The sequence below is a fragment of the Cnephaeus nilssonii genome (genome assembly GCF_951640355.1).
Source record: "Cnephaeus nilssonii genome assembly, chromosome: 11".
Lineage (NCBI taxonomy): Eukaryota > Metazoa > Chordata > Mammalia > Chiroptera > Vespertilionidae > Cnephaeus > Cnephaeus nilssonii.
In genome coordinates this window covers 46,767,996-47,056,353 of record NC_137082.1, presented here as the reverse complement: position 1 = coordinate 47,056,353, position 288,358 = coordinate 46,767,996, and the positions used below count along the sequence as shown (strand labels likewise).

Sequence of the window (288,358 nt, the reverse complement as noted above, 5' to 3'; positions counted from 1 at the left end):
TCACAAATTCTGACCACCATGCCTCCGACTGATAGGGAGAAGACAGAATGGATATATTTGTTCATTGTTTGATTTATCCACTGATATATGTGATTTAAACTGTATATCTCTAATTTCCTCTGGGATCCAAGCAAGTGTTTAGTAAATGTCGGTGGTCCAAACAAAGAAATCAATCCCATTCCTGAGAACTTTAGATTGTACTGACAATGTTATTTATCCAACAACCTGTGTGATAAAACTGCTTTTGAACTTTACTGCTGGGGTTTACATTTGCTATAATTATTGTGGGAATTATGTCATGGATTTTGCATTCAAATAAGGTAGATTGCTTAAATCATACAAAGAAATATGCAGTCAAAATTCTAATATTTAATAAGTATTTATAGATAGGACAGGGAAATTAGCAAAATAATTTTCATTGACTTTCCTCAGATGTATGCTACCTTCCCTCTTGCCAAAAATGTGACATTCTGAAACATTTTTAAAAGGCCTAGAAAATATATCTTTTTAAATCTCAATAAAAGACATTTTTGTTTGAAAATATATGTAGAGTTATGACTTTTATAGAACACAGATGTACACGTCTATTTCTATCATCTATTAGTCAGCTGCAATTACAGTTCTTTTTAAAACCATATAGTTTAAGGCATGCTTCAACGCCCCAAATCTCCTCACTTGATGTTAGATGCAAACATAGAATATTTAAGATCCAACGTGATAGTTCAGAAAAGGTACTTGAAATGTTTCTGCTTACACAAAATGAACACAAAATTGAAAATCTACTAATAGTACATACATAAAACATATTACTTTAGTTTTAATGTACTAATAAGTGAATAATCTAAATAAATAAATGATAGTATATTAATATAGAAAAGACCTCCTGTAAAACACATTAATGAAAGACTAATATTTTTCTCCTCTGTGTCATCAAGTTGAGAACAGTCCTTAATCATTTAATTAATAAAATGCATTACAACTGCAATTAAATATGGCCTTTGTGTTTCCTGTTTCATGAATGCATTTGATTTCAGCAATTAATGAGTTTCTAGAATGTAGCAGCATTGATTGAATGGGAACATTCCTAACCTAAAATTGCACACAGTTGAGAAAAATTACTTCACCAAGCAATGAATGCTGTGCTGATATTAATTATCTGGTTTATATTTATAAACAAATTAATCTATAATAATAAAAGCATAATATGCTAATTAGACCGTACACCCCAATGACCTTCCGGATGAAGCCGGGGCTGCTAGTGCCCAGGCAAACCACTGTGGCTGCTAGGGCTTAGCCCCTTGCATGAATTTGTGCATCGGGCCTCTAGTTTAGACATAAGTCTTTATCAGGAGGTTACTTCTCAGAAGGCTGTTCTAATGTTCTGCCTTAAAATCAAACAGAAATAAGTACTTTTCATAAATGAATGAAAATGTTAGATGCAGTAGGCTTTAATTTAGTTTGCTGTAGAATTTAGGACAAATATTCTGTCATTGGCAAATTTTAAATATCTTGAGAAGAAACTACAGTGATAATACAATCAAAATGGTCTCTCAAAAATCAAACAGAAAGCTGAATTTATTAGCAAAAACACAGAAGTCAAGACAAAAAGGTTCAAATTGGTGAAAAGATTCATGTATTCAAAACATAGTTATTCTAGCTAAGTCATTATTCAGGAAAAACACACTTACTGGCTAACTACAATTCGGAAAGCTTACAAAAAAATCCCTATAATTAAAGAGTAAAAAATATATTAATTGGCTTAAACAAGCTCTCCCTTCATAGATATAGATATAGATATCAGAGTATTATATTAGAGTTGTTTTGATTTGATCTATTTAAAATGCCCCATTGATTGTGTTTCAGAAAAATTTATCACTTTCCATCCTTACATATTGGAAGGTCACAGCCAATCTGATACCATTTTTCGTTGCTTGAGGGTTTGGTGCTGGCTTTTTGTTTCAATTATAAGTGTAGGTGACCTGGCTGACTGACCAAATGATCCACAATTCAACCAAGGTCATGTTTCAATTTAATATTTGCAATTTTGAGAGATTTCCTTTCTGAGGTCACTCTGAGCAGAAGCTTCAATTTGATTATTCTCTGAAGGGACAATCCTAGTTTTTCTAGAACAATGAATCCAATGAAATCCATGGGCCAAAAAAAAAATCAGATTTAAAAACAAAAAAGTTTGTAGAACTTAACTTTGGTCTTCAGTTGCCAGTTACATTTAGTCACTTCAGAATTTTCCTTTGTTGATATGTACTTTAGCACCTTGTCCTTTGAATGGCATCCAGGCCCTGAGGCAGGAGCACCTGGCATGCAGTGACACCTGCTGTGATGTATCACTTCACTGTTCTTCAGTCATTGGCATGCCACTAAATTGTTCATGCTGCTCTAACAAAATACTGGTGGATGGCTTATAAACAACAGAAATTTATTTCTCACGGGTCTGGAAACTGAAAGTCTGCGAGCAGGACACCCGCATGATTCGATGAAGTGTTTCCTCTCCTGGCAGAAAGGGTCAAGGGAGCTCTCTCAGGTATCCTACATAATAAAAGGGTGATATGTAAATTACCATCACTCCGCTACGCCCACGATTGGGCCAGCGGAGGTGCAGGGGGCGGGACTCGGGGTGGCCGGGGTGGCCAATTGGCGACGCTGGGGTGTGACAGATGGCAGGCAACTGGCGGTCGGCTCCTGTGATCTGTCGCCGGGACGCTGGGGTGCGGCCGAGCCCAAGGCGGGGAAAGCCTCTGCAGGAGTCTTTTCTGGCCTTGGGCACCCTGCGATGGATGGCAGGCAACTGGCGGTAGGCTCCTGCGATCCGTCGCCGGAATGCTGGGGTGCGGCCGAGCCCAAGGCCGGAAAAGCCTCTTTTTGGCCTTGGGCAAAAGCGGAGAGCCTGCGATGGATGACAGGCAACTGGCGGTCGGCTCCTGCGACAACCAGAGGCTGACCAACTGGAAGTCAGTGCTGGCCCCGCCCCCAAGCAAGCGGTTAGGGGCAATCAGGCAGGCAGAGGGGTTAGGGGTGATCAGGTAGGCAGACCAGTGGTTAGGGGAGATCAGGTAGGCAGACCAGTGGTTAGGGGAGATCAGGTAGGCAGACCAGCAGTAGGGGCGATCAGGTAGGCAGACAGACCCTCACTGGGCTGGCCCTGCCCCCAAGCAAGCTGTTAGGGGCAATCAGGTAGGCAGGCAGAGTGGATAGGGGTAATCAGGTAGGCAGACCAGTGGTTAGGAGTGATCAGGCAGGTAGGCTAGCGCTTAGGGGCAATCAGGTAGGCAGACAGCCCCTTGCATGGCTGGCCCCACCCCCCAGCAAAGAAAGAGGGAGGCCCAGGCCAGCCAATCCATTGCACCCCAGCCTGTCACCTGCAGAGGGAGGCCACCGGTGGCAGGGGAGGGGCGGCAGTGCTGCACAGATGCCAAGCAGTGGCAGCGGCAGGGGTGGGGCCAGCTTCCTGCAGACCTGGGAAGGAAAGACCCGATAGGCCCTGATCTCAGGCCAGGCCTAGGGACCCTACCCGAGGGGTCCCAGATTGTGAGAGGGTGGTTGGGCTGAGGGACGCCCCCGAGTGCATGAATCTTCATGCACTGGGCCTCTAGTTTGTTATAAGAACACTAATAATATTCATGACCTAAGCACCCCCCAAGGTCCTACCTCCTAATACTGTCACCTTGGGAGGTAGGTTTCAACATATGTATATTTGGGGGGCAGGCACATTCTGACAGTAGCAGCGTGTATTACTGCTGGACTCCTCTGAAGTTTCTCTATCATATCTGGTTCCATTATTTTGTTTCTAAGGCACGTCCTCTCACTACCAAGGCAATCTGTGCATTTATACCCCTAACTCCAGCACCCCTGGAGACACTGGGAATGTACGGTACTCAGACGCAGGGAGACAGAGCCGGGCTTCTTCAGCCCTTTGTGCTGGGCATACTATGCACATGCTTAAATGATCCATTCCATGCCAGTGTGGCATAAGGAACAGACAGGGACATTCTTGATATACAATTGCAGCTCCAGTTCTTCCAGAAACATGACAGTTAAAGGGGAGAGAAAATGTTAAATTGTGTCCACGAACTTCTGAAGGAAGTTTTCCAGAGGCTGCCACACAACCCTTCTTCCATTTGCATCCATTCTGTTGACCAGAACATACACAGGTGGTCACATCCAGCTGCAAGGGGACTTGGGAAGGTAGTCTTTCTTTCAGATGGCTCTGTGCCTCGATGGAAGTTCTAATATTAGGAAGGGAGATTGAGCAAGCAGTTCACCCTTAAGTCATCCAAATGTCCATGTTTTCATTTCTTCCTCTGCACATAGAACACTCACCTCTGGGAAGCTGACCTTGAAATCCTATCCATTTACTGCATATTTCCTGCATCTAGCTCTACGGAACTGCATTGCCAGGCAGTTAGAAACTTTATTCTCACCCTCTGTATTCCTCGAGCATGAGTCAGGGAGCCACCCACCCTATCCCCTCCCTGAAGAGAAATTATATTCAATTCTCCAAGCTGAAGACGATCCAGTGGCTTGAGATAAAGAGGAAATACATTCCCCAAACTTTACCCCACCTAAGGGATACTGGGAATCAAACAGACGTATTTCTAAAGATAATTCCTTTCCAACCTTTTACTCTTAATATAAGTAAAATGTGTGAAGTCATGTAAGCAGTTTTAGGTTTTCACATCTTACAAGGTCTCTAAGGTGGTAATCTCATTTCTCACACACTGCTATCAGATATCCATCACGCTTTAGTGTGTTAGTTACAGAGTCTATGATAACATCCTATTATGTATTTATTGGTTTACTATTTTGAGATTAACCAAATATTTTTTCTGATTTTTTTAGGGGGGGTGGGGGTGTTCTTTTTCTTGGTGGGATCCAGGTAGCTAAGCCTATCTTACCTTATAATAGACAAATATGCAAATTGACCGCACCTTCGCTACGCCCAAGCCACGCCCACCAACCACGCCCACCAGGAAACCATTGCAGGGATGTTGGGGTGTGGCGGAGCCCAAGGCCGGGAAAGCCGCCCGAGGCTTTCCCAGCCTTGGTCACCAGCGGGGAGCCTGCAAGGATCGCAGGAAACCACTGGGGGTCGGCTCCTGCGATCGGTAGCAGCGATGCTGGGTGCGGCCGAGCCCAAGGCCACCGCCTGGGGCCAAGCCCCGACCCTGAAAGAAGGCAGAAGGTGGTGGCCACAGCCAAGGCCTGGGTCCCCGGTGCCTGCAGAAAACTGGTGCAGGCAGCCAGGTGAATGAAGGTCTATTGCATGAATCTTTGTGCAAACGGGCTACTAGTTTTCCATAAAAACGTATTTTAACAGCATCAAATCAAAGCTGCAGGCTTCCTCTTTCAAAAGCATCTCTGCTTGGCAGCATGCTGTCCCCTGGAAGAGACAGTGGTGCTCACTGAACATTCCAGCAGCTTACCACCTCACCTGGCATCTTCGTAGTTGGGCATGGCCAGGTGGCCCATTCCACCCCAAATAATCTGACATAAACAATGTGTGTCACTAATAAACTGAAATGTGTCACTAATTAACTGAAACTTCTTCTTTAAGGCAACACGTGGCCCTCTAGTTCTCCCTTTCTCTCAGAGGCTGAAGAGTCTGTTTCCAGATTATGTGGTTTAAGAAAACTGGGATATTATTCAGGTAGCTTTGACCTGCCTACCATAGTGGATATTTAGAACACAAAAGAAAAATCTTTTTTTAAATGTAAGCCACTGGGGCTAGGAGTTTTGCCTGGCCTATTCCAATTAATACAGTTCCTAGAAGGTTATTAAAACTGAGGGGAGAGTTCAGGAAAAGCCAGCTTATGTACAAGTTGGGCTTTTGGGAAAAGGTTCGATATTTATAGTACCCGCAACTACACCTTAGACCAAGAATCCTTGTAACAGAAACTTCGGTGAGTGGAAGACTCTAAGAGAAGGAGGGGAGTGGGGGGTACCCAGGCTCAGATAAAGAACGGAAAAATGTTAAAACTCAAGTATTAAAAACAATACCATGATTCTAGGCAAAAGGATCTCGGTCAGCTCTGGTCCTCCAAGAAGCAAACACCAAGATGGAATTAAACATGCAAGAGATTTACTGAGAAAAAAATTCTGTAAAGGATAAGGGGGAAGACTCAGAAGTCCATAGGGAGAGCCTTTGACAATGAGTCCATTCTGACATCTGTGAAATGACAGGGAGCCAGGAGGATTGGGCCAGATAATCTTAGACTGAAAACTATTCTAAAACTTACCTGTCAGACCCATGCAGGGTCCCCAGGGCAAAGTTTCCCCTAGAAGAGCCCTGCCTGCTACAGGCATGGGCCAGCACTAATACCTGTGCAGCATGGGGTCACTGGTTGTGGGTATGGAAGGGAGTGAGAGAATCCCTGATGTGAATGACCTGTGCTCCCTGCAGCAAGACTCTTTAAAAAAAAATATATTCAATTACAGTTTACACGTAATATTATTTTGTACTAGTTTCAGGCTCTCAAAGGAGATCTGAAAGGCTCAGCTCCAGGCATGCCACAGTCCACCCCTTGTGCCAGCAGAGTCCATTTCCATGTTATCTTCAGGAAGCATGTCTTCTAGGTCTCTCGTGGCCCCTTTTTGTCTGCAGGAAATTTAAAAGAGGAATATTAGTACGATGGTCTATAGCCATTCTTACTGAAGACAAAACTGATACTCATTTTCTCCCTTCTCTACTATTCATGCTAAATATTTCTCAGCTATTAACTCGGTAGGTCTTGATGACTTAAGTATTGGGCTGATTCAGTCACTTATTCCTGAGACTTCTGGGACCTAAGTAATCCTACAGCAGATCCTCAAATAATGTCCTTTCATCCACAGTTATTTTGTTATAGTTGATGAGATGCTGTGGGAACTTAACTCAATTGTCTTTGGTAGTCCATTTGTTGTAAAGTGAATCTTCCAGTTTGATATGACAGCGTGAATCAAACATTCATAAACCCTCAGAGAATTGTGCTGGCTGAGGCTTTGCAGGAAGGAAAGGCATTCATATTCAGAATAAGTATCTATACTGGAGGAGGTACTAATGGACCTTAGAGGATGGAGGTTCATTGTAAATAACTTGCCACTAAGTGGCCCATTGTATTATTGTATCTATAAGTGTCATTAAGGATCATCAAAATCTGTGTCAAAAGTATAGTGATCGTACAAAATGAAATAAAAAGTAGAAATGTAACCCACTGAGTAAAATTATTGTAATCAAATCATTGGCATAACACTAGTGTTCCAAAAACTTCCAATTTTTTATTTTTATTTTTATGCTTATATTTAAATATCTATTTGAGGTTGCTAGAGAAAATTTTGTGATCACTCCAATTTTCCCATAGGGTCATAATGGTGGAGGGATATCTTATATTCCCTCGGTCTTTAACTGTTCTCTAGTTTTGGACAATTGCATATGACTTAACTTTATTACTCTACAATATTTTTTTAAAACCTGAGGCATTTATAGCTTCTGATCTCTTCTCCTACTGCTTCCTCTCAAGTGTAGACAAGCCCTCTCTTCTTCAGGTCACCACACATGCGAGGTTATTGTGATTCAGGGATCCCTCTGATGATTAGAGAGCCTCTTGGTGAAGCCTGCCTGCCACCAGTGGTCCTGGCCTTTTGCTTGATTCTTTTTCAAGACAGTTTTCCCAAATCTATCTCTTCTCTCAGAAATATCTTTTACCAACAATAAAAGGGAGAGAGAGAGAGAAAGTATTTTTCCTTAAAAAATTCTGCAAGGAAAAAGGGAGATCCATTTCTACTCTTTATTTAGAGCAACTAGCACACATTGCCTTCAATTTTCCCATCAAGAATAACCCAGAACTTCTCATTCTTTGTTTCAAACCAAGATGACTACTCATGTGTTTTTCCTCTAAAAATAAGTTCCTACCCCAAATTTCTATACTGAGAGACATAAAGTGGTGTAAGAAACTCTGAAATGGCATTTTTTCTTTCATTTTTCCTGGCTACATACCAATGATCATTCTCATTTCCTTGTAGTAGTTTCTGTGAATAGAAGTCAGGACACACTCTTTTGTCCAGGGCATATGGCCTTTCTTTAAACTTCTTATTTTTACTCATCTATATATATAAAAACTTAGCAACCGGCTGACCGCCAACTGGCCAGTAGCTATGATGTGCACTGACCACCAGGGGGCAGATGCTCAATGCAGGAGCTGCCAAGCTGTGGTCACTTGGCAGCAGTGGTTCTCAGGTGATCCACTCGGAACCAGAGAGGAGAGAGTCCGATTTTGGGGTTAGTCACCCGAGAACCACTCTCTCACAATCCAGGGTGCCTCGGGGAATGTTGGAGAGCCGGTTTTGGCCCGATCTTGATAAGCCAGGCTGAGGGACCCCACCAGTGCACAAATTTGTGCATGGGTCTATAGTATTTAATTAAATTTCTTTTCCTGAAAATTTCTGGGCCTTATTTTTTTTTTCTTTGACATTGAGAAAAATATATAGTATCAGTACTCCCTGAATAAACATCTTCTGTGTTTTAAATATATTTGACTAATTATATATACACACACAAAGAGAGATATTTTGGACTTTGTCAAAGACACCTGTGGGGAAGATGGAATGGATATTTCCACGGATAAGCTGGGCTGCTACAAAGGAGAGGTTTCATTAATTCTAGAATCATCTACAGACTTGGATATGTGGGTATAGTAAGTAATTGGTCTACCTTAACTGGTTCTTGTCATAAAAACCCACCTTTTTTTACTGGATTTCCAAGAGGTGTCTCTGTAATATTTAACTACCACACACCCCTTATTATTGAGCTATTCTGACAAAATCCACCATTGTAACCAAATGGTCTCTCACTAACCAAATGTACTACAAGATGTGTTAGGATGAAAAGAACACTTAAAGAGAAAGGATGTACAAGGCAAGGATATTGGGAAACAGCTGAAATTGTAAAAGCTGAATAAAAGAGAAAACTTTATAGCAGCCACCTTTCCTTATGAAATTGTATTTTCTCTACCTTATTACTCCTGTTATTGATATTTTACAAAACGATTTAGAAAATATTTCAGTTCTTAAGACTAACTTTCTGCTTGAAAAATGCAGGGAATACCTCAGGATATACAAGCATTATGTAAGTACTATGTTTCCATTATAACTGTTATCACAGCTCACTTGTTCTAAGTCACATTCTAAGTCAACTGAAACAGAGTCAGAAGGCAGGCCCCAGAAATATGAGGTGCATGCACGCTCAACAGTCTGCAAAAATTGGCTGCAATTAGAACTTAAAAACCAGATGAATCACCTCATTTCCTAACTCACTGGGAGTTACTGATGATGGAAACAGCCGGGAAAGTAACACATGGCAGTTACTAATACTGCTGTCTCATCCAAATGTACTATAAATAATCAGAAAACCTCAGCTGATGGCACCATTTAAAGGAGATTTTTTTTGGTTTCCACTTAAATATGCAATGTTGTGTTGACATATTAGTATATACACATACATATTGACATATATGGCGCACACACATATACGTCTTGTGCTTTCTGATAATCTTTAAAAATGTCTACCCTTTTTATAACTGTTTAAAAATATACAGGGGTAGGCAAAAGTAGGTTTAAAGTTGTGAGTTTGTGAAACAGCTTATTCTTGTATTATATATTTTTTTCATGTGAACAACTGTAAGCCTACTTTTGACCACCCCTGTATAAACCAATAATTTAAATTTTATAGTGGAATACATATACATCCTCCCTACTTCTCTATCCTGCCCTTGTATGTAAAAATATAGGACAAACTTCTTAGGACTCTGACATATATTTTAAAAGGGTTGAGAACAATTCCTGACAAATAGAAATTATTCACTACCGGACAGTTATTAATATTTGAGGGCGTATTCATTATTTTGATTGTGTCTTTATTTATGGGCTTAATGGACAGAAACTTATTTGCCCAGAGTTTTGAAGGCAAAGAGTCCAAGATCAAGATACCAGTTGGTTTGATTTCTTCTGAGGCCTCTCTCCTTGGATAGCAGATGGCAACCTTCTCCCTTTGTCCTCACATTGTTTTTCCCTGCAGTGCATCCCAATTTCCTCTCCTTCTAAAGTCATGTTAGGGGCCACCCTAAAAGCCTCAATTTAACTTAATAACCTCTCTAAATACCATATCTCCCAACACTACCACATTCTGAGATACTGGGGTTTAAGGTTTCAACATATGGATTTGGGGAAAACATAGTTTAGTTCGTAACAACTTCTATGAACAAGTACTCAGATATTCATCAACCTTTCTATCAATATAATTCTGTGCTCTTTTGGTATTCATATTTTATTGTGGTAAAAAAGCACATAACATAAATTTTACTGTTTTAACCATTTTTAAGTGTACAGTACAGTAGAGTTAACTATATGCACAAGGTTGTGCAACAGATCCCTAGACACTTTCCGTCTTTGCAAAACTGACTCTACACCCATTGAAGAAGTAACTCCCCATTTCACCCTCTCTCTGCCATGTTCTTTTTTACTCATCCCTTTCTTTACTTTTCCTTCTACAGTACTAGAGTGATAGAGATGAATCAATAAAAACGCCCCATATATGAGATGTGGTTGGGGGAAGTGCACTGTGCAGTGTTGAACTGCATGTCCATAGCCAGCTAAGGTGGACTCCAGCCCTGGTGCAATGATCATCTCAGGGAGGCTGCAATGACCAGGTCCCCTTGGCTCATGGCACGGGCAACCTCACTGCCCTTAAGACTGAGATTATTTAATATATGAAAGACTTTATTCACAAATCTCTGTAGCGTAGTTATGATATACTACTAACAAGTGTCATTTCATACAAATTTGAAAGAATGAGTAAAATGAATAAGGAGACTAGTAGGATTTGAGATTAGATTGCATGTGGATAAATCCATGTGACAGTTAAAGCCATGGACAGATACCATGATGCCCCAAGATGGGAGTAATGATAAACAGGCCTCACTAGAGTTTCACATTTTGTAGTGCTCAATGTAACTTTCATTGACACACTTCAATCAAATGCATATTGATCAGTGTTAATACACCAAAATAACAGATTCATATATGATTTTTCACCCTTCATTTTCCATCTTATTCATGTTTTTAGTATATAGTAAAGTGAACAGCAGTGTGGCAGAAAATCAAGGCTTACTCGTGATCCTAACCCTCATTTCCATAAATATTTGAAATAAATTTTATTTGACAATCTAGATGGGTTAGATTTCCCAGTTGATGTGGGTGGTCAAATTTTAGATCCATTTCATATCTGTGACATTATATTGAACCCTTTGAATTTTTACTCCTGAAATGTGAAATTCTGCCTGGCCCCTGATTGTCAGAGACTGTTCTCTTCAGCTCTGAAGATGTTAGCATGTTCGAAAATTATAGTTCCCCCAGGTATTTCAGTAGCAAGATTTTCTTTACCCTGTTGTTATTTGATTTCACATCGTTTTCCTTTGGTCACATCCAGCTGAAAGCAAGTACTCTTTAAAAGTAATGTTTGCAGCTTCCGCTGCTAAAGGTAGACCATTAGTAATGCCTCCAGTTTCTTGCAGGGTGACAATTGGCTTTATTTTTCTTGATGGAATGGAGCCATATGTCTTTCAGTCCAAAAGAGCTTCTGATGGTTTTATGGTAGCGGTCACACGGTGGAATGTGTATGTATCAAATGGGCCTTCAGAGTTTCTTGGTGGAGAAGTAACTTCCTTACGTTGTGGGTCAAAATGAGCTCAGTGTGACAGGCTGAAATTTTTCTTGATGCTCCTCTTCTATTTCATGCATTTTCTTCCTTACTAACCCTTGCCATTATCATGCTGCAGAAGGGAGAAGGTCTAGAATCTGCAAAGCCAGCCTCAAAAAATGATGATGGAGTAGGAGTTTTATCTGTTGTAGGTTTCGACGATTTTGGGCAACTTGGAGTATGTTTCACAATTATTTGAATCAACACCTTGATGTATGAGACTAGAAGCAGATTACTATGGAGACTCCTAGACATTGAAAGAAATCTGACAGGCTGTCTGAAAACACATTTAACCCAAAGTACTCAAAAGCAGCCCCCCCCACCACCTCCATTCATAATCAATGCAGTTGTGAAATAATTCACAAGGAGTGTGGCTGGATTTTGTACAAAGGGCTTATGCACATGGCGGCCTGGCAATTTCCAATATCACACAGGTGGGAGGATCCTGTTATATTACAACACTGATGACATTAGGTTCACTTAGGACAGTAGATAATGTAATGAAGAGAAGCACAGGGAAGAGAGAGAGTGGCCCTGATTTAAATAAAACAACTGTTGATACAGTTTGATTTTGGGTGATAGGTTCTTGTAGATGAAATTGTGCTAATAAGATGCTCAGATTATTTTTCATGAGAGACCACGAAAAATTAAAAGAAAGTTGTCTCTGTTGCATGGCTACCCTTTAACTTATTTTAGATACCTTTCTCTTACAAATTATATTTTAGCTAAAACCTTGTGTGTTGTAGAAACAAAATATAATTAGTTTATTTTAAGTAAAAAATGGTAAAGCCAAATACCATCTTATTCCTTTATATTTGCCTATAACTATCAGGCCCAGTAACAGTGAGTCTCTCTCTCGGTGCTCTTTACCATCTCCTCTTTCACTTTCCCAAAGACCTTCAGAAAAGCCACCAGGGTCTTTCATCCTGGCATATGCATCTGGCTATGGCCTTTCACTTTGAATGACAGTTCTGGCCCTTAAAATTACAGATATCAGTTCCTATACTGCAGTATTTAGACTAATAAAATGTTGGCATTGGAAAGGACCTAAAATTGCAGGTAATCCAACTGCCACCTGTCTGACCATTCCCACCCGGGCCTTGTGTCTGGATCTCCATGTCCCAGTCTCCTCTGGCTGAGTTCTGCTGTAGTTTGCCTAAGTATAAATATCCCCTATTTATGTCTATGATATAACTTTTATGGACATTCATACTCACCAAGTGATATTGCCATCCTTCACACAGTTTTAACCTCAGTCCCAGGGCCTATCTGCTAGGATTTTCATGGGGCATCAATTATACTAATGGGAAAAATCACAGATGAGACATCAGTTTATGTGAAGATTTTTAGGAAGTTTAATGGACCAACTGTTGTGCCTGAGTCAGATATACAGTGGTCAAGTTGAGGACAGTTTATGAGGTGAGATAATTCTCTTTTGTGCACAATTTATTAGGTTTTCATGGAGAGAGAGAAAATTTAGAAATAATCCAAAACAGAAAAATTAAAGTGATTAAAATATTTGGGGAGAAAAGGATATTTTGAACCCAGAGAAATAAAGATAACCTGCTGTATACAATCCTCTTCCATTTTCATCAAAATAAGAAAAAAGGAAATAATTATAACAAATAAGATGTAGTTTGTTCTCAATATAAAGCTTCTTGATTTCTGGAGTATAAAATTGTTGTGTACTTTAACAAAGACAATTCCACAGTTTACTTTGGTAAAAATGTTACAGGATAGGAGAGGGACTCATCTTTACTAGTTGCTGCTGGGGGTTCTTGGGGTAGTGCTAGAATAAGCATTTCTGGAGACGCTCATGGCGAGGGCAGGGGTGTGAGATATGGTAGAACACTTTTTTTCCATGGAATTAAATCCTAGAATTTCCAAAGTCTCATTTCCCTTCATACAGACATAGAAGTGTAGCGGGGGCTTCAGTAGAGCTAAAATCAGAGCCAGTGTCCAGAGTTTTCTTTCTATGTTGGAGTTGGGTCCAGGGTAGCATCAGGCTAGTTTAGCTTGTATTTCCTGTTGCAGTCCATTAGTCCATTGTGTGTGTGGCCCACCTGGCCTGGGCCGTAGGGTTGAATGCAAAGAAGCAGGAGCAAAAATGCCCCATAAGCCAAGAGTTAAGGTCAACAAGCCAAGAGCAACAGGACAGAGAATTCCTTTGTTTAGGGGATTATGTATTCCCAAATGTTTTCAGGCTGTGGTGACCAATACTGGCCAGTGATCTCTGTCTCCATGTGTGATTGACAGACAATCATGTAATGCCTGGCTTCCCCCTTTATTTCTTCCCTATTATTAATAACTAACTAGTCACAATGATATCAAAACACACACACACACACACACACACACACACACACACACACACAACCACTCTTGCACATATCCAAAGGCTCCAAAGGAGATGCCCAAACAGGTGATTTTAGTTTGTTTTCTTTTTTACTAACCTTTAGAAATAACTAGAGGCCCAGTGCATGAATTTGTGCATGGGTGGGATCCCTTAGCCTAGCCAGCGATTGGAGCCAATGGGGGCCAGTGGGGGGGAAGGGACCGTGGGAGGTTGGCCAGCCTGCCCCAATCAATGCTGATGGGGGCCTGCCTGCCCTAGCAGGTTGGCTGTGGGAGTGCACTGACCACAGGGGGCAGCTCCTGCATTGAGCATCTGCACCCTGGTGGTCAGTGCATGCCATAGCTACCTGCTGGTCATCTGGTCATAATGGTCACTTAGGCTTTTATATATATAGATAGATACTGCATGTAAAATCTATACCCCAGATGATTCCAATTTACAGATTCTGTGTTAATTTGATGATTAAAATCCTATATAATAAAAGGCTAATATGCAAATTGTCCCCTTGGGAGTTTGAGTGAGAGACCTGGAATTTGATCGCTTGCTATGACATGTGATGACCACCAGGGGGCAGCATGGAACATGGTGAGCTACCAGCGGCAGCAGCAGGGAGCAAGGGAAGGAGGAGGTGGAGAGGCCAGGAGTGAGGAAACCTCATCAGCTCTGATTGCCAGCCAGGCCTAGGGACCCTATCTATGTATGAATTTCATGCACCAGGCCTCTAGTTATAAAACAGATTCCAAGTTAAATTGTAAGTCACTGGCCCTTCTGGAAATTGCTTTATATTAAAAAGAAAAAAGAAAGGAAAAGAAAAAGGTAAGTTTTTTTTTAACAATTTGGTATTTTAGTAATTGCTTACAAAGAATATTTATTTACTTATTAAAGAACAAAGTAAATAGCATCACGCCCTGACCTATAATCTATATTTAAGAGTTCAGTGACTTTTTAATCTCTAATAAATTAAGCTCTTCCATTTTATCATATGTCTGAGTGAAAGTGTTTGAAGCTTAATAATTATGGAAGATACTGCAAAATTGTCAAAATTATGCCCCCAGCATAATCACTGTGAGCTTTGTCATCTTGCCAGATATCAGCCAACTAGGCAGTACATTTTATTTTTGTGTTGGCTGTTATTTTTGAGACGTGCCATTTAAATTAGTAGAAAACACAAATAAATTTAGACAAGGCTCATAGCTTAAATCTGTGTTGCAATAGCAAATATTGTGCTTGAAATGATATTCTAACATTAATTCAATCTGCCAACACACAGGAATATCCAAATTGCATGCAGGCATGATAATTTTCTACAGCTATTACCAGTGCAAAAGGACAGTCCCCACTTCTATTTTTGCATAAAATTTTAATCTATATGAGATATCTCTCTCTCTCTCTCTCTATATATATATATATATATATATATATATATATATATATATATATATATAGAGAGAGAGAGAGAGAGAGAGAGAGATATAGATATAGATATAGATATAGATATAGATATAAATATAGATATAGATATAATATGTATGAAATCCATTTCTGGGAAATGATAGGGCAGTAGAGATGGAAATTGGTTTGGACCTGTACTTAAAGGTACTTAGGCTGTCTCTACAACAGATGAAGTAATCCTTAAATGAGGGGCGTGCCCAGCTATCCACCTGCTAATCGGGAGCCCTGCTGGCTTCAGAAATTGATAATGCTTTGCTCAAGCTATTGCTGATAATAAAATTACCAGAATTGTTGAGATTTCTGTGCCTGTGACAGAAGGGTCAATTTTTTCAATATCAGTATGTGAGCTCATCTCCTCTAGCTTTTGTTAATGTCCCCCTGATCTAAATCATAGGCTAAGAGATTTGCCCATGCTATACACTTGTTGCATTTATATTCATAACATAAATTGTGATATTGTACGGTGAATTGACCAAATTATGGTGTCATAAAGAGGTACTCCTCCCCCCACACACTAGATATAATTAAAAAGTAAAATAAAACTTTTCTCACTAAGGAGAATCAGGCCAAGCTGAATATAACCAGTCTTTTAAAGGTCTTAAGCTTTTAACATGAAATTGAGGGTTGTATCTGTGAAGTGAGCTTCACTTTTACCTTAGAAGCTTGAAATTTATTTGACAAACTTTAAACATTTTTACTACTTTTGTAGGAAAGAAGGGCAGAGGGAGGAAAGAATGGGGAGAGGAAGGAAGAAAGCACCTAAGCACAGGCAGGCAGCAGGAGACTTAACAAAAGCCATTCAGTAAGAAACAATGTGGGTTTTTTTTTAAATTAAGATCTTATACATAGAACATTGATAAAGTTGTAAAGCAGAAAATGAAAAATAAAATAATTTTATATGCCCAATTCTGCATATTATGAAAATAAAAGATAGTGAACTCATATTACTGCCAGCAAGCATGGACGATAACTAAATGGAGAAAGACAAATGAAACCCAGTAGGGAAATGTTTGTTTATTCTTTCCTGCTTCAAGATCATTGATTCCTACCAGAAACTGTCAGTGTTCATAAGGAAGTTATAACTGGTAATGATTAGGGATCAATATGGAAAAAAAATATCATGAAAGAATTTTTTACTTTCTATTTTCACTTTAATGATGTTTATTTTTGTAAACGGCTTTCTTCATCATTTAAAAATTTCTTATTTCAAATTTAAGGTGTTGCATGTTGAAAACTATACACACACACACACACACACACACACACACACACCCTCATGGCCAAAGAAGACAATGAACACATTTTACTCATCAATCTGCCCCCCCCCAAAAAAAAATAATCATTTATCAAATTGATATTCTACCCTATGGGAACTTCAGACCTCTGCAAAGATCATGTCAACCAAAATAAATGTTAACACAGTGAAAAGAATAAACACTGATAATGACAGATAACTTTCTTCCTTCACCAAACGAGCAAACATAAAATCTGTTTGCAATCGAGGTTCAAGTTTCAAAAATTGAATTCTACCAGACATCGTGCTATATATATGCAAATGTCCTCCCACATAGATGGGGATAAGGCCACTGAATTGCTATCAGCATGGCTTATGCTCTGAATCATTTCACCAAGGACACTTTTTTTTTTAAAAAACTTCCACATTTAATTTCACTTTGTGAGGAATAATAGGCATGTTCAAGAGATTTGGACGATCATGAAGAGGCTTGAACAAAGCAAAATTAATAGGTCTACTTGTTCCCACCTGCCTGCAAGGTCACTGACTCGATTTTTAGACTAATATTGGTGCTTAAGTGAACTCTCTTTTTCTGACCTAGCATTATCCCAGACTTTATTTCTGCCTACTGATTATTTCAATTGCATTATTTAAGTTTGCTACTATTACAGGCTAAGCAGCAGCCAGCCCCCCTGGGGCTAAACTGTAACCCATTTGTCTACTCCGCATTGGTTGTCTTCAGGAAATTTTTATCTATAGTAATTTTCAAGTGATTGCTTTTCCTATCTACACTGAGAGAGGTTTCTTGGTAGAGTTTTAATGGTAGACTCCAGGGGGATGGATTGTCCTTCAACCAAATGTGTATGGCTGAGCTTTCGTGCTCATGTGTTTCATACTTGGGTCTAGGGATCTATGTCTTGGATGTTAACATTCCAATCCCTTTCTGAATTGGAAAGTTGCCTTTAAGGCAAGTATGCCCATGACTCACATTAATACTCCAGATTCCCATTTTCAGTCCATAACTGAGTGTACCAAATGTTTTGTTTTAATTTTGTTTTCTTGTCTATAAGCACATTTGACTGATCTAACAGTGAGGGTACTGGCCCTAAATATCCAAACCCTCCCCTTAGGTCTCCACACCAATTCCCCTTAGACTGCTCTACTCTCTGTGCCTGCTCATCCCCTCTTTCCTTTATCGGTTTACCTTCTCCCTGGCATGTGGCTGATTCACAGATGACAGTGTTCTCTCAACCTAGGATCCCTTATCAAAGAACCAGGCATAGTTCTGAGTAATGGGAGTAATGAGAGGCTGGAGGCCTTTGGAGGGTACCGTGATGGTCAATACCACCAATGAGACAGTCTGCCAACATAGCAATGCACTTCCCTCAGTCTCCCTCAGGAATGTGCTCTTGAAAATACTACTTCCTCTCTCTGAATGCATTTTGCTGGGCTGATTGCCCCATTCACTCAAATGTCTCTCTGGCATCACCCAGAACCAAGGAGTATTTCTGACCTCAGAATTTTCTAATGACCTTCAGTGGCTCAGGAGTGTCACCTACCTGTCCCTGTACCAGGAGCAAGCTAGCAATTGTCTCTCACCTGAGCTATTCTGAGCAGCTACATTAGGCATCTTTGGAATGCAAACCCAAAGAGCTCTCTGCTGTAGCCTTATTTGAGTTATGTGTGTAAGACACCAATCTGTGTATATTCTATTTTCCATGTGATACTACTGTTTTACAGACAGTCAGTTACTCAGACTCTAGTAAGACTGCCTGAGACACCATCCTTATAAAACTTTATAAGAGCTCAGCCTCTATTCACATTCAGGCATCTATCTGCCCTGGGCAATTGAGATCAACAGAATTCACAAATAAAGGCTGTGATTTTCTCAAAGTCTGAATAGCCTACTAGTCTCTGAGATTTTTCGCTTTGCAACAGAGTCCGTGAGAGAGGACTTATTTCTCAGAGTTTAAAGACAGTCCATGGTTGCTCCATGAATTTCACAGGTTGAAATGAGCCTTGGAGTTAAACTGAGTTTATCAGAGAACTTCCATTTGCCATAGGGATGACTACGGCCATCAGCATCTCTGCCCTGCTTTCTCTGAGGAGCCACTTTTCATGGTACCTTGCAAATGATTCTTAATGATCATTAAGCCCACATCACGCCTTACTAGATTATGGCAACAGGGCAGCAAATTCAAATATCCTCATGGTATTACAGTAAACACATTCCAGAACCCAGTCCACCAAAATGCAGATTGTTCTGGCTGGACTCCCAAATTACTATGGGAAAGAAGACATTAAGCAGGACTGTAATGGCACACAAGTCCCCCTTGGCCTGTTGAACTTCTTTTATAGCCTTTCCTATACCAGGTATAGCTGAGGCAATTGGAGAAAATGCCTTGTTTAATCCTTGATAGTCTACTATTAACATCCATGAACCATATGCCTTATAATCTACCCAGACAGACCTATGAAATAAGTAGTTTTTACAATTAAAAGTTCTATTTTATGAGTTGTGATAACCAGCAAAACCATCTTACCTTTGTCCTACACCAATTATGTATTTCATAACTATTGCTTAAAATTGACTACTTAGGAAAATATGGACAATTCAAAAGGTTGCTACATAAGATGAATAATTAAAACTAGAGAAAAGTAGAGTGAATTAATATTCACTATAAAAAGGGGAAGACCAAAGTGCCCAATTCATTCCTACTATCTATTCTAATTGTGCATTTAGGTAAATGCAGGAAACCACAGAATATTCTCTCTAGTCACATATTCTGATTCATAACTCAGTCAATATCTTAGTTTATTCCACCACAATATCTTCATACTCCCCACAATCTATACTCTCAGAGGTTCAATTTGGGGTATTTCATAGTACTATTCAAGAGTGACCACTGAGCCAAATATCTGGCAATCCAAAAAGGTGTATGTCAACCCAAATTTATTTTATCTGAGTCATGTGTATGTCTCAAGATCCCCTGCCAAAGTTAAGCAGATTTCAACCCTTCAATCAATCTTCCTCAAACTTTACTATTTCCAATGAAAAGGTGCATTCAGGATTCAGACTTATTTTATTTCCTCTTTAAAATTAGGACTTTATTATTAGAGAAGTTTTAAATTTAAAGCAAAATTCAGGAGAATGTACAGATTTTGCATGCTCCATTTACCCCCACATAGGCACCATCTCCTTCATTAACATCACCCATCTGAGTGCTACATTTGTTACAACCAATAAGTCTACAATGACAAATCATACTTACTCCAAGTCCCCAGTTTACAATAGGGTTCACTCTTGGTGTTGTACATGCTATGCATCATAACATGTATCCACCAATATAGTATCATACAGAGTAACCTCACTGTGCTAAAAAGCCTCTGTGCTCCACCTGTTCACCCTTCATTCCTACCAACCCCTGGCAACCACTGATCATTTACTTTCTCAATGGTTTTGCCTTTTCCAGAATGTCATATACCTGGCATCATACAGTATGTAGTCTTTTCAAATTGGCTATTTTCACTTAGTAAAATGCATGTAAGTTTCTTCCATATCTCCTATGGTTCCATAGCTCAATCCTTCTTAGTGCTGAATAATACTAGTATTCTATTGTATGGATGTACCACAGTTTATTTATCCAGTCACTTATTGAAGGTATCTTAATTGCTTCTAAGTTTGTCAGCTATGTTTTCCTCTTCTCCTTTTGGTATATTATGCATATGTTATACCTTTTATAGTTGTCTCTCAGTACTTGGATATTCTGTTCTTTTTTCCCCCCATTCTTTGTTCTCTTTGCTTTCAGTTTTCTAGGATTCTATTGATATTTCCTCTAGCTCAGAGATTCTATCCTTAGCCGTGTTCAGTCTGCTAGCACACCCATCAAAGACATTCTTCATTTATATACAGTGTATTTTGTCTCTAGCATTTCTTTTTGGTTCTTTCTTAGGATTTCCATTTCTCTGCTTACCTTACCTGTCTCTTCTTGAATGCTCTCTACTTCATCCATTAGAGAGAGCCCTTAGCATATCAATCGTAGTTGTTTTAATTTCCTTGTTTGATAATTCCGACATTCCTGCAATATCTGTTTCTGAGGTTTGTCTTCTCAAATTGCATATTTTTTTTTCCTTTTGATATGTCTTGTAATTTTTTACTGATAGCTGGACATGATGTATGAGTAAAATAAATTGCTATAATGTAGTTGTAAGGTGTTGAGGGAGGGGAGGTGTTCTGTAGTCATCCACTAGGTCTTACTCTTTTACTGAGCGTATGCCTCTGAACTGTGAGCTTCACAAGTGTTTCTTAGCTTTTTTCTCTTCCTGCTTATATGAAACAGAATAGCTGGAGTGGACTGAGGTTGGATATTTCTCTTTCCCCACATGGAAGACTAGAGGGAGATAGAGTTTGATATATTCTTTCTCGGTATATAAAATTTTTATGCTGTTAAATTTGTTTCTAAGTATTTTATTTTTGATGCTCTTGTAAATGCATTTTTTAAATTTCATTTTTGGTTTGTTGATTGGTACTAGAAAAGCAATTACTTTTGTTTATTGATCTTGTATACAACTTTGCTGAATTATTTATTAGCCATAATAGTTTCTTAACGGATTTCATAATATTTTCTATAAAAGATTATCTTCTTCCAATAGAGATAGGTTTAATCTTCTTTTTCAGACCTAATGACTTTTATTTTTTCCCCTCTTTACTCTGAGTACAACCTTCAGCACAATATTTAACAGAGTGGGGAAACTAAATATCCTTGTCTTGTTTTCTGATCTTAGAAAGCTTTCAAGTTATTTGCCATGAAGTATGATTGCTAGCTATGGGCTTTTCATAGATACCATTATCAAATTGGAGAAAGTTATGATACCTAGATTGTTGAATGTTTTATCATGAAAGGCTGTTGGATTTCTGTGAAATGCTTTTTACATCTACTGAAGTGATTATGCTCATTCTTTTCTTATAAATTCATATAAGTAGCTCCAAATGAATAACAGTTAATTTTATTACCCGCCTTCTCATATCTTACTTTTGTTTTCTCTTTATTTTGGATTAAGAAGTACTTTTTTTTTTTACAATGAAGTACATTTAATTGCATGTAAACAAATAGGTTGAAATTACATATTCAACAATTGAGAAATACGAAGTACATCCTAAAATAAAGTTTATATTTGTGCTGTGATTATAACCACTCTTATCTCATACTACAATCTATATGTGTATATAGTTATATGCTTCAAAAGTGTGTTATTTCAGCAACTATAAGATTTAACAGGAAAACAGTGAATATGTTATTATTTTGGTTTGATTGTCTTGGTAATTTCCTTCCCAAATACTCCACTGTACTTATTAGAGTATTATCTTTTTAAAATTTCCAATAATTTGATGATAATTTTTTTGTGAATCTTAAATCTGTTTAGAGTTCTAGGCTAGGTCTCACTCTTTTACTGAGCAATAGTTTTAAAAAATCCTCACAAGACATGGAACAGATGATGTCAATGGGTAAAACCTTACTAGTCAAATATGGCTCTAAAATTAATGTCAAACCTATTATCTTTAGGTAAATAAACATTTTTTTCAATTACATATGGAGTTATAGTTATGAGGATTATGACAATGAGATTACTACTCTTGAAGACTAGTTCAATTGAGCCATTACTAATTTCATCATTGTGATTAGTTGACCCGGATAGTAATGTTTCTATAATACCTAGTGCCTATCGTAATTAAAAATTGGCAATATGAATTGATGTTGGGAGAAAACAGTGTGATGGTGAGTAATTGCAAAGTCAGTAGAAGTTGGTGCATAAATATTACTGTTATCTGTTTTTAAGACAGTAATTTTTCTCTGTTTCTGTTACATGCAATGAAAGGCATAATAATCTAACATGTTTGGGTAAAAAAAGAATTTTATATAAAAGCAAGAGCATTTGTCAGTTATTGTATATAATTTGTGTTGATGTACTGAAATAACTGGATGAATGCCTATACATATGAAGCAAATAGATCTTGTTTTCAAATATTCAGGCTTCTATATTTGTAAATTGTTTAGGTTCTGCTTGATTTCAGGTGAACTTTAAAATGTGAAATCAATTCTAGAATTAGAAAACTTCAATGAAGTGAGAAATATATATTATTCCTTTCTCCCAGCTGATTCTTATTCACCCAATTTTGCCTGCATCCCTCTTTATTATATGATGTTGTTATGAGAGAAACATTAATAAATTGATGTTGGGAGGAAACAGTGTGAAACATTTGAATAATAGGAAGATAAAAATATAATAATGGAGAATATATAAGAATCATATTATTGGTGATCACATAATAAAAGGTGTCCTTTATATTTTTGACAAGGTATAATCTTAGATGATAATTATTCATTTTTATACACAAGATACTCAGGCAATTATCTTATAAATCAAGTTACAGTACATTTCTTTAATACTTAGTGTATTTTCATATGTATTTTATTTTTACTATGACAGTGACTTCTCCTATTAGGTCCAATTTATAAATATGAAATAAGAGTAATAAAATAATTGCATTATATATGTTATAGGTCAAAATTAAAATGTATATTATCTAAGGAAGCATCAGAACTATTGAACACTTTCTATGCTTTCATGTCACTTGTTGATCTTAAACAAATAGCCATATATTTCTCCAGCAAAATGGGTTTATTTGGGAGTAACAAAAATTTCAACTCCAGAAATGTGTTTTAAAGGCCAACCAGCCACACATCCAGAGAAACAAAGAAAGGGAACACTCTTTTTGGACTTGGGAGGGGCTGGTGTAAATAAAGAGTCCATCAGAAGAAACTGAAAATTCAAAGAATAGTGACTTCTCATTGGCTGAGTTGTAGCAGTCTCCATTGGTTGAACTGTTACTGGGCAAAGATAAATCTTGTTCCTCCTGCTGAGGTGGTAAAGTAGTATCACTTCCTGTTGGAGATGCAAGGTGTGTCTCTTCCTGTTAGGGATTTAGTGTAGATTGAGTAACATCTGACAGAGTTCTCTTCTAGCTTCCAGACTCCTTTTAAATGAGTCTTCTGTTTATCAGTCTTCACACCCTATATAGCCTTTATTAGAAACTGTCTCTGATCCTCCTGAAATCTTTACCAGAATGTTCTCTGATCTCCTATATTTCCTCAATCTTAGAATGAAATGTCTTATATTAATGAGAAAAATTTGTTACCAGGAAGAGCAGTGAACAAAAAATTCAAAGACTTTTATTTTCCTAATGTGATCATACTTCTCCACCCTGACTTTGACTTAACAGGTGTGTGGGGGATAAGGGATAGTTCAGAGAATGCACCTTTAAAAGGGAGACCTAAACTACATTTCATCAGGGTTATGTAATTCAGAACGTTATACAAGTTCAAAGCCTGAGTTTTTAATTCTAGCCTTTGGCTAGACAGGCCCATTGTTGGTTCAAAAATACATCATCTGAAGTTCTGTGGGGATGAAGTTTAAAGGGACTTTGAGCTATGTGGTGCAAGCTGTTCTCTGGAACAATTGAAGGCACTGGATTCAGAGAAGTGAGTGGATCCAAACATAGGGAAAAGGAAGCAAGTTCCAAATCCTCGAAAGCAATGAGAATGAAGAGCAAATTCCTTCATAGTCAGAGACAGTGTCCAAAATTATGGTTTCAGAGAAACAATGTTAAGAAAAAATAGGTGACTTTTTGAAATTTGAAAGGCAATTTTTGAAATTTGAAATCCTGAACATTTCCTGTTTTCTACATAGGCAACATCATGCTGCTGAAATGAATGGAACAGAGATCAGTTGCTGTAGATAAAACACACTACATTGACCCTTAGACAATCCCCAAAACTTAGAATGTAAATATTTTAAATTTATCATTTTAATGCTGCATATATTTGAAGAATGTTTTGATAGAGAAAGAAGAAATTTAATTAAACTGTTACTTTTTAAAGCTTTCCTGCCAAATTGTTTTGGATAATTTTCAGTTGAGTAATGCTGAAAAGTCACCTTATTCTAAGGACCTCTCAGATATAGAGAACTGACAACTAGAGAATTTATGTTTTATTTTTAGTGTCAAATAACAAACTCATGGTTCAAGCATCAAAACTAAGTACTTTCTGCCTTTTCTTTTCCCTTTACATTATACAATATTTCCTCTATAAATCTATCATTTCTTTCAGATTCATGGTGATTCAGAAAGCACCCATGAAACAAAATAGTTTCACACTGATAAGAGATTATATTAGATCTTTTTCAGCTACTAATCTTCACATAAGTTAGTTCATGAGATTAGCAGGAAGCCTAACAACCATTAGAAAAAAGAGAAAATTTGTATAAACATTGAGATATCTGTTCTGCCTGTAAAGAAAAGAAATGCATGCAGGTTGTTACAGATGATACTGAAATTCTGGAGGATACGCTGACTAAAATACCAAATTGTCAATATGAGAAGGAAGGTACAAGATTAAGGTACAAGAAAAATTTCAACTTTTTCAAAAAAATTTCCCATAATTCACGACAGTTACTTAAAACATTGTATTTTAGAACTACAGAGGTTTTTCTATGTTCAGTCAGTTTGTAGATTCATCACAACTAAGATTTTTAAACCTAATTGTAAATATCTGCATGATTTTTGAGAAAAGGGAGCTCTTTGGTTCAAGAGTAAAAATGAAAGATGGGGTTGTAATAATCATTCACATTCAGCAGCCATGACCACAGAGCAATTGGTGTGGCTTTCCATCTTTCACACGTGCACATGCCCCTCATTGCCCACAAAATTAAAAAGTAAGACGCTGATAAGGCTCATTGAATCATTTTAATGGTATTGCACACCAATCATGATGGAATACATTTTCTTCTCCAAAACTGAAAGCACACATGTCTAATGATGAAGACTTCCTTGATGAATAGTTTGTCTTTGTCAACAATTCAATGGCAGAACGTCACTTATGTTAGTGTCTATATGATCCATCTGCCGCCTAAGAGCTGGCTGGCTGAGTACAGTAGCCTAAGGGGATTCCAACATATGTAGCCCTCTCTTCCAAATCTAAGAGTTGTTACCAAAGAATTTCAATCTTATTTTCTTTGTACTTACTTTTTATTTTATTAATATGCCTTGCAAATTGTGTCAAAATTTTTAAAGGGGATATATGTAAAGTATAATAAGCACAATGTTTTACACTTTGTCACCACAATGTTTCTTCTGCCAAGCCCTTGTAAATATCAGCATATTTTGAATATCTCTCGTGCATTTTGAAGTTTATATAATTAGCTTTTTTCCATAACAAAGTATCTCACTATTATTATTTTCCTTTAATGTAGTCTATCATGATCTATTAGCTATAGATAGATTAAAAATCTACTGGAACGTAAGATCTTAAGAAAAATGGGCTAGATAGGGAAGTGGGGAAAAATTCTAGCATTCAAAAAATGAGCTAGCAACAAAATTAGTTTAAAAGGTGTTGTGTGAGACTCCTGGGAAGATGGGTGTTGACTTGGGAAGGAGTAAAAGAAAAGATGTCCTCCTGGTACCCAGAGAAGCGACCTAGGCATTCAGAGAAAGTATCACACAGAAAATACTTTTATTTCATTGCATAGACTTTGCTGTGTGGTCCATCCCATGTAGAATTAGAAAGTTAGGACCCCAAATCAGATTGCTATCAAAGATACGCAGACACTGCTATGCTTGTTGGGCACTGTGAATCTCTACTTACAATGTCATTGGGCACCATGTTTCTCATAATACAGTAATGCACTTTCTTCTCAACAGCCAAAATAAGTAAATGGAACTAAATGAAATTATCAGTTTCATTATTGTATTTTGTTAAAGTTATTCATCTTTATAGCACTTGTAAAAAAGGAAATGTCAACTGTATGACACGACTTTGTCAAATTTCAAACAATTTGCTGTTTATCAGAGCAATTCTACTTTCAAATATTCTCAAGATAAAACAAAAGTATAGTTATAAGGAAGACAAAAGCAAAAAATGACTCTGATAATTGATTTGTAATAATTCACAAATATTTTTACCTTTTTACAGAAAAACACCACTGAAAACTTATAAACTTTCTTTTCTGATATATGTTTAGTTTGTTAGACATTTTTTTGAATTTTAAGGCCTCTATAAATAAATTAGTACCTAATTGTTCTTTCACATAATTAATTAGCAAGGCTATTATTACTAAAGTGAATTGCTATTAACTTATATGTTAATTATTACATATTTGTTGGATTCCATGTCTATGCCATTTCACATTTAGATATGCTTATTCTAGGTCGTGGTTATATCACAATCGCAGTCGGTTGGAATTCAGATCAGCCGATTCAAATAGTTACCCTGAGTAGAGAGCAGTACTAGAAGGGAAAAGGTACAAAGTGGAATAATGGGAGTTGAGAGTAAGCAGAAACTGAATAAACAGAAATAACATAAGGAGACAAAAATGAATGAAGACTTAACTGAAGGGAGCAGGTAAAAAAAGCTGGCAAGCGAAACGCAGAGCATGCAGGAATTGAGGAGTCCATATGTTTCAATACATTCTATGTGCTTAAGGAAGAGTATGTCCTCTTACCCTTGTACAGACTGTCCTCTTCAATCTACTTCTTGCTGGTTTCTTGATTTTTTTTTGTCTTCCTGGTTACTAAATGTATTGCCTTTTTTTTTTTTTTCAGTTTCTCCTCTTTTGTAATTGATAAGTGTCCCAATTCAGGGATAGAGAACCCAGGAATAAATGGCCAACTTGTAGAGTTGAGGACAGGCTAGAGAAATGGAGAGGGGAGAGTGCTTCAGAGGTCTGGTCAGTGCCCGAGGAGAAAACTACCCAGAGCCAGGGAAAGAACCACTGCAAAGAATTAGAATAGTAACAGGATTCACACAGGACTGGAACTAATGCCTATTCCCACCAGTCAGCCTGGAAAGACCTCATCATTCATGAGGTATCAGGTAGAGTACCTCTTGCTTCAACAGTGGGGAACCATGAGCCCTGTAAGAAACTGGTCTGGTCCCTCCTAATAACTTTTGAAACAATCGTAAAGATTCAAACTTGTTATAAGTAACTTAATGGCATCCCAGGACAAAATTTAATGTTATTTTTATTCCTATAAATACTAAGAACCCAACATGCTAAACCTTACCATTTAGTATGAGATTAATAAGGTTGCAAAGATGTAGAAAAATACGATCTATAATGAGAAAAATCATGCATTGAACCCAAGCCAGAACTGGCACAGATGTTAGAATGAGAAGACTAGTACATGAAAACAGATACTATAACTATATTCCATATATTCATAAGTAGAGACATGAAAGATGTAAGAAAGACCTGAATTGTAATTCAAAAGATGAAATTTACAGTATCTATGTTGAAAAATTCACTAGCTGGAATTAACAGAAGATTAACTTTGCCAGGAGAACAGATGGGCAAATCTAAAGCTAGAGCGATAGTAACTATCCAAAATAAAATACACAGTAGAAAAAAAATGAATAAAAATAAATAGAGCAGAGCATCAGTAAGCTGAAGGACAATTTCCAATGTCCTGATGTGTGTAATTTGAGTTTGTTACACAGAGGGGGTGGGCTGAAAATTTGAAGAAAAAAATTACAAATTTAAATTTATCAATATTAAAAAAATATCTACCCTTTGGAAGACATTGGTTAGAGAATAAAAAGAGAAGTTTCAAACGGGGAGAAAATCTGATAAAAAATATTTATCTAGAATATGTAAAGGACCCTCAAATCTCAATAATTAGAAAACAACTATTAAACTTATTATAAATGGCTAAAATGGAAAAGATTGTTGGTGAGGAAGTGGAGGAATAAGAAATCTCATACATCTCAGGTTGGGAGGTAAAATTGTCCAATCGTTTTGTGAAATTGTCAATTTCTTAAACAGTTAAACATATACATACTTTATGATCCAGTCATTCCACTCCTATGTGTTTACTAGGAGAAATGGAAGCGTATGACAGTACAGAAAAAATTGTAACCGCTTTCAACTGTACATCAATAAATGAATGGAGGAAAACATTGTGAGACATGCATGGCCTGGAACATTGTTCAGCAATAAAAAGAATGAACTATTGACACAATAGCATGAGCGAATCTCTAAATAATTGCTTTGCAGTGCATAAAAGTCTTTCAAAAGTGGAAATCAATTTGTGTGGTTAATCTCATTCTGCACATCAGAAAACAACTCTTTACTTGTCTTTGTCCCCCAATATGTTAGTTTTTACATCTCTATTGCCTTGACAAAAGCTGAAAACTAGGTTCTTTGCCTGGAATGATTTTCTTCCTATGGGCCACCAAAGGGTGTATGCACGAGGCTGAAAAGGGGTAAAGAATTATGAATTTATTAGGTCATCTGGAAACCAGATGGGTTTAGCCTCCAAATAGCATCAGTACCCAGGGACTGGGGAGTCAGAGGTATTATATAACTCTAGGTGGGCCTTTATGGCAGGGTACTCTCTAAGTGGGTTCGGATCCTGGGCAAGTCTGGAGGGAAAAGTTACTGGTCATTGCAAACAGAATGTGGTCTAAACAAAAGGGAATGTTGGTTGTGAAGTGATCTAAAGGTCAGTTTCCCAGGGGAGGGGTTATCGATTTTATTATTTGATCAGACCTAACACTTCCTTTCCTTTTGATAAATTTCAAGACAATTTATTTATATTTTACTGCATGTATAATGTATCTTCTAATCTTTTTTTGTAGTACATCATATTTCTGAGGAATTTTATTAATACTTCTCATGTAGTAATTATCACATGCCATTTTAATTATCTGCTGATTATGGACACATTTTTCAACCCCTTTCATTATGACACCTTCAGGTGAAGCTCATTTATAGTTATTTTTGCTTCTACATATCCAAGAGTACTTTTGACTTATAGTTGGCCTTAGTAAATATATGATGTGAAAAATTAATTCAGTAACATTTAAATTTTAGTTGTTAAATTAATCTAATAGTGAGCAGTTTCTTAGTATGAGAAATAAATTGTAATGATACTCTTAAAAATTGGTATTTATTTCTTAGTGGAATTTATAAACCTGTGACACAGGAATCATGATGTGACAGAGCCATTCTGTCATAGATAGGCCAGTGTTTACCAAACACAGTCCTATCATTTTCATGTGGTTTCTGTTATTTGAATACATATTTTAAATGGATATAAATTTTCTGATTATTTCACTTAGCATAATGTCCTCAGTGTTTATCCATGTTTTTACAAATGCAAAGATTTCATTTTTTTTAAGGCTGAATAACAGTTTATTGTGTATGTTCATGCATATCCATGTTTATCACATTTTCTGTTTCTATCCATCCATTGATGAACACTTAGGGTGTTTCCATATTTGGCTATTGTAAATAGTGCTATAATGAACATAGGGGTGCATATATCTTTCTGAGTTACTGTGTGTTTTCTTCAGGTTAATACCAAGAAGTGGAATTGTTGGATCATGTGATAATAACTATAAAAATAAACATAATGCAATATTAAAAATTAAGTTGCATTAAAATAAGTCTACACCATTAAAATAAAATACACTCATCTGAATGCACCTTAAGTGTGCCCATATATTTTTATGAAGTACTTCTATGTGGTATATAAATATGTGTATCACTGAAAAAAATTTTCAATTGACCTGAAGAGAAAACATATATTTAACTGATTATATATGATTAAAGAGGGGGAAACACACTATTACTTTTTAATGGCCTCATATTAATAACTTCTTTAGGAGGGAGGCTGTTCAGTGATTAGGCAATCTCTGTTTTTTAATCTTCCTGCATTGAAGGTAGGCTCTTACCCTACCACAGAGATCAGGATATTGCGCCTTACCTTTCTTCGTGATTACATTTCAAAGGATTGACTCTTGGTCCCGAAAAAGACCTTTCTGTATTGTGAAACTGGCAAGAGGCTAGGAAAAGATTTACATTTCAAAGGGAAAGAAAAATAATTTACAATAGCAAGTTTTCTAAAGTGGATTTTCTAAGAAAATGAAGGTCAAGGGCCCAGACAGAGTCAGGAAAAGGTTGTCTAAAGTTGAATCTAGCTGAGGGGAACATTAAGGCCATCACAGTTAAAAGGAATTGGGAAGAAATGGATATTCAGGTTTCCCTGCCATTTATGAAATTATTTAAATAAAAATTCTCATCTCTCTCAAAGTTTTAGAACTTCTAAATTCATCATGCAACTCAGTAAAAGTTTTATAGCCACATTAATGACATGGAAAGTTAATTTGACTGACCAAATCTGTTAAATAACTTTTTGTTATAAAAAAGATTAAAAAAAACCCACAACTGAAGCTAGTTCAGAAATATCATTTCAAAAAACTAGTTGACAAATGCCATTTTGTTCCCATTATTTTTAACACTTGATGATATATTGTTAAATGGGTTTACTATATTTAATGCTAGAAATGAATTCTTACTCTAAGTTTTCAGAGCTGGTTTTCTGCTATCAAATATTGGCTGGGAGGCTGGCTGAGACTTTAAGAATGTGTGAGAATAACCCAGGATAATGAACTGAAAGTCAATCATCTTGGTTCAAATGTGTGCATACTGCACTGCGGGTCTTTCATTAGAAAGCATTGAATGACAAAAGGTGGCTCCTCTCAGCCTATCAGAGAAAAAAAAATTCTCTTTCTTTATACACCTAATTGATTTGGAGGATCTGTGTGTATCAATGCTAGACATTGTTCCAAACGAAACAAAAACCAAAAACTAAACAAAAAAGTCTAATCCATACTTGAAGTGTCATTAAAAATTCAAGCAGTGTATTTCACATTGATCAGTAACAAACCAAAAGGAATGGCAAGAGGGCATTTTTATAAAACTAATTACCATGTCAGATGCTTAAAATACAAAGTTTGAGAATTCTGTGCAAAATAACCCTAGGCACTGGGCTACCATCTGCCTTGGGGAGGAGTCTATTGTTATACTTTGTTACTCTAGTAGTGAAGTAGTGATGACAATTTTTTCCTAGGAACTCTCTTGCTTCTTTCCTCCAAGCCCCCCTGTCTGTCTGTCTCTCTCTGTCTCTCTCTTTTACACACACACACACACACACACACACACACACACACACACACACATACACATGCATACACGCACACAAACACATACACCAGGCAAAGTGGCTTAATAAACTCTTGACCAAAGGAGCCAGTTCAGATTGGATGAAATTAACACAAGAATTCTACAGAAAATATACACTGAGTGGCCAGATTATTATGACCACCCCATCAGTACTTCATTGGGCCGCCTTTTGCCTTCAATACTGCGGGATTCTTCTTGGCATTGACTCCACGAGATGTTGAAAGGTGATGCAAGGAATCTGACACCATGCCTTATTAATAGCACTGTCCAGTTCTGTGAGATTTGATGGTTGTGGAACCAGCTGCCTGATGGCTCTTTTAACTTCGTCCCACAAATGCTCAATTGGATTGAGATCTGGTGATTGTGAGGGCCACCTAAGCAAGGTAAAGTCTCCTGCATGTTCTTGAAACCACTCCTGCACAATACGAGCACTATGGCATGGAACATTGTCTTGTTGGAAGAAGCCATCTCCATTGGGATACGCCATCAACATGATAGGATGAACTTGACCAACAATGATACTTAGGTATATTGTGCTATTCAGACGTTGTTCCTCATGAATTAAAGGGCCCAAATCATGCCAGGAAAACATGCCCCAAACCATAACACTGCCCCCACCAGCTTGAAGGGTTGTACTCATGCATGTGGGGTGCATGCTTTCATGCTGTTTCCGCGAAATTCTCACTCTGCCATCTGCATGATGCAATCGGAAACGTGATTCTTCTGACCGCATGACTTTTTTCCACTGCCCGACTGTCCAATCCTTGTGTTCCTGTGTGAATTGGAGACGTTTTATCTTGGTAACTGCAGACAGCAAAGGTGTTTGAACATGCCTTCGGCTTCCATATCCCATACGGAATGCGGGTAATTTGCCTACAAACGTGAGGTGGTCATAATAATCTGGCCACTCAGTGTATATCTCAGTGTTTTTGATTCGGGCTGTTTTCCTAAGCAGGATGCAAGGGGTCCTTGTCTAGAAGGATTTGAAGAATAAAGCCATGAACAAAATGTAATGTAATAGGTGAAAGGGTGGAAATTTATTGGAAGCAAATACAAACTCCCACATAGAGAGGGAGTTCCAATGGGGTAACCCTCTAAGCCCCTTTTTCTAAGGTTTATAAATGCTGTGGTTCTTTGTCTCTTCATGCTTCCTTCTAATTGGACCCTTTCCCCACTTTGTGATACTACTAGAGGCCTGGTGCATGAAATCCATGCATGGGTAGGGTCCCTAGGCCTGGCTGGTGATCAGGGCTGATTGGGGCCTTCCTTCCCCCAGCTGCCAGCCAGAGCCTTCCTTCGTTCCATGCCACCCCCTGGTGATCAGTGCAGGTCATAGCGGGCAGGTGAAGTCCTGGTCAGTCGAACTCCTGAGGGGACAGTTTGCATATTAGCCTTTTATTATATAGGATGCTCTTCTAATTGGTCAGTCTTTTTGCAGAATATCAGTTTCAAAGCCCTAACCCCACATGGTGCCCCCCTTTATCTCTCCCCCTTATCTTGTAACATTTCTCTATCGCCTGTGAAAATGTTTTCCTCTCTGTCATTTGTGGACATTTCTCTAGCCTCTGTGAAAGTTTGTTTCCTTTTCCCCATACTCTGTGATTTTTCTTGATCCTCTGTGAAGGTATGCCTTCCTCTCCCCTTATCCTGTGGCACTTTTCTATTTTCTGTGAATGTATGTCTTCTGGCGGCTCCAAGCCCTCACCTCTGCATTCCTCTTTATTCCTACAACTCCCTAAACCTGCCTATTTTATCCCTAAAATTCCTTTCATTTTCATATATTTCACTGATTTTAATGAATTATCTTGAGCTACTTCTTATAATTAGGAAAAATGTTTAACAAAAGATATGGTTGAAGAGAAGTATAGAATTTAATCTGCATACTAAAAGAAAAAAATGCATTTTACTAGTACATGCCCACACATTCATTCCCGTCCTTGCCCCTCATTTATTCTTTTGTAGTGAAAATGTACTTTTAAAATGAGAAACAATAATTGCAAACTATGTGTCACATAAAGGGGTAATTTCCAAAATATAAAAGCAATTCATACAATTCAGTAGCAGAACTAATAACCTGAAGAGAAAATGGGATAAAGACTTGAATAGACATTTTCCCAAAGGAAACATACCAATGATCAACAGGTACATCCAGAATTGTTCAATATCACTTATCATCAAGGAAATGCAAATAAAAACCCCAGTGATGCCCACAGCTTAGGAGGAGGCTGAGAGTAGACCAAGATGGCGACATGAGAGCCCCCAGAACTGCCCTCCTCTGGAGGATTCAGCAAATTTACAGGGGCCCACACAACACCTCACTCAGAGAAATCCAGAAACTAGCTGAGTGACTCCTTCCTACACATCAGGCAAATGAGACATACCCACTAGGAAAAGGGTAGGGAAGGCTGAGTCACACTCTCACCATATTGTAACTGGACAAACAATGGTTCTGTGTTGCCTGTCAGTACTTGAGCCAATTAAGGAGAGACACGGTTGAATCATTATGAGCATTAATTCCAATACTAGAGTCCAGGTGCATGAAATTCGTGCACGGGGGGGGGGGGGGGGGGGCGGTTGTCCCTCAGCCCAGCCTGCACTCTCTCCAATCTGGGACCCCTTGAGGGATGTCCAACTGCCCTCCCCTGCAGGCCTGGGTCCCCCTCAACTGCCCTCCCCTGCTGGCCCGGTCACCCCTAACTGCCCTCCTCTGCAGGCCTGATCACCCCCAACTGCCCTCCCTTGCAGGCCTGGTCCCTCCCAACTGCCCTCCCCTGCTGGCCTGATCGCCCACAACTGCCCTCCCCTGTCCTCCATCTTGTGGTGGCCATCTTGTGTTCACATGGGGGCAGCCATCTTTGAGCACATGGGGGCGGTCATTTTGTGTGTTGGAGTGATGGTCATTTTCCATATTACCTCTTTATTAGATATGATTGCCGGCTATATGGGAGAGCAGCAGGTCATCCACAAAATTCTGCTCTGCAGCCTACTATAAGTCGACTGCTTATATTGGTAGAAGTACAAAGGAAAGTAGACAAAAAGACAAAAGGGCAATTTACAGATATCCAAAAGGGCTGGGTATCTTCAAAAGGTTTAGTGATATGCAAGGGCTGGGGTTACATGGGGAAATAGCCAAAGTGTAGGTCAAATGGGCAGTTAACAGGAAAGTGGACTGGAGATTTGCAAAGGCCTGCAGTTATGCAAAAAGGGCTGGTGATTCTGGTTTCTGAAGCACAGTTGCTAATCTTTTCATGATCATAGGCAGCTCCAAATGGGGAGGGTGGGCTGCATTTCCAGATGAGCTCCCAGGTCCTGAGTGCAGCTGCCAGCCAAGTTAGAATGTGCCTTCTTTAATCAGAATAAAACAATCATGGTTAACAGAGCATGATTAATATGTCTTGCAATACTAGCTGGTTCCCCAACCTTCTATTTCTACCCCCTTTCAATATGGATACACATTAAGGACCTTATGCTAAATGAAACGTCATTCACAGAAGGACCAATACTGCATGATTCCACTTACATGGCATATCTAAAATAGTCACACTCATAGAAGCAGAGTGTAGAATGGTGGTTTTCAGGGGTTGAGTGAAGCGGTAAATGAGAACATTAATCAGAGGGCATAAAGTTTCAATATGCAATATGAATAAGTTCTAGCGGTTTGCCCTACATTATTCTATTGTACAGTGTAAGTTTGTTCAGAGGTTAGATTTCATGTTATGGGTTCTGGTTACAATAATATATACATACATATTTACAGAGGTCTCCTCTATGCCTAGTCTGGTGAACATGTTTACTGAGACACAGTGTCCATCCCCTTAGACTGGGCTGACTACTTCAGTGGACCTAAGCAGAGAGGCAGGGAGCCAGAGACAGGTATTTAAACTAGAAAAAAAAAATTAACGAGGAAATTTTACCTAGGGAAAAAATATCAAAACTAGAAAAGATTATTTAGAAAGATTAGGCATCTACCTTTCTCATTTAAAAGACTCCTATCTGGAAGGGTAAGGCTTTGATGGACACCTCAGCTTTTGTTGATAGTATCCTCAGAATTAAGTAAAAATCTCTGATGGAAAAAATAGGAGAAAGACTAATTACAATGTGTTTAGAGAATTTTTTTCTTGTTATGTAACAACAGATCTGCTTTGCATTTCATTTAGGCAATGTCATGTTTGGATGTGATTTGATTTAAAACTGATAAAAATTGAACTAGAATGACTGTTCATAGGAGCACCATAGTCAACCTCTGTTAATTCAGAAGGCTCTTCCAATGAAATCCATGTGGTTTACAAATACTGTGCAATCGAAAGAGCTGTAATTTCAAACCTTTTCATCATTTTCTCAACAAGAATTTTAATAACAGCGTTATTCCATTGATCTGACCCTCTGTGAGATTATCAGTATGTTATAAAATGTTCTTAAAAGAATAATTTTATGCTAGCTCTTCATGTTGATGAAATAACATAAAATGATACATATATAGCCTCATGTATACTGCACTGAAATGAATCTTCATTTTCACTATAGTCCATACAAATTAATCAAAACAAAGGGGGAAAAAAGTTCTAGCACCTTTGATTTTATGTGTGCTGTTTCTCTCTGGGTATGGCTTTGTATGTCACAAAGGTACCAACGTGTGGCTCTGATAGTGGTCCCAATGATGCTTTCTACATCACAGCCACCTGACAAGAAGGCAGGTAGCTCAGAGCAAATGAATGGGCTTATGCTTGTTGGATGAAAACAGAATGGCCTGTCTGGTTTTGCCATTGTCCTACCATTGCTTAAAAGTGAGAATGAATAACTCAGGCTCAAGTCCAAGTTTAAGGTGATACATAAATAGATTTATTTGGGTCTTCCAGCAAACACAATAAAAAGACATTTTACCCAAAGTGCAAGCATGTTAAGATCCATAGACCAGGTACCAACTGATGATTGTATCATTTCTTACAGGATTAGAGATTGGCCTTCAAATCTAGGAAGAAATTGTTGGCATATGAATAATAGAAATATTTAAGTCAGGCCTAAATGTTTGAACGCCCATAACTTTAGTTCATCATCCTATTACATAGGAAAAGATATCAAAACACGCTCAGTTGTCCTATTTTTATTTCTGCTTAAAGAAGTTGGAAGTTAATTTAAACATATCAAATGCATTTAAAAGTGTATGCTTGATTGGATTAGGTGTTTCCTGACTGCATTTGAGTTTAGTGATATTTGGAACTAAAATTTCTGTTTCCACTAGACATATCTTAAGTGAAGCAAACAATGATCAAGGTTGCTTGGGGACAGTGACCTTTGAATTCTAACTATAAATAGTAAGATTAGAAATTCACTTATTGTTACGTATAAGCACTGGTGGATTTAGAAATTTCACGTGAGACAAGTATTGCCACCATAGACGAATGTTTATATACATAAAAAATGTGAAGTTCTTACTGGATTGATGAAAATACCCTTTGTTCCAGGTACTGTGGTAAAGACTTTCACATGTCTCTCATTACATCTTCACAAACATTCTATTACATAGAGATGAATAAACTCAGGCCCCAAGAATGTAAATGAGTTTGCCAGTGCCACATATCCGGGTAACAGCGAAGCTGGAATTAAATGCCTGTCATGTCTGTCCACAGAATCAAAGCTTGTGTTTGTTTGTTTGTTTTTTAAATTATATTGGCTACCTATAGCACATTTCTCCTGACAATACTTTTTCTGCATAAATTGTTAATGTTCTCTTACCAGTTCTGTGAATCTAGCTCCACTGAGCTTTCTTATTTGTACATATTGTTGGAAACTTTTCAAAATGATATCCATATGAAAAGCAAAAGAGTTTGCATGGTATGACTCTCATTTTATTGACTTAAAGGTCATTATACATTCTCTGTAGCTTTGCCTGTTTTTATGCAACTTCCCATTTATTATTGACCTTTCAAAAACTTATAAAATTTGTGGTAATTTTTAACTGATTCCATAGTATTTGAAGCATGACTGGGTTCCATCTTCTATACACAGAGCTAAGCTTTTAAATAGTTCAAACCAAAGAGTCTCACGTTTAAAGCACGTTGAAAACAATTATTAGAAAAATGTGAAATAATTTAAACTCAGTTGGAGGCCATCCCTCACCCATCCATCCAGCTGCTTTGACTTGGGTATGTGCTGACTTGCTTTGGGGGTTGCCTTTTGGTAGAGCAGAATTGCATCAAAAGGCAATAAAGTTGAAGAAAGGAATTTAGATACTGTGCTGTTGGGCAGAAACACTAAAGTTTGTGCTCTCTAAATTAAATTGAGCAGCTTTTATGTTTTTCTGCCCATTTGTTCAAATGACAACAATGTGAAATGCCAAGTGTAGAGCAAGACCAATTTCAATTGCTTGCTCTCCTGTTTGGGGAGATAGGCCATATGTAGAGACTGCCAAACAGTATTAGTAAAGGAACCTTGAGCAGATAGTAGATTAACCACAATCAGTTCCTTAGCAGCCAACATTTAGGTATAGTGTGGCCTAGGATTCATGATACATTCTGGAATGATTTACTATTAAGATGCTTAATTATATACCAGAGAAAGTGATATCTCTACACTGAGGAGTTCCTGAATCATGAATGTGCAGGACATAAAAAAAAATATTTTCTTTGACCCTGTGTTATTTGGTTTTAAAGGGCAGCCACAGCATTTATTCTTGGTGGCACTGATAAGTGACCACTGACTATGATTTAGTAGATGGGACAAATCTAATGTATCTAGTTTTTTTTCCTAATCTGATTTATGCATGTGTTAAAATAGATTTTAAAATGTTTGAAGAGTTTCCAAGAAATTATAAAATGGAATGAAGGCAGTGCCAGTTTTATTTATATGCATTTCATTCAATTAGTTGCAAAGTAGCTTCTGTATAGATATAAAACAGATAGATACATGTACTTCTTATAGACACATTTAGAATTTTCAGTTAAACAGATTACTGGCTTTATGACCTTAGGGAAAAAATCACTTCAGCAATCTGTGATTTGGATTTGTTCTATATGTATATTAGAAAAATAACCAAAATCAATCAATGAAGTTGTATCTTATTAATGAAAGTTTTTGAAGGGGTGAATGGACCACATGTTTTTTTACCTATTATGGAACCCAATAAAATGCTGATTAACACATTAAATAGAAACCCATAACAAGGAAAAGAACAATAATGGAGTTACCAAAATTAGGTTCAACAAATATGTGGTCAAGAAAAGGACAAGTGGAGTGTTGAATTATGAAGACTTACACAGGAAACTAGGATCTAGAATTAATATTAGCACAGAAACACAGATTCAGTGCTCATGTACTTGTGGCAAGGACTGTTCTCAGTTTTCCATCAATTAATTCAATCACCAAAATGCACATTCTACTTGTGCATTGGATTTTGCTATGGCCATTATCCCATGTCTCTTCTTTGTTTTGAGTTGTTTCTTCTTAACTGGTTCTTTCATCCAGCATAAGATGTAATATTGCTTACAACTATCTTGACCTAACATTTCTAGTTAGCATACAAATTCTCTTTCTTTCATTAATTACAACTTCTTAGACAGACCTGTCTATATTTATTCTTCCCAACTACTTTTATAAATACTTTCCTGTATTCATCTTACTTGCTAATTCAAGGGCCTTTGGCACTTATGGGTGCTCTCTGTGTCTTGAAACATTCTCTCCCCTTTCCTTACACATCATTCCCTGCCCGCATTTGTAATATCTCACAAGTTACACTTCCTCATATGTTTTGCTAGATATTTCTCTGATTTCTAAACTCTAAATATGGAGTATTGAACATCAGGGTATCTTAGAGCTCAGTCTTTGAATCCCTTCTTTCCTTTGTCTACACTCACATCCCACATGATTTTGTGGAGTTTCTCAGACAAATACCATATGATCTCACTTATTTGTGGAATCTAATGAACAACAAAATAAGACCCGAAGCATGGAGGCATGGAATATACTTATATGCATAGCCCATGGGTACAGACAATAGGGTGGTGAAGACCTGTGGGGGCGGGGGTGTAGGGAGTGGAAGGATGGGGAATAATGGGGGAGAAATGGGAAACATCTGTAATACTGTCAACAATAACCAAAAAAATAAAGACAATTCTTACATGCTGAAGACACTTAAATATAGCATGTCAAAATCTGAACTTTTGATTTCTCTCTGTAATCTGTGGCTTTATTGTTGTTCCCTATCTCAGTGAATAACACCCAGTTGCTTAAATAAAAACTTTGGGAGTTTTCCTTGACACTCTCTCTCTCTTGATCATTATCCACAAGCAAATCCTGTCAATCATGTATTTAAAATATGCCCAGAAGTCAGACTGTTCACTATACCTATACACTTAATGCAAACACTGAATACACCAAGCCTCTAATAACTGTTGCCTGAATTACTGCAATAGTCTCCTAATTGGCCTCTTTGCTTCCAATTTCTAAGTAGGTATATCACTGTCAGATTTCAGAACACTAAGCTTAAAAAAAAATTACTGTAGCCAGAGAGGAGAGAAAAATATGCCTGCGAAGTAATTTGAATGAGCGCAATGACTTTACTTCTGAAGAAAAATCAATTAAATTTGGAATATAGCAAAAACTATTGAACATGTTAAAATGAAAAAAAAAAAAGCTATTCAAGGACTCTGAATTTTTAACTTACATTCATGAATTTTCTTGTAAATTAGTTTGTGCTATTGTATGTCAAAGTAAAAAGCAAAAAAAAAAAAAAAAGAACTAGTGGGATTTAGGAGATGGAAACCCAATCCATAAACAGAGTCATTTAATTTCTAGGATTCCATCTATCCAGCCAGCTTGGAGGCAACAGGTCCAGGCAGGCTCACAGGCAGACTGGTATTGGTGTGGGGAAGACAGTGCCAGCTCCCAAGAGATAATTATGACATATTCAGGAATTTTGCTAACTTGTGTTTGGCAGCTTGAAATTGGCCATGGTGGGAATATTTATACCACAGCAACTGGCAGAAGCTACAAATCACCTCCTGCCCCCCCTTCCCCAGAGAGCTAGCTGATCAGAACATCTCTGACCAGTCTCTGTAGGCTGAAGTTGTGGGAGAAATACATGTAGAATAATTATTCACAGAAAAATTGTTAGAAATGCAAATTCTTGAGTAACATCCTGACCTATTACTGAATCAGAAACTTTAGGTGGGGGAGCCCAGCAATCTGTATGTAGATATATGTATTCTGATACATTAAGTTTTGAGAATAACTCCTATAGAGTAATTTATACCTGTAATGGTTTATGAGGTCATTATATCAAAAAGGAAACATAGTTGTACTAGCTTATCTCTTTCTGAGACTCAGTCTGGAAAATACTTACTGAAGTAATACTGGTTAAACTTATAAATTTTTTTTAAAGCTTAAGGAAATCTAAGAAAATGTAAATGGCCACTCCACAGAAATGAATGTGCTTTGTCATGATTATTGTCCACTGAGTCTCAGCTCTGCATTTCATCTCTTTCCAAACCCAGTCAGACTCAACTACATAATTTGAACATATTCAACATGATTTCTGTTTTATTTTACAGATAACTCATAATATCTATAATAATAAAAGTATAACATGCTAATTAGGCCAGGCGTCCTTCTGGATGAAGCCGGGGCTGCCTTGGAAGCCTGGGTCCCCAGTGCCTCTCGCCAGAGGAAAGCTGGTGCTGGCAGCCAGGGGAAGGAAGGCCTACTCTTGCACGAATTTCATGCATCGGGCTTCTAGTTGTTATATAAAAAAATTCTCAATGTCCAGATGGCATTTTTTGTTCTCTCTTAAAATAACTGAAAACAGCATTTGGAGAAATATCCCTTATACAAGTCACTCAACATCTCAGAAGCCAAAAAGGGCAACATGTACACAAGGGTCTCTTAATTTGATAAGGTAGCCTGGCCTCATCCGTCTTACTCCTACATTTATAATAAAATTTTATACTATGAGTTAGACTTTGAAAGCCCTTTTCAAACTTTTGCTCATGCTCAATTATCTCAAAAGTACAAAAAAGGCAAACAAATATAAAACTTGGAACTAAAATCTGGGCATGCCTCTTTCTGCCACAGATCTGACTTGCACTATTTTATTTTTTAATTTGCTAATGATTAAGTTGGACTCTCATTGTTGCCAAGAAATATGCATGCAACAAATATATAAGTGTTTGAAAAGTATTTTTTATAATTATCTGGGGGAATAGCCAGTTGAGGCTGCTCCTAAAGTGGTGAGTTTGCCCACAATGCAAGCTGCTTCTCCAAAGATCAACCAAAGAGAAACTTCTAAGGAAAACATGAAATGTAAAAAGTAGCAGAAAGTTGTGAGGAGACTTTTTAAAAATATGGTTTAAATTATCTTGCTCCCCAACTTCTTTGCCTTAGAAAAAAAGAATTACTTATGGCAAATATTTTGGCAGAGTCAAGATCACTTGAGTAGGGGTAAAATCAGGGTAGCTCAAAAATCATGCACAGGCAGAGAGGTGCAGAGAAAACAAGTAAGAACCGATTGGCTTTTGGATTTTCTTTCAACTCCTCCCTCCCAACTTCTATCACTGGTGCTTGACAATCTAGAATTCTTTCTGCCAAGGTGCTTTTACCCAAGTATCTAAAGCTGATGTGTTGAATGTCATAGTGGCTTGTCAAATTGATACAAAATGGGGTGATTTCCTGTGATCTGTGGTGCCTGTGGCTTTTCACCTTAATAACCTTAATACTCATTCAGCCATCTCTCTTTGATTGACCCTAGAGTGACAAAGATGAGCCTCTAGCTTTTGGCCCATCTACAATACATAATGCCCAAAGAGCCATTGCACCCGAAGGATGTACACTTCAAGTACACTAACACTTGAAATGAATTATAGGTGCCACTCAATGACAAATATATTAGCATATTTCAATATGGTAGAACTTTAAAGACTTAGATTTTAAAGCAAGCACAATACACACATAAAAAGAACTAAGGGAGCATGTTAGCAACATCAAATAGTAAATCAGAAAGAGAAATAAGCAGATATAATAGGTAAGAAAAAAATAATGGCTAAAATGAAGAGCAATATTGATGGGCTATATGAAACAATGAATAACTGAAGAGAGCACAATTCTATCAATCCCTGCCAAGGGAAAGAGTAAGTCATTGAATAAATTTATGAAGGGAAAAGACATGAAGAACACAGTATTGAAGTAAAGAGCCCAGACAAAAACACCTGTATGATATATAATTCTGTTTGTAGAGTATTCAGAAACAGACAATATTAATTTATGATGTTAAAAGATTGTTCTAATCTTTGGGTAAAAGTTTAACTATTATTGAAACCCTAATTCTAATTACTATTCTAGAGGGATGTCATGAAATTTTTATTTCTATCAGTTTCCCAAGTAAGGTCCTTTGCTGTCTTGGGGCCACACTTTAACAACTACTACATAATAATAATAGAAATCATAGGTCATGTATTATTAGCCTTGTTTTTTTCCAAATTTATGCCGTGTTTTTGCCTAAACTTAAAAGTCAATTTAGGATAAACACATATATGCGTGCAATACAAACATAGACAACTTAACTTATAAGTCCTTTTATTATTTATAAGCAATAATATATGAAATCTCAAGAGCTTTGATATTTGTGAAATAATATTAAAATAAAATATGGTCTCCCGTCTTACCTTTAAGTCCTTTATCCATTTTGAGTTTACTTTTGTGTATGGTGTAAGTTGGTGGCCTAGTTTCATTTTTTTTGCATGTATCTGACCAATTTTCCCAACACCATTTATTGAAGAGACTGTCTTGATTCCATTGTATGCTCTTGCCTCCTTTGTCAAATATTAATTGAGCATAATGGCTTGGGTCAATTTCTGGGTTCTCTGTTCTGTTCCATTGGTCTATATGTCTGTTCTTGTGCCAATTCCAGGCAGTTTTGAGATCAGTGGCTTTGTAATATAGCTTGATATCTGGTATTGTGATCCCTCCAACTTTGTTCTTCTTTCTCAAGATTGCTGCAGCTATTCGGGGTGTTTTTTTATTCCAGATGAATTTTTGGAGAATTTGTTCTAGGTCTGTGAAATATGCCATTGGTATTTTAATGGGGAGTGCATTGAATCTCTAGATTGTTTTGAGTAGTATGGACATTTGGTGGGAGACCATAAAAATCTTAGAAGATTCCATAGACAACAAAATATCAGACATATATCGTAGCAATATCTTTACCGATACAGCTCCTAGGGCAATAGAAACTAAGGAGAAAATAAATAAATGGGACTACATAAAAATAAAAATCTTCTGCACAACAAAAGAAGCCATCAACCAAAAAACAAGAAAGCCCACTCCATGGGAGAACATATTTGCCAATGTTATATCCAATAAGGGCCTAATCTCCAAAATGTATAGGGAACTCATACATCTTAACAAAAAGATTAACAGTCCAATCAAAAAATGGGCAAAAGACGTAAAAATAGACACCATTCAAAAGTTAACATACAGAAGGCCAAGAGGCATATGAAAACATGCTCTAAGTTGCTAATAATCTGAGAGATGCAAATCAAAATGACAATGAGGTACTATCTCACACCTGTCAGAATAGTTGTCATCAACAAATCAACCAACAACCAGTGCTGGAGAGGATGCGGAGAAAAAGGAACCCTCGTGCACTGCTGGTGGGAATGCAGACTGGTGCAGCCACTGTGGAGAACAGTATGGAGTTTCCTCAAAAAACTAAAAATGGAACTCCCATTTGACCCAGTAATCCCACTTCTAATAATATATCCCAAGAAACACCAATCAGAAAAGATATATATGTACACCTATGTTCATAGCAGCACAATTTACAATAGCTAAGATTTGGAAACAACCTAATTGTCCAACAGCAGATGAGTGGATTAAAAAACTGTCATACATCTACATAATGAAATACTTCACTACTTTACAAAAGAAAGAACTCCATCCGTTCGCAACAGCATGGATGGACCTGGAAAGCATTGTGCTAAGCGAAATAAGCCAGTCAGAGAAAGGTAAAAATCACATGATTTCACTCATTTGTGGAATATAATGAACATTATAAACTGATGAACAAAAATATATACCAAGACAAAGAAGCATCCAACAAACTGTCAAACCTCAGTGGGAAGGCAGGGGAGGGATGGGGGTAAGAGATCAACCAAAGGACTTATATGCTTGCATATAAGCATAACCAATGGTCACAGACACTTGGGGGGTGAGGGCATAAGGGGAGTAAGGGTGGCCAGGGGGAGGTTAATGGGGGAAAAAAGGGATATACGTAATACTGTATGTAATACTTTAAACAATAAAATAAAACTAAAAAACAAAACAAAAAACGTGTATCAGTGATAAAATTTTTTAAAAAAATCATTATGTATCTTTTAGATAATAAAATATTGATACTAAAAAACACATGTATCAGTGATATAACAAAATTTTTTTTCAAAAATTATGCTTTAGATAATAAAATAATATTGATATTCAAAAAAATTAAAATATATTTAATTCTATTTAGTTTATAAGGCTTTTGATGAAATAATACACCCACAATGAAATTATCAGATATGGAATGAATTCGGTATAAATATAAATATATTTAGTATTATTATAATAATACTATTCATTATAATAGTAAAATTGTTATAAATAGATGAGAAAATTAACATTTTAATGAAACTGAGTACAAAAGCAAACTTTTACTCTATTTATTAGATTCTAGGAAAAATACACTTCCTGATGCAAGAATTTCCCATACATATTAAAATATTTTGTGCAAATAAATGGAAATGAAAGTGAGAATTGAGGATTCAAGGTTAATATTAATATTGTTTTACCATAAATATATATTAGGTTAGTGCTTTATTTTAATACTAACTTATACTTTGTAGTCTACTTTGTAATGGACATTCATCTGTTTGCATCATCATTGTCAAAATCAATCAATTTTAACAGGTTATATAAAAAGGGCGGCAGGGACAGAAATCAAATAACAATAATATATCATGGATGTAAGCTCTTAGAAAAGCTTTCTAAATATCAGTATGAAATGATTGATAATTTAGAATGAATCTAAATTACTTTGAAAAATAACACTAATGGCAAAATAAGGATAGAAACACTTTAAGAATTGTGTATTTTTGGAAGGAAGGGTAAAATGTTAAGAATGATATGTGATAGCACATACCAACCTTCAAAAGCAAACAAACAATTGAGACTCAGAAACTGTACCCAGGCTTACTTTTTAGTTAAAACATATATCCATTATCCATAAATTATTTAACTCTCTACTGTGTTTCCCACATCACACCAGAAAAGGGGGTGGGAGACAATACTGAACAAAAAAAATCTGCATGCCTTTATCCCATAGTGGTTAGTCCTAAAGAGACATTATAAGAAATGCTGTAAATAGAAAGTCATAGCTCCATTTCAATAGCAGTGCTTAGAAGAATGTACAAGGTCTAAAGAGCGAGTTTGACTAGCATGCTCATTTTCCAGTGTTTCCTTTTGCAGTAAATGACAATTTCATTGAAGAGTTACATATGCCAGAAACTTTGGTTTTCTTATCATCTCTTACCCATCTGTATCAATATTTGATATTTAATCCATCAACAATTCTATTTTTACATCTCTGCAATCATTCTCTCTCTTCATCTCCATTTTCACCACTCAGAAACAATTTCCTATTGTCTTTAAGGTCTAAAGTAATAGTACTAATAAATCTCCATGTGGCTGGCTTTCCTCCAATCCTCTCCACAGTTATAGCCAAGTATTATTTTAAAAATGTAAGTCTGACCCCATCAATGACTTCTGTTGAATATTGCAAAATGCAAGTCAGGCCCTTTCAAATAGCTTCCGATGGCAGTAAATGCTGTGCAATGTCCCTAGACCTGTGTAGCCCACACGGTGCCTACCTCGTCATTATGCCCTACATCTCTGTCCCTCTGTTTGATAGGGCTCATGAGCCTACTCTTCCCTTTATAGAACACGTTTCCTTGCACAACATGATCAATCTTTTTTCTCTTCATATTTTCTGTTTATATAAATTTTTAAAAGATGTCTTTCATGCATCTGGATTTTAAGCTATTTTTTAAAATGTAAAATTGGATCATTCCAATGTTCTCACACATTTTATCTTAGAAACTCTAATTTATAAAAGTTTAAGATTTACAGAAAAATTGAAATTCCTCAATGAGCTTCCGTATATCTCACACCCATTTCAAAAATTGTAATATATAGCTAAAGTGGTTTTTAGGGGGGTGGGAGGGCAATGGGTGGATAAGGACACATATGTAATACCTCAATCAATAAAGAAAAACTTAATTTAAAATATTGTTTTTATTTTGAGATCAAAATGTATGAGAATTTTCCTCCTCCTCCCCACAGTTTTATTGACATATAGTTTGCAAAATAAAAAATTTATATATATATATATATATATATATATATATATATATATATATATATATATATATATTTGAGGTATACATGTGCTGACAATATACAGAAACACTGTGAAATACTATCATGATCAAATTAACACTTCCATCACCTGACATAGTTCTTTTTATTTACTTTTGTATAGTGAGAACACTTGGCATGTACTTTCTTAACAAATTTCAAGTGTACAATGCAGGTTAACTATACTCCCAGTGCTATTTAATCTTGAATCATTATATTAGAAAAATGAACATGAAAATAAATAGACATGATATTTCCACCTTAGGAAGTTTGAAATAGCAGGTTAATCACAATGAAAACAACAACTATAAAAACAGAAATTAATGTGGTAGAAAACAGAGAATAGTAATGAAGCTACAATTCATCATTTTAAAAGATTAATAAGGGTGATCAAAAACTAGCAGAACTAAACAATGAAATGTATTAGTACATATCCTATAAAAATTAAAAATAATAAGGAAATGTTAGTATCAACTATGTGAGAAAACATTTAATGGCTTAGAAAAGTTACCTGAAAAATATATCTTATAAATTTTGATTAGTCCAGTTTTTAAAAAATATTTAATTTATAATAAAAATCATTCATCCAAAGATTTCTGCAGGGTAATATAGTGTCCTTGGTGAATTCTATCAAACTATAAGAAATTAAAATTCTGTCAGTCTTGCACAAACTCAAAAAATGTAAATGGATCATATAGCTATATTAGGAATGTCTTATTTGTATTGAATAAATATCTTCACTGGTATAACTAATTATATATCTACTAGAGGCACAGTACACAAAATTCGTGCACTGGTAGGATCCCTAGTGGCTGCTGGCTGCCGGCTGGGGCCTCCCTCCCTTCCCCCAGCTTTTATTATATAGAATACTTAAGTTATTTCACAAAATGGAGCAGTGTTTACTTCTGCAATCAAACTATTGAACCTAAGTGCAAAGAATAAACAATAAAAATTAATTTCCTGACTATATCCTTGCAATTTGCATTCCAAAATGAAAACACGCACAGGCACACACACTCTATCACACACACAAACACACACACCTCTGTTTTACACACATAAACACACAAATTGAACAGACATTGATTTCAATCTGTCAGTCAGTCACTGGTTCCATAGGCTTTTCTCTATGATTTTGACTTTGCAGACTCAGCAAAGGGACCATGCTGTTGTTGCAATTAAATACTAATTGTTTTTTATATTTTGCAATAATCATTTTGAATGTTTGCAGAGTTTCACTCACTCTACAATAATGGTACTGAAGCAGAAAGGGGGAATCTATTACATTTTATAAGGTATATAATCTGGATAAAAAGTATATTCTCTGTTCCCTGTGGATTTAAGATTACAATTAGGTCTCAATAGGCATCCTATATAATAAAGATAATATGCAAATTGACCATCACTCCAACACACAAGATGGCTGCCCCCATGTGGTCAAAGATGGCCACCCCCATGTGGACACAAGATGGCCACCAGGGGAGGGCAATTATGGGCGATAGGGCCTCAGGGGAGGGCAGTTAGGGGTGACCAGGCCTGCAGGGAATGGCAGTTGGGGAGAACCAGGCCTGTAGGGGAAGGGCAGTTAGGGGTAACCCAGCCTGCAGGGGAGAGTAGTTGGGGGTGACCAGGCTGGCAGGGGAGGGCAGTTGGGGTGACCAGGCTAGCAAGGGAGGGCAGTTAGGGGTGACCAGGCTGGCAGGGGAGGTCAGTTAGCGGGAATTGAGCCGGCAGGGGAGCAGTTAGGTGTTGATCAGGCTGGGAAGGGAGTGATTAGGGGGTTATCAGGCTGGCAGGCAGAAGCGGTTAGGGGAATCAGGCAGGCAGGCAGGTGAGCAGTTAGGAGCCAGCAGTCCTGGATTGTGAGAGGGAAATCCGATTGCCTGTTTAGGCCCAATCCCACCAGACATCCTTTGAGAGTCCCAGATTGGAGAGGGTGCAGGCTGAGCTGAGGGACACCCCTCTCCCCATGCACTAATTTTGTGCACTGGGCCTCTAGTTAAGTAATAATGTGATTCAATGCCATCCAATTATACAACAAGATAATGAGGCTACTACCAGGGGCAAAGAATCCATTCATTGATACTTTGCATTGTTTGCTGATTCAGGGGGAAAAGAAAAAGAACTTTTACAAATACATCCTGAAGTTATTTGCATTTTCTTTCATTGATAAATACAACCATATTTCACAAACTGAATAATTTTTATAAGGTAAAATATAAACTAACTGGTGCCTTAGCATCACATTGGACAATGTAGATCCAATTTAAAATTTATATATATTCATGATTAATTATTATTAGTATTTTATAAGCAAAGATTTAATATCTATTAAATTCTCAGGATCAGCCTAGAATGAAATAAGACAAACTAAGGTATGTTGTATGAGCATTAAACATAAAGTATCACTTATTTTACTATGAAAAAATCTCCATGTAAAACTATATGTGCAATTACAAAGTATAATTTATAATAACCTATTCAGTGAAACCTACAAGATGTAGGCTCTTATTTGATCTCTGCAATGAAGGTTTCTTTTTAAACAAAACATCAGTTACTAATAAATTCCTTCCAAAATCTACCTTTGAATCAAGGTAATGCCCTTTCCTTTTTAAAGTGATACCTTCTTTAACTTTCTATCTACCAGTCCCATAGTGTAAGCAAATATCTGCCAATCTTTAAATATGAACCCCTGATGTACCACACCTCCTGGCATTTACATACATGTAGAGCCCTTCCTCTTACATTGATATTGGGTTCTTTAACTGGAGTTTAATCAATATAATGCAGTGAAAGTGATACTAAGGTTCTGCCAAGGCTGGATTATAAAATGCTTTGTAGCTTCCATCTGGATCTTTGCAACATATGCTCTGAGATGAACCAACCACCATGTAAGAAGTCTGACTACCCCACCAACAAATAGACGCTATATGAAGAAGACATTATTTAGCCAGCTTCAAGCTGTTTCAACCATCCACTTGAGGTGCAAGACACATGAGGGCAAAAGTCCTGAGCGCCCAGGCCAACACAGCTTCAGATGACTCCAGTTCCAGACGCCATCTGTCTGCAGCAACAAGCAGGACACCAGGCAAATAATGCCTAACTTAACCTAGTAAACCTCAGAATCTTGTCAGTGTATTATGGTTTAAGTCAAACTCTTTAGGTTCATTTTTTATGCAACATATATAAACAACATGTTAGATAGCAAGAGTAAAGAATCAGAGATTTCAAATACTAGTAAATTACAAAACCATGCAATTGTGTCATTAATAGAGCCATAAACATGTTGGGCTTTACAATAATTTCCAGTTCCCTTTTGTACTTTAAATCCAAAGCCAAATCCTGATATAATATACCTTTTCAGTAGCAAAATTTAGAATGGATCATATATAATTAAAATAGTTAAGATTTACTTTTATTACTTACTTTTCATATTGTACTATCCTATATAATAAAAGCCTAATGTGCAAATCGACCAAACGGTGGAACGACCAGTCACTATGATGTGCACTGACCACCAGGGGGCAGACACTCAATGCAAGAATAGCCTCCAGCCTGCAGGACCCAGGCCAGCCAAGGTGGGTGCCAGCAGAGGCCCCCCAATCACCCCACTGGTTGCCCCATAGATCGGCCCTGATCGCCGGCCACGCCTAGGGACCCTACCCATTCATGAATTTTGTGCACCGGGCCTCTAGTCTTTAGAATAAGAGGCACGGAGTTTTCTTGCTAAGTCTATGCTTTGGTGTGAACTCTGATCCACTAGAATCCTAGATTTCTCTACAATGATAGGTTTCAAAGGCTGCTCTAGACTCAGAATGGAAAGAAAGCCATGAAAGACGAAGCTTGCTGTCATTGAGGACAAAGCTGTAATATCAAACATAACATGTATTTTTCTACCCAAAGACTCTAAAATAGCTCTCTTTTTCATTTTTATGTTTCCAGGTATATAAGCAGATTTTACCACTGGAGGGATGAGTTAGAACTGTCTTTGGTCCTTCTACACACAGAGTCACTTTAGTGAGAATAGTTGAACGCCAACTTATAGGATGCCTTCTCCTAGAGACCACTAAAAATAGGTACTTGAGAGGGGATAAACTGTATTCCCTAACCAAGGTATTTCAAGGAAACACTATGCATATTGCCAAGACAAACAAGTGCCCATTGGGAAAGTTTGTTAGGGTGAAGGCTCAATATTTAATCTCTAGTACAAAAAAAAAAAAGCTATGGCTCAAGTTAAAGCACTGATCCATTTATCCTCATTAGTCCAATTTTCTTTCTCTCTTCTTTATTCTATTCTCTAGGTGAATATCTTACTATATAATTTTTTCTTATATTTATTATGTTATTAAGACTTTAGTTTTAAGAGCTATTTAAGATTCCCAGAGAAACTGAGGGGAAGATACAGAGATTTCCCATATGTCTTCTAACCACACACAAGCACAGCCTCTCTCATTAACAATCCCCCACCAAATTGGTTGGCACATTTATTATTATCGATGACTCTACATTGACACATCCTATTCACCCCAAGTCATAATGTACATTGGTATGATGCATTCTGTTGGTTTTGGACAAATACATAATGACATGCATCTATCATTACTATATGATGCAGAGTATTTTCTCTACCCTAAAAATCCTCAGTATTCTACCTATTTACCTTTCCCCAAACCAAACCTCTGTCAACCTCTGAACTTTTTGCTATCTATATAGTTTTGTCTTTTCTAGAATGCCATATAATTGGAAAAATACATTTTTCTTAAATTTACTTACTAATGCTATTTAAATAAAGGTGTAACTCATTGCTAGATGGCCTAAGTAAATATTCTAGGTGATTCACATAGAAATCAATCATGTAGTAAATATGATGTCAGGATGAAGTAAGTGTTAATATTATAGTTATTTCACAGATACCAGCTAGAGGTCCAGTGGACTGGGCATGGAACAGGAGTAAGTTGTATAAGAGTGATAAGAGACTGACTAGGACATCCCACACTGCTATCACTATGAATACACCAAAGAGGGAAAACTGTGTTTTCTTATGTGTTATGAAACAGAAGACCAGTGGAAAAGAACAGGAACCACATTAGCTCGAGCTCCATGAGTGATGGGTAATACATTTTGTAATCTTGTCTTATTTTGAATTATATCATGATAAATTAATTACATTCTGATTTGCAACTGGTTTTGAACATAGCAAAGTGACAAAGAGTATTTTTATTTACTACTAGAGGCCCGTTGCATGAAATTTGTGCACGGAGAGGGGGGCGGGTGTCCCTCAGCCCAGCCTGTACCCTCTCCAATCTGGGACCCCACCAGGATCGGGCTTAAACGGGCAGTCGGACAACCCTCTCACAATCCAGGACTGCTGGCTCCCAAGTGCTCGCCTGCCTGCCTTCCTGATTGCCCCTAACTGCTTCTGCCTGCCAGCCTGATCACCCCCTAACCACTCTGTTGCCAGCCTGTTTGCCCCCAACTTCCCTCCTCTGCTGGCCTGGTCACCCCTAACTGCCCTCCCCTGCAGGGTTGATCACCTCCAACTTCCCTCCCTTGCAGGCCTGGGTCCCTCTCAACTGCCCTCCCTTGCAGGCCTGGTGCCTCCCAACTGCTCTCCCCTGCTGGCCATCTTGTGGTGGCCATCTTGTGTCCACATGGGGGCAGGATCTTTGACCACATGGGGGCATCCATATTGTGTGTTGGAGTGATGGTCAATCTGCATATTATTCTTTTATTAGATAGGATAGAGGCCTGGTACAGGGTTTGGGTCCAGCTGGTTTGCCCTGAAGGGTGTCACGGATCAGGATGGGGATTCCCTTGGGGAGTGGGGCGGCCTGAGCAAGGGGCCTGTGGTGGTTTGCAGGCCAGCCACGCCCCCTGGCGACCCAAGAGGAGGCCCTGGTATCTGGAATTTATTTACCTTCTACAATTGAAACTTTGTAGCCTGGAGCGGAGCCAAGCCTCCTGCTTGCTCCGTGACCAGCAGCCATTTCTGTTGGGGTTAATTCACCTTCTATAATTGAAACTTTGTAGCCTTAACGGAGGCCTGGGCCTGGCCAGGGTGTGCGGAAAGCTTTGCTTTCTCCGTTGCCGGGGGCAACCCTGGCCTCCTCTCTGCAGCTTCGTGGCTGCCGCCATTTCTGTTAAGATTTGTTTACCTTCTATAATTGAAACTTTGTAGCTTGAGTGGAGGCTTAGGCCTAGCAAGGTCAGACAGAAAGCTTGGCTTCCTCCATTGCCTGGGAAACCTTGCTCTCTGTGGCTGTAGCCATCTTGGTTGAGTTTATTTGCATACTCGCTCTGATTGGCTGGTGGGCGTGGCTGGTGGGCGTGGCTTAGGTGTAACAAAGGTGTGGTCAATTTGCATATTGCCCTTTTATTAGGTAGGATAGTGGGTAAAAGAGAACATAATAGGTCACATGTGAATATAAAACACTAATTCAGCATAATCCTTATAAAATTCTGCTCTAATAATTATGCAATTATAATTGACTAAATTAGTTGCCATTGACAAGGTAGTCTTTCAGTAATTTATTTAAGTTAACCCTCATTTTATTCATTTACTAACTATTCTTCTCTGTCAACTTACACATTTTAGTAAGTAGCACTCAGCCAGATCATAAGCCTTTATCCTAGAGTCAGAATTATAATTTCAATCTTCCAATTTGAAAACCAGAGGTTAAAATACTATGTTGAATAGTATGTTAAAATAATTTAAATGCAAAAATTAAGGTCAAAGACCTCAATTTTTTCTTTCTATTTTTTTTTTTTTTTAAAGAGTTCCTCTGGCTTGTCTGGTTGAATCACTATGACCCCTCATTATAGTGATTAACCTACACACTAAATGCAGCTGAGTAAATGCCCCTACTAGTAGATTAAACCTGAAAAGGGGAAAGGCATAATAAATATTATATATATATATTGTTATAATTGTAAGCTCAATCTTCTCCCATACTGAGAGAAACCCTATGTTCATGCCACTAAAAATTACCTATAGAGTCATATTATTGACATAATCTGTATGTATGTACAGGCAGTCCTTGGGTTACGTCGGAGATCTGGAGATCTGTTCCTACAGTGTGCCGTAACACGATTTTCGCCGTAAGTCGGAACCCACCTACAAAAGCACCTACGTCACTCACATGGAGCACATACACAGCAGTAATGAAGTGAAACAGTAAAAAAAAAAATTAAAAGAAAGATAACAATTCCTGACCTTTACTTGTGGTAAATAAATAATAAAAAACATAAAGCACATATGTACATACGTCGAAATGACAGAACTTTTTTTTTATATAAATACTGTAAATGGGAGATGGCGACATAACCACAAAACGGCGTAAGTCGAGTCTGAAGTAAACTGAGGACTACCTATATTCATATTGCACACTGATTAATTGAAGACCCACAAAGGTGAGCAGTAGACACTTCAGCTTTAGGATCATCACCTTCTAGGACCTACTCTCTGTTTCAAGAGTTTTTACCAAACTCTTACAAAGTCCTTGGGCACTTTTGTAGATCTCAGCTGCTCTGTTTTATCTATTCCTCTTTAAAATAAATTTCTTTATTATTGACATGAGTCAACTATTGACGCCCCAGAAGGCCAGAGTAGAATGAGGTGTAGTTATGTTTTTAAAATTCATCTTTATTGATTTTAGCATGAATGCAAGCACAGGTGCTCGGGATCAGACAGATTATCACTATTTACTTTAAAAGCAACTAATGATTGTGTGGTTCCCCATACATTTCCTTGGTTGCCACCCCAGAGATTATGTGATGAAAGTGAAGCCAAATCTCTTATCCATGCAACCTGTAGAAAAATAAGTCCCAGAGATCTAATGTACAGCATAGTGATTAAAAACAAATACACCGTATTATAAACTTCAAAGTTGCTAAGAGACTAGACCCTAATTGCTAGTGATTATGTGATATAGAGGTGTAAGCTAAAGTTCTAGAAATAATCATATTGCAATATATAGATGTGTCAAAACAACATATTGTACACTTTAAATTAATACAATGTGTATAACTCAATTAAAAAAAAGCCACCTGCTTACATCAATATCATCAGTGCCTTAAGCGAGGAAATAGACTTTCTCTGTTTATATTCAGAAAACAGAGAATGTCACCTCCCCTTCCCTTCCTAAAGGGAATAGAAACTTTTGTTCCTTGGAAAGGGGATGGGAAGGATCTTAGAATCTGACTCTGAACTTTTGGAATATACATACATCTCTCCAAGGTACAGATAAGTTCCGCTGTCAGTGTTTCTGACTTTTATAACTTAGAAATGTTCTAAGATTGCAGGCCACATTTTCCCTTGAAATGAAAACACACACTTCCACAGTTAGGTAAATCCTCTGGTGCTCTCACTATCTATATTGCTGATAATGAACTTGCCTAAGCTTGATGCTCAGGCAGGAACCTAGGAAAATGTGAACAAGGAGAACTACCCCAGGTTAGATCATTAATTCCACTGCACTCTTGGAGTCTAGTCTAATATTGGAGTCTAGTCTAATATTAGCTGGGCAACTTAGACTGTGATGAGGTTTATCCCAGGAAAGATGAGAGAGGAAATAAAGTTTAGTGTTGCCCTGGCATAGCTTGGGATTGTTTCTCTCCCCTCTTTGACCTACCTCCCCATGGGCTCCCTTCCTAAGAGGAGTTTGCAAAGAAACTGCCAGGGAGATGGGAAAACAAAGGGAACATGGTATCATGGGAGCCAAGCATGGCACATAGTTTGAGAAAAAGTAAGTCTGATGTTATAAATAACTGCTGGTCAAATTTTGTGCTGTATTCCTATGATTTATAGTTTAGAAGTACAAAGCTTACCCTGTTTTCTGCTCATCTGTAAAGTCAGAATCCCCACCCATCATTTCCAGAGCAAGCAGTTCAATGAGATGAGATGCAGATACTGACAGCAGCTGATTATTGTAATAGCAATATGTAATGCCATCCAGTGTTTCTGAAAGCTGATTGATTATCTTTAGTTGTTAACAGCATATTATTTCCTTTCGTTTAAAAAATTCTAATGAAATATTTTTTAAAATTATATTTGAGTCCTCAAAACCTTTGCAGCTCAAGATATTTACATTTCAGAAATGTAACATTAACATAAAAGTTCAATCCTCATGTATCTTTCTGTCAGGATAAAAATACAAAGGAAAATTGTAACTCTCAAAGGAGAGTAGGTCTCAGCAGTCTTTGAAGACCTCATACGTGCAAATCGATGCATGGATTGCTCATGTGTTCCTCCTACATGAGAAATATAATGTGGGTAGTGTTTGTTTGTTTTTATTCTATCTTTTTCTGAATACATTGTAAAAGAAAAAAATGAGGAAACTTAAAAAAATTCAGAAATGATGTAAAACTTTTTGTGTGGCATTTATCTGTGAAGTAAAAAAAAAAATTCTAGGCATTGTGAGTGCTAAGCAAGGAGTGTCTAATTTTTTTTTTTTAAAACATAAGAACTGGGAATAATCAGACTAACATATTTATTGCTGAATTTATGAGATACATGGAAGATAAATTTTAAAATAATGTCATCTAAGCAAATATTCAGTATTGAAGTCATAGCTTTTTGGAAAATACAGAAGAGCTTGGAGAACAGAAATTACCCATAATTCCCATGCAGAAGAAAACAATTACTATTTTACACATTCAATTTGCCTTTTTTTATGTGTGTCTGTGTTAGTATGGTGTGCATACTCGTATACAGCACACTTTTATTTTTTAAAACTGTACTAGATTATTTACTATTTTAAATTGTTTTCATTTAATATTTATTGTACTACATATTTATATATATATAATGTATATAAAATAAGCACTCATTTTTAATTGACATTTTATTGCATCTACCATTCTGTATCAGTTTTCACTTATCCTTATGTCAACATCATTTTCCAAATCATCATGGAATCAAAAATGTTATATTTTTAATGAATGCTTACTATTACATTGAATTACAATGTGTGGATATCCCACTAATTTTAGGTAATTATTTCCATACTAGTGCCCCAGTGCACAGATTCCTGCACATTGAAAGGAAATTAATTAGAAGGTGGCCAGCAGGGCGGTACTGGGCAAGACAAGCTGGACATGCCCTGGAGCCAACCTCCCGTGGTCCCTCCTTGGCCAGCCGCACCTGGGGCAGTGCTGCGGCTCAAAGGTCATCTGCGGAATGAGCGGGATCCCTCTGGCAGGTCGAGTCCCTGTGCCTGGCCTGTGGAGATCAGGCCAAAACCGGCTCTCCAACATCCTCCAGGGTCCCAGATTGTGAGAGGGTGGTTCTCGGGTGATGCACCCCAGCATCAGGCTCTCTCCTCTCTGGTTCCGGGTGTGTCACCCAAGAACCACCACTGTCAAGTAACCTCAGCTACTTGGTGGTCAGTGAGCGTCATACCTACTGACTGGTTGGACAGTCTCTTAGCCTTTTATATATATAGATTATAGAAAAAGCCTATCAGAAACTCTAGTGAAACATATGTTATGTAGTAAATACTAGATGATACTTTCTATTTTGAATTGGTTAAAAAAGATAACTCAGTAAAATCCATTGGGAAAAAAAAATACCTAAGCAGCCAAAGAAAACATGGAAATTAAATATCTAGAGTGACACCCAGAGATAGTATTGGCTGCTCATATTAAAATTAGGTTGATGCATTCAGGCATTCTTTAAGCCCATATTTGCTGAACACCTACTGGTTACCAGCCCCTTTTAAAAAGGCCTGGGCAAGTGTTAATACACAACGATACTTACTTTTATGCCACAATCTAAGAAGGAAAAAGATAGCAAGTCAAAATGCATAAAAATTATATAATAATAATGATTATGTAGATAACAACCCCAAGTCAAATGGGCACAGTTCATTATATGAATATATAATAAAATAATCTGATCTTGAGAGGTTAGGAAAGTGAAATTTACATCGAATACTGGAATTTACATAAGAACAGGAGAAAAGGAGGACAAGACCTTCTCAAGCACCAGGTAAGCATCGATATAAGGATTTGTTTGAGGCAGAAAAGAGCTTGGTACATTTGGAAAACTGAAATAAACTAAAATAAGGCCATTGTGAATAGGATGTAGCGAGTTAGGAATATAGGAGTTAAGATTGTAGCTCAAGAGCCCAAAGTCTAATGATGGAAGGCCATCCAGGCCCTGCTGAGACACTCGGAATTGGTGTTAAAGAACAAAGTAGAAAGCCTGTTTACAAAAATATTCAGAAAAAGATTAAACAACTAATCTAATTGAAATTCCACAGAAAAGGTGCAGAACTGTATATAATTTATCTGAAGTCTCAAGTCTATGTAGTGTATGTATACTATAAAAATAGAACTTCATAAATGAAAAATTTTGTTTTGAAAAACACATTCACATTCACAGGTGAGATAAAAATGCATGATTTCTTCCATGAAATTTAAAATGATATAGATAAACAGGTTTATTTAACAGGTTCATTTAAGCTGCTGTGAGGGCTTAAATTATACATCTCATATATAACATCTTCTGATTCATCAGTATTTCTAAAATTTCTTAGTTTTTACTTCAAACAAATTCCAATGGTAGTCACACTGGTAGATAAATTCCTTCAAATAAGCAATGCTGGTATCATTTTACTAGAAATACTGTAGACAAGAAGAAATGTTGGGGGAAGGCATACCTCCTGAAGGTATAGACACTAATAGTCAACATGATCTCATCACAAGTATGTTGGAATTAAATTTTGTGTCCGTGAAATTACTAAATTCTTCATGTTTTTTGGAAAACTATTAACCTAAACATTAACCTTTCAAATAGAAACTGCTTGACTCTATTTTAAAATTGCATTTACTGTGATATCTTATGTACAATAAGTCATGAGTAAGACCTAAAAACAGGATTTCTCTCCAGTTTGATTGTAGAAGTTTATGACAAAGCTACTATAACAATGAACAAAATCCAATAAATCAATCAAAAATTTTATTTTGTAAGAGAACCAAGGACACATGCAGAACTCTTATTTCTTTTGCTGTCCTGTGCTTCCCAAATCTTAGACATTTTGGCCTTCCTTATTGTGAGAAAAATCTCAGCTCTTATCTATGTGTTCACATATGTACTGCCTTTCCCCTAATTTCTGTTCCTTCTGGTGCCCAATTAAAGGGTTAGACAATTCTCTTTTAAACTCATGTTTCAGTAAAACTTTCATATCTTCTCTCTCACATTCGGCCATACATAAATCACGCCATCACTCCTTTAAGGACCAAATAGTGAGTACTGGTTTTAGTCCTAGCAAGTGATGGTCTTGGCTGACTCCAACTGCAAACTGTCTCCCTGGCGTTTCCCACTGTTGCTCTCTGCTCAGCTTTAAAGCTTATAGCTGCTCCTCTATTTGTGGCCCCTGGAGGTCTCCATGCATCTGTGCAGTTAAGTGTTGAAAGATATGTCTGCTTATTCTTAGAATTGTGCAGACAGCCTGTATGTAGCTCCCATCCTTCTGAGTTCTCTCAGTAAATGTCCATTCTGGAGGCTGACACCTCAGGCTGAAATTCTTTCACATGCTGCAGCCCCAGCTGCATACGGGCTAATGAACGCATTCAGAAAGAAGCGAAGTCTCCCTTGGTTATGTCCTGTCCATCAGGATAGGATCTTCCTGTGTTTTGGCCTGCTTTTCCCTGAGTCCCAGGAGTTGCTCATGTTCATGTACAGTTCAGCTGTCAGCCAGGATGTGGGGGGAGTTTACATTTATATTGGCATCTCATCCTTTCTTTAGCTAACTTTACTCCATACTGTGACTCCAGCCTGCTGGACAGATACCTAATGGCATATACTAGGTGCTCACTAAGTATCTGTTGACTGACTTTTGGTCCCTGTGGATACAATGCAAAAGTGTTTTTGTTTAGTAGATATTCGTGGTATTTTACAGAATTTGAAGAAGCTTTAATGGAAATGTTAGAAAAAGAGAGTGTTTTCAACAGGAGTACCCTGTTTTATAATTCCTGATCATCATTTGATTAGAAGATTCTTAATAAGATTAAGCAATTATAAAATGAATAGTTACGCTTTATAAATGCCAACATCAGTGAGCTATAAAGAATGTGCTCTTTGGGCTGGTGTGGCTGGGTTGGTTGAGTATTGTTCCTGTGCACCAAAAGATTTCTGACTCTATTTGCAGTTAGGGCACATGCTGGGGTTTCCAAGTCCAATCCCCGGTCAGGGTGCATGTAGGAGGCAATTAATGTTTCTCTCACTCTAAAAAAAAGAACCAATAAAACATACTTTTTAAAAAAGAATGTGCTCTCCTTGCAAAAAACAAAGACATTCCTCAAACACTAAGAATTGAGTTGTTCTGTTATTTAGATACTTATGGCAATATCAACTTCTAATCTGTTGTACTGTGTCCAGCCCTTAGTTATTTAACAAGTTATTAGTATGTAATATTGTACATTTCTGTTAATATCACTCAGTAATTCTACTAGTTCAGAGAATTTCCTTACAACTAAATTATATTGGGTTAGAGGATACTTTTAGGTCAATAAGACAACAAAGCAAAATAATTACAAAATAATTATTAAAGAGTGATTATTTCTGAACCACAGATTTATTAAATTTACAAGGTTTAATTTCATGCTTCTTTTAATACTTAAAGTGCTTGTGTAACATTATAATTGAGTCACTATGTTTGAAGGACAGAATAAATTGGAATTAAAATGTAAAGAGTCACTATTAATTATCATTCTAAGTGAAGGTGAAACAACTTTAAAAATATGTTGGAAATTAATCTGAAGTAATGATTTTTCTCATAAACACTAAAATCTTATTCAGAAACACAAACTCAGAAAAGTATATACATGCTATATACATGTTTAAATGTAATTATATTTATATATACATTATTTTGTATACATATTAATTATATATCATATATACAAATACATATTCTTTTTTCAATGAGAAACAAAAGCCAAGAAGTGCTCAAAATATGCAGAGACCCCAGGCAAAACCAATTAATTTTCTAAGTCAAATTGTTTAGAATTTCCAAATCATTTGTGCAGGAATTCTTAATCATTTTGCTTAATCCAAATGGCAACAGCTGCCTAATAAGTATCATGTTAAAACCTCATCTTTAAAAGTCATCTCTTTGATGCATTAAAAGCAACCTAATTTTCCTGAATCTCAGGTTCTCATTTATTAATAGGGACACGCGTCAATATCTTTTTGCAGTTATGAGAATCAATTGCATTCATTTTCATAAAGTACCCAACAGAAGGTGCAGCTGAGAGTGAGCACCAGGAAATATTTTTATTTGAATCAATATTTTATCAAGGATCACGTATTATATAATATTCACATGTTTAAGACATTCTTCGAAATTCTAAACCTAACAGGAATTAAAACTTAAGTCACTTGGCAAAGCCTTTCACAGAAAACACAGGTGGAGGGGAGTAATTGTTAACATCAACAACTTGTGTTGGTCCAAACTGTAAAGCTGAGGTAATACTCACATGTACAATGACATGAAAATAACTAGGTTTACAGCGGTGAAATATACCAGAAAGCTCAGATGATAATTCATAAGTGACCCTTTTATAAATTTAAAGGATGAAATATCCAAACCAAAAATAGTGCTTGGTACATCCATAAATAAATTTGGTAATCTGGGTCAACAGAGCTCTCCATCCTGCTCTCAGTAAACTTCATGGCAGGCCTGATGAGAAAGGGGGTCTCTGCAGTAACTTGCATTTTTCTTTTCTATTCTTCATCTTATCTTTCTTTTAAATGTTTTTATTGATTTCAGAGAGGAAGGGAGAGTGAGAGATAGAAACTTCAACAATGAGAGAGAATCATAGATTGGCTGCCTCCTGCAAGCCAGGAATGGGTCCTGACCAGGAATTAAATCTTGACCTCCTGGTTCATGCGTGGACACTCAACCACTGAGCCACACTTGCCAGGCTCAGCTTCTCTTTTGATTCATCCGCACAACCATTCATCCTTGCTCCTTAATATTCTATGTCTACTCAAACCCACACATTTTGACTCAAAATTAGGATCTCTCCAGGGCTTCTAAGAAACTCTTATATTCCATTTCCTCCTATTTTATATTGGAATAAACTGGTGCTCCATGGGACAGTTTGATCCTGTACATTACATTCAATTTAAAACTTGAAGAATAAAAGCCCTTTATTTTCACTCTTTTTTTCTAAGCTATATATCATGTTTATTTGAGTATAAACAACTAAATATATTGTATTTTATCAGTATAATGTAATATAATTTTAAATTTTAAATCTTAAGAACTGGATAAAATTCTATAACAGGAAAAACTCAGGTATACTATAATGATTGTAATTTTAAAAATCACAAACATTTAATGAATGGGGTATTTCTTTAAAATTCTGAGAAAGGGATTCAGATTAATGTACTTTATTGAAATATGGCCAATCATCCAGTCCGCATGTGGTTTTTCAGAACCTTGTCCATGTCTCCTCTAAAGAGTTGAAATCCATTTCCCTCTCCCTTGAACCTGGCTGGGCTCCTTGACTACTCCAACCAAGTGAGTGAGAGGTGATGCTATGTGGCTTCTGAGGCTAAACCATGAGAAGGATAGAGCTTCTGCCTGGCTCTCCATGTGACTCATGCCTTCAGAGTGTTGAGACAGCATGTAAGAAGCCTGTCTACCTTGAACCCATCATGGGAAGGATCCTGCAGAAGGCCTACATAGAGACAGTAAAAGATGTCCAAGGAGCATCTCTGTCCCAGCTTGCAGCTATTTGAGTTTAGCCAGCATTAGCATGAGCCAGGCTTCAGGTGATTTTAGTCCAGGTTACAGATGAGCAGAATGGATGAAAGCTGTCCCCACCAATCCCTACCCAAATTTGTTATGAGCAAAACAAATGTTGTTTTAAAGCTTCTTTATTTGAGGGTGCTTATAACATAGCATTTCAACATAAAGTTTGCTCTTCTAACAAAGAAACTAAAAGTGAGTGAGAACCAGAAATGGCTGAGCTAGAATGCTGTCAGCTTTGTCTCGCCTTGGGCAGATCCAAATGGTATGATGACTCCCAAGGAGACATTGCACTGCACAGGTGTCCCACCTTGGGGTAGAGAAGCTGGCCTTTTCATTCCCTTAAGAGTTAGTCATTGACTGCGGCATACCAGATCAATGGGTGACCTCACAGATGATGTGGCTTCAGTTGATCAAGGGAAATACTTTGTATAAGGAGGTTCTGTGACCCATTTGCAGGGTAGGGGGTTCAATCAACAGAAACATCAATTATCCCAGGACATCACTAACTTGAGACAAATATCAATGAGATTGAATAATAGTAGTTTAAGAGCTCTTGTTGAAATAAAATAACAAAATGTGGCAACATGGCATAGAGAAAGGAGCATAGAGTCACATGAGCAAGATTTGAGGCTTGACTTAATATTAGCCTTGAGTGATTCACAAAAGCTCTCATTTTCTTCATTCATTAAACATTTGTTGAGCATTAACATCTAGCCTAGAATTTCCATCTGTGATTCAGCTTATAGACTCAACTACTTATTTGACATAACTGCTTAAAAAGATTTCAAGTATTTCAAATTGAACATGCTCAAAATAGTTAGGAATTCATGATCTCTGAAAACTCAGTCCTCTTTCACTTATCTATATTTTTAGTTGTACACGTCAGGAATAGGAGATACTCTTGGCACTTCTCTCCCCCAACCCCCCACTCCATTTCACTACTTCCTGTCTAAGTATCTCTTGAGTAAGTCTCATTTCTCTTTCTCTACCACTATGACCTTAATCCAAACTTATTATCTCTTATCCAAAATTCTTAATAGCTTCTTAAATTGCTCCAAAACTCACCAAGCTACTTTCACATTGATCCTATTTCTAGCACGTGGAAAAGGAGATCCATTAACGTCCTCTTTATAACCATAATCTTTGGTGGGACCTGCATTGAGTACATCTCCCTTGTCTTGTATCATACCCAATCTCCCATTCTGCCAGCCTGCCATACATCTTCCTTGCATTTTCTCCAAAATCAAAGTCTTTGCCCGGAATTCTCTTTGCAAATGTATTTCCTGTCCTCCCTTCAATTTATTGAATCAGTGGTCAAATTTTCTCTCCACTCAACATAAGTCAGATCTCCATATCATATCTCCAACCGTGTGTCATTTTATTTTAACGTATCTTTATTGTTGAAAGTATTACAGATGTCCCCTTTTTCACCACCCAGGACCCCCTCCACCTGCATTGCCCACCCCCCCAACTCTCAGGCCTATTGCACTATTGTCTGTGTATATACATTATGCACATATGCATATAAGTTCTTTGATTAATCTCTTCCAGTTCCCTCTCACTTAGTCCCTTTCCCTCTGAGATTCCTCAGTCTTTCATGTTTTCATGTTTCTGGATCTATTTTGTTCCTCAGTTGTTTTTTTTTATATTCCACATACATGTTTTATCTCTTCATAGTACTTTTCAAAGTTACAACTTTCATAATTCTATTGTGTGGTTATTAGATCAATCTTTATTTACTCCACCTGGTTGAAAAAGTAATGAGATCAGGAACCATGTTCATTTTTGTTTCCCAATGTATCCCCAGCATTTAATATTTTTCCTGGCAAATGGTAAATGTATAATAAATATTTTTCAATTGAATCAATCAATGAAAATGAGATATAATTTTCTGACTTCAGAGAATTTTACTTTGCTAATATGGCTCTTCTTTGATAAAATTGAGATCTCCCTTCATTTTATGTTTAGACACAGTCACACAGGCACTTACTTTTTTCACATGCAAATGGAAAAAATGGAGTACAGATGCTTTGCAGTATGAGTTTCTTTCTCTTTCAAAAATTTATCCAAATGCTTTAATATCATGAATTCTAAAAATATTGCCCATTAATATTTGAAAGTATTAAGTAATGTCAGGAATAATTATCAAGTAATCTGTAAAAGCATGTAATTACTTTGTGCTGATATTGCGTTTGTTGTATGTAATTGCTTGTGGAGGATGAATACTTGAGCACACCAAAAACATGAAATTATAGAATGCTGGGTTCACAGAAAAAGACACAAAGTATTGTCGAGAATGGAATCAGGATCTTCCTGGATCACCTTCAAATATGTACAGGTATAATATACAATAATATTTTCATGAGTATTTTGAAAACCAAACTGATATATAATGAAAACCAAAAACAGATTATTATACAACTGGTGACCATCCAAGTGGGCTAAGAGAATTTGGCCTGTTATGAGTCTTAGTTCAAGTAGCTGTTCTAAATGGCTTGTTACATGTGTCATCCAGGAAGGACACTGGAAACTTGGAGCTGAAAGGGTGCATCAAATAGCATTTTAGCAGGAGAGAAAATTCATAAACTGAGAGATCAGTGCCAAGTTGAATTTATTCCAGGAATTCAAATTTGGTTTACCATACAAGAAATAAATGCAGTAAATTGCTACATTGACAGAATAAAGGAAAAATATATGTAGTTTCAATACATCAAAAAAAGTTCCAAATCCAGATATCCATTCTTGGATAAAAGTCTTAGCAAATTAAGAATAGAATGGGGATATGTTCATATTATACAAAAAAAGACCTATCTGGGATATAAAATAAATCTCAACAGGATAATTCCATTGTACTTTGCCCTTACCTCTATCTAGCTGGCAAAAATACGTGGGTTAATACCCAAGCCTGTTCTCTTTCACCCTCTGGACCTATTATTTAAGCTTGATTAGTGTGAGTCCAGTGTGCCTCAGTCACAAACACTCCATCTGGTGGCTACCTAAAGATAAAAAAAAATCCTACTTACATGTGGTTTCTCCTGGCAACCCTCATCTTTACAAACCTCATACCTTTTTTTGTCATTTGTAAATATCAAAATTTTAAAAAGTAAAACAGTGATCTTTTTGAATACATACAATTTAAAACTTTCCGTGTAATCAAATAAGAAACAATTATGAATACAATCTGTTGGACAAAGCATTAATATCTAGAAATATTTTAAAAAATGCCTATAAATTACTGAGGAAAACTCAATCAAATAAGAAAATTGGCTAATTACATTGACAATTCACAAAGGAAAAAATAATGGGAAGGAAAAAGAAATCCCCATCAATCAGTATAAGTCAAGTAGAAACAGGGAAGTATTGTTTCTTACATACTGTTCTTGCAAAAATTCAAAAGTCTGACATTATGGTATTACTTGACTAACAACTTATTGATGAGAATGTGGGGAAATGGGCACACTCATACAAGGCTGGTGAAAGAAGAAAATGGGCCAGCCACTTTGGAAAGCAATTTGGGATTATATACCAAAATGGAAAATCCCACTAACTGAAAATGCTGTTTCTCTTGGGCAAATTGCATAACCTTTTGTCTCAGTTTTCTATTTGTAAAACAGGAATAATACTGGCACCTGTCATAGAAATATTATGAGGGTAAAATGATTAATCATATGCAAAGTATTTGAAATGTGATACTCTTATTGTTATCAATATTATAAACTAGGAAATACTCTAATACATACGTGCATAGAGACAAGTAAACATTGCAGCATTGTCTGCAAAACAACTGAGTATAATCTAATTATTCATCAGTACAATAGTAATACAAATGAGCTACAGTTTGATTCTTTAAATATTTCTGGATGTATTAAAAAAAATACCTATACTACAAACCTATACTAATGTCCCTTAAAGTACATTGAGGCTTACATTATGAAATTCTTTATGGTGTGAATTGTCTTTCTTTATAAAAGGGGAGGAACATCATAAAGTAAAGATACTGTTTTATTCAAGCTATTGCACTGGGGAGAGCGACCCAGACCCCAAAATCAGGGTACCTGGCAGGGTGATTTGGTAACAGACCCTTATAAGGAGGAGTAAACAAGTTACTTATGGGATGATTTACAGTAGGGGTTATTTTGCAAGGAGGGGAAGTTCCAGATAGCTGGACTGGGAATGTTTTCTCTGTGCTCACCTGCTTTCAGGGGAACAAACAATTCTAAATTCAGCAAATAATCATTAGACAAAGAATGAGAAGCTGGCAAAGCAGGTATAGGTAAAACTGAAGCATCTGTGTTTGCCCTTGTCAATATCATTTGTTTAAAAGGCCTGTGGGGGGAGCAGGTATAGGGTGAAAGGGGTAAATGGGGGGGGGGGAAGTGGACACCTGTAATACTTTGAACAATAAAGATAATTTTTTTAAAAGTGGCATTAACTTCTGCCATTCAAAATAAATAAAGTTGTTAAATAGTCAAATAATACCATAAAGAGTGAGTATGGCACGTGCGTACACACACACACACACACACACACACACAGAAAGACTGATGATTTTACCCAAAATGTATGATAAGGAATATCTCTGGGGTAAGGAGAAAGGAAAAGATTCTAGCATTACCTATCAAGTGGGACTTCAGCTTAAACTCGAATATTTATTTTCTTAAAAATTAAGAGATAAAGCCTTCATGACAAAAATGATAGCTTTTTTCCTGACCATTGAGAACATGAATGTCACTATAGGATGATTTTCAAGAGATAAAGGAAAATAAGATAAGTTGGGGGGGGGGGGGAATTAAAGGGAAATGAAAGTCAAAAAGAAAAGGAAAAAGAGCTCAGGAATGTCAAAATTGCTGTGGTGTTACATAAAAGAGGAATAGAATCTCTCTTAGCTTTGGTCATAAAGAACGTTGACATCTTTAGTGAAAATGAAGGTGATAGAAGTCAGACTGGAGGTGCATCAGGAAATGAATAAAATGTAAGGAAACGGACACAGCAAGGAATATTTGAGGAAAACACAAAGCGAAAGGCAATTTAAACGTGTCTGTGGACTCAAGGAACACCTGCTTGTTTGTTTTTTTGTGTTGTTTTTTTTTTTTTTTGGCTTTTGTATTATTTTCATGACAAGAAATAATAGCACAGTATTTCTCCATTCTAGCCACAGCATAGAACCACCTGGTGATTTAAACAATGCTGATGTCCTTTCTCAGTCTGTGTGTGCTGCCATAGCAAAATAGCATAGACTGTGTGGCTTACACAGCAGAAATTTATTTTCTCAGAGTTCTGGGGTTCGGAAAGTCCAAGGTCAAGCTGATGGGACAGTTTTGTTCCAGATGAGAGGTCTCTCTCTCTGGCTTGAGAAAGGCTGCCATCTTGCCGGAAGTATCCTCCCGTGACAAGGGGGCTCTGGTATTTCTTCTTCTTCTAAGGGCAGCACTCTCAAGGTTAGGGCCACACCCTTATGACCTCATTTGACCTTCATTCCCTCTTCACAGACCCTATCTCCATATATAGTCACATTTGGGGTCAGGGTTTTAGCATACCAATTTTAGGGATCAACAAACATTTAGGCCATAACCTATCCTGATCACGAGAGAGATCAATTGAATCGGAACCATGAAATCTTCACAAGGAAAACTCTGCATTTCGTTCCCTGTTATTGTTGGTGCTCACACAATGCCTGGCCTGGCACTTAAAGCTGGACTTGAATGCCATTTGTTAAAGAATGAATAGATTCCCTTGGGTAAACTCTTTGTAATGAAGTGGTTTTCTTGGGTCTTGTTTTTTGTTTTTGATCCATTCTTATATACTTCATTGTCATTGGTATCTTTTGATTGTTCACCTGTATAGTGATTATTGATAGAGTTGGATTAGATTACTATCTACCATGCTTATAACCCCTTTCGTGTTCTATTTGTTGCACTGGTTCTTTGATCTTCCTTTTCTCCTTTATTTTTGCCCTCTTGTTTTAACCGAACATTTTATGTGATTCCTCTCTTATCATAACAATTATGCGGCATTTAATAAATGTTAGTGGTTGCCTGGATTTTGCCATCCATATTTTTAACTAATCTAAATCCACCTTCAAGTAACACCATGCTGCCTTTCATATAGTCCAGGTAATTTATAACAGAATATCTCTAATTCCACTCTTCTGTCCCTTAAACCACTGATGTCATTTATTCTAATCATCCACATGCTATCATCATCCAGTACACTGTTACTATTGTTTTACACAATTAATTGTTAGATCAACTAAGAGTAAGGAAAATAAGCTTTTATTTCATTTTCCATCTCTAAAATTTTTGGAACTAAGTCACTTATCTCTGCCTAAAAATATCTTAAAATTTCTTACAGAACATTTTGCAGTGAGGAATTCCTTCCTTGGTTTATGTTTTTCTGAGAAAGTCTCATTTCTCTTTCACCTTTGAAGGATAACTTCACTGAATATAGAATTCTAGCCTGATCATTTTTTTACTTCAAATGTTTTAAATATTTCAATAATATGTTTGCTTGCATGGTTTCTCTTAGTAATTCACTGTAATTCTTATAATTGTTTCTGTCTAGATAAGGATGTTTTGTTTTCAGATTTCTAAGAAACATTTGCTCTTTGGTTTTCACTTTTTGAATATGATATGCATAGGTGCATATTTTTGGTACTTATTTTGCTGTGTGTTTTCTATATGCCTGGATCTGTGGGTTGATGTCTTTGATTGATTTTTGGAATATTTTCAACCCATTGCTATTTCAAATATTTCTTCTTCATCCTCTCTTTCTGTTCCTTCAGTATTCTAATTATATTCATATTACATCATTTCAAAATGCGCCCAAGTTATTGTTATTCTGGATTTCCTCCCTCTCCCCATCATTTTCTCATTGGATTTCCATTTTGGAAGTCTCTATTGACATTTCTTGTAGTTCACTGATTCCTTTATTGGCTGTATATAGTCAGCTGAATTCTTCAAAGACATTCTTCATTCCACAGTGTGTTTGATTTCTTGCATTTCTTTTTGTCTCTTAGAATCTCCATCTTTCTGTTTACATGACCCATCTGTTCTTGAATTTTGTCTACTTTTTCTATTAAAACCTTTAGTATATTAATCAGAAGTATTTTAAATTCCCTATATAAGAATTACAGAATCTATGCCATATCTGAATCTGGTTCTGATGCTTACATTGTCTCTTAAAATTGTTTGTTCTTGTATCTTACAGCATGCTTATGATTTTCGTTGAAAGAGAGACATGGTTCATTAAGTAATAGAAAACAAAGTAGTAAATATTTAGTGTGAAGTGTTAGTTGAACTCATTTAGGCAGTGTTTAATCTTTGGTGTAGCTTTAGCTTTCAAAGGCTTCAATTTTTGGGGGGTTCTTGTTTTTGTCTCCCTGTTGTCTCTGATTCCCCTAAAATCTTCTTAGTGTCTGAATTTAAGCTTTTATAACTATAATCCACTGTAATTGTACTAGAGTCCTGTTTGTATGGTGGAAAGATGCAGGATTATCTATTCTATAAGAATATGATTAAATCAAAGTGTTTTAATGTGCCTGAGACCTTCACAATGTGTCTTAATTTATTTTCCCCTTTATATGAAAAGAGGAGGACTAGAGGGGATTAGATTCACAGAAATGCTCTCTCCTATGTGGGATAAGGTATTAAATTATTTCACCTTGGAGAGTAGGCCTTACTTAGAATACTCTGGGTATATTTCCCAATTGCTATTCTTGTTCTCTCACTGTCATAGGTACCATTCTTGTTCTCACCATGTAATCAAGTGGGGCTCCTAATGATAAAACCTATGAAAATATGGAGCCTCCTTGGAACCTAAGTCTATGGCCACCCATGCTAGTTCACATTCAGTCTCCAGCAAGCTGTCAAAGTTGACATTTAAGTAGTCACTACCAGTTCATAGCCCAGTGTAAGCTGACCTTGGAGGTGATTCTTTGGATTTGTCTCTCTTTCCAGATTTGAGGGGGGTGGTTTGCCCTGTGACCTTAGTTTTAGATAGGTCTGAGAAAGGTCATTGAGTTTCAGGTTGTTTGGCTTTTTCCTTGTTGTAAGGACAGGAGGGGAGGCCAACTCATTCCATGTTGGATCTTTAGATGGACTCTTACTATCTCAATGGCATAAACAAAGCTGAGCCCTGGTTTCATTAGAAGTGAAAAGTATCCTATAGATGTGATATTTGAGGGAAATGATAAAAATGATTTTTAATCATTTGGCATGGCAACGGAAACTTTTCACCTAAAATGTCCTTAATGAAAAATTACCTAAGGAAAGCCAGTGTTAAATGATAGAGTCCCCATGATTAAAACTGTTAAAATGGTTTGCTATGAAAGCTAAAAAGAGATAAGTCCAATTGATGGATTTGAGCAATTTCTGTGGGCCTCAGTTTGTAAAAATTCAGTTTTAAATGACCATCTTATGGCGTGTATTCATTAACTTGCAGTGAATATTTTGTTGTTGTATATGAGGTACTTGGGATGCACTTGGGATGCAGTAGTATACAAAACAGGCAAACATTCATGCTCTTGTGGAGCATACACTGTCATATAAAGATAGGGGGGAAATTAAGTGAAATCTATAATATGCAGGAAAGTGGTACAATCAAAGCGAGGTAGCGGGTGGAGGTAGGGAATGGAAAGCTGGAAATGCAGTTTTTAGTTAGCATGGCCAAGAAAGGCTCTTTACAAAGATGATATTGGAGTAAACACCTGAAAAAATTGAGGGACTCAAACATGCAGATAACTGAGGAAGATCATTCCAGGCACAGAGAATAGCCTGTGGGAGCTCCCAGCAGGAGTGCCCAGTATGTCAGAGAGAACGAGGAAACAGGTATGGCTGGAGTTGAGGAGTCAGAGAGTAAAAGCAGGGCTGGGCAGGCAACAGGTTGTCTACTGCAGGTTATGTTGGGTCCTGTAGATCATTTTAATATTGCAAGGATTTTCAATTCAAATCTTAGTAAGATATAAATCCATTATACAGTTTTGATCAAAGAATTGTCATAATTTGACTTCAGTTTTAATAAATTCATTAAGCCAGCTGTGCCTGCATGGGGAACAAAGATTGAGAGAATTAAAAAGAAAAAAAAAAAGTTTGTGCATTTCTTCCAGGCATGTTGCTATGTATTTGTCACAAAATAAACAGCTTCCTTTTCTATCAAAGATATCATAGCATGGCAAATAGTTTAAATTCGTGAACTCTAGAACTAATGCAGAAAGTGAAGGAGTACACATAAGAGGTAGAAGGAGCCGTGTCCTGGGGATCCCAGGAGCAGCCCTATGACCTAGGGCCGTGGTTAGAGGTTGGCACAGGAGAAGAAGGGCTAGTAGAAGGGGAGGCAGAGTATCATAAAAGGAAAAGATAACACACTTGCAGTTTTGCTAAGATTTGGCCCCAACAACAGCTATTTTATTTTAATTCTAGTGCAATACCAGGAACTTTTAAATACCAAGTACTTTTATACTTTTTTTCCCCCTTACCTGCCACCTAAGACATAGTTGTCTTGCTGTTTAGTCTGAAAGTTTTTAGCTTGTTTACTTGACTCATATATAATTTTTATTATTCCCTGGTCCACTTCCCCAACCGCTTCCTATAAATACTTCTTCCAGACGCGTGAAAAGGTAACCGCATTTTCTGACAACTGTGCTTCTCGTGTGTCACAGCACAGGCTGTTTAGTAATTCAGGAATGATGTATTTGGTTCTCGCTGAATATAACTCTGATTTTCCATGGTGATCAATACAAACAATATAAATTCCTTCAGAAAATGTGTCCCCGAGAGACGCTAGCAACTTAAGTGAAACAGGAAACTGACGAGAAATGAGAATCCAATAAACATTTGCGCATTAACTTAAGAGCACTTTGCAGCTTGTTGCTGCGTTTCTTAAATTAGGACTTGATATAGTGGGGCTTTGCGAGGGGTTTCCTCCTGTAAGAGCTTTATAAAACTTATTCACACCACCTCTCAAGTCGTACATGATTCAGAATCATCATCTCTCTGTCAAAGCGCGAATTAACTAATTGGTAACAGGGGAATAGAAGGTGTGAGGAAACACACAGGGTATTAGAGGTAATTTATTTCTTGAAAGCAGTTGTTGACAGTTGACATTACATTCAATTAACACTTCTGGGGACTTTTTAAATTATTCTCTTTGCCAGGCAGGACACAGGTTCTATGCTTTCCCAAGACTTATGAACAGACATTCCTTTTGATTTCCCGCCCCCCGCCCCCCGCCCCCCCAGCCATGCATTTGAATTGAGAGTGCGAACCAGTGCTTTCTGTCTTTGGCAGATGCTATGTCAACATTTTTAACAGCCGCACTGTCCTCCAGATACAAATTTAACATTTCACCTTTCAAAATGATAATGATTTTCAATATTTCAAATTGCTCCTTAGTTAGAAAGGAGGATCCCAGAGTAGAGCTGAAAATACGTACTAAATAAATTCTGGGAAGGAGAAAAGCAATAGCAGTTGGCAGTCAGCACCGCGAATAAAGGCTGTAGGTCTTGTTATAGAAAACAGTCTGCCTGTTCATTTTACTATAATTTCAGCGGCTCCTCTGCTGGATGGTGGTGACCTTTCCTGATGATAACGTTTTTGGCAGTGAAGTTTGATTTTGAGGTTTAAAATAAGCAGGAACTGGGCTTTCCTGTAGTATTTTAGGGGTTATACAAAAGCACCCAATGCTTTTACCCCTCCCTTGCTCTCATGACTACAGCTACCCTACCAACTAGACAGCTCAAAACTGAAATAAAGAATGGCATTTTTTTTTCATAATTGTAGGCAAGTTTTGAACTGCAGGTTATTCGTTGGCCTGGTGTTACGTTAAAAATGATTCTGATTATTTCCTTTAAGCAAGTCACTTTGAGAAAATGAAAGGAGGAACATGAGAGCCTAATAGGAAAGGCGCTCTGTGGAGGTATTAAAAAAGAATATCTAGCTCAGGCTTACTTTTCAGCCACATTTGCATGAAAAATGGTTTCCTGTGAGTTACTCTGTACACATGAAATCTCAGTATCAAAAACACTCAAAATGAAGAAACAGATAGTTAGGACCATTTGAAATCCAGTGGCTGGATTACTAATTCCACAACTTCTTAAATTGTCAAGTGAGCCATATAGTCTTACTTGACCAAGAAAATGAATGTCTTTTGAGTCATTTTGCATTTTAACCAAAGTTGAACTCATCAGAAAGAAGGAATGGGTTATAAAATGTAAGAGGAACATATCCATCCCACTTCTTCCACCAGCAGAAAAAGTTACTTCTACAGCAGTGGTCGGCAAACTCATTAGTCAACAGAGCCAAATATCAACAGTACAACGATTGAAATTTCTTTTGAGAACCAAATTTTTTAAACTTAAACTTCTTCTAATGCCACTTCTTCAAAATAGACTTGTCCAGGCCGTGGTACTTAGTTCACCTCTAGGAACTTAGTAAGCAATCAATAAGTTTTCTCGCCAAAATTTTTAAAGCAAGACACATTGCTTATTTAAAGCCCATATGGAAAACTAAGCCATCTGTACAATTTTATTATTTCCTGTAGTGAGAAAACTATCAGAGTGCTGAAGGGATGGCTGTTTAAATATAAACATTGAAGACCACTCATCTAAGTATCTGAGTGTGTTTGCATGTTAACTGATTAATACATATTTAATTTATGCTCAATAGTGAATTAGAACAACCATCAGGATACTTCACTGAAATGAAAATAAGGAGAACAACTGTAATATTCTTTCCAGGTACCATCTTCTATTTCAAACATGTTTAAATGGATAACTTTGCATTTAAAATGTGAGCTTTTTTTCATGTAAGTAAAACAAAATAAACTTCACTGAGACACACTTAAGCACATTTAAAAATCTGTTCACGTGACTGATGTCTTTTCCAACATCTTTAATAGGTCAGCACCCAAAATAATAATGCTATCAATATTAATAAATATATTATCCTTTAACTCCAAAAGATGCCTTTTTTATATTTAAAACTAGAGGCCTGGTGCACAAAATTCGTGTGCAGGTACACTCCCTAGGCCTGGCCTGCAATCAGGGCCATCTTTCCCAGTAGCCCGCAGCCGGCCCCACCACACCCTCCACTGCCACCCACCCCCAGTTCCCCATTCACCATCAGGTGATGGGTGCCTGGCGGCCGGGGGAAGGGACCTAGAGGTTGGCTGTTCCCACCCGCTTGCCGGCCCCACCCCTACAGCAGGTGGCCATCAGGCGATCAGAACCTGCTGGCTGGGGAAAGAGACCAAGAGGTGGTCAGTGCGCCTCATAGTGACTTGTCCAGAGGTTGTTCTGGTTGTTCTGCCATTAGGGTCAATTTGCATATTACCCTTTTAATATATAGGATAGAGGCCTGGTGCATGGGTGGGGGCCGGCTGGCCTGCCCTGAAGGGGGCCCAGATCAGGGTGGGGGTCCCTGCTGGGGGGCAGGGCCGGCCTGGGCCAAGGGTCAGGGGTGGTTTGCAGGCTGGCCACACCCCAGCTTTGTCAGGAAGGATATCTGGAAGATGTCTGGTCTAATTAGCATATTACCCTTTTATTAGTATAGACTAGAGGCCCGTTGCAGGAAGATTCCTGCAAGAACAGGGCTTCCAGTGGGCTTCCCTCCCGCCACCGCCACCTCTCCCGCGCCCCCCCCCCGCGCTTTCCCTGTGCCTCTGCCCCCTACCCACCACCCCACACTTTTCCTCCCGCTGCTGCCGCCCCCCCACCCTTCGTGCTTTCCCTCCCGCAGCCGCCGCCCCCCTGCACTTTCCCTCCCACTGCCACCGCTGTCCTGTGCTTTCCCTTCCGCTGCTGCCCCACACTTTTCCACCGCCTGCTGCCCACCGCCCGCCCCGCCCGCCCCGCCCGCACTTTCCCTACCACAGCCACCTTGTTTTCCGCTTTCCCTCCCTCTTCCTTCTATGCTGTCTTCAGTCTTCACTCCTCCCTCCCTCAGCATATGCAAATTAACCACCATCTTTGTTGGGTTAATTTGCATACTTGCTCTGATTGGCTGTGGGCATAGCGAAGGTACGATCAATTAGCATTTTTCTCTTTTATTAGTGTAGATGTTTATTTATTTGTGAATACCCACATGAGCAGTAAGATATAATTTACCTTCTAGGAACATCTCTGAGAGTTTTAAATGTTGTATTTACCTTCTTGATGGAACTGGTCATTTACCTGAGAAGAAAAATTATCCAAATAAAAATAAAAACCTTTTGCACTTATTAAAGAAAAATGAGCCAATCAACACAATTTAATAGGTGATCTTCAAATGGGTGGTAGCCTTACACATAACTGAGAACAATCTGGAAATTCTTCTAGCCTTTGTATAACAAGGGCAGTCTATTATGACATGAATATTGTGCAAATATATTATGGCACAAATTTTCTAGAAGGTGGCTGAGAGTTTTTGCACCAACAACTCGTATACGCAAAGAAATGCCAATGGATCAGCCCACCACCTAAAAGCTTGCTTAGAGCCACTGTGCCAGAGACTTGTCCTATTGTTAAGGGACAGACACTGAAACAGCAGAGATGACTCAAAAAGCAGAAACAATTGAGTTCAAATCCTTCCTTTTCAAAGAGAAAAGTGGAGCCTAACTAGATCAATTTCCCAAACTTCATTAGCTGCGAAGCTGAGATGGGTCTGACAACACTGGGTTCACACATCAGGTACCTCTAGGGAACCTCCTCTCCTAGATATACTTCCCAACCTACCTGGTTGTGATACAGGAATAAATGTTATTGGGATATGTAATAATAATTCTCCATAAATACAAGGTGATAATCATTCTATTAGTGACCAATAAAAAGCCGAGAAGTATGAATATAAGTTGTATTGAATTTGTAAAAGCATGACTCAGTACTCATTCTTTCTATTAAAAAAGGTCACAAGTTGATATTATTGACCTTTCAAAGATCAATTTTCAGAGATACTCAATGAGCAAATAGAAAATCCACTTACATTATTCAATAAATGAAACTTTATCAATTAAAACACAGCACATCCAATGCCTGGGTTAGACCTCTAAAGACTAAGTAAAAGAAATTTGAACTATATTATCATTTTAAGATGCGTGTGTGTGTGTATACAAACTCTTAATGAAAAAGAAAATTATTTCTTATAAACCTGTACAGTTTCTGGGGACTGAGAGGCTCATAGTGTGGCCAGGGTGCAGAGAGAAATGGGGACGTAAGTGGGAAAATTGAAGTTATTTTTACCCTGACTTTGACTTAAATGTTATTTACTATTCCTTTCAAGAATATCAAGGAAAAGAAAGTAAAGAGGCAAATCACTTGTAAAACAATATTACATTTTCCTCTTGCCCAAGCTGACAATGGATTTTGAGGAAAAGATCTGGAATACTATTATTATTATTACCATTAAATAACTTCCTCCTTTAATCATCCAAATACTACCCTAATATCTTGAAACAGCTAATTCAGCTGGCTAACCTCATGAGGATCAGGGAATGTTTTAAACACTGTGAAACCCGAGTACAACATTATAGCAACTGAAAAATGTGAAAACAAGTTTTAATGGTCCACATCAATGAGAAATATCACAACTCCATTTCTGAGTAAGAGTAATAATTAACACCCATTTTGAATGGTATCCTGGCAATGTAAACTTAAATTTTTTTTTTTAATTCTCTGTAACAAGAATTTGGGTTATTTTAAATATGCTTCTCAAGTAATTGAGACCCCTGGCCTTGCAATTCCGTAATGTCCAGATAATACCACTGATGTATGTAAATGCGTAAAGATGTATCTCATGGCTTGCTGCAGCCCATCTTTATATTTTCATGAATGTAAATGGCCTCATTAGCCACGACCGCCATGGGCAGAAGGCATCAAGCAAGTTTAAAAGTGCATCTTTAGTGCTTTCATAATTCTTGGGCACCTTTTGAGAATTTTAATGTTTCTTCTTACGGTTATTCATGAAATTAACAAAACTAAAAAGGAAAATGTTTCTACAGCATAGAAGGCACAAGGTAAAACTCAGAAAGTCGTGCCAGAATGCAGATGTGGTTCCCTGGTCTCCTAAGCTAAAGATTCTGTTAAAAACTGTCTGGAAAGATTTGAGAGGGAAATGACGAGACTAGATTTTTGAAGTAGCATCTCTAAGGGAACTCTTGGATAAAAGGAACTCAAAAGAGCCTAAGGGAAGTGGGAAAGTTGGAATGACAGAATTTTACCACCCACTCCCCATCTGCCATCATCTTTTGTCATAACTTGTAATGAATAGTGGTGTTTCTGATTGAGATTCTAAATGAATGCTAAGCGAGCCCGAGTGTATGCTTGGTATGTAAAGAGGGAAAAAAAGATACTTAAAAAACCTTTTGAAAATATCCACAAACTCTGTAATCAGCCAGTGGTTAATTTATAAATGAAATTATTAGTCCACTAAATGTTATGAGTTTGCTTTTAAAATGTATAAAGCAGTAACATTCACAAGTTGGGATCAGATCACCTGTCAAGCGTCTTCTCTTCTCTTCTTACCAACCAATCCACTTTAATGGGTGTGTGGAGCAGGCGACTCTCATTTTAACAAAGCAGAACCACTGGTCTGCCATTTACCCCATCACTCAGCTCTGTCATCAGTGTGTTGCTTACGGCTAAAATTCCATTATCAAATTAAAGTCATAAAGAAACGTATTCTCTTTCAATAACAAACTATGGAATCCCTCGGCCAATTACAATCTCATATTAGTAATAAGCCTGTCTCTAGGTTGCAGGAAACATGGCCTCCCTGAGGTCTATGCCCTTGAAATAAGTAGGAAGTTTTTGATGATAATGTTGAGTCACCCTGGGCAACCTAGCAAACCCTGCTAATTAAGGAGGAAGTGCTTTACAGGGATCATCCTCTTTTGTGACACTCAGGTATTAACTCCTGGGTGCTTGATATTCACTGAATCCAGGAGCCAGTCTGAAAAAGAGGCTGGAGAAACCAAGGCATTTTCCTGACCCCAACGCCTACACTTATTCTTCCCAGCACAACCTAGAAAAAACATAGTGGAACCTCCATCCCTGGGCCTTTATTCAGATTCACATATTGGACTGAGCATTTGTTTGTTTGACTCTTTCTAGCTCCACAATGAAAATACTGTGTTATTTCTCTTCTCACTTGATACATATGAGTTTCACTTTGTTAATGAAATAAATTTAAAATAAAATATTTATGTGTGGGGACAGTCATGGTTGGGTTTGTTAAAGCCCTTTGTGAGCATAAGAGAGAAAATGACTATCACTGAGTGGAATACTATGATATTTTCTCTAAAATTGTTGCATGAAATGAGAGCAGGTTAATTGTTCCAGGGTAGTTTTTTTTTTTAAATATATATATATATATATATTGATTTTTTTACAGAGAGGAAGGGAGAGGGATAGAGAGTTAGAAACATCGATCAGCTGCCTCCTGCACACCCACTACTGGGGATGTGCCCACAACCAAGGTACATGTCCTTGACCGGAATTGAACCTGGGACCCTTCAATCTGCAGGCTGATGCTCTATCCACTGAGCCAAACTGGTTAGGGCTCCAAGATAGTTCTGAGTGCCCTCTTCACCACTGAAATTGCAACTCCACAATTGATCCATTTCTATCATGCCTACTGTCAAGTTTGGATTGTTTAAGAATTTATTCTTCATTTCGAGGATGGGTATTTCCTTAAGTGTACTGTGTTTTGGGATGAACTATCCACCTACCAAATAGGGCAGAATTACCTAGGGGTTAAATGTCTGCAGACAGCTCATGTTGGAACTAGAATTCAGTTTCTAGAATTTGGGCATGTTGTTTACCCCTGTAAGCCTCCGTTTCATCATCTACTCAATTGATTGCTAGTTATCTCATATTACACATTGCTGCAAAATGTCCATTTCTAAATATTTTGTGAAATGTTGCTATATCATCTAGTAAATATGGGATTATAAACATAAGAGATTGTGCCTTTTTACAACATGTTTACACATTATTGGGAGATTCACACAGTCTTTCAGACATTACCTAGTGGGAAGAGTTAAGTTCAATGTTACAGAAAGGGTAGTGAGGATCCTTGGATGGGTGGAGCACACTGCCTGGTCTTTGCCCTTATTGTGTGTGATGAGGAGAGTAGATATGGAGGACAAGGGAACAGAGGAGAGCCTGCTTTGGGAGGATGTTGGAGAATATAACCCTTGCTTACGAAGGTGTTTATTTCCAGCCTTTGGTTTTCTACTTGGTACAGCAGCCCTCATCTGTCTTAAAATAGAACAAAATTCCCTGAAAGGGAAATAACTGTGAGCATTCTATCAAGAAGTGATTTAAGTAGGTGGGTAAATGTAAGTAGAAAATTAAGTTTCCATTACTGTACATTTCATATTTAGTTGAAAAGTACCACGTTATTTTTCTCACGAAAAAAAAATTGTCATGAATATAATGATGAGTTTTATTAAGATAGAACTCTAATGCTGACTTGAAAACTTGGAGACTAAACTCTTTAAAGAATGGTCATATGTTTCTAGAACTCTTTTCCTTCTTTACCAAATTAACCATCACCTGCTGTTCAGGACCGATTTATGGATCACTTCTTATGAAAAGGCTCCTTTGAATTTGCTTATATCTCCACCCACTTCCACCCCTGATCTATATGCTTACGTATAGATGATATCATACCATCATTGTCAATTTACAACGATATATGTTTCCTGCTAGACTTTACTCCATTAAAGTAATATAGTCTATCCTTTCTTTGAATTTTCATTTCCTACTACAATACTTGATTGTAATAACTCTTAACAGACGTTTGTTAACATAATTAGTGAAAGCATCTAGCTAACAGAAATCACTTTTTAATGACATCCATGCCATAAAGTTCTGGAGATTTGAATAATGCCCCAACTACCCAAGATGCCCATGTCCTAATTTTCTGAAGCTATGAACAAAAATGTGACATTACATGAGAAAAGGGATTTTGCAAACATGGTTAAGAGTAAAAAAAAAAAAAGAGAGAGAGAGTATCCTATCTAATAAAGAGGGAATATGCTAATTGACCATCACTCCATCACAAAAATGGCTACACCCACAGCCAAGGCCAAGTTCCCATAAGGAGCCTTAACGAGCAATCAGCAGGGACCTGAGGCTACACCCTCCCCTGCCCCTGTGGGGCTTGACAGGGTACCTCAAGGTGTGTTTCCCATCCTGGTGCTGGGCTAGGGGAACTCAGGCTGCGCCCCCCACCAGGCGGGGCTTGACAGGGGACCTCAGGCTGTGCTCCCCAGCGGGCGGGGCTTGATAGAGGACCTCAAGGTGCGCTTCCCATCCTGGTGCTGGGCTAGGGGAACTCAGGCTGCACCCCCCTGCCTGGCTGGGCTTGACAGGGAACCTCAGGCCATGCCCCCCACCAAGCAGGGCTTGACAGGGGACCTGAGGCTGTGCCCCCCTCCCGGTGCCGGGCTGGGGGACCTAAGGCTATACCCCCCTACCTGGCGGGGCTTGACAGGGGACCTCAGGCCATGCCCCCCACCCAGCAGGGCTTGACAGGGGATCTCAGTCCATGTCCCCCACCTGGCAGGGCTTGATGGGGGACCTCAAGGCATGCCCCCTGCCCTGGCCTGGGCTGGGCAACTCAGGCCACACCCCCTGGTCCTTGCACTGGGCCAGGGGACCTGAGGCTATGCCCCCTGCCCGGTGGGGCTTGACAAAGGTGGGACTGGCCGGGTCTGGGTCTAGCCCAATGTGGGGGGGCGGCCAGGTCTGGGTCTCACGCGATTTTGAGGCGCATGTGGGTGGGCAGGGACTTGACTCTGGGTCCCGTGGTGCACCTCAGACTCTGACAGGAGGAAGATTTTCATATGCATTTTACTAATTTTCTTTCATCTCTGACACTTCTATTATAGAGAAAGGGCAAATAGCAATATTAAATTATTTCCTCTAATTAATCCCCTTTTAATGTGCATGAATTTCATGCACCGGGCCACTAGTATAGAGCATAAAGTGGGGAGATTATCCTGGTGAACCCCACATGTAGGAAGGGGACTTAAACATGGAATATGGGGACAGAAGAGAAGAGTCAGAAGATGATCAGAGATGAAATGCTACTGATTTTGAAGGTGGAGGAAAAGTTGCCTCTAGAAACTTGGAAAAGGCAAGGGGATGGATTCTCCCTGGAGACTCCAGAGAGATACTTAGCCCTGCTGAAAAGAGGATTTTAGCCTAATGAAGCCAGGATCAGCCTTTAACCTGTGGAAATATAATAAATTTTGTTATTATAACCAATAAATTAATATTATGACACCAGTAGGAAACTAATAATTTTAGTCACTCTGATTTACTTTGTATACATTGATTTTAACTAAACATAAGGTCTGATATTACTTTATGATCACCTACAGCCACAAAAATATTGTGCATTGTTATTACCTCTAATATAACTTTTAAGTCTTTCTTTTATAATTTCATTTTATTAAATACTAGAGGCCCAGCCCATGAAATCATGCAAGTGTAGGCCTTCCTTCCCCCGACTGCTGGCACCGGTTTCCCTCTGGCACCCAGGACCCAGGCTTCCCTTGCAGCCCCAGCTTCATCCAGTCTAATTAGCGTATTATGCTTTTATTATTATAGACATTTTGTCAAGCAAAGGGCTATTTTTAAAACCAAAATATTTTTTAAAATATAACACCTGTCAATAAAATTTTGACTTAAATGTCTCAGGAAGTGACACAAATCCAAAAAAAAGAAAAAGCAAATCCCATTACCAAAGCTCATTATAATATAGACTAGAGGGCTGGTGCATGAAATTTGTGCATGGGAGGGGGTTCCTCAGCCTGGCCTGCACCCTCTCCAATCTGGGACCCCTTGGGGGAAGTCCGACTGCTGGTTTAGGCTCCATCCTGGCAGTTGGACATCCCTCTAGCAATCCAGGACCTTTGGCTTCTAATCGCTTACCTGCCTGCCTGCCTGATTATCCCTAACTGCTCTGCCTGCCTGCCTGATGGCCCCTAACTGCCTCTGCCTTGGTCCCCGCCACCGTGGCTTGTCTGGAAGGACATCTGGAAGACATCCAGTCTATCCAGCCTAATTAGCATATTACCCTTTTATTAGTATAAATGACTTAAAATATGCCCAGCACTTTTCAATAAAATACTATATGATTGCTTATAATAAGTAGGTTATATAATAAAACAAGTCAGAAGATAATTTATATTTTTATTTTATATAACTTCTGTATTCTAATCAATTTTATAAAATACTGAATAATGGATATTATATGGTAAATTTAATAGTATAATTCAACATGTAGCACATATATGTGTTTAAGTATGTGTTCACACATATATACTCTCAGTTATTGTTTATTGACTGTGTTACTCTTAGGTATATACATCTATTTCCTATATATAACATGGCTTCTATAAATTATTATACATCAAAATCTATTAGATGTGGTAGAAATGGAACAATATATAATACTTGCCCTCAAATTGCCAATTTTCACAATATAAGTAGCTATACCTGTGCCAAAATATGTGCGAATTCTGTCTGAATACAATGTGAATAGTTGAGATTATTTCTATTTTCATCAGTATCTATTAAAAAATCAAATAACTTGAATGTACATGATACCTATATAAAATTAAAGTGTGCCATTCAGAATAATTTAATGACATTGCTTCTAAAGACTGGTTGATTCAAGGAAAAATTTCACATGATGTGAAATGAGCTCCAAATTATTAAGGAATTTATATTTTGCTGGAATGTATATTTTATCTGAATTTCAGATTTAGTGGTTGGAATCTGTGTCTCATTGTTATAAAACCCCCTTAAAGACAGCATGATTCCATACAAAGCCTCTTTTTCGATCCATTTGCCAGATTCTAATATAGTTAATTGATATCTACCTTCCACTATATTGTAAGCAATGTGAGAACTACAATGAGATTTGTTCTGTTTAACATTGTATTCCCAGCACCTGGCATAGGAACTAACATAATTTTAATTGGAACTAGATAGAACGTTTTAGACAAATGAATAAATTAATGCTTTGCAAAACAGGATATTAAGAGGTTAGTGATTTTGAGTAGAGAGAAGGAATTTAATTAAACTACCCTAAAATTCTGATTATTCACTACCTTCGGTTCTCAAACTTTTACCAAAGTAGCATGGTCATTATTGCTACCTTCTTAAACATGTTTTAATGTGTTGAGCACTAGCTTTGGATGAACTATATTAGAATTATATTAAGTTTAAAGGTAAACTGAGGCAGACTTGTTAAATGAATGAACAAAGGAAAAGCCCTAGTTTTTAAATAAGGATTAATACTCAGGTTTCCTGATGATAAAACTGCAGTTTCCTTTGAACTAGGTGTGTATTTCTGAAACAGCCTGATTCAAATATTGATATGGACATTCTTTAGATATTGTGGACTAGTACTGACTTTCTTTTATTTCTCTTTTGGGACATTATCAATATTCTGTCATCTTAAGATCTCAGCTCTCCAAGAGCATATAAAAAATGAGTAGTTTTAGAGCATATAAAAATTGACATGTTTCAAGGGTTTAAAAATCTCATAACTCAGAAGATATATTGAGAAGCAAAAAAGTAAGTAAATGTGATGAGTTCACCTAAATAATTCCAACATCATAAATTCAATATGTGTATGAAAGAGTCAGCAGGTGATAAAAGATCAAAAAGAATAATATTTTAATAACACAAAAGTTATGCTTACGTTGAGTTCTTAAAATTTGATATTTTAATAAAATTCAAAAAGAAGGCAGACTTGAGTTATGCATATATAAGCCTGAAAAATATTACTTTACAAATCAGTATTATTAGGGTATAATTTACATAAAATAAAAATTTGGTGCATAGTTTGATTAATTTGGATAAGTAGATACAGTAGTATAACCACCATAATCAAGATACCCAATGTTTTCATCACATAAAACACTTCAGCTATGCCCTTTACAAGCAATTCCCTACCCTGCCCATGCCCCTGACAACTACAGTCAACTTTAAGTCCCTAAACTTTGGCCATTTTTAGAATTTTATATAAGTGGAACTCCATAATCAGTAGATTTTGCATCTGTCTTCTGTCACTTAATGTTTTGAGATGTGTCCATGCCATTGCATGTATCAGTGGTTGCTTTCATTTCAGTTGGTTCTTATTTTCTATCTTCTACCAACTTCTTGAAACAAATATTTGTATATAAAATGCTTTAAAATACATGTTATAATTAACTTAAGTTAAATTGCTTTGATTTTAGCTCCAAAGGTCTGATATCTGATTTTCTGCCTCCAAGTCCATAACGAAGGCCATAGGATTTTTACTTCCCAGTTATGTTCCATAATCTAAAAAGGAAAAGTCTAGTTTATTTTTGTGCTTCACCAACTGTACACCTAAATCAGTGTGCTCCTCTTAGCTGATCTTCTTTAATCACATTATCCTATTAACTCATATACTAAAAATTGACAAAATTGTATCCTAAAATCTGACTGTCTTCTTGAGTATCAGACCCTTATATATCTTTCTCTCAGCGATATCCATCCACGAGAGTGTCCCGCGGACAAGTCTGTCTAGAATTGTAAAATTAGCTGACAAGTTAGCCTGTCACATTTTCTAGGATCTGGAAAGAGGATATGAGACTCCTGGATTAGAGACAAAAGACTCTATTAGTCACGACAGAGCATTAGTAGGAACGTCAGGAGTGTCAGTATTCCTCCATTTCTAGTCTGAGTGGCCCTGGTGGATGCTGAGTAGTAGATTGTGTCAGAACTGAGGCACTGTAACCTTAGGAAACCCCAATGTTTGAAAAGGACTGCAAGCAAACCTGCCCAGAGATAGAATCAGTGACTATTACCTGACATAGCAAACAAATCTGTCCCCTGTCTCAGAGAGAGACTCTGTATTCAGAATGTGTGTGTGTGCATGTATTTTCCTAAAAAGAAAACCTAGAGCAGAAACATGAGAGACTCATGGAGAATTAATTAAAACTGAACAGTGTCAAATCTCAAAATCACAAAAAGTAACAGCTTTCCTAATCTTTCAAAAATGGTCCCCATTGATTTCTTTATCTCAGTTAATACCATAACCCAACCTAAAAATATGAGAATTATACCAGACTTTATTTTTTTTTTCAAAACCCAAACACAGTTGCCCTAGCTGGTTTGGCTCAGGGGATAGAGCATCATCCTTTGGACTGAAGGGTCCCAGGTTTCATTCCTGTCCAGGGCACATGCCCAGGTTGTGGGCAATCCCCAGTAGAGGGCATGCAGGAGGCAGCCAATCAATGATTTTCACTCATCATTGATATTTCTATCTCTTTCTCTCCCTTTCCTTTCCTCTCTGAAATCAATAAAATATATTTAAAAAACAAAAAAAAAACACCCAAACAGTTATCTCATTCCTGAAAATTTATGAAACTAATACCTATTAAACTTAACATTTACTGTTAAATATTACAACATATTTTTATTTTTTATTAAAAAGTTTCAATGTTGACATTATTGCAGGTGTGCCCTGTTTTCCCCACCTTTGCCTACTTCCACCCACCACTGCCTCCCCCTCCCTTGGCCTTCATCACACTAGAGTCCATGTCCATGGGGTAAACTTATATGTTCTTTAGCTAATCCCTTTATCTTCTTCTTTTTTTTAATATATATTTTATTGATTTTTTACAGAGAGGAAGGGAGAGTGATAGAGAGTTAGAAACATCGATGAGAGAGAAACATCGATCAGCTGCCTCCTGCACAGTCCCTACTGGGTATGTGCCCACAACCAAGGTACATGCCCTTGACCGGAATCGAACCTGGGACCCTTGAGTCCGCAGGCCAACGCTCTATCCACTGAACCAAACCGGTTAGGGCTCCCTTCATCATCTTTATCTAGTCACCCCTACCCGCCTCCCCTCAGGCACTCACCCCTACCCACCTCCCGTCAGTCATTCACCCCTCCCCTCAGGCACTTACCCCTACCTGATTCCCCTCAGGCACTCACCATTCTGTTCCATGTATCTTGCTGCCAGTTCCATTTTGTTCATCACTTTAATTTTGTTCATTAGATTCCACATATTAGTGAAATTATATGGTATTTTTATATTCTAAATACTTATAAAAATATATTCTCCACTACATCCTTATCATGCATTTTTTAATTTGAGGCCTAGTCATTACTTCCTGAACTGTTGTAAAAATTTAGACCAGTGATTCTCAAAGTGTGGTCTCCAGACTAGCAACATCAGCAACGCCTCCCCCCCCCAAAAAAAAAACACCACAAAAAACCTTTTTTAAAAGGCCAATTCTGGGGCCCTCTCCAGACTTACTAGATCTCTGGAGGTGATTGCCAACTCTCTGCTTTTGCAAGTCCTCCAGGTCATTGTAATGCATATCAAAGTCCAAGAACTACTGTTTGCTCTTACATTATCTTCACCCTTCCTTTCCTGGAATAAATGTTCCTGTCATCAGAATAAAACACAAATCTGATACTGTCATTCCCCTTTAAAACTTTCTTAATATCTTCATAACCAAAGTATAATGTCCAAGACTCAGCTTGGGTCACTTCTCCAGAAATCTCTGTTAGAAATCCCAGTCTGTGAAAAAGCCTCCTCTAAACCCTCAGAGCATCTGTGCATATTTTTAATAAAGCACCTCAGAGATAGTTAGATCTTTTTTTCCATCACGCACCCACCCAGCATCCTTGATGGAGTGCCATATCCTCTTTAAACTAGGTTGGTCCAACCTCTGTAAAGTTGGGACGGTAATGGCACCTGCCCTAGCATGAGCGTGAGTATGTAATTCAACAATGCATACGGGTCCCTGGGTGAGTTCTGCTCAGTAAGCACAAACTTGTTTTTCATTTCTTATGCATTATTTCAGTAATTACTATTTATAATAGTTTTTTAGTCACTATGACTAATTATTATTATAGCTGTTATTCTAGCAACTCTTAACATATTATGTTGCAAGTATATGCTTACCAAACCGTGTTCTTCTCTAGTCTGAGTCATAACAGCAACCCTGACAAATTGTGTGTTTTCAATTAACGTTTGTAAACTAGATTCAGTTAATGTACCATCAACCAAACAGAAAAGACAGTAGGAGGAAATAAAAGAAATGTAAGATCTATATAAATAGAAGCTCGTTTGTGTGAATAGTAACATATATTTAAGCCACTGTAGGTAACAGCAAAATTATTTCAACTACTATTGATTGGGCACTGGTTATGTGCTACCCTTGACAATACACAAATTGATAAAACATAATTATTGTCCTCAAGGAGCTCGAGGCCTATGGAGGAAGACACATACAAATAGATAAATTACAAGAAGTATTATATAAGGATAAGTGCTATCGAAATTGCACAAAAATAAATTTGATAGGAGCACAGCCTGGGCAGGAAGGAATTGGGAAAACGTATCCAAACTCATAAAATAAGGTACCACATATTGAGGATGTCAAAATTAAACTGGCAGCAAAATGTACGATTTAGGTTCTTTAAAGCCTGCCCCTCCCTCCCTCCCTCCCTCCCTCCCTCCCTCCCTCCCTCCCTCCCTCCCTCCCTCCCTCCCTCCCTCCCTCTCTCTCTCTCTCTCTCTCTCTCTCTCTCTCTCTCTCTCTCTGTCTCTCTTTTTACTGCCTGATAAAATTGGTGACAACAGCTTCCTGTTGCATGGGGAAGAAATAACTTAGGAAATATTTCTCAACCAATTGGGACTGAGGATTGATAAGATCTTGACAAATGCTCTGTTGGGAGGTTTGCCAAGAGATATTTCTAACTGAGCAGCACCTTCGAGAAGTAGGACGCACGTACACATCAAAATCAGGGCAAGAGCACATGCTGTCCTTCTCAAAGTAGGACTCATTAGCAAGGATGATGATGGCCTTCCCAAACTGGACCTCTTTCATTGTTCCACTAATCATCTGGGGTGGGACTGATGCTATCAGACATCATGCATACAAAAATTATGCTAGGAATGTTACAGATTGAATTAGCCACAAAATGAGTAAAATCAGCATCCCCGCCCCAATGCAGCCTTTTCATTATTCTTATAATTTCAAAAATCATGAAAATAAAAGGTTGACTTTCCTGGGAGCTGGAAAATTTACTCATTATCTCTGTTTATATTGGGTACCCTTTAAGGCCTGAGATTTCACCAAACCTTTATCCTGAAAATTCCATGATATGGTTGCTGTCTTTGTAAACCACATTAAAATGGTGAATTTTTATCTTAACACGTGAATTTTATAAACATTCCTCTCTTTAAAAAAAATATTGGCTGTTTTGCCTTGCATTAATTATCAAGGTGGAATACTCACCAATTATTGACTAGGCTTTCAAGAAATTTTATCTCACATAAAGTGGTTTTCCAGAATAAGTAAATTTTTTAAAACATATTTTTAATTGGTTTCAGAGAGGAAGAGAGAGAGAGAGAGAGAGAGAGAGAGAGAGAGAGAGAGATTTAGAAACATCAGTGATGAGAATGAATCATTGATCAGCTACCTCCTGCACACTCCACATTGGGGATCAAGCCTGCAACCTAAGCATGTGCCCTGACTAGAATCAAACTATGACCTCCTGGTTCATAGGTCAATGCTCAACCATTGAGCCACACCGCCTGAGCAAGAATAAGTACATTTTTAAAACTGCCTATTCTTCTAGACCAGTGGTCGGCAAACTCATTAGTCAACAGAGCCAAATATCAACAGTACAATGATTGAAATTTCTTTTTTGAGAGCCAAATTTTTTAAACTTAAACTTCTAACACCACTTCTTCAAAATAGACTCGCCCAGGCCATGGTATTTTGTGGAAGAGCCACACTCAAGGGGCCAAAGAGCTGCATGTGGCTCGCGAGCCACAGTTTGCCGACCACGGTTCTAGACAATTACATAAGGACAAACTCTAGAATGCCCCTAATATAAAGCAATGTCTTCAATTTTATGTCTCCTTGAATAACCACAAATTCTCTTATAAAAACAAACCAGAATTATATTGGCAAAGGGTTTATGGAAACTTACTGAAAACATTTGGACAACCAACGGCAGCCAGGCGTCCAGTTCCACGCAAAGTGAATGATACCTTTCGCCCACAAACTTCCCATTTATGGATTAGGACACATGTCTGCTACAGTGAGGTTTCCAGATTTCCTTGCGGCTCTTGTGCAACTAGAGGTGTCCCTAACATTCGTGCCTGCTTCTGTGTGTGTTACTGTGCTTCCTCCCTCTGCTGATGTGTTGCTGTGATAAATCATCACAGCGCACCGCTGCTCTGATGCGCTGTTGCTTCAGCACACCATTGAGCTGTCACTGGGATGATGCATGAGAAAGGCATACTGATGATGTTTCACACAAACGATGGTGCCGCACAGGGAACAAAAGGTTTAGGAGAAAATTCAACATAATTACCCGATAAATGTCAACCTGCACACAGCATGCTAGGAAATGCATTCATGGTAAATCACTTCCCCTTAATGCATGGTATTTCTGGGCTACTGTCATAATCCTCTTTCCCCGATCTATAGATTGATCTTGTGTCAACATTTATATATATTTTTGAGTGGGAACAAAAGCTTAAAGGATGAAATTAAAATTTACCTAAAACTCAAATGTAGAGGTTAACTCTGAGAACCAGTATGATTTTCAACTTGAGGGTAGTTTGCCAAAGCAGTTAATTAGTGCTGAAAATTTTTTGGTATTATTGGATAAGGAAATAGTTTCTGATTGCGGTAACTATGCAGGACTTTCCTAGGAAGATCTCAGTGCCCTGATTCAAATCAGAAGTTACGTCAGATTTGCCATGTAAGCTTCAAATGTTGGAAGAGCCATCAGCCTTTATCATGACTGCTGGGACAATGTACCAAATAATTTATGTCACTGAAAAAGAGCCTCATTCATCTAAGGCAAAAAAAAAAAAACACATATAAGAATTGAGGAAAAATGCATAGTTCATTTAGGTTCTCAGGGAACTGAAAGATAAACTGTATACTTAGTTGTCCATACACAGTCGATGCTAAAATTAAATTCCATAATTATGTTTCTCTTTATCATCTCAGTTCTATCCCATGATAGAAAATGTTAATCAAACCCAACCCAGTGAATGAAATGAGCAGAGAGAGTATTTTGGGAGAGGAAACAATTTTTTCAGTTTTAGTATTTTGTATTCCAAGTTAAGGCCTTGTAAGGGAAGATATGGGAAAATAACTGAGGCCATCATGCTATCAATCACCATTTTGCTTATCCTTCTAATAAAATTAACTTGACAAGGAGAATGAAATATTCATATTCCATTTTCAATTTCTTATGTGAAAATCAAGGCTGATAGAGGTAGGTTTAAAGATAATTGCCAAAGAAACATTTTTAAAGTTTATATTTGCTAGAACTGTTAGAAAATGTAGTATAATCTCAAAAGAAACCACACAAGTTTTCTGGTTGTTTTTCTTTTCCTTTTTTGTTTTTCTACCTTCTAGAAAGTTCTTAAGTTAGCTTTTCTCTGGAAAGTTGACAACTTAAAACACCTGTCTTAATAGGGTTTTGGTAATCCCAAAAATAAATCTTTATATCATAAATCTTTGCCCCATCTTTTCTGCCACCTCAACCATGCAGATATCCTAGATATAGCTAATGAGCTGGTCACTGGTTGGAATAAACCTTCCCTTGCAACCATCTGCTTTATGGTAGAAGCCAATAAAGGCTTGAAAGCTAATAATAACTGCCAGGTTGGGAACTTGGGACATCTAGGGGTGACAGAAGTAAAACACTCTGTGATGTCATTCAGTATTGCCTCTCTGATTGGTCAGTATTTTGTATCCATAATGAACTTAGGAGGTTTGAAGGTCCAATTTATGTAAAAGCAACTGGAGACAAAACCAAAAGCTTATACTTTCTCTTGAGTCTGATCTTCATGTTTTGGTAAAAATTCCAGAAATACAGAATCAGAGGCTTAAGTATAAAATATTTAGGAACCGAATGCAGTCCACTCTGACTCTTCATCCAATGACTAGTTGGAGGACCTCCTCTGTCAGGCACTGTGATACAAAAAATATAGCATGACTCATGGAGCTGGTAAAAAAGAGCCACTAGAAATTGATAGTTTTTTTTTATTAAAAAAAAGAATTAGAATTGGTATTCCAGAGATATTGCTAGTTAAAAAATATCAAACAACATCTAAAGGAATTTGACACCAGAATTCTTTGAGAAGAGTAATATATCAAAGAGTACACAGTATAATACACATTTTGTTTGTGAAATACATATTTTCTTCCATTCGGTTTTTATATAGAAGAGCCAATCAGATTATATCACCATTTACTTCTTTAAAATTCTGTCAGCTTTTCTTCATTATAAGGATCATATGTCAAGAAAAAAGAAGGGCATACATTTGAAACATAAGTAAGAAAAGGGAATACTTTTCATAATAATTATTTGTTTGTAAGTTTATTTCTCTACTATAGTTAGTTGCTTAGGATCAAGCATATCTTCTTAATCTTCTTAAATTCTCTTCAAGTCAACATCAGGAATCAAATAAGTCTAGAGTAAGTAAGACACACAAAGGTAATCATTGGAGACAAAAATATGACCCATGAACATCAATATAGTCAATATTCACTTGAGTGTAATATGTAGATATCTATATATTCAGCATTAATAACTACATCTGCTTCAACATTCTCTATAACAACCCATAACTCACATATAGGTGCTCAGAACATACTAACATACTAGTCCTTTCTCTTTCTCAGAGAAAGCTGCTCTATGGCATGTGAATACAGTTTAGTGAACAGAAAGCCCTATAGCCTAGAATCAGCTTCACAGGCTGAATTGGGGCATGCTATTCAAATATTGATTAGCAGAGTGTAATGGGAAGAATGTGTGCTTTGATTTCAGATGGACCAGGTATTAGTACCTGTCCCAACCACTTTTGAGAGTGTGAATTTGAAAGTAAAGCATTTTTGAGTCTCATTATTCTTATATCTAAAATAGAAATTATAGCACCTGTCTAAAATGGTGGCAGCAAGTGTAACATAAGGTGACTTCAGAGAGGACAGGTCTGGTTGGAATTAGGTACTCAAGGATGTTAGCAGCATCTTTAACTCAGTTAAGCCAATCTTACAGATAATTAGTTGTCACATGCTTAGATTGGTGTCAAGATATTCTGTTATGAGACTTCAGGTGAGGTTATTAATATCTTTGGTATTCTGTTAAAAATATAGAGCTACTTTATACTTATATAGCACAGGTGCTAAATTATCTAGAACTCAGTGACAATTCAGAGCATAATGCCAAATATAAGAGGGGAAAACCATTGTAATTTTAGTCTATAGAAGTGGGATATGACTAAAATGGTTATTAACACTTGGTCTGTCCAAATCCAAAGCACACACACTTTTTATTATATTAGGAGGGTATGGGTGTGTGTGTAATTTTGCCTTGCTGTGCTTTTCAATACTTTTTCAACTTACCTGAATCTAGGTCAGAATCTAAGTGGCTTAGCCTACCTTTTATATATCAATAAAGTGCTCCAGAAATGATCACCTTCTTCAGTGAAGTTCCAAAACATTACATAATTTAAGTTAAAGTCTCCTGGTGAAAACTATTGAAATACAGATTTTACATAACTTTTGTGCTCATTGCAAATCCATAATTCCCTTTTTTTATAATAGGAATCTATGATATATCATTTGTGGTGTGTTTTGGGGGAGATATAAATTTGAATAATATTACAGTTGGCCTTATATCTATTTGGTTCAGCAACTAAGCAAAAACAAACATTAACAAAAAGAATCCAAAATAGATTGCAAACTAAAATAGAAATAATGAAGATTAAACAGTGCTATGCAACTGTTATTTTGCTAAAGTAGATGATGATGAAAGAATTTCCAGAATTGTGGGGAAAAAACAAAGAGCATAAACAGAAAATACTTTGTTATAGTAATTCCAGCTTTTGAATTTTAACACTCACTGCCGTTTATAAGGGTGATGATAAATACTGTATATCTGATTTTAATACCAAGGAAAGAAATGCCTTAATAGTTGTGAATGTCATTAATACTCTTTTCTATAATCTACATCTACCTATTTATATAATCTATAGCAATATATATCTATCCATATAACTTAAAAAATATTTCATTCCTACACTCATTTATCAGTATTTTAGAAGTCATTCACTTCATAGTGAGCAGTTTAATGTAAAAAAGTCCCAAGTCTATAGCATTGAACTGAGGTCAAGATTCACTCAAATGACAATTCAGTTATTTTCAGCTTGATAGCCTGAAGCTTGATAACCGTTGAAGCCTATCCTAACTGTATTTAATAGTCTGACTAATAATTCAGGCTCTATCACTTTGTTTTCCCGGACTTTAGTTTTCTTTTTCATCAAATGAGTCTCACTATAAGTAACATGATCCAATAAGTGCAGCCTAAGGTGGTGAAGTATCGTTTATATAACAAAAGTACCTCATCTTACCCCATAATACAGTTCTTTTCATGGGGATTTTGGAGTATGATGTTATAGTAACGTGTAAGCTCACAGAGAGGAATTTTGGCAAATGTAGGAGTACATCACTGGTGGAAGTCGTGTACTATGATCGATTTTATTTTCTCATTAAGCAGTGGCAACTTCCATACCTTTTCCCTAAAGAAAATCTCAACAGAATATTGTACTATGCCTATGTTGTAAGACTGGGAGAAGGAAAAGGACCTAAAGAAGAAGCAACTTAAGTACCATTTCTGTGTAACATGATGTTGCATCCCAGGGAGGACTTAGTGAACAGGACTATGATTGCAGTTATGCTTCTAAAGAGGCATTTTTCTTTGGCACAGAGTGTGCCAAATTTTTCTTCTTGAAATATTATTTCATGGCTGTTCTCACCACGTACCTTAAGCATCATATTCTCTGCTTTCAGTTAGATACTTTTATTTTTGATGAGTGAATCGGAAGCAGGATGAAGGAGCAGACTGAGTGCTGGTAAACAATCAGAGTTTAGATTTAAACCAAAGAGAAAAAAATAGGTACTTGTGGATTAAACACAGTGATGATACATATCAAATTACTCTATGGAGGGAGTCTGGGTAGTATAAAGCAGAGATCCTGGACCAGGAGTCAGGAAATTGGGTTGTGGCACTGATCCTACTAACTAATTTATTATATTTAGTAAGCTATTTAATACTCTTTGTCATGAGTTTCATTATACTCATAAAAAGGATATAGAATTTATGACCATTAATACTCAGCTCTAATTTTCTACAATATTGGTATCCTATATAACAAAAGCCTAATATGCAAAGTGACTGAACAGTGGAACAACCGGTTGCCATGATGTGCACTGATCACCAGGTGACAGATGCTCAACACAGTAGCTGCCCCCAGCCCACAGGCCCCCGGCCAGCCAAGGCGTTCGCCAGCGGGCCCCTCCACCCCCGCCCCATCACCCCGCAGGTCGCCCTGCAGAGAGAGACGACCAGTGGCGGCTGCAAGGGGTGGGGCCAGTGAGTGGGTGGTGCCAGGCTGGTGAAGGGAGGTGCCAACAGGGACCCAGATCACCCTACCAGACTCCCCACAGATCAGCCCTGATCACCGGCTAGGCCTAGGGACCCTACTTAAGCACAAATTTCATGCATCGGGCCTCTAGTGATTTTATTTTTAAAATAATAGAGGCAACTTTTCTTTCCAGCACAGTTTTTGACATAATTTTTCTATCAATGTGTAGATTAGGAGGATCTAAACAGAGCTAACAAGTCAGCACCAAGTACAATGCCGTCTTGTCTACAGTATAACAACCAGTCAAGGGGACTATCAAGTGAGTCAGTTTCATACTCTGAAATTTGCTCACCTTCAGAGCTGTGTCTTTAAGCCAAACAACTGAATGTGCTGACCCTGCACTCCTCTATGCCCCTGAGTGAGTCCTTACCTGATCAAGCCCAATTGTAACATACATGCAGCATGCACGTACATGTACACATTCACACAGATTAAAATTTGACAAAGTAAAACCCCAACTTCAGGTACAGAGAGGTAAATGGTGGCAAACCAACAGTCTTACTATGAAAAATAAGGGACATTAGAAATGGTACGGAAGTATATTTAAATTGGGGCCACTGAAGCAAAGAAGAATAAGGTGTAAAGATTTTGAAGAGAAAAGTACCTCAGAGGTGAGCTGACTTTCTGAAATAGCTCTTCCTTTGGGGCAAACAATGACTCTTTGCACAAGGCAAGGGACTAGAAATAGTTTTGCCACAGCAGGTAACTGTGAAAAGGACAGGGAAACCAGAAAAGCTTTTGGTGATAACTGGAAGCTTGAGACAACACATTGGAGTTTGGGTCCTCTCATAGATCAAATCCATTCCTCAAGTACGTACTGATTTCTGAAACCAGGCAGGGAAGAAGACTAAAACTCTAAGCAAAGACGCTATGAAAAGCAATGTTTCAGTGAGTCTCCTGTGACGATGAGACAATGGTTAAAACAGGTATTGTGAAGAATAGGGTTCTGAGAAACACACATCTCTCAGTTGAGTATCCTATGGGGATGCCTATAGCAGAGGGGAAAATTACCCAAATTTACCTCACTGTAAATTTTAACTTCTTAAGGCAGCAATTTCCTTGTCTTCTCTTGGGATGCTCTATTGCTGCATTTGGACCAACTCTAAGGAGATGGGAAAATAGGTTAGAAATGTGTCTTACCATTTTTATACATATCATATGTCACTTCCTGTTCAGAATTCACTCTGAGCTTTTTGAGCACTCAGAACACATGCATGTACAACACCAATACCAACTGTATATTCAGCAGAATCCATGGCAGCACATTTTTTGACCCAAAGGGTCTTTCCACAAAGATGAAAAATAGTATAAATCAATATATTTCAAAAATGAAAAATGGTATGTATGGTAAATTTTAAAATGTCTACAGGCAAAACCTCAGAATTATTAAGTAAACCTCACAGGGAGTTGTATACAAAGTCAACAGGAAAATAAAGTTACTTATTAAAAAGGTCAATTTTAAAACTAATACTATTTCTGAAAGCATCAAAAACATTATAGAGTTGAAGACCAAATCTAAAACCACTGCAATTGTAGTAGAAAGGAATTAGAGAAAATCTAAGTAAATGGAAAGATATTTCAATGGTCATAGACTGAAAGAATCAATATTATAAAGATGTCAATTTACAATTATATTCTTAGCAGTACCATTTATAATAGCCTAATTGGTGAAAAAAATAACAAATGTCCATAAAAGGATGAATAATGTGACATATTCACATAATTAATATTGTACTTCAGCGAAGAAACAAACTACGTATAACATCATGGATGGATCTCACAAACCTAATGGAGGGGAAGAAGCCAAGACACAAACAGCACACATATTTCATGATTCTATATCAAGTCCCAAAATGACAAAATTGCTTCTTGCGTTAGAAGTCAGAATAGCCACCCTGAGAGGAGGGGATCGTGGGGGGCCTGCTAATGTTTGCATTCCTCTCCTGGGTGCTGTTTATAGTAGAGTGTTGGCTTGGTAATAAGTCATTGAGCTGTGCCATGACTATGTATACACTTTTCTCTCTTTCTTCAAAAATGTTGACTTATCAACAGTAAAAAGCGAATAGCTATAAAGTCTTCGGCTGTGCTGTGCAGCATACGGGCTGAGTGTAGCAGGCTGAGTTTCTTGGGAAGCTGACTCTGAGTGAAGACTGGCGTTCAAGACGTTGATGAAAGTGTACTCTTGGGGTCAATGCCTCCATGTGCAAGGGAGAGGACAGAAGCAGATTGGGTTGTGGGAAAAGTTGAGCTGTGATACATTGAGGGTCTCAGCTGCTCTGTGTAGAGCTCTGAGGCTGGACAGCCCTTAGGGAGGCTCCTCCCAAATGGTGTTGAGGGGATCTGCCCTTTATCCACCTGCAGTGACCAGTCACTGCACGTAATCTGCCCTGGGAAAAGCTGGGGTCCAAGTGAGGCTGAGGCAGTTTTCTTCTGCTGAGACAACCCCATCTCAGAAGATGAGACAGTGCATCTTTATTCCTGAAGGGGGCACTGAGCAGCAGGTACCATGTCCTCCACACCGAGTTCCATCTGAGGGCTTGAAGAAAATAAGGTGTGACAACACAGAGAAAGAAAACATCAAACAGTGTTGAAGTAAAAAGGATATCTCCCATTTAACCATTCTAAATTCTCAGGGAGAGTCTTCTCTACAGCTAAACCTAATCTCTCATGGGGCATTTTCAAATTCTTTAAATCTGGCATCAAAAAGGGGAATAGCTGCTGAACAGCTAGCACAACCCAGCACAAAAGATTTTAAATGGCTGAGCTAAACATTTCCATTCACAAAGGCTTTCCCATTCTTTCTTAACTTGTAAAAGCTTTTTAAAAAATTCAGTGGAGTAGCGACCTTCTTCCACTTGCCATTTCTTATGTTAAGAAATGAGACAGATTAGAAAATATAAAAATTGCCCTCTTAAACCATTTGACAGTGTTTAGAGTTAATATTTCCTCAAATTCTAAAATGAATACTTGGATATTTTGTTGGCAATAATCAGAGTCATGGGTGAGGCTGATTAAATGACTATTATGGTTTGTTTCCTTTAGGTTGATTGAGATAGTAAAAAAGCCTCAAATATTTACTTTTCTATGTATGATATTAATTGCTCTGTCAATTATCATCATAAATCATCCTTTCTACTAATGACATACTCTTCACACTAATAAGTGAAAATTACAAGAGCAAACAAAGTCATATTTAGCAGGAAGGCACTTGATGACTTAGTAAACTAAATGAAGCTGAGCCATCTCTCTCCGTCTGTGTCTCTGATTACTGACTGTTTATTTTGTTCCCAACCCCTGTGCTACAAATTCCACCTACATTTAGGCCACAAGGAAATTCTATTCTTAGATATTTTTAAGATGGCACAGGAAAATAGGATAATATGCTATCACTGGAGGAAGGCCAGGTTATGGTGCCAAAAAATTAATCAATCCTAAGACAGAAGCTTGGTAAACTAAAGCATTCCTAACCTTCCTTCAACTTGATATGGCTAAAGTCATACCAGATAACACACACACACACACACACACCCTGAATTTACACATACTCCCAGAAGTCAGGAATGGCCTTCCATACTAAGTATCCTACCCATGGTATGAATGTTACTATCATCCATTGAAAAACTTACACTTTGCCAGGCCTCCTCCTAAATTTTTACATTTGCCAACCATTTAATCCTCCAATAGCCCTACCAAATAGATTTCTATTTTAATCTCTATTTTAAAGATAATGAAATAAAATCACTGAGAAATATAATACCTAGCTCCGTGGTGGGATTTAAACCCAGTCATCCATCTGCCCTTGGGCAGGGACTCGGTACTTGGCCAATGGAACCAATACTCTAACTGCTTTGTTATATCACCATCTTGGTCATCATCAAACAACACTGTTTTTCCTTTTTTAAGAAAAAATGATCTCTTGGTGGATGAAGGCATCATGATTTTTAATCACCTGAGTGACCAGATGCTCCTTAGAGTTCCTGTCCTGACTGACTGCATTGTTATTGAAATCGCTGCCTGCATTTTCTACTGAGGAGAGGCCCTCCCTGGAACTGGGACTTCAACAGATGCCTTTCAAATAAATGCAGAGACTTAATTCTACACGCCCTCCCCCCCCCCAACACTCTCCAGCATCTTCCACAATATTCTAGAATCCTCAATTTTAAAGGAGAAAACTATAAGAGTTGTATTCTAAATGAAGACATGATATTTTGCATAATTTTTTAGAGGGGAAGGGAATCATTACAAGTTACCCTCCTACATAGGCACTGTCTCTGCTTCATCATCACTGTCAACACCCCTTTCCCTGGCTTGGGCACATGTGTTGAAGAAAGAATGAGATAACTCACAAAATCAATCCACAGTCTCCATACAAATACTTAGAATAAATTAAGTTGATAAGTGAAAACTGTGCCTTTCTCAGGGGTGGAATTTTCATATTTAGGGAAATAATGAGAAAAAAAGTCATATTTTCCCCAAAATACAAGGACAGTAATTCCTAATGTATATCATCATATTTCTCTTCCTAGAGTACCAAAAAGTTCAGAATCAAATTTTAAACCCAGTCTCTGAAAATAAGTAAATTAATAAATAGTACTTTTAGGTAGCTTATTTGCACTCTTGGCTGTTCTTTGTCCTCATTTATTTTTAGCTTCTTATTAAATGTGAGTTCAAATATATTTCAGAAAGTTTCAAGGAATAAATAAATTAAACTAAAATACTTAGATTTAATAAGACAATAGGCAGAACAAAGAAAATGCATTTTGAATATGGACTTTGTACTTTGATTATATGAATAGAGATCATAATAATTATACAATGTAATTATTCCTATTTTGGAAGTAAAACTTTTATGCAACTTTATTTATTGATGCAGGCATAAACATAAATATGAAAAGTATTCCATATTATACTGTTATGTCTTAGCTGCATGTGCCAATTTTATTCTCAAAAATATATTCAATGTAGCTATAAAGTAAATTCCAGTAGATCTAGGTCATTCAACATAATGTTCTTTTCATATTTGATTCACCGTTACTTTTAAGTAACCAAACAAAAATACTGTTTGCTTATTTTTCAGAGAAATAATTATATCTTTAGTGGAAAAAACAACTCAAAATGTCATAAGCGTGATAAGAGGAAATCAGTAGAATCAGTAGATGAGTGGAGCTGAAGCTTCAGAGCAGAAGCAGGGTTCACAGTTTTGTGGAGAAGGTGAGATTGAGACTGCCTCCAAAAGTGACTTGAATTAGAGCTGATGAGATAAGACATTCTGTCAGCCAAGTTGCCAAACTTAAAACGTTCAAAGCTTGAACAGGTTCATATGAGAGCACAGTGAGTAAGTGGGGGTAAAAACATCATCACACTCAAAGAAATGACAATTATTTAAACGAAAATAACACTTTCCCCTTGATTTATATCTACCTTGTATTCAATTTATTCTCAATTCTGTTTCTCCATATAAAAAGCCTCTTCCAATCTCAAAGACTAATTTTTCCTCATGTACTCTGTGTCTGTGGACAAGTGACAAACTCTCTGTGCCTCAGTTTCCTCATCTGTAAAATGGGGATTGGCATTAACTCATGGGGCTGTTGTGAGATTCAAATGTGTGGACAGATGAGTAGAAAAACAGTTAGGTGTCCGGTACATAGGAAACTGTCCATAAACACCAGCATGATTATTACGTCAACACCATATGGAGGCTTCCTTGAGCTCATGTATCCTTATAATTCTTGCAACAGCTCTCTTTCCTCATCAAAGTCCAATAATATCTCTTCCTCTCCAAACTTACTCAATTTAAAGTCCACATTTTCATTATAATTTGTTCTTTATCCCACGCCAGTATTTGATGATTTCTAGCATTCCACTGAAATTGCCCTTAGTACTGTCACTGATACTCTGCACGTAGCCAAACTCAGTTGTCACTCTGCTATTTACAATATCACAACTTGAGTAACTGTGAATTGAGTAAGGGAGAAATGTTTAAGTGAATTGTGCCACATCCATATGATCATCAATTCACATTTTCTAAAATTAATGAAGAGAGAAAATATGCATTATGTTGGGCAAATGAAAAGATTGGAAATCCATATAACACAGTATGATCTTAGTTACACTGGAGACATCAAAATGATGATGGTAATTATCTCTAGGCAAAGAGATAATGCATTGTTTTTTATTTTCCATTTATAATTTTCTATATTTTAAGTTTTCTGTAAATAATGCATTTATAGAACTTGACACAAACAATTATTACATCATATGAGTAACTTAAGTCCTGTTGCTAGAGAAAACATGCTCAGCGTCCAAGCTTCTTGGATGTAAGTGGAGACCGCCCCCAGTCAGGAAGCCACCTTGAAAGGAGACAGAGTCATCTTGATGGATGAACCCTGCCTATATCAGAGGTCCCCTTATTTGATATTTGGGTGATGTTGGGTCACGAGCATGACTCTGAAAGATGCTGACAAGAGTTTTTTTTAAACGAAGTTTTTGAATTATTATTGAAACTACAAGGGAAGAATCGAATGATTCAGTGGAACTTGTGATCTTCAAAAAGACCAATAGCGAATACTAAATTTTAATGAAGTCCACAGTAACAGTGAAATGCACCATTTAATTTCCCGTTAACCTTTCTGATATGCTACTCAGAGGTCTTTAAATTCTTAGTTCAGGGTGTCATTTAATGACAAGGACAGCTGACTGTTTATTGTAAATGAGCACAGTAACTGGAACGTGGCAGAGGACGAAATTCAGGGAGGGATATGGAAGATTTACCTGAAATTATTGCAGTCAAAAGAGAAGCAAGCAAAGGAGTGTTTTTTACAGATTTTAGCAAACTTGTGACATTCCTGTACATGATGCAGTCATAGCACATCTATTTTAAAAATATATTTTTTCAAATGAATGATATCTTGTCAGATATCTGACAAGGAAAACTGTACTTGAATCGCACCAAGATTTCTTCAAGTATTTATTCAAATAAAACCAAATCATTTAACATTTCCAGAGAAGTCCTGTGAAGGGAGCAACTCAGGAGTGAGATCTGAGTTGAAAGGCAAATTCTCAGAAACTGGCAGCATTCAAGAAATAATTTTGCAACATCTCTCACACATTTCATGGCAATAGGATATTGTGAAATTCAAAGTCACACTTCACAGCCCAGGTTCAGGAGCCAGGTGGCACAGTAGCATGATTGATGAATCAAAAACACAGGGCACTATTCCACACTGAACTGAAAGTTTTGAGTGGGTTTTATTTTTAGGTCTGTAGTTATGGTAATGTCACCAAGAATTCAGGGGCAATGCTTCCACTTGTGAGAGGAAAATAAGTTAATTATCCTTTCCCCTCCCTCCAAATCCCAGCCAACCCCAGCCAGGGCATCAGATGCACCCTGCAAGCCACATGCTTTACCTGAACTCTGCTGACTCCATGCAATGCCTGCTCCTCAAAGCAAGGTTATTCATTTCTTTTTGGCTGCTGTACCAACTTCCCACAAATGTAGGGGCATAAAACAGCACACACATATTACCTCACAGCTTCTGGAGGTCAGAAGTGTGAGTTTAGTGTGTCCTCTGTTTAGAGTCTCCAGTCTAAAATCAAGGTGTTGGCGGGACTGGGTTCCTCATTGAGGGTTTAGCCAAAAGCACTGCAAAAATCACAAGGCAAAGGTTTGGATGTCTAATGCTCCTGCCAGGAGAAAGTGAAAAGTTCAGGAAAGTCATTTGACAAAGTTGCTCTATAAAGTGGCCACACCGTTCCACGTAGCCCTTAGCAGTGCCCCTTAGTTATCTAGCAATACTTGGCACCTCAATCATGGTTTTTTGTTGTTGTTTTTTTTCTATCTGAAGTGTATTAAGTAGAATCTACATGTTTTAACAAGCCCTTGCTGATTGAAAAGTAGTTGGAGTCACCTTTATATTCTTTTTGGTCATTTAGAGTTTGCCCATTTATAAATGTAGGGTTTGTCTCCTTTCTTATTAACTTCCTGGACTTTGTTTTGTATTCTGGATATTAGAAGTTCCTTTAATCTGCATATATCACCTTCCAAGGAGGCAGTGATCTGTTCACCTTGTTCATACTTTGAAACACCACTCTTTAATTTTGATATAATCAAACCAATTCATTTCTAGCTTCAGGTTGTGGGAGTTTTGTTTCTGTTTTGGACTTGTTTAGCCAGCCCTTTACCTTGTCGACCACAATGATGTTCTTCTACCAGTAATGTTACCTGCTTATCAACACTTGCCACTTTGGGGTTTTTTAATCCATCTGGAGTCAAAAGTAAGAATTAAGCTTTATTTTTCTCCATTTGATAAACCAGTTTTCTTCAAATGTTTAATAGTTCACTCTTTCCTCTTGATTTGGGGCTACTTTGTCATAAACCAAGTTTGTGTAAAGTTTAATTTCCAAATTATAGTTGTCACTTTTCTGATTAGAACTCCAAAGCTTTTATGTGGTACTAGTAGCCCATTTGCAGGAAGAATCCTGCAAGCGGCCACCGCGCCTGCACCCTCAGGCCGATGCCGCCCGCCCTGCTCCGCCCCACTCCGCCCCGCTCCACCCCGCCCCGCCCCGCCCGGGCTTTCCCTCTGGCAGCCACCTTGCTTTCTGCTTTTCCTCCATCTTCTAAGTTGTCTTCAGTCTTCACTTCTCCCTCCCTCAGCGTATGCAAATCAACCACCATCTTTGTTGGGTAATTTGCATACTCGCCCTGATTGGCTGGTGGGTGTGGCTTTGGCTGGTGGGCATGGCAGGACATAGCGAAGGTGTGGTCAATTTGCATATTACTATTTTATTAGGTAGGATGAATGACAAAATTTTTTAAATGTTTTTTTTTATTTCTTATTTATTCCAAAAATTCATATTGAGCTACTACTATGTGTTAAAACTGTGTTTCAGAATTAATACTGTCTCTGCCTCGTAAATGGCCCTGTGGCTATTCCTTCCTTTGATGAGTGAGTCACAGGTGGGTGGTATTATGAGAGAATTGAGGTGCTCTCAGGGTGTGCTTGGGATGGCTGTGGAATTCTGGGGTCAGGACAGACTACACTATGGGTATGTCATTTCCACCCGAGAAGGCTAATAAGTAGGTGATGTGTACAGTCAAATGAAGGACAGAAGACATACAAAGCAGGTTTCAGGCAAATGAAACAGGGTTTTGAAGGAGCCGGAGGGCACAGAGGTTGTGGCCACTTCTCTGATACAACCAAGGCCAGGAAACTGAGAGGACATCTCTGCCTCTACAGAAATGAAGCCTGTCTTTGTCTCTTGTGGGCTCTGATCTTAGTAATTAGGGGTATCAAACCATCCCATTCCAAAGAGAACTTTACCATAGTTGAGGTCAAATACTTGACTGCTAGTCTACTATTTTCTCAATATCTATGTATGTAGTTATAGGTTCCTGGTGTAACTAAGTCCATTATTTATTTTACCATTTGAATTTCTGCAGAGCTATTAAAAATACTACCGTACTTTCCGGCGTATAAGATGACTGGGCGTATAAGATTTTCCTAGGTTAAAAAGTCATTTTATATGCCGGAAAATACGGTATATTGGACTATACTGATGGGATTAGATATAATGGATTAGATATATTGGACTACCGTATTTTCCAGCGTATAAGACGACTTTTTAACCCAGGAAAATCTTACACGCCCAGTTGTCTTATACGCCGGAAAATATGGTACTTTTAAGTAATAAATTATAAGACTGAATAGAATTACAAAAATAAGTTTATGAAAAAAATTTGTGTTAAATTACTTTTAAAATAAGCTTAAACATGATTAATATTTATCCCTTAATAAGTTCCTGTGGCAATAATGAATGGGTTAAATGAAACAATAATTAATCTGGCCACTCAGTGTGTGTGTGTGTGTGTGTGTGTGTGCGCGCGCGCGCGCGCGTGTGTGTGTGTGTGTGTGTGTGTGTGTGTATATATATATGTATATGGCCCAGTGCATGAATATGAATTCGTGCATGGGTGGGTCCGGCCAGCCTGGCCAGGGGGAGGGGACATGGGTGGTTGGCCAGCCTGCCTGCTGATCGAACTCCTGGTCGAGGGGACAATTTGCATATTAGCCTTTTATTATATAGGATATACTCTGAGTGGCCAGATTACTATGTGTTCAGAGATCATAATAATCTGGCCACTCAGTGTATAATGTTAACAGATATTTTAATCCCAGGCCCAGACATAAGTTAGAACTAGTTATAAATTATTCGTTAGTTCTTCCGAAACCGGTTTGGCTCAGTGGATAGAGCGTCGGCCTGCGGACTCAAGGGTCCCGGGTTTGATTCTGGTCAAGGGCATGTACCTTGGTTGCGGGCACATCCCCAGCGGGGGATGTGCAGAAGGCAGATGATCCATGTTTCTCTCTCATCGATGTTTCTAGCTCTCTATCCCTCTCTCTTCCTCTCTGTAAAAAATCAATAAAAATATATTTAAATTATTCGTTAGTTCAATACAATGTGTTTATAGTTTAGATTATAGATGCATACATAGATAACAGTCAACTGTATGTGTCCCTTTAACACATTCTTTGGTTTGCTCATTTCTGTTTTCTCTGCTCAATGATAAATTGATTGCTGCTCAGTTCAGACACAGAATCAAGCACAAGGGACCATGAGAACAAAGCGATGTTAGAAGGTCAACATGAATCATACCCACTGGTTTGCACCTCCATACACAATAAAAGATAAAGGAGACAAGCTATCCACCATTTTCATATTAAACCAAAGTGGAGGACTAACAAATGTAGACAAGTATTTGATGTCATGCCAAGCATTTACTTTTCCATTCAATGAAAGTTTATGTAAGCGTAAATTATCACTTTATGTTGCTTTGGCAGTCTTCAGGGAGCAGTACCCAAGATGTACTGGAAACCACACACAGGATAATTTAACTTTTGTCCTTAGAGGGAGAAGAGGTAGGAAATGTGGACATTGGCCAGAATCAAAATTATATAAAATTAAAAATAAAAATAGAGGGAGATTCCAAGATGGCAGCTGGCAGGACAGCAGTGAGGGAGAGAGTGTGAGTGAGTGAGGGAGAGTATGAGTGAGTGAGGGAGTGAAAGGAGAGTGTGTGGAAGTGTGGTGTATGTGTGTGTCTGAGTGAGGGATGGCTAGATCTCACAGGACCTTTGGGGGCTGGCGGACTGGGCTCGCATAGTCAGGCAGCCTCTGCTACTGCTGTAATTTCTCCAGGAGCACTGACTCTCCCGCAGAGGTCACGCAAACTTGAAGGGGAGAGCTGCTGTGACTGGGAGCCCAGCCTCACCTCCACCCAGGGTGCCCTCAGACACCACCCAGGGTCCTACAGATACTCCAGCCAGGGAACTCCTGCCTCAGCTGCTGACCAACAGACACCGGAACTCTAGCCACCCCAGTCAAGGGCTCCTGTAAGTTCCAGAGGGCACTCCCCACATCCCCCCACCCCAGTCACATGCCTCAGCCCCAGGCACCACGATAGCACACAGGTACTTGAACAGCCAGGCCTTATGCAGCAGTCCCGGACTCTGCTACTGAGCACGCATACAGCCGAGCCTTATGCAGCAGCCCCAGGCACCACCACTGCTCCAGCAGCCACTTCCTGTGACCACGCCAGGAGCTGCCGCTGCCCTGCAAGCCCCTGAGGATCAGCTGCCCCATGAGCAGCTGCCACCCTGAGACCACCTGAGGAACAGACACCACCTGTGACTGCCTGAGGATCAGCCGCTGCCCGCAACCACACAACCCATCATCAAGCTCACCACTGCAGCCTCAGGATCCATGAGACTGGACATCTAGATCCTTTGGTGAGAGAAAAAGTGGGGAGACAGAAGAACAACCCCCAAAGGAAAGAAAAGGAGGAATCACCAGAAAAAGGAAATAAATGAAAAAGAGGCATGCATTATGTCAGAAAAAGAATTCAGAATAATGGTCATACAGTTCATAAACTGGATGGATGAGAAAATCAACCTATGTAAGAATCAGGATGAAATAAAGAGTGATATAGCTACAATAAGAAAACAGCATGGAAGCTTTCAAAGGTACACTAGGAGAAGCAGAAGACTGAATTAGCAAATTAGAAGACAGGGAAGCAAAACACACCCAATCTGAACTGCAATTGGAGAAAAAAATCAAAATATAGGAGGAGAGCCTGAGGGGGCTTTGGGACAACATGAAGTGAAGCAACATATGAATAATAGGGGGGCCAGAATTACAAGAAGAGGAGCAAGGGTTTGAAAACCTATTTGAAGAAATAATGTCAGAAAACTTCCCCGATTTGGGGAAGATAAAAGTCACACAAGCACAGAGAGACCCAAACAAGTTGAACCCCAAAAGATCAACACCAAGACACATCATAATTACAATGGCAAACCTTAACAACAAAGAGAGAATCTTAAAGGCTGCAAGAGAGAGAAAGGAAGTTATCTACAAGGGAGCTCCCATTAGATTATCAAATGATTTCTCAACAGAAACAGATCAGGCCAGAAAGGAATGTGAGGAAATATACAAAGTGATGCAAAGCAAGGGACTGAATCCAAGAATACTCTATCCAGCAAGGCTATCATTCAAATTGAAGGGGAAATCGGGAGCTTCACAGACAAAAAAAAAAAAAAGGCTAAAGGAGTTTATCACTACCAAGCCAACAATGCAAGAAATGCTAAAGGGACTGTTGTAAAAAGAAGAAGAAGAAGAAAAAAGAAGTAACAGAGTCAGAAAGGATAAAAATTGATACAAACAAGTACCTATCAATAATAACTATGAAAGCCAATGTTCTAAATGCTCAAATCAAAAGATATCAAGTGGCTGCATGGATAAGAAAACATGACATATATATAGTCATGACATATATATATGCTGTCTGTAAGAGACCCACCTCAGAACAATAGACTCACACAGGCTGAAAGTGAAGGGATAGAAAAATATCTTTCAGACAAATTAAATAAAAGCTGGGGTCATAATACTTATATCTGACAAAATAGACCTAGAGTAAAGACTATAACAAGAGATAAGGAAGGTTACTTCATAATACTAAAGGGATCGATACAAGAGGATATAACTCTGGTAAACATATATGCACACAATACAAGAGCACCCAAATACATAAAAAAAACACTTCTGGAACATGTTAGGGGAGAGATTGACAGCAATACAATCATAGTAGGAGACTTTAATAGCCCATAAACATCACTGGACAAATCCTCTAGACAAAAAATCAGTAAAGAAACAATAATCCTAAATGACTGACTAGATCAGATGGACTTAATTGACATCTTCAGAACAATCCACCCCAAAGCTACAGAATATACATTCTTTTCAAGTGCAAATGGGACATTTTCAAAGATAGACCATATGTTGGGTCACAGGCAAAGTCTCTCCAAATTCAAGAAGATTGAAATAATATCAAGCATCTTCTCAGACCACAATGGCATAATATTATAAATCAACTACAATAAAAAAATTCAAACTTTTGGAGGCTGAATAGCATGCTATTAAACAATGATTGGGTTACCAAAGAGATCAAAGAAGAAATTAAAAACATCCTGGAAACAAATCACAATGAAAACACAATAATCCAAATCCTATGGGACACAGTAAAAGTAGTGTATTACAGGCCTACCTCAAAAGACAAAAACAAACAAACAAACAAAAAAACCAACAACAAGAAAAACTGGTAATAAATTATCTAACTCTACAACTTAAAGAATTAGAGAGCAACAAAAAAGCCCAGAGTGAGCAGAAGGAAGGAGATAATAAAGATCAGAGCAGAAATAAATGACAGAGAGAAAAAAAAATACAAAGGATCAATGAAACCAAGAGCTGGTTCTTTGAAAGGAAAAACAATATTGATGGACCTCTAGCCAGGCTCACCAAGAAGCAAAGAGAAAGAGGACCCAAATAAACAAAATCAGAAATGAAAGAGGCAAAATAACAACAGACCCCACAGAAATACAAAATATTGTAAAAAAAATACATTATGAACAACTCTACTCCAGCAAACTAAACAACCTAGAGGAAATGAACATTCCTAGAAAAATATGACCTTCTAAAACTCAAGCAAGAAGAATAAAAAAATCTCAACAGGCTGATAACTATGGAGAAAATTGAAGTAGTCATCAAAAAGCTTCCAGCAAACAAAAGCCTGGGGCCAGATGGCTTCACAGGAGAGTTTTACCAAACATTCAAAGAAGAACTAAAACTTTTTCTTCTCAGAATATTCTAAAAAACTTAAGAGGAAGGAATACGTACAAGCTCTTTCTATGAAGTCAGCATTACCCTATTCCCAAAACCATATAAGGACACTACAAAGAAAGAGAATTACAGGCCAATATCCCTGATGAACATAGATGCTAAAATCCTCAACAAAATTCCAGCAAATCGGATCCAGCATTACATTAGAAAGTTCATACACCATGACCAAGTGGGTTTTATTCCAGGGATGCAACGCTGGTACAATATCCACAAATCAATAAATGTGCTATATCACATAAACAAATTGAGAGACAAAAATCCCATAATTATATCAATTCATGCAGAAAAGGCATCTGACAAAATCCAACATCCTTTCCTGATAAAAACTCTCAGCAAAGTGGGAATAGAGGGATCATACCTCAACATAATAAAAGCCTTATATGACAAACCTACAGCCAACATCATACTCAATGGACAAAAACTAAAACCATTTCCCCTAAGAACAGGAACAAAACAGGGATGCCTACTTTCACCACTCCTATTTGACATAGTACTGGAAGTGCTAGCCATAGTGACCAGACAAGAAGAAGAAATAAAGGCATACAAATTGGAAAAGAAGAAGTAAAACTGTCATTATTTGCAGATGACATGATATTGTACATAGAAAACCCTAAAGATTCCATCAAGAAACTATTGGAACTAATAAATAAATTCAGCAATGTAGCAGGATACAAAATTAACACCCAGAAATCTATGGCTTTTTTATACACCAATAATGAACTCACAGAAAGAGAAACTAAAAAAAATCCCAGTTACCATTGATACAAAAAATTAAGATACCTAGGAATAAATTTAACCAAAAAGGTAAAGGACCTGTACTCAGAAAATTAAAGGAGCTGAAAAAAGAGATAGAGGAAGACATAAACAAATGGAAGAATATACCATGTTCATGGATTAGAAGAATCAACATCATTAAAATGTCCATACTACCCAAAGTAATCTATAGATTCAATGCAATCAATACCCATTAAAATACCAAAGTCATACTTCAAAGACCTAGAAAAAACTCTTCAAAAATTCATCTTGAATGATAATAATTAAAAAAAAACAACACAATAAATGAATAGCTGCAGCAATCTTGAGAAAGAACACAGAGGGATCACAATACCAGATATCAAGCTATACTACAAAGTTCTCAATCTCTACTGAAAAAAATAAAAATAGAGGATTGGAATTTGAGAGAATTAAGCATTTGACAACATTTAGGCAATCTTGACAATATTTAGGCAATCTTAATGTTTTTCTATTTTTTAATTCATTCTTTATCAAATTTATTGGGGTGACATTAGTTAAGAAGATTATATAGTTTCAGGTGTACAATTCTACAATACATCATCTGTATATTGTATTGTGTGTTTACCAACCCACATCAAATCTCATTCCATCACCATTTACCCTCCATATTTTAATTTGAAACAAGAGATTAAAGGAATATGCTATGCACTGGTGTTACTTGTACATCATACGTGAAGGGCTATAGATAATTTGGTAGTTAAAGAATCTTTGAGCTGAAGTCAAACATGAAAACCAGAAGGCATGGACTTGAGGATGAATGCTGGAAGAAGGTGAATATTTTTCTTTTCAAATGATAGCAGTCACCCTGCAACATAAGTGGCTAAGAAAAGCAATTAGTATAACGAGTTTTCAAATGTTGTTTAAAATGATCATAATATTTGAAAGAGTCATAAAGGTTTCATTCATTAGAAAGACTATAAACAGCACTTACATATTTTCAATGCACTTTATGGTCATTATATAGTAATTAGCAGAAAAAGTTTCTCACTCCAGGGAAATAAATGGAAATGTATTCCCTGCCCTCCTTATCATAGAAAATCCCCTGTGGATCTTTAGCTTGTAGTGGACTTAATTCCTTATTTTTCTCAGTGTCTAGTCGAAGTCTTTATGATTTGTACTAGTGAATTTACAGAATGATTTAAAACACGTGTAAGAAGTTAGTATTCAAACACCATTAAATATTTAATACTGAAGGGATATTAAAAGTTAGCTTCTGTTTTATGAGGATGGGTTTCAAGAATACAGCAAAATGTTATTAAATTTGCAGAACCAAAGCAGCACCAAAGGAAGGGAATCGGAGATTAAAACCATTGTCTCAGAGAAAACAGTAACTAATGAAAATGTACCGGTCATTGTCCTGCAAGTGAACAGAGTCAGGCAAGAGGTACTGAGAGTCATAGAAGGAGAGAAACCCACAAAATCATCACCACGTGTACCAGTTAATAATGCGGATTTTTTTTTCAATAGATGGAGTTACACATACGTTGATATGTATGAAATTTGATATTGTGCTATTTTGTTGTATTGACAACAAGTTTCAAAACTTCATATGTCAAATTTTCTGAAGGTGTTAACATCATAGGTATTTTTACGCTTAAAAATGTTGAATTTTGTGCCAAAAAAAAAGCATTTGCGGGAAGTTTTAATTCATTACTTTATTTTGAATAAAAGTGCTGCTGAAAGTCATCATATACTTCAGGAAGCTTATGGTGAACATGCTCCATCTCAAGATACTTGTGAACGCTGGTTTAAACGCTTTAAAAGTGATGATTTTGATGTGAAAGACAAAGAACGTCCAGGTCAACCGAGAAAGTTTGAAGACCAACAGTTACAAGCATTATTGGATGAAGATGCATGTCAAACTCAAAAACAACTTGCAGAAAGATTAAACATTGCTGAGCAAACAATTTCTAATCATTTACAAGCAATGGGAAAGATTTCAAAGGAAGGAAAATGGGTGCCACATCAACTGAACAAAAGACAAAAGGAAAACCGAAAAGTCATCAGTAAAAAATGTTGCTTCAACTGCACGAAAAAACATCTTTTTTGCATCGAATTGTGACTGGTGATGAAAAGTGGATTTATTTTGAGAATCTCAAAAGCACAGAATCATGGTTTGACCCAGGTCAACCATCAACATAGGCTGCAAGGCCAAATCGCTTCGGAAAGAAGACAATGCTCTGCGTTTGGTGGGATCAGGAAGGTGTGGTGTATTATGAGCTTCTAAAACCAGGTGAAACCGTTAATACTGATCACCACTGACAACAAATAGTCAATTTTAACCACGCTTTGATCGTGAAATGACCAGAATGTGCCCGAAGACATGGCAAAGTAATTTTGCTTCATGATAACGCACCATCACACACTTCAAAACCAGTTAAAGACACATTAAAAGATCTTGCCTGGGAAGTATTAACCCACCTGCTGTATTCACCAGACCTTGCTCCTTCAGATTACTAATTGTTCCAATCAATGGCACACGCACTTTCTGAGCAGCACTTCAAAATGTACGAAGAAGTGGAAAATTGGGTCTCTGAATGGTTTGCCTCAAAACAAGAAAAGTTCTAGTGGGACGGTATCCACAAATTACCTGAAAGATGGGGGAAATGTGTAGCTAGAGATGGACATTCCTTTGAATAAAGCACTTTTGATGTTTCTCTTAAAATTATCGTGTTTTCTTTGATTACAATTCTGCCATTATTAATCGGTACACTTAGGAAATCACGCAGTAGCAATAACTATTTGAAGTTAATTTACAGATGAAGAATCGAAGACTAAGAGAGTTGGATTTAATAGTCCAAACAACAGAGTAATTCAATGTCAGCACAAAGATTCCAAGTTTATCTGATTCCAAACAGCTCTCCTCCTGTTTCCACTACATCATCTCTGCCCTTCCTTAGGTGCCTGAACAGTGTCTAACGCTGGGTCATGCTCTAGGGATTCTGTCTCCATAAGAAGCTGGCATGTCTTCCCATGCCTTTAACGTAAACTTCAAAACAAATATTTTTCAAAGTGTGTGAAGTCATAGGAAAAAATGGAAAACCAGAGTTATATTGCTGTTGAAAATTCTGCTTTGTGGCAGTGCCTTGCGATTTTCCTGCATATTGTCTTGTGTTATTTATACACAGACTGGAACATGGGGGCACATTCACACAGAAAACTGGGATGTTATATGGAGCTTTGGAAATGATTAGCCAGCTGCCAAGAGGAATTCACATCTATTAATTCTTGAAGTGCCTCAAACATGGCTTAACACTTATGCTGTCTTTGTAGATTCATGCTCCTGCCATGTATCCAAGGGGATATTCTGATGATTGATCAGAGCTCCGATTTATATAGCTACCATTTCTCAGTGTATTGAAAGCTGCTAAGTATTGGAATCAACTGCACTGACTTCACCTTTTTAGGGCAGTATATTGAATTGGATTCTTTGAGATACTTGTGTTCCAGACAATGAAAGGACCAAATATAAACCATGTCTGACAAGTGAAGAAAAGATGTGGATCAATAGCTTGTTAAAATGTCTTTGATGCAAATTATTATGTTTTTTTAAATTATAGAATAATTGAGCTTTGTCACCATCACTGGACAACATTTTTTATATCTTTTCATCATTTAGGGCATATATGTTATTATTTTAAATTGAACCGTTTCCACCATTGAAATTATTTCTAGTTCAATATTTAACCCTTTGCACTCGCTTGCATTTTTCTCGATTCCTTTATTCTAATGCTAACCCTGTCGAGTGCAAAAGGTTAAATGTAGTCAGTATAGATCTTGGATTCACTGCTTTAGTATTCAGGAATGAGTGAACCTTTAATCAATGACTTAATGTTTATTCAAATTATGTTAATAGCCTCAGCTCTTTTACTACTAGTTTGCTTGTTACAAACAGTAAACTTCAGGTATATGCTACATGCAACTCAGAAGCATGTCTTCATGTTTATTGAGTGGAAGAGGCTATAACAGAGGGTAGCTTTGCTTCCCTGAAGAAGTCTGCCATGTAGATGAGTACATCAAATACATTAAACCAACTTTCAGAATTTTTAACCCATGAGACAATGCACAAGGAGAATGCACATTTACTAGTCATAAGGTTTGGAAAAAGGAGCAATTTCCATTTTTTAAATTTTATCTTCTTTTATTCTAAATTAATGTAGTTTTTAACCTAGGACTCTTGAAGACCACTCACTAGTTAGAATTTTTGATAAATTTAGGATCCATGCAAAAGGTATATTGATAATGATTTAAATTGAATTAAGGCCTTTAAACTCTTTGACATGCTTCATAGAAAATCCCAAAACAACTGAATCAGAAGTTTACTCTTGGACATACTCTGCTCTGTGGGAACGTGTGCATCGGTTTCTATGTGTGTGTGCGAGTTTGGAAAGAGTGTGGTGTGTAACCTCTAACCTCTCGGTTTTCTGTTAGTCGTCTGTTGCCATTACATTGATAAAAACAAGAAACAGCCCTAACCGGTTTGGCTCAGTGGATAGAGCGTTGGCCTGTGGACTGAAGGGTCCCAGGTTCAATTCCGGTCAAGGGCATGTACCTTGGTTGTGGACACATCCCCATTAGGGATTGTGCAAGAGGCAGCTGATCGATGTTTCTCTCTCATCGATGTTTCTATCTATCCCTCTCCCTTCCTCTCTGTAAAAAATCAATAAAATATACTCAAGAAAAACAAGTATAAGTAAAGTAGTTATTCAATACATTTACTATGCATTTATTTTTTGCATTGTACCTACATAGTTAAATGTTATTACACGGTGATTATCAAAGAACAAAAGCATTTTCTTAGACAAGTGAATTTAAAAGACTTCATCCAGAAATGAAATATACTTGGTAGATACAGTCCTAATCTGAAAACCCCAGTTATTCACTGTAAATATTAGTCTGTCTGGGTACTTCTGAGCTTTTTTTTTTTTTTTTCACAGTGCTTGTCATTAGGTGGAAGTGGTTTTCTTCTATGATTATCTGGTTTATTTATATTACACCATCAAAATGCAAGCACAGTTTCAGAAGACGATATGCATGATGCATATAATCCAGTTCCTCCTTAACACATTTTATAGCATGTGCATCAATCTTATTTCAAAGTAGCTTAGCTTAGCTCTTCACTGACTGGACTGAGAAATTATCATATAAATGGTGAAAGAGCTCAAGACAGATAAAAGAATCATGGGTCACGTGAACCACCTTATATTTTCAAGTTGCTAAGGGGCCAGACAGCCTTGTCAAACTGACAGTTGCCCTGGAAATGGTCTCTATTCAGCCCTTTGTATATTTTATGCTTATTTTAGAGGCTCAAAAGAGCTGGGTTTATTTGGTAGAATACAATTTATATTTTAGTCTCTATGTTTAACTTTACATTTTCCAAAGTGCACTAAATTTAATAAATTTAAGGTAACAGTTCTCCAGTGACTAGAGGCAGTTGTCAACACAACATGCTATTTCTGATTTGTTCAGAGGTCGTAACACCAATGTCTAGAAGAATGACATTGGGGATATGTAGGGTGTTCCAAAATATGTAGACACATATTTTGAATAATTACAACAGCAGTGTTTATTAAAATACATTTTTTCCAAAGTTAAGCTATCAGCTATTAACGTGTATATACATTTTTGGGACACCCTATATATACACATTATTCAAAAAGGGTTTCTGTTGCTAGCAAATGGTATGCAATTGAAAATTAAATTATTTGATTTTATTTTAGGTTTAAGTGTAAAGCTTAAAAAACTATAATAGAACATTTAGAAATTGAAGGCCAAAGACTAAGGATACCAATAGAAATATACAAAAGTATATCAATAAATAAGTTTTCAGATAGCTCTATTATATGAATGCCTGAATTTTGCTCTGCACAAAAATATAAGTATACTACTTGAAACAGTATGCACTTAATACAGAACAAAAGCCTTTAAAAGTGAGCCATAACACAGCTTCGAAACAAACTTGGAAAAAAATAAGTAGAGGGATTTCTTTTGTATTAATGTAGAGAAGTACCTAGAACAATAAGTATTCATATTAGATCTTTTCAGTGTGATGTCAAAGTTTATCTTTAAATGTTTTTTCATCCTTAACAAAATAAATTTTGTGCAATCTATAGATATATATCTTTCCTAGAAATAAAAAATGGTAGTCTCCCTTCCTCTCCGAAATCAATAAAAATATATTGAGAAAAAAAGATAAGCCTGGTTGAGCATCGACCCATGAACCAGGAGGTCACAGTTGAATTCCAGGTCAGGACACATGCCAGAGTTGCAGGATTGATCGCCAGGGCGGGGCATGCAGGAGGCAGCTGATCAATGATTCATTGATGTTTCTCTCTCTCTCTCCCCCTCTCCCTTCCTCTCTGAAGTCAATAAAAATATATTTTTTCAAAAATGTAAGATATCTTTAGGGACCTTTTAACAAATGGTATTTACATAATGGCCTTTACACTCATGTGATCAGTTTCAGTAAAAAGGGTTTGCTTTATTCTACCTGAAATCTAAATAATTTATATAATTATCTTAGCAATTTGCAAAGGGACAACTACTTGGCTTGCAAACTGCCCCGTTGCTTTTGATTCAGAATTAAATCTTGAAATCCAATTTGAGTATAATAGCAAAATACACACACACACACACACACACACACACACACACACACATGCACATCCATCCATAAGGAGATGAATATTTGACATCCAACTTCTTTTCTTTCATTAGTAACTCTGGTGGTGCTTAAAATATTGGAAAACTCTCAATTCTGGTGGTTTGCACAGTCTAAGTAAAATAGCACATTGACTCTTCAGTATTTGCAGGCTGGAAAAATAAACAATTCTCAATATTAAATATTTAAAATAACTTTTTAATTGCCTTTTCTTTCTTTGTTTAGGTGATATTTCTTATTTTTAATTTGTTTTCCATAAAGCTAATTTTCTATAGTTTAGAAAAGATTTTTTTTTCTTGAAGAGAATATCCCAAAGGGTTTGAAGTTATTATTTTTCTTTATTCCCATATTTTAGCCTACTTAGCTAATTAAGCTATATGTACTCGCTATATACAAAAAATAAATCCCATATAATAAAATAGTAATATGCAAATTGACCATCACTCTGCTACACCCACAAGCCATGCCCACCAGCCAATCAGAGCGAGTATGCAAATTAACACAGCTAAGATGGCTGCGGCCATAGAGAAAGCAGGAGGGAGGCTTGGGTTTCCCAGGCTATAGAGGAAGCCAAGCTTTCCACACACCCTGGCCGGCCCAGGCCTCCACTCAAGGGTACAAAGTTTCAATTATAGAAGGTAAATAAATCCCCTGCCACCACGGAGCCAGCAGAAGGCTTGGCTCCGCTCCAGGCTACAAAGTTTCCATTGTAGAAGATAAATTCCAGATACCAGGGCCTCCACTTGGGTCACCGGGGTCATGGCCGGCCTGCAAACCACCACAGGCCCCTCTCCCAGGCGACCCCATGCCCCAAGGGAACCTCTACCCTGACCTGGGACACCCTTCAGGGCAAACCCACCCATGCACCAGGCCTCTATCCTATCTAATAAAAGAGTAATATGCAGATTGACCATCACTCCAACACACAAGATGGCTGCCCTCATGTGGTCAAAAATTCTGCCCCCATGTGGACACAAGGTGGCCACCACAAGATGGCCTGCAGGGGAGGGCAGTTAGGGGTGACCAGGCTGGCAGAAGAGGGAAGTTGGGGGCAAACAGGCTGGCAGGGGAGCAGTTAGACATCAGTCAGGCTGGCAGGGGAGTGGTTAGGGGGTGACCAGGCTGGCAGGCAGAAGCAGTTAGGACCAATCAGGAAGGCAGGCAGATGAGCAGTTGGGAGCCAGCAGTCCTGGATTGTGAGAAGGATGTCCGACTTCCCGTTTAAGCCCAATCCCAAACAGGGAGTCGGACATCCCTCAAGTGGTCTGAGATTGGAGAGGGTGCAGGCTGGGCTGAGGGACACCCCGCTCCTCCCCCACCCCTCGCCCGTGCACGAATTTCATGCACCGGGCCTCTAGTAAATGAATAATTATCAATAAGTTTGTAATAATGTCTAATACGTTTGCCATCCTCTCTTGCCTTAGCAGGACACTAGGTATGGAAGAACAAAGCCACAGACATTGTTCAACCTTTTCTTTGTTCCTGGGGGGAAAAAGCAATGTTTTAATTTTTATACACTTCACAAATCCTTACAGCATCCTTGACTGTACAATTCAATGTAGTATCACACAAATAACCCTTTTTTTCTCTCTGTGGGCATTGCCTGTAAAGCAAGGCAAAACTCATTGAGAAGCAAAAGGAAACCTTTGAGTCATGTTTTTAGAGTAAAAAAACACTTGGTCACTAATACTTACCATCGAACACATTTCCAAAGATAATAGGTTAGTGCAGTAAAACGCCTTATCTTATTTTCACAGGAGCCTATTCTCCTGGGTAGATCTCGGCTCTCCTGCACAGCTTCCTGGCTGCTCATAGGCACTGTGCTTTGTCATCACTCTTTGCATCTGAATTAGGTGGACTTGGACAGCTTTGGTCTATTGTAGCCCCAAATACTTTATTAATAAAACTATCACATAATGTTTTAAGTTTTTTGAAGAAGTTATGTATTTCGAATGCCAGGGTCAAAAAAATGCCTAAGAGAAATAATTTCTTTTAGAAGTCTGATTATTTGTATTTTTATAGATTTGAGAAAGACTTTTCGTTCAATAGACCTGGTCTTTTACACTTTTCTAGACTCTGTGAACACAATGTGTGTTGTTGTTTTTTTTTTAAAAATAAATCTTTAGCCATACAAAAGCAAATATTTAAGCACAAAAGAAATAAAATATCTCAAAAATTTTAATGTAATATTAAAACTGAATCAGTAAAGTAGGAATGAATAGTAATTTATCCTTTCACATTGGGGCTGTCTTAATGATATCTCACAGTAATCCTTAAAGCATGTCAGTTAAGTGGACACATTCAAAATAAGATATTGTTTTTTTTAAAGGGGCTTTGTTTTGGTGGTCATGCAGAGAATTGTTGGACAATAACATCTTAGAATCTCTCCCTCACAAAAATAAAAAAAATAAAGTCAAAAATGCATTTTTACCCTTATAACTGGCCAATTCAGTAATATATTAATAATTGATTGCTATCGTACTATCTGGAACTGATATTTTCTCCAACTTTCCACACAAGTTTCTGTCAGTACTTTCCATACATAATTTTTACAAATAGCGCAAGAATTTTTGGGAAGGAGTGCTTTCATTCATGGATGCGTCAGTGTTAAATGACTAATTCACTCAAGTTGCCAGTCATGATCTTCCTAATGACCACCAGAAAGAATCATGTTAGCAAAGGCCATGATGCATGATGATATGCTACTCATTCGACTTCATTTTTTCCCCAACACAACTCAGGAAAAAAATGATACAAGATTTCTGCTTATTTAGGAAATGTAATGCCTGTTCTACGTGCTTTGTAAGTATTTAACTCTCTTAGCATTCATACATAATAGATTCCATTATTATGCCAACTACACAGATGTACATTATGAGCCACGAAGAGACAAGTCTTTTGCCCAGAATCCCTCAGATAATTGGACTTGGACCCAGGAGTCTACCTCTCACAGCTGTACCTAGCGGTGCCATGCTGTCCCTCCTAATGACCACTTCTGAAAAATCTACCTACAGGAGTATGTGTGTGTATCTGCAGAGCTTGATAATCTTAGTAAATCAGGATTTAGATTATCAATACCAACCTTTGTTTAAAAATTATATTGAGTGTATTGGGATTTGGGAACATAAGAGACAGGTGATTTCCCATCATGATCAGTAAGTTCAAGGGTGCTGAGATTTTACTACTACCACAGGTCCTGCTCCTGCTCCATTTCTCTCATCCTTTCACCCTACCACCTCCCTAGAGATCTACTTCTCTCCTTTACTCTCCTCAATCCTAAAGGTGTCATTCCCCCTCATCACTTTCTGCTGATGACTTCGAAGTCTCTCTTGTTTAGCAAGAACAACCAGAGCAATTAGAAGAGAATTTCTACATGCTCCCACTACTACATCTTTCAAGCTACCTGTGCTTGTAGCAGTAGGCCCTACCTTCCCTAATATTACTATTTATGGACTCCCCTTTTACCTATGTAAGGCCAGCCCTATGCCTTCAACCCCTCCCTCTCTCAACTCAGAGATAGAACGTTAGCAATTATCTCCCCTCCATCAGCTTACAGACATATTGCACTATCATCCCCTCATTGAAAAACACTTCCTTGGCCCTACATTCTCTTCCAGTTACTTTCTCATCTCTCCATTATCTGCTACGTAGCTGTCAATACCTTACAGTCAAAGGCCACTAGTAAAAGACCTGCAGTTCACCAAAATAGTTTAATTACTTGATGCGACAAAGAAGCAAAACGCAGAATTGTGGGGCATCTCAGTAAGAGGGTGTTAGACAAGACTTAGAGCTTGCATTATATGATTAGGGAAGAGTTTCAAGACAGCAGAGCCTTCGATGAAGTACCTGTTGTAGGAAAATTCTCAGTTTGAGTATCTTAATCTTATATAGAAGGCATAATGAATTAAGCAAAGGTAAAATTGAGTACGTTATACATATTGATATGTAATCAGGGGTTCAGAGATAATTTAAGCTTCAGTGAAATATATTTAAAGATATTAGTAGTATTAATTGCATATAAAATTGTAATTATGACTTATCTTTTGCCAGCTAGAAAAGCAGATAAAGTATGGGGTCCCTCCCCCCATTTCATTTTATTTTGTTAGAATATACTTTGTCAATTTTATTCTCTGATTAAATATAAGCATTTAAATTTCTTAAAATATTTAATATAAAAATGTTTAACTCATACACTCTGACTCTGTAGAGAAGGTGTTTGACAGCAAAAAAAAATTTGAGTACCTACTTAACAATGGCTCAAACCAGACATTTATTATGTTATTAACAAGTACAAGGAATGATAAATAGACCACTGAAAAATCACATCAACATTTTTCCTATATCACCTATAGTTCCACTGTCAACATTTTCTAAAGAAAACTTATTTTTAATAAATATATAGATTTCCAGTAAGTGAATTTATACCAATCCAATCAGAAAATCTATGTCATTCACATCGTGGGGAAAAAAGTGGTAATGTTCTTTACAAATTTTATAGACAGTTATTTGAAAAACCAATGGTTTATATGAAAATTAGCTAGTGCCAACTCATACTCTGTTGGTGAATATAAAGCATCTCTTAAATTTTATAACAAAAACTATACTGTCATATGGAAAAAAGAATTAGAGCTTAGCAGCAGCTTGGTGATCACCATAGAAACTATATCTACGCCTGCATTGTATGCATTAGCATTGGCATGTGCAAGTCTCTTACTATGTTTTATTTAATGATCTTTTCTAACTTACTTGGCAACAAAGATAATGCTATCTCTACTTAATATTCTGTTTCTACCATAATCAAAGATGCCTTTTGTTATTCACCAAATAGATAAAAAGGATTTCACTTTGTGGCCTGGGGTAGGCTAAATTGGCCTTCAGGTTGTAGCTTCAGAAAATAATTTGCAAAATGTGCCTTGTAACTCTGAAAGTAGGTGTATAGCATTTATATATCTTTATTTTTCTTTAATCTGAAATTAATTCACTGACTTTTAATTCACTGACTTTTAAAATTTCCAATCTTGCCATTATTAAAAAAATATGGTCTCATTTTTAGCTTAGTTATCTTAGAGATTTCCATATCGCCATATAGATATACTTCATTAAGTTTCATGATATTTTTAAAACTTTATTTTTATTATTGACACTGTTCTCTCCCCTTTCCTTTCCCCCTCCCCTTTGCCCACTTCCACCAGCCCCCACCCCACCCTTGCCCTCTGGCTATCCCCACACTGTCGTCCATGTCTATGGGTTATGTATATATGTTCTTTGGCTAATCCCTTCACCTTTTTTTATCCAGTCTTCCCCCCACCACTCCCCTCTGACAGCTGTCAGTCTGTTCCATGTATCCATGCCTCTGTTTCTATTTTGTCCCTCAGTTTATATTGTTCATTAGATTCCACATGTGGTATTCATGTTTTTCTGATTAGCTTATTTCATTTAGCATAATAATATTCAGGCTGAAAAAGAAAAGTCAAGGAAACAAAGGATAAGAAAGGTATAATTAGTAATGACAACATTTGTGTGTTTGTTTTTTGAAAATAGTACATATATTCTTGTCATGCAAAAACTATCTCTGGAAGAATTCCCAAGAAATTATTACTGGCTGCCTGTGGTGAAAAGAAAGGAATTCCGGAATTCCAAGCATGAGTTTATATTTTTTATTGTGTTTGATTTTTTAACAGGTGCATGGGATACATTTAAAATAATATCAGAATACTGCTAAAATAAAATTTAAGATGAAAAAAAGATGGATACATTAATCTGGAGAATATTTCTCAATTTTGTTTCTTACACTGAGTCTTCCATTAAAAACAGGATACATATCAGTGCATCATATCAAAATGCATTTGATAACAGTCTGTCCTAGTGTTAGTTAGTCATCAGGTCATTTGCTAATTAAGGCAGTATCTGGCCAGACTTCTCCACTTTAAGACTATTATTTCCCTTTGTAATATGTTGTTAGAAGAAATCTTGAGGGCATGTAAATAATATATTTATCATCATCAAACATACACAATATTAATATCACTGATAACTTCCTGGCTTCATTATTTCTTCCGTATTTATTATTCTATTGTAAGAAAGTACTTTTATTCCTAATTTAATTTTTGTATTCATTTATACCAGCATGAATTCATGGCTTTTTTAATTCAGTAACAATAATTCATACTATTAGTACTTATTTTAATATTTCAATTGCGAAAGACAATTTGAAGTGCTTCAAAATCACTGATGATTGTAAGAACGTCCTTGTCCAATGTAGAGACCAGTTGAATCCATGGAGAGTTTCAGCATTACCATATAAAGAATATTATTTACTGGTCTCCCTAGTGGAGAATTTGACAGGGGTGCCTGTTTGCACTCTCCTGTGTAACCCTCGGCATTTTAGATGATGACCATCATTCAAAGATGGGAGTCAAATGAGACACTGAAACATTCTACTTAATTTTTAAGTAAAATATCACAACGAGTAAAACATTTTAGATCTCCATGTTTTATCCTTATGCTTTTGCAGATTATATCTTTAAAAAAAAAAAAAATCTATGTCACAGCCTAGGTAACTTTTTTCAACCTATCTTCCAGTTTACCAAGTCTCTCTCATTCAGTGTCAAATGTAGTACATAATCTCTCCACTGAAAGTTTAGCTTCAAATAATACATTATTCATTTTAAATGTACAATTTGGGTCTTTTACAAATATATCCCTATCATTGATAACCTCTATTATAACTATAAAGATACATGCCCTAGCCTCTATATGCCTTCTCTTATGTTTTTGATAATTACAATTTGTGAAAATTCTTGGAGTTTCTGTGAATCATCTTGTATTTCATGATTTTAGCTGTTCGTTCATGTTTGATTGAAAATAACCTGGGAGCGAGTGGGACAACTAGCCTCAAATGATGTTAGTACCTTTGGGTCCTGACTTTGCATATGTCCCACTGTCTTCCACAGGTGTGGCACTGGGTTGACAGCTGTCCATAGCACAACTTCTGGGGCCCTGTTGGTTTACATTCACTTCCGTGGTACCTGCTTTTTCTCTTTATAAAATTATTTTCTTTCCTTTGAAAAGTATAAAGCTTGTTGGGCTTTTCCTTACCCTCTTTTGAGTCAACAATGTAGACAAAGGTATAGGAATCTACCGAGAGGATGACCCTCAGAATAGCTAGTCTGCCATACTGCTAGGATACTGTCCATTCCTGGAACAATGAACCCTCTCACAGATAACAAGCGACAGATTAGAACATAGTGATGAAATGTCTGATTACTGGCCCTATGAATATTTCCGTTTTCTCAATACTTTGAAACACCAAATTTAATGCTGTTTTTCCCAGTTAGATTTATTTTAACGAATAAAGAAGGTCCCACATTATTTGCAAGGAAGTGAAAGTCGAATTACGATTGGAGAGTCTGATTTTGAAATGTTTCAACTCCCTTCTTATCCTCTCAAACCAGAATACAATTTTTTGGAGGGTCTATGACAATAGAAAATATAATGAGCAAAATATTTTAAGGTTTTTTTTTTTCTTCTTTCATCTCTACCACTTACTTCACGTTTCCTTGGATAATTTACAATCATTCCACAAAAATCATATGTTCATACTACAAAAAATAACATGAAGTAGTAAGTAGAAAATCATATAATTTTCCTGCTTATAAAAATTTAAACCATTTGCATAATTTCATTATATAAAGCAATAGAAAATGTAAAAGTTAACGTTTTGAGTGTATGCTGTACTTCTCAACATTCTCAGTAGTTATATAGTTATTAATATGTTATTTTATAATTCTTGTTCACATGAGATTCACATAACTAATAGCTAAAGTGGAGTTGAAGTCTAATACTCATTTATGAACAGGCAATCACTGACAAAACAGCACTATCCTGTGTATATTACTCTCCAATGGCTTCTTCACTTGTAAAAGCCTAAGATAAACTGCTATAAGATACTGGAAGTGCTTTCGGGTCATCAAAACAAGAAGAGCACAAGAAAGCTTTCACGTGAAGTCAATATTGCACTAATTCTTCAGAGAGTATAAATTATTAACCACACATACATCACTCATGACGGACAGAATTATTGAAGTCCCTAGAACCTCATTTTCTCTATTTCATCCGGATATTGGGGATCTCCCTTAACTTGTCCTCATTATTGCCTTTTAATAGTCTTCTCTATTCCAGTGTGCTTGAAATCTGCAATGAGGCTGGGTCATCAAAGGCCATCCCCTTCCCCTCAGTCATCTGAGCAGGAAAGAACTGAACATTATTTGTAATCTTGTCCATGCTGAGAGCCTACATTCTTAATAGTGTGGATTAGACTCTAACCTTTAAAGATCTGATAAAATGACTGGTTTTAGGTAGTGGTTTCAATTAATTATGCCAATTGTCTCTTTAAATATTCCTTCCCAACTGTATGATTTTTTCCCCCTTCTTAATGCATATTTCCCCAAACAGAAATCATCTGTGTTTACCAAATAACAATAAATAAGGGCTGGGCAATGGTAAGTTTACAGTTGTGAGTATGTGAAATACAGAGTTAACAAAGCTATTGTAATAGTCATAACCTGTATGTATTTTTCTATAGAAACAACTGTAAACCTATTTTTGCCCACCCCTGTATAAACAACCTTATTACATGATTTCCATAATTTTCTAATATACAGCCTTACATTTTTACAGTGATTTACAGTTTGCACAGCACTTGACTTAATCATCTCACAAGCCTATGAAACAAATAGGATAGTAGTTAACTCAATTTTCATCATGAAGCCATAAAGTTTCAGAGAACTAGAATGGCATCCAGGGCACAGCAAAAGTGTCTGGACTTGGCTTCTGACCCAGATTCATGACCACAGATGATGGGCACTGCTCAGTACTGATGGTCAAAAGGCCAAAGCCCGGTGACACTCCACCATTGATAGTTCACACTTCATATTGTGTTAACAATGAGATCATATACACACAGTAAAAAAAAAAGAGGCAATTTTCCAGATAGTTCAGCTAAAGGCTCTCCCCTTAGCACCCAAATCCTTCTTATTTAAATTAAATTAGATTCATAAAGCAAATAAAATATTGCTCCCTTCAGTTATTATCAGATTTTCTGGTCTTACTGCCTAACAGGCACTTGCTAAATGACAATATGCTGGCATGCACAAGGAAATATATTAGACAATTTTTAAGGTCACTTCAAACATACTTCTCAATGCTCCCCAATCACATACACAAAAATATACAAACAGGCACATGTCCTTTTCAGTTAAACTCTGAGTCACTACAAGTTAGCATAACAATGAAAAAGTCTCAGCATATCACACAAATGCTGACTGCCTTGTTTTTTCTTGAAAAATTACCCCTGGAATTATAGTTTACAATGCCTGCCCAAAGCTCCCATTTTGCTTAAGGGATTATCCCACTCCTCTGAAACAATTCAATTACACTTAGAAGGTGAATGCTGTTACAGCTTTCTTGCTCTTTTGATTATGATGATGATTAGTCAGCTAACATTGTATGTTTCCCTTGCCAAACTTTCAGACATCATATACATACATTGTTATCAATAACTTTAAAATAATTTACTATATAGATCAAATAAACACAACAGACTAACAGAAAGTAAAATTCCTTATCTATTGTCATTTAACATTGCATTTAACCAAAAATAGTTAAAAGTTAAAGCTTTCTTCCACTCAAATTTAAACAGATCAACCATAAATAAACCTTTAAATAGTGATTCAGAAACAATTAGGGTAACAAAGACAGATTGTAAGTCAATAGATGTCATAGTAAAATTGAAAATTTGAAGATTATTTGCAACTAGTGGTTATAAACTAAAATATTTAAACTAGATGGTTTTTGCCAATTGCAATATATTTACCTTAATTTATTTTTGGCTTCTTTAGATTTTACATTTGAGCGTAATGCTAAGTCTATTTGCATTTAAGATTCTTTGGGCATGTGGGCCATAACACAACTATCACTCATACCTTGCATAACTATACCACTTACGTGAGAATAATTGCCGAAGCCTGCTCATCATCCAGTGTAGTAAATGTAATTGTGCATGAAGTTAAAATAATTTAAAACATTCTCAGAGGGCAGAGTGAAAAGGCATGAAAAGGCAGCTATCATTACTGAAACGTTATTACTGCCTGCCTGTCTTGTAGGTATATCATCACAACTGCAGTCAGCCTCAAGCTGAGCTTCATATCAAAGGAAAAAGTTTCCAGGGTTCATCTCGGTACTCTGCCTACTCAGCTCACCTTTTCTGATTATCTCCCTCCTAATTTTGGTCTCCAGATGACCTTGGAGAATTGCTTTGTGAATCCAGAATGATAATTTAGGTTTGCTCTGTGGAAGTCCTCTTTCTTGGTAAAATTTACTTTTTATATTCATTATGCTGGCTTAAAACTATGTAATGATAACATTTTAGAATTAGAGCATCTGTTATTGGTGGGGTGTCTTCCACGTCCCCACCTGTTGCTGGTGGAAGTGGGCTTCTTGCGATGTCACAAGAAAAGGAATTTTCTGAGACTTGCATGGGAAAATGAGTGGCATTTATTTGTGTGGAGTTAAATTCCTGTTTCAAAGGTCCTCTCTCTCAAGGTCCACTGCCATGGAAGTTCAGCTGTGTCTTTAGCAAAGCTAGAATTAAAGCCATTGCCCATAGTTTCAGTTCCATATTTGCACAGTCCAAACCAGCATTAGGTTAGCTTATTTTGTGTTCCCACCTATACTCCATTGTGTGTGGGGCCTGCATGGCTATGGGCCCTGTGGTTTCAAGGCCACATGGCTATGGGGGGAATACAGATGAGTGCAAGAAAGCAGGAGCAAAGCCAAAGGAACAGGAGAGAGAGAATTCATTTGTTTGGTGATTATATATTCTCAAATGTTCGCAGGCTTGCATTGCTTCCACTCCTCCAGCCAATGATCTCTGTTCCCAGGGTTGATTGACAGACACCTTCCTGTCTCACCCCTACTTCACTGCACATGTGCTCATCTTCCCTTGTCCAGTCCCTTCCCTAATGATTTGCAGGGAATAGACCAGTGGTTCCCTTGGAAGTGTGATATTGTAGCTTCCTGGTGAAGCTGCCCAAGTGACTATGCTTATAATGCCTGGACTTCCCTTTGCCTTCTTCCTATCTATAATAATAAAAGTGCAATATGCTAATTAGACCAGATATCCTTCTGACCTTCTGGATGAAGCCAGGCAGCTGCCGCCGTGTCTGTGAGGGAGGGATCCAGGCAGCTGCCGTGGCTGCGAAGGCCTACTCTTGCACGATTTTCGTGCATCGGGCCTCTAGTTATTAATAACTAGCTAATTACAACAGTAACACTTGGACATATTTCCTTGACATGGAGAGTAACAAGTGAAATGGAAATATTTTTTAAAGAAGTTAAATCATTCAAAAACCCGCATTACTTTGGGCACCTTAAGTTTCTATTGGTGGCCCCACATGGACAAATAGAAATATGTAAATTTATTGAATTTCTGAACTGTTGTTTGCACTTGAAATTATTAAGCCATCACTTTCATATTGAAATGGACCCTCTTCATTTTTTTCTTGTAGCTCCAAGGATTTGCTACCAGAAAATAATTAGCACATGCATTTATATTTAATAGGATAGAGCAAAAATTCCTTCATGTTACTATTTGATAGTCTATTCATTCATATTGCATTTATAATTACAAAGGTTCCTTTTATAAAATAATTTAAGCAGTGGAGTGGAAAATTTAACAACTGGTTCTCCCAAAGAAAACAGATGGTGTTTGCTGATTTCCATAGTGGTCTAAATATGACCACCCTGGTTGACTTCAACCTACCAAAATGGTGTCACTAGAAGTGGAGCTGGGAAGAGATGGCATCATTGATTCTTGGGAGTTGGTTCTAGTACACCACGAAATTTTATTGGCTAGATAATAGGTATTTATTTAAATGTTTTTGGAGAAGCACCTGACTTGTTTTAAAATTGATTTTTATATTGGTCATCTGTTCCAGTCTGTGGTTTTAAAATATAGCCCATCTCTTAAGTATTATACCAGATAATCATATACAGTGTCAGATTTCTGAAGAAGAAAAAGACACTAAAATAAACTCACCATCATAATAATTAAATTTAGCTAGAGAATTTCATAGAAATTTTATCATTTTTCCGGTCATGTCAAGCATTTTTAAAAAATATCACTCAATCGAGTTCAATACTGTATTGATATAATCTTTCACACATAAAATGGCAATTGGTATATGCAAGAATTTTAAATCTTTATTTAAATTTTACTCTTTTCCCAATATATTACTGGCAAATATGAAAAAAAAATTAAAAACGAAGAAAATATATTCTCTAAAAGGAAAGGAAGTAAGGTGAATAATGTCATATTCCTTTTCTAAAATACATTCAAACCTCCATTAAGTGATATGTGCAACAATCAGCAGCTTCGACATCCAAATGTACTAAACTATTTTATCTTCTTGCAGACAACAAGGGGTTATTACAAAACTGTTTTCTTAGCACCCTGCTGATTCAACACCTACCTAATACCTATACCACACTGTGATTTTAGTGAAAAGGGTAGACATGTACTAGCTTTTTTGTTTTAATTTGAAAAAGTTACATACTTGACTAAAAGTAATGAATGGGATATTTTACTCTGTTATAAAATTGGTTTTTCATATATAGGTATATTAATACAGCAAGAAGCATATCTATCTAGGCATGAAACAATGTCTACAAAACTTTATTCAAATAAAAGGACTGTTTGCAGATAACCCAATTTATTGAATTACTGATTTTGATGAAGCTGAAGGCCACTTTCACATACTTCATTTCTAAAGGTGGGCTGCAAGTTTACACAATCCTACACAGTTTCTCCTAGTGTCATCAAAATGTTGATGTTCCAGTTCCAGTGTTTGTCTTTCAGAAAGAAGCACTTTTAGAACATAATTTTTTATACAGTGTCCATTATCTATAGATTTATTAGGAACCAGACAATAACTCTCTCTAAAAGGAAAAAAGAAACGAAATCCATTCTTACTCGAATATATGCACATTAAACTAGTACGGTTGTTTAATGATAGGTAGAAATATTTAGTCATAAAATTCTTCTTTTTGAAGAAGCCCATCACAAACTTAAACACATGTGATCCCTTGAAATTACTCTCCTCACTTTGGCACATCTAAACCAGTATAGAAATTATACATTGCCAGGTCTATTTTTGAAGAACATATTTGCACTGGAATTTAAAGATGGGTTTTAAAGTTTATAACATGACATTAAGACATATTTATAAAAATCAGTCTTTTGCTCTATATGCTTACAGCAAAAGAAGGTGGGGTAAAACAAATTCTCAAAAGTCTTTGGAGCATATAGAACTCTTGACCTTGAAAAATAAATCTCGCATCAAAGGAAATCTCACTTCTCTCTGAAATCTTCTTTTTAAAATACAAATACTTCATTCCAATGTTTTGTATGTTCCAATGACTCAGACCAATAATTCATATGTCCTTGTAGTGGTTCTCTGCTCTGAGATGCTCAATTGCTCTGTTTTTTTTTTTTTCTTCTCCATTTCCATGCTTCATTTCCTTCATAGAGCTCTGACTGGTGAAAATCAGCATGTTCTGATGAGCTCAATACTATGAGGCAGTAAGATGGACCTGAATTTGGTGGAGATTGGAGCTCAAAAATTAATATAAGACCATGTGTCAGATAAAAAAGAAAAGATATTCTCCTGTAAAAATCAGAAGAGGTAATAAAAAAACCAACGAATAGACAGCAACTGTTTTTATACCTACACAAGCATCTCAAAACGGTTGCACACTTTCAGAATGATTAACCTTTTTCTTATTTGGAACACTTCATATTTATTTGCTAAACAATGGTTTACGTTGCCTTAAATCCAATTTCATTGGCTTGTATTAGAGGATTGGGAAAGATTTTTCTAAGAATTTATATTTTGCTAAATGAAATATATTTGCTAAACCAGAGCAATAAAATTCTTCTGGATTCTCTAATCTAGCAAGCGTAAAGCATCACTATAAATTAAATTTGTCCCACGTTTTTATATCCGAGAAGTTGCAGGACTTCTCAGTGGCACATCGTGTTGTTCTCACTGACAGTACCATGAAGGTGTGCACTGGGCATCCTTGGTTCACTGACGACACAGGGCACTACTTACTCATAGAGGTTAGTGCCTTTGCAGGTATTTGAGAGTTGCTATCTATTCACAAATCACTGAGCATTTCTTTTTATCAAAAGCCTTCAAATGCTCAGAGTCTGTGGTCAGTGTGGTCCTTGGATCCATCTAACGAACGTACGCTTCACCAAGGTAGAAACCAAACCATTAAAAATGGAGACATATTTACAACCATTTCCTCTAGCAAAGGGAGTTCTTGTTTTGTGTTATGTAGTCTTTTTTGTTTGTTTTGCTTTGACTTTGTCTTCAGTACATTTCCAAGGCTAGGAGTACAAAGTCTCCTGACCAGTCCCATACATGTCCGCAAGTCGTTTAAAACGGGGCCCCCAGTCACTCAGGTAGTCATAGTTCTGATCAGAGTTTGAGCTGATGGACTCCAAGGAGCTGAGGGACTCAGCCACTGAGCCGTTCCCTTCAAATGCATACGTCTGCAAGGAGTCATAAGGGGGGGCACAGGGATCCACGTCAGCTTCCTTCAGTCTCTCCCAAATAAATTCCCGAAAAATGACATTATCTGGGATGCTTTTAAAAGTCGGTCGACTCAAGAACTGAATTTCTGGAGTCACGTCCCTCCGGGTCTTGGTGTCTCTGATGACGTTGAGGTTTCTCAATGCTGCCATGTCAAAAGCTTCCGTGTCTTCCTCTCCTCCACCCTCATCATCGTAGCGAACGATATTCTCTCTGATATCTCTCTCTTCATCGAAAATGAGGGGCTCTTTTTTCCGTCTCCTCATGGTGACGATCAGGAGGATCAACACTGAAACAGCAAAGGGAGAGTTTCTGTAAACGCAGTGACTGTCAACCTGCCACCATTAGGGCTCTGATGTTGACTCAGACTTTCTGCCCTTTCAAGGGAAATGAATTGGCTGCCTACTTACATGGGAATTCACAACAGTTGATGTGTTAAATTGCTAAAATGCCTTTAAAATAGAACACTTTAGTACATCAAAAGAAATCATTTTTCCACACCTGTTCAGAATTGATGCCTCCCTCTTTAACATAACCTCCCAAACCTCCTCGGTAGCATTTGATAGAGCAAAGTGAAAGGCCAGTTCAGGATAAATACAATAATTTCAAAGCTAGGAAACACAAAGCGATTTTTTTTGAGCTCCTTAATTGCTGGAAAGGCAAAGTGACACTTATAAATGTTTTGGGTATAATTTAGCAGCTGCAATTTCAGAAGGAAATGGATTATAGCATTTGGTCAGGTTCTTTGAAGAAATGCCTAGTACTTGTCTCTGAAACTCAGCTGTTAAATACAATCTGGCATGTCAGACTATATACAAAGATTAAAAGCTTTTCTTTAGTAAATTGAGTTTCACTTTTAGTATGAAATACTGAACTTGGTCTTTATGCATTATACTGAGAGAATATAGATTGTGAGATTTTCAGCATTAGCTAAAGACAGATTTAAGAAATCAAACACCCCTTTAACATTAGGAATTTTGCTTCTTATAACAAACTTAATAAATGATAGCAAAGCACATGGTGGCACTAGAGAGCAAAAAAGAGCAAGTAGCCTGGCCATGCCCTATCTGGCCCTGCTCTGGCGATGGTCAGTGGCCGGCAAACTCATTAGTCAACAGAGCCAAATATCAACAGTGCAATGACTGAAATTTCTTTTGAGAGCCAAATTGTTTAAACTTAAACTAAATAGGTAGGTACATTGTTATTAACTTAATTAGGGTACTCCTAATCTGGACTTTGCTAAAAACTCAAGGGGCCAAAGAGCTGCATGTGGCTCGTGAGCCGCAGTTTGCCGACCACTGGCTGTGGTGAATGAATGCCCGCAGAACTGGGAACACTGTAGATTTCATGGCCCCTGGATTAAGTTAAAATAAAGTAGAAAAATTTAGAATTTAAAAATATATGTTAATGAATTATCACTAATTATCTGTCTACAAATAACATATGTTTTTAAATAATTTTTATCACACCAGCCAGATTTTTTTGGAAGATCTTAAAGGTCCACAGGGTCATTGCTCTCAGCATATGTTTTAAAAGAAGTTTAAAATACCTACATTTAAAATAGCTTGTAGGGTGTTACTTTGGCAATTAAGAATACATTTGAAAATAAAAATGTAAAACCCATGAAGAAGGGTATCAATGTAGCACAGAGAAATTAAATGCAATGGTTAGGAGATAAAACATGCTCCATTCTCCACCTTAATCTGCTTTAAATCACAAACCTTCAAGTACTTAATATATTTTTTAAAATAAGTTTATCTTCAGTGAAAAGTGTAGCTTTCTATAGTATTTGTCTTCTATCTGCTTTTCCAAACATCAACAGGGATGTGACTAGTGAAGACATTTTTATTGAGGCTCTTTGGAAATAATTGTGAAACCAACTGTTTATTGTGCATTTTCCTCCCCACCCCCTTTTTTTCTTTTCCCACTTCACCCTGACCGTAAGCTCACCCGTAAGCTTTACTGACATCCTACAATTTAAATACTGAGATATATTTCTGAGATTTTTCTAGTACCTTCTCATGTTGCTATGGCACAAATATGCCTATTCTCACTTTTACTCCAACTCACTACATTTGAATGTCTTCAACTGGCTTCACGTCAGATATGTAGTCCAAAATCTTGTGTACAAATTATTTCTCCATTTGTTCCCACAAGCAGTCTGGTACTCAGCTCCCTTCCCTGCTAAGTGGATTCCCAGCTCTTGTCTTCTGAGAATTCTCATTTGCACCACTGCAAAACCTGTGGTTCTCAAGGTCCATGACAAAGTTACAGCTCCATTACCACTATTGTAACATTCTGCCACGGACCTTACCCTAATATGAAGGTTTAGTGTCGGGAAGACTTTGGATAAAAGTCCAGCCTTTGCCACATGTTAGATGTGTGACCTTGGGCTAGTAACTAAAATTAACCGAGCCTAGCTATCCATGGTAATTACAGACAACTTCAGTGTTCACAGGGTTGATTCCAGAGGTAAAGAGTCTGGGGAATAATGTAAGTAGAGCTAGCTGACTGCCAGGCCCTTGGTGAGCAAGAGAGGATTTTTTCATCATGATAAAATTCAAAATTCCATAAACACAGCAAGTGAAGACATTGCATTTCTTTCGATCGAAAGAAAATGAAGAACAAGATTAGTTAAGAAGTGAAGTCGGAAGTGTATCAAATATATGCCAAAGCCTGTGAACTAAAGATTAAGTGGGAGAAAGAAAGGGCAGTAAGGTAAGAAATGAAGGTCTATACACAAGGTACAGTATTTTATATTCAATTGTTGTCTTAGACATGTGAAACAACCTATGGTCACTGTCCTAAAATGCAATAATTAGGGGTGAGACATACCACCTCCCTCTGTCAGCGTCAGCCTGTGCACTTCTATAACACTCTGAGTTCAGTGTCTCCATTGAAGGTAATGGGATTACAAGCCAGGAGCTCAAGTGGCAATTGCTAATTCAGAAAAAGACACATCAGTAAGTTTTAAAACACAGGGATAAATAAAATAATTAGATTTAGGTATATAACTTTAGTCTCTGAAACTCTTTACATAGTTCCACAAAGATAAAAGTAATTGTAACAGAAGGAAAGTGGGACCAAATAAGACTTCTTATTGAGAAATCGGATTAAGACAGAGAGGCGAGTATCAAAGGGGATCATGATGGCCGAAGCCGGTTTGGCTCAGTGGATAGAGCGTCGGTCTGCGGACTGGAAGGTCCCAGGTTCGATTCTGGTCAAGGGCATGTACATTGGTTGCGGGCACATCCCCCGGTGGGGGGTGTGCAGGAGGCAGCTGGTCGATGTCTCTCTCTCATCGATGTTTCTAGCTCTCTATCCCTCTCCCTTCCTCTCTCTGAAAAATCATTAAAAAAATATATTTAAAAAAAAAAGAAAAAAAGGGGATCATGATGGGTGGACAGGTGGAGGCAGGTGAAAATGAGATATCTGTTACACATATTGGGGAGCAAAATTGAGGGGGGGCACGTCCATTTGAGTATAAAAGGGCATAAAAGTGAATGAAGATATGACTATAAGAATTATGTAATAATTAGATGCTCTTTAAGTCAATGTCGAAGTAGGCAGAAGATGTCAAAATTCTCAATTCTCTTTCCTTCATATAATTACAATGAATCTTTCTCTCTTACACACATTTGACCCTTGAACAAACTGTACATGAACTTTTATTTTTTTTTAATTGTCCAATTACAGGTGACATTTTTAGTTTTAGGTATACAACATCGTGATTAGACATTTATGACTTACAAAGTGATCACAATAAGTCTACTGACACCAAACAAGTCATTATAGTATTGCTGACTGTATTCCCTGTGCTGTGTTTTACATCCCTAACACCTTTTATAACTGGCAATATTTATTCCCTTTAATTTTTTCACTCATGCAACCACCCCTCTCCTATCTGGTGACCATAAATTTTTCTGTATCTATGAGTTTGCTTCTGTTTGTTTATTTTGTTCTTTAGATTCCACATATAAGTGAAATAATATGGTATTTCTTTCTCTGTCTCAATTATTTCACTTAGCATAATACCCCCTAGGTCCAACCATGTTGCTGCCAACGACAAAATTTCATTACTTTTTATGACTAATATTCTATTGTACAGGGGTGGGCAATTTACAATTGTTTGTATGGAAAAATACATGCAGGTTATGATAATGACAACAGCTTTATTAACTCAAAAGAATGTCACAAGACAACTGTATGTTTCTTTTTCTCCTCCTTTTGGCTGCCTCCCCATGTTTATTTCTATGTATTTAGGTAGAGTTGCTATTTTTCCCAGTCTTGGCAAGGTGGCATATGTAGCAGTTGTCCTATGAGGCCCATTGGCACAGTCTCCCTGTTCACCTGAGCTGGGGGCTCCAGTTGTTTCCCTTTTGTGGGTTGTGTGTGCTCCCCTGCTATAGTTGAACCTTGATTTAGTTGGCAGGTCAGTGGGTGGTACTGACTGACTATGAGGGCTGGCACAACAGAGTGGGAGTCACTTTAGCAGGACTGTGTTGACCATGAAATCCACCCTTAGGGTGTGTCCTCTGCGCAGCTGGTTAGGTGGTATGCTGGTGTGGTCTGCAGCCGGCCACTGGGTGTGTTGGTTCTGGAACTGCTTCGGGGGGACTATGCTGTGAACTGAGGGCAGATGTCCCTAGTGCCAGGCTTGAACCTTTTGGTGAACATCACAACATGAGTTGAGGTCAGCTGTCACTTATGCCAGTTTTGTGCCCGCTTGGTTGAAGCTACATTCTGAGCTAACACTGGCTGCAGCTCACAGTTTGGAATTACAATGAAAATTGAGACCCTTCATCACTTGCGTCAGGCTTGGAGCGGCTTAACAAGAGGTATAAGACATGGTGAGGCCAGCCACTGCTCATCTGGGGACCTTTAAGAGATTTTAGGGAAGTCCACAGCACGAGCTGAGGAAGGCTTCTAGTGTTGAAAATCCACTGGAAGCAGCTCTCGCTGGGAATGCGAGTTGAGTGGGGTGAGGTCTCAGGAAATTACCAGGGTGGAGAAACCTGTTATCCAGGTTAATGGAGAGCTCGGATTTGGCATATGCCTACTGGTCAGGAGTTGGAAGGGCTCAACAAAGGAAGAAGGGTGACAGCCAGCAATTCTGTCCCTAGAAAGAGCCATCCTGATCCCCTCCAGACCCCACCCTTCAGTTTCTCCCCATATATCCCTCGCACTTTTTTTGTGTTAGGGACAAGAATGAGTGAGTTTACAAGTGAGCAAGTCTGTTTGGGGCCCCTCGAGGAATGCCTGGGTCTCCAGTAGCCCTCTAATTTTCACAGCAAGAAGTTATGAGGAATCCTCTTCCCAGCATTGCTGCAATGGGATAAGGAGCCCAGTGTGGGACTGGGACTACTTGCTCCTCGATGGGACCCTCCATAGCTGAGATATAACTCCGATTCTTAATTGTCACAAGTGGATGTAGGACCAGCCTATTCTGCATATCCCATCCCCCCAACAGATTTCTCTATATCCTGAGTTAAAGAAGTTCTGTTCAGCTAGTCTTCAGGAGGTTCTCAATTATGCTTGTCCAATAATTCAGTTGTAATTTTGTTATGTTCATGGGAAGAAGCAAACCCAGCAATTACTTATTCCACTATCTTGACTGGAAGTCATAAGTAGATTTTTTGAATGTTGGGAAAATTTTGGGAGATTTATGAAAATTTGAAAAAACTCACAAATGTATAAAATGCTAAAACAATAAAGAAAAAAGTACATCATCCTATATAATAAAAGCCCAGCAAGCAAACGGTGGAATGACCGATCTACCAGTCGCTATGATGTGCACTGACCACCAGGGGGCAGATGCTCAACACAGGAGCTGCCCCCTGGTGTTCAGTGCACTACCACAGTGGGAGTGCTGCTCGGCTGACCAGGATGAACGGCTGCTCCGTGAACCCCGGGCCGATGGGAAGGAACCCAGGCTGCGATCGTCACCTCCTCGCCCATGCTCCTCCTCCTCACTCCCTGCCACCTCCTCCAGATGCCCACAGGCTGCGCAGCACCACCACTGGGCTCAGCCCCAACCGGGTCCCCTGGAGAGGTGAGTGCTCTGGCTCCACAGAAGATGCCAGACCAGGAAGCAGCTGCACAGAGGGCAGGTCCACAGCTATCAGCTGACTGGGATGAGCTGCGCTCCCACAGCGGGCCGATCCCCGCAGGCCACGCCCCCCACTAATGCACAAATCCCAAGCACCAGGTCTCTAGTAAATGTATAAAATGTGTCGATTCTAGGCTATTTTATCATTTACTACCATAAAACAAAAAATCTATAATATACATTTGACATTTACCAAACACAAACACTGTGCATGGCACCATTTGAACTGAGAGAAATGTAAACAAATATGAAGATGCATATTAGACCATAAATGCATAAAAGTAGCTGTATTCCTACTACAATTTCATAGCCACCTTTTGTTGCTTTTGCAGTGAGCCCAAGTGCTGTGAGCCTCTGCTTAAAATGCCATGCGACGCTACTCATCTCCATGTGAGCACCGTGAATTAGTGGAAAGTGATTTGTTGCAATTCTTACATATTTTCCTCCGTGTTTATTGTAATACTGTACACCTTGAATACCACTGTGGGACCCATAAGAAATGCCACTAGAAATGGAGAAATCAGTCCCAAGAAGCAGAGAAAAGTCATGATATGTACCTTAGGTTGTGGTCAGTAGCTGTGTGGTTGCTCACCATCTCAAGATAAATGAATATAGTATTATAGAAAAAAACACCCAACAGGAAATGTATAAAGGTATTACAGCAGGTAAGAAAACCTTGTGTTTTGCGAAATACCTTTTTATGTAATACCTTTTATTAAAAATGCAGCTTTTTATGTGGCCACAATCCTATATAACAAAAGCATAATATGCAAATCGAACAGCACAACGACCAGTTACTATGACATGCACTGACCACCAGGGGCAGATGCTCAATGCACTCCCACAGGGGGAGTGCCACTCAGCCAGAAGACAGGTTCACAGCTGGCAAGCATAGCAGCGGTGGCAGGAGCCTCTCACGCCTCCATTGCAGGAGGGTGGTAAGGAATGAGGGGTCCTGGACTGCTGGAGGGATGTCTGTCTGCCAGCTTAGGCACAATCCCCTAAGCCCGTGGTTGGCAAACTGCGGCTCGCGAGCTACATGTGGCTCGTTGGCCCCTTGAGTGTGGCTCTTCCACAAAATACCGCAGCCTGGGCGAGTCTATTTTGAAGAAGTGGCGTTAGAAAAAGTTTAAGTTTAAAAAATTTGGCTCTCACAAGAAATTTCAATCGTCGTACTGTTGATATTTGGCTCTGTTGACTAATAAGTTTGCCGACCACTGCCCTAAGCTGGCAAGCGGACATCCCCCGATGGGTCCCATACTGTGAGAGGGTGCAGGCCGGGCTGAGGGCCATCCCTCTACCCGCCACAAATCTCATGCACCGGGCCTCTAGTATTGTGATAAGAAAGGCATACCTAGAGACTGGTATGATTTTAGAAAAAACAGTCATTTTATGAGAACTTAAAAGAAAAGTGAAGGATCCAAAGTTGGGAAAGGAAATGCCAGCAAATGATCGTTTGATCATCTTAGGAAGAGGTTTGGCTTCAAAAATGTCAAGGTAACAGCAGAAGCCGCTCTGCCGACCAAGAGGCAGCATAATAGCTCCTAGACCCCATTAAAAAATCATTGAGGAGAAAGAGTATCTGACTGAAGAGGTTTTTAAAAGCAGAAAAAAGTGCCCTGTTTGGGAGGAAAAATACCACATAGGACATTTCTTAGTAAGGAAGAGTACCAAGTACCAGGATTTAAAGGAGAAGGAGATAGGCTAACTTTGTTTTGTGCAAATTCAGTAAGGTTTATAATCCAGACTGCACTTATCTATAAAGCTGTTCACCCACGAGTCTTGAAGGAAAAAGAGAAACATTAGCTGCCAGTCTTTTGGTTGGAGAACAAGATGACCTGGACAATGAGAACCCTTTCTCTAGATTGGTTCTCTTGATGCTTTGTCCCTGCGGTCAGGAGGTTCTGGACAGTAAGAAACGGCCTTTTACGTTCTTTCGATATTGGACAATGCCCCTGCCACCCAGCACTTTGTGCATTCACCACCAAAGGTGTCATAGTGGTCTACTTGCCCCCAAACACAATGTCTCCACTTCCATTTCTAGATCAGGAGGTCTGAAGGGAACTTTAAGGCTTGTTATTCATGGCATTCTATGGAAAGGATTATCAAAGCTTTGGAAGAGAACCTAAGTAGAGAGAAAAATGATGAAAGGCAGAAAAGATCACACCATTGATGATGCCAGAGCTATGAAAGTCATCATGCCCCAAACAATAAATTCCTGCTGGAGAAACTGTGTTCATAGACTGTGCAAAGCTTCAGAGCAATAATGACAGAGCCAGTGAAGGAAAGCTAACAGACTGGGCATATAACAAAAAACATTGGAAGGATTTGAAGATATGGATATTGAAGTTTAAGAGCTAGTAGACACCACAGCAGAGGAATTAACAGAAGATGAGATGAGTGAACCTGAACCAGTGCCAGATGGCAGGAAGAAAATGGAGAAGCAGCAGAGCCAGAAAGAAACTGACAACGCCGAAGAAGGTACTGATGACTCAAGAGGCTCTGGCTTCCTTTAGGACATGGGCCCTTTGGTGATGCAGGCCCTGGAACTAAAGCGAAGAGTGAAAAGGAGGAGTGGTGCCACATAGAAACATTTTTAAAGAAGTGAAAAAGAAATCAGACAGAAATGATGTGTACTTCCATGTTTACACTGAGCGATCTGTCTCCACCACCTTGAGACAGCAAGACCAGTCCTCCTCCTCAGCCTACTCAACGTGAAGACCATTATGGTCATCCAAAGTCATCACGCCATATAACTAATGTATCTGTTGTGTGTGTCTGTCTTTGTGTGGAGAGCAATTAACGGTAGAAATGTTTTTGTATCATCATCACCATCGCCTAAGTATTCATTATGTAGAACATTGGGTGCAATCCTTGAAGTGGAATGACTATCCAGGCATAAAGTGTGTGATGTTTCATAAAAAGTTAATAATGTGTTTCATAAAAATTGATAATGTGTTTTTATTACTAGTTTATATAACTTTGCTTTCAAAAATTACATTACTATTACAGTATGCCTCACTCATAATTGGGGAAACAGCATATTAACCTATCACTACAGTTAACTGTTTTTAAAAAATATAACAATCTTCCCAATACTGTATTATGAATATGGCTCTAATAGTGTATGCAATAAAAATGTTATAACAATCGATTAGGCTACCATAATATCATCATATTGCTGCTTCTTAGTTATCAACACATGATCATTATACCTAAAAATAAGTTAATTATTTTTCCATTTTTGATGTCTAGTGGTAGTAATATATATAAAATCTACAGTGTTTTATAGCATATAAGACAATATTGATGTAGGTATTAAGAGATGATTAATTTGTCTAAGGCAGCATGAACTTACAGTATTTTCTCTTATGGTTTGCTTAACATTTTTTCAAGCTTACTTTATGTGTTAACTTAATAGTTTATGTTATCAGTTAGGCTTCCAATCAACAGCAGGCAATTAGTAGTTATGTTTTTGGAGAGTCAAAAAAATTATACATGGATTTTCAACTGCACTGGGGGGTTGGTGCTCCTAACTCCTATGTGTATGTATAAAACAATTATCTTTTATATTAACTGAAAACATTTTTACATTACCTATAAAGTTGACTTTTGATGCTCAAGTATAGTGTTCAATAAAGGTGAAATACCAGAGCACCCATAGACAAAATACACATTACGGATACTGATATCTTATGGAGTTTCTCATTTCCCAATCTTGCCTGAAGCAATGTGAAGTGCTTAACATTTCAATGACTTGGGGGAGTATTTTCTTCTACATACTGGAGCATGTATAACAATAAATTTTAACCTTTATGTAGAATAAGTATTAACTGCTCTTCAAGATCTATAGAGATAATCTCTATATTAAAAACTATTTCCAGATCTAAGTATGTACAAAATTATATAGTTCAAGTGCTTTTATCATCTGTCTTTTCTGTCATATGGAATATAATTCTGAGTGGAGACTGAGGAAAGAGCAGGTCTAGTTGAAGTCTAGACATGTGGCACATATATTGTGCTGGTTGGTTGTGGCTTTACATATCCAGTTAACAAACATGTGTTAACCATTTAGTATATGCATTAGGTATGATAACAATGGTGCACATAGAGGCAGGCATAACACATTTTCTCCTGGACTTACAATTAAATGGGACAGACACATATTAGTTAACTAATAAGACAACTAAATGTATTTTTTCCAAAGAGGGAAATATGATCTTTTAAATATACATATTAGGGAAAACAGGTCCAGACAAAAGAGATTTAAGTGCGGCTGGGATGGGGGTGCAGATGTGATAAGGGAGATTATTTTCAGCACAGTCAACTGATCAGCGAAGGTTTAAGGCAGTGCAGCTGGAGAGCTAAGCATGAGGAAGGAGATGGAAGCACCAGAAAGAGACGGCAGGCCCAAGAACCAACAGGTTTTAAGGAGTGGGTGTTAGAAAAATAGTTAGAATGCGATTGCAGCAGAAAAAGCATGATGCTGCCCTAAATTTCTGGTTTTAGAACTCAGTTTCATAACATTCAAGTCAACATTCACAGAGTATCCCAATATGGTAGGAAATAGTGCTAGGTAGTGGCAAAACCATGAAAGAGAACCCCTGCATCCTCACAGCTCAATCTTTGTAGAATATCTGCACATAAATCATAATGCAGTTCATGTAAGAAGGTAAAGATGCACAGGTATAAAGAAACTTGCCAGAATAGCAGCATTCTCCCAAAACTGAGAGAAATAAAAGATGGAGAAAAATATAAAAAAAACAAACTAGCGGGCCCCTTCATTCTCAACTTCTCTGTGGTCTATAACAGATATATAAACCGGAACATGGTTTTTGCTTAGTCATCTTCAAAGTACATATTTCAGTCCTGCTTTCCTAACCAGCTTCCTAGAGGTTAACTATAGCAGCACTGGCCCTACAATTAAGAAGCCCTTCTCTCCACTAAACTGCTATCATCAAGTGTCTTATCTTCTTAAAAGTCATCCAGATTTGTTGTAATATAACTTATAGTGTAGTTCTCAGCTCAACAACTCATTGTCACCCTGAATCCCCTGCACTGAGTTCTCTATGCTTGCAAATGTCAGAATTCTCAATATCCAATTTTGGTACCCAGCACTAGGCAGACATCTGTGGATGTGGTACAAAATGATACCACTGCTAGATAAAACTACTTAGAGAGGGACAATTTTCCTTAATGCATTTAATTATGTTTTTACATATTTCAAATGTTGAGTCTGGGATTCATTTAAAACAGCTCAGTCATGTGAGTTATCAAGCTACTTCCTTTCTACCCTAAAAAGATTTTTGTTTTAAGACTGTATATGTATACCTGTTAAATATCACTTCCTTAAATTTATCCAGTTGTTTAGAGACTGACACCAAAAGTGTAAAGGCTCAATTTTGTTTTAATTCAACAATATTTTCTACTGACCACTGATTTTCTAAAAGTATAAGCCCTATAAAAACAGTGGTTTTTATTCTGCAGAGAACAATATTTGATGCTAAGTATGCATCCAATAAATATTTGTTAAATAAAGTCCAGGAAAGGTTCTGTGACTGAAGATATTCTTGCCATTAAAAAGAAATAAATTAACTATTATATAATGCACTAACTATATGGTAAAATAACATACTAGAGGCCCGGTGTACGAAATTCATGCACGGGGAGGGGGGGTGGGAGGAGTGTATCCCTCAGCCCAGCCTGCACCCTCTCCAATCTGGGACCCCTCGAAGGATGTCCTACAGCCTGGGTGAGGGGCTGAGGACTGTTTGCAGGCTGGCCAAGACCCCAGCAGGTACCCTCACTTGCATTTACTTCACTTGTTTCATTTTTGCTAATGAGTATCCTTGAAAAGTTTAAATTACGTATCTGGTTCATACTTTTTAATCATGATATATTTCTTATGGACAACGGATCGAAACAAAGATTTTGAAATACTAGAAAAAAGTTTAATTGCATATGGTCCTAAGGAATGCTACTATAAAACTGTATTGCAAATGACATATTGAACAGCAAAACAGCAATTACACTACAATTACTACTGCATCTATAAGGTGTTAACTGATATGACCTTTTCTAAATGAAAAATCTGCCAGCACAATCTGTATACAATTTCAGCAATTTATTATAAATAATTACACACATCAGTGTGCAAGTAGAACTTAACCTTTTGATAACTTTCTATTTTTTAACTCTCTGCTGTTCTTTTCTATAATGTTAAATTGCATAAATATTACTAAAAATCGGTAACTAAGGTGATGCATTTTCTCTCCACCTGCCTCAGTTTCTTCCTCTCCAAAATAGATATAATAAATAAACCTCACCTCGAAGGAACTACCCCATAGCAACTTAATGAAGATTAAGTGGATTTATAGTATTTGTAAAATGCTTATATAGTGTTATACCTATTAAGCATTATTTGGTTTTGTTAAATAATGTCATATATTGTGAACTTGTATAATAAATTCAATTCCAATTCCTTTGTGCCTTGCTAAAATTTGAGTCACTTCTGATGCACAGAAACAAGCTTTACCATGGACTTGCATGTGATTTTGATAACTCCCCGTTGATTTAGTTAATTATCTATTAGTTAATTATCTATTCTATTTATTGGATGATAGGATAATGAAAAATAGAGGTTTAAACATATATGAAAAATGCAGTAAAATAAACAGTAGAGTGTGATAAATACCCAATTTCATCCCAAAATATTTTCCTCCTATATGCTCTATGCTAGGCTCTGAAAATATATTAAGATCACAATTCTCAAGGTGTTTTATTTGTGTAAAGCAAACAAACCTATTTACAAATTGTGATATGTGCCCCAAAGGTTCTATGTAAGAATCATGGTGTGAGACCATTCCCTCTGGATAGGTACCACTGGGGGCATAAATGCCAGGTGAAGGGATGCAAGAAGAATGTTTCAGGAACAAGATGGCATGTTTGAAACTAAGGGCAGAAAATGCTGTGGTTACTCCTACTGGATGAGTAAAGGCTCAGAGGTAAGCATGTATCAGAACACACCTGCTTTGTGGGCTATGAGATTTTATGTTTGTGCATTTGATGCAAATGAAATGTTTTAAGTAGAAAAAATACAGGGTACTGGTCTAAGTGTGATCACACAAGGATGTCATTGGAAGTGACATCTAAGCTTAGATCTAAAGGATGAGAGAAGTTAACTTATCAGTGCAAGCTTGCATCATAGTTTTTACCAAGCCGGAATAGGAGGGACTTATCTCAACATAATAAAGGACATGTATGACAAACTCACAGCTAGCATTATACTCAGCAGTGAAGAGCTAAAAGTTTTACCCTTGAGATTAGGAATAAGATAAGGTTGCCAACTATCACCACTTTTATTCAACCTAGTATGGGAAGTTCTGGCTACATTAATCCAAAAATAAATAAAAGGCATCCTAATTAGAAAGGAAGGGGTAAAGTTATAATTCACAGGTGACATATTATAGAAAACCCTAAAAACTATTATGACACAAATTCAGTAAGGTTGCAGGATATAAAATTAATATACAGGAATTACTGGCATTCCTTTACACTAGTAATGAAATATCAGAAAGAGAAATTAAGGAAACAATCCCATTTAAAATTGCATCAAAAAATAAAATGACTAGGAATAAATTTAACCAAGGAGGCAAAGATCTGCATTCTGAAAACTATAATACTTTGATGAAAAATACTGATGTCAACACAAATAAATGGAAGAATTTACCATGTTCATGGACTGAAAAATTAATATTGTTAAAATGTCCATACTACCTAAAAAGCAAGCTACAGATTCAATGAAATCTCTATCAAAATACCAAGGGGCTTTTACAACTAGAACAAATAATCCTAAAACTTATGTAGAACCACAAAAAACATGGAGTAACCAAAGCAGAGGTATCACATTCCCTGATTTCAAACTGACATAGAAACAGTCACTTAGATCAATGAAAAAGAATAGAAGGCCAGAAATTAGCCCACACATATATAGTAAGTTAATCTATAGCCAAGAAGGGGTTAATATCAAAAATATATAAAGCATTCATACAACATAAAAGAAAAAATCCAATTAAACAGAGGACCTGAACATTCTCCAAAAAAGACATATGCTCAACATCACTGATAGAGAAATGCAAATCACAATAGGTAGCACCTCACATCTGTCAGACTGCCTATTAATAAATATGTGTTGGTGAGATTTTGAAGAAAAAGGAACCCTTATGCACTGTGGGTAAGAATATAAACTGGTGCAGTCACTACAGAAATACCATATGATCCCAAAATTCCATTTTGGAGTAGTTATCTGAAGAATACAAAAATTTGAAAAGCTATATGCATCCTATATTCATTGCAGCAACCTAGGTATCCCCTGATAGATGAATGGGTAAAGAAAAGGTTTTATGTATACATACACACCGACAATGGATTACCCATAAAAATATCTTGCCATTTGTGACAACATGGATGGACTGAGAGGAATAAATAAAATAGAAACAGACTCACAGATACAGAAAACAACACACTGATGGTTGACGTAAAGGAGTGGGTGAGAGGATGGTGAAAGGGAATACAAAGTACAAACTTTCAGTTATAAAATCGTTAAGTCATGGGAATGTAATGTACAGCACAGGGAAAATAGCCAATATTGTAGTAATAACTTATGGTGACAGATGGTTATTAGAATTATTATGGTGACCACCTTGTCAGGAATATAAATATTGAATCACTGTTGGTACACCTGAAACCAGTATAATATTGTATGTCAATTATACTTTAACTAGAGGCCCAGTGCACAAATTCTGTGCACTGCGGGGGGTGTCCCTCAGCCCAGCCTGTACCCTCTCCAATCTGGGATCCCTCAGGGGATGTCCAACTGCCAGTTTCTGATCCCACGGGGATCGGGCCTAAACTGGCAGTCAGACATCCCTCTCACAATCTGGGACTGCTGGTTCCTAACCACTCGCCTGCCTGCCTCTAACTGCTTCTGCCTGATTGCCCCCTAACCACTCCCCTGCCGGCCCAATCGCCCCAACTGCCCTTCCCTGACAGCTATCTTGTGATGACAAGAGGGCATTGCGCAAGGGCGTGACGCCACCTAGGCTTTTATTATATAGGATAATGCTCATGCCCTACCTTCAAAAGCAGGAGTCCACTACGGGAGAGAGATGAAGGATGCTCCTGGACTGTGATACATAAGGTCATGAGGCCCATAGCTACCACACTCAACCTGGACTCAGAAGCAAAAGAAGTGAGTATTGAACAGAAAATGGAGTTACCGCTTGCTAGGAGTGGTGAGGGGGATTTAGGCAGAAGGAGCAAGACAAAGCAGGCTGAGTCTAAGGAAGTTCAACCCACAGAGTCTGGGTCAAGTATACTCTGGAAGAAGACAGATAAGACTGAGCTGGGAGGGAACAGCTAGGTCCCAGAATGCCAGCGGTTTCAGTCTTGGGGAGCCATGAAAATCTTACTTTAAGCTGGACGGGGCCACACTCATATTTTCTTTTAAAGAGCTTGCTCTGTGGCAGGCTGGTGTCGCTCAGTTGGTTGGAGCACCGTCCCATCCACAGAAAGAGCTTCCTCTGTGGTACTGAGGGGTTGGGATGATAGAGACTGGGGAAACTGCCATAGTGCAGGAGGGGAAAACAGACCCTGGATCAAATCAGGCAGAGCATCAAGGGAGAGAAAGGAACAGGTTCAAGCATCAACAAAGTTCAGTTAGCAGTACCTGAGGACCAATTGCTTATGGGAGATGGAACAGGGGAGGAAATAAAGCTGAGTCTGCTAAAAAATAACCACATACGTAGGAACTACATTAGGGAAGGAGGTAGGAATACAGAAAATGGTTCAGAATTTGACAACTCTACTCAGATTTCTAATGCCAGCAGACCAAAGACCACGTCTATCTAGATCTCCCATGCAAGAGCCTAACCAGAGGTTTGCAAATCCTGCTTCCCATGCCTCATGACAGGGAAAAGTTTAATTATAACTGAAGCAGGTATTGCAAAATTCCCCTCCATTGTATGTGAAAATTAGAAAGATTTTCTATGGATCTCAAGTTAAAAACTGACCTACGCAAATGGCTATTTTGTGCACAAACACAACTGGTACACTTCAGCTGTACTGAAGTATAATCTCAAATGTAACACACACAATTCTAAACATGTTCTCTCACAGCTGGAAGTAATTAGAGGATACTTTAAATCTGACACTCAAAGATACTGTTGCCTCTAATGTGTCAGTACCTGAGCCACATACCCACACACTTACAGGCATGTCCCAGAGACACATAGTGTCTCATATCAGGAAACCCACAGGGAAACATACCTCAGAAAGGACATCTAGAAGGCAGTCTCGACTGTGTTTACCCTGGCTCTGACACTATATCTTTGTGCACATAACCTCTAATTTATAGTTTTCTCCTATAAAAAGAGGGCATCACAATAACACTAATATCTGTCCAGGAAATGTGCTATTAGAATTAGATAATACTTATAAAGCACTTGGTTAATGTCGAGCACTTAGTACAAGCTCATTAAATGTAATTCATGTTGTACGGTGCTCTCACTTGCTTGAAAAATGAGCACATTTGTTACCATAAATTAGCCACTGTGGTCTGCCCTTCATGATCAGTGGGACTGCTATGACAAATAGGTGCTATGGTTATACATCACGATGGGCACACTCTTTTACAGTGTTATCACTTTTTCTCAGCATTGGAATATATTTCTCAGTTAGGTGTATTATATACTACCACTTACATAACCAGGATTTTTTTTCCTGTTAAACAAAATCAAGAGGGTCACAGTAGCAGGGAAGACAAGTGGAAAAATGCATGACAGCTACTAATAAATGCCATCCTGGCAGAGCTTGAATTCCACGCAGTAAACAGTGGTCCCACAAACGCCTTATTGAACCGGACGCTGGGCCAGTCTAATCGCAGTTGTGTGTGAAGAGCCAAAAGTAGGAGGGAAAGTTATAGGATTTCAGTTACTTGGACCTAAAGGTCCAAATACAGAGTAAACAAAACTTAATATAATAAATTCAGTGATAGTTTTAGTGAGCAGCACAAAGCTTCATGCAGAGTAACAAAGAAGCTAGCTGTCATGTTCTCTGAATAAATGTACATTTTTTAATACTGAAACCATATTTTAAAATAAAACAACAGAAAATTATTTCTGAGTATTAAAATCTACTAAAGTAATAATTTAATGTATCAGTTACTCATATAATTTTTTTTCTTAAAGTGCTTTCAGCCTGGTTGAAAAATAATCAATTATTATATTATGATAAAAATGCATAAATGAAATTGCTGTTTGAGTTAGGGAAAATACATATTCAAACATTGGTGAAGTTTTAATACATGAAAAACAACTGAGGCATGAGTGATGCCTTCCTATGAACCTTGAACATAACAATGTCTCCCATTTAAGTTGTACGTGGTATAAAGGCAACGTGTCTTCTAATTTGGAGATCATCTCTTTCATTTAATAATTCAGGGGTGGGTAAATTAGAGAAAGAGGGTAAAAGCAAGAGGATGAGAGAGAAAGCAGAAAAGAGTTAACCCACAAAGTAGAATACAGGTAGGTATCTGTGAGCACTCACAGATCCAGCTTCAGATTCCATGGACTTCAAATCTTGAGACAGAAGGACTACATGTAAACAGCAGTTTTTTTATGTTTGCAGTGTGTATGCCCTTTAGCCTTAAATCCCACAGCAGTGACTGAGCATAAGGAGACCTAGAATCTTATGCTTTAAAGCCACTAACTTTTATATGAACTCCTAGAAATCATCTCCCCCAGTGCAAAGCGCAGGGGCTTGAACTGGCATGGATTTCTGGGATGCCTTCCAGTACTAACAGGATAGAAACGTCAGAGCATCTCCTTCGTCACAAGTAGCTTTAATTTGTCACATCCCTGAAACACACACTGGGCATGCCGGGAAGCAGGCATCTAACGCCCATATGCTTCCCTCGCTTCACCTTTAAATTAACCTGATCCTCAAGTTCTTCTTCCCCATTCCCACCTCTTCACTTTGCTATTTTCTAGCAATATTTGTTCAGAAGCCTGCAAAGGTTTGAGTTAAAAACCCTGATATCTAGTGGCTAGAAATAAGATTCACACCACGTGTTGAGGTGTTTTAAAAAATGAGTCATTTGTGCCCCAGAAGTCAAGTTCCAGATCAGGCTGTGCACCCCCTCTGAGGACTGACCCATTAGCTTCGACACCTATCGTGAAAACTCAGAGTTTATAATAGAGGAGAAACTTCTAAAGACGGGAAATAAGGCATCAAGAGACCCACTTCTGAACTGAAATGCTAACGTGTACACAGACTGATTACTGGGCAGAGTCCTTACAGGAAAATGGAAGCTGTCGGCAGAAGCCTCTGGTTCCAAACAGTTATTTGTTTTGATTTCTGGGACATCAACTCCTCACCCTTAGAAATGGAAGCAGCATTCCTCACCTGGTGTCTGTTTAAGAAAAATATTCCATTCCAATTTAACAAAAAGAAGAGTCATACTTAACTATATTTTCACCAAATCCCAAAAATATTACGCTAATATATGTATACACACGTCATATACAAGATTGAAATCTAATAGAACTCTATTTCACCTCCAGTAACCACTAGGTAATGATTCTTAACTAATTAGACTCATCAAGCAACCTAAATTGCAAAGAACCCCTAAGTCACTGGTGAAAATATTTTCTTAAGCAGGTTTCATTAGACAGCCTTAAAAAACTCAAAAATTCAGTACCTGTTGGATATGATTAAATTCTGGGGATTACATTTTTTTCTTCTTATTCCTTTGAAGTGCAGTATCATCTAAATTTTCTGTGATGAACTGGTCAAGTTCAAAGAGAGTCATTCACACACCATCTACCCCACCTTTCTTCCCTAACCCTTATTCTGAGCTCAGGACATTGCTGTCTTAAATATCTTCTCTTCTAGGTGACTCAACTACTATGAAATAAATATGCGATTTACATCTTTACTATTATGTATTGGAACCTGGTAGAACATTCAAAATAGTTTTCAATGGTTCCACCTTTTTCAAAATTCTAGTCCCTCACACTCAAGCCTTAATTGGGAATTACTTGCCATTTCTAATTAATTTCTGCCACCTGCATGAAGCTATATGAGAAAATACTTAATTCCCTTTTAGACTTATTTGGTTAACTGAAGTTACTGAAGATAACAACTTCCATTTGTAATGAGATCACTTACAGTATATGAGTAAGTAAGGCTTAGGTTGCTTAATAGGTTGAGAACTTGCTTCATCGGTAACGTTTAAAAATTTATGAAATGTTCACTCTATGGAAGGCACACAAATTACCTCATTTAATTTTCACAACCCTGTGAGTCTAGTTCTAATACTTGTCCCTTTTAGATTAAGAAGCCAGCCTTGGGAGAATCAACGTTCCCCTGGTGAAGAAATAGTGCATGTTGGAGGCAGTAATAAAAGCGAGGTATACCTAACTCCAAACGTATTTTTTAAAACATTACACAATGATGACTCCCATTACTAAATTCCGTTTCTACAACACTGTGTTATAACTGGATTTACAAATTGTATTAAATCCAAGAAAACACATGGTACAGTCTCAGCTGCAATATGAAATGCCTGTTGTCCTTGCTGTAGGAAGTTAAACACTGTGAAGGGGAATGTAGCTAAGGAATAAACCCATTACCCCATGCCCACATTGGATGTCTCCCAATTTTTAAAAGGATGCTGAATAATCCCCCATAAAAATGGCAATTCTAATATGAGTTATAAATCTAATTTCACCACACAGTAATCATGGAAAAGTACCATTAAATACGTTAGTTCTTCTTGAGGAATTATCACTTTTGCACTGATGAAATTGCAGGCTTTTAAAATTGGTAAATAATTATAAAATCCACCTTAAATCTTTTCTGAAAAGAGCCAGGATAGAAAGCATAATTTCTAATATAGGCATATTATCAAAACAACACAGAAAAAAATTCTCTCAAATACATCTCCTCTGCAGAATATTCTAAGGCAAGCAGCTGACTGACCTTGAAAATTTCAACATTAAACATAAGCCATGTATCTTCACTGTTGTTTTAAAAAAGAGACCTGATATTTTTTTTTCTGAGTCACATTTTTAAATATACCACTGGGAAGTGTATGTAACTGGTGATCCTGGGTTGCTCAGTGAGCAAAATACTATCCTATAGAATATTTGCGTATGTTCTTGAAAAATATCCTTAAGAGGGATAGAAAGGAGTTGTGATGTGGCCGTGACTGCTCTTACAGTGCAAGCACTGGAAACAGCACCTACCCAGTAACGTCAGGACACAGGCGAGTATTGCGATCAGGGCTCCGGTGCTAAGGCCAGCAGGTAGGACATAGGCTTCAGCGTTGCAGGTCTGGGCTATTCCATCTGCATCACAGTCACAGACTCGAATGGTGAGGGTGTTGGTGCTGCTGAGCGAAGGCGACCCGCTGTCCATGATGAAGATGGGCAGATAATACACAGACTGCTCCTGCCTCCGAAAGCCATTCCTCCTGGTGAGAATGGAGGCCGTGTTGTCTGGGAGGAAGACGGTAGAGCTATTAACATGCGATTTCTGGTGGAATCAGTCCTGCCAACTTCATCTTACTCAAGTCACTCTTATTTAGTTTCTTTGGACAGAGAATCATCCCATATAATCCTATATAATAAAAACTAAGTATCCAGTTGGCCATTCAACCAATTAAAGTGTAATATGCTAATGATACGCTAAGGCCGCTCAACCGCTCGCTATGATGTGCACTGACCACCAGGGGGAAGATGCTCCGACCAGTAGGTTAGCTTGCTGCTGGGGTCCAGCAGATGTAGGCTGGACACGCCCTGGAGCCCTCCCTCAGTCCCTCTCTGGCTGGCCAACCTCCCGCATCCCTCCCCAGCCCCGATCCTGCACCAGTAGGGTCCTGTGGCCTGCAACCTCTCGCAATCTGGGCTGAGGGAACCCCCGCCAACCCCTGAGTGCACGAATTTCATGCACTGGGCCTCTAGTATTAATATATCCATCACGCTAAACAGTTAAAACCAAAGATGCAGTTGTAAAGTAAAACTGAATATGAAAAAGCTTATCACTTCTAACATGCAACTTTGTAAGAATTACATATATCCTTTTAATTATCTTAAGTTTCAAACCATACACTTACAGGATGATAAAAGTTAACAGGTTAAGTATGTTAGGAGCATCATCAGATAGCATAAATGAAGTTTCAAATACATTCTTCAACAAATTCCAAACCCGTTATAGAAACAAGTGAAGAAAGCAATTATCTTATAGTTTTTAACATTATATTAGTTTATATTGCTACCAAAACCCATGTATATAAACATTTCGTTAGTGATAAAATAGGTCATTTTTGTTTAATTTATACTCAATGTTTTATTTCATCTAAACAATTATAGTAATTATGAAACATTTAACAGTGATCAATAACTCTGTATCAATAAACTGATTTCTATACCTGAAATAGATTTGTTTATCTGCTAGCAATTTATGCATTTAACTTGTCTTAAATAATTAATTAGGAAATTATGTGATTCTTTAAATTGACAACAATTAATAAAGAAAAAGAAGGAAAACCAGGACCCTAGTTTCATCCAGTGCTTTAATCTATTGTTCCTTTCCAAGCTGTCAAAAAGATGCTTATCCAGTGTTACCATGAAAGAATAAACAATATTCTAAACAGCAAGCTCACATGAGACTGCAGAAAGTGTATTGCAATTACTGATATGGCAGGAGTAAAACTTTAATTTTCAGGTTTTACCTGGTAGCTTTTTATATACACAAATCTTATTTTAAAACATATGAATTTGAGAGGTGTTCATTAAAAAACTATATATGGAGTTGTTGAAGAATATTGCCTTGACAATGTTTGTATACAGTTAACAATAACACATATGCGTGCACACACGTCTATGTCTTGGCCTCCCAATAATTCAGATGTTGCAGTATTTGATACGCAAAGTTGTTAATTAGTAATCTAACGTGCCGGATGTCAAATAACATGCTGAAACACACAATGAATTGAGGAGCTCATACTAAAATGTCCAATATGTAAGACGAGAATCCAGTGTTCCAGAAAGAGGTCATAAAACTCATGTGTGTTATGCGCTTCCTAAGATGGAAGCGATGTAAGAACTAATGTGTTTATCCCTACATGTCCTCCTTCAAGGTCCAGGCGAGGGAGCTCTGGACTTGACCTGGGGAAATCTTTCAATTGTGTCCTGAAAATCCAGATGCTTTAGTGCTTGTGTTGCCCCCATTCACGGTGGTCCTGCAGGGAGGACACATGGGGGAAATCCTCACACTCTTCTTGGAAAGGTCAAAGACTCTCTGCCTTGTGCTGGATGAATGGAAGTGCTGAGCACTATCCCCACCAACTATGATTAGGTCAGAGAGTCTGGGATTCCTCACATGGAGAATGTTCTGCCTTTCCTGTTACTAAGGGGATATGACAGTGTTCTTGAGCAGAGAAGGGAATCAGAATAAATTATTATTTCACAGTGAATTTCTGAGGCCACAAGGTATGCTGCACTGAAGAATATGGTGGCTTTAGGTAAAACCACCTATAATGTCCATCTTCTGAGAGCAGGTCCTTTTCGATAAGCCAGGATTTGACTAGTAAATCTATTTCTACTTTTTTTTTCTTTTCTGAAACCTGGTTTACACATTCAATCTGAAATAATTACATTTTCTATATTGTAAATTTGAATTTACACAATAGATAGCAGGTTCTCATGCTTAAAGTTATTATAATTTCTACTGTCTTTATGTCTACAATTATATATATTTAAGCAAAACCAGAATTTATTTATAGGTGTTTGCAAAAATGTTTCTATAATGACATTTAGGAAAGTGATAAGAGTTATTACTTTTGAGCAAAAGGATGGATTTGGGATGACAGAGAATTCTTTTTTTCTTTTTAATCTTTGCATCAAGAACACATTTTTATTATTTGCACAGATCACTTATTTTAGGTTAAAATAAAAGAATAACTAATGTTAATATTGAAATTATAAGTCAAAGTTGATTTAGGTTGAAATATGTCAAGTGCAATTAGTATTTTCCTGATGTCTCAAGTCAAACCTGTGTAGGACAGTCCTAATTAAGGCATTTAGCCAGCCCTCAACCCATTAGATCATTTAAAGAGCTTGGTAAACAAATAAGGAAGCAAATGTCTAGAAGAAATGACAGAGAGAGATGGATCTGGCTTCCCCCCTATTTGGATTTAGGCCTAAAATTACTTAAGTAGCAGCTTCTTCATGACAGTAAATCCATAGATAAAAATTACCTTAGGGGCTTATTGCCCTTTCATTAATGTCCTTGCTGGGGAAGAAAAAAAAAAAAAACGTCCATAATCAGCATTCCTGAGTGAGCCAAAGCTCTCGCTTAGAGTTTGTACCTGCTGCCTCCACCGTCACAGTGACAAACCCTTACCTTTGTTATCTTTCAGTGAGAAGTTGTGGTTGTTCGTTGCATCAGTGGTTAGGCTGAAATAAAACTGGTGTCCATTGGATGGCTCGTCTCTGTCCACCGCACTGATTTTCTGGATAACCTAGGACGAGGAGGGAAGCATGAGGGCATGGTGTGCAGCACAGAGCAGTTTTGCACCACAGAATAAGCACTGGCTTCCTCAATGAGGTGGGGGCTAGGGGCAGATGTACCAACCTGAACCCAGTGTAAAAGGGCTCTGAAAAACAACCATGTCCTTTTCAGAGCTCAGCTTTGAACTAACCTTCGTGAACCTCAGAAATGAGCCAACTAGTTATTCCATCCTGGGAAAGATCGCAAAACCCTGGACAACATGGATGAGTGGAACAAACCACACTGGGATGAAACTACACTTAATTCTCAGAACTTCAAGGCACTGCGCCCTGCTGTGTAAGGTGGGAAACCGCCCAATCAAGCTTAATAGGCTCTACTCCTCCTTTTTTTAAAGGAGGTTAAGCCCTTAACCATTAGCCATGACTTTCACAATGTTTACTTTTCTTCCTGAGGAAATTTTCATCATCCCAATGAAACCACGATTTGAAAGTTCCTTTAATATTAGTTTATGCTACACATCAAAGCATTCGTTGTGCTGAAACATGCTGATCATATTTTATCTTACAGCTGGCAGGATTTCAAAGGCAACCACCACTGGCTCCTTTGAAAGAAATGACAAACCAGAAGCATGGTGCTCAGAAGTCTCTTACCTGCCCCGGCTGGGCATTCTCACACACAGTGGTCTCATAGTCCATGGCGAACTCTGGGGCGTTGTCATTGATGTCCAGGATCGTGATGGTCACGTAGCCTCGCCCTACTTGAGACGGATTCTCTAATCAAGAGGAAAAGCTTTTGTCACTTACTCTGAGTAGAGCTGTTATTCCACTGCCTTTCACTCAGTAAAATGGCTTTTACTCAAACTTTTTAATGTTTCCTTTTAGTCATAAAACTCATATTAAAAATAGTTAAAATTAACTCTAATTATTCACCTATCAACCCTAACCCTTTTTCATCTCTGGCATGGGACTAATAGCAGAGCTATGGTTGGGACCAAGGTGGTACTAGATATAGGAGTATTTTGAAATCTATAAAGGATTTTACTTAAATAAAGATATAACTGTTGTAATAAAAAAGTACAATTCTAATAAGAAAATGGTCAGGCCTCAAATAAATCTGGAATCATAACATTATAGACTTTAAAGGGAGCTACAGAAACTCTGATCCAATGTCATATAACTGAATGTATATAGAAATAAAGATAGTATACCTGTATATTTTTTAGCTCCTGGTAAGTACTGTTGAAAGTATATTCTATGAACCATGTATTTTATTATTTTTTGATGCTAGAGCTCATAATTATTATGAAGATAAATATATATTCTATATGTACATAAAAGAATGCATTATGATTATGCACTGTTCTTTTAATGCTTTTCTTGTTAGGGCTAAAATGAGTTCAATATCACAATATACAAATCTGGCATCTTAGGTAGAGAGACCAATTTACTCATTTTGTAAGCTATTTGACCAACTCCACATCAGCATAAATGCAGCACATAAAATATGACCACAAGAAAAGAAGCTCTGTGAGGATGATTCAGGCCCACTATTTGATAGTCATCTCTTTTCATCAACTTTGTATTAGCATTTAAACTAATGAATATAAAATATATTTCACAGCTTAAAATTAAGGACTTTCAAGCTTTTGTTCAACTGAAATAAGCACCTAATATAACTGGAGTTGGAATTATAACTTCATAACATCCCATTGTCCTCCATCCTAATTCAGTTTAGAACCTTTCAACTTACGGCTCTCCATTGCCAGGACTGTGATATTATGAACAGCATTTGTCTCCCGATCCAAAGATTTGGCCGTTGTAATCACTCCACTGTTGGCATCAATGTTGAAGTATCTCTCCAAGTCTGTGTTTCTGTCAATTGAATACCTAATTGAATAAAAAAAAAAAACTTCAACATTTATGTTTATAATTTACTAAATGCATTTCACTAAGTGCATAACCAATCACCAAGTCCTGGTAACTCCATGATCTGTCATATTAATAACAATAAATGCACATGCTCAGTTTAAACTTCACTGATGTTACACTGGGTTCTTATCCTGCATATCAGTAGTCTCTTAGCTTTTCTTTTAGTACAAAATAAACACCACTGTACAGTAATTGCCATTATAAGCTTCAAATAAGTCTTTATTATCATTATGATGTTGGCTCCTAAAAACCATTTACAATCAATTTAGCAGCCCTGGTCATAGCTATAGATCTCTCTACAATGACACATATGTGGGTGAAACATATGTAGACATCTTGCTCATTCATATATACTTAGTAGTATCTCTTGTATCGATAACACCAGCCTGATCTTAACCCTTTGTTTAGTAAGTGTATCTCGTTCAGGGGTCTTGACCAGGGTACCATAGATATATTTCAAAGGAGAACCCATCAAATTGCATGAATATTTTGGTGTATAGAAACTTTTCACAAAATATACTATCCAAACATTAGTGGAAAATCATTATTATTGGATCTAAGTTTTTGTTCCATACATAAAATTCACTCTGTGCTCATGAATGACTGGATTCTACTCATATTCTTTCTAGTTAGGTGAATTAAGAGCTCTCATTTAAAAACAAATCCTATCTAATAAAAGAGTAATATGAAAATTGACCATCACTCCAACACACAAGATGGCTGCCCCATGTGGGCACAAGATGGCCAGCAGGGGAGGGACCAGGTCTACAAGGGAGGCAGTTGTGGGCAATCAGGCCAGCAGAGGAGGGCAGTTGGAGGGACCAGGCCTGCAAGGGAGGGCAGTTGGGGTGATCAAGCCTGCAGGGGAGGGGTTAGGGGTGACCAGGCTGGCAGAGGAGGGAAGCTGGGGGCAACTAGGCCTGCAGGGAAGGGCAGTTGGGGGTGACCAGGCCTGCAGGGGAGGGCAGTTAGGGGTGACCAGGCCTGTAGAGGAGGGCAGTTAGGGGCAATCAGGCTAGCAGGGGAGCAGTTAGGCATCAATCAGGCTGGCAGGGGAGTGGTTAGGGGATGGTCAGGCTGGCAGGCAGGCAAACAGGATCTGGCCTAAACGGGCAGTCAGACATCCCTTGAGGGGTCCCAGATTGGATAGGGTGCAGGCTTGGCTGAGGGACACCCCCCACCCGTGCATGAATTTCGTGCACCAGGCCTCTAGTAGTTAAATAAAAAGTAAACAGACAAAAGCACACCCAACTTAGACTAAGCCAATATTTTACATTTACATAGTACTTCTCAACTATTATTAAATAGTATCATCTACTTCAAGTCTACTGTATTACAGAATGCAAGACACATAAAAAGAAGAGAGGAGGCAGCAGAAAATATTAGAAAATAAAATTAACCATAAAACAACAAATATTATTGTCCTTGTGTTAGAATAGTTATTTTGGTGTTGATAACCTGAGGAAGTTATTTTTTAGGGCTTCTATATTCTCAATGGCATGTGAGACCAGAGAAGAAGGTGGTTTGAGGAGGAAAGAAGTGATTTTTTTAGAATGGACACACACACACACACACACACACACACACACACACACACACACGGAAGTATATTGGGATTTGTGGGCATAATGTGAAAACAGTCTTCCTGTTTGTCTGCCTTGCTCTGTTCTCATGCATGTATTCGAAGGTGCATAAAAGCAAAGGGTTGGATTTAACCAGTTGTGGACAATGGAAGGAGAGAGGGGTCAGAAAGAGAGGGGCATATGCACCAGAGTGACAATAATGAAGGTCCGTGCTAGATAAGTTGGTAAGAGAGAACTGAATAAATAACAGGCAGATATTGAGATGTTACTAGCATCACAAGCTTATAGGTCTTTATCAGAATGCAAAATTGCTGTGGAGGGAGGTGTTGGGCAGAGAGAGAGACATTTACTTGTTTAATTTCCCGCAGAGCTAAAGTCAATGACCAAATCATTTGCCTCTATTATCGATTGCCTCAAAGTTTTCAGGATTAGAATAAAAAACATTTGAGAATTAATTTAATATGTTAAATGTCTTCAACTTCTATTCACCTCATAGAAAAATCCCTAATCTTTTGGAGAACCAGTTATCACCTACATCTCTATATTTTGAAGAAGAATGGCCACCAAAGTCTCTATCATCCTAATAGTAATCATTTCTATATCATAAACTATGTAGCTGTGTGTCCTTTAATAGCTATAATTCTCACATAGGCCTCCCTAAATAGCACAGCAACTTGTGGATTATTCTGACATTCTTATCTCATGTCTCCCTTTCATTATTCATGCAATCAGCAATTATTCGTAAGCACCTGCATGTGACCCTCTATCTCAGGAAATAAAGTTTATAAATATTTTTAAATATAAAAAAACTACAATAAATATTTAGGAGGAAACCAACACATTGCTATCCTGGAGTCTGATGAAGGAAGTCGGGGCAGATGTAGGGAGAGAATGAGGTATTGGCTTGAGAAGAGAGGGGAGACCTCAGCAAGAATAAGGAGTACAAACTGCTCGGAACAGTTGTGGTGGTGATTATGTCTTCATCACAACTTGGGATCACCCAGTATTACAGGGGCTCCCGTTTCCTACCAACCCCTCTGCGCATGCAAAAGGCTAGCGTTTATGTATGAGGCATTAGCTAATGTATAAAGTTAACCTGAGAAAGACCATTTCTTAACCAAAAGAAATACGGGCACCTTTTAAAGAGGTGAGAAATTTCTCTGAATTGGAATGGGGGAGGGAGTAACCGAGCCAAAGAGAAGGCAGGCCCTGAAGAAATTTGAGGGAGCACCCTCTGCAGTTCTGGGCCCACTGGCCTAGGAACAGAGAAATGCAGTTGCCTGAGTCAACGAGAAGCTGCACAGGAGAGGGAATGGAGTTTCTCTAATCGTGAACCAAACTTATTAGTTTCTGAAAATCACTGCCTCAAACACTTGGCCTGCTTCATCCTATGTTACAGTGACCAATTCAAGAGGTCGCTTCCATTATTATTATTATTATTATTATTATTATTATTATTATTTTGCAGCAATAGCCATTAAAGCATTGGCCTATCTGTTTACTGTGCAGACAGATCGAAACCATGGTATCCAGCCTCAATCCTTTTCCTGAGATTCTGTAAGTGACTGCAGACACCTTCAACATCTTCAACTCAAGCTAAATATCTAAAAGCAGGTTCATCAACCTTTCCCTGAAACTGTCCCTCCTTCTAAACTTTCTCATCTTCAGAAAGTGACGAGCATTTGGAACGCAGTTTACTTTTGGTTCCTAATCCTCAAACAACTATGCAAGTTCATGTGTGTCAGAGACGTGTCATCCATTTGCCCTTCACTCTTATGAACAGAACCCTGCTTTTGTTGAGGCAGCCATGTGCCTGCCTGAAAATCAACATTGGCTGGTCTCCCTTGTAGGTCTGGTGTCCTTATATCTAAGTTTTAGCAAATAAGATACAAAAGAAAGTTGTTGCATTGAGCATCATGGAATACCTCCTTAAAAGATAGAGGAATGAGCTGCTAATTCAGCTGGCACATGATTTCGGCCCCTTCTCCTCTATCTCACCTGGGACATGAACACAAAGGGAACATGTCCAAAAGCCATCTGGTAAATATGAGGTGATGAGTGCCTGGTGTAAGAAGCCAAGGCCCTTGATGACATTGTACTGCCAAATTATCAGTCCTTGAGTGCAGAGCTCCAGACATCTCATTAGTAAGTCATTAGTGTTAAGCTCTGTTGCTACTAGCCAAGCACAATTTCTAACTAAGGCAAGCAGGCATCATTATTGCTGTATTTCAGTCCTGGATTCCACAGTCTCACAGTTGGTGGCTGAAGGAGCCAAGATTCAGAAGCATGTCTGTCTGAGCCATCTTTACAGTACACGCCTCAACACCTAAAAATGAGCTTGTAGTCCCTGCCACCTACAATTCTAGGATCCATATTCTTTGTGTTTTTCCCCACTGCTCTCCTATCTAAAATCCTAGGCCAGTCAAACTGATGTATTACTTGACGAATAAAAACATCCTATGTATCTCCATTTCTGTGCCTTTCCTCACACAGCTACTCCTGGCAATTATTTGAGTCCTACATATCCTTGAGGACAATCACCCAGTGTTAAAGCAGCAAGCCCTTCCAAGCACATCACAAACCATGTCTCTTCTTGTACTTGGGGCCTCTCCAAGACCCCACAAGTGTGGTGGGCTGTGAGGGGTTGTCTTAGCCTCTTCTCCCACTCAACACCCAACTTCCAGCGCCCTTGGAGCCTGTGCATCTGAGACTTAAATGCCATCTCAGAAGACTGCACGCCTGCCTCAAGTCAGAGATCCTCAGTCCACAAGGGTTTGGAGCTCTGCCCGTGGAGATGAACAAGTGGTGCAGAATGTGGCTGATTAAGTTGGGATGAAAACGAAGGCTGCCATACATCATCTGGTGAAAATGGATCAGAAAGCAGAAAGATTCCATCCTAAAAGCTAACACCTTTTAATTTTTGCCCATCCAGTATGGCTTACTTTACAGAGATTTCTTTATCCCCAACTCATCCCCCTTTTCAAACTATCAATTTGCTGTTAAATCACACCATTGTTAATTTTGAAAAATATCATCAAAAATAATGCAGAGTGATGTGATGTGAATAAGAAACAATAGGATTAGAAGTCAAAAGACCCCGGGATACTGGTGCCAGGGTGACCTGACTCCCTGTGGGAACTACCAGTCACTTACTCTGGGCTCAAATTCATTAATCAGTCAAATAAGGGAGCTAAAATAGAGATCTCCAAAATCTTTGTAAGTGTCTGACCTTCGAAATTGTCCTACATTGCCACATAGTCACTGCATATTTTTATAACTAATTTCCCAGGATCAAACCAGAAATTAGAGCACTTTGTATAGGGAAATCAAGGACATACCTATCACAAATTGGTAAGAAAAAAATAGAACAATTTTTAATCCTATCAAAATCTCTAAAGTTTTCAGTGAGCCATTCCGTTTCAAAAACGCAACAAATAAATATAATTCAAAATTGCTCCCTCCCTGGTTTGTAATAAAGAATGCAAACTGTTGCTAAAATTCTTCAATTCTTAAGGTACTGAACAATAGGGAGATCAGTTAGATATCCCTGTTCCTTAGATCCTGCTACTTTCATTTTTCAAATAAATTCTTTTATTCAATTTATTTTAACTAAAAAAATGAAACCAAAAACAATTCACAAATCATGTGTAAGATCAGTATGTATGATCTCTGGATACCCCTACATGATCCTTGCTAAACCACCATGAACTGGACACTAGAAATTCAATAACCAGGACCCTGCCCGCTGACCTACAGTACTAACCAGGGCTCTCCAGTCACCATTTGTTTTCTCTGTTTCCTTATCTGCAAAATGAGAATGTTTTGCAAGATAATTTCTCATTTCCAGATTTAACACTGGGTTTTAAATAAGTTTTTGTGCAAGATCTCTTGAACAGCTAGATAACAAGAGGGTTGGGACCACAACTTACACATCTGTATAGCCTCAGGGTTCTGCACATCTGCCACAAAACAAATTCCCTAACAAATGCCTGTTATTTCCATTGCTGCTTTTAGATAAACTATGGAGATCAATTAAAATGCTCTTTATTCATATTCACAAGAAGTATTCTTATCGCCTGCCAGGCTGTTTTTATGCATGTCAAGGTTCTCAAGTAGAATGTTCAGGTGAGTGGGAGAGATGAACACAAATGTGTCCTTGGAATAAATGACAAAAGCCCATGGAATAAACATGGACAAAGCTGAACAACAGATATAGCTCAATCATTTGAGTTGAATCCTTAACCTCTTTAAAAAATGTGTGCATGTGTGCCTGTGTTGCTATAAGGAGTGCTCAAGTTTTGATACAGTACTTGGTAAAATCCTGGAACCACATTTTCTAACTGTGTGACAAGGAACATGTTTATTTATAACAAAGGAATGGAAATCCTTGCCTTATAGGAATTTAATGAGAAATAAATTCCTTCAACATAAACTATTGAGTTCAATGCTTAGTGATGTCTCTGTTCACATTGTCACCCACCTCTTCTGATAATGGCAACTCAGTTTTCCTTTGGGGATTGAAACTTTCCCAATGTCATGCAACCTTGATGGTACTCAAAACCAAGATGCCCAGACTTCCTGAATAAGAGATGGACACTTACCCTAGGAGAGGCCAAGAAACTTTGCAAGATATGTGAGCCTTAAACAAAAGGCCACTGGATAAGAAAAAAAGTTGGCACTGGTCCATCTCATGGCCACATCCACAAAGACTGAATGCTCATTCTTACTGTTCATAATTATAGACAAACCTTACTTTCCTCATATCTGAAAACTGGCTATTCAACTTTTCTTTTCATTCTGTGAGTTATCCCCAATTATTTCAATGAGCTCATTTTTCTCCATTTATCTATGGCCACTTTCTGTTGACTGCAATTAAAGAACACTTACAGTTGAGTACAACATAAACAAACATTAGCTCCCTAATCTTTCAACCTTATGCATAGCTCCCAAAGTCTCACACCAAAAGGAGTATGGATTTTGTATTCTTCTATTAATAAGACTTTTCCATAAGCATTTTAAATGTGGAAAATATTGCAGAGGACAAATCAAGAGAAATGTAACCTTCAATAAACTCATTTCACCTAGAGTCTTCCTTAAAGCTAACTCAGAAGATGTTTGCTCAGTGGAGTTCTAATTCTACAGCAATCCAATAAAGGATGAAACAATTTCTCATACAAGTTGGGAATTTCCTACTTAACCAGTATTGAAAACTATCTCTTGATGTTAACTATACTATTTTAACCAAAATTTTCCTTTTGACTTTCACCATACTTGAACATATACTTTCCCCTCCATTTTTAGTGATAATTACATTAAGTTCAGCAGCATTTTTAAATACATTACAGTTCATATTTTCCTTTTCAAATGAACTACTATTTTTCTATATTTTCCTGGATCGCTAAGTTTCTCAGAATAATCAGATATTCACAAATAATTTAGATCAAAACAATATGTACAAATATATGCATGTGTATAAGCTACTTAAAAATATACAATGAATTATTCAAAAACCCCAAATGTGTTCATACTAGTCACACTACATAATGTTAACATCTAATACTATTTTATCACCTTTATCTGAGAACATACTAGCAAAAAAAGCCTATAGGTAAATATTATTTTTCTGGTATCCTTAAACATAAATACAAATATACTTCTGGATTTAAACTGTTAAAAATGCTAAAAATTGTCCTCATTAATTTTATCATTCCCCTTCACATCTATCTGATCTAACTTCTAATAATATTATGCAGCAATTCATTGGCTATTTTGGGCATAGGGACTTTGGGCTTGTTGTGCTGGCCAGAGAAATAAATTCTCTGATTTCACAGAATAGCACTAGATGCTGAGGATATAACTAAATAAAACATAAACAGACTTTGCATAATGTTTTCTTGGCTGCTCCAAATCCTGCTATCCCTCACCCCTGCTTATACCATCATTCCTTCAAATGAAGTCTCAAGTCCGGAGTGGTGATTCTTTATCTCACAACGTTACAGATCTGACATTTTCCACCTCACATTTTTTTAACTTTTATGGAATCAATTCTTTTTTTCCCTCCAGACTGTAAGTTTCTTGAGGTCAGAGGAAATATTTTATTCATCTTTGTTTTTCCTGCCAGTTTTTCCCCTAGTGTCATGCACAAAGCAGGTCTTTAACACACGTATGTGGATTCATTGATCCATGTATTCTTCTGTTGCATTATATCTATTGTTCAGATTCCCATTGATTTTTATCATTCTGAGTGTAGCAGGGCCACATTTGTGTTCATCTCGCCCACTCACCTACACATCAGCTACCAATGCAGACCTGAGAACCGAATCGTCCTCTAGACTCTCGGATGCTAGTACATCTTTATGGATGACAAACACAGAAGGGACATTTCTGCCACTGAGAAAGATGATCAGAATCAGCAGAACACAATCCTGATAGTGAATCAGCAGAACACAAGTTCAACAGAAAATCCTGATACATCTTTGGTATTCAGGGCCAAAATTTATAGGAAATGGTAAGTAACTAGTACTTTAAAAGGGGGAGGCGGGGAGGGAAGCCAGGAACCTTCTGGCTACCAGTTATCCAGTTATCCACTTTGCTTTCAAAATGTCTTTTTTGGGGGGAGGGGTAAGTAACCTCAGGTTTCACATAATTTTCCACTTTGGCTTCTAGTTTCCATGTGGGAAATGAGGAAACCAAAATTACATGACATGGTGGGCTAGGTACCCCAGCTGGCTGTTGGCAAGTGATAACAAGCACATGCATTTCACAGTGCTGTTCTATTCTGGCCAATCACTGGGCTCTGGGTTTGTTTAATCTTCCCACCTAATTGTTATTATACTTCTAACCACCCAAACACCCTTCAGTGCTATATGGGCCCCAGTATTTTTTAAGGAAAAGGCAGATACACAGAGAAAACTTATGAATAGTTTTTGACTGGTGCCAAACATAGGTAAATTTTTAAAAATTCTGGGCAAGGCAGGAATCATGTGAGAAGGGGAATCTCAATTTTACCTTGCTAGAGGCAAGTCAATGCATTTCTTTCTAGAATTCCAATCTCTTGCTCCACTGATCATAAAATATTCCAAATATAAATTAAAAATGCTAGATTTCGGTATTCTACTACAAAGAATGTGAATAAATTCAAACACTAATTATCCAACTTCCCATTCTGCTTTACAATTCAAACACTATTGGTCTAATTTTAAATAATTACAATGAAACAAATACTGCTTCTGAATTCCTCTAAGAACTGCAATATTTCTGGGGGAATCAAAGCCCAAAGCTCACAACTGTTAAGGCTCTTACGGTTGGTTCCATCTCAACCTAAGAACACTTTCCCTAGGACCTCAGAAGACGTGCTACCTATTCAGGCATTGGCATTTGCTGAAATGGTTACTTACATTTTGCTAGTTACTTGAGGGTGCAACTACATGCTTATGCCCAGTAACCAACTACCTAATCCTTTCTATGTATTTCTATGTGGATACAAAACAATTTTCAATATAGACTGCCAATATAGTTGCTTGTAAAATATGTCTGCTGTCACTGATGTTACTGACTTTGAAAACACAATAAGGTATAATAATAGCAACATGTAATGATACTATTTCCTAATACGTAAGTCACGATTCACAGTTTAAAAGCATCAGTTACTGCCCAGCCTGCATAGCTGAGTAGTTGAGCATTGACCTATGAACCAAGAGGTCACAGTTTGATTCCCAATCAGGGCACATGCCCGGGTTGTGGGCTCGATCCTCAGTTGTGGTGTGTAGGAGGCAGCCAATCAATGATTCTCCTCATTGATGTTTCTATCTGTCTCACCTTCTCCTTTCCTCTCTGAAATCAATAAAAAAAATTTTTTTAAAAAGAATGTAAAAATAAATGAAAATAAATAAAAGTATTAGTTACTTAATCCTAAAAAAACCTGGGATAAAGCAGGGAGAAGGGTTGCTTTTCCTTACTACTGGGTTATATGGAAACTCAGCAGGCTGAGTGGCATTTCCTCGGTCACTCTGCAAATAGCAGTGCTGGGAAGAAGACCAGTCTTTTAGAGGATGCCTGGGGATACACATTACTCGCCAAACTACAAAATGAGACCGGCTTGAAGGATGTCATAAATAGACAGGGAAGGACAAATCCAGAAGAAACAAATCCAGAAAAATGTCAGCTACCAATAACTTTGCTGAGTTTATACAAATAAATGTCTCAATAATTCAATTGTTAAATGTAAGCCAATAAATCAATTTTACAAATGCAAAATAAGTAGTCACATGAAAAATCACATTTAAGTTCACTCTGAACAAAGTCTATATCTCCAGATTTGTGAGATTCAGGGATTAGAAAATCCTAAGTGGATAGTACTAACCTGAACTTTTAGGTCACCTTCACTAGATTCAAGAAAATTAATATGACGTAGAAATACACTTCTCTTTCATTAATTAAGCCCACCGAGATTTTTATGTCCCAGATCATCAGAGTTCAGGCCTTGTCCCTTATATCTGTCTCTGTGCTTCCAGACTCACTTCATCTCTAACTCAAGTTGCCAGCCACTTGGGCCTACTCTTCCTTCTTCATCCCCAAATTATTATATAACACTATATCTTTTATAAATAAAATATTATACAAGGTGCAATATTTACTCTGAAAGGCTTTAACAGGATGACACATAAAGACATGAGAAAAAAACAAACAAGATTAAAATACCAATGCAATAAATCAAAATTTCCTTAAATCTTCTCATTCAAGTACTGAGTTATAATATTTATTAGTGTGTCTTTCTTTTTCCACATCCCCAACTTCATGCAAGCATTAGGTATTTCTCCCCATGAAATGAAATTATTTAAGCAGAAGTCAAACTATCCCGAGTAGCTGATCTATGCCTACAGCTGTGCTGTGGTTGCTGTTCGGGAGGGAAAGTCTGTAACTAAGAGATGCGATGATATAACAAAACCCAAATTCAAGCCTGTGCAAGGTAAGAAGACTAGGCAGATGTACCTGAGCTTAAGCCAGGGAGCTGCTCTGAAAAAGAAGGCTGGGCTCTAACAGGGAAGAGGGGGAGGCTTATTCTATCTGGTATATTTGTGATTCACAAATGTTCTAATGAACAAATTATATTCTTTTTTTTTTAATATTTTATTGATTTTTTACAGAGAGGAAGGGAGAGGGATAGAGAGCTAGAAACATCGATGAGAGAGAAACATCGACCAGCTGCCTCCTGCACACCCCCTAACGGGGGATGTGCCAGCAACCAATGTACATGCCCTTGACCGGAATCAAACCTGGGACCTTTCAGTCCGCAGACCGACGCTCTATCCACTGAGCCAAACCAGTTTCGGCAACAAATTATATTCTTAAAATGGTTTATGAGCACTGCATTTAAAATAATCTAGCCATCTGAATGGTCTGAATTTCTTATATAGACAGGAAAACAATGACTATGAGTTCAGTTTTGGAATAACAATTATTTTATACCAATTCTTAACTAGGCTAAAAATTAAAATATCTGACAAAAAGAGAAGGAAAAAGAGCGCATATATATATATATATATATATATATATATATATATATATATATTAAGGGAGATAGAAATTATGAGCTTTTCTTAATAATCAGTGCCTAAATTACAGATATTTTTCATCACACTTTGTAGTCAATGTCTAGGCTTAGCTCAGAATTTAACTCAAAAACACTTAGAATTCTCACGTATGGGTTAAATCTAAAAGCCTGTGGTCATAAGCTGACCATCCTATATAAGAAAAGGCTAATATGCAAATAGACCAAACAGCAGAACAACTGGAACAACCAAAGAGTCACTATGACGTGCACTGACCACCAGGGGGTGTGTGCAGAACATGGCGGGCATTGGCTGTGGTGGGATGGTGGAGCAGGTGAGCAGGGGCACCAGACTAAGGCAGGACACAGGTCGCTGTCTTTGGGGAGAGCCTCTGGTGGTTACTGAAAATTCTTTGCTCCTGCATGCCGCAGTCCTGCCCAGCACTCGCACCTGTTGCCAGTGCTGGCCCTGCTCGCACCCACTACCAACACCGGCCCTGCTCGCACCCACTGCCCGTGCCCGGCACCGGTCCCGGTTACTCCGCACCATTAGCAGGTGCAAGCAGCGGTTGCTGGCCCTGATCACTCCTGAAGGCTTCTCAACCTCCCCCTGCTCCTGAGGGGTAATCAGGGCAGCAGCCGCCACTCACACCCACTGCTGGTGCTGGCCCCAATCACTCCGTGCTATCAGCGGGTGTGAGCAGGGCTGGCGCTCTCAGCACATGGGAGCAGCGGTGGCGGGAGCGGGGCTGCTGGCAGACAGGGGACCAGGGGGCCCACAGCGGGAGGGGCCGGGCCGGGGGGAGAGGATGGGCCAAGATCTGCCCCTGTGCCTACCGCAGCCTCGCAGCCCACAGTTCCTTTCAAGATGCAAGAATTCGTGCACTGGGCCCCTAATATCTGAATATAAAACATTCATTGATTTTTATACTTTGCAGACTGTATCATCAAATCCAAACTGTCACATTGAAAAGTCTTACTTATGATCCCAAGTTAAGGTGTGTAATATAAAAGACATAATTTATCATATGTGCACACACACAAACACATGCATACACAAAAACATACATGTAGACTTCAGATTGTAAATTACAGGCAAAAAGTGTGAAATGGAATACTGTGACATTTTGAAATGCTTTAAGAATAAGTTTTGTTAGTCCAAAGAGGTTAGTTGATTATAATAATGTTTCTCGTCTCTGTACAGGATGACTGAAAGGACATTTAAAAATAGTCCTTATACATATATTAGGTATATTATTGTTTATAAGTGAAAATAATAATATAAATGAATATATACCATCCAAATAGACCAATATGAAAAAAAAGGATTTAAAAAATCCATCTCTAGTTTCAATTATCTATAAAATTAGTATTCTAATATATGCATGTATCCTATAACTAGGACATGCATCACTTCACCTTTGAATACAGTTTGCTTTGAAAGAGCTGAGGATAATTGGATGTACGGGCTCATCAGCTATGGCTTGTGGATAATAACGGATGCCTCAGAATACTGCTACGTGATAATGGCTTTGGAAGATCAGGTGGCACATTTTGAATTAGTAAAACGTTGAGTTGTTCTGATTCTGTTTCACGTCTGTTGTTATGGCTCAATACATAGACAAAATTGGTTTTTATTTGCTATGAACCAAAAGCATCCTAACGTAGACATGTGAACTGTGAATAAAGTGCATTGTTGTGAAATTGTACAAACAGACAGCAAGGAGCTGTTTGTTACCTCACAGGGCTGTTAGACGAATCTGGGTCATGAGCTGCGACGGTGCCAATGATATTCCCAACTTGGGTAGCTTCCGACACTTCCATGGGGTACAAGGGGGAGGAAAACACGGGGGGCTCATCCACATCTTCCACAATTATCTTCACAGTCGTCGTATCACTGAACGGCCCCAAGCTCAGAAAGCGAGGGTCGGCATCTTTGTTTGCAGCTTCTATCCGTAGTGTGTAACTTGTTTTGGCTTCAAAATCCAGGTCCTGCAAGAAAGTTATTAGGAAAATTAAATTGCCAATTAAGTAGTCAGTAAAGCAGAGCGTTTTCATTTATGAATGTCAATAAGCACGGGAAGGGCTCAGCCACAAAAAGGCACCATCAGCATTCAAAAGTAATAGATAATAATGCCAATCACAATCCTTACTGCTGTCCTGGCTCACAGACAACTGTAAGGGCTTCTATCCGATCTGCTGCCAAACACTGCCTGGGGAAATACAGGACTTTAGAGTATTATTTGAAAGACAACAGATAAGATTTTAAAATCTTTTCCAATAGGGACATCAATGTAACATTCTTTACCCATGTCATTTAACTGCAGTATCCTGGGGGAGGGGTGTGTGTGTGGGGGGATACATTGAAAGGAAAGAGAAATGTAACTTTCAACTGAATTTCTCATTGAAAAGGACATTTTCATTGATTTCAGGGACTTGGTTATAGTTTTGATGGTTCAGGTGCTCCAGGTAAGAGAGCAGCAGAAGGGGCAGGTGATGTGCAGCCGGACAACATGGGTATTCTCTTCAAGGAAGCACCCGAGTCCCCCTCCGCCATTTTCCATCTGCATACACACACTCTCTCTCTCTTTATATTAGATGGCTATCAGTTATAGTCCAGGATCTCTATTCTGTAACTTTTCAAGAGGATTACCATGCCAACACGATCCTCAAAAAATAGTGACCCTAGTCAAAACAGATGGTAGCTGAAAAACATGTAAGGGGAATTAAATGTATTAGTGAGGCACCAGGTGCGAAGAAAACAGGATTCTATTCTCAATATGGTGACATTTTTACAACAATAACAGGCTGCTCTTTCTTCAAGGGATAAAGAGGCTCATGGTTTCTCATGATTTTTAATCTCAATTTCAGCACGGAAAACTGTCCCAAAATATTCTTTACATTTCATAATGTAAAAACAAAAATTTCAAAAAGTAAAGAAATACCATCAAATATAAAGCATAATTTACTTGTCAGTATTTAACAAAAAAAAAGCACTAAGAAAAATGGGCTAAAATGTAATGTTGAGATATAATCCTAATTCAGCATGTCTCTGAGAATGCGTGTGTGCACACATATAGGTGCACAGGTATTACACCTCACCCCACAAGGATGTAGCGCCGATTAAAATAAATTTAACAATGCAGTTATATAAATACAACAAAGGGAATATATATATATATATCTGTATATACATGCACACATACTATGTGTGTATAAATATGCAATATATATTACATATGCTACTTATATAAAATACTAGAGGCCCGGTGCAAGAAATTCGTGCACAGGGAGGGGGATGTCCCTCAGCCCAGCCTGTACCCTCTCCAATCTGGGACCCCTTGAGGGATGTCCCGGGCAGTTGGACATCCCTCTCACAATCCAGGACTTCTGGCTCCCAACTGCCCTCCCCTGCAGGCCTGGTCCCCCCCAACTGCCCTCCCCTACAGGCCTTGCCCCCCCCCAACAGCCCTCCCCTGCTGGCCTGGTTTCCCCCAACCACACTCCTCTGCTGGCCCGGTCAATCCTAACTGTCCTCCCTGCTGGCCCGATCTCCCACAACTGCCCTCTCCTGCAGGCCTGGTCCACCCCAACTGCCCTCCCCCGCAGGCCTGGGTCCCCCCCGACTGTCCTCCACTGCAGGCCTGGTCCCCGCCCCAACTGCCCTCCCCTGCAGGCCTGGTTCCCCCCAACTGCTCTCCCCTGCAGGCCTGCCCCCCCCAACTGCCCTCCCCTGCAGGCCTGGTCACCCCCAACTGCCCTCCCTGCTTGCCTAATTCCCACAACTGCCCTCCCCTGCAGGCCTGGTCTCGCCCAACTGCCCTCCCCTGAAGGCCTGGTCCCCCCCCCCAACTGTCCTCCTGTCCTCACCTGCAGGCCTGGGTCCCCCCAAACTGCCCTCCCCTGCAGGCCTGGTCACCCATAACTTCCCACAACTGCCCTCCCCTGCAGGCCGTCTTCTGGCGGCCATCTTGTGTCCACATGGGGGCAGCCATCTTGTGTCTTGGAGTGACAGTAAATTTGCATATTACTCTTTTATTAGATAGGATACCACATATGCATACATATACCCAGGTCTATATAAAATATAAATTTATACATTGTGTGTGTTTGAACATAAACAGTACCTAAAGAGATTCCATGGCTCATCTCTGATTAATACACAAGAGAATATGTAAATTAATACTCAAAATAAGTTTATGATACCTAGACCAGTAAGCACTTGCAGAAATATATATTTGCTTAATGTCTCATCCAGTAGAATGTAAGCTCCAGACTTTTTTGCTTATTACTAGCATTTTCAGTGCCTATAATGAATATGGTACATAGAAGGGACTCAATAAATTCTTCTTTAATTAGGAAAAAAAAAAAACTGGAATACTGGCATCCAGGCCATGAGAGCCTTAAAACTGAACTCTACTTTTTGTCCCAGAGAATCCTGATAGCTGAAAAGGAGGTGGGGAAAGAAACAGGCAGATTGTTTTTCTTGACCACAGATAACTTCATAGAATTACTGTGAGAAAATTCTTAATTCTTATCTGAGGTTTCATACAAAAATGGTAGCACCCTAAACCAGCGGTCACCAACCTTTCAGACCACTGCCCTAAACAACACCTTATCAACAAATTCCTTGACATGTTTGCAAGGCTACTTTTTTGTCTATTATCTAAAAGTACTTTGAGCCTAATGGTTCTCAACCAAAGGTGAAAATCAAGACCACTCAGGGGAACTTTCTAACATATTCCCTCCCATTCCAAGATTTGATTCAGCAGATTCAGGATGAGACACAAGCAGATGTATTTAAAAGGCACCGGGTAATTTGACGCAAATCCTCCTGCAGGAAACCTGACCTTGTCATTCAAGTTTTCTTGGGTCTACACAAGGAATCTAATATTTAATTTGGGTACTGCTAAGAATAAAACAAATCATTCTTATTTACCTCCTAGTAAATACCTTTACTTAGAAACTCTAAACATAATAGAAATAGCTTGGCTATTAGCCTATTCCATTTGTTCTTATACTACCTATAAAACTGACAAATTATATGAGAGACATCTTACTTTCACAGATTGTGTTTGTGTATAACAGCTTGTGTTTTTCAAAAATCCTGTTGACCATCTCCTTTTAAAATAACTGAAAACCACCACAACTTTTAAGATAGTCATGCAGGCTTACCAAAAGAGATGCCAAGTAATTTCTGTATTCCAGTCAAAGTTTGACTGACTTATGACAGAATAATTTCAAGCTTACTGCACAAATGAATGCAATTATTTTAAAGCAACTTGTGTTTTTTAAAATGTGTCTAAAAGGCAACAACATGAGGTACAGACATCTGGATGCCACTAAATCATCAAGAAACACAGCATCCTGCATGGGGATTGGCTGCCTAAAAGCTATTATGAAAATAGAGCAATAAAAGAATTCATATGAAGGGCTATGAATCAAAATTACAGACAAAGGAATTGCTGCACAAAATGATCTTCAGAGCAAATCAGAATCAGCCAGACAGCTAGTTTTTCAAAGAGGGGTGTGGTGTGATGGATAGGATTGTTAAACTAATTGAAGAAAAATCTTATGCAATAAAATGTTAACTCCTGTTTCTTTTTCTTATTGATTTCTATATAAGCAATGCATTTCATAACTTTGAAGATTTAATGAGCAGGGTTATACTTGGGGAAAATTGTTAAAATGACAATTGAGGAAAGACAAAGGAAGAGGAAAGGGAAGGAGACATAGGTAATGTCTAAACAGGTCCTATTCAATATTTGAATCTACATATCACTGGAAACTATATATAATTGGAAATTTAACTAAAACACTATCCATGCTGTTGTCCACAACCGTAAGCAATATGTAGGAGTAGTAAGAAGCTAGAATCAGATGTGAGTCACGTAGACCCAGACAGGTGATCCCCACAAAACATCCTCAGATTCTAAAAGCTGCTCTGTCACTTGTCAAGTGCCATCTATGCCAGAGACAGTAAAGAGAGAAGAGTTTGTTTGGTACAGTCTTCCCCAAAATACAAAACTGGGCTCTTTAAATTAACTGCCATCGTCTGTGTGGCCTGCAGAGCCTAATTACTTACTCTTTGGTCCTTAAAGGTGGTCAATCCCTGCCTTAGTTACAATGTTCAGTTGTTTAAATCCTAAAGCCTTCTTTCTCATGTAACTTTTCTTGCCATTTCTTAATGAAATCTTTATGAGTGTTCTGGTAATCCCCTTGCCTAATAATAAAACTTGATAGTGAGAGCTGAGTACCAACGAGGGGTTTTACACACATCATTAACGTGCATTTAAAAATATGCAAGGTAGGTATTATTCATTAATGCGAAAAATAAATAGAAGAGTGTTGCAGTGAAAGTCCAAAACTGCAAGTGTACTGGGGCAGACAGACTATGAGAACTCAAGGCCATGTCCATCCACCACACATCCCCTCCCTCTAAAACAAGTTCTTTAGTCCCTAGGAGCAATTGGGGCCTCACAATGTATAGCATTATCACTTTTAGGTACCTGCCTACCTCACCATCCTCATAGTGTTGCAGTAAATTACTGATAAATTTAAAGCATCTGGAACAGTGACTTACACAGTAATCACTGGTCAAATATTTGCTGTGTTACTACTGTACCACAATTAGTGCCATTACTTCCTGCTGTTATGAGCAAATCAAAAGGAAAGACTATGTCTTTTTCTTCTATTTTCAGGACAACAGGGTCTATGTCTTTGGCAAAGTCAGTTTATAATATATAGATCTTGAATTAAAAAAGATAACTGTGACAAATAGTTATCAAGAGCTCTTACTGCCATTTTTAGCTTTATCAATAGTACAACCTCAGTTAAATATAATTTGAATTAGTTTTAACAAAATCATTGCACTGCATTTTTTCCCTTCCATATAGTTTGGCTTTTGGGCTATAGACAAACACGCTGACATTAATCTCAATGACTTGCTTTTAGATCTTGCACTTTTGGTCAATGCTGTTTTTGATGTTTCTGGAATTTATTAAAGTTAAATTCTGGAAATTCTTCGCTCTGTTCTTGTGTGTGTGTGTGTGTGTGTGTGTGTGTGTGTGTGTGTGTATGCACACGTGCATGCATGTGTATGTACAAATGCATGTGAGCATGTCTAATTAGTGTCCTATGTTTAATGTTGATTTTGTACAAAAGAACTAAGCCTGTTTGTTATCTATAAAAACATCTCTTTCTCTCAAGATTCCACCTGTCTTTTAGATCAAAGCATATTCTGTTGCTTTGAATATACTCCCAGCTGGTCAAATCAATGACCAAATGATATTGTGGGAGAGAGGTCAGATCTAGACATGGGAATTTCTATGAACTCCAGGTCCTTGATGCTTCCAGTCATTTCCTTACTGGTTATATCCTGTCTCCACTGTCTAACAGATATTCCAGGATCCATCAATTCCCTCCATAATTGATAATATATGCAATTCCTCTTATTCATCTGAATGTGAATTGTTATTTATTTGCTTTATTGATCAGTTATTTTTAAACTCTGTAAAAATGCCTTAATCATGGAAGAACTAAACAATTTGCCTTCTCTAAATCTCTCTGCCCTGCTAACTTAAATTTTTCAGTTTCACCAAGGAATGTCTAATGCATTCTTTCCCCATTTTATATACGTGTTTTATGGAAGTTTTCAATTGTTTCTTTACTTTTTAAATTTATCTTATTGTTTAAAGTTTTACTGATGTCCCCTATTCTCCCCAATTGATCCCCTCCACTCCACTCCTACCTTCTCCCCTTCACTGCTGTATTATTTTTAATTGTCATGCATATACTTATAACTTTCAAACCCAAGTTTGTAATCTAGACCTCTCCTTTGAGCTACAAATGTTTATTCCTGACCTCCTAGACATTATTTACCTGGTATCAGAAGTACCTCACATGTAACATTCCAAACTACATTCATCATCTCCACACTCCCATTATGAAGGAACGACACAATTATTAATCTAGTTACCCATACTGAAAACATAAATTTTGTCCTAAAATTATCTCTCCAACTTTCCTTATACAATCACTAAATTATCTTTTTTCTCTTTCTTAAATGCATCTTTCTAGGAATCCTACCTATTGAAACTAATTTAGGTAAAAACACACCATGAAAAAAGCAGCAACAAAAATCCTATTATTATCTGTGACTTGTACTAAAGCAAAAAAATATATAATAAAATAAAATTCATGATCAATTCCTTAGAAAATGTCTTTGACATAACACATACATTCTGAGAACATTGCTCTAATAAATTGTTGAAATAAAAAATTTTAAAAATCTGAAATATTACTAAGCAAGCAGGTTAGTCTCTTTAATGAAGTCAATCATGTATTAACATTTACATTACTATCAACTTTCTTCAAAGAGTGATTTCTTACTTTAAAATTGTTTTTTAAATTTTATGATTGAACTAGAGGCCCAGTACATGAATTCATACACGGATGGGGTCCCTTGGCTTAGCTGGCGATCGGGATGATGGGGGTTGGGGGAGGCCAGCCGGCTGCGGGGAGGGACCACAGGAGGTTGGCCCCAGCAGCAAGCTAACCAACGGCCAATTCTGTGAGTAATCGGGCTCCCTCTTCCCTCCTCTCTGGGTCCTGGGTGCAAGTGAACCAGATTCGGGGCTGTCAGGGCCCCAGCAGCAAGTTCTGGGTCAGTGTGCATCATAGCTACTGGCCGGCCATCCAGTCGTTCAGTCATAACGGTCGCTTAGGCTTTTATATATATAGATTTAGACAAAAGTGGGGAGAGGAACAAGGAGATGGGAGAGGGGGGGGAGAGAGAGAAAGAGAAATAAACATCAATTTGTTGCTCCACCCAACCATGCATTCATTGGCTGATTCTTGTATGTACCTTGACTGGGGATCAAACCTGCAATCTTGGTGTGTCAAAATGATGCTCTAAGCAACTGAGCTACCTGGCCAGGGCTTTAAGACCCTATATTTATATATAATCTTTACTATTTAAACACAAGTAAGTTTTAAACATTAATACATAGATAACAGCATATATACATGCACATATGTGCATGATTAAAATGATGTTAGGATCTACTTATATATCACAAAGAAACAATAACTTTAATACATTGGAAAATATAATCTGAAATTCAGAAGTTCACCAAATGAGAGTTACTCTGTTAATCATATCACATCCAACCTTTAAAACTAAAATAACCCAAAACTTATGCCTTTTCCATCAAATTGAAGAAATAACTTTGCTCCATTTTGAAAAATGTGCATCCACAGCAGCAGGATTAATGAATGAAACACGTAATGAGAAGAAGAAAAATCTATTGGAAATGTTGTTGGCTTGATTTCCCTCTACCTCACATCAGCAGCATTTTATGAAATACTGAAACACATGCTTGACTCTGGGAATTAGTCCCTCATTACTGCAAGTCATAGAGAAAGGACACATTTCAGTAACAAGATAGTTAACCCCAGAGCTCAGAAATCTGTGCAGCTGAGTTGAAGGTTGACAGGACCTTGCATATTCTAACTCCTCCTCCCCAACAGTGAATGGAGGCTAGCTGTATTATCAATACCTCCCCAACAATGCTCTATTATTTGATGGTTCTGGCTTCATTTAACCTTTGTTAGGGTAAGGATATAAAGAAATTATGAAGACAGTACAGCACAATTGATCTGAAGAAGCTTAAAAACATGTGAGCCACCATACAAGCCATCCACGGATCCAGATGCATGTGTACTTATGGTTTATAGAAAATGCATTTTGAAAATGCTCATTTTTTACTGCACTGTAACACTATGGTAAAGTAGTTTATAGAAGCAAAATTCCATATTCCATATTTAACCCCAATTGAGGTCTTAGATTGAAAACGGAGGTGCTGTAGTGGAAAAAATGCTATATCTCAAAAGAAAAGTAAAAGACCACAAAGCTCCTAAAGTCAAATTTGTGGTATGGAAATGTAAAAAGAATTCTAGGTGGAAAGACAGTTTTCATGCACATGGGATAATATTCATGTTTATACTTAGTGAATTTTGAAGCCTTATGTTGCTGGTTATAATCCAATAATTCATAAATGACCATTAAGAAGTTTGTACCTTGTTTTAACTTTCTAAAACTGTAGTTTTGTCATCACTTTAAACTATATAATCATGTTTAGTCTTAATGTTTAAAAAAGTAATTAAATTACAGAAAAAATCCTCTATGAAAACATCTATACCAATTTTTAACCTGTAAATTCTGCATATTTAGTCATATGAGTAAGGACTATCTGTGTAAGAGTACTGGAATAATAACATAACTGAAGGTAATATTTTACAATTCTGTACTTCTTTTTCTATCATATCTTTCTAAAAGACTGCTTTTATATTCTTCTCGCCCTGCTCCTAAGTTCACCCTATGTCAAGAATGGCATATGTGTATGTGTGTGTGTGTGTGTGTTTGTATGTGTGTTTCAAAATATAATAGTTTTCTCAAAGTGGAATAAAGCTCATGATGGCACATTGTTTATGAAAAAGCAATGGACTCAAGTTTTATTATACTGTAGAGAAAGAGTAAGTTTGGATGATTATCAAGGAAGGTTCACAGATACAAAATACCCCAACTCCAATAGAAATGGCTTTATCTCCAAGGCTTTTAAAAGGTGGATTTCAGGAATGTAATGGGGAGGGGGGGATGACTACTCTATCCACAACTCCTAGTGGGTTGACGTCCTATGGTGGACAGAAGGCCAGAAACAACAACTCTTCTCATGAGCTGTCATGAAGCTATCGGTCTTCAATAAATACTTTTAGAATTTTTGTTTGTAGTTCAGTGATCATTTTACTGTTTCCTCTCAATTTGCTCTATGACTCTCCTTTATTTCCTTGTCATAAGGTAGATTCTTTTCAAACTAGTTAAAATGATAAAAATAAATGGTGTTGCGTTTTGAACAGCAATGTTTTAAAGCACAGATTTAAGAATTGAGAGGCTAGAAGCAGGTCGTGAGCTCAGAGCTATTAAAATAATAGTTTTGGAGTGAAGCAGTGATAACCAACCTTAGGAGAATGCTGAAGAAAACAGCAAAAAACACAGCCAAGAGCTATATGGATCAAGAAAAGGCAAGAGAATAACCTAGAAATGACTCCAATACTTTATATGTAATAATAATGAAAAAAAAGATGTGCTATTTGACTAAAACCAGAAAAATGACATGTTAAATAAATATTGATATTGTAATACAGTCCTCTGAAAGGAATTGAAGTGCTTGAAATGAATTAGAATTATCACAGACAGTTCCAATAATAAAGGATTAAGAGAAATAAGAAAATACAATTTTCTATTCTGTCATGTATTTTATTATAGCGTACCTAAAATGCCTTTTAATATTAATTTATAATCCATTCTTATTTGCAATTTATTATACAGTTAGTTCCTATTCACTAACTAACTGTGGTCTTGGGAAGGAGACTTAAAGTTGGGAAGGAGTCCCTCCACTTACATCACCTTGCCTGATGTCAATATCCCTTCCCCATTTTACTCACAGTGCTAACTCTGAACTTCACAAGTCTTTGCATGTGATGAATCTGCAGAGGTAGCACCGCTTTGGAAAATCTCCCTTTCCCTGTCTACATGGGAAACAGTGTTATCCATCCACTGTTCAACTCCTTCCTCAGGCCATGTTCAAACTGAGACTAGGTGGGACTGACCAGTCAACTTGGCAGATGGGGTCTGAGCTCTCCTGGACACTCTTACACAGCCTTGGTTATTAACCCACATCCTCATGGCCACAGCTAAGTCTATGAAAAGCCACAGTGTTTGTGGAATTGAGACCTCATTGCATTTTTATTAGACCAAGCGTCCATCATTGATGGGAAACACACACACAAAACACACTCTTCCTTGAACAGGAAAAATAGTTTGTACAGAAAATGTTACTTTCTAGTTTACCTATTTGGTTTAAAGACGGAACAACAGGAACACTTTTCCAGATTTAAAAGTGAGTGAAAGAGGGCACGGGGGCAGAGCATAGGAGACTCTCACAGGAGGTGGAGTGTTTGAAGAGCTAGAAAATTCATCTTGCTTCTTGGAATGAAAAGTGGCTTAGTGCCTTCTCTGGCTCTTCAAATGGAACTGGGGAATAGTGGGATATATATACTTGGAAAATACCAGTTTAAATAATTCAAGGGATCCAACAGTTCTTGGATGCTTATGTGATAAATTAAAATATAAGCCCTCTTTAAGGTTTGTAGAGAGAACAAGCACTAGATTAAAGAAAGACCTTATGACAGTATGAAGCCTACTAGCTGCGTATAAAATATTAATTACATTTTGAACAAATTGATAAAATAATTCTTGAAAATGAGATTGGATTAATAGTTTCTCACCTAAAAACTAGATGCATCTATAATGCCATGTCACAAAAATAGTTAAACATTCTTGAATATGAGTAATTGAGTTCGAATGAATCTTTGAAATCTTTGAGCAGCAGTGTACCTTATTGCATTCCTTTTATTTTGCACAACAAAACAAAATATTTTACCAACAGTTCGCCAATCCTATTTATTTTAACTTTTTACATAGATTTTCACCAGCTGAGCTAAAACAGCAGCTGTCCACTGGAAATAACTACAGAAATGTTTTGCCCATTGGCCTGAAATCAAACATATGTTTTCCTATAACAACTGAAATATAACTTCCTTTTTTGATATGTGTTAATTATCTAGAAGAGTTAATTACAGAGCTTTACACCTGGACTGTCAGACTGGCATAAAATCCCAGCCTTTTCAGAGTGGGGATTTTCATTTATATTTCAATTTCTAGTGTTTCCAATATTTGAGATAAGTAATAATTCCTTTTGACACTTTTTAAAATTTAACATTTATTAAAGATCATGTCTAAACAGAGCTGATGGATTAAGCAGCTCATTTTCACCATATCTAATCAGTGTCAGGAGCTACTTAAAAAACACTCACAGACAGCCTTCAGTTTGGATGACAATGATTTGCTTTGCACCTAGATGGAAGGCATTATGGGGTTCACAACTTACTTTGCTATGTTTGAATAAATTTTTCAAGCATTTCAATTAATACAAATTTAAAAATTGATAATGTAGCAAGCTTTCAACATTTTGCTTTCTGTTTCCAAGTTTATCTATATCATTTTCAGTATGTGGAGTGCTTATCTGGTTTGCTTGCAAAGGCTTTCAGTTAATAGTAAGGTTTCATTACTGAAATAATCAGTGAAGAGGCACAGTCATCTCTCCAAACAGGTCACTTAAAATGAGTAAAACATTGGCCAGTGTGCCTGTTGTCATAGAGCTATGGCTAGGGCGGGGTTCACTCAGAGAACAGAATTGATGGAGTATGATTACACATGTCATTCAGTATTCCCCAAGATCATGATACCTACAGATAAATGCACAGCCTCTCTTCCTAAAATTAAAAAACAACAACAACAACACACACATATACACACACACACAAAATGATGGTTCCATATGGCCATGCAATTTGTCTAATACATTTCCCCTTCAAAGTAGACATGGCTTCTCAGTAATCTCTGTGAAGTTGCCATTCTATATAATAAAAGCCTAATATGCAAATCAACGGAACTGCAGAAAGACCAGTCACTGTGATGCACACTGACCACCAAGGGGCAGAAGCTCAACACAGGAGCTGCCCCCTGGTGGTCAGTGCACTCCCACAGGGGGAGCACAGCTCAGCCAGAAGCTGGGCTCATGGCTGGCAAGCGCAGCGGTGGTGGCGGGAGCCTCTCCTGCCTCCACTGCAGGCAGGCGATAAGGAGCGAGGGGTCCTGGACTGTGAGAGCCCCGGACTGTGAGAGGGATGTCTGACTGCCACCTTAAGGCGCTAAGTAGACATCCCCCAAGGGGTCCCAGACTGCGAGAGGGCACAGGCCGGGCTGAGGGACGGCCCCTCTCCCCCAGTGCATGAATGTTGTGCACCGGGCCTCTAGTATAGAAAATAAAAATCAATAAAATGTTACCTTCTGTATAGTAATGATTCCTTCCTGTGTATCTTTGTCAACAGAAATCTTGAAAATCCCCAATCCATCACCATCCACAATTCTGTATTCCATTTCAGCATTAGCCCCTATATCTGCATCAGCAGCTTTAATCCTGGCCACAACAGAGGTGACTGGCAATGACTCGGGGACATTATATTGGTAAGATCCTGTGAAAAGTCAAACAAAAATGAGCCAAACCTTATACCAAGCTAACAGAGGAGAGAAAAAAGTAACTAGTTGACTATTTTGCATCATCTTGTTTTAATTTTTGTGTTCTTTTTTAATAAAGAAGACACTAGGCAATATGCGACTAGTTTCATTTAGTTTCAAGATATTTCAGGAGGGTGATTAGATAATAATGAGTATGTGTCAGCAGAAACATATGGCCTGAGAAGAGGCAAGAAAAGAGTCTCCATTTCTATATTTCTAGTGGTAGGAACTATGCTACTTTAAATACCAAAATACATTTAAAATAATTATAATTAATTCATATACAACCATTGAAGGTAAACAACTCAGCTATAATTAATATAATGTAAATATTAAAAAATAAAAATAGTATAGCTTAGGCTTCACATCGGCAAATACAAGCCTCAACAGTTCTGATTACTTAAGGTTGGAATTTATATAATAGCTTCTTTTACTAACAGAGTTTCAGAAAACTGGCTAAGAAAGTTTATGAAAAACAGTATTAGTCTTGTTTTAGCTCATACATTTACCAAGGATGATTCTGTGGGTTATATGCAGGACTGATGGGGATGTAATGGTACCAGAGCAGAGGCAGTATCATAGGAACAGGAGGAAAAAGAAGCAAAGATAATTTGTCTTAAAAAACAAAACAAAACAAAAAAGAAAAGATAATTTGTCTTAAAAAACAAAACAAAACAAAATCATTCTCTTACAAAAATTCCTCTTCAATACCCAACTCAAAAATACGAGAAACAAAATGTAGGGAAACAGATGAAATGTGTGGACTAACCCTCTGAAACTATGAAAGTCCTCAGAACAGATGCTCCTTCACTGTTTGCGCTAATCACCTACTGTTTCCTGCTTCTTCCCCCCTAATCCATTTCCTTCAGGTTGCCAAGTGTGGTGCATATTCGCTTTCTTATACAGAAGAAGGTTTCTCTCTGAGAGGAATATGTAAAGAAAAAATGTATCTATAGGAAACACATTTCAGGCTGAGCGCTGTTGCTGTTTGCAACTTTCTAAATTTTGTGAATAAGTTACTGATTTTTAAAGACATGATTACAATATATGCTTATCATTTTTGAGTGATTCTTTACACATATCCAGAATTTTCCTTAATAAAAATCCAAAAATTTCAAGGTTAAGATAGTAACCAAATTTTAGAAGAAGAAAAAAAAAAACACAGCAAAAACTGAAAAATCTAATGACACATCCTTGGCTTCCTTCACTTTAATAAGTAGGAGAGGATCTAAAGCTAGAAAATCTGTGCTCTATCTTATCAAATCTTGAGGACTGAAACCACAAAAATTCTAAGCACCACTTTTTATCTCTGTAGGCTTAAAGAGAAACATTTAAATTTATTCTGAGCCCAATATAATTACATTATTGTTTGTATATTTTTAATCCTACAATCTTCACCTCCCCCTTTAGAAGCCATCAAGAGCACAATTAAGGATAGGTTCATTTTTTAAAAAGGAAAACTTAGGATATAAATGCATGGGTGTATTTTTTGCCAGGAGGTATTAAAATGTTGGCTGTAAAATATAAATATTAAAAATATATAAAATGAAAAATCGAAAGAAGCAGTATTTGAAAGAAAGCATAGTGGCATTCATATCTGCAGAGAAAGCTTCCTTGCTTGCCATTATTCGCTCCGAAGGCCTTTGTGAAAGGGAGCTTAGTTCCCCATTTCTATCAAACAAGCATTTTAGAGACATTGTGGTCTGTAAAATCTCCTTACATTCTTGAACATTCTAAAGCAGCACCACATACACTTAACAAAAGAGGGGGAAAAAGGAAACTGAAAGAGAGCGAGATAAAATGCTTTTTTATAATCAGAACATCTCTTCATACAGAATTTTTTTTTTAATCTTTTCTTGGTTAAGTTAAAAGCCATTTTGCTCAAAGAAACTAAATTGAGGGCCTGTGGTTTTCTGGTTCTTTAGATTGATTTCTTTTTGGAACACCGAGTGTTTGCCCAAGAAAGATGTGGTAGAACTAGAAAGGAATGTTCAATGTGCATGAAGTGGTTAAAAAAGGAGTGGAATAAGAAATGAAAGAGCTCAGGAATCTCCTACTTTGGCTTTCTAATAATATAAAGTATTATTTTATATTACTCATTGCAACAACCATGTAAGTTACAGAATGTTTAAAAATGTCTTAGAATAAAATGGTCAATACACCCGGCCAGTGTTGCTCAGTGGTTGAGTGTTGACCTATGAACCAGGAAGTCATGGTTCAATCCCAAGTAAGGGTACACACCCAGACTGCAGGCTGGATCTTCAGTGAGGGATGTGTAGGAGGCAGCAATCAATGATTCTCTCTCATCATTGATGTTCCTACCTCTCTCTCCCTCTCCTTTCCTCTCTGAAATCAGTGAAAATGTATTAATTTTTTCAAAAAGGTTAATATGTAAACAAAGACAATAATGTATAGTCTATAATAATAAAAGAGTAATATGCTAATTAGACCGGATATCCTTCCTGATGAAGCCGGGGCCAGAGGGAAGCAGCCCGGGTCCCGAGTGCCTGCCTGTGGCCTGAGGAAGGTGCCAGAGGGATGCCGGGGCCAGCAGCCGGGAGAAGGCCGACTCTTGCACGAATTTTTGTGCACTGGGCCTCTAGTATTCAAATAATGTGAATGAAGAAGAACCATGTATTTTAGAGAGAAATAATACAAATATATGATTGCTTTTATTTATTTTCAATATCCTCCTTATTGTATATTTCTGAATTAAAATCATGCCCCTGATAAAACAAAATTGTGGGAGAATACAGTAAGAGTAAATTATTTGTTTGAGCAGAAATTTGAATAAAAATTATTTATAAAGACATTTTTATAGATGGGCAAGGAAAGTTAGCACACCTGGCGCCATTTAACAAAATAGCTTGCTTACTTCGAGGAAAGCGAGGTGGGTTATCGTTGACATCAGTGAGGGTCACGGTGACGGATGTGGTTCCTGAGAGTCCTCCATTTTGACCAACCATATCCTTTGCCTGAATAACAAGCAAATACTGGTCTTTAGCCTCTCTATCCATGTTTGGAAGGGCGGTCTTGATGACTCCTGTAAAATTTCAAATCCCAGTAAAAGGCATCACGATTCACTGAATTCATACGAGTGAAGAACACTGACATAGGTCACAAGGCCCTCTTGAGATGTTGCCTTTTGTTGTTTTATTTATTTTTAATAATTTTAATGCATATTAAAGACCAAAGGGATATGATAATTACATACAATATTACAAAACAGAGAAAATGCTGTAATGTGGATGAGTAAGGCTTTTCAATATTGGACAGAGAGGATTATCTTCAAGTTGTTAGAAATGCGGTTCAGGAAATATCAAGTTATAAAGAAACAAAACTAAATCCATATCTAGAAAATGGGCAGTCATCTGTACAAGTGTATGCAATAAATCCATCCTTTCCTTCTCTTTTACACTCTCCAACAACTTAATTCCAGGTGATGTGAAATCACCATGACACCTTCAACTATGGTCTCTACTATCCATTTTTCATCAAAATAATGGAAACGTTCTACAAAGAAAACACTGAGAGTTGTTCACGTTTAATAAGCGAAACACCATTTCAAACTGTGGCTATGATGCTGGGTGATCTTATGTTATATCTATAGGTCTGAGGAAGAGTACCAAAAATAAGATGACTATACTAATGTCATCAACAGCACTAAAAATATTAGCATGTTTTGTTGTTGTTTTTAGTCAGTTGCATTTAGTGGGAGAATAGCCCTCAATAATTTAGATGCATGACGAATTGACTTCAGAATTTCGTGTTGCTTGATGGGGAAATTTGACTCAATAATCATTATTGTAGTAAGTTATTTTATATTAATAACTATATAATTTAATTATTATGTAATATTAGGCAATAATATCTAATTATGAGGTAGAATTTAGTTTATGTTATACATAAATATATAAAATGGCATATATACCTAATATCCTTAGTATATGTACATCTAGTTAATATTAATGAAAATGTATTTATTTAGTATTGGTCTATAGAGACCTTGAAACTAGCAATATGTGATCATTATTAATTAAATATAAGGAATCCAGAATCCTACTTAATTATTTCTTGCACTTTCATTTTCTCCAACAAAGACAATATCTGACCTATGCACCTAAGACACTTTTGTTTATTGACTTACTTTGAAAAAAATGTCTAATATATTTTATTAAAATATATTAAATATTCTAACTTTTAGGAGCAAGTCAGAATTTAAATCTTCCCTGACTCCTGAGGGAGAGGAAGTCTTGTGTCATGGACTTTTCACGAGAGAAACTGGGTTTTTTGATAGAGGATGGGTCTTTAGGAAGTAAACAATTATATACAAATTTGGATAAGTATCCTTTTTCCCTCATGTTCAGCATAAAAATGATTTACTATCCTCCAAATTTTTGTATTTAATTTTAAATTGTTTAAAGGCTGTTTCTTAAGTGGTCTGTCTTATATTTTAGCTCTAAGTATAACTTATAAGCCTAGGTAATACTATACTAATCCGGCCCTGTACTTCACAATATTCTATAGTTCAACTACTGTTCTTGGGATAGGAAACAGATGAGAAAAGCTTTTCAATATTTAAGAATGACTTAAGCAATGAATTATGGATTCCTAAGATTCCAAGTTAGATAACAGTCAAACTATCTTAACCACATTTTTGCTTAGATCTGAGCACTAGCTATCAAATACAAACACACAGACATACACACACCAACAATAACATCTATATGTTAAGCATTTAAATTATACTTTAATTAGGCCAGTTTTTGTTATTGTTGTTTTTAACGATCACTTATTCTAATATACTAACACTGTTGGACACTGTTGAACAATTATTGTGATAGAGAGAGTTCCACAGCATTTCAACACGTCAGCAAAGGAAACACTACAGCCTCATTCCCTCAGAGACTGACTTAGAGGCATTTATTTTTAAAGAAAATATAGAATTATTAGGAGAGAAGTCCAGTAGTCAAAATCACTCATTTTTCACACCTCTAATTGTCTCTTTATAAGTGATCCTATAAATAACACTTTCCCAAAGCAAAAATCATGACATAAGTTTGCAAAGTAATGCAGATGGCAAAGGTAATTTCTCAATACCTCAAATATTAAACATATTTTTGACAAGGATAAAATAATTGGGAGAGAATTGAATTTAAATAGGGACACTCAAAAAATGATAGATTTATAGTTCTATGACTTTTGCTAGCTTTTCGCTTTTATGTATAAACTGTCGACATTTGGAAAAGAAGTCTCAGATGCTGCATTTGACTTGCATCTTGCTATGTATTTTATAGACACACATGCACACAGCAAGTCCTTAACACTATAGCTCTGAAGTGGGAAAGGCCAATCCTGCTAGTCGGATCCCTACAGTTCTGAGGGCTTATGCAAGACAATACTATTTAATTTCAATAATCAATACTTTTCAGCTACTCTAATGAGAAGAATATATCCTGCAGCTCTTTAGACAAGAGACTGGATCACATATGGGGCTTTCTGAATAATTTTTCATCTGACCCAGTAATCCAGAAGTTTTCATGTATTTATAATCCATGTTCACAAAAAAGTACTGTGCATATGAAACATAAATTTATCATTGTTATTGTTCAGCAACAGCATGGTGTTTGGTCGGAAATAAAAGTTTAGATGATTCTATAATGTCCTCCCAGTCATGGATTTGTTTGTTCTTGCATGTTCTGTTACCATGGAATCTTCTGAAGAATTTATGTATGTACCATCCCAGGGTAGGGAATCAAACAATGTTGGTGTCTTCATTCTGCTCACTCATGCTTTGGATTAGTCTCAGGGGTGTGTACTATCACATGACCCAGGGAATATGTGGCTGAAGATATCCGTGCTGTCTAGGTGCAATATACATTAGGCATGCAAGGTGAATCTCCTCCTAATAATTTATACTTATTTCTAAATTTTCTGTCTGAGCCTTGTATTATTTGTCTACCTTTTGGTGAAGCATATAATAGAACCATAAGAAGACAGAGAAGAGCCAATAGTAAAGATGAAAGCTTCTAGAAAATCAAAGAATTCCTAAGCTGGCATCAAATAAAGAGGCTGAGGAAGAGACTTGTGTAGGCTGCAAGGCGAGGTTGGCAGCAAGCCCTGACATGAGTGAGGTACCTCCTCACCATGAGCCATGCCACAGAATGGATCACGTGTAAGGGCAGTGGAAGGGGGTTTTTGTGATGGCTATATTACTTACATAAAATTATGAGGTAACAAATACACATGTACTATACAAGGTAGGGCAAAAGTAGGTTTTCAGCTGTGAGTACACCAAACACAGAGTTTATTCTTGTATTATCACTAATTATTGTATTATTTTCCATATGAACAATGGTAAACTGCTTTTGCCCCACCCAGCATAACACAGGTACCAAGTAGTCACACCTCTATGTTTACAAAAGAACTCCGACATGACAAGTGATATTTAACACTCAATCCACTGTCCAGGGCCAGCTCCGTGGCCTTGTGGCCTGTGCAGTCACACTGGTCCCATGCTGGGTTTCTTGCTCTGCTGATGACATCCTGAAATCCTACTAATTTTAGAACAAGACACCTGCACTTTCATTTTGAACTGCCATATGTGAAAGAGACCAAAACGGGGGTCTGTTTGCTTGCAGGTTTGCAGAACAGGTGAACACTCTGAAATAACCTCAGTCTCTCAGTAAACTGGGGGACACTGTAAAGATAGGTGACAGGAATCTCTTAGTTTACTACTACATTATCATGTTCCCAATGTGTTCTATTTGCTTGTTGCAGTCAATTGTCAACACCGGTTTTTGCAGGTACTCTCATTCTTGTTTTATGAATGGAGAAATTAAGGTAGGAAATGCAGTTCCCTTTGGCCATTGGGCCTGTAAGTGGTGCTACGATGAACCATGGTGGAGGTTTCAGCAATGCTGGGTTAATGATATGTGATCCATAAATAGTAATAGTGATTATTAATATGATCCTTATTAATAATAAACTTAATTTTTTTCTATTTAAAAAAGAAATTAGAAGTTAAAAAACTTAGAGATGTACCTAATAGTGATTTGCTGGTCCTTTTTTTTTTTTTTTTTTACATAATCTTGAGTTAGCATATATTCAGCATGTGTTGTTTTTTTCTGTCAGAAATGTTACTTTCTTCTCAAAACTCTAAAATTTAGAGATGAAGAAATAATGCTATTTCTCACAGAGAATAATACTGACACCAAGTAAGGAAGCCTAACTCAAATTTTTTAAATTTCTTTATTGATTAAGGTATTACATATGTGTCCTTAATTTAATTTACAGGTCGTCATGCCCTTAAGTACTAAAAATTGTCCATTTTTTTGGTCAGAAAAATACATTTTGGGGGCAAAAAGTGCATTCTCCATCTTATGAATTAGCAGAGATGGTAAAAATTCCCAGAAGAGCTCTGCACTAATGACTACAGATGAGAAGTCCCAATGACTAGAGCCCTAAACACTCTAAACACAATAAAGTCAAACTCTCTTCATCTCTGGTCCTACAGAAGCTCTTAGTTTCTGAACTTAAACTTAAGTTTGAAGTACTAATAATATGATCCCATGCAATAGATTACTGCCCAGTTAATCAACCAGGGAGACCTCACCTACACAGGGCTTATGAAAAACCTGTTAGCTTACAACAGAGCTAAAATCAAAAGCCTACCATTAAGAGAAGCAAAATATTTAACCCTTGGAATTAGTACATTCTATTTTTAGAGTGCTTATATAATGCAAGAGTATATAATTTGTTAGCAAAATGTCAGAAACTTGTCAATGTCTTTGCAGGCTATAAAGAGTAGACAGAGAAAAGAATAGGTGGGTGTTTGAATTTAAGTTCTCAGGTCTATCCTGCAATCAACCACAAATATGCTTTCTTCATTCACAGGCTTCATATCACAAATATAATACTTTCACTTGCTTCTCCTTTAGTACTTGCTTAATCACAACTATTTCTTCTCTACTAGACTTTGCAAGTGGCTTTAAAACTCCACCACTAAATATACAATGCAGTCTCCGAAAATTCTAATGAATAACAGGCTAGAATTAAATTCACATCTCTGTTCATGCATGATTACAACTGCCATTCTCAAAAGACATTTAAAATTTTTATCCCCCGCAGTGATTTGAGAATGAATTAAAATTGCCGTTTTTTAAAAAATATGGAAAGCAGGATAAGTGGAATTAAAAATTCATTTAGAATCATAGGTACTATCAAATATTCATAATCATAAGCATGGCTATTTGAAGAATTCTCTGTGATAAAGGCAAAATTATTAAAACATAAGGAAGTTTTGGATTTTCCCAGCAATGAAGAGAATCCATGGCACACACCAACCATCTTCACACCCACCCATTCTTCCCTCCACACAGAGCCAGAAGAGTATTGATAAAATATCATTTTATAGCTGATACAGTGCTCCAAATTATATTCTTACTTAATGTAAACTGTTATCAGCTTAAAAGCAAAACACAGCATCTAGCCAAACAGCCACATATTCTATCTAGGCAATCTTGCAAATCTTATTTTTTTTTTTGGCTCTTGATATTAAAAATTAGCCATTTATGTTAGTCTTTGATTTAGCAGAATTCATCCTATCTGTGATGTCTAAACTAATTTCCCTAAGAAATCTGAATGATTTCTGAATGATAAACTGAACCTACCACTGATTTGGCTGCATAGCAGACAGATTTCTTGAGAATTAAATTTCACTGTGTGTAATTCCTCTGTGAATTAATTAAAGAATAGAACCCAGCCTGTGTGGTTCAGTGGTTGAACGTCGGTTCAATTCCTGGTCAGGGCACATGCCTGGTTTGCAAGCTCGATCCCCAGTGTGGGACGTGCAGGAGGCAACCGATTGATGATTCTCTCTTATCACTTATGTTTCTGTCTCTCTCTCTCCCTCTCCCTTCCTCTCTAAAATCAATAAAAAATGTATTTTTTTTAAAAAAGAAGAGAAACAAAAAATAAAACTTAAAGGAAAATAATCAAGATTTTTTTATGCAGTCAGGAGATAGTGAAAATAGTTTTAATATAAAATATCTTATAATTAAGAATACTGATAAATATATTTAAATGTTCTTAATAGGTGCTATTGACTTTATAAATAATATGCTATTTATTACCATAATATACGTATTGAAAAAAGCACCATAAAATGGTATCAGTGCCAACTATATGGCTTAAAAATCACTAATATTAATTCTATGCCAAGGTAGATATGTTGACTTTCTGAGGAGTGTCGCATTTCAAGTTTTACCTGTCTTGGGTTCCACCGAGAAATATGGCTGTCCTTGCAGAATACTGTAGACCACGCGGGCGCTGTTGCCATATGTAGGATCATCAGCATCGGTTGCTGTCACTTGTACCACTGAGGTCCCTACATGCCAACCCAAAAACCAATGAATTAAAAACTTCCGATGCCACAAAATGTAAACACTCACAAAAGTCTGATGATTCTGCACTAGATACTAGATTTTTTAAATTTTGCATTTTTCTTGTTTCAAGGCACATTAAAATTTGATAGAAGTATGATAAATACTCATTAAGCCCTCAGAAATATTTAAGGGGCATGAAAATAGGTTGGCAAAAGTATAAGATTGATGATGCCTATTAGACTGGGATATACTCAGAATTGGATGGGACTCAAATTTTTGGCATCTCATCCATCAGGGCCAGGTAACAAGTTTTTAACAGGAGCAATCTCTCTAAGTCTCAATCACTGTCCAGGAGGCAGCCTGACAAACAAAAGCATCTGAACCTGAAATCATGAAGGGGATCTCACTGCTGCAGCTGAGCAAACCCAGACAGAAACAGAAACTCCATTAATTGAATAAAGGATATTGGATTATCTCACTAACATTTTAATCTCCAGGTCCAGTGAAATAAGCGAGTTAGGGAAAGACAAATACCATGTGATCTCCCTTACATGTGGAATCTAATGAACAAAATAAAAACAGAAGCATGGATGGGTACATGGAACCGACTGACAGCTGTCAGAGAGGAGGGAGGTTGGGGACTGGATGAAAGAAGGTGAAAGAATTAAGCAGGAAAAAAACCCACACCATATATGTTATATAACACATGCTATCACAGTGTGGTGATAGCCAGAGGTAAGGGGGGGTGGTTAGGAGGAGGTGGGCAAAAGCAGGGAGAATGGGGCTGGAAACAGACTTTGCTTTGGGCGATATAGTATGCAGTGTGCAGACAATGCTTTGCTGAGTTATACACTTGAAACCTGTATGGTTCTATGAACTAATGTCACGCCAATAAATTCCACTATAAAAGAATACTGGATTAATATTTAACTGGGTATTAGTTGGCTCTTCTATCTCTTTAGTAATAGTTTTATTTTTTATTTGTTTCTACTAATTGATTTAAAGCAAAAGTATGAAATGAAAATTTCAACCAAACCCCCAAAGGAGGAAAAACATGACAATTTTAATAATTTCATTATTAGCTCTTTTTCTACAATTCATAAGACAAAGTATCATAATGCTTCTTCATTTTACCACGCATCTACCTATTCCCTAGGGCAGTGGTCGGCAAACTCATTAGGCAACAGAGCCAAATATCAACAGTACAACTATTGAAATTTCTTTTGAGAGTCAAATTTTTTAAACTTAAACTATATAGGTAGTTACATTGTTATTAACTTAATTAGGGTACTCCTAAGCTAAAACTCAAGGGGCCAAAGAGCCGCATGTGGCTCGCGAGCCGCAGTTTGCCGACCACTGCCCTAGGGAAAGCATTTAGTGTGCTCTGTTCTTTTCATTTCCATTTGGAATGTAATCTTAAAAACAGATATGTTTTCTTAGTTTATATATTTAAGCACATGTTATTTTATCAATTATGCTCTATCTGATGGATGGAACAGATCATCTTTTTAATGTGTTTTACTAAGGTTCAAGTTTGGCTCTAATAATTTCTTGAAAATATGGCATTTTTCATCTAACATTTCTTTAGATATATTCATACACAGATCCCCCTTTATAAATGCCTTAAATAAGTCATTAATGTCCATTTTGTAATAAATCTATTCTTTTCTTCACACACTGATTTCCTTTAGAAATTTCATTTTATTTAAAATTAGGTTGAAATTATGAAGTAAAATATATGGCACTTTTTTTTTAAGCTGAAGATTTGTTTTGCTTGCTTTCTTTTTTGTCTTTTATGATCTTGGGTGATTGTGCCCTGTGAATGCCTGCTAAGACCAAATAGTGAAAAATGTATATTTGAAAACCGTTTTAAGAATTAAATTTTGATTTTAAAATGTTAGAATCAATGACATTGATGTTATCTATTTTCTCTATAATGCACCATCTTACAGCACTATTCATTCTAGTGATATGATTAGTATTGATGTCCTACTTCATTAGAAAAGAAAACAACTTTAAACAAACAAAATGATGAAAAGTATACTTCAGGAAATTTGGTTGTGTACTATATATATTCTTCTAAAGTGTTCATTACTTTACTGTATACACAGACATATTCTCAAATAACTAAATTTTCCATGCTTTTGTATGCTCTTCTGGCAACGAATAAACAATCCTAGGGCTGGCAAGTATTTTAAATCTTACAATAGTCAGCATGTAATGAAAAAAATAGCCCTCAATATTAAACACTGAAAGCTTGTGATATATATAACATACTACTTAGTGGTTATCATAGCTACTTAGTTAGAATAAAATACTTTGATAAACTATGACGCACTAAAAATCTATATAACCTATTTTAGGTAGAACTTCACTATTCTTATTTCAAATGTTGATATTAACCCAGTGATCACAATTAGTGTCAATTAAATCCTGAAGACATTAGAACATCATTTTCTAAGAAGTTCTGAACCTGTTGGAATCAATCAAAAAAACTAAAATAACTTAACGTGTGTAAAAAAAATCATGCTGTTTGGCACCAGAGTGGCACCATTGAAACCAAAGCCACAGGGCATCCGTTAGCTTCCGAAACCAAGTTTCCCTTCTGTTCCAGGCAGGAGAGGAAAACCTTAGCAAGCCAATGAAGAGCACCCACCATGCCCACGAGAATGATGGGGTTGAACTGAATTGCTCTAACACTCCTCAAAATTCCTGTTTTGCTAAACATTACTGTCCTGAGGAAGATAATGTGCCTTCTTTTTCTCTAAAACCTCCAAAATCTTGTTGCTGCTGTTGTCACTGTTGTTTTTGTTATTGTGGTTAAACAACAACAGCATGAAGCACTCTGAAGAGGCAAGCTCTACAGAGAAAGTGTGAAAAAGCTTGTTTGGTCAAAGAAATCTGTACACAGAAGCTACTGGAGTGATAATACCACTACTGTGGTTCGGATTTTTTCCTGCCCACAAGCATCGATTCCTCTGGCTCATCCTCAATTTGGATTTCTTTGGAATCAAGAGCCATGTGCCCCAAATAAATTTCCCTCTCCCATCCAATAAGAACAGAAATCTCGGGTCACTGAATTCTGATTTCTCCTAAAGGGCACACACAATACACATCTTTGCAATTGCACTTCCCAGCATAGTAGATGCATTTATTGAATCCTGGAATGAATGAAATGACCTTTATTGAAAGTAAAATCACACAGGATAAAATTTTCCTGTGTTAAAATACAAGTTCAATTATTATTTTAAATAAGCATCCTCCTTTGATACTAAAAATAACAGGAAATAAACATATAAAGCTACTGTCTCTATTCCAACCCAATAATGTTTTATTGTTTTGTAAAGTTATCCATATTTAAATTAAATACTGGCTGAAACTATTCCAAAGGTACCTGAATACATTGAATTTAAAACAGAGTTTAATATTATTTGATATAAAGTATATACTGGAAGTACTTTATTTTCTATTTTTGCAGAAATGGGGCAATGTCAAAGGGTCTTGGAACAAAACAACCTTCATCATTCTTTTATATACCTCAAACTGAGGATCACTTTCCCATTATTATTAATTCAATATAAAATTCCATGCATTTAAGTTTCTGGAGAAATTAGAAAAAGATTACTAGTGGCATGTGGATGGGCCATTGTCATTCAAGAATACACAACAGAAGAGACCATCAGATCTAAATGACAGTCTGACTAGCCACTCACAACCTACCTCATACCGTGACCACAGAGAGATGCTTACAATAGTTCATCATTATCCTACTATCAGAGAGAAAAATAAAAATAAAAGATCGTCCCACTGTTGTGTCCGCAAAGATTTTCCTTTTTAACTTCTCAGGCATCATTTTAATTATTATTTTTAAATTTTACATTGAAAGTGAATGTAAAAACTAAGAAATTTCCTGAAAATATTGAGCTAGCTGTGTAAAAGGAAAAACTTCCTCATTTGCCATATAATAAACTAACATGTTGAATAATAGTATTCAGGTCCTGGTTACTAACACATCTCCAACACTCCCCTCACCCTAACTGTTATGTTATACAAACGTGATTTTTTTCCAGGACATATAATGATTTAATTTTAAAGCCAAAGCCCCTAAAACCAGACACTGCAAAACAAGTGCTTGTTAACTTACCCACAGGAGACATTTCGGGAATCCCGGCAGTGTATGGGCCATCCAAGAATTTGGGCTCATTGTCATTGATGTCCTGAATCTTGATGACGAACTCAGACTCGGGCTCCACGGGCTTGTTGGTGAGCCTGTCCAGCGCTTGGGCTCGGAGCGTGTAGTAGGCCTGCTCCTCGCGATCCAGCCTCTTGGTGGCATGGATATCCCCAGTGTTCTCATCAATAATGAAAATGGAACTTGCCCCTTCGCCTGACAAGATGTATTTGATGGAACCATCTCCTTTATCAACATCAGAGTGAAGCTGGTGAAAAATTCATGTGAGATGAGATTAACTTACAAGGGAGTCAGCGATATGGAAATATGTAAAAATAATTCTTATGTTGGGCAGCGGCACATGCAATTTTTTTGTTCTTGGAAAGATTAGCTGGCACTCACTGTGCACAGCGGACAGGCTATTAGAGCATGTCCGCTTGCACTGGTGAGCAAGACAGTTTCATTTCTTCCTGTAAACAGCCTCATCTCCAAAGCTATTTTATGTCTCTCCCAAAGTCAGGAACTTGTGGGTGTTTTTGTTTTTGTTGTTGTTGCTTTTAATATATTTTTATTGATTTCAGAGAGAGGAAGGGACAGGGAGAGAGAGCTAGAAACATCAATGATGACAGAGAATCATTGATTGGCTGCCTCCTGAATGCCCCATACTGGGGATTGAACCCACAACCCAGGCATGTGCCCACGACCAGAATCGAACCCGGGACCTTTCAGTCTGCAGGCTGACATTTTATCCATTGAGCCAAACTGGATAGGGCTGGAACTTGTTTTTTTGTTGTTTTTTTAAATGGGTCTGTCCTTGCCTGATTTACTAGTAGACATCTCCTTCGAACTGAGCAGATATTCAGTAAACACGTATAATGGGTTGATTTGGTCTTGTTCCAAGCAAAGGGACTTGCTATAGAACATTTATAAATCTCGATCTAATGCAGTATGTATTATACTTATAAATGCCAGCATTCTTTGAGGATGCCCTCCCTCCCACTTCACTCTCTTTTTCACGACTGTCAAATATGGATGAATGTCCATCATTAAATCAGTCCCAGATCCTGTTCTATACTTCAAAATTTGAAGCTGAAAAAAAAATAGCACTGCTCTCTGAAGTAGGAATTTTAAATTCACACGTGCCTGAGACTTCAACTAAACCCATTCTCCAAATACCAAGAACTGCATTCCGATGTGCATGATTAACCCTGGCATCAAGGAGCATGAGTTGTGCGGCTGATTTGCATTTTCTATCTGGGACTGTCCCTTCTGCACGTCAGAACATCATGTTGAACAGAGGAACCTTAGAAAACTCAGAAATGATTACACATTTTTCTGAACTTCATCACCTAAGAAATCCAGCACTCAATCCGTCATTTCAACAATCGTTCATTCCCTAGAATGGCCATCATTCTGGACTTGGATAAATATGAATGCAAAAAACCCGATTTACCAAATAACACAGCTTTCCCCTGTCCTACAGAACTGTGTCTGCATTCTTCAAAAGACCAGGTGCTAAAAATATAAAATATGGCGAACTGCTTCGGAAGGTGCGTGCAGGGCGTATGTTCCTTCTGTGGGAGCGGTTGGGGAGAGCGCTGGCTTGTACCCCGGATTTCTGTAAGTGATCCCTCCACTGTACCAGAACAGCTGTGTTTATACTCTGCTTCAGAATATTCAAATACCTGATTTATGCCTTAGTTTCTGTAGCTTTTAGGCAGGACTAAAAACTACAGAAAGTGAATTTCTGGCACCAATTATAATTTAGATTTGTCCAAAGTGGGATCATCAGGTGGACCACAGTTCTGCATGTTTATCCAGCATGTGGAGAAGTTGTAGTCCTGAAATATAGTGAATGACTTCACTTTCTCCTGTCATTCTCAGGGTTACTACTCCATACATATCTCCCTCTAATGTAGGATGAAGAAAGCTGAGAAATAATATAGTTTGTGTGCTCCATGTGCGCCAGGACCTGTTCTTAATGCTCTCTGTGCAATAACTCATTCTGTGTTCACATTATGACTCTATCATCCCTACGAACAGATGAGGAAACCGAGGTAGACAAAGGCTAAGGATTTTGCCTGAGGTCCTGCAGCCAGCTCTCTGTGGCTGCACCAGGATTATAAATCCCTGCAAGCTGGTGGAAGCCCATCGCCACCCCCTCCTGTGGGACCCTCCCTCTGAGAGACTGGCACATGCCACCTGTCCCCACCTGATAGCTCCCCAAATGTTAAAGAATCTCCGTTCTTCAGGTGGTTGCCATCCGCATGCTTTAAGACTTACCAGAGGCTCCTATCTTGGCATTATATAACAGCACTAACTTCTACCACCCTCAACAACACATACCAAAAAGTCCAAGTCCTGAGACAAAGGCAGATGATAAATGAAAACAAGTTGTTTTCAAGCTGCTGACACCTCAAGTACTCCCCCATAGATACGTCTCACAGTCACCCTCCAAACCACTCCTCACCCTATCTGAGCCTCTCTGGGTTAGGAGTGTCTACATGCTATGGCTGACTGTGGTGTAAAACGTTAAGGAAGATTCGATGACCACAGAAATACATACGTAATACACAGGTCACTCCTTCAGTCAAAGGCCTGCTGTATCTTTAAATCTAATTAGGGACTCCCGTTTATAGAACCAGACCTTATGATTCATTTAACTAATCCCAGTTAAAACTACTGCTGTTTTCACTGTATCTCCAAATATGCAAGGATTAGATTCTTTCTCCTCTAACTCCTCTAACACACACACACACACACACACACACACACACACACACACACTCACTCTCTCTCTCTCTCTCTCTCTCTCTCTCTCTCCTGTTTCAGGAGCCCTTGAACTTTTTACCATCCTCTCCATCACTGGCACTTTCCCCCCAGCAAGGACCATCCTAGGCTTATAATCACTGCCAAACTTCACAAGTAGAAAGGTGCTTTGAGTATAAGGTCAGTGACCTTGCAACTGTACAAACACGTGCAGTTAAAGGTGATGACCAACTAACATTGAAGTGTTAGGATGGATATGTGATGATCAGATGCAATCAGACATTGGATGTGAGTCTATGCACACTATAATAATGTTAACAGGTAGAGGAAAACCCATACTGTTAGTGAAAGGCTACCATCCCTCTGTTCTGAAAAAGTATACTCAGCATAGAAAAATGTTGCAAGTGTAGAATTACCAAATGGTATTCTTAAATTGACACACGTGTCTATGTAAGTGCAGAGCACGTGCGCGCGCACACACACACACACACACACACACACACACACACCAGGCATGCACACAACCTTTGTCATTGAGTGATGGATAAGTACTACTCTCCAGAGTGAAAATCTCTGGCCAGGAAAAAAACCCAAAACATTCAATGATCCTACACATGGTAAGTAAATCAATAAACATTACATGAAAAAGCACACTCAAAAACAAATATTTGTACTCTATTTGGGGCAAAGTAGAACTCAGAATGCTATGTCTATTTCACTTGAAATAACTTTTTAAGCATCTTGTGATCCATCTAAACAACAACAAAATCTTGATTCATTACTCACCAGACAAAATTCATCTATACTGCCTGGGTTCCTAAATAATTTTCAAAATAAGTGTCATGACACCATAGTAAATATTTACATCATCATCATCATCATTATTATTATCATTATTGCAAATGAGCACAAACAGTGAGGAGCACAGAGCCCTGACCTGAGTCTAGCTCCTAAGGGGATAGGAGGGATAGGGAAAGAGATAAGACCATATGTGACTCCTATACCTCACTATATGCCAGCACTGTGTGTGGTAACAAAGAAATACCCAATCGTGTTGGACTCTTCATATCCTACACAGGCCATGAACACAAAGTACACTGTACAGGCACCCTAAAACATATGTTTAATAATTCATTATAGCCCTAACCAGTTTGGCTCAGTGGATAGAGCATCGGCCTGCGGACTCAAGGGTCCCAGGTTCGATTCCAGTCAAGGGCATGTACCTTGGTTGCGGGCACACACCCAGTAGGGAGTGTGCAGGAGGCAGCTGATCGATGTCTCTCTCTCATCAATGTTTCTAACTCTCTATCCCTCTCCCTTCCTCTCTGTAAAAAATCAATAAAATATATTTTTTTAAAAATTCATTATAGCTCCATCATCTCCCACTTGGTAAAGAACCCACCCAATATCTCTATTTTAACAATCCCTTCTTTTAGATTTCTCCAAACAATCCTAATTTGGAATCTTAAAATCTTGCACTTGGGCTATTACAAAACTGCCCAGTTATTCCCCTTTCATAACTCACATCATCTAGGCCCATGGTCAGCAAACTGCAGTTCCTGAGCCACATGCGGCTCTTTGGCCCCTTGAGTGTGGCTCTTCCACAAAATACCTTGGTCTGGGCAAGTCTATTTTGAAGAAGTGGAGTTAGAAGAAGTTTAAGTTTAAAAAATTTGGCTCTCAAAAGAAATTTCAATAATTGTACTGTTGATATTTGGCTCTGTTGACTAATGAGTTTGCCGATCACTGATCTAGGCTGTCACTGTGCTTGTCAGAAAATATCTCCCTAAAATATGCAATGAATTATATCACACCCTCATTAAATACATTTAATTGCTACCCATGATTGATGGGTTTAACCCCAATTCTAAGCACAGGGCTCCATGTGGGAGTATGCTATCATCCTGGTCTCTCTTTCCTATGCTCCAATGTTGACCTGGTGTTCACCACTGCCTGAGCATGGCAAGCATTTCTGTGTTTTTCAAAACACGTCCTTCATCATCCTGCTCACCAACGGCATCCTACTTGTCTTAATTCGAGTTCCCTGGTACTGAGGTCTTAGCAACCCTACTGTCCTCCATGCAATGCTGCTTGAATTTCTACAACAGAAAGCATCAAATTCTGCTTTATATTGAAAATCTGGTTTCACCATTTGTCTATCCACCCCTCCTTTAACTTATAAATTCCTTAAGAGCTGGGTTATTTTTATCACCATATTTCACTTTCTCAATAAACATTCTGTTGTATTAAATTTAGCAAATGTATGAATCCACTTCATAAAACAGTCGTGCTTGTTTTATTTCAATTTCTATCCTTTTACGTTTTAATGGCATTAGGCAAAAAGAAAACAAACTAAACAACAACAAAAACACATCCTATATCTCTGGTGTGTTCTCCCTGCTCCTCTAAACTGTCTAGATGGAGCACAGACAACTTGTTCTATATGCCCAGGGTGACACTTGGCATGTTATATTGCACCAGCAAATTTGCAAGCCTGTGCTCCCCATGAGAGAGAGCCCTTTAGGAGCAGACGATCACACACACACACACACACACACACACACACACACACACACACACACTCCAGGAGAGTTTTATACACCTTTCAATGGCAGAATCTCCATGTTCTTGATTAATTTTTACTCACCCTTTTTTTTTCTTGAAGACTGCAAAGACCAAAATTAAAAACGGATCAATGCACTGCAGTTCTGACGATTTTCTTACAGGTATTTGATCAACTAGGGCCTGATACAAAGTAATGAACTACCTGGTCTAGCACTTTCAATTCATCTGCTTAAAGAAAAGTCTGAAAATGGTGAGAAAGACTAAGATTAAAAATTCAATTAAGTGTGCAGGAGGCAGCTGATCAATGATTCTCTCTAATCATTGATGTTTCTATCTCTCTCTCCCTCTCCCTTCCTCTCTGAAATCAATAAAAAAATATTTTAAAACATCAATTAATTCTACTGATCAACTTTCTTCCCTCTACAAACAGCTTAAACTCTGCTTATCATCATCTGACTGGTGACCTGGTCATTATGCTCTGACCCTTAGTCTCGTCTGTGAAATGGAGATAAAAATATCTACACTTGGACTTGAATGAAAAATTGGGGCAATTACTGGAGATGACGCAGCAGAATGTGACCCATTAGGGTAAATGACTATACCATCAGAATTGTACTTTTTAATGTTTTTGCCTTTGAAAACATACTAAATTTCATGTCATGAAAAAGAACAAATCTAGACATAAGATGAAACTATTGGGAAAGAGATAATGTTTATCTTGGAAGCTTTGACACTAATAAAATATATCTATGATAAACCTCACTGACCTACATATGGTGAGGACAGAAACATTTCTAGATTTGCATTCAATTTTTCCTTGTAATGAACATTTGACTAAGAAAAATGCAAAATACTTTATCCTACCTAATAATAGACAAATATGCAAATTGACCATACCTCTGGCACACCCACAAGCCACGCCCACCATCCAATCAGAGTGAGTATGCAAATTAACCCAACCAAGATGGCTACAGTCACAGAGAGCAAGGTTTCCTAGGTAACAAAGGAAGCCAAGCTTTCTGCCTGCCCTTGCCAGGCCTAAGCCTCCACTCAAGCTACAAAGTTTCAATCATAGAAGGTAAACAAATTCAAACAGAAATGGCAACAGAATGGAGCTTGAGAGAGCAGGCCAGGGTTGGCCCCGGCAACAGGGGAAGCAAAGCTTTCCGCACACCCTCGCTGGGCTCACCAGCTTAAGGCTACAAAGTTTCAATTATAACCCAAACAGAAATGGCTGCTGGCCGCGGAGGGAGCCCCAGGCTTGGCTCCGCTCAAGGCTACAAAGTAAGTTTCAATTGTAGAAGGAGAATAAATTCCAGATACCAGGGCCTCTGCTTGGGTTGCCAGGGGGCATGGCCGACCTGCAAACCACCACAGGCCCCTCGCTCAGGCCGCCCCACGCCCCAAGGGAACCCCACCCTAATCAGGGACACCCTTCAGGGCAAACCAGCTGGCCCCCACCCCTGTACCAGGCCTCTATCCTATCTAATAAAAGAGTAATATGCAGATTGATCATCACTGCAACACACAATATAGCTGCACCCATGTGGTCAAAGATCCTGCCCCCATGTGGATACAATATGGCCACCACAAGATGGCCAGCAGGGGAGGGCAGTTGGGAGGCACCCAGCCTGCCAGGGAGGGCAGTTGAGAAGGACCAGGCCTGCAAGAGAGGGCAGTTGAGAGGGACCAGGCTTGCAAGGGAGGGCAGTTGGAGGTGATCAACCCTGCAGGAGAGGGCAGTTAGGGGTGACCAGGCCGGCAGAGGAGGGAAGTTGGGGGCAAACAGGCTGGCAGCGGAATGGTTAGGGGGTGATCAGGCTGGCAGGCAGAAGCGGTTAGGGGCAATCGGGAAGGCAGGCAGGCAAGCAGTTGGGAGCCAGCAGTCCTGGATTGTGAGAGGGACGTCCGACTGCCCGTTTAGGCCCGATCCCGGTGGGATCGGGCCTAAACGGGCAGTCGGACATCCCTCGAGGGGTCCTAGATTGGAGAGGGTACAGGCTGGGCTGAGGGACAACCCCCCTCCATGCACAAATTTCGTGCACCGGGCCTCTAGTTATATAAATAAAAGTCTATGCTGCTATTACATTTGTTTATAAAAATCGAGTAATGATGTCTAAGTAAAAAAGTAAGCAGATTCTCTTTTGAGGAACATGTTAATAAATCTGTGGATGATCCTTATTGAAAACTAGAGGCCCAGTGCACGAAATTCGTGCACGGGGGGTGGGGAGGGGTTCCCCTATCCCAGCCTGCACCCTCTCCAATCCGGGACCGTTTGGGGGATGTCCGACTGCCTGGGGATCGGGCCTAAACCGGCAGTTGAGCATCCCTCTCACAATCCGGGACCACTGGCTCTTAACTACTCACCTATCTGCCTGCCTGGTCACCCCCAGTGCCCCCCCTGCTGGCCTGGTCATCCCCCAGTGCCCCCCCTCCCAGCCTAGTCGCCCTCAACTGCCCCCCGTGCGGGACTGGTCACCCCATGCAGCCTGCTGCTCGTTCATTTGGTTGCCCCTCACTAACCCCCATGCCATCCTGGTTGCCCCACACAGCTTGATGCTCAGTCGTTTGGTCGCCCCACACTAACGGCCCTGCCTACCTGGTCACCCCATGCAGCCTGCTGCTCAGTCATTTGGTTGCCCCTCACTAACCCCCCTGCCGGCCTAGACACCCCACGCAGCCTGTTCGGTCGTCCGTTCGGTTGCAATGGTCACTTAGGCGTTTATATATATAGATTAACAAAGATTTCTAAGGTGAATTTTCTACCATGGGTTTACTATTATAGATCCCTGGTTTTTTAGAGTTTAAAAATATATTACAGATTGTTAGAACTGATGCAATTTACTTTTACTAAACTTTCACAAGGTTAAAATTGTAAGTATAGAGGGCAGATTTAAACAATAATTGGCAGAAATAAATCTGCTGGAATATACACATTACATGCAAGTTTTCTTTTCTCATTATGCTTTCTAATAGATTTTTCCACATGCCACTGGGCACCTTGTAATTATCAAGCTGTTGAGGAAATATTACACATGAAAACAAGGGGATGAGTCCTTTTTTTCTGCTTGAAGTATTCCTAATTTATAATTATCATTGTGGTCCTGGATAACGGGACACAATTTTCGCATGAAGCCTCTTTGAGGAAGGCGCATGGTTTAAGAAGTACTGACATTAATTACTTCACAGAGAGGAATATAGGAACAGGATCTAATGCAGGAAGTGGTTAGGTAAGGTTTAAATTGCCAAGAAAATCTCATTTCTATTTTTTTTAACCAACAATAAATAAAAAGGGGAGACTACCCAGATTATGTTTATTCTCAGAAAAGGTTCACACTAATTCAGTGGCGATAAACACCCCGTCCATGGTCTCAGTTCATTTACTTGGTAGCTGAATGCCACCAGGTAGGTCAGTGCAAAGGAACCAGAGGCATGACCGGTGACTCTCCAATCTGCTCCCGGCTGAGCTGACCCTTTGGCTCTTTACTCTCAGTTGATCCATCTGTTATAGATCAGCATCTGCAAATGGACACTTGGCCTTGAACAGTGACATGAGGATAAAGGGAAGGAATGCATTTGGAAGTGCTTTGTATAAAGTAACTTTCAATCCCTGTGTATAAAGTACAGCAGAGTGATCTGCATTCCTTACGGAGGAACACTCCTGCTTTTGTTTGAAAGCTTCTACATGTGTGCCCGTGGCGTGGTTACTCACAGCTTTCCATTAAGAGGCACATCTTGTTCATCAGGAAGCCAGCGATAACCACGCAGAAAAGCATTCTCACTTCCCCACAGCTGCCTGTGCCTCCTGAAGAAAACTGCACAGTGCTCATCTCATCCTCCCTCCGGCAGCCATCTCCGGGGGACATCCCCAACTTGCCAACAACTTCACCTGCCGTGATCAAATTTTTACTGAACAAAACTCCTCCTGGGCTGATGTCCCTGTGAGCACAGCACATTCTCTACCTCAGGGTCCTGTGCAATACCTGCTCACTCAGTCCTAAATGCCAGGAGTGAGCTGGAAGCTGTTAGAAAGCAAACCCCTGGGAATTGTCAGCTTTTCCCTCAGGAACATCACTTTTAATCTTGCCTTTTAACTAGAGGTTGAGCAGGAAATGCAGTCACAAGGGACAGAGCGGTGTTACTCCAAGTACGGTCCAAGGACTGGGTCCGTCTCTGCAGGTCCAGAGAAGTCCGAACATCGAGAGGAGGAGCTCAGCAATGTTCGTAATTGTACAGAGTAATTGAATGTGGTTGAATCTGATCATAATAATTAACAGGGGTTGAATTTTTGCAAAGTAATGCCTATGAAATGCAGTTACAAAGTTATTAGGAGGTCACAATGGAGCACGTCCTGTGTTCTTAAAAACAAATAAGCTTGTCAATGGCCCTTAACCCAGATTAGCAAAGAAGTGCTGGGTCAGGGGATAGAACCTCACATGACAGATCTGTGAATGCTTCAGGGCACTCACCCCTTTAAAGCTCGTGGCCAGCCCTATATTAGGGGAAACTGAGGGTCCCCGCCACCGCAGGGGCACAGGCCATCTGCAGGGCCATCCTTAAGACTGAGATGGATGTTTTGTACCTGGCATTTTAGAGAAGGAACTCAGGTAAATTGTGTTAATGGGTTTGCAAAATATTTCCTGAAGTCTTCCGCACTGCGCTGCCTTGCCTTGTACACTCAAAACCAGAAACCACAAGCGTGAAAACGATGGAAATAAAATTTTGGAGTTTACATTTGGGTGAGAAAACTCCAACACTTGGTAAGTTGCAAATTGGCAAAGAGAGCCATTTTGCCAAAGGTAATACTTTTTTTTTTTTTTTGGGGGGGGGGCAATCCCACACCCATGACCAGCTGAGCTTTTGAGCTCCTCCTCCTCTCCTAATTCAGGACAATTCTGAAGAGCCTGCCTAGCTCCAGAGCTCCCCCTGAGACACTCTTTTTTCCATGCCTCCAAATGCTTTAATGTCTACAAACTTCACGCTATGAGTGAGCCAGTCACAAGAGTGAGGAGGATTCACTGTGATGTTTTTCACGGGCGAAGAGAAAGAAGCAACATTGCCTTAACTCAGCCCCGTGGCCACATCTGTAAGCATTTCTCCCACACAACACTCTCCTCACTCCATTCTCCATGCCCAGGGTGAGCGCCTCATGTTCACTCAAGTGGTACAGTGCCCAGATCTGCTGTAGAATATTTCAAATAGACTATGTGTCCATAGAACCAGACCTTTTTTTTATTTTTAAAAGCTCTCCAGGTCATACTATGACCCACCCAATGTAAGAGCCACGGGCCCAAAAGGAAGAGAGGAATACAAGATAAGCCTAGGGAGATACCCTCCATTTTACTGACATTTTGAAAAAACAAAAGAAAAAGGTTTCTTAACTAGGTAAAAAAGAATATAAGCAGGTCTGCAGAGCTTTGGCAGTAATTTGCTGCAAAGGTACAAATTTAAAACACATAACTCAAAAAAAATTTCTGACATAAATTCAATAAACACAGAAGTTTCCTCAATGAAGACAATAACCCGTTTCACACGACAGACCCTCAAGGGGATATGGGACTGTCTCTTGTAAAATAGAGCAGGTATGAGAAATAAGACCATATTCTGCCTAGGGCGACCTCAGAAGAAACTAAGACGCATTTTCTTCTCCAAAACAAAGTATCACATGGAATAAATGAGGCAAACAGAGTCCTTCCATAGCCTTCTTGTGCCCTCAGCAAACACAGTGACTTCAACATCCTGCTTTCCCATCGCTGACCATCTTGACTGCACTGTTTAATGCCCTAAAGATAGAAGTTTCCATAAACAAATGTAATACAATCAGTAAAGCTATAGGAAGAAAAAGAAAGAGAGTAAAGTGGAGGGATTGGCAACATGGAGTGAGGTTAATAATAGTTGACATAAGGGTGAGCCAGACTTGGGAAAGGCATCATGGTTTTTCCTGGGAGAGAGGGCCTGGCCTGTCCGGCTGTGTTTGCAGGTTGATCTGGTGTCACCTGGAGGATTCCACCTGCACCGTCCCCAGGGAGGTGGCGCATCCCAGTGCTAAGAAACAAGCAGGGGAGGGTGTGTAGCACCAATGCTTAAGGCTGATTTTTTGCAAAATTTGGTTTGGCTTTTAAACTAATGAAATTCTGTCCCTTTTTAAAAATGCAATACATTCTCTGAGTATTTTCTTTAACAGCCACATTTATTTCATAGTATGACTCTGTCCCTTCTTCTCAAATGAGTATCAAATATTAGCACTCTGCTCTCCATTAATCCACAAACTGAGATTCAAGGCAAATAAAACAAGCTTTCTGGCAGCACAATCAGAATCACTAAGGTGAGTCAGAATAATACTGACACCAACTTCACATCTGTGTTAAGCATCATGACAAAGGACAAGAATCAGGGGACTGGAGGCAAGAGCCACAGATGCTGCTCTAACGCTGAACAACCCGAGGCAATTAGTACCTTCTTGGGACATTAGTTTGTTCATTTACAGAATGGATCGGAGTAGGGAGTTATCCTGACAACTCTCTCTATATACCCTCCAAAAAACTTGGTGAACTATAATCACCCATCCAGATTCCTCATACATACTGGGTCATGGGGGCTTTGATTTAGATGGATGATAATGCCTTAGATTACACAATTTTATAAAGTCACATACAGGAATTGTTGGTTATGTGCTAAAGTCCAGACTGTTGTAGAATATGTTCAGATGATGGCATCCTCAGAAACTCCCATAGATTTATTTTGTAACACTCTTTTCTATAATTTCAAAATGTCTGTTTTGTAATGGTTTGTGGGGGAGAAAAAGACATTAAGACATTATTCCAGGTTAATTGCAAGTGAGGACCTGTTTTCCCTATATATACCAGCCAAAAATTTGGTTAAATAACTCAACAAACATATTTTATCTTTCAATTAAAAATGTATGAAGAACATACACAAAGGATCATTAAAGGGAACATCAAAATAATATGCTACTGAAACACAATTGTCAGGTCAAGGGTACTTATTTGAAAGGAAATATTAATAGTACTTACTTATAATTTATAGCATATCTTATGCACAAATTCATTAGTATCACTTACAAATATACACACTCAGAAGACCCATATGCTCTCTCTTTCCCTGAGATTTACAATGTTATATGTTTGCTCTGCTTCATCTAGTCACATTATAGACACCTGGTTAAAATGTATTATCTGTGTCAATCTGACCTATCCCACCCTACCTGCAGCACTATTGAAGTGATAGTAACTTCCTGGTAGAAGCCTGCTACCCAGGGCTCTTACTATACAGAAACACTCAGGAGGCATCATTTTGGTGGGTGTCTCCCCCTTGTTTCCTAAGTTGCTTCTATTAACTAAAACTCCCTCTACTGTGGACCAATAAAAATAAATAATAAATAAATAGCACCAACCGAATCTCCTTTCTTTTACATTACTTGTTAAAAATCCCATAAGGAAATGGGTGTGTGGTGTCACATCTTACCTAATAATAGACAAACATGTAAACTGACCATACCTCCACTACGCCCACAGCCAATCAGAGTGAGGATGCAAATTAGAAGGCCAAAGATGGCGGCCGCCCAGCTGCTCCAGGCGCAGAGTGGCCGGACGGGGCAGGATGCCTGCTATGAGAGGGAGGGCGGGGGGCAAAGGGATCTACAGGAGTGGAGAGCTGCAGTGAAGACAAGACTGCAGACTCCGGAGTCTGCAACGAAGACGAAGATGGCAGACTCCAGCCAGAGCCTACAGCAAAGACAAAGACAGCAGACTCTGGCCAGAGTCTTCAGCGAAGCAGCGAAGACAAAGACGGCAGACTCCAGCCAGAATCTTCAGGGAAGCAGCGAAGACGAAGACAGCAGACTTCGCTGGAGTCTTCAGCAAAGCAGTGAAGATGAAGATGGCAGACTCCAGCCGGAGTCTGCAGCAAAGATGAAGACAGCAGACTCCAGCCGGAGTCTGCAGCGAAGACGAAGATGGCAGACTCTGGCCTGAGTCTGCAGCAAAGATGAAGAAGGCAGACTCTAGCTGGAGCGAAGGCCTGGGTCCCGGATGCCAGAGGAAAACCAGTGCTGGAAGCCAAGTGAAGGAAGGGCTCTTGCACAAATCCCTTTGTGCAACAGGCCTCTAGTCTACGCTAATAAAAGAGAAACATGCAAATTAACGACCACTCCGCTATACCAAGCCACGCCCACCAGCCAATCAGGAGTGATTATGCAAATTAACCCAACCAAGATGGCGGCCGGCCACGGAGCTGGAGCAAGCAGGAGGCTTGGGTTGCCCCGGCAATGGAGGAAGCCAAGCTTCCTGGCTGGCCCTGGCCTCCGCTCAAGGCTACAAAGTTTCAATTACAGAAGATAAATAAATCCCAACTAAAATGGCAGCGGCCACGGAGCTGCAGCAAGCAGGACGCTTGGGTTGCCCCCGGCAATGGAGGAAGCCAAGCTTCCTGCCCGTCCTGGCTGTCCCTGGCCTCTGCTCAAGGCTACAAAGTTTCAACTATAGAAGATAAATAAATCCTAGATACTTGCTTCCAGCTGGCCCTGGCCTCTGCTCAAGGAGGTGCTGAAAAAAAAAAGAAAAAGAAAAAAAGGAGGGGCTGGGACCATGGGTCACCAGGGGGTGATCAGGCCAGGATGGGACAGCAGGGGCCGTTGGGGGTAAGCAGACCAGCAGGGGGGGCAGTTGGGGGTGAGTGGGCCATCAGTGGGGGTCAGTGGAGGTGATCAGGACAGTGGCGGGGGCAGTTTGGAGTGAGCAGGCCAGCAGGAGGGCAGTTGGGGGTGAGCAGGCCAGTGGGGAGGGAAGGTGAGGGCGAGCAGGCCAGCAGGGGAGGCAGTTGGGGGCGAGCAGGCCATCAGGGGTGGTAGTTGGGGGTGATCAGGCTGGCAGGGGGCATTTGGGGGCAAGCAGGCCAGCGGCGGAGGCCAGTTGGGGGCAATCAGGCAGGCTGGCAGGCAGGTGAGTGGCTGGAGCCAGCAGTCCCGAATTGTGAGAGAGATGTCCGACTGCCAGTTTAGGCCTGATCCCTGTAAACTGTCAGTAGGACATCCTTCGAGGGGTCCCAGATTGGAGAGGGTGCAGGCCAGGCTGAGGAACACCTTACCCCCGTGCATGAATTTCGTGCACCGGGCCACTAGTGTCAAATATAAAACAAATAGTAGTCACCGTGACTTAGTAATCACTGACAGGAGTCGACTCTGGACTGCAGTCCTATGTGAAATGGAACCATTTTAATCATGAAAAACTTATGACAAAATTCTCCCGCAGGCCTGATCACATCTAACTTGAATCCCATCACTCCTGTTAAAATATGTAGCTGCTCTGTTCCTTTCTGTAATCGAATACTTCTTCACTGTCTATTTGCAATCCTGACTTTTATCCACCCTGTTTTATGTATTGTTTTATAGCTCTCTTATGCAAACAGCTAATGGTGAGAGCTAATATTTATTGCATAATTATGTGTCAGACTCTATGGCAAAAGAGACTTTAATTCTCTTATCAAACTTCTGTGGTAGGCTTTATTGGCCTAATTTTATACACTAGGAAATTATGTTTTAACAGATTAAATACCTTCACCAAGCTTACACAGTAACCTCACAGACTCGAATCGAACTCTCACCAACAAAGTCTATATTCAACCCATTCTTATCTATACTATGCTGCCCCCATCTATTTCCTCCCATGAGATGATTGACCCTAGACAATCTTAAGATTCATGCATTCCCCCATATGAAAAATCCAACCTGCCCTAGCTGGTTTGGCTCAGTGGATAGAGCATCCGCCTGCAGACCAAAGGGTCCTGGGTTCAATTCCGGTCAAGGGCAGATACATTGGCTGCAGACTCCTCCCAGGCCCAGGCCCTGGTCAGGGGCATGCAGGAGGCAACCAATCAATGTGTTTCTCTCACATCGATATTTATGTCTTTCCTTCTCTCTAAAAATCAATGGAAAAATATCCTCAGATGAAGATTTAAAAAACAAACAAACAAACAAAAAAACATCCAATCTTAAGAAAGCAGACCTTGAGTTTACAGCTACTGCATTTTTCAGTTTTTGGCTCAGATCCCTCCTTGTCTTCCTTTGACCTCCACCCCTAGTCAATCGTCAGTCAACAATGTCCCACCTCAATAGCCTAACAATACTTTTGTCTCCAGGTCACCCTTTGCAGCCCTGAATCAGGGTTTCATTGTTTCTCACGCACATTAACAGCACAGCAATTTATACTTTACAAAAACTGGTCAGTCACTTGCCTGCACTCCCTTCCTTTAACATCATGAACACATAGTTTTATCTGACTGTCATATGATCTGATCAAAGCCCAATGATTTTACTGCTCTCCAGCTCAAGACCAAGAGAGTGGTAAGGTGGCTCCCTACGACTTTTCACGTTAAAAGGCAGCTTAGTTTCAACGCCTTCAATGGTATGAACTCACGTGCACCATAATCGTTTACTACCACAAAAGAAAAAGAAACCCAGATATTCTAATTTGAAGATGTCATTCATTGTACCAGGTATCCTCATACCTGAGGGTAAAAATGTGGGGAAAATGCAACTTATAATTGATATAAAGTGCTGTTTTTGTGGTTATCTCCTTTTTTTCCTTATAATTCTTCCATATTCTTCTTCTACCTTCCTCCTTCTGCCCTGGAATGCACCAGGCTTTTCAAAGCAGGAACGCATTGCCTCAGGCTTTCTACAGACAAATCCCTCAGATTCCCATACCAAAATTATCCCTATTTTGCATCTGTCAAACATGAAAATCAAGGAAGTGAAAAGAGCACATGAAACATTGGTTATTATATGTTGCTCAAAGAAACATGATGGCAACAGCCTCAATAAATGACAGCATTTCATTTGGTATTGCTACTTCATGGGTTTTCTCTAGAATGTCTTTAGAGCGGATCTCATTCTTATTTCCTTTACAAAATCAAGCCTCCATTGCCGTCACGCTGAGTGATAGTACACTGGTGATAAGTACAGTGTGATGAGATGCTGTAAACAGTTTATAGTTACCCTCATTAACAAAATATCCTATTCTTAGAGCTGCAACCCACAGGCCTGGTTGTAATAGTCCTCTTATACAGCCTTTTAATGCAGTGAAAATAAATGTTTCTGTTTTGTAATGAATTGGAAATACGTATCTTCACTGGAATTTCTCATATGTCATCTATGTAGACAAACTGTCTCCCAAACTTTGTGGGATGGAGATTGAGACAACCACCCCTTCCTCACAAGCACTGAAGTTATAAACGATAAATACGGGGTCCTCCAGCACAGATAAAACAGAGAGAAGAACCAGAAGCTGGAGGCTCCATGAAGAAATCAGAAAGGGAAAGCCTTTAAGCCATTCAAGGCCAGGCCTCAGTGGTGAGACAGGCAAGGCCAGAACATCAGAGGAGAATCTGTTAGTGGAATGCCGGATGGCACTTCCCAACGCCGTAAGTTTAATGATGATTTTTTGTTTTTATTTTTATTAACATATTGGTATATTGATTTCAGAGAGGAAGGGAGAGGGAGAAAGAGATAGAAACATCAGTGATGAGAGAGAATCATTGATCAGCTGCCTCCTGCATGCCCCCTACTGGGGATCAAGCCCATAGCCCTGGCATGTGCCCTTGATCGGAATCAAACACGGGACCCTTCGGTCCACAGGCTGATGCTCTATCCACTCAGCCAAACCAGCTAGGGCAGATTTTTTATGGAAATCAGTCAGGAGCTGAGTTTTGATGCAGGTGACACACACTCAGTGCGCATGGATGAGAGGGCTGGGGCCTGGATCACAGTGGAAACAGTGAAGGGTGCTCTCGCTCCTCTGCTGCTCTCAGGGCACAGAGCTGCGACTTTACAATGTGACTCTGCAACCCTGGAAGGGAAATAAGTGGGAAACCAGATCATTCTAGAATGCAGTATGATTACCTTCGGAAGAAGGTGCACATGTTCTCCCATCTGCATTGTTTCTTTAATAGAAGGCGAGAAAATGAAAATATAAAATAACACGGAGCCCTAGGGTGGTATACTGGCTGCTGCTTCACCTACTTTTTTCATGGTTCAGGTGTTTTGATTATTTGCACTTACACCCAACAGACACTGACCTCCTTTTGACCCTGAGAGGACACACCGAGTCGCTCCTCTGGAGGACAGACACCGGAGGACCCCCCTTTTCCTTCTCTTCCCTCTCTCCCAATTCTCAGACGCCTCCACATAATTAGCCACTCTAGAGGAAAGACTGTCTGCAGCAGTCATCTGAGGCTCCATGGACGGGGATACAACTCCTAAGAGACTATTTTTTAATGCATAGAATGTTAGCTTCGGGGGCGCTTAAGAAAAACATCTAACACTCCACCATAAAATGAATAGTTAATGTCATTTTCAAAACTCAATATCCATGTACCATATAAACAGATTAGCACACTAAACAAAGAGAGGTTATTAAGCCAAATGTTATATAATTAAAAGCTGGAGACATCAATTTACAATAAAGGTCAACGAGAAATAGATGACGGATTAGGAGGATTGGAGAACACTGTACATACAACAATTAGGGCAGATGGAATCAAACCTGGTCGAGTTGTGTTTGTTTTCCCAATAATTCTGTCATATTCTAAACTAATTATAAGACGCGGGACAGGATTTGTTGGAGAGAATCCCAGAGTGAACGTCTAATGATTATATATTTTGTCATTTAACATGGCCCCTAACAATTCTAGCAGAGTGCCTGCATCAGTCTGAATAGACAGTGACCAACAGTGGCGAAGAGAAGATGGTCTATGGTTAGAGCTTGGGGGCCAAGGCTTGCATCTGCGGCTTATTAGTTACGTATGTAACTTCTCTCGGCTTTAATTTTCTCATATATAGAAATTAACCAGTAACAATCATGTTCCTCCCAACCTCAAAATGTTTCTGTAAGACTCGAGATCATGTGTAATACATGGCTTACAAAATACTAAATAAAGAGCAGTTTTTATTCTGTCAGTGCTATTTGAGGAAGAATACTGTGAGGAAAGGACAGTGTCTCAGACCAAAATATTTTACTAATTTGTATGCATGTGTGCAAAAGATGTATAACACAACTATGCATATAAATACATATATAAATATATGCATATGCACACATATATGTGTGTGTGTGTGTATGTGTATGTATGTGTATATATATATATATATATATATATATATATATATATATACACACACACACACACACACACACACACACTAGAGGCCCGGTGCATGAAATTCGTGCACGGAGGGGGGGTGTCCCTCAGCCCAGCCTGTACCCTCTCCAATCTGGGACCCCTCGAGGGATGTCCGACGGCCCATTTAGGCCCGATCCCAGTGGGATCGGGCCTAAATGGGCAGTTGGTTATCCCTCTCATAATCCAGGACTGCTGGCTCCCAACTGCTTGCCTGCCTGCCTTCCTGATTGCCCCTAATCGCTTCTGCCTGCCAGCCTGATCACCCCCTAACCACTCCCCTGCCAGCCTGATTGATGCCTAACTGCTCCCCTGCCAGCCTGTTTGCCCCCAACTTTCCTCCTCTGCCGGCCCAGTCACCCCTAACTGCCCTCCCTGCAGGGTTGATCGCCTCCAACTTCCCTCCCTTGCAGGCCGGGTGCCTCCCAACTGCCCTCCCCTGCTGGCCATCTTGTGGTGGCCATCTTGTGTCCACATGGGGGCAGGATCTTTGACCACATGGTTGCAGACATATTGTGTGTTGGAGTGGTGGTCAATCTGCATATTACTCTTTTATTAGATAGGACAGAGGCCTGGTGCAGGAGTGGGGGCCAGCTGGTTTGCCCTGAAGGGTGTCCCAGATCAAGGTGGGGGTTCCCTTGGGGCGTGGGGCAGCCTGAGCAAGGGGTCTGTGGTGGTTTGCAGGCCGGCCACATGCCCTGGCAACCCAAGCAGAGGCCCTGGTATCTGGAATTTATTTTCCTTCTACAATTGAAACTTTGTAGCCTGGAGTGGAGCCAAGCCTCCTGCATGCTCCACCAGCAGCCATTTCTGTGGCAGTTAATTCAACTTCTATAATTGAAACTTTGTAGCCTTAAGCAGAGGCCTGGGCCCGGCCAGGGTGTGCGGAAAGCTTTGCTTCCCCTGTTGCCGCCGGCAACCCTGGCCTGGTCTCTCCAGCTCCGTGGCTGCTGCCATTCTGTTTGAATTTGTTTACCTTCTATAATTGAAACTTTGTAGCTTGAGTGGAGGCTTAGGCCTGTCAAGGGCAGGCGGAAAGCTTGTTTCCCTCTGTTGCCTGGGAAACCTTGCTCTCGGTGGCTGTAGCCATCTTGGTTCAGTTTATTTGCATACTCGCCCTGATTGGCTGGTGGGCGTGGCTTGAGCTGGTGGGCGTGGCTTGGGTGTAGCGGAGGTATTGTCAATTTGCATATCTGTCTATTATTAGGTAGGATGGGATGTCCAAAAAATGTATACAGACACTTTGAGTAATTATAAAGGCAATGTTCATTAAAATACATATTATTTTCAAAATTGAGCTAACAGCTATTACAGTGTGTATACATTTTCTGAGACACCCTGTATACATGTACTCACACATATACACTCATAGATGTTTTATGTTTCAAGTGGAAATGATCAACATGGAGACATAAATATAAAAGTATCTCTAATTTTTTAGATTAGACCCTTCTAAAAACATTTTACAATTTTATAAGATAGCTGCTTCACAAGCAAGAACACTAAAGAAATCTTTAAACATTTTTTTCTCATGTCCATTTAGGGGAGAATGCATCAAGGCTCAGCCCAAATGTTACCTCCTCTTTAAAGACTTGCCTGGTCTCTCCAGTCTGCTTTTTGTATCTTTCCTAACCTTCCATTGCATATTTATGAAATCCACCATCAGCCAACACTGAGATTATGTGCACGTTTCCTCATCATACTGTGACCTACAGGAAGGACAAGAATTTTTCTTTGCATTTTTATATCCCCAATATATAGCCATATGAGTGTACAGCCCATGGACAACATGAATATTTGATCAGAGAGTAAATTCATGCATGTCTTAAAAACTATTCAGAATGACATTACCTTTTTACAGGACCATTAGAACATGAATTTCTTCTTTTTCGTACTTCTTTAGCCAATAAGTCTGGTTTTCAACCAGGTCAGCTGGCTTAACTACAGATAAAATCTAAACTTGAAAAAAGTGGAATAGTCCTGCGTAGATTCTTATTGAACACTTTGACTGTTACTCTCTGGCTAATCAACCGGGATGTCCATCTTAGCTCCTCTTTCTTCCACCTGAGGATAGGGTATCACACGCTCTATGCTATTCTCAGGATTGCGCAAATGTCTGGCAAGTGGCATCAACAGAGAGGGATGTGTGGTCAGTGAGGTAGTGACTTCAAGAAGTTCTGAGCTCCTAGAAACTCAAACATCTGTATCAGCTGAGCAGTCAGGCAGTGGCCCTAAGAGGTATGAATGGGTGATTATCTGTAAATGCACCTGCTTATACCACCCAGCACAGCTTATAGCTACCAAAATTAACTTTAAATATAATGTGTCAGGTAGGGGTTCAATCTCCCTTTCTACCCCTTTCTTTTTTTTCTCTTTCCTCCCTTCCCCTTCCCCCTTTCTTTTCTTTTCTTTTTTTTTTTTAATTTCCTATTACTTAGGATGGGCATATTAGAGAAAGTACTCAAAGCCAGATATTTTGGGGTTCATGATCCCAAGTGGTTTCCTGGTTTTAAGATTTTTGGTCTTTAAACCTCTCTGATGATTCAAGCCAGTAATGTAGAATTTGCTATGTGGCCTAGTAGGAATAGCTCTAAGTAAACACTTCCACTGGGTTCAAAGACCTTTAAGGGTACATTATTGACACTTAATAAATGCTTATTCAATTAAGCACCAGTCAGAATGCCCATTTTAAACCATCCTCTGCACCAAACTAGCCAGAGCGCAGATAGTTTAATACATTGTTCACTTGAACCTGGATCGATTCCTGAGTAAGAGCTTGTTTGCAGAATGTCCAAATGGAGGACAGAGTTCAGTAAAAATATTACAAAAATAAAAATGCTCATAGCTAGTATCTGCCATTCTTCTTGCTTCATAGTTTAAAGCATACTTTCAGTGCTTTAATTTGGCTACGATCTATCTGCTAAAAATTAAATCTGATTTATTCTCTCCATTCTTCACACTGACTGATTACTTCCTTTGCCTTGAATTTTACCAGGTTATCTAGGAAATAGGTTGCCTATCTATCTACTGAGGGCATGGTCCTATTAGTCTCAGTCTACTTAGAAACTGTAGTTTCTTGGTTATATTCATCTGTGTAATGTATTTTTAAAATACTCAGAGCAGACCATCTGTTCATTGTGGAGAAGGCACAAATGAAAGAAGGCACAGCCCCTCCCTCCTAAAACCCACCCATGAGGAGTGAGTCAGGTACACCCTCAATTACAGCTCTGCCTCATTACATTGTTGTTCCTGCCTCCATATATCCAGACAGCCCACCTGGTCTTGCATGGTATAGAATTCAAAACTAAAGCAGCTCTAAACTCGTTCTTCTATCTAACCCTGCTCACTTAGCCCAAATCTCCTCAAATTTAGACAGAGAATTCCTTAAAATATGTTACTTTAATTTGATAATCACTCCTCATCCTCATGCCTGTGGGAAAACTCCTGCTGTATCTTGTAGAACGAAAAGCAGGCACTCTGGGAATTTCTGTGCAGTTACACTGAGAACTGATACCAGCCCCAGGCCCACCAGCAGCAGCTGTGGCAGCAACAGAAACAACAGTGCAGGCCGCTGACAACCACCTCCCCAAGTCCAAGTTTCAGCCATCCTTCCCAGATCGCTGAGCCCCAAATGCATGCTGCATAGTTCAATGAATTTAAAAACATGAATCGCATGACATGTTTTGCAAGAAAAGCTCTCTTTCTACATATTCATATATACATGCATATACACTGGTGGCCAGATTATTATGATCTCTGAATGCATAATAATCTGGCCACTCAGGGTGTGTGTGTGTGTGTGTGTGTGTGTGTGTGTGTGTGTGTGTAATATGAGGCCTGGTGCATGAATTCGTGCATGGGTGGGGTCTGGCCAGCCTGACCAGGGGGAGGGGACATGGGTAGTTGGCCAGCCTGTCTGCTGGTCAAACTCCTGGTCAAGGGGACAATTTGCATATTAGCCTTTTATTATATAGGATATACACTGAGTGGCCAATTATGCGTTCAGATATCATAATAATCTGGCCATTCAGTGTATACATACATAGATATCAAATATCTACTAAAACTTTAAATTCAAAAATTTGATAAGTTTTCTAAGTATTTCATACATGACTTTCAACCCATATGTATCAATAAATATTGCTTATCATAATAATCCTTAATTTGGGGAGGGAAGACACAAAAATATCATAGTCTTGTATCAGAAACAATGGGTTTGCACAAGTCATTTTGAATAAGAAACCAACCCCTTGCCGAAACCGGTTTGGCTCAGTGGATAGAGCGTCGGCCTGCGGACTGAAGGGTCCCAGGTTCGATTCCGGTCAAGGGCATGTACCTTGGTTGCGGGCACATCCCCAGTAGGGGGTGTGCGGGAGGCAGCTGATCGATGTTTCTCTCTCATCGATGTTTCTAGCTCTCTATCCCTCTCTCTTCCTCTCTGTAAAAAATCAATAAAAATATATTTTAGAAAAAAAAAAAAAGAAACCAACCCCTTCACATAGTATTAATATCTTCAATTAAACATTTGCAGTAAAGATCTATGATTAGCTATGCAGGGGTGTGGGGAGTTACTCGGAAGCCTGTGCAGCTCATGGTTTGGGACCCTGCATGGAAAAAAAAGCCATTCCTAAAACCCATACACTGCGGGGAGGTGGGGGGCTCAGCAATACAATCACATCTTTGTAAAATGTCCACAAGCAATGCTTCTGTTTTTTTTTCTTATGCAGCTTTACAACCCACAAAACTCTTATCTCGCCTGGGCTATCACTTTTTTTTTTTCTCAATGTTAGGTATGCTCCTGAAATGTCATGTGTCATATCAAAATGTTCAGCTAAAAAGTCCTTCCTCATCAATCTCCATCACACATCCAACACATTCACTGTAGACATCAGCCTGGATATGTGTTAAACGCTACAGTGAAAATGTCATCATTATCCATTCATGTTATAACCATATTAATGGGCAGCTTTAACTCAGATTAACGACCACTGTTTATTTATGCCAGGTAATATTTCTGGGCCTAGGGAACCAAAGACTGTATGCTAACATAGAAAACTATGGACTAGCAGTAAACATTACAGTTATTTATAACACATTTTAAGGTGAATGTTCAGTGTCTTATTCTAGTATGTTGCTTTAAATATTCTGTCTATTTATGATTAAAATTTTTATTTCTTATATATTTAAAAGTTTAATTTTGCTGTAATCTTTATTTCCTTATATAGGAAACAAGTCTCCTTCTAAATCATAATTTTCATGTTTGTTTTTTTTCTTGTTTAGACTATCAAAATCAGGATAAAATTAATAAATGTCTCTTCCATTTAGACCAGAGGTTCTCAACCTTTCTAATGCCGCGACCCTTTAATACAGTTTCTCATATTATGGTGACCCCCAACCATAAAATTATTTTCGTTGCTACTTCATAACTGTAATTTTGCTACTGTTATGAATCATAATGTAAATATCTGTGTTTTCCGATGGTCTTAGGTGACCCTGCTAGCGGTTCTCAACCTGTGGGTCGTGACCCACAGGTTGAGAACCGCTGCTGTAGAGCCTAAGACCATCGGAAAACACAGATATTTACATTGCGATTCATTAACAGTAGCAAAATTACAGTTATAAAGTAGCAACGAAAATAATTTTATGGTTGGGGGTCACCACAACATGAGGAACTGTATTAAAGGGTCACGGCATTAGAAAGGTTGAGAACCACTGATTTAGACAATGAACTCTAATGACGCTGGAAGATGATATAGATTAAGTTCCCTAAACGCTATTAGATACTTTTTCATTGTCTTGTCATTTTGTTTTTTTCCCAAGGATTTTAGATTTTCTCCTACATATTACATAATATTTTTTGCACTGGGCAAAGCTGTCTTGGAATGCTGGTTAAAAATTGACTGTCAATGTGTTTTCTACAAATAAGTATTCTGAGTTAGAGAATATGGTTCTTAAATGACCAGCGATTACTTCAATGACACAAGGAATTTCATGCTTTCACTTTACCCAGACATATTTTTACTAAATTACACTGCACATACTATATAATCTTCTCTACCAGATTGTCAGCATATTTTAAGGAAATGATCCCATTTTCATACTGTCTCTATAGATAGCTAGTAGATGTTATATTTGTTCCTTTGTTCTGAGAATTACCCAATACAAGTATGTATACATTTAAAATGACATATTATATGACACATATGCTTGTTTTGTGCATTCCATGGTTCTCTAATAGTTTCTTTAAAATTATGTTTGATACAATATATTGGATTCAGTCAAATCATAGTTCAAATGTACTACTTTGCAAGTGGACTGCAGCAATAAATTAACCAAATTCTACCTAACTAAGGGACCAGCCCAAAAGCCATTCATTGAACTGCAGGTGCTAAAATATCATAAAAGGATACAAGATCCATTTCTTCATTATCTATGTATTTCTCCACCTGTCTATCTACTGACTGCCTTGTTCCAGGAGGGGTTTAGGATGGCTTAGGCAGATACTAAATACAAGACAGCAAGGGCAACATTACACTAGAAAATAAGGCAACACAAAACAAATTTAGTGATAAGAGGAAGTCAAAAAGATGCTACCAAAACATCTTGACATTTGTTATCATTGGACAACAAATTAAGTTCTAAGCCTTCTGACAGGTCGGGACAATATCTCTACAGCAGACATGGAGATGTGTTACCTAGGACTTATTTCCTTAAGATGTGTTACCCTCGAACTGCAGTCCATTGTCATTACATTAAAGAACACATCACTAACTGAATTTACATACCTCTTCAGAATTGTCCACTGTTGCTATTCTTGCTTTGTAATTAATTAACTTACTGTAAATTTATCTTCATTATCAAATTACTTTTCCTTGGGTTTATTTGGGGAAATTAGTTGCCTAATAAGTAATGTTAAAATGTTCATGCAGAATAAAGGAAGGAATATACAAACAATGGACCAATAGATCAAATGCAACCATTAAGAATAAAAGCTACACAGTAACATGGGAAAAAATGTTCATGCATTGTATCCCATGACTCATGGGTATCCTCTTTGCTAAAGTAGATATAGTTGATCATGACTCTAGACTCCGTATCTGTGATTTCTCCTACTTGCTAATGTTTAGTTGTTGGTGGTCACTTGTGGACATGAGCAGAGCAGCAAATAATGTAAGTCTCCCAGTTTGCCTGATCCCACTGATGCTGAGCAAGGCAATGCTCTGGCTTGTTGCAGCTCAGTCTGTAAACAAGCACCCATTCTGCAGTCTATTCAGTGCCTCATTTTTTGTATATTTGTACTGTTTGGTGGTGCTATAGCTGTTTAAAATGGTTCCCAAAAGCAGCACTAAAGTGCTGTCTAGTGTTCCTACACACAAGACGGCTGTGTAGGAGAAAAAAAAGTCTCTGCTAGTTTAGCTTTGCTAAGGTGCAGTTATAGTGCCAGTGGCTGTGAGTTCCATGTTAATGATCGGCAATATATATAAATAAGTAAAATAGAAACAGAAACACACACAAAGCAAGATTATGGGTTGATCAGTTGACAGAAACGTTGTGACTAGAGGCTCACAGGAAACTGACCTTGTAGTTCCCATAGGAGGAATGGGTTCAGTATTTGCTAATTCAGTGTTCACAGCAACAGTACAGCACATAATTACCATAAATATGAGAACAGACATAACCATCCTTCCAAAAGAAAATTCTGCTCCACTTTCACACTCTAGTTGTCCTTTAATTCCATTTCTACTCACAAGTAAAAATCCACCCACAGGGTAGTTAGAATTTAAGGTTGTTTGCCCTATCAAAGGTAGTAGCTCTCCCTCTTAAGCATCAGCAGACATGAAAATGTGGCAGAGGAATGATAGGAAAAAAGGGATAGAGGGGAGAGAGGAAAGGATGTTGGCAAGGTAAAACCAAGAGGGATTCGAATGGCATATATTCTTTCTGTTTTATATTCCCTTCTTTCTGATAATATCACCTTTGAAAATGTCTAAATAGTTGACATAAACACAAAATTTTTTCTCAAGGGAAATAGCTCTAAATTTGTACCAAGAAACCACATTCAAGTATATGAAATGCTTACAGTAAAAATAGTTATCGTGTTACATTTGCATGTATTTGCATAAAATTTAAATGCATGGTCAGATTATATTTTTTTTCTGTTTTAGAGAAAAATTTAAATGGTGTTAACCCGATTCCTTATTTAAATCGATGTTTCTCTTTTCAATTATTTTTTTTTTTGTCATCTGCTAACTGTGGATGACATAAAATTCAGTAGGTCTGAAACATGTAACAAACGAAAGTTTGAACAGGGCCAACCTAAGCACAGGGCACCAAGGACCAGCACCAAATCTTTCTATGGACTCAATCAACTCTCCGATCAAATGGCAAAGGCATAGTCATTCGACAGATTTAAATTCCAGTTTGCCCAATCTTCTGTCTAAAATACTGGAAGAGATGATCAGTTCTTCCCATTCTATCACCATCTTGGCAGTGACATAACTGTATTTGATAGCTCCACTGACTTCCAGAATCACTGCTGAGGATCGAGTGTGACTATGTGGAGACCATAACCAGTGCAACTGAATTAGTGTCAGAGATTTGGGGAGGGAAATCCTCTTATTTGCTTCTCTGCCAAAAACGCTGGGAGTAGAAGCAAGGCTATTCCGGTGCAACTTTTAAGAATGAACTCACTCGCAGTTTTAGGCAACTGCCAAGCCTGCCCTTGTGTTTCCCTGAGAGCAAGAGCCTTCCTAGGGGTGAGGCGCCAAGGGCACAAAGTTTGAAGAGGTGCTGCTCACTGTCACCTGTGTAAGTTGTGATGAAAAAAAAAAAAGGTGGATAACATGCATCCCTGGGAATAAAAATTAACCAGTTTTCTCTGTGCAGTTTTTCCTGTTTTGGTTTTGTAACTTAGCCCATCAGGTTCAGGTAACATGCTTTTGATTCAGCACGGCACAAGTTTTCAGAAAAAAATAGAATAACATTCACTTAGGTATACTTAGTATTTTGTTGTAGATCAACATAAATATAAAGGGAAAATAACTGGCTCCCTGAAAAAATATAGATTAAAATCACCAAAAGGCTGATGACACCTTTCAAGGAGAGATGATCAAAGCTAAATCAAATATGAGTCAAGACTTTAATGTCTCTAAGCAGACATTGTTACAAAACCAACAAAAGGGTTGTCAGATTCTTATGTACACTTTTTAATATATTTTTATTGATTACCTTAGAGAGAGAGAAAGGGAGAGGCATAAAGAGATAGAATCATTGATGAGAGAAGAATATCAATTGACTGCCTCCTGCATGCCACCTACTGGGGATCAAGCCCAAAACCTGGGCATGTACCCTGACCAGGAATAGAATCAGTGACGTTCTTGGTTCTTGGATGGACGCTCAACCACTGAGCCACACCGGCTGGGCTGTACACTTGTTTTTTTAATCAAAGAATATGCTACATGTATGCACCAAACGTTTATACACTTTTTTGAATAACAGTGATAATTTAGTGGTGTGTGGGAGCAGGGTATGAATTCTTATTAAGAGTTCTCACTTCATTTATAGAAGGAGTTGAAGGAGAAAGAAGATAACCCCAAGTTATGGTTTCAATCAGTAGTGAAGCATTTTTGAATCCAGGATATGAATTCTCTCTACTGAACTAGATGCTTCTATTTGGTTGAGTAAAACATAAATACAATCATTTCAATGGACAAAGTTGCTGCAGGCTGAAGAGTTTTCTTTTCACCTACAAACTTGTCTTACTGCAGGAACTGTATATTAAGCCTCCTATGAGCTTTTGGTTGGGTTTAGCATTCATTTTATCTAGAAATCATGAGGATTTTCACGGTCAAAGACACGGGCTTTGCCCTAAAATGCATGTAGCTTTCATTTGGATATAAGCAACCAACATGATTATTTTTGCACATGAATACTTATTTTAGTTACAGACGCATTTCTACAGCTGTACATTGTAGAACTGCATTTCAGAAAGCCTTTCTTTCTTTGTATCACATTAGCCTTTGGATGGTTTATTTCAGCATCCTTTCTTGCATTTTATTTAATTTATAAAAAAAGGGGGGGTGAGTAACCTCTGGCCTCCTTTTTTTCCTATGGTTTCTCTTTAATTATACTCACGGTCACCTGCCTACCTGAATGATTCCTTTACAATGGCAACTTCTAAAAGCCTAACGATATTTTCTAATGTGAACTCTGGTGCCTCTTCTCTGTGTAGAAGTAAGGCTATAAGAATTGCAAAATATTTGGTTTCTCCTTATTTATCTGTCCAATTACACAAAGCAAAAAAACACCTGTTTATACATATAGTCTAATTATATCGAGATATTCAATAACCTTTCTTTCCTGAAATGTTAGGCAAGCAGTATTAATTCTCAACACAAAAGCTGGCGATGTTAAAATGCTACCATTTTTAGAATTAAAATGAATCAATCAAATTCAGTTTCTGAATTCAGAACTTAATGAAGTAGAGGATGGGTAAAACCTAGCAATAGGTTTGAGCCAAACTTTAGACTAAATGAAGCTCTGACCTAAGGCACAGTTTTAAAAAAGAAAATTAACTGAGAGATGAACAAGCAATCCCATTTATCTAGTTCCATTAAAGCACCACTTTTCTTCAGTAGAATCCTAATGGCACTGGAATCTCTTGCCTCCTGGGAAACTCTCAACTATGTCATTAACTTTCTGGATTTAGAAAGTATTTGAGAATAAAACAATTATGTGTGTATGTGTGTGTCCTGACCTTTCTTTTCAAATATTAGTATGTGGTTTGAAAAACTGTCCTATGTAATTTCAAATCTGAGTTGATTCTGAATACATAAAATTGAAAACAGCAGCCAAATCCTGGAAGTGTTTTGATGATATATTCAAAGAATTACTCTTCAATAAATACCACAAAGAGAGTGTCCAAGTATCACTCATCAATAATTACCAAAATAAGAGGGTATGTGTTGTAAACTCTGTTCCTACTCTAATATTTTATAAATATGACTAGCAACTGCTCTGCCCCATCAAAAATAAGTTTTATTTAAGGCTGAACATTTTATATATTTCAAAGCACACTGACAGATGTTATCAGCTGGAGGCTCTGACTCAGACTTGCAAGGTGCAGGGATATCTAATTCGACTGTCCCTTTGTGATGGATGAGAGGTCAAGGAAAGGTCACTTGAAGGACTTCTCTGTGGTCATGAAGTGTGCCAATGTGATGAATCTTGCTTAAGTTTATCCTTGTTTTCTCCTTCAACTATACGTTGTTTTTAAAATATGCTTTAAAAAGAAAACACCTGACTCAGATCAGTTAGTTATAAGTAGTGCCTGACTGATGAGTGATAACATGTATCACCACTATTAACAATTACAGCTAAGCCTTAAGGAATGCTGTCTCAAATATGCAGTACTTTACATATATTACCGTATTTAGTTTACATCTATACTAATAAAAACCTCGCTGGTTCTCATGTGTGTGTCGTCACAAGATGGCTGCCACAAGATGGCTGCCACAAGATGGCCATGTGCACAGTGGAGGCAGGGCCCAGCAGCTGCTCCAAGTGTTGAGGCCTGGGGGGGGGGCGGTCCCCCGCGGCATTGCACAGCATGGAGGAGGCCAGTCCCAGCGTCTCCACCGCCTAGCACAGAGGAGGTGGGTCACGGCAGGGGAGGGCAGTTGGGGGCAATCAGGACAGCAGGGCAGTTGAGGGTGATCAGGCTGGCAGGGGAGGGCAGTTGGGGATGATCAGGCCGGCAGGGGAGAAGTTAGGCATAAATCAGGCCAGCAGGGGAGCAGTTAGGGGGCAATTAGGCTGGCAGGCAGAAGCAGTTAGGGGCAATCAGCCAGGCAGGCAGGCAGGCAGGCAGGCAGGTGAGCGGTTAGGAACCAGCGGTCCTGGATTGTGAGAGGAATGTCCCAGATTGGAGAGGGTGCAGGCCAGGCTGAGGGACACCCCCACATGCACAAATTTTGTGCACCAGACCTCTAGTATATTATAACAACTGTATTACATAAGACCTATTTGAAACCCATTTTACAGAGAATATGCTAACAGAAGATGAATAATTTCCCAGTAAATGGTGATATTGAAATTCACTCAGATCTCCCTGATTTATGAACTTAAGAGGTAGAGTTTAACAACTTGCTCAACTTCCTCTCAATGTACTGGAATAATCTATCAAGTCATTGCCACTTGTAAAAGGTAACATATCCAAAGATGATCACGTAACACACAAACTGCCATGTAATTTCCAATATCCTATGAGAAAACAAAACAAAATAGAAAGCTTCCATCTTACTTCTCTAAAGCCCTTACTTTGTGGGGTCTAATCCCCAGTTCTTTTTATCTTCTGCATGTTTCTTAACAGAAAACCAACTGAAATCTTCCTGCTCTCTTTCACACTGAACAGACAGCTCCAAGGTAACACCTAACCCCTTCCCCAGACCTCTTCTCTTTATTTCCTTCTGCTGGGTTTATGGTAGGTTTCACAACAGGGCCATCACGGGGATTCTAGGGAGAGTCAAGTCCATGGTCCTGGGTCAACAAGGTGGGATAACTACCATTCAAATCAAGGCCTCTGTGCCTCCTGGGTCCCAGCCCCCCAACCATCGTTCAGGTAGAGTAAACTACATCCAGGAAATGGCAGTAGCTTCAGACACCCCCAAAGACAGCCCTGAGGAAAACATGCCCACTTCGATACATCTGATTCAGTCACATGTGGGAAAGGTAGTGCCTTGGCCCAACAGCTGTGAGGTCTATCAACGATGCGGGGGCTGTCTCCCTGCCAGGAGGAGAGAACCACAATTTATTTATACAGCTGTTTTAACTTTTAAAATCAAAGGAGAAAGCTGAGAGACCTGGAGAAAGGGTTAGAGAGAGCAAATATCTACAGCCTAGCAGGAAGTTTTCAGTTTGATTTAAAAAAAAAAAAAAACACAACAAAACTGGGCTCCTCATTTAACATTTTTCTGAGGAAAACAATATTTAGAGATCAATTTGGGCTTTCCTAGTTAACATTCAATTTTATTATAACTTCCTTTTAGTGCATTGAGCCCCAAACCCTAATCTTCTCTTACACTGTTTTCCTCAAGAGTAGATAATAATGCTAATGACAGCAATAATCTTGGTAATGCAGTCATGGCTAATGTTCATGACAGAAATCACATCAAGGGAAATAAAAATCTCAACTTTTCCTTTTTGGAACTGTCGGATTGGTTATAAATTATTCAAGTTCAATCCTGATCATCATATTTCGGGACATCCAAAAACAAGCACAGCTGAGCATGAGGACAGGTGTGGAGACCAGGAGTTACTTCATCTTCTCAAGCATTCCTTTTAAATGGGGGCGGGTGTGTGTGTGTGTGTGCAAAATAGCTGCCTTCAGAGATTTTAATAGCAAAATGTAACTCAAGTTCCTAAAAATAAGAGTCATCCTCCCATCATTATGCTTTCATATTAACTCTATTCTACTTTTTATGCTTACAACAGCCTTGTAAGATTGTTATTGTTGTTCCTATTTTATAAGCGAATAAAATAAGAGAGCAAGCTATTCGCCAGAAGTCACACCATTGGTGACTGGAGGAGGCTGTACTCAATGTGACTCAAATCTGTGTGTTTCCCCCAGATTCTGCCCTAAAAATAGACCTGAGGCTGCCAGATCACACACATCAGGGATACTGTACAATCACCTCCTGATCTCAGAAAAGGACTCAAATAAATGAGCTTTAAAGCCCCAAGCTTTAATTTTTTTAATTAAAAAAATACACTATTTTTCTTTCTGATAAAAAAATCTATATTAATATAAATATTTAAATTTCAATATTAAAACCACAGAGAATTTGAAAAAAAAATCATTATGGGGGGTACATTCTATGGGGTACTGTATCTCACAACCGAAATGACATCAAATACTTCATTTTTTGTTAAATTCTAAGAGGGGATATTGCTTGGAAAAAGAATAGAAAGAGTGACTGCAGGACTGTTGAAGCCTCTGACGTAGCTTAGACCCCTTCCTCCTGCCACCTCCCGTTCTCCCACACCCCCTGAGCTCTGGGCAGGATGTGAAAACGCAGTGCCTGAAAAACGGCTTTATCAGTGTGCCCAGAGTTTACAGCAATCAAACTTAACCACAAATCAGCAGCTGTGGGCTGCGTGCAGAGAGCAGCACTGAGAAAACAATACACAAGATATGAACCATCTGAATATTGGTTCCCTATGTTTTTATCATAAATTCCGCTGTGAAATCTTAATTGGATCTTAAGCAGAATGCACTTCCTCCTCTGACCTTAACCCTGAATCCTCGTTCATTTGTATATGTTTTCCATCCTCAATTGTACTCACGTCTCCAACAAACGATCTAATCAATAGGGAAAACAGTTTTGTTTCAGATCATTACACGCCACAACTGCTCCCCAAGATTCGCTGAACGCAGCTGCTGCATGATAGGTAAAAGTCTACTTTCAGGTATTCTAATGATCACCTAAAAAGAAAACTATCCTTTGTAATAAAGCTTGAGTTTCCAATTCCAACATCAAGATTTATGCCACCCCACCATTTTACACCGATCTTTATTAAAAGCACTTTTCCACGGTGTGTATCTGCTCTACAATGTAACTGACTTTTATTTTGGACACAACTCTTTCTTTGCACACCCCCACGGATGATTTTAACATTGCAAATAACCTTCACTATGTGCTTTAGCCTTGTGATAATTCTCATCTAACTTGTTAGTAATCATTTTCAACTGTTGATAGCTTCACTTTTCTTGGATATAATTACACTGAACCCCATTGACTAGAATTTATCAGTATCTATTTCTCCTGAATAAGCAAAATTAATTTGCCGCCTACATTCCGTTCTGTTATGATTCAGTTGAGAAAATTACATAAACTGTGTCAGGGGTAGAGTGATGTGGGATGCAGAACAGAGTTTCTCAGATATGTTATTTCTTCTTCATTTCAAAGAACCAAGTGCAGAATGTGTAATCTTCTCCTCTCCACACCCACTCGGCGCCACTGTGGACCCTTAAATGACTCACACATCAGAAAAATCTAATTTAAGCATGGTTTGACTAATTTCACCAGTGATCATCACAAGTCTTTCAAACTCACATCTGTTGAGCATTATGCATGTGTTGTCCAAATCTTGATTGTGTGTTTTCAGTTAAATACCTTAAAACATGTCAGCATTTTAACTAAGAAGATAAGTCAACAGTCTAAGGGAAGCATTCTTATCAGATAATTGTGCACTGTTTACACACAGAACTTGCTGGAATGATGTTAGTCATTTTGGTTCATGTAATTACCATTCCTATAACACAGCCCCATCTTGAGAAACTGCTCTTCTGAATTTATCCTACAGAAGACAAGGATGCTAGCTGAATCAGCAATGCGGAAGGCCTTGCCATGCTATCTTGCTTTTCTCCCCCGTCTTTGGGGCTCTCTCTTGTTTAGGCGATGGCAGCAGGTAAATCCCAGGTTGTCGGCCTGAGAAGACTAAGGCTGGTTGAGTTCAACATGAGTATTTTCCTGGCAATTTCATGTTCTCTAGCTGTTATTTACTGGAATGTGTTCAGACCCTCCCATATACTGAAAAGTTAAGCCATGAGGGCAAAAGGAACCTAAGGCAACTTTTGAGCCTATTTTGATCCAGGCCAACCTCCATGGGTCCAGACCAGCTTACTGGAAAATGGCACTGCAGTGTAGGGCCAACTAGTTACAAATGGTCCTTTAGTTGTTAAAACTCCTCCTGAAATGGGCTAATGGTCTTCCCGCTTACTTAAAAGTATACTTGTATCAGTTAAAACTCCTTAAATGTACTGTATATTGCATACACCAAAAACTAAAATTTTTAAAGGATGAGATTTTTTAAAGAACTGAATAAAAATCCTACATATTTTTTCCAGAATTTCAATCGTATGTTCTTTCTACACAACCTATCCTGAAAATTTCTAAGATACAAGTGTAATATTTCTATATCCAGGCTAAATACCATTGTAATCACTCCAATATTACCACTGCTTGTTATTCTTACTATATTCACGTTTGAGATTTGTTAAATTTCAAGAATATGTAATAATTAGAAAACCATGTAAGTTTATATATTCTTTCTTGAATACATGCTTTTTAAAGGTAAAGGTTTCAAAAACATATGTTAAAAGGGTTTGATAATAATGCAACTAACCCTGATACTTTGCAGGAAAATAAAATATTTTCACAGTCATAGAACATCTTAACATTTGTTTCAGAAATTTATTTTCCAGAGTGGATATAATCATCCAGATTTGCTTTTTAATTCTTCTAAATTATAGCTCTAATGATTGTTCCCTTACTCTACTTATTTTACTATTAAATGTATCTATTAACACTCCTCTAATATAAGAACAGCTCCTTTTTAACTCAGACAGCTTTTCAAAGATATAGTCAGTATTGATTATGAAACAAATGTTATAGACACTAAATAAATCATTTGGAGGAATTAGCAAGACTAAATCTTTTCAAACATTAATTATAATTATATTCCTTATTTAGATCCCAACTCCCTTGTTAATATACTAAAATGTTAATATATTAGATGGCATTTTCTTGAGACATTTCTTTTATGTTAACTGTGTATTATTTTCTAAAACCACATTTTACAATTATGAGGGCTAAATATTTGAGAAACATGATCCATTACTACATGGGATTAAGAACGTTACTTGATGGGGTTATGGATGTAAATTTGACCCACGTTTCAGATGGACCCACTCCTCATCCTTAAATTGGACCATGGACTTTAATGAATCCTGCAGAGCATCCCCTTGAACCAGAGCTATCATGAATTCCAAACCATAAGGACAGTGTAGATTTCAAAACTTTCAGGTGTGATTCTTCAACAGAGGAACCTGGAGGATACCACCTGACCCAGGTGATCAAAGTCAACATCACTACAAATGAGTCATATTGGCATCCTGTACCTCTTGACAAGATGCGGTGGGAAGGGCATCTTGTCAGAACTACATCCATCACCTGAAATGCTCACTCTGGTTAGGAAGTAACATGAAACTAACCCCGTTTGTGAGATGTGCTACCAAGTTACTGGTCAAGAATGACAATGTGAAAGATGGAGTGACTACCTCAGGCTGAAAAGACTAAGGAGACAAGACAAAGTCAAGATGTAACACTAGACCGGCTCCTATCAGAAAAAGCACGTTAGTATAACAAATGGAAAATACAAATTCGACTGCTGAATTGTAATCGGTATTATACCAGTGTTCATTTCCTGGTCTATGTAATAGATGTAGTCATATAAGATTAACATTTGGAGAAGCTGGGTTCTAAAATAATACTTTGCAACTTATTTGGTAAGTCTGAAATTATGTCAAAATAAAATGTTTTAAAATTTTACCAATTGATCCCTATTTCATCAATGAGAGGATAGAAATTTATGTTTAAGGGCATTGTTCAAAATACAGAGAAACTTGCAAGTATAAACTAGGGTTTCTACTTACTGATCTTTCTACTATATAAAACTTCCTCTAATACAGATTTAGAATACTCTGTCCTACTTTCTAAGAAGATAATTTTTTTCTGTGTTGATGTGAAGATTGTACAAAAGGATTACAAAATCACAGAGGTACATCTTGTATCCTCATGCACGCCTTTGTTCACGGATCCATGGCTCCATTCCTCCCTCCTACCCACCTCCACAGATGTAGATTAGCTATAGAATTTACTGCTTTCCACTGCCATCTGGTTACCCGCATGGCTTATCAACCAGATGGTGAATTTTATGAAGAGGAGCTTGTTTTCTTTAAACTCTCCCATCTAGCACAACACCTAGCACAGAGGAGGTACTAGATAAGCACTGAAAGAAGAAAGGAGACTGGGGAGGGGGATGTAAGTGAACATGGAAGGAGACAGGCTGGACAGCAGCAAAGGAGAACTTGGGGGATATAGTGTTAAGCATATTTAGAGAAACTACTGTTTCCCTCCAGTGATCACAATTATGATGACAGATAATCAATAAGAATCACGCAGATTAGGGTGAAATTTCTCCCAGTATAGCACTTATCTATCTATGTTTGAGCCGGCAAAGGCTCAGGGACTGTCCTGCTGCTTGTCTAATTCTGTCATTTATCTTGGTGAGCTACAGAGACGGCTGCAGATTCTGGGACTCCAGGCCCATGAGCACCGCATGCAAAGCTTGTCAAACAATCACCGAGGCCCAGTATCATCACTTGAGTTTATCTCGTTTTGCACTTTCAATCTCAACATAAACACAATGTAAAAACAGGACTAGCATAGACCTGTTGTTCTTTTAATTTTTGCTTTTCCATCACAAAATGGGTGACAAGTAAATACAAACAAAAAGAGTTCAAGAAGATGGCATTTTAAAGTGATTTTGATCAATATGGACAGAGTCAAGACAATCAAAAAATCCTGAGCCAATCTAGATGATCTAGTTTTTAATTAGGTTTATAACTGTAAGCCCCTCTCCTCCAACTTGCAGTTATGCAGTCTCACCTGATGAAGCCTTAGGTAATGATAACTTCCATTTGTAACCTAAGATAACTTTGAAGAGAAAACGGGCAATATTAAACTGAACTTATGGCAAGTTTGTGCAATTTAGTGGCAAAATCAGATGTATTATTTTTGCTACGGTTGAAAAGAAACCAAACAAACACTGATTTTATGTGGAGAAAGTGCACTGAATACTTTAGAGCTACTAGTATACTGAAGTATAGTAAGAGCTAAGAATACCTGCCAAAACGTATGTCTAAGGATCTGAACTTATTTAGATCCCACAGAGCTGATCCACGCCCAAATTCTCTCCAGGAGTTTCACCGTTCTATTGCAAAGTAACAAGGTAAGAACAAGGGTCTTCACAATTCACTCTGGTTATAGGGATATTGTGAAAATGGGATTTCTACACATATGTAGGAAAAACAAACTGCCATTGTTTTCTTCCAAGATAGGTGCCAACTTTAGGTAATCTACATATTGAGAGGGCACTTTTGCTGGTTTTCCCCTCCAAAATCTATAAAATGTGAACTTTACCACGATGAGTAGGCTTTTCCCTAACCAAGTAATAAATATTTGGGCTTCATTATTGTCTTTGTGTCTATCTAATGTAAATCTGCCTAGTTATGGAATCTAATTCCTACCTCATTTTTTTAAACACAACCTCTTTTCAGGAGGAACATTCCTTTTCTGGAAAACCGAACCCAGCTTTAGTTATCAGGAGACAGAGTATCTCTTGGTGAGAGATACTGCTGAGGTGTAATTGGCTGCATCAAGAATGCTCACCAACACGTTCCAGCAAGCTGACCTGAAAGCTGAGTGGATCCCACACGGAATGTCTACACATCTGATGCTGACTGAGGTCATAGGAATAAATTCTCCCCGAATAAGCAGGGAAGAAAGGGGAGTAGGAGGGAAGACAAGAGTGATGTTCACAGCTAGAGAAGCCGACTGTGGAAGAGGCACGGAGCACGCATTTCAGGGAAAGTAATGGCCCGGAGCGCAGCAATCGCTGGCAGCCCATTATGGTTAGGAGAGATGAAAACCACTTAACGCCTGGAACAGAGGCCGGGTGGTTTGCAGACACATTTTTTGTCAGCTAGTTGGAGGACATTAGGTGAGAAATGCCAAGGTGAGGAAAAGGCTGGACTTAGAAAAGTGCAGTGCAATTCAATGAGATAGATGGCTGTGAATTAACAGTCAGTTCAGGGGAGACAGGAGGGACTCCACCATATTCTCCCTATAACAGGACAAGGAGACAGGCATGATGGCAACTAAGAAACACTCTTAGGGAAAGGCGTGCTATTGTTCTTTAAAACAGAACTCCATTCGGCATGTTGACTATCTATATACACTGAGTGGCCAGATTATTATGATTTCTGAACGCATAATAATCTGGCCACTCAGTGTATGTGTGTGTGTGTGTGTGTGTGTGTGTGTGTGTGTGTGTGTGTATGTATATATATATATATATATGTGTGTGTGTATATATATATATATATTAGAGGCCCGGCGCATGAATTCATGTATGGGTGGGGTCCGGCCAGCCTGGCCAGGGGGAGGCGACATGGGCAGTTGGCCGGCCTGCCTGCTGGTCGAACTCCTGGTTGAGGGGACAATTTGCATATTAGCCTTTTATTATATAGGATATACACTGAGTGGCCAGATTATTATGCACTCATTGATCATAATAATCTGGCCACTCAGTGTATATAAAAGCCTAAGCAATTGTTACAACCGGTTACTGAACGACTGGTTGCTATGATGCACATTGATCACCAGGGGGCAGATGCTCAATGCTGGAGCTGTCCCCTGGTGGTCAGTGCGTTCCCACAGCCAACCTCCTCTGGCCAACCAACCTCCTGTGGTCCCTCCCCCAGGCCGGCCGGCCCGATTGGCCCCAATTGGGACTGGGCAAGATGGCCCCAATCGCTGGCCAGGCCAAGGGACCTCACCCATGCACAGATTCGTGCACCAGGCCTCTAGTCATTAATAACACTGCACTGCGTATTTGCAAGATGCTAAGAGAGTAGATCTTAAGACTTCTCATCACAAGAAAAAAAAAATCTGTAACCATGTATGATAATGAGTGCTAACTGGACTTATTGTGGTGATAATTTCACAATATATACAAATGTTGAATCATTATGTTATACACCTGAAACTAATGTTAGAAGTTAATTATACCTCAATAAAAAAAAAAGAATTCCATCAGAGTAATAACTAATGACTCTTTCCTTAAGTCTATACCTTTCCAGTCAAAAGTTTATCAACTCATATCACCAGATAAGAGTGAGAGTCTCATGATAAAGGTCAGATTCTAACACAGCCCAGAAGTCCATGCCCTGGAGATCTTGTGGTGAAGGTTCTACAAACAGTCTTGGTCCTTCAACAAACTGTTCTACTTTGGTCTTGAGTTATCATGTTGAATAAACCGAATAAATAGACTAAAATAAGGTCACAAGTCATCTTGTGACTTTATTATCCTCAATGTCTTAATGACCATATGTTATTTATTTATTCATCTCATTGGCCATCAGCTATTACCATGGTCTCCAAATTCAAAGGCCTAAAATATATATATATATATATATATATATATATATATATATATATATATATGATTTCTCTGGCATTTGAAATCCCTATGTATAAGGAATGAATCATTCACCCACTAACTCTCCATCTCAAATTATCTTACTGCATTTTTTCTAAATTTTAGTCATTTAAAGAGTTTTTGTATTTAACCCATTTGCATCCTGAACATTTACTGTGAGCATCTGTATGAAACTCCCAATATACACCATACAAGAAATAAACACAAACGTGTTTTTCATCCCATACAATCTGCCAATTGATTGTCTCTGATTAACTGAAAGGGAAACATAGAATATTTCTTGTTATCTAATCAAGGAACCCCACAATTTCGGAGAAAAACAAAAACGTTGCCCAAAAGCTTCATATGCATTTGAAATTTAAGTAACCTTAGCGGCATGTATCTACATAATTTTAAATTGACTTATGAGGATTATTTAGATACAGCATTCTGAATTATTATGTGAAGACTAAAATGTACAAGAAGGGTGTTTTAAAATTTTTTAAGTTATGTTTACTTCAAAATGTCAACTTCACTGTGGCAACCCCATTTAAAACCGAATTAATGGAAAAATATTTTAGTTGTCTTTAGAAAATGTTACATTCTCATAAAAGTATGATTTCACCTAATCACTACTAATTCTTTCTGAATCAGCTGAATATTATAAAACTGTCCACTGAAAAAGTTTGATGAATTTGTTAGATGTTCATTAAAAATGAATGCAATTAAGTTCTAAATTCTTAGTCATTAACAATGCATAATGGTGACTGCTCTCTGTTTATAAGAAAACGGAAAAAGCTGAGAGAGGAATTTAGTGCATGTACACTGTATAAGATGGTACTATTAAAACAGTACTGGCTATGAAGATACATGTGCACCTAAAACACTTGTGTACTAACACATCTTTTCTTAGTGCAAAAAAAAAAAAAAAAAAAATGCTATGGCTGGGCTAAAAAAGAAACTTCTAATCCACAACCTAGAAACCTTGACCTTACTCAAATCTTTCTCTTTTCCATAAATGTCCACCATTATTTCTAAAATATAGAGCCATTCAATGAAAACAGTAAATACAACACAGACCACCTTGACTTATATAGATACCCATCAACAAAAACAGATTTTCACCTGTATGTAAGGTGTGTTCAAATGAAAACATAACCCCATGAAATAAAGAGCAAAGATTCTTCCTCGATCATTCAAAGTTGGAAATTCACTCAGGGATAAACTCATCAGCTTTATTAGGAACAGACGTCTAAAGCTGACAAAGTGCCAATGTATAGATTTCGCAGAAATCTGCGTACAGAAAACGCAGATGTACAGATTTCTTGTCAAAACCTACTCTATGAAGAAAACATTCACCAGAGCTCATCACCACATTGAGAAATTTAGGAAGCCTTTGCAAATATGAAAGTATCAGCCCTGCAGCGCACTAGGCACTGGACCCGATAGGAGCATGTTGAGGGAAAGGCCATTCTCCCGATGGGCCCCTCCGTGCAGAAGGCACTCCAATGACAAAGCCTGCCCAAAGAGAACAGAGCTGTGAAAAATAAAGCTCAGTTTGGCTCCCACTGGGCCACCTAACAAATGCACCACAAACTGCCCACCATTGGCTGAACTAGTATCCCTTCTGACTCCTGTTCATATTCATTTTTAACGGGAAAAAAAAAAAAAACACACAATTTTAAAAAGCAAATCTTAAAATATCCATCAAAACCAGACCACCTCTAGAAAGAGTAGGTTTGAGTTGCTCATAATTTAAAGACTGTGAGAGTTTCATGTTCTCTAACCCCAAAGCATCAATGAGCAGTTCTCCGTCCAACCACAGGCATTCCCAGTAATCACAAGTGACTGTGAAAGACCGCATGGCCTACCTTTCCCACATAGAGGGGGTCTGAACCCATGTACTCCTCCAGCACAAAGAACTGGTTCCACACCCAGCTGCGCTTGGTCCTGGACCTCCCCGACTGGAAGTAGGGCTTTGAGCTGGACCTCGAGAGTTCTGCCTGGCTCATCCCAGAGAAGCACAGGACGAGGGCGATCAGCTGCAGGAAGCGGCAGAACTCCACTTTGCCCAACTTCATCTTTTTTCCTCTTCTTTCTTTTTCCTGTGTAAGAAAAGAGCCTTGACAACAGAAAAGGCACAGTTCCAGTCGGCTTGGCAGCTCTTGCCTCCGGCAGGGTGTCAGCTGGGAGTCCAGAGACGCTAATTTGTCGAGTGTCCGGTTGGAGGCGGTCACCACCGCTGAATCGCCTTCGCCAAAGAATGGTGTCAGAGGTTCCTATCGGGACAAAGCGACAACTCGTGTCAGAAACCAGGACACACACCCGGGAGCGTGCATTTAGTAACTTCACACTGATTTCCCCAGGATGCCATCATTTGTATAATTGCTAAACTAAAAGTTATGAACTTAGATGGAAACTGGCAATCACCGTGGTCCTATGTGGACGTCGCTGAGGCAGAATGATTCCTGTGCCATCATGCAACCTTAAAATTCCGCGCTGCTTCTGAGGCATTCTCTTTGAGCATATGGTTTATTGCACACAAATGGAACCACATCCATTAAAAAAAATCATTTTAATGCTAGCCTTTACTTATTTAACTTTTTTTTTTATATATGGCAGGCAGTTTCCTGCGCTGGTATTAGGCTATGAAAGCAAAGCAGGGATTTAGGCGAATGGGAAGGACATATGCTGGTTTAAATCCCTCCTGTGAAACTGTAAAGAGAAATAACGGAGCACGAGGTGCTTCGACGCTGGGTGATTGATTCTGAGTCACAGAACACCAGCTGCTCTGACGTGTTCTGAGTTGATTGTGATCAGCTGAAAGCTCAGTCGTTTCCAGTTCCCACTCTTCAAACTCACTGTCACAGATGCTGTGGAGCAGGTTCGGTTATGCTATTTCACTGCAGTTATTCGGGACTCCACATATAATTACTGAACACCTCACAGCTGGGCTGGCGCAGAGTAGGGCCTTCCCCCCAGACACACTTATGGGATTGAATTATATGGACCATCAGAGGGGTGAGGAAACTCAACTGTATTTGTAAGCCCCGTTCATTGTTGGCATCAGCACAGGGAGAAAAAAAACAACAAAAAAAACCCTCTCGGTCTAAGGTCTACTTTCAGTTACAGAATCCTGATTATGCAAGAGATAAAAAATCAGTTATACAACAAACTTCCAAAAACACAGAGAAACGAGAATTTATGAGAAACTGCTCACGTAAATCACTATGCTGCACTTTGGTTTATTAATTCCTTTGACTATAAATAAGTCAACAATTGGACAGTTACAGTGAAGGATTAACATATGTGTTTTGTTTTGAGAGAGGAGAAAAATACAGTTTTAAGAACATGAAAACAAAAGATAGCTCCCTATGAAGGTAGAAGCTACACTGCCTTTGTACTATACGCTTTCCCGTCTACCTGTTTCTCCTATAACAGCGGTAACTGTTACTCCTGTTAATTTCTGACAGTCCAATACTTATAGAAAATGCCACGTAAGTAGAAAAAAGGTGAGATTTGTTAAACGTGTTGGAATGGCCCACACCACTGGAAGAAATGGATTGCACTGACTTTGAGCTCCATCCGAGAGGACATATTCATGTTAAAATAGCTCTGTAAAGTTTTGAAATTCCAAAGGACACTGTGGAATAATCCAGCTGCTTGCAGACCAGACTTGATGTACACCGAGAACCAGAGAATGATAAACCATTATTGGAGCACGCTGACTGCCGTCTGTGCATTGAACACATCTCCCCAAATCCAGATCTCCCATCTAAGGAGCAACAATATAAAAGAAATATAAAAGAAATCGGTCTTTTGAGAAACCACTCTAGAAGGTCAAGTTGTTCTAGACTTAGAATCCTAAGAAGTAACTTGGAGTCAGGCACTAATATTCCAATGTAGGCCCCCCAGTGAGGTTGAACGTTCCTTGTAGGGAGGTCTGAGCTAATCCATCTGAGACAGGTTACCTGTAGTTAAAGATGGTGGGTAGGTGCTTAAACTAGGCAATGCACCAGGGGATGGGATGGTCTACAATGAGCCAGGAATTACAGTCAGGAGCTCAGGGTGGTGGCTTATAGAGGCAACAGCTGTCAGCATGGTGAGAAGCACAGTCATGTGACCTCCCTCATGCTAGGGGCCACCAAGGTTCCTGGGGACAGGGAGGGCTGGATTAGCATTGTGGTGACAGGACTGAGACTAGATTGTGAAACCTGAGGCCAAAGGACATTTCCAGTTTTCCTCCTCTCCTTCCTCCAGAGAGAATAAATTTTCTCACAAAAACAGGGAGATAAGTACTTTGATCCCCGAGACTATTTTTTTAATTTTTTTGTATTAAAGTAAGTTTATTGTACTATTTTCTAAATAATTACTTCTTGTTGAAAGTATTACATATGTCCCCTTTTTCCCCCATTGACCCCCTCCAGCCTGCTCCCACCCTCCCTGCCCTAGGCCTTCAGCACCCTATTGTCTGTGTCCATGGGTTATGCATATATGCATACAAGGTCTCTGATTGATTACCTCCCACCCACCCACCCTCCCCCACCTTCCCTCTGAGATTCCGCACTCTGTTCCATGCTTCCACGTCCCAGGATTCGTTCATCAGTTTATTCTGTTACTTAGATTCCACATGAGTGCGATCACGTGATACTTATCTTTCTCTGACTAACTTATCTCACTTAGCATGATACGCTCCAGGTCCCTCCATGCTGCCTGGGGCAATTTTTTAAATGTAATATAGCTACATTATATTATTTGGGCTACTTTATGAATTAAGTGAACTTTGACAGCACTGTTTTAGTATGAAATGTATCCAACTTCTAATAAACTAAGTGGCGAATGAACTTTGGGAATTCAAAATTCCGGGAGTTAAGATAACTACACAATGGTAAAGACTGGGCAATGCATTGGATAGAGACAGATTCTGAGTCTTCAGTCAGCTAAACAATCTTGGACAAGTTATTCACAGAATTCTAAGGAAGTAAGTTGCAGAGATAAAGCCTCAGTTTCTCGCTTATAAAACAAAAATGATAATAATGGCATCTACTTCATAACAGGATAAAATAAATAAATCATGAACAAATCATGAGAGTGTCTGGCCCAACTAAAAGCACTAAAAGAATAGCTGTTAGGGTTATTAGTGCCATGATGATATTTTTCAGTTTAATACTAGTTCTGTTAACATTAGTTTGTGGCGTGAGGTTAGTTTTCCTTTAAAAGTTATCTGTGGCTCAGTGACTGAATGTTGACCCATGAACCAGGAGGTCGGGGTTCGATTCCGCAGTCAGGGCACCTGCCTCGGTTACAGGCTCAATCCCCAGTAGGCAGGCAGCTGATCAATGATTATCTCTCATCACTGATGTGTTTTTTCTCTCCCTCACCTTCTTCATTCCTCTCTCTGAAATCAAGATTTTTTAAAAGCTATCTGTAGTAAAATGTTTCAGACAACTCTCACACTGAATGAAAACAGTTGTTAGTTCTTGTCAGTGCCAGAGAATATGGATCATGAACCAAAAAAATCTAGATGGATACAAACAATGGCACCAAAAATCTTTTTTCAAAAAGAATGTAATAGGGAAGCAATTTCTGTAATTCTTACAAGTCAAAGACTGATATTGGAGTTGGAGACATTTATTCCAGCTCACTAGGGATGTTCACTGACAGGAAGAAAACAAACATAATGTGGAGCGGGAATAGGAACACGGCGGTCTTTGTCCTAAAACCTCCACCATTTCTGTAGGACCTTGGATCCCCGTGGGATTTAATTTTCTACATTGGCAAAAGAAGGGAGCTGAACTAAATTATCTTTAAAGTCTGTTTTTTACAGGTCTTACCTTTTATGCTTTTGACAGTTATATAGAATAGATTTTGTTGACATTTTTAAGCTATGAAAATGTGTGCATTGTTAATAATTAAAGATAAAGGGTAGAGGGATTTAAGAAAGTCACAGTAATATAAAAGAAACATTTGGCATATTTACGAAATGTAGCATGAATTTTAACATGAGATGTTTAACTTCCTCTTCTCCCACACAACAAGATTATGGATTTATCAAACTGGCTAGAACATCCCAACAAGGCGAGTTATGGAGCATGACATGGGGTACTTTAGTCACAATGTAACATTTGTGAATAAGAGATACCTGAGAATTTTGTGTTTTCCTAGTTAATTCAAGGGTGCTTAACCCTTTGCACTCGCTTGCTTTTTTCTCGAGCTGCTACCGATGCTAACCGTGTCGAGTCACACTCGACATCCGAGTGCAAATTAAAGCAGCCAGTATTAACATGAACCTTGATGAAGAGGGATGACTACCCTATGTGTCACAGCATCTAGAACAGAAGCAGACACATAATTGGCAGAAAACAGTTATAGACTGTTTGTTTTCATTATAATTAAATTCATTTTTATTTGTATAAACATGTTTTTACTGAATTTAGAGAGAGAGCAAGGGGAAGGGAGAGAGGAAAATATCAATCAGCTGCCTCCTGCACCCCCCCTACTGAGGATCCAGCCAGCAACCTGGGGCATATGCCCTGATTGGGAACAGGACCAGTCACATGGGCCAGAGCTAAATTAACTTTTAGCATGAACACTTAAACCACGTGCAATACATACACTGCTTGCTAACTCTACTGTGTTTATGAGTCACAATCACTTTGAAAACAATTCCATTATATGTCTCTGTGGGGTATGAAGTATTTGCCAGGCTCTTGAGCCAAATGTTCTTGACCTTTCTTGAAGGTCTGCGAGAATGTACAAGGATACTTTGCCTGGCTTTGTGTACATTACTGGAGGATGGAAATTCTGTTTCATGAGGTAGATAAATGCCTCAATAATACCCTTCATGGAGTGCGCTTATAAAACTGGGAAACTATATGTATGGCTGTGATCCGAGTGGGTGTGTTTCATGAGTGCCTAAATTTGCCAGGAATATACACCTGAGAGAGCAGGTTGGATGTCCCCTTTCTCCATCAGGCTTCCCCCAATCCTTCCCTTCCTTTTCAATCTTTACCCGGACATCTGGTTTTCAAGGTAAAGGCCAGTACAGCAGTCCAACCCAAGCCACCTGGGTTGGGATGTCATGAAAGAAATGAGGGGCCCTGAACCAGTATGAGGAACCTCCAGTTATCTGTGTCATCAAACACAAGGAACCAAAACCTGAGACTTCCTATTGCCTTGCCTTCCAGACAGACTTCCTATTGTCCCACAGATGTTAAACACACAAAGGCACCACGCTGTTATGTTTTATATACAAATGAACTTGAGCACAGGATCCATCACAATGGTTGACTTTTTCACAGTGGGTTAAATACTGCCTCAGGAATCCGGGCCAAAACCTGCACCCTCCCTTCTTAGGCTTTATCATTCATCTTCCCCCTTCCTTCGGCCTCCTCCCCTGAGTATCATATACAGGTGCCAACAAGGGGCAAGTCACAGCAGAAGCAAGCAAAAACCTCTGCCCCCAAGCTGTGTTGTGTCATCTTGTCTTCAGTGGGCAAGCGTAGGAGAGTGACCCGCTACAGGTCTGGCTACCGGACTAGCTCAGGAAAAAAGCCAGTGCAGAGAAATGATGTATGGTATACAGTTTAGGTAACTTCTACAGATCTGTGTCAACTTCTGGACAGTTACAAATGGGGAGCATTGTAACTCTGAGGAGGAAGCCAGGAATAGGTTATATCTTAGGAGAGGAGAATGAATAGGAGCCAACCACAGATGTTTGGGAGAGTCGTAGTGATGGTTACAGGACTAATAATTAATCTTGAATTAAAAAATTATCTGAGTAAGATTTAGAATGTGTTGTCTTTGCTCTGATATTTTAAAGATAAAACTTGTATTTTTTTTCATTTCTAACATTTACTGTTCCCCCAAACAAACAACACATGAAAATCACAATACTGTGATCAGCACCACACACCTTAATCAAGAGAATACAAAATGAAACCTTGCAAAGGAAATTTTAAATGATTGAAGCAAAAAGGAAACCAGAGGGGGTGTGAATCAGTCAGACAGTATTTAACTCAAGATCACTTATTTGACCTGAAATCACTTAATCATGCTACATTTTGCTCTAATTATTTTTGTTCAACTAAGTGGCAACAATTATATCCAAGTACGTAGACAGTTTATTATTCATTTAACCTTAATAGCCAATATTATTTAGCAAAATGAATTCATTATTATAAAATTTCCTTGGATTTTCTGCTCCACTTAACTGTGAAACCACTTTTAAAAATCAGATCAAGTCACAATAATGCTCTTAAGCGAATGTTTTGTTCATACCTAAAACAATGACTAAAAATTCCTTACCTACAACAACAAAATTTACTTATGAGTCAGCATACCAATCGTTAATTAGTAAAAGCACAAATTCTCCAGATCCTGTTCCATCTCAAAGGCAACATGCTAAAAACATAACAAGTAGCATAAAATGTATCATATTCAGCCACTCCCATTCATATATAACCATACAAGCAGTTCTCAACACATGCCTAATTACCAATTAATTTACATATGCTAAACTGCTTTTTAAAAGGCACCCAGTGCTATAAGCCTTCAGGAAATAACTTGAGCTTTAAAATATGACTATCAATTATATTAAAATAAAATATATTACTATTTTAGCTTTTGTCACACTTAAAATGGAGTCTGATATTAAATAAAAATGATGGTTTACAGTGTATCTTAGTAAAGACTTTATACCATCACAGTTTCTCTAAATTATGGACAAGAACAGCTCTCATGCTTCTGTGTCTGAAGTTAGCATCAGTAGTGGGCCTTTGACATTGTTTGAAAATATACTAAGTGTATATTTCAATGCAAACACACTGTTTATCATCTGTTGGTAGTACTGACTTAAGGAAGTTTTGTCCTTTAGATGGGACATAACAGCCACAAAATAAATTCAATAATATGCATTTTCTAGGAAAACAATGGTAAAAATACTTGAGGACTGTCAGTGTGCTTGACAGAAAGTAATGCATGAGAATTAAAAAAAAAAATCCATAATGGATGACTGCCAGACACCTCCAGAATCTAACTGATATTCCTCCGGATGTTTGCTGGCTGATCTATAAAACATAATTGTACAAGACTTCACAGTTGTAACAATAGCAAAATGGGTGGGGGGGGAATCTTTCTGTTGGCCTACTGAGAGGAAACTGTCTAATCCAAGATTGCTTTAAAAAAGCTGGACATTTTGACAAGCAACATGTTTTTAATGAATCCTCATGAAGGGTGAACAATATACATGCTTCCAAGTGGGACTGATACCACTTCACAGCAGTGGTTAGAGGACGCTGTAAAGATATCACCACTGCTTTAAGAACAACCTTCCATTTACCGGTTCTTTTGTAGTGTCAGAGAAAAGAAGCCTGTTCTTTTTTAGACATTCCTTGGGTATTAAACGATATTACTTAAAGTCAATGACAAGTCCGCCTCCTGGTTTGTCCAATGTCTTTTTTAAAGACCTTCATTTGTCCTCACCTTCCCCGGGACAGCTGCCACCTGTTACCACTGAGGTCCTCATGTGATTTAGCTCTGTACATAAAGTTAGAGTCCTGCTCTGTAGCAGGGATCATATTTGTTCACTGGCACTTTTACTTCCTTTTAAAGTAGAATCACCAAATGTGTTCGGGGGAACGCAGAAAGGTGAAAAGATATGTTCTCAAGTCCTCCCCTTCGTGAATGAGCAGAGGCGCCACGACAGAGAGAAAATAGTCTAGGACAAGGAGCACGTTAACAGCTGTGGCCACCCTACTTGAAGCTGTTATTAAGGGCAGTACCTACAGGATAAAGATGTCATTTCAGTACTGGTTCTCCTGAGGGTTCATGTTACAGAAAACAAACAAACATAAAGACGTCCCCAATGCACTGCTCCTCATGACTGAAGATCCTGCACATGGTAGAACCACAGATGAATAACATACATGAATTGGAACACATTTTAGAAAAACCCAAGGCAGGCTTGTCTTCTTTATGAAGGACAAAATCAAAATCTACAGAATCCAGCGCAATGCCCAAGGTCACACAGCTAGTTACTGATGGGACTGGGCATGACTAGATGCTACGGGTAATTTAAAGGGGCTATTAAGTATTTCTCACTCTGATAATGAAGTGCTTTTTAATTTATTATCTTTGGAATGTGTCAGCTTCTCCAAAAGCCAAGAAAAGCAGCGTTGATCTCACTGGAATTGTTATATGGCCATGAGTTTGAATTTTCAAGGCAGGAAATCATCAGGATTTTCCATCCAGCAGGGTCAGGAGGGCAGAAAAAGAACAGAGTGACAGGACCTGTTGTTTAGGATTGTAGGTCCAGGTGGAGCAAAAAAATAAAAAAAGAAAGGAAAAAAAGGAGGGTGAGGAGTATCCAGCTTTAAAATTGCCTCCCCGCTTCTAAACAACCCTGGTGATTAAAAAATAATTTTTGATTCCTCCTATACTGTGACACTACAGTAGTAAACTATTTCCACTGAAATTTGAACAACGGCTCATTGAACGTTTCAGAAACAGGATACCAACTCGGGGGAATACCTTAGAACGTAAGAATGTACAGGTATGATTATTTGGTTGTTGCTGCAAATCTTGAATAGTAGATGAATCTGTCCCTAATGTACCCATTATAATCATTCCAGACTTAGCACTGCCACCTGCAGCATCCCGTACAGAAATATACTGCCATTTAAACGGTTTCATCTGTATGCCATTAAAAGTTTAGCATTAACTTCAATAATTTAAACATTGACGAAACAGCCCTCTTCTTTTTTGCAAAAAGGCATATATATATATATATATATATATATTTTTTTTTACATTTTAATTAGTGAAGCTGGGGCTGTCATGTGTGACTTCTCACATAAAGAAACTATGATCAAGTCCATTAGCTCCCAGGTCAGACAGCATTACAACCACAAACCACAACCTCCCACCGTTCACTGGCCTAAATACGCAGGCAGGGGCCCTGGAAATGAACCGCACAGCCTGCCGTGTGCCTCTGGTTGTCAGACGCTGTGTGAAAACTCCGCTAACTGGATTACAGAGTCAAGTTCAACTAAGCACAAGTAACCTGTGCGGTGGGTAAAAGTAATAAAAGAGAAAGGGGGATCATAGTTTATAGTTAACTAGAAGCAGCCTATGCCAATTAAAAAAGAAGAAGTGATAAAGCACAGCCCTTCTGAGATCTTTATATAATAACAAAGTGGCGGAATTTTATGTGAAGGGTTTTCCTTGATACTCTTACAACATATCTCAGCTGTACCAACTTTAATTTTTCATTTACCCTTGCATTTACACTGAGCCAGGTAGGGTTTATGTGACTTCACTGAAAGGCACCATGTCTCAATAAACACTCTGCAAAACAGCCAAAGAGAAATTCTACCAGAACAGAAGCCCACAGCGTAATCTGAAGTGAATGTGCAGACAGATGTCTGCATATTCATTTGCACTGATCGTTTGCTCAGTGAGGATTCTTGCAGAAGTTCAAGGGGGATTGATGTTGGCTGGGGTATCTTCCTGCAAAACCAACAAATTCCCAGAGGAGGCACCCGAGGACCGCTGCTTACAGCTAGATCCGCTGTGCCTGCCAGAGGCTGAGATGGTCACACAGGACTCTGATCACATGTCTTCCTTCCTTGTCCTCAGCCCCCCGCATCACCCCATTTAAAAGCAACCGATTCCTTCACGCCAAGGACTCACTTTGCCATCAAATAACGTGTATTCATTAGTTTAGAAGTTTCTGAAATTCCCAATTAAGCTAAGGCTTTGGAAGCCTTCTGAGCAAGTGAAAAAACATTTTTGTGTGTGAGAACCATGATGTGATACAAACCACTAATGCAATAAACACAACACTTGACAAAATCCAGCAAGGTTGAAATCACTCAGGCATACACATTCACAACACTAAACAATTTATGGGTTCAGTGCTTTAGAAAAGATTTCTAAAAAAAATCTAAGAAAGCATGTGACTGGACACACAGATGTATTCACGTCCTCAGATCAGGAAACATTCTGAGAAGTTTACAGCAGCTCTGCCCTCAAAAAAAGGAAAAAAAAAACACAAAAATAAGCACACAAAAAAAGAAAACAACAAAACCCTCAAGTGCTGAATGATAGGGAGACCAGCAAAGACATTACCCCTGAGGAGACATAGTGGTTTGATTTTTAGAACCAGGAAGGCTGAACAGCGGCCAACTCAGTATGCTCTCCACCCTCTCTTCTGCATTGGACAAGAAAAACTAGAGTCAATTCAAGGGTAAACTGCAGTCATATAGATGCTCTACAGTTCCCCTTCTATAAGATAGGGAAAAGCTCTGTGCCATTAAATCAATAAAAGTAGGCTTAAGAAGAGTTGTGAGCCTGTCAGCTGATTGTTAACACAATCCTAATGACCTACTGCAGCCCTTAATTACAATAATATCTCACGCTGTGAGTGCACAATGCCCTTTTATTAAAGCTGCAGCCTCCCTGGCTTTGAGCAGGGTGCTGGTCTGCACTATTGATTATTGTTCCCTTTATTTTTCCTCTCACAGACAGACTTTCAGCTAGCTGGACCAGATAAAGACTATTAACGCTGGATGCCACCTAATTGCTCCTGCCACTCCGTTCCCTGTTAAACACTCACCCATAAGTAAGATTCCCACAAAGTTGCCAGTGTGACTACCTGCCTCAATTCTTTTGAATTTTAATTCACACTGTTCCAAGTAGCCCTAAAGAGGAAGAAAATGCTTCTCGATGTATTTCCCATTTATATATGTAACAAGAAAGAGCTTGGGTAAATATAAAGTCTAGTTCTTTGGGAAAGTAATTTTTTTGTGAGTGACTGAAAGCTTCCAATGTAATTATCTTCTCCCTTAGTTCTCCTGCCCCCCACCCCCACTAACTTGTCTTTATAAAGACACACTTAAAAACTATTTAGATGTTGCTGGCAGTATATCAATGAAAACCTTCCTTTAAAAAAAGGAGGGGGCTGCTACTACTCCCCTAAACTCTTTTAAAATACACTTTTTTTGTGATGTTAATCTGATTTTTAAAGTGCATAGTTGTCAGTTAGCAAGAGCCACATAGTCTTCAGTTACTTACATTTTTCTACCCCCCCCCTTATTTCTCCACCCCCGCCAAAGTTCTGTTTATGTACTTCTGCATTAAAAATGATCTGAACACCTATCTGGTTCCAGTGAATATGAGAGTGCGTCCAATTTAAAGATCCTTCATTTAACAAATTATCTAATAAAGAGAAGCTTTTTTTTTTTTTTTTTTTTTTTGCAAAATAAAAGGCGTTTCAAGTATATCCAAGCTCCAATTTGCAGAACTGCAAAGCTCTGAGACACCTAATCGTTGACGCTTTCTTCACAGGCTCCCATTTGCCCACAACTGGATGAACTCATTACTAATCTTTACTCACCTGGACAGTATCTAAGAAATCCTTAAGGTTAACGATCTAAACGTGCAGCCAACACAGACAATAGGCTCTTTCTCATTAATCCACACTGAGAGGTCGAATACCAGCAACTAGCAGCATGGAGCAGGTGCACCCACGGGGAAGTCCACCCCGCATTCAGAGCGGCAGGAGGGCGCCCTTTCCCCAAGGCACCCCCAAGAACAGCGGGGCGGAGGGGAAGCAGGACGCCCTGCAGATACACAGGAGCAGCAGAATACTAATTACCGCAAAAAGCAAAGCACTCTTAGATGAGTTCCACCTTCACGGAAGGTAAAAGGAGTTCAGCACGGATGCAGAAGGACCCCAACACACGCAGACGCACACCCGCTTCTAGTCTCAGACCGCTGCTGCTGTGGAGCCTGGCGGCCCCGGCAGCGCAGACTTTTGCCCCCATCCATCCCAGGTCAAAGGGGACCCGCTGGTGTTCCTCTTGGAGAAGAGCGGTCCAGGCCGTGTTTATCGCTTCATCCGGAGCGCGCAGGAGTCTGAGCTCACCCTGAACTCGCGAACTGCGTCGTACCTAGTGTCGGGCATCACCAGCTCTCCGGGCCGAGCGCCCTCAGCTCCAACTGCACGCCCGTCCTGCCTGGGTGCGCAAGTCCCATGGCCACACAGCGGTAACTTGGGGACACCGGAGAAACTCTATGCGGACCCCCCCGCCCGCTTTCCGCTCAATGCGGAGTCGAGCTTCCAAATGCCCACAACGTGTTTCTGCCCAGCAGAGCCGTCCCAGCCCCCAGCAGCCAGTCACACTCACCTGGGGCCCCGCCGCCCTCCCCGAAGCATCCGGCACTTGCCACCCACGCCGCCCGGGTGTTTGCATCCGAAAGGGCGCGCGCTCAGCGACCCGGCGCCCGCGGGCGCTCCGGGACCCAGTGCGCGCAGCTTGGCGCGTCGGGCGGACTGGCGGCGCCCGCTCGGCACACGCTGCGTCCTGGCGGACGCGGGCGTCTGCTCCAATCACAGCCCTCTCCGTGGGGCGCGGGCTCAGGGCCCTGGTCCGGGCCGCCCGCGCGTCTGGCCGGCCTCCTCCGCTTGCTCCGAGGAGCCCCGCGGGCTCCCCCGGGCGGCTGGGACACCAGGTCCGGAGCAGCGGGAGCGCGCGTCCGAAGAAAGGGAGAGGGGTGGGCGTCGGAGATCAAGGAGGGCGCGGGGGAAAGGAGCGGAGCAGGTGATTGTGGTCCGCGTCGGTCACCTGCTGTCAGCGCCTAGCGCGGCCAGCCCGGGGAGCCACTGAGACTTGGGCACCTACCGGAGACACAGTGAGGGTTGTTGGTAAGGCAGCCGCTCCGCCGCCAGGCGCGCACACACACGCGCGCATACACGCGCGCCCCTCCTCCAGCGCCCTCCAGACAGATGGAGTCCTTCGCAGGAAAATCCAGAGGAGCTGGGGGAAAGTAGGAGGGGCCGCAGCCCATCCATTACTCAGCGAGGTATTTGCATCTGAAAGCGCGGAGCTCGAGGGGAGTTTTGAGAATTGTTACTAGCACCTTCCCCTCTCCCCCTCCTCTCCTCCCCAAGCTGTCCTGGAAGCCGTGATCAATTGAACTCCTGAGGCCTGAAGGCAAAGTCATAAAACTAATCAGAACTTACAGTTTTGTTGCGTGATAGTTTTGCCCTTTCAATCTTGTCGGACTGCCCTAGTTCTACTCTCTTTACTTGCAGAAAATTTCCTCCCTTGCTAGGTTCTCTAATGCAGAACTTCCGAGGTGTACTATTTACGCACCGGCGGGATAGAGACCCTGGGCCAGGTGGGGAAGGGGATCCAGTCATTTATTTGGAGCAAGCTGCAGCCGGTGGGATTAAGCACGCTTTGTTTTCCTGTCTGCTTTGGTGCTTGATTTCACCTGGTGACCAGGTGTTCTGTTGTAGGGGTTAGGAAGATGAGTAGATCACTGCTAAATACGTTATTTTTTCTCATTCAGCCAATGGAATTCGCTCTGCTTCTTATCCTTCTTTAACAGTGAGTCTTCAGATACCTGCTATATGAGCATAGGATTCCAGTCTGCTTTCGCCTTCACTCAAGCACACTTTTGCTCTCCCCTTCCTGTCCATTTATTTAGCTTGCATTCTTCCTCTCAACTAGTTGGTATTTAAAACTGAGTAATATACTAATAATTCAGCAGCAGACTTTTTTTTTTTTGAGCTTCTGTTAAGTTCCAGATACCATGCTTCTCTGTGTACTTAACAATGCCTCAATTTTAAAGTTATATCACCAACTCCAGGCCTGCTTGGATGGTTGCTTCATAGTCCATTTCCACTCAACCATCAGTCATCACCCCAAGTCAGAATGTTAGAACAGACCTGCTAATCTCTCCTTAGACATCACCCAGGATTTCACACTATCCTTCTCTGAGACACCATCATTCTTCCTGTATCCAGACACTGAATCTTGGCTTCATCATTGAGGCCTTTCACGTGGTTTTCCTCTGTTAAAAACCCTCATTTTTTTTCTAATATGCAATCTGTAACTTTACATTTGTCTTGCTTTGTCTAATAAAATTTTCTGGGCTGGGACCTATTTTTACAATTGCTCTGGACTAGAAGCTTCTGGAAGGCAAAGATTGATATTCAGTATGATCAAGAAGCAACACACATTTGGCCCACAGTAAATATTTGTGAAAGAAGTGAATGTTCATACCCCAGTCAGCAATAACATAACTGAACACACCAACCTTTTGTAACCTGCTCATTGGTGGCCTGGCCTTTCCTCAATAAGAAATGGCTTGTGATCAGGAATCACAGCCATTGGTACTCTCCCATGTTCATTTACTGGTAACTAGCTTTAAAAAAAAAAAAAAAAAAACCCAAAGGACATTACATCAAAAAGGGGAAAAATTTGGAGACTACTTATTTAAAAGTTTGTTGGTTATACTTTTCCTCAAATTTTCCACAATGTTTCCTCTTCTCATCATATGTTTCTGCATAAATGTGGATCCCCAGTGTGGGCTTCTATCTTCAACCAGGTATTCCCATGCTGACTGCCTTCTTTTTAAAAAAATTATTTTTTCCTTAAACCACAACCTTTACATATATTCTAGAAGGTCTAGGTTCTATCCACCAGGAGGGCATAGGTAGAAGAAGGCAAGGGGAAGAGAGCAGATGAGTCAGACAGTAACTGGTGGACACACCTTCATCTGGGGAGGTCACCGATGGTCTCTCTCTGAGGAGATGGCACTTACGCTGAGATATGATGATGGACATGAGCTGGGCCTGTGAAGATCTGAAGGAAAAATGACCTGGGCAGAATGAACAAGGACAAATGTCTGCAGAAGGAAAGAGTTGAGTGTGTCTGAGAAACACGGAGTCCTGCATGGGGGGAGGTCAAGATGGATGGTGCAGGAGTGGTGGACAAGGGACAGATCCTGCAGGCCTCTAGGTCTGGAAGGTGTTTGTACTTTATTCCTAGGAGAAAGCCCACATTAGGAACAACAAATTAAAAGCAGCTCCACATGATGAGGTGTGTGTGATTAGATCCTTTCTCCTCTCCCCTACTTTCCCTACAATTTTGGTTGATTAGAAAACCTAGTCTTCTGAGAAACACAAATAAAAACTACTGTACTACATAAACCCCAAGGTACTACCAAATGTTTAAGATTCCACAAAATGCAAATTATGACAACATATGCTTACTTATGAAATTTCAAAATATTTCCGTATAGTTTTTCAATTTGTCTTATTATTTTTACTCTTATATATAACACTCTTATTAGAATCCCCTCAGCTGAAGGTTTTGGTTCATCAGTGTCATAAGCTACTGTTGCAGATTTGATGAATGCCCCCCTTTCTTTCCTACTTAAAAAAAAACACACCTCCATCGGATGTATTTTTACTCTTGATTAAACTAATAAAAGTAGCCGTAGCAGCACTATATTTTGAAGACAGAGGAATCAGAAACGGTAGAACTCTGCCATGGTTTCTGTCAGTGTGGAAGGTTATTTCCCTACATTGTTGTATCTACCAAAGCAGATTGAGTGCAAGTGAGAAGTTTCTGATGACCTTGATGGTTAGATTATATTCATATTAGAGGCCCGATGCACGAAATTCATGCAAGAGTAGGCCTTCCTCCCCCAGGCTGCCGGCACTGGCTTCCCTCTGGCACCTGGGACCCGGGCTTCCCTCACAGCTGTCCAGTCTAATTAGCATATTATGCTTTGGTTATTATAGATGCCTTCTTAATCCAAAACCAGAGATGGGGACTGGGCTTTTGGCAGCTAAGGGCCCAAGAGAAGTAACCATTGAGAACTAAGTCATTCTAGATATTCTGAGGATCCCTGGGTGGGAAAACAGAGATGTGGCAGAAAGTGCTTACACAAGGCAAGCACTTAGAAAGTTTATAATTTCTTGTAAATGTCTCTCTCAACATAAAATTGTAATAATCATAAGAACATATCTTTTCATTATGTTATGCTTAACATTTTCCTGAGGATGTCTACATTCTCCAAATTATTTTATCTAATTAGGTATGCTTCCATCTTGTAGAAAAGAAAGGATTTAGATTTCCAGTTGCCAGTCACTAACTTGGTAAATATTAACTGAATCCCTGTGGTTTGATCCTTAGACTAAGAGGCGGGAAAATGAGGATGAATAAAGTATAGCTCTTGTCATCAAGAATCTTTTTATTTGTTGGGAGAATAAGGAGGTGGATACATCAGCACACACCATACCCATTGTGATGAGGAGTGGGCAAAATGTCAAGTGTGGGAGCACACAAAAGAGGCCACATGGTGAAAAGTGTTGAATGGGAAGAGAAAATGTGTGGAATGTACCATGAGGATGATGGGGTACCACAAGGAGTTTTATGAAGAGGCATTGCGATCATAACTGCAGTGGATAAAGGAACACCCTGGCGGCCTTTCTTGTTAGCCTTGGTCTGGGAGTGAGAAAAGTTAAGGAAGTTATTACAGAAATCCGAGGGAGAAAACTAGCCTGGACTCCAGCTGTGGCACTAATGTAGGAAAATCTCTTGGATGTAAACAGAAAATATAAGTAGATTTAATGATTTCTTGACTACACTTATCAATAATGGATCATAAATGAACACTGATAGAAGACAGACACATGTACCTATGATTAACATCACAGAATCACCCCCTTGTCGTATCCCATGGGTGACTGTGTCCCTCACCGATTAATAGAAGGGAAGACTGCAAAGTCTGAGGAAATACACCCATTTTTCTGCCCAGGATGTTCTCAAAGGCTCATTTCATGATGAAAAAAAAAAAAAAGTCCGTTTGTCCAAAAATGAGTACTTACTTGGAGATTATACTTTTCGGTTTAAGGGCCCTGAAGATAGTCACAGAATAAAGACACTCCTGAGACACCACCAAATTGTTTAAAAAATGCAAGGATGTCTAAAGGGGGTCTCAGGAATTCTCTCCTTAGAAGTTTCCCAGGTGAGGAAGAGGGTAACAGGCCTTTCAGGAGCCTCAGTCCTTACGCACACGGACAACAGCACTCAGCAGTCTGGGATGAAGGCATGAGAATCCCCAGAGAAGGTTCTCTGAGATGTTCAGTCTGTGCCGCCCAAGGTGCCACTTCTGCTCTGAGACTCCCAATAGCTTACTCCTCACCTGATGCAAAAGCCACTGAAGGAAATGGGAACCAGGTTAGGAACCAAATGACACATAGTGGGTTGGAAAGTGAAGGTGAAGAATTCATTTTTCTCTCATCTAAGCAAAGGAAGTCGTACTGACTCCCAATTCCATTCTCCCCCAGATTCCCAGGCCTTCTCAGGGCTCGAGAGTGTGAGAGACTTTGTGGGTCACTGTTTATCATTTTTAAGAAGAAATAGAATTTTTTTGCTGCAGCATGTCAAATTTCTCAACATGGGTATTAAATGACAAAGCAAGGGAACATTTACTTATTTAAATAGCAGATGATACTACTGGTGTGCAACTGTATCTCTGGATTTAGGATAGTTGCAACAGAAATTACTTTTTTAAAAGCAGCTCAAATCAAAATTGTCAGGAATAACATAGTATAGCGAGATCTGTGCTATCTCTTGACCATAAATGCCTTCTTAACCCTTCAGTGGGAAAAATAGTAATGCAAATTTCTGCTACACGTTGCTCTGTCATGCTGCCATAAGCACAGAACCTTTCAAAAAGTAGATTTTTACAATAAACTCATTTCAAAGGTATTTGTTGAGTGTGTTGTGTACCAGGTTTAATGGCACACATTGCAGGAGCTACAAAGGAGAGAAAGGCCGAGGCCACGGGGAATATTCCAGGCGCACACATAACTATAAAAAGGAAAGGGATAAGGCTAAATTCAGTAAGAGAAAAGGGAGCAGTGTGATGTGATGCGGCACTGGAAGGAGGAAGGTGACACTTGCTATTGGAGAATCCAAAAACCATAAACCAACTTGACATTTCACTTGGGTCTTGGACATGAAGGGAGACACGAGGCTATGGAGAGAATAGCTCAAGATCTCTAAACAATCTCCAAAAGGCAATGGGATTTAACAGGGGAATTGTTTTTCCAGATAAAATTAGATTTTTATACATAATCCTCTACTCCCCTAGACAGAAAAAAAGGCTCCCTAGGCATGCCTTCTCTTGTTCCACTTATATCTGGGCCACTGTTTCTCTGCCTGTGTCCACTGGGCTTCTCTCCATAGTGCTAACCTGATTGCTCCCTGCGTGTAGATGCAGAGAGCTGGCTGGCCCTGGGTTCTGCAGGGTTTATAGCTGGTGCCACTTAATTCTACTAGTGCTCTTCTCACACATAAAATGTGCATGTAGGAATGGCCTTGTTTCCAGCAGCTGCTTGGAGCCAGCCTATAGCTCTCCAGAGTACGTGACTTTCAGGCTAATCTCATATCCAGAAGGAAAATCCGGAGGGAAAACTAGTGGAGGAAACTGTATACCTTATGAAGAAAGACTTGATGAGAGGAGCCAGTTTCTCCAAAGGTGAATTTTTAGGAAGGTGAGCATGCTTAATAAAACACTGAAGAACAGCACCCTAACAGGTACTTCTGGTTGAGAAAAGCAGTAGTCTCTTTATGAACTTCAACTTCTTCAAGCACAAAGGAGAAATCTGAAGCAGTCATTATCATTTGAGCTGTAAGTGGCTCCACTTGCCACTTTTAGGCCTGAATGATTGAAACGGAATATAACATGCATTTCTCCTTCACTCCATTCCCCACCCAGTGAAATGGTTACTTTACACCCCAAGTGAAGGGAGGGTCCCTCACTGCAAAAGACTCAATAGAAAACTAACAGGAATCAAAATGAAAAAATATATCAGCACCAATATACACAGACATACCTCTTGAATAAAATAAGGCATGATAATTCCTAATACATGTGTTTATTTGAGAATAAGTTGTGGAAATGAATACTCATTATACTATGTTTATTTAGTTAGGGCTTTTTACATTTAATGCTGACAGAAAAATGCTATAGTAACTTAAAGATTTCCTTCCAAATATAAGAAAGTGTTAATGAGCCTTAGTAAGCAACTAAATTACCACCAGTCACTGAGGATAATTGGGCTCAATACCTTATGCATGAAATGGCCTACATAAGACAGCTTTGAAGACACTTAAGCATATATCCTTATTTTATCAATGATGAAACTGAAATTCAGAAAAATAAAGGGATTTGCTCTTAGTCTCATGACAAACTTCACATATGGAATAAGAATAAAAACCCAGTAAGAAAAGCATGCTGGTTGGTCCATACTGAAATATCTAAAAGCCAGATTCCCATAAATCCTAGATATTCAGACATAATTATTGGATAGTTTGCATTTCAGATACCAAGAAATGTGTTTACATTTCATAGCTTTTCTAAGCAATGGAAAAAGAATTTGGTTGTAGACTTTCTCATTTTTAATTGGATATACTAGATAGCTTGGATAGTAACAAATTTGTAATTTAAAAAAATGAAATGTATTTTCATAAATAATTCTGTAGGCATAGCTCTCCTTCACACCTTAAAATTTTATTTAAGTGTAAATGCAAATCATAATTCTCATTCTTAGAACAGGAATTGAAAGAGTGAGTTGCTTTATGGCAAAATGCCTATATTTTAGATACTACGAAGTCAAATGAATAGCTCATGGCAAAAATGTCACTTGGTGTTAGAATCCATAGTGACTGATAATTCTGTTCCTTTATCATATGAAATAGTATACAATACTACCCAAAAGTTAAATAATTTAAAAAACAAATTATTTAAAACATAGTTATGAAAAAAAGAGCTCTATTCTTTGGTAGAAAATTATTAGGCACTCTTTAAACATTGAAATATTCCTCCTTAGATTAAGATAAAATATATCTTTCCAAATTTCTGGAAAAAATAGCTCCTTAACCGACTTTGCAAATCCTTCTAGTTTACGTCTCATGTTTGAATGAACACAAATGAGCAAGACAAGTGATGTTCTCAGTGTTTCATTTTGTTGAACCAAGGTGTGTAGCGCAATGCTGCTCTAATCACAGCCAACCTGCGGACATATTTGGCCCCCAGTTTTGCTTTTACTTTTATTTTCGCTTTTGTCTTCCTTTACATACAAGTCTCTATTTCTGACTTCTCTTCTACACACTGAAAATCGGACCACAGGAGGCTGCATTTTCTTACTATAAAGCATGTCTGACCTGGAGGATTTTCTATGCCCTTGAGGTGGGCAGTGTACACACGTTTACCACAGAGAGCTCACTCCTTAATTTAACTGCCAGGCCTTTGCAGGTGTGTAAATTTAGGGTCCCTAATACAGAAGGTAAAATGTCTTCGTCCACTCTCGTGGCTGTAAGAAAACATCACAAACTTGGGGGCTTAAACAACAGAGATTTATTTTCTCAGTTCTAGGGACTGGAAGTCTGAAATTGGGGTGTCAACATGGCAGGCAGAACTCTGTTCCTGGCTATAGACAGCCTCCTTCTTGCAGTGTCCTTCCAGGGCAACGTGAGAGCTCTGTTCTCTTCACCCCCTTATATGGGCACCAATCCCATCACCGTCATGACCTCACCCAAATCCAATTATGTCCCAAGGGTTCCACCTTCAAACATCATCCCATTGGGGGTTAAGGCCTCAACATATGAATTGGGGGGAAGTGGGGGAGAATGACACAAACATTCAGCCTTTAGCATAAAATATACAAATAGGCAGATTAAAAGTCTAAGGATATCTCCCCTCCCCCACTCCCCAACCCCCATTTAATCATTAGAGATAATAAGATCTTTCTTGTGTGTGGAAGTTATCTGTCTGGTATATTTGAAGTGACTGGAAAGCTTAGTCCTAACCCATGGACATTATCCCATTACCTGAGACACCTTAATACCACCTCCTAGGACACATCCACTTTATTATACGTGAGTTTCCAAATGACTTGATTTTTTAAAAATTTCTTATTTTACTTAGGCTACCAAGGTTTTCCATGCTTTACACACCCATTGATTTAGATGTGATCTTAGTATTTAGATAAATCTATTAGAAGCATGAGATGATCAAAATATGAATCATCTCATCTCATGGACACTGGTTATGAAACATTCTGGTAATATTAGCTGCCCCTGGCCTAGTGGGATGGTCTAGATGTTAATTAACATCCAGTTTATAAGGATTCCTTTCTTTGAAAAAAACAGCTATTTCAATTATGCCCACCATACTCTTCCATATTTATAATGAATGATCTTCGTATTCCTAAATTCTACTTTTTATACTGAATCTGTTTTGATATTTTTACTTCTGATTTAAAAACAGGAAAACTTGATCATTATTAGAGGCATAGGAGGCATGAATACAACATTGTACTTTTATATTCTTAATAGCACATATGTAAATGGATTGGGAATATAATAATGCATTTAAACTGAAAAGAATATTTTTAAAGACTATGAAGCAATTAACATTTTTTTTATTTTGGAATAAATCATATTGTACCCATTTTAGCTAGTCAGTTTAAAGGGCATTTAAAGCAATTGTGAGATATATCATGTGTGAATATACTATGCTAGTACAAGAATTTGAGTATTAAATGACCCATTATGTTTTTTAAAAACATGTATAAATTCAGATATTTTCAGAAATAATATGCCTTTAGCCTATATAATAAAAGCCCAGCAACCAAAACGGCAGAACGACCAGAACAACCAGAGACCAGAATGATCATGCCCCCTCACCCTGGATGGTTCCACCCCACAGCGAGTGGTTAGGGGCAATCAGGCAGGCACGCAGAGGTGGTTAGGGGTGATGAGGCAGGCAGGCGAGCAGTTAGGAGCCAGTGGTCCCAGATTGCAAAAGGGATGTCCGACTGCCAGTTTAACCGGCCATCGGACATCCCCCGAAAGGTCCCGGATTGCGAGAGGGTGCAGGCTGAAATGAGGGACTCCCCCTCCCCGTGCACAAATTTCGTGCACTGGGCCCCTAGTTATAAATATAACAAGGTTAATACTCATTGCAAACTGTACAAATCAATTATCCTCTTGGGCATCAATCTATATCTTCATATTTTTATTTTATATATTATTGCAAAATTATGAGGATTCCAAAAACATAGGTCAGGTAAAAAAAAAAGTGTAGATATTGGAATTAATTTTTGTTTGTTTTAAGAAGTAGAAGCTGCAGGAGATAGACACATACCTGCTGCATCATATCTCACTGTCATCGTTGAAGTGAGCAAAATTGCTCATGAAAAATAACTTGCAAAAAGTCCCCTGGTAACTGATCCTACATAAATTATTTATATTTAATGGTTATTGCAGCCCAACATTAGGTAATTGGAGTAAGATGAACAGAACAAATTCAAGGGAAACAATAATCAGTGTAAAATACTCATTTTTACAAAAAAAAACAAAAAACAAAAAACTCAAAAAAATCCAAAAAACCTATTACTCTCTAAACTGTCTGAACTTAGTATATAAAAGTTAACTTAAGAAAACGCCAAAGTAACACATGTGAAAGAATGCAAAGCATACATTCCTTCACACTTCTGATTAAGGTTAAGACTAAGTTATTGAGAATAAAAGCAAGGAGGCGGAATGTACCTTTTCCACCGTTCTGAAAGTCCATTAAGCACCCATTTGGGAAGATTTTTTCCCCCCTGGCAGTTTCATTAGGAGGAAAGAGGGAAAACACCCTTTCTTCAGACCCATTCTGACAGAAGGCACAAAGAGACTGGGCTGTGTGTGTGCAAACATGCCCACACTCCTCTCTGCTGAGGGCTTTTCTTTCCCCCCTGTCAACAGGAACTCGGTCCCCTTTTCAAACGTATTGTCCTCTGCTAAGACCTGGTGAAAAGCCACAGATGTTCCCAAGATTGTACCAGCCTGTCCACTCTCCTGTTTCATGTTTAAAGGAAGAAGAAAAGACACCGAGAGGGGAAAAGAGACCAAGCCCGGCTTTAAATCATCGCACCGTTTTGCACCGGAGCAAATCTGTGTGCACATGCTCCGCTGGCCGGGCAGAAAGGGCCGCGCCTCCACCTTCAGCGGTGGCCTGACCTTTAACGCGGTGTGCAGTGGCCCTGGCGCCTTTCTCAGGAAGCAGCTGCCTCCGGTTGCCAGAACAAATTGAGGTGATTCAAGCCACCAGCGGGGCATAAGTATAACTTCAATGCCGTGGAAGGGAGGAAAAAGCTCAGAACAGACCGACCAGGGTTGCCCACAATAAACCATAGGATTAGATTTGATACACTGGATATTAAGGCACGGTCCTATTGAAAAGTAGGCCCTAATGACTTGAGAAATTACAAGGTAGTTGACTGAATGACAATAAGGAAAAATAGTACTTGGGCATTTGTTAAGTTACACCTAATTATCAAATGCCCTATATTTCTGTGTCTTTCGGACACCTGAGGAATTCTCAATGTCATTTAGGTAGGTAAAGGACTGTTGTGACGCCCATGACACATACAGAAGGCTGAAGACTTTGTTAAAGAAAAACACGCATAAGCAGGAAGTGATTTTAAATAGATATATTGATTTCAGAGAGGAAAGCTTCAAGAAGAGAGAGAAACATCAATGATGAGAATCATTGATCAGCTGCCTCCTGCACGCCCCCTACTGGCGATGGAGCTTGCAATCTGGTACGTTCACTGACTGGGAATTGATCCATGACCTCCTGGTCCATAGGTAGATGCCCAACCACTGAGCCATGCCGGCTGGGCAAGCAGGACGTGATTTTAAGGAAGGTGATGTTTAGGCACAGTTTGATAGATTGTGCTCTGATTTAACCATAGACTGTATATGAACAGTTTAAAACTTAATGAGATAGATCTATTTAAAAAACAAAGACTTAAAGGAATAGTAAAAAAAAAAATAACAGAAATTAATTACATAAAAAGCAGCATAAGCTGATGTAAATGGTACTATCATTTTTAATCAGTGCTTATAAAATGGTTAAACAAAGAAATTTTAAAAGGACACGCTTCCAAGTTCTCATATTTACTTTTAAAATTAAATGTCCCTGATGCATTGGTTGAGATAAAAACAATGGGCAAACATTATCCAAGAACAGATGATGTTCTTTTTCTCCTTTGATGGAATTATATTCTTTGAATTAGCAGCATCCATCCCACCTTTTTCAGTTCCCATGATTCATTATTGTGCTAAAGTTCAAAATAATTATTCCATGCACCTCATCCAATCCCAGATCTCCCATTTATTGGTAGCAGTGAGCTTTTTATGTTAGAACTTTTGCTCAGGATATTTTTCTCCTTATCCCCACTAGAGCTGCCGTTATTGAGAGGAGGTGATAGTCCTCGTTCATATTCAAAGAATTTAGTAGAGAATCCTGCATCAGCCTATGCACTCAGTCAGTAAATGAGTTATGTTTAAATATTAATTTAGACTATTTTGTTATATAATAACAACACAACAAATAAACAGATGCAAATATATGGAAGACTGCACATTTTTCCAACCATCATCAAGCAAATAAAGCACATGTTTCAACCAAGATAGTTAGCGCCTAAAAATTGTGAGAGACCAATTATTTTGTCAGTGAGAACTCACTGGCCTTTGCTTCACTAAAGTGAACACTAACCTTTAAGTGCATTCCATGGTCATTTGAATAGGGGTTCACTCTACTCTTTCAGAAAAGATTATGTAAACTCTGAGGAGTATTTAATATTGAGCTCTTTTTTCACATGGCATCTATATTTTGTTACCATGTGTAGCTCTTTTCATGGTTGGCAATTTATATATTCTTCAACTTGCTCCTTTTCTAATATTTCTTAAAAACTATCCTAGGCCAAGAAATTATGTCCCTAAAGTTTAGAATTCACTTGGGTTTGGGGATTTTGTCCCATTTTCTTTTGATGAGTTAGATGCAAATAGACATAATTCTCCAAGATGTACACGCTATTAATAATGAAGATGGAAATAATGTCTCTGTTTGGGAAGTTAATTACTGGTGCTAATAGCTGTATACCAAATATAAATTCAGTATATTGATTTGTTAGAGTTGTGTTCAGAGAGTGTCTGGTAACACAATAAAATTTACAGTGAAATTAGCAACCAGGAAGTTAGTTCATGACTATAAATTGCCATGGAGCTTAAACAAAGACATTTGGCATGGAGGAAATGGAGCCAATGATATATTTTTTTTGGGGGGGGGAAGTTAATCAAATACATCTCTCAAATCACTGGGGGGCAATATAAAATATAAATAGAACAGTTTTTCAAAAAATCAGGTGACCTGTAGCTATTAAAATAAGAACCATGTATTAAACATTCATAAGTGGTTTTTTTAGAATAACATTCAAGGATGAATAACATTTTTAACCTGTGTAACTCTAGGCAACAGGATGTGAATGAGAGAAAATGATCCTAAAGATAATTAGACATACGCACAAGGAGGAGTAGCATCTGCAGTTACAGTAGACTAGCCAGTGTAGAATTACAGCGGCTATCAATCTTCATGCTTCAGGGCGGAAGCTGCTCAGCAGATGGGTCAGGAAGATATTCCCCCCTGTGGAACAGTAGTGTGAAATTAAGTGTATGATGGGAGGTTTATTCCTCTTAGTGAAACATCTGGCAAGGGCCACCAGACAAGTTGTACGCTCTGTCTGTTCAGGATGGGAACTCCTATTTTTTTTTTTTTTTCTCACAAAAGGTTTGCCTGTGCCAACCAAGTCATATGGTCCTTACTTTTAGGTCATGACCTACTCTTCAGCTGTTAATAAATTTTGAGTTTCGCCAAAACCGGTTTGGCTCAGTGGATAGAGCGTCGGCCTGCGGACTCAGGGGTCCCAGGTTTGATTCCGGTCAAGGGCATGTACCTTGGTTGCGGGCACATCCCCAGTAGGGGGTGTGCAAGAGGCAGCTGATCAAAGTTTCTCTCTCATCCATGTTTCTAACTCTCTATCCCTCTCTCTTCCTCTCTGTAAAAAATCAATAAAATATATTTAAAAATTTTTTTTTGAGTTTCTATTGAACATCCAAAGGAACAAATGGGGGATTATTTGAAAATGGATCCCAATTATTCCTGAATTTTTCTTTGTCCTTATTGAATAAATAATAATACATGTAAAGAATGGGAAAATACGCATAGTGCCGGATCAAGGCTGGCAACTGCCCCTCAATACTGGTCTTGCTCTTATTTTGTGAGCATCTGAGTCAAGTACATTTTTTAACCCACCCAGAACTACACAAGTTTAGAATCTCCTCAGTGGAATGTGAGTAGGACTGAAATGTGTAACATCCGCCTCGCTTGCTTAGGAGGGAATCCCTGCGGGTACTCTCCTGCCCTACCATTCCCACCATTTGAAAAGACCATGTCCAGAGTGGCCTTGGGAACTGCATGGTAAATATGGTCAATGTTGTCAGCCTGGGTCACTGGATGGTTTTGTGGCTGAAAACCGGCTCATCTTCTCGGAAACCTCTTCTGAAAGACAAATAACTCTCTTTTTGGTCCATTGCCTCTTGGGTTCTCTCCATTATCACAGTTTCCCTACCTTAATGCATCAACAATTTTCATTTTCACAGGTTCTGTTTCTCTTTCCTAGGAGAGAAACCGTAAGCATAGTATGCATGTAATTATTTACTTTTTACGTTTCCATATAACTGTGAGCATAGCATATGTGTGGTTATTTACTTTTTAAATTCAATATTGAAACATGTATTAAATATATGTAACATATGAAATGTATGTACATCTTACCTATTTGTTTTAGTACCTCCTTTTCAAATCCCCGCGGCCCCCCCCCCCCCCACCTGTCTCCAATCTGCTACTAGACTGAGGTGTTCTTAATCTCATCACTACACTGTCTAGAATTGGAAAGACAATAAGATTGGGAGACCACATCTTTCAGAGAAATTGCAGTATCTATATTAGAAGTCAAGATGACATGTGTGCACTTATTTCTTGCCTGTGATTTCTATGATTTCCATCGTTGGAGAGAGTCAGACGGGAGCTTCTCTCTTTGGATTAGACCTTAGTAATGTATTTGATACAACCCTTGTCATTAAACCAAAAGCAACCTTGAGCATGGAGCTGATTTTAAACAACAGGAATTTGCTACAGAGTTTTAAATTGTTTTTCTATATTTATTCACTCACGTGAGTATGTTTTAATTTTAATTAATTCCACTTTAAGAAATTTAATAGGTGCTATTTAATTCCACCTGATTTAGAGCAGCTGTCTCCATCTGAAAAATGTACTCAAAGGAATATTTTTCAGCAAATGAAGTTGCACCCAGACATCTCTCTTTGCATGCCCTGGGGATATCAACATGATGGTTCTCAGCGATAAACCCCAATTCGCAGTAACCAGGAGAGAAAGAGAAATCCAGTGTTATATATGACACATATTATTTGTTATGCATATGATACATATTGTATTATATGGTAAGATGTATATATTCTCTCTACTGGAGGTTTGTATAAGCCCCAGTGATTTTCAAGCAGTCTAATATTTCTGCTCTACTCAGAAATTTATGGGGCTCCAACAGGGGCGATCATTGCACAATTGCACAGGTCCATATGAATTTTGGAAAGGGTAAGATAACATTTTTAAAAAGACTCTTATTAAAAATTAAATAAAGTCAAGAAAATCTAAGTAGTACAGAAAATTATAAATAAAAAATAAATGTTTCTCCTCCCTTTTTATTCCCATGCCCTGCCCCCAATGAAAACCACTATTAGCACTGTGACAGTTTTGTACAGACCTACCTAAACTGCACTTTCTCTCCTTAGAGAAGAGATTCCCTCAGCTAAAACACAGCAAATCCAGAATAACCTAAGCACAGCTGAGGTCACCAGGCTGAAGGTCATCCCGCAGAGAAAAGCTTGCCTGTGCTAGGCACGCTGAGTGCAGAAAGCCCACAGGAGCTGCCTCAGGAAGTTCTCAGAGGGATCTGTGCCTAAATGACAGAGAAAAAGCTGTATCTTTTGATATTGGTTCATGTTAGATTCACAAAAGAATCACAATGACAATCTCAAGTTCAACCTCAAGATTGGTCCAGCAACCTGAGTTATAATAGGACAACCATATACCCTGGTTTTCCTAGGAATCCTCTTCTATTACTGCTTTCCTGTCCTGTTTTTACATTTGGTGAGTGATCTTTTTCGCTCTCAATTGTGATCTGATATTGAACACTGAATTATATGCTCGCCTCAGCTAGAGGACAGTACTGGATCCAACATGCTACCATGTAGGTTATTCCTGACCTTCACCCTGCCGATAGTGACAATTATTGAATTTAATTCAGAAAAGTTGCAATCAAGGAGATATTGGGAGTCTTAAAAGAAGACATTTCTATCTGTCTCCCACGAAACTTCACAGGAAGGCAGCCTTAAATTCACCCAGGCTCAAGGGTTGGCTCTATGTCTAGGTGGCTTAAAAAGCTGATTTATCAGCACACCAGGAGCAGGGGTGGTCTCACATTATCCAAGCTCAGGAAGAATACTGCACACCAGTTTATCAATTTATAATGAGCGATCTAATTGGAGGCAACCAGACACTCCACCTGCAGGCATGCCACACGGAAGCCACCCTATAATCAGGCTGTTACTTGGCAAGCATGAAGTCAGAATGAGGATTATTAGTTATGTGATTTAACAGTGTAAAGGTGTCCAGCTAACATATACACATGTAAATTGCTTATTATTTAATCCCGTGCTTCCATTTCTTACTAACCTCTCGTTCTTATTAACGCTTTACTTCTCTAGATACGTTCATCAAGTTTGCTTTGTTTTGTTTTGCTTTCCTGAGCCCTGTCTTATCTGGGAGCTATTGTCTTCTCTTTAAAATGGCCTCACTGATGTAATTCAGTCCATCAAGTGCCGGGAGGGGAAGGTTCTGTCCAATTTTGAAGTCCTTTGTTCTCCAGTACCCCCACCCAGAGCAGTGCCAGGAACACTTTCTAGTGATTTGAGATGAAGAAATGGTGGTCATGTCTTGTATAAAAACCTGATAAATATAGTCACTTATTTTTATAGCATATTAGAATCAGGCTGTTGGATATCTACCTCAACATTTTGAAAACATTAATTTGCAAAGATATATGCACCCCTATGTTCATTGCAGCATTATTCATGGTGGCCCAGACATGGAAACAACCCAAGTGTCCCTCCATAGATGACCGGATAATGAAGAAGTGCTACACATACACAATGGAATACCACTCAGCCATAAGAAAAGATGAAATATGCTGCCATTTGTGACAGCATAGGTAGATGGACCTTGAGGATATCATGCTAAGCAAAGTAAGTCAGACAGAAAAAGTCAAGAAATATATGATTACACTCATATGTAAGCTGTAAATCTGAAAGCAACAAATGAACAAATCAGACAAACAGAAACTCATTGACACAGACAACAGCATGGTAGTGACCAGAGGGAAGCAGGTAGTAAAGGATAAAGGGGGACAAGTATATGGTGACAGAGGATTTGACTTCGGGTGGTGTACACACAATACAACATGCAGATCATGGATCACAGAAATGTACACTTAAAAACCACATGATCTTATTAACCAATGTCACCCCAATAAATTTAATTAAAAAATTAGGCTGTCACATAGAAACAAGCCTTGGTGTCTGAGTGAGGGATGCATGAAATGCTTTTGGAAAAGAACAGCAAAAAAGGGAAAATATTAATATTTAGTGACAGACCTTACAAAAGATTGTTGTCATCAGGAGCAAGTGGCTTCTTAAGAATGACCTGGGGAATGTGCACAAATATAAGTATCTTCCCTATTGTCATAAAGTTCATTTTATTCCTGCATATATTATCATATGGCATGTTCTACTACACATTAAGTAGTGTAAACAGTTGTTTTATTGGCAGACAATGTACCCAATACATTTTAATAGCACCTGTCCAAGAACATATTTTATATTTGTTAGTAAAGTCTACCTACAACAATGATGCCTCTATGATCCAATTACCTTTTTAAAAAATCATTATAGAATCTTATTTATGGTTTTTAAACCAGTCAGGACTATGCCATAGAAACAACTGAATTGACAAATTAGTATTGATTTGAGGTGGGGTATTTGCTTTTAATGTTGATATTACCTTTATTGAGAGCAGAGCCTATTTGGGGGGGTACTCAGAATGCTCTGAACCCAATTCACTTATAAACAATTGGTCCTACTGAGTGATGTGCTCTCTGTCAGTTACTGCTCCCCCCACAGGAGGAACCCCAGAGTCCTTGATTTTCCTCACCCGCTGCACCCACTTAGCAAACACTGTTCTTCCTCCTGCCTGCCTCCTTCCTTCCCACTCTGCTAGCAGGGCCTGTTCCAGTCTGCGTGTCCTCTCACTGCTGGGGTACTGACAACACTCCTCAGTCCCCTGCCCTCCTCTGCGTACACTGCTGCCAGTCATTTTCCTAAACTAGTTTGGGTGATGCCACTACCTTCTCTGCAAAACCTATAGAGTCTCCTTATGGTCCTTCTAAAGGGACAGTCAAAATTCCTAAGCGTGGCATGCAAGACTGATGGTCCGAGCTCCGGCCACTTGCCACCCGCCAGCTGCATCTGGAACACACTTGGGTGCTCATGTTGACGACTTACGATTCCCTGAGCACAGCCACGTTTTTATACCAATTAACTTTGTTCAGGCTGGCTGCCCTCCTACCATATCAAAGCCCCGTTCGGCCTTTAAGCCTCTATTCCAATGTTATTTCTTTCATAAAATCTTCTCTGAACACTCTCTTAAGAGCGGTCTCTCCTGCAATCCCACAGCATGTTGTTTGCTTCCTAATACACCACCTACACCTTTACTTTGATGCTCATGTGTCTCTCTCAACCATGAGTGTACCCTCTCTGAGATCTAAGTGTTCCAGGCCATGAGCATCCTTGGAACACTTAGCTTCTCACAATGTACATTTTCAGTAAATGCTGGTGGAGCAGATTGTTGTAGGGACTGAAGAGGCAGCAACACTGGTTTCAGACTTTTTTTTTCCCCAATGTGCTTCCAATCGGTATGTGAATGATTTAAAAATCAGATGACCTTGTGAACCAGGGCAACTAGGGATCTGGTTAATCGAGGATGTTAGAGGAACACTGGAGCTCCAGAGGCTTTGCTCACCCAGCCTGGGGAGGAGCCTCCTAGTCAGTAATATGAGCTATTTTATAACCAATAAGCCAGAATCCTATAAGACCCAATGATTCCTTTCATAATAAATGCTTTAAAATGGTCATTTAATATCCTGAAATGTAATTCATAGAAAAGAATTCCCCTGTACATTTGCGATAACTAAAATATATCAATATAATGTTCCAACAAAAAATAAACCAAAATAAAAATAAAGCAATTATATAAAAACTAGTGGCCCAGTGCAAGAAATTCGAGCACGGTGGTGGTGGTGGTGGGGGGGGGGTGGGTGGTTCCTTCAGCCCAGCCTGCATCCTCTCCAATCGGGGACCCCTTGGGGGATGTCTGACTGGCGGTTTAGGCCTGATCCCTGTGGCCCCTGTGGGACTGGGCCTAAACCGGCGGTCGGAGATCTCTCTCGCAATCTGGGACCACTGGCTCCTAACTGCTCACCTGCCTGCCTGCCTGATTGCCCCTAATTGCCCTCCCCTGCCAGCCTGATCTCACCCCCAACTGCCCTCCCCTGCTGGCCTGGTTGCCCCCAACTCCCCCTCCTGCCGGCCTGATCTTGCCCCCAATGGCCCTCCCCTGCCGGCCTGATCTCGTCGCATCTGCCCTCCCCTGCCAGCCTGATTGCCCCTAACAGCCTCTGCCTTGCCCCCCACCACCATGGCTTTATCTGGAAGGAAATTGGACGTCCAGAAGATTGCCAGTCGACCTGGTCTAATTAGCATATTACCCTTTTAGTAGTATAGATAGATTATATAGGATAGGATTGTTTAAATGGGGGGCGGGAGCCTTTTTCATCAGGAGGAGATGCTCTTGGCAGACAAAAATACATAATCCCTATATCTGGACTGATAGCCAGCCATATGCACTATACTGCCAAACCTCACACTTTACCCAGATTTGGTTCTGATTGGTCGGTTTCTATGCCAGTAAGCATCTCCAGGCCTATCAACGGGCCTGATCAGAGAGGCAGGGCTGATCAGCAGTCCCAACAGAGGCCAGAGAGAAAGAGAGGCCAGGCCTGGAGCGAAAGAGAGAGGCAAGTGCTAATCAACAGCTGCCACGGAGGCTACAGATCCTGCTTCTCTTTCCCCAGGCCTCTCTCCAGGCCTGATTGGCAGCCCGCTTGGCAGTCAGTGCTGGGTCCGGGCTCCCGCAGCCGAGGCAGTCACTATTGGGTCGCCATGGCAACCCAGCACTGACTTCTGGTTTGTTGATCCTCCAGTCGTTGTGGATGTTACGGACCCTGGGCTTTTATATATTAGGATAATGTTTATTTCAACATGTAAATATTTTGAGGCAGGTGCAAAACTGTCTCTACCAATGTCCACAATGCTTACACCAAGAGTCAATGGATTAGGCATATTTTGGAAGGGCAGAGAAATTGTCTTTCTAAGGATCCAGGAGACCTATCCCTGGCTTTTTGGGATGTGCTCAAAAGAAACAAATGACAAATACTTGAGTCAGTCTCAAAGGCAGAGTGTCCTTCTTTGTTATATAGTAGCCCCCTTATCAAGGACTCCATTGGATGCCTGAAACAGCAGATAGTGCTGAACTCTATATGCCTGTGCTTTTTTTTCTTGTACATACACACCTAACATAAAGTCTAATTTATAAATTAGGCACATTAAGAAATTAACAACAATAACCAACAATAAAATGGGACAATTATAACAATACTAGAGGCCCAGTGCAAGAAATCCGTGCATGGATAGAGTCCCTAGGCCTGGCCAGCGGTCAGAGCCGATTGGGGCATTCCTTTCCCCAGCTGCTGGCTGCCGGCCAGGGCCTTCCTTCATTCCGTGCCTCCCCCTGGTGGTCAGTGCATCAAACTCCTGGTCTCCTGGTCGAACTCCCGAGGGGACAATTTGCATATTAGCCTTTTATTATATAGGATATTGTAAAAAAAGTTATGTGACTTCGGTCCCTATCTCAAAATACCTTACGGTATTGTACTCACCTTTCACCTGCAGGAAGCTCTTTGGCTTCTCCTTGGCATATCCCAATTGCCAGCAGCACTACTCTTGCCTGTTGGGGCCATTAGTAGTAAAATGAGGTGATTTGAACACAAGCCCTGCGATACTAAAAGTCGATTTGATAATCAAAGCAGCTATGAAGTGAATGACAGGCAGGCAGTATATATGGTGTGACTTAGGGTGAGACTGAGTGGGGACCTCATGTGATTTCATTCATCACATTACTCAGAATGGGGCACAATTTAAAACGTATGAATTGTTTCTTTCTGGAATTTCCATTTGATACCTTGGTTGATGACAGGTAACTGAAATATGAAACTGAGGAAAGCAAAATCAAAGACAGTCAAAAGGTAGATGAGGGCTGGGGGTGAGGGGGGAAGGACTACGGTATTTAGGAGCAGAAAGGGAGCCGACCAGCATTTGAATGGAGAGGACGGAGGCCTCCTGGAGTTGGGAAAACCAGAGAATTGGGGAGCAGCACATCCTGCTGGAAAAGTGGCTCATTTGCCTTAAAGAACATGCTTTAACCTGCTTATCCTTTAAATCTGTGGTCCAAGCGGGCCTGCACAGAGTCCTCTCCCTGTGGGTTATAAAATCAAGAGGAGTCCTTAGCATCCACTTTTTTTAAATCTTTCATTTCTTCAGGATCTTCCTTTGCCCACATGAATTAACTGCAAAGAGGAATAAAGTGTGGGTGAATATTATTACTGCACTGTTTATAATAAAATAGATGACACGTATTGAGTGCCTACCTTGTGCCAGGCTATTCCTGCCAGTTTTGAAGGTGAAGGTTAGATATCGGTGCCGCAACAGCAAGTAGGAGGCCTCTGAGATGTTGTCCTTCTCTCGAGATTGGGCTGTTCCCTTATCGGCAGTAGGGCCCAAGTAAAGATTGAAATACAATTAAATTTTAGGGTCAAAACATCTGATTTAAAAAGTCTTTACATCATGTAATCCAATGCTCTCATTTTATAAATGGGGAAAAGAAGTAAGTCCCCAAAAAGTTAAGTGGCCCTCAAGATCTTTGGGCTTGCTGTTGTCAGAGCCTGGCCTAGAACCCCACCGCTGTCAAATCATCTATGAAATTCATAGATAATAACCCCTGCACATTTGTGATAGAGCCAGGCCTCTTTTCCTGGGCACTCAGTGCCTCCCTTTACTGCGGCAGGCAGATGAGCGCCTGCAGAACTGGGCAGCGCACACAGCCTCTGTAGCGTCCCCCCTTCCCTCAACCGGGTTTTCTTCCCCCGTTCTCCTCCAGCACATTTCTTCTAGGAACCCGTAGACCAAGGATAAATATAAAAAGCCACGAGTCCTCATCTGAACTGGCCTCCAGATGCACATTTTTCTTCTCCCTACATTCCTCTATTCTCTCCTTCCACTCAGTTCTCCAAGCAGGCAGGTTTGACTTGAGAAAGAGGGCATTGGACTCGTTTCCTACCTCAGGCTCTGCACTTTATTAGGCTATAATCATTGTCGTTTTAAGTATGCCCTTATTCATCTGTACAAGGGTGATTCATCTGCACCTCCTAGGGCTCCTGAAAGAATCAGATGGTAGTATGAAAGCACTCTGTGAACTGCAGGGCATTGGACAGGTATAAGAGATCCATGTTTCCCTACTTCCAATTTCATGGTCATGATCAACGCCCTCTGGAAGCTCCCTCAGTCATGCGGTTTCTGGGTGATGTCGGGAAAGCTGCATTTCCTCACTCTGTTGCTTTCCCACCTGCTAAGGAAATAAACCTGCAACACAGAATACTGGGGACTGGAATATGGAATTTAGAGTACAGGACCAGGCAGAAAGGTCAGTAATTGGGATTTGGATTATTATTATTATTTCCCTCATTTATTTTCTGATTTTTTCCCTATCCTTGTCTTAATACTCACAGCACTTCCATGACATATTCAGATGGGTCATTTTGTTTCCATCTTAATATTGCATCATCTTGAGGCACAACGTTGTTACTGAGCTGTCCTGTGAGGTTACTTAGTGGCCAGAAATGAGGCAGAGGAAGAATCATGCTCAGATGTTGCTTTATCCATTCAATCTATAGACTACAGCAGGCCTGATTGCAGAATGCAATTGTCACCTAATTTCCAACACTTTCTGTAACACACTTAAGCAAAATGAGATGTACATGGAAAAGCTGGCTATCCTGTTTGCTTCCTACGTATATTTTTTATAAACCCCTACATAATAAAAATAATTTAAAAAATAAAGTGGAGGAATTTTCACCTGAAACACTTCATCTTAGAACTGACATTCTTGACAATAGACAAACGAGAAGAAAATTTGAAAGGGAAAATAAAGTAAAATAAAAATATAATTCAACATTGATTTCTTTTCTTTTTCTTTTTCTAAATTAAATTCTCTAGCGTTCCTGTTCCCCTTCTATCATTTCAATAGAGCAGTAAGCTTTGCTCCTCAGATGAAAAGAAAAAACAAAATTAAAAATCTAGAAGCATCACTAAATGTTCTAGTTTTAATTTTATGTTGATGTGTCTGTGGTGTCATTGTTTTCATTTTATCTCCACAGGTTACAAGCATACATGAAAAAGAGAGCCTCCTCTTATATGTGAGACTATTTTTCAAGGCAATTTTTTTCACATTGTCCAGGGATCACAAGAGTCTGAAGGGATGAAAGTTCTCATTGTACTGAATTTGCAGGCCCTGAATTCCTTCCATGGACTACTGTGTATTATTATATTTCACCTGATATAATGTGCATAATGTACTCATTTGAGTTCTTCATGCATATAAGCATTATTCCCCAATCTAAAGAAAATCAGACTAGGTACAAATCCTACAAGAAATCTGAAGGAAGAATATAGCTCACCCATTTTTAAACACTAAAGCTCGCTCTTTCCCTCCTTAAACACCCCAGCTATGGGATAATCCTTAGCTGGTTCTCTTTAAGTGATTATAGATACTAAATGGCCACAATTACTTTGCCGCATATGAATGTGGTGTTTGATGAATGTGACTACAACAATCACAGAGCAACAGAATAAGGAGAAAATTGCAGTAAACTATCATTTCTAAAATTGCCACACTGAAGCAAAATTATAACATACACACAGACAAAAAAATGCCCAGCAAACAAGATCTATTTGAGAGAAAACTTTACTATCAATCACAATAATAACTTGGTATTCCACTTTGCAGGATACAAATTAATGATTGTGTTTAGTCCGTAGATACATGCAATTAATAAATACATTATAGAGGAGGTATACTAGATTATGTAAATTCACTCAAGTTAGAATCTAAATTTGAGGCTTCCAATTTGTTTTAAAGAAATGAACTTGAGGAAACACTTTTAATTTATCTCTATTACAGTTGTCATTAAGTCAGTGTCCTCTTACAAAGTGTGCACTTTTGCCCCACCCAGTGGCCACCTCATAAATAGGCACTGTTCCCATGAGGAAGAGAATTCCTTCCCCAGGTGGGTTTAGTATTAGAAACAAACATCAGGGCAGAAGCTGTCCCAGTGGCTGACATTCCTAAGCTGCTGTCATTTCCATCAATGATTCTGCCATCTGCCTGAGTTGTGGGGCAAGCTCCCCAGTGTGCCAGCAGCTTCAGGCCACCACCAGACGCTTCATCAGACCAGGAGATCTACAAAGTCCGCTCTGCACCCATCCAAACCATCAGAAAGAAGAGGAAACACTCATCTAGGGTAGGAACATCAGATGGGTGATAGGAAGAGGAAAGAAGTAATGCTACGTAGTGAAAAAAAAAGTGTCCAGATGAGGATTGTTTACCCCACGCTAATTATATAAATTTGGACAGTGCATGTAACCCTTTTCCAGATCTTTAAAACAGGGATGATTATACTTTGATTGCTTATACATGACTGTAGAGAGAAAAATAACACATTTTTTAAAATATATTTTTATTGATTTCAAAGAGGAAGGGAGAGGAAGAGAGAGATAGAAACATCAATGATGAGAGAAAATCATTGATCGGCTGCCTCCTGCATGCCCCACACTGGGGATTGAGCCCACAACCCTGGCATATGCCCTTGACTGGAATTGAACTCCGGGACCTTCCAGTCCACAGGCTGACAGTCTATCCACTGAGCCAAGCAAGCTAGGGTGAAATAACACATTTTAAGTATAATAAATTATTGGGATAAGGTAAGATTTCTATAAAATTGCAAGGCAAGATTTTTATAAGTGTATTCTGCAGGTACATGCATGCATGCACAAACTCAGAGACCTAATTTTACAAATACAAAACCAGAGGGGGAAAATAATAAAACACATTGATAGAATCACCCTGTCAGGGGTTCAAGGGAGTGTCTTACTAGAAGAACTCTAGCTGTGTGGCTAGAAAAGAGTGTTTTGTTTTTTTATTGTGAGAGGCATATTTTTATTGCTCCCATCACATTATCTCAAGTTAGAAAATTATTTCAAAATAAATTAAATGGTTTTATAAAATATTTCAGGTTTCAAACACTACGGTTAATATAAAGGAATGCTACCTTTGAAACCACATTAGCAAACTTAAAAAAAAAAAAAGGAGAAACTTGCTTTTGAAGTGTCTACAATAACAGCCGGTAGTCTGCAAGATGCCAACTAGTAACTGAACACAACCTTCTCACTGGCTCTGCTTCCAAATCCTCTCAGAATGTGGACACTTCTATTATTTCCAAATCTTACAAGATGTGATATTCCCTTTTAAACAGAATTTCAAATATTTTTCTTCATCCACTTATTTGATTGCTTATCCATGCTTTCTTTAAAGGGTGGTTCATTGTACTCTTAACTTATGGCTTAGTCCTAATGAGTAGAAGGACAATACTCAGGCCCCATAAGGGCTGACAGTATAATGAGTGAGAACAGTAATTAAAATTGATTATGGTAGGGTGAGGACTTCACTATCAATCACAATAATAACTTGCTATTCTAAGCTAAGGTTTTGTGGGAAAACAGAAGAGAAATATTTATCCTGAAATAGGTATATTTGTGGTCATTTCCTAGCAAATAGGTCAGTCATACTAAGTCCTGGAGAATGAGAATAACTCTAGGTAGAATCTGTATCTGTCATCAGTAATGAGGTCTTTTTGAAAACTTGTTTTCCAGATAGATCTGTGGTTGCAAAGTGTGGGTAAAAGCTACTGGGTCAACTTTTCAGGAGTCAGGTAGCTCCTCTCTTTCTGACTATATATCCACGTGAGGTTGGATTTCTTCCTATTCTTAAACAACATATCTTAATAAAGAGGAGGCAGAAGCAAATATGAGGATATCTTGTCTTTTATTAAGTAAGTGAATAGATTTACAAAACTGTAAAACTGACAAATTTTAAAAAATATATTATTTCAAACAAAGTATATTAACATGATTGGGTCTTCACTGTTTTTAATTAGTTCATAATACATATTTTAAGAATTTATTCTTTAAATTAAAATATGGTAGCCCTACCCGGTTTAGCTCAGTGGATAGAGTGTTGGCCCATGGACTAAAGAGTCCAGGGCTCAATTCTGGTCAAGGGCATGTACCTGGGTTGCAGGCTTGATCCTCAGCCCCAGTCAGGGCACATGCAGGAGGCAATGAATTGATCTGTCTCACATCGATATTTCTCTCTCTGTGTCCTCCCCCTCTCTTCCACTCTCTCTAAAAATCAATGGAAAAATATCCTCGGTGAGGATTAACAAAAAATAATAATATAAACGGTAACTATCAGTAGGTATAACATGGTAATGAGAGTTCTTAAGGTTCTCATTTTAAAATATGACATGGTTCCTATCTTCAGGAGCTCATTATCTAATAGAAATTATTTTAATCAGTTATGCAACTTTATATTCTTAATGCTTTTCAAAGTCACAATGCAGAAAAGCCAGACTTTGGTAGAAGATAATTTTTATTTTTGTTTCATTTGAAATATTACATTGAGGGAAATAAATTTGTTAATTACTTGTTGTCAGTATATTTCTATAAATCAAAGATTTCTAATGTTCTTACATCTAATTTCTCATTAGCAGGTTTGTTGTTGTTTGCTTATGTTATATTTCCTTGGATAGAGGGATTTGTAAATTTTTTAATGGGGCAATATACTATATATATATATATATATATATATATATATATATATATATATATCAAAATTTGCTATTTTATCCATTTTAAGTGTATAATTCAGTAGCATTTTGTATCACAAATTTGTGCAAACACCACCACTATCTATTTCTAAAACTCTATCAACAATCCAAACAGAAGTTTCATAACTATCACACTCCCTATCCCACCCTCCCTCCAGCACCAGGGAATCTCTAATTTACATTCTGTCTCTATGAGTTTGCCTACATATTTCATATAAGTGGAATCATACAATACATGTCCTTTTGAACCTGGCTTATTTCAGGTAGCATATTGTTTCAAGATTTATCCATGTTGTAGCATGTATCAAAATTCACTCTTTTTAAGACTGTTTAAGTCTAGAGTTATCAGCCTCTTTCTTCAGTCTCTCAGCCTCAGCCTATTTTGGCATTCAGTTCCAGTCCACCTCAAGAAATTTTCCCAACAGTTTTATTATATCTCCGTATTGATATTTCTATTTGTTTATACATCATTTTCTTGACTTTTTCCATATCTTTCATTAGTTCTTTAAGCGTCTTTTAAAAAGCTGTTTTTAAGTCTTTATCTAGTACATCTGCCATCAGCTCTTTTTTAGGGACAGTTTCTGTTGATTTTCACCCCCTTTAAATCAGCCACATTTTCCTCCTGTTCCTTTGTATGTCTTGAAATTTTTTGTTGAACACTAGACCTATGAACTTAAGAATGTGGTAACTCTGGATATTACATTCATCTCCTTCCCTAGGATTTGTTGGATTTTAAGAATTTTTTTGTTGGTATTTTTTAAGTTGTGTTGGTTTGTTTGATTATTTTAGGCTACCTTGTGCCAAGGATAACCTGAGGTCTTCTCTGATCTTTCTGAGTTTATGCCTTTTTCTGAACATGTGTGATCACTTTCTAATTTTCCCTGAATATATAATTGCTTTTAAATGTCCAATTCTTGCCCTAGCTGGTTTGGCTCAGTGTATAGAGTGTCAGTCTGTGGACTGAAAGGTCCCGGGTTTGATTTTGGTCAAGGGTACATGCCCAGGTTGCAGGCTCGATCCTCAGTAGGGGGTGTGCAGGAGGCAGCCAATCAATGATTCTCTCTTATCATTGATGTTTCTATCTCTTTCTCCCTCTCCCTTCCTCTCTGAAATCAATAAAAATATATTAAAAAAAATAAATGTCCAATTCTTTAATGTCTGTGTTTCAAAAGGGGGGAAGAAGCAAAAAAATGACAACTCAACAACAAACAAATAACAACAACAAAGGGTGTCAACCCTTTAAATACCCTGGATGTCAACTCAGTAGGAGGCAAAGGGGATTGCAACAATGGGGGAAGGTTAAAAAAAAAGAAAAGTCCAACTCTTTGTTTATACCTCTTTGATTAGAAATAACAGTCATCAATCAGAGCACAGACCCACCATATTTTTAAGACAGAATCCTTTTTGTCTACCTGGGCTTCTGTGAAGTGCTGTAAACTGATCCATAAATATGTGCACAGCTGCCTGTCAGGGTGCTAAGCGGTTGGAAGAGGGTAGCAGTAGTTTGCTAATTGAAGAAATTGACTGACATGAACTGCAGTGTTCCCTCCTAGCCTTCCCCTGGAAATTGCAAGCCTTTAATAGACCCAAGATATCCAAAATAGACACATCACAGAAATTCTGCCAATCCACTGAATTTTACCACTGCTTTCTACTTTGCCATCTTCCCAGAATCCTCCTCATACATATATTTTTAATTGTCACATCTTCTTGATGAGTTAACACCTTTAACAATACATAATATCCTTTTTTTGTCTTTTGTAACTCTCACTTACAACCTATTTTATCTAATGTTGGTAAATTCCCCAGCTCTCTTTTGGTTACTCTTTGCATATAATATGTTTTTCCATTCTTTCAGTTTTAAACTATTTGTGTCTTTGGATCAAAAATAATCCTCATGTAGACAGCATATTTTTGAATCATTTTTTAAATCTATTCTACCAATTCCTGCCTTTTGGTTGGAGAGTTTAACACATTTCCATACTGATAAGAAAAGACTTCTGCTATTTTGCTATTTATTTTCTGTATGTCTTAACGATATTTTTGTGCTGTATTTCTCTGTTAATGCATTCTTTTGTGTTTAGTTGAATTTTTCCAGAACTCTTTTTATTCCTTTTTCATTTCCTTAGGTATATATATTAACAATATTTTATTTGTGATTTTTCAGGGAGACTACATTTAACATTAAATTTATAAAAGTTCAATTCAAATACATACCCACTTAACATAGTGCACAAAATCCTTATAGTTCTGTCCCCCTTTCCTCCTTTCTGTTGTTGTTACAAAGTATATCTTTATATATTACTAGAGGCCCGGTGCATGAATTCGTGCATGGGTGGGGTCTCTCTGGGTGGCCTGCAGGGATCAGGCCAAAACCTGTACTCCAAAGCTGCCTGCAGCTCCTATCTGCCGCTCCCACTCATCCTGGCCCCACTGTGCCTGCCACAGGCTGGCACCCAATCAGTCCTGATCTGGAGAGGCTGGCGCTGCTGCAGCAGCGCTCACCAGCTGTGAGCCCTGCATCTGGTGCCTTCCAGAGGGGAGTGGCCTGCAGGATCATGCTAAAACCCACTCTCTGACATCCCCTGAGGGATCTGGATTGCGAGAAGGTGCAGGCCAGGTCGAGGGACCCCACTGCTACATGATCGGGCCGGGGAGGGGCCATGGGGGAGCTCCAGGGTGTGTCCAGCCCTGTCTTGCCCAGTCCCAATTGGGTCTGGCCAGCCGGGGAGGGACACGGGAAGTCTCCAGGCGTATCTGGTCCATCTCGCTCAGTCCCCATCGGCCTGACCCCAGCAGCAAGCTAACCTACCGGTCAGAGCATCTGCCCCCTGGTGGTCAGTGCACGTCATAGTGAGTGTTTGAGTAGCTTTAGCATATCATTAGCATATTACACTTTGATTGGTTGAATAGAAGACAGGACACTTAGCATATTAGGCTCTTATTATATAGGATGTGTTAAGTAACATAGATTAGCTTATGCATTTATTTTTTAAGTCCTATAGAACGTTTTTTTTAATCTTCTTACTTTTATTGGAAAAGGTGTATCTTATAATTTCAGTAACCTAATATTTTCAACATGTCTCTGTAATTTGAGGAGAATCAGCCATTCAGGATTTCTTACTGTGGACTAAATTTATGTTAATTGCCTTGTCATTTTTTTATACAATCAGGTCTTAAAACTGAATTGGTCATGAAGTGTTCTCTTCTCAGTTCTTTGTCTATTAAATATAATTTTACACCCACTTTCAATACCACCTTATTATACACAGACAAGTGAGCTGAATTATAAAGCACCATAGGAATCTAAATATTATCAAATAATTTTCCACTTAAGAGAAAAGTACCTTTATTTTTGCAACTTGTTAAATTGATAAAAATTAAAATGAGAATAGTGCTATTATGACACCATTGATAATTAAATCACTGACTTTGAGTGAAAGAATGTTTTATGCCTTAGTTTATCCATATGCAAATTAGTAATTATGATGGATGACTATTGAAAAGGGAAGATAACACCATCTCCAGATTAATATAATTCTGTTATTCTAAAATCTTCTGATACTTATTAACACACTTATTAACACACACTTATTAACATTTTAATTAGGTTAAAATATTATTGTCTTACTAGAGGCCCAGGGCACAGGTAGGGCCCCTAGGTTTGGCCAGCGATCAGGGCCGATTGGGGCCTTCTGGCTGCCAGCCGGGGCCTCCCTTCCCTGGCTGCCGGCTGCCAGCTGGGGCCTTCCTTCATTCCGTGCCGTCCCCTGGTGGTCAGCGCATGTCATAGCGATCAAAATAACTCGTGGTCTCCCAGTTGAACTCCGTGGGGACACTTTGCATATTAGCCTTTTATATATATAGATTTCCTATCTTAACACAAACTTACAAACCAAAAAGAGTTAAGTGACTGCTATCACTTTATCACTTTTATTACATAAACACCTTCCTTTTTTATTTTTTTTCAACACTGAAGGCATATTCTAAAAGGCATAAAAGGCTAAGGCAATGTTTAAGTCAGGTTGGTTCTCCTGAGTTCTGTGATCATAAAGCATTTTCCTCTTAGGTAGTGCCTTCATCTGCTAGCTTCTCCTTTACCAAGTCTGCAGTTTTCAATCTTAGAGTTATTTATTTTAAGTTTGTCAATAAATGTAGGCTTAGTCACCAAAAGACATCTACTAAAATGCAACCTAATTAATAGAAATGAACATTGACCTATTTTGTGGGAGTATTTTTTCAATCTGATTTAACATTATTAGATTCCACTATTTTTTATTCTTTTATTAAAATAAATTAATGCATATATTTAAATTTTATTTATTTATTCATTTATTTATATAATATCATTCTGTTTTCCTTCACTATATTAAATTTTCCACAAATTTATTTTAACAATTTTCTATGTGGAAATTAGATTGTTTTTCATTATGAGCAATAATTATGTAATTATTAGCCTTATTATCATCCTTAGGCACAATTGCTTCATATTATATTATTGCAAGATGACATCCTAGAAGTTTAACTACTGAGTTGAAAGCCCTGAACATAAGGGCATTTTACCAAATAATTTTTCAAAAACATTACACCCATTTTTACACTTACTAGATGTGAAATAGAATGCGTATATCATTGACTCTCTTAAAGTCTTTAATATTCTTATTAAATAATGGAATTTCACCTTTTAAATGTTTATTTCTTTATTTTTTAAACTAGAGGCCCAGTGCACAAATTCATACACCAGTGGGGTCCCTCGGCCTGGTCTGTGGGATTGGCCCGAAACCGGCTCTCCCTGATATCCCTTGAGGGTTCCTGGATTGTGAGAGGACACAGGGCAGGCCGAGGGCCCCACCAGTGCATGATCAGGGCCTGGGAGGGATGTGGGAGAGCTCCAGGGCATATCTAGCCCATCTTGCTCAGTCCTGATTGGCCATATCCCAGCAGCAAGCTAACCTACCAGTCAGAGTGTCTGCCCCCTGGTGGTCAATGCACATCATAGGGAGTGGTTGAGCAGCCTTAGCATATCACTAGCATATTACACTTTGATTGGTTGAATGGATGACTGGACAACTGGACACTTAGCATATTATGCTTTTATTATATAGGATTGTGATAAGGACACATAACAATAGGTTTACCCTCTGGAAAACTTTTTAAGTGCACAGTGCATTACTGTTAACTATAGGCCCTATGTGGTACAGCAAATCTCTAAAACTTACTCATTTTATTCATAACTGAAACTATATACATGTTGAATAGCAACTCCAATATTCCCTACCCCTTGACAACCACCAATCTACTTTCTCTTTCTACATGTTCATCTTTTTTTAGATTCCACATATGAGTGAGATTATACAGTACTTGTCTTTCTTTTTTTAAATAATTCTTTATTGTTGAAATATTATATATGTCCCTCCTTTTCCCCATTGACCCTCTGAGGTATCACCTCACACTTGTCAGAATGGCTACCATCAACAAATGACAAGTGATGGCAAGGATGTGGATTAAAGGGAACCCTAGTACACTGCTGGTGGGAATGCAGACTGGTGCAGCCATTATGGAAAACAGTATGGAGATTCCTCAAAAAAATAAATATGGAACTGCCATTTGACCCAGTGACCCCACTTCTAGGAATATATCCTAAGAAACCCAAAATACCAATCAGAAAGAATATATGCACCCCTATGTTCATAGCAGCACAATTTACAATAGCTAAAATCTGGAAATAGTCCAAGGGTCCATCAGTAGATGAGTGGATAAAAAGCTGTGGTACATTTATACCATGGAATACTATGCAGCAGTAAAAAAGGAGGATCTCTTACTCTTTGAGAGAGCATGGAAGGACATTGAGAGTATCATGCTAAATGAAACAAGTCAGTCAGAGATATACAAGTATCACATGACCTCTCATATGTGAAATCTAAGTAACAAAATAAACTAATAAATGGAGTGGATCCAGAGACATGGAAGCATGGAACAGTACTTATCTTTCTCTGCCTGACTTATTCCACTTAGCATGATACCCTCCAGTTTCCATCATGCTGTCACAAATGGCAAGATTTCCCTTTTGTTTAGGTCGAATAATTTTTCACTATATATATACATTTTCTTTCTTTATTCATTGGTAAACAGACACTTAGGTTGTTGCCATGTCTTGGGTTTTGTGAATAATGCTACAATCACCATGGGACTACAGATATCTCTTTTAAGTCCAGATTTCAATTCTTTGGATATATACTCAGAGAAGTGGGATGGCTGGATCAGAAGTAGTTCTATTTTTAACATGTTAAGAAAATGCCATACAATTTTCCATATCAGCTGCATTATTTTGCATTCCTAACAATAGTATCCAAGGGTTCCCTTTTCTCCACCTCTTCACCAACACACATATCTTTTGGCTTTTTCATAATAGCCATGCTAACAGGTATGAGGTGAAATCTGATTTTAGTTTTGATGTGCATTTTCCTATGATTAGTGATGTTAAGCATCTTTTCATATATTTGTTGGCCATTTGTATGTCTTCTTTGGTAAATATTTATTGAACTCCTTTGTCTCTTTGTAAGAGGGTTATTTGTTTTTTGTTTGTTTTTGCTATTGAGTTCTATAAGTTCCTTATATATTTTGTATGTTTATCCCTTACCAGATATATGATTTGCAAATATTTATTTTCTCACATTCTGTAGTTTGCCTTTTCACTCTCCTGGGTTTGTTTGTTTGTTTGTTTGTTTGTTTGTTTTGTGCAGAATTTTTAGGTTGATGCATTCCTAGTTATCTATTTTTGCTTTTGATTCTTGTGCTTTTAAAATGTCATATCTATTTTTGTTCTTCAGCTTATGTTATTCATTATTTCCCTTAGATGCGTGAGATCATGTGATACAAGAAATACACTTATAAGAACCGAAAATGAGACAAGCCATAATGGTTATTTGCTGGGAGGCAAATTAATCAGTCTGTAGTGAGTTTCTTTCTGGGCCAACAGTTCTTTTTAGTCCCAATTTCAATGTTGAACATTTCCTTATGTGTACATGTCAGCAATGATATTTCAGTTCTGGGTGGTGGACAAATGGTAGTGAAACAGACCCAGCGACAGGGAAGCATCAACTAGACTGTCAAACCTCAGAGGGAAGGCAGGGGAGGGTGGGGGAAAGAGGGAGAGATCAACCAAAGGACTTCTATGCATACATATAAGTTTAGCCAGTGGTCATGGACAACAGGGGGGTGGGGGGCATACGTGGGGAGAGGTTCGGGATGGGAATAGGGGGATGAGGACAATTATGTGATACCATAACCAAAAAAGAAATTAAAATGGGGAAAAATAAAATAAAATCAGTAAAAAAAAATGTCATATCTAAGAAATCATTGCCAAGACCAATGTCAAGAAACTTCTCCGTTATGTTTTCTTTTGGAAGTTTTATAGTTTTGATTATTATGTTGTTATTAATCTACTTTGTTTTTGTGTGTGGTGTAAAATAATGGTCTGTATTCATGATTTTGCATGTTACTAGTATATCCAGTTTGTTCAACACCATTTGATGGAAAGGCTATCATTTCACCATATTGTGTACTTGGCACCCTTGTCAAAGACCAGTTGACTATATACATGTGGGTTTATTTCTGGTCTCTCTTGTGTTACATGGGTTCACTTTCTGTTTTTATGTTAGTAAATTCCAAAAGTGTATCTTCAAAAAGCTTACCTAGCTTAAAGCATTCTAAACCGAGCACTTTGGGGAGGAATTCTCCCATTTTTCATTAAGATAGACATAATGACTATGTACAATGTGGCAGATTATAAGGGCCATTTTTAAAAATTTTTAGTTTCCCAGGTTTCAGAAGGAAGTAGTGCCAACTTAGTAAATTACTGATTTTCCCTCCTTTTATTTAGACATTTGTGAACTATTTGAAAAATCCATAAAACCAAGACAACTTTTATCAATTCCTTGGAATTAAGCAATTTTAACAATATACTTAAATGAAATGCCATAGCTTTTAATTGCTACTTTATCTATTTTTGAAGCTATCTTCTTCTAGCATTCATTCATAAAACTCTATTTATTACCATTAATGACTGTTTTCCTTTTATAATATTACTAGAGGCCCGGTGCACAAAATTTGTGCACGGAGGGGGTGTGTGTCCCTCAGCCCAGCCTGCACTGTCTCCAATTTGGGACCCCTCAAGGGATGCCTGACTGCCCGGGCAGTCGGACATCCCTCTCACAATCCAGGACTGCTGGCTCCCAACCACTCGCCTGCCTGCCTGCCTGCCTGATTGCCCCTAACTGCTTCTGCCTGCCAGCCTGATCAACCTCTAACCACTCCCCTGCCAGCCTGATCGACGCCTAACTGCTCCCCTGCCGGCCCGATTGCCCCAACTGCCCTCGCCTGCTGGCCCGGTCACCCCTAACTGCCCTCCTTTGCAGGCCTGGTCCCTCCCAACTGCCCTCCACTGCTGGCCTGATCGCCCTCAACTGCCCTCCACTGCAGGCCATCTTGTGTGTTGGAGTGATGGTCAATTTGCATATTACCCTTTTATTAGATAGGATATTTGAAAGGGTGTAAAAATTTTTAACTGATGTGTAAAACCAGCCCAAAACAGAGACGTGCTGGGAGGTAAATAGGAAGTGTTTAGATCACATTTATAATATTTAGAGCAATTTTTAATAAATATTGGTGATATTTATATCTTGAATAGCCTATAAAAATTTCATCATTTGTCCTAACTCTATTTATAAATACTTTGTTCCAATTTGAGATCATATTATATTTAGCTAAAATAATATCAAATTTTAATAATTTACATAAAATGTCATGTATATAAATATTATTATAAGTACTGTCTTATTTCTAAATCAAGTATACTGTAACCACAGAGAACTGAATATATACTTTTAAACCATTTCCTCAAATAAATATTCAGTACATATATAATAATTAGAATTTATCAAAAACTTGGCTTTCAAAATATTCTCAACATGTCATCAAAACTGGAATTTATATTTTAAGCAATTTCTACATATTGATGTTCATTTACAATATCCAAAATAATGTAATTCATCAAAAACTTCTGTGAAAACATTCTGAATATGTCATTATCAAAATATGTAACATTTTTATTAAAATAATGAACCAACAACAAAAATAAAATTTACACATTAAAAAGTAAAACCTTTAATGGGTTTAGTCAGCTTAAACAACTAATTCTACAGTCAAACCTAAAATATCTAGTTAAGCCCGTGAAAAAAAATTATATGAGAAGAGAGTCAGATAGTGAGTTTGAGTTAACAATTGTTTAACTGAGTTTCAGCCACAACAGACGAATCACTGTGGAAAGTCAAAATGTCTCAGATTCCTTATTGTTGACATGGACACAATGGATTCATTAAATTCTCCAGGCAGTTCTGTTGAGCCTGAAATATACGTTACTCAGACACTGCCTCCAGTGTCCTCAAAGGATTCTCTCCATTTGAAAGCCACAACTTTTTGAGATGACATAATCATATGCCAACAATTATTCTTCTATATAGAAAAAAATTTACCAAAATAAGTGCATTTGCTAAGTGAATTAATTAAACGAATAACTAAATACATTTTAAGACAAACCAAAAAACTAAAAATGAGTGTTTAAAAAATGAAGTGGTAACATATTAAAAGAAAATCATCACTAAAGAACATATCTATTTTAGTATTATTAAAACAGTTGTACTAAACATCTTAGTGTTTGCAGAGAAATCACATATCTTGTGATGAATAAGTGTAAAGATTTTTTTAGGACATGCACAATTTTCACACCAAGTGAAAATTGACTATAATAGAAACAAGAACTGCCATCACCTAGACATGAGAGAGCATGAGCGTGTGAGGTTCCCATTAGTAGCTAATCTCTCTTGTGCATTATTTCTTAATTAATAAATGGCTAAATCTATCACTTCCTCAAATATTGGCCCAGAAGACACTTTCTCAATTAGGCCAACCCTGACAACCCATTTAATTACAAATCTCTACCCAGGACTACTCACACTCTTTACATTTTACTTTAATTAATTAATTAATTTTTATTGATTTCAGAGAGAAAGGGAGCAGGAGAGAGAAATAAAAACATTAATGATGAGAGAGAATCATTGATCAACTGCCTCCTGCATGTCCCACACTGGAGATCAAGCCCACAACCCAGGTATGTGCCCCAACCGGGAATCAAACAGTGACCTCCTGGTGCATAGGTCAAGGTTCAACCAGGGCCGAAACCGGTTTGGCTCAGTGGATAGAGCGTCGGCCTGCAGACTCAAGGGTACCAGGTTCGATTCCGGTCAAGGGCATGTACCTTGGTTGCGGGCACATCCCCAGTAGGGGGTGTGCAAGAGGCAGCTGATCGATGATTCTCTCTCATCGATGTTTCTAACTGTCTATCCCTCTCTCTTCCTCTCTGTAAAAAATCAATAAAATATATATATATATAAAAAAAGGTTCAACCAGGAGCCATGACAGCTGTGCTGTTTCACTTTTTTCTATATTCTTTATCACTTTCTCACATACTACATATTTATTATACAGAACAGAATATCAACTCTAAAAGGACAAGTTAATAAACAACATTTGGTAAAATTATGAAAAAATGAAACAAAAGTAAAACGAACAAACTAAAATTCCTCCTGATGTTTATAGCAGCTGCTCTTCATGAACTCTCAGTAGGTTATACACCTGCACATGCAGTGGGCTATCTCTAAGTCACAGCTATGTTGTACAGTCACAGCATTATAAACAGGTTTTTCACTTATTTGAATTCCAGAGAGACATTTGAAAGTCATGGCAGGAGATGAGACTTTTTCAAGGAGGGGTCTTCCATGAACATTTTAGAAATTCTAAAAGGTGTCTTTCCCATTGCCTGTTACTGCTTAGACAGAAAAAGATACATTTTCCTCTTCAACAAGAAGAAATAAATTTTAACAATGCATGTAAATTTTTAAGTTTATTGATAAAAATTGAAATGTATTCTTATCTGATGGGCATATTTGTTTTATAAAGCAAGGTCTGGAACTGAAAGAGAGGGAGAGATTCGGATGTGTTTGAAGATAGTTTAGTAGATATGACCCAACCACTCCACTGTGGGGAAGAAGCAAGAGTATGAAAATAAATGTATACATACATATAAGGTCACATATGTTACATATATGATGCATAACAGATATAGGATATACATGATATAGATATAGGATATAAATAACCTATTCTCATGCTCTTTATGTGTCTGTGTATATAACCAAATGCCCATTAGTGTAGGAAGGAGGCCATAATCTTTGCAATTACATAGTT

At 38.5% G+C, this 288,358-nt stretch overlaps 1 protein-coding gene across 1 annotated transcript; it reads right to left on the bottom strand.

Moving 5' to 3' along the window:
- Positions 1-131,707: 131,707 nt before the first annotated feature.
- Positions 131,708-238,124, bottom strand: CDH7 (cadherin 7; the record flags this gene model as incomplete). Its single annotated transcript, XM_079785301.1, has 11 exons — positions 131,708-132,201; positions 152,328-152,579; positions 155,488-155,605; positions 156,246-156,367; positions 157,345-157,481; positions 170,395-170,648; positions 182,626-182,813; positions 185,732-185,899; positions 192,125-192,244; positions 196,387-196,681; positions 237,915-238,124. 11 exons carry the CDS (start codon positions 238,122-238,124, stop codon positions 131,708-131,710), a joined length of 2,358 nt encoding a protein of 785 aa, XP_079641427.1.
- Between the last annotated feature and the right edge of the window lie 50,234 nt (positions 238,125-288,358).